General features: G+C 56.4%; 2 protein-coding genes and 4 long non-coding RNA genes across 21 annotated transcripts; 4 read left to right on the plus strand and 2 right to left on the minus strand.

The window, feature by feature from the left end:
• Positions 1-1631: 1631 nt before the first annotated feature.
• On the plus strand, positions 1632-6068 carry LOC139074393 (uncharacterized). Its single transcript, XR_011523977.1, has 2 exons — positions 1632-1984; positions 2737-6068. It is a non-coding gene; the product is annotated as an uncharacterized lncRNA (long non-coding RNA).
• A 28669-nt stretch (positions 6069-34737) lies between these two features.
• ANO1 (anoctamin 1) lies at positions 34738-203079 on the plus strand. 16 transcript variants are annotated; one of them, XM_070564372.1, is made up of 28 exons: positions 34738-34917; positions 118613-118785; positions 125709-126041; positions 139012-139110; positions 139885-140036; positions 141647-141701; positions 143796-143847; positions 146143-146208; positions 146690-146745; positions 150636-150677; positions 155959-156023; positions 156870-157004; positions 161032-161192; positions 171708-171790; positions 173740-173751; positions 174358-174429; positions 176705-176782; positions 177779-177853; positions 180638-180839; positions 181029-181140; positions 182276-182333; positions 183993-184093; positions 184778-184923; positions 187468-187620; positions 193160-193212; positions 195145-195329; positions 199645-199750; positions 201451-203079. In XM_070564372.1, exons 1-28 carry the CDS (start codon positions 34884-34886, stop codon positions 201691-201693), a joined length of 3102 nt encoding a protein of 1033 aa, XP_070420473.1. In that variant the 5' UTR covers positions 34738-34883; the 3' UTR covers positions 201694-203079. The 16 variants fall into 16 exon arrangements, with proteins under 16 accessions (XP_070420473.1, XP_070420478.1, XP_070420480.1 ...); XM_070564379.1 differs by lacking the exon at positions 34738-34917 and adding an exon at positions 50033-50351; XM_070564378.1 differs by lacking the exon at positions 34738-34917 and adding an exon at positions 114707-114846.
• LOC139074394 (uncharacterized) lies at positions 182840-183534 on the minus strand. The gene is made up of 2 exons (XR_011523978.1): positions 183298-183534; positions 182840-182885 (listed from the first exon to the last, which is right to left on the minus strand). It is a non-coding gene; the product is annotated as an uncharacterized lncRNA (long non-coding RNA).
• Positions 203080-206668: 3589 nt separating the features above from the next.
• LOC139074395 (uncharacterized) lies at positions 206669-208998 on the minus strand. The gene is made up of 3 exons (XR_011523979.1): positions 208801-208998; positions 207465-207640; positions 206669-206796 (listed from the first exon to the last, which is right to left on the minus strand). It is a non-coding gene; the product is annotated as an uncharacterized lncRNA (long non-coding RNA).
• Positions 208999-212607: 3609 nt separating this feature from the next.
• Positions 212608-221411, plus strand: FADD (Fas associated via death domain). Its single transcript, XM_070564388.1, has 2 exons — positions 212608-213477; positions 216235-221411. The coding sequence occupies exons 1-2, from the start codon at positions 213192-213194 to the stop codon at positions 216585-216587; spliced, it is 639 nt and encodes a 212-aa protein (XP_070420489.1). The 5' UTR covers positions 212608-213191; the 3' UTR covers positions 216588-221411.
• A 36624-nt stretch (positions 221412-258035) lies between these two features.
• LOC139074536 (uncharacterized) lies at positions 258036-264210 on the plus strand. The gene is made up of 3 exons (XR_011524219.1): positions 258036-260627; positions 260712-260972; positions 262563-264210. It is a non-coding gene; the product is annotated as an uncharacterized lncRNA (long non-coding RNA).
• Positions 264211-266275: the final 2065 nt, after the last annotated feature.

Below are 266275 nucleotides of genomic sequence, written 5' to 3' on the forward strand. Positions count from 1 at the left end.
GATGGATGGATGGAGGGAAGGAGGGATTGATGTAAGGATGGGTGGATGAATGGGTGGATGAGTGGATAGGTGGATGAGTGGATGGATGGATGGATGGATGCATGGATGGATGAGTGGATGGGTGGAGGGGTGGATGGATAAATGAATGGATGGGTGGATGGGTGGATGGGTGGATGATTGGATGGGCAGATGGGTGGGTGGGTGGGTGGATGGGTAAATGAATGGATGGGTGGATGGATGGATGGTTGAGTGGGTGGATGGTTGAATGGAGGAGTGGACAGATGGGAGGTTGTTTGCCCTTTGGTCTCACCCTTGCATCACTAGGCCTGGGGGAAACTGGAGGGGCAAATGCCGTGGTTGTTAATTTCAAAGGCACTCTTAGCTGAACAATCCTGTTGGCCAGAAGTGTGCAGACTGGTGCAGACGGCTGGGCTAGCGCAATTGCTCTCCAGCAATTTCCATGCCAGTTGCCAGGTGAGATTTTCTTACTACTCATTCCCTGGCTTGGAAATCTGGAAAAACAAGCATGTTGTACTTGCGCCTACAGGACAGCAGCCTCCCAAACCACAACAGGCATCCCAACTGGCACCCCACACGCCCCAGCCACCCTGGGCAGGCCACTCTGGACACCCGCCCGAGGAGGGAGCCGTGCCTTGCAGGCCCAGGATGGTGGGTCAGGTTTTCACACTCAGCTCAGACAAGAATTAAATTTATGACAGAGTTTGTTTAAAGGAGGAAGGAGCAATAAAGTGTGACACCCAGGGGTGATGAGCAGAGAACTCCACGGGAGACACAAAACAGGTACTGACAAATGTGTGACGCGTTATTTAAAATTCCCCTGGCTGACAGATCAGGCTGTGGAGAGGGCCAGACGCCTCTTGGAGGAGATGAAAAGAGTTCATTTCCTTCCTCTAGATAAACACGCCAGCAGGCAGATCCTTCCATGATGACAAATGGCTTCCTCCTGCCACCAGGGGCGGGGGGGGGGGGGGGCGGGGGGGTGGCGGTCACGCCTCACGATGGGCCAGAACTTGTGGCCCATCAGAGGCCCAGAGAGGAGCAGTGGCAGGAAGATGCGCCTGCGTCAGAATTCCGGGGACCAGGATGCTGCTCAACTCACTCCAGACCCCCCACGATTCTCAAAATACAGGAAGACCCAGAGGGATGGGGGATGCAGCCATGACATCCTGCCCGGCCCAGGGCTGTGAGATTTCAGGGCCTCCCAGGACAGGCTGGATTTCAGAAGGAAAGATGTGGGGGCAGGGAGGCGGTTTCTCCATCCTACGGGGACAGGAGGACGGCGTGAGTCCCTCCCTTCGGGAGTGGGGATCCAGCTCACCAGGAATACGGACTGGCTTTGGATGAAGTCCGAGGACCCCGTCTGGTGGGGAGACAGTCACCGCTCTTCAGACAAGCATGGCTGGCCAGCCCGGGCGGTTTCGGGAGGAAATTGTTCTGAAGGCTAAGCAGAGCCTGGAGCAATCCACCGCAACAGGGCTTTCAAACAAAGTCCCAACGAGGTTATTTATAACAGGCCAAATTGCCGGCGTGTGCACTGCCTCCCGGGGCTGGAGGACAGGAAGGAGGCGGGGCCCCAGCTCGAGGCTCACAGCGAGGCATCTGCGGCCTCCATCTGTCCTCAACATCCGAGATGCATTTGTGGTTTCCTGTCCTCATGCTCACCTGGGGGTGGGCGGAAGGCAGGAGAGAGGCCCGGGTCTTAAGGAAAGCTCCCTTCCTCCTGAGGCAGGAGTCCAGCCTGCTGGGCCCTCACTGCTCGCTGGGAGCCGACTCTCCAACATGGTCCAGCTCCCTGTCGGCTGTGAGGAGGGGGCGAGAGTGTCTGTGGGAGCCTGAGGAGGGATGAATCCCTGATAGATGCTACGTCACGGATGACCCTCAAAAACCTCACGCTGGGTGAAAGTAACCAGGCTCGAAGGATCAGAGCTCGCACGATGCCGTTTATAGGAAATATCCAGAACAGGTAAACCCACAGAGACCCCACCAGGATCGTTGGTTGCCAGACTCGTGGGGGAAATGGGGAGTGGCTGCTTGCTGGAAACGGGGGTTCCCTTTGGGGCGGTGAAAGTGTGTTAGAACTTGATGGAGGTGGTGGTCAATGCCGCGGAATTGTTCGCCTTAGGATGGTTAATTTTATGCCATGACATTTTATGTCAGGCGACGTTTCTGCTGTGGGTCCAAGTCTTACCCTCCCTGCTAGACAGCCAGCTTCCCGGAGACAGGGGTGCATCTGTCTCAACTCATTGTCCTCTGCAGCCGGGGACAGATCCCAGGCCCCAGACGGACCACGTCAGCCTCTCCCGGGGACGCCTGCTGAAAATACAGATTCCTCAGCTCTCTTGCCTGAGATTCAGCATCGGTGCCACTGAGAGGGGGCCTGGAGCTCTGCATTTTAGCAAGTGCCTCTAGTGACTGGGATCCAGGGCCCTGTTCGGGGACCTCTGCCCTCCACCCCTGCAGTGGGCGTTGGGAAAGGGGTCTGGAGGGGGCGAGGCGTCTGCTTGGACTTTGGTTGAGCAGACGGGCTGTGCCCTGTCACCTGGGCTGGCTGCACGGGGGACGAAGGAGACTTCGTTTCAGGATGGGCTTCGCTTCCTTGACACCCAGCGGGACCCATCCTTCCCCAACAGGAAATGATCCCAGTGGGAACCCAAGGGCAAAAATGAGCGCTGTTTAAGAAACTTGTCATGGTTTTTTTTTTTTTAATATGAAAAGAATGATGGCAGCCTTTCCACGAAGGAGTAATAAGATTAAGGGATTTACAAGGGACGGCTGGTGATGTGTACACACTGCCCAAGAAGAGAAATCTCTCACCCCTGAGAGGAGGAGAGGAGCCGACGTGGGGAGCCTGCGAGGCCAAGCTCGCCCTGGAGCCTCGCTCGGGGATTTCGAAGTCGACTTTGGTGTGTCGGTACCATAACTACCAGGCCTCACCCACGCCAGGCCTCGCGGGCCCTTCGCACCCACCGTCCAGCTTGGTGCTCCTGCAGCTCTGGGGGACGAGAGGAGCTAAGACCGAGGCTGGCTGGTTGGGGATGAGCCCTGGCCTCTCCTGGACGCACAGCCAGTCTTCACATCCCAGCTCCCCTTGGGGTTAGTGGGGTTCGGGCATATGGGTGGAAACGGCCCAAGCTTGGCCCATAGGAACCTCCTTTGCCATCCCCTGTCTGCCGAGGATCCTGGAGGAAGACTCTGAAGCCCTAAGAGGACCACAAGCTGGAAGGAGCCTGGATCCCCGAATGACTTTGTGGAGCAGCATCCTCCTCCCCACCCACCTGCACTGGATGCGATGTGCGTGAGAAGGCAACCTTTATTGGGCCAGGCCGCTGGCATTTGGGGTCATTGATCACAGCGGTTATCTCACCCCTGGGCACTAATGATCGCAGAGACGATGAATCGGGCCACACATGGTGCTGAGCACTTTCCGTGCGTTCACACATTTAATGCGCACCCGAGAAAACACAGCCCGTGGGGGCAGGGGCTGGAGGAGGCATGTAAATGACCCCGGGCCACACGGCCAGGACCCGGCAAGGCTAGTCCCAAAGCCCCCGACCCTGACCCCCCAGTTCCCCCATTAGAGGAGAAAAGTGAGATTCAGAAAGGTCAAAGGAACACAGCCAAGGTCCCCAGCTGGTGATTCTGGGGGAGCGGGCACTTGAACCACTGTGTCTGCCTCCAGAGCCTGCGCTCCCCACCAATTTGCTGTTCTGATGAGGGGGATAGGGGGAGAGGCTATGGGGGCCCCAGCCCTGGGTGCCCTGTGGGGGTCTCAGAGTGGGGCAGCCGGCCTCCCTCCTTCCATGGGCCAACCTGGGGTCTCTGGGGGCCATCCCACTTCCAGCAGGGCTGGGGGCAGGGGTCCCAAGAACCAGGCCCCTCTCCACCGCCAGTGTGGGTTCCACCTGCAGCCGGGTCTGGGGACCCCTCACTCCGGGTGCTCCAGCTCTGGCCCCCAGCTCAGCAGGATGCCCCCATGCCCCACAGAACCACATGCTGCACACTCAGCCGGCTTCCTCCAGGGTCCACAGCCGGCCAGTCAGGTAAAGACTCACCTGTCCGTCTTGGCACCAGACCACTAGGGAGCACAGCCCCTCACCCCAGCGCTGCTCATCTCAGCCGCACCCCTCAGACGCCAGCCGCAGCCCACTTCAGCAAAAGGGGCATTGGCAGGATGGAAACCCCGGGGCCTCCAGACCCCCGGGCCAGCGGGACCTCTCAGGGGCCCAGGACCAGGCCCCCCTACAGGATTCCCTCTGCACCTCAAGTTCCCGCTTCTCCTGCCTGCCACCTGCCTCGCCTCTCTCCACGTCTGGGGGCACACAGCCCGTGCCAAGTTCCTGACGCCTCTGCCTGGAACGCTCTTCCTGAGCCCCAGATGCCCTCAGGCCTCTGCTCAGCCACCTCCAAGAAACTCCCGGCCTCCCCATGCACTGCGGGCCCCTCCCCTCACCGGACTCCATCACTCCCTCACTGCCCCCCAACCTGCACATTATCTGTTTATTCGTCTGGTGTCCCCCTGCCCCCATACATGAGCCCTTCAAGGCCAGGCACCTGGTGCATGCGACGCTTCGATGTGGCCACACTACTTGGCCCCTGGGACAGAAAAGCAGGTGCCCGGCATCCATTGTCTGAAAGAACAAAACCATTAACATCGCCACAATTCTCATCACCCTTCTTACTGTCTCCCTCCACGGCACAAGGGCCTGGGAGGGGCTCCGGGCGCACGGCACACACAGGGCTCCGGGCCACGCCTGGCAGGATGGCCGGGTGGTTAGGGGCAGCAGGAGGAGGGGGTACTCTGGGTGGGCTCCTGGCTCCCTGGGTGTGGTCTGCCGTCCATCCAGCAGAGGCCCCCAGGGCTGGGCCTTGAGCAGGCGGCTGAGCCTCTAATGATGATTTTGAAGGCCTGAGGCTTTGTCAGCTGCCGATAAAGCTGCCTGGCTTCGTATGTGGCTTCATGCAGCTCTCACAGGGGTCCAAGCAGTGAAGGGGGCCCTGCCTGACTCTTCCAAGGGCCCCGAGCCTCCTGGTCCTCACATCCGGTAGGGACAAGGCCCAGTGGCCAGCACCAGGCAAGGCTGGGTCCCCAGGGTCCCGAGGAGGCCGGCAGACCATCCCAGCACAGGACCTCGTCCCCAGAAACACCCTTCCTCGTCACCCAGGACCTGGTGTACTGCCGCTTCTTTGGGGGACCGTCCCAGACAGGCTTTCCCATCCTCCTCTCCCTGCCTCCCCTTCATCTGCCACCCTCCAGACTCGCGGGCCCTCTGCGCTCGCACCCTAGGCCTGCACCCGCGGGCTTCCCTCTGCACACGGTGCTCCCTGCCCCACCCTCACAGGGTGGCCCACCTCTCAGCCTTCCAGTCTGGCCTTAAATGTCACCCCGAGGAGACGCCGTCCCGACCCCCTCTCCCCGGGCACCTCCCTGTCCCTCTCTATCTCTGCCTCTCACACCACACCTCGCTGCAGGCTTCGCACCTCGTTTTCTTGCGGACAGGGTTGTGGATGGGGCTGTGGTGCTGGAATGCTGCCCTCCCCCATAAAGATATGTCCACAACCTAGTCCCCTGGACCTGTCAGTGTGACCTTATTTGGAAAAAGGATCTTTGCAGATGTAATTAAGTTAAGGATCCTGAGATGAGGTCATCCTGCATTTAGGGTGGGCCCTAAACCCCATGACTGTGTCCTTATAAGAGACAGAAGAGGGAGATTTGAGACCAGACACATGGGGCAGAGGCCCCGTGAAGACAGAGGCGGAGACTGGAGGGCTGCGGCCACAGCCCAGGGACAGCTGGAGCCCCAGAAGCTGGACGAGGCGGGAAGGACACTCCCCTGGAGCCTGTGGAGGGAGCGCAGCCCTGCGACACCTCGATTTCAGACTCGTGGAAGGCACCTGGCAAGTGAGAGGATCTGGAATTTAAGTTGTATCAGCTTCATGAAAAAGCCACATCTGCGGACAGTGACGGGCCAGCAAGGTGACATCTGACAGGGCTTTCTGAAGCCGAGATCAGGGGAAAATAAAGTCCTTGCCCTGGTGGGACCCCAGGAGGCCGATCCGTTCATTAAGCCAGTTCCTGGGGCCGCCAGGGTGGCCGCCGCCCTGAGGTGTCGTTGCAGGACCCGGCACGCGGAAAGATCCCGCGGTGCGCCCGGCCTCCCTCGGTGCGGCCCTCACCTCGGTGACGTGCACTTGGTTTCTGGGTCTGGCTGGCCCCAGACCGTGAGCACCGTTACCCAGACGCCCAGCAGCCAGCCCGGGCTACAGGCGGAGCGGATGCAGGGGCAGTGAGAGAAACAGAGAGTGGGAGGGGGATGAGGGCTGGTCAGGAATCCCATGGAGGGGCCCAGGGCAGGGGTGCCCCTCTGGGGGAGCAGCTGCTGCGAGGCCTCCAGTCCCCTGGGTTAAGGACCAGCCCCCTGTGCTGCCCCCCACACTGAGAGGGGCTCAGAGTTATGCGCATGGCATTTGCGTGCAAGGGGCTCAACCTCTGCAGGTTAATTTAAACTGATGAACCTTAAAACCGGAGACAGCGTACACCTGCTGGAAGGCTGTGTCTGCTTCCAGCGCCCGCACCTCCCCATGCAGGAGACACGCCTGCATCTGCACACCTGAGCCCACACACCTGAGCCTACACACCTGAGCCTGCACACCTGAGCCCAAATACCTGAACCCACATACCTGCACCTGTGCACCTGCACACCTGAGCCCATGCACCTGAGCCCGCACACCTGAGTCTGCTCACCTGTGCCTGCACACCTGAGCCCACACACCTGAGCCTGCACACCTGAGCCTGCACACCTGACCCTCCATACCTGGGCCGGCCTATCTGTGCCTGTGCACCTGCACCTCCACACCTTAGCCTGCACACCGGAGCCCACGCACATGAGCCTGCACACCTGAGCCTGCTCACCTGAGCCCAAACACCTGAGCCTGGACACCTGAACCTCCACACCTGCGTCTGCACAGCTGCGCCTGTGCGCCTGCACCTGCACACCTTGGCCCACACACCTGAGCCTGCACACCTGAGCGAGCACACCTGACCCTGCGTACCTTACCCTATGCACCTGAGCTTGAGCACCTGAGCCCACACACCTGAGCCTACACACCTACGCCTGTGCACCTGCATCTGCTCACCTGCACCTGCACACCTGAGCCTGCGCACCTCAGCCTGAACACCTGGGCTTGGGGAAGAAGCAGAGAGGTGAGACTGCTGGGTCCCCAGCTCAGCCTGGACCTGCTCCCGGTTCTCAGACGGCCCCTCGGTTTCCTCGTCAGCACGACACAGAGATGTGTAGGCCCAGAGCTCTGGGTTCAAGCACAGTTTGGGGCAGGGGGGCACCTAATGGAGGACACAGATTAACCTGGAGTCGGAGTGGCCAGGTGGAGGATCCTGGGCAGCAGGAAGACCCCCACCTGACCTCCCCTTGTCCTTCCCCTGCTGAGCGGCTTAAAGGCCAAGTGACTAAGATATCTCTGGGCGAGGTCCCTTCTCCCCAGAGCTTCTATTTCCTGAAAGGGACAGTGTACTGGGTGGCCAAAAGACTAGACGAATGACACAAGACCCTCCTGAAAAATATTCATTTTTGCTGGATTTTTCCTTCTTTTAGCATTTGGGGGCAAAGTGGGCCGCTGGCCACCAGCCCTCGCAGGTCAGCATGCTGGGTCCAGACGCCTCATCCAGGCCTCACCTGAGCTGGCCAGACCCTCTCGCGGCATCCACAGCAGGCACCCCGCTACCCCAGCCTCTGTGCCGGGCCGGGAGCGGGGCCAGCCGGGCGGGGGTGGTCTGACCCTTCTAGGCTGTTTAATAACATTGGCTTGTTGCCTTTATGGCCAGCTCTCTCTCTTTCTCATGCAAGACTTTGTTGAGATCTGACAGGGGTTTTAAGGCAAAGTTGAGAGATTGTGAATAAACAGTTCAGCTCTGTCTTCAGCTCTGTAGCTTTGCCTGATTCTTATGACCCTGGGAAGGAATGTTTAAAGCAATAAATGGTAAGATGTAAGCTGTGCGGTTTGATCCCTGAGTCCTGTTGATCCTAAGCAGCCCTGAGACCCATCCCCCACTGCCCACTCCCTCCCACCCCCGACGTTCTGGGACCGGGCCACGTGCCCCCAGCTCCCAGACCACCGCAACAGCTGGGCAGACGGCCTGCACCTCCGTTCTCGCCCCTTCTAGTCCACTCTAGCCCACCAGCAGCCAGGAAATGACTGGGGCGTGTTTGGGTCTGCCAAGAGCCAGAAGCAAAGACGGGATTTGACAAAGAAGAGATGTATTGAGGGAGAGAGCAAGAGAAAGTGCAAAGAGGCATCAGGCCACGATGCGGGGCTGACACCTATGGAAGGAGAGAAGGAAGACGGGGGGCGGGGGGGGGCGGGTGGGGGACCAGGCAGAAGGAATCTCAAACGGCAGCGCCCTCCGAGAAAGGCTGAGCGAGGCTGACGCTGGAAGGAAAAAGGCAGTTGAACTCGCTAAAATTGATCAAGAAAAAAGGGAGAATAAACATGCACACATACACAAGATAAGAAAATACAAAGAGAGAAATATCGACAGCAAATGACCAGAACCATAGGAACACGCTTTGAGCAACTCTGTGCAAAGAAATCTATGAACTTGGGTGAAACGGCTTCTTTCTAAGAAAATGTAAATTATAGAACTTAACCCCAGAAGAGACAGAAAAAAGAAGATGACCCAATTAACGTTAAAAATTAATGAAGTTCTTAACTAGATGCCTCTACGCTGTGCAAAAACTGTAGCGGCCATGCGGTTCCACGTGGGAATTCTAACACGGTTTTAGGGAAAATGTCATTCCAATACCATTTAAACTGTTGCAGACTGTGGAAAGAGAAGTAAGCTTTCAAAAATTGTTAGAACAGACTGGTGCGACACTGATACAGAATTCAATAAAGACAGGACAAAATTTTGAAAACCACAGACCGATCTCTCTTAAGAATATCAACGCAAGAACCTGAAATAGAATCTTACCAAACACTACAAATCCTTGTGAGTATAGATGCAAAAACCCTCAAGGAAACACTGGCAAACCGAATCCAGCAACATAAAAGAAGGGGCCGGCCCCGTGGCCGAGTGGTCAAGTTTGCGCACTCTGCTTTGGCGGCCCAGGGTTTCACCGGTTCGGATCCTGGGCACAGACATGGCACCACTCATCGGGCCATGCTGAGGTGGCGTCCCACATGCCACAACCAGAAGCACCTACAACTAGAATATACAACTATGTATGGGGTGGGGGGTTGGGGAGAAGAAGAAGGAAAAAAGAAAGATTGGCAACAAATGTTAGCTCAGGTGCCAATCTTAAAAAAAAGATCTGTTAAAAAAAAAAAAGAAGTGCAGAATCTCAAAAAAAAAAAAAAAAAACATATAAAAAGGTTATGTACTCTGACCACATGACGTTTATCCCAGGAATGCCAGGTTGGTTTGATATGTGAAAATCAATCAACGTAATATACCATATTGTTAGAATAAAAGATGAAAAATACAAGCTCATCTCAATAGATGTGGGAAGAGCATTTAACAAAATCTAACATTCTTTCGTGACGAAAACAGTCAACAAAGCAGGACTAGAACAGAACTTGCTCAACTGATAAGGGCATCTGTGAAAAATTCGCATCTGACACCAACTTAATGGTGAAAGACTGGATGTTTTCCACTAAGCTCAGGAGCAAGATAAAGGTGTCTGCTCTCATCATTTCTACTGAATGTTATACTGCAGGTCCTAGCCTGGACAATCAGGCAAGGGAGAGAAATAAAAGGCATCCAGATTAGAAAAGAAGAAGTGAAACCATCGCCATTCACAGATGATTTGATCTTATATATAGAAAATAGGAAGGAATCCACTGAAAACGCTATTTGAGTCAATAATTGAGTTCATCAATGTGGCAGGAAATAAGACCAATATACAAAACGTCTGTTGTATTTCTACGTACCAGAAACGAACAATCTGAAAATAAAATTGGGAAAACAACCCCTTTTGTAATAGCATCAAGAAGAGTAAAATACTTAGGAAGAAATTTTAAGAAAAGTAGTGCGAGATAAACATTGAAAACTGTAAAACGTTGTTGACATGTACGAAATAAAAGATCTAAATAAATGGAAATGGAATGGTTCACACATGGGAAGACGTAGCTGTGTAAAGACGTAATATTCCCCAAATCGAACTGCAGATTTGATGCAATTCCTATCGAAATCCAAGCTGGGCTTTGTTGTTTTTTGGTTTTTGCTTTGCTGAGGAAGATTGGCCCTGAGCTAACATCCGTTGCCAATCTTCCTCTTTTTTTTTCTTTTTGCTGTGGGCCACCACCACAGCACGGCTGCTAACAGATGAGTGGTGTGCGTCTGTGCCCAGGATCTGAACCCGGGCCACCAAAGCAGAGCTTGCCAGTCTTAACCACTAAGCCACCAGGGCTGGCCCCAAGCTGTGTTTTTTGCACATTGACAAGCTGATTCTAACACTCATATGGATCCAGAATAGCCAAAATAACCTTGAAAAAGAACAAAGTTGGAGGGCTCACACTTCCTGATTTGAAACTTGCCACAAGCTACAGTCATAAGACAGGGTGGCCCTGATGTGCGAGCAGACTTGCAGGTCAACGGAACCAAATGGAGTCCAGAAATAAGCCCTCACACTTACAGCCAGTTGATTCGTGACAAAGGTGCCAAAACCATTTAATGGGAAAAGAACAGTGTTTTCAGCAAACGGTCCTGGAACAACTGGATAGCCATGTGCAAAAGAATTCAGTTAAACCCCTTCCTTACACCATAAACAAAAATCAACTGACCCTGGGTCACAGATCTAATTGTAAGAGCTAAAATGATAAATCTCCTAAAATAAAATGTAGGACTGAATCTCCCTGATGCTGAGTTAGGCAAAGCCTTCTTGGACAAACACCAAAAGCAGAAGCCATGAAAGAAAAAAAATGGATAGATTGGACCCCACCAAAATCAAAAACTTTTGTGCTGCAAACAACATCACCAAGAAAACGGAAGCACAGCTTACAGAATGGGAGAAAAAGATTTGTAAATCATATATCCGATAAGAAACCTATTTCTAGAATATATAAAGAACTCTTACCGCTCAACAATAACGAGACCAAGAATTCCATTTAGAAACGGGCGAGGTAATTGAACAGACGTTTCTCCAAAGAAGATAGACAAGTGACTGATAAGAAAAGATGCTTAATATCGTGAGTCCTTAGAGAAATGCCAATTAAAACCGCAATGAGAAGCAACCTCACAGTCACTGGAAAGGCTCAAATTTACAAAACAGACAGTAACAAGTGTCAGTGAGGATGTGCGGCAATCGGAGTCCTCATCCATGGCTGCTGGGAACGCAGAATGGGGCAGCCACTTTGGAAAAAAAACCTGCACATGCATTATTCATAATAACACAAATCAGAAATCACCCAAATGTCCATCAATTGCTAAAATGGAATATTACTCAGTCATGAAAAGGAATGGAGTACTGATATGTGCTACGGTATACATGAAGCTCAAAATCATTGTGCTCAGTGAAAGAAGCCAGTCTTAAAAGACCCCAGATTATGTGATTCCATTTGATCTGGAATACCTACAGAGCCGCAAATCTACAGAGCCAGAAAAAGATCAGTGGTTGCCTGTGGTTGGGGTAGGGTAGGAATAGGGAATGACTGCTAATTAGGACCAGGTTTCCCTTTGAGGTGATGAAAGTATGTTAAAACTAGATTGTGGTCACTTTGTGAATATTACTCTAAATGGGTAAATGTTATGTCATTTGAGTTATCTCTCAATAAAGCCATAAAAAGAAAAAAAAAACAGGGAAGATTTTTAAAATTTTTTCTAGAGTAGACAAGGCCTTCTACATATGAAAAAAAAAATCCATGAGCTATACAAAAATCCTAATCTTTTAGTGGCAAAAATACCACAATGTCAAAAGAAACTAACTATAAAATATTTGCCACTCATATCATAGATTAGGAGCTAATTTCCTTCATAAATAAAGAGCACTTATGAATCAACAAGAAAATGTAGTCATCAATCTAGGTCAGGTTATGCTGCAGTAACAAAACAACCCCCAAATTCCACGGCTTAAAACCACAACGGTTTGTTTGTAGCTCATGACACATGTTCATCTAGGGTGCGTGGACATCCTGGGCTCCTCATAGTTTGTCAGGGACCATCTCTAATGTTGACATTAGACACACAAGGTGACACACAAACTGTCCTTTACAACCTATGGTCCAGTACCAACCCCGTGGCTAGAAAGCACGGCTTTCCAAATGTCCCCAGACGGGACACGAACCAGAACCGTTCAGCCAGCAGCACGAATAAGGATCACAAGGAAAGACCACCTTTCCAGTGGAAAAGTGGGCAAAGAACGTGCACAGAGACCTCACAGAAAAGGGCTAGAAATTATTCCCGCACAGGTGGAAGGTCCTCCCCGTGAGTCCCAGGTGGAGAATTGCAGACGAAAAGGACGCGTCTTCCCCTGTCGGAGATTCATGGACAGCGCAGAGCTGCGGAGGGTCAGGCCTCTCGTCTCTCGTTCGTCACTGCTCTGACAAGCGTGACTCTGCCCGGCTTCCACGGGGGTCCGCCGCACAGGGTCTGGCCGCTTGACCGAGAGGCTCCACCGCCAGGAACTTATCCTTTTTCGTTTTTTTTTTTTTTTTTTTTTTGCCTTACCCCTGGATCTCTGCCAAACAGTCATAACAGTAAAAGGTCACAACCATGTCCTCACCGTCCCTGTTATCAAAAGTTCGCTTACTCGCTTTTCCTCCAATGACTGTCAGGCACCTACAACGACGCGCTACACTTAAAGTTTTCGGAATCTTTCGCCTCCTTTTCTGACCTGACCCCAGGCACGTCCCCAAGACACACACGCCTTTCCCAGCGAGGGAGCAGCCCGTCACAAGCCTGGCGCCCACAGGGCAGGGGGCAGAGCGGGCAGGGCATGGGCCGTGGCCTCTCCCGGGAAGGAGAAGCGGCTTATAGAGAAAATGCAGATGCTCCAGCCCAGCGGCCTCCGAACGCCCGGGGGGTTTGTGTTGAAAGTTCAGAGTTCACGTCCCTGAAAGGTCAGCCCATCTGTTTTCAGGCCCCGCTTGCTGCCCCAGGAGCGACTTCTGGACCTTCTGAGCAGCCATCCCCCCAGCCTGGCAAGAGCCAAGTTCTCTCAAATGCCATAAAACTCAATGTAAACAACTCAGCGGCCCAAACCGCGGGTGTCCCTGGTCCCCCCGACGTTGCTAGGATATTATCTCCGCCGGGAAGTCTCCCCGCCAAGTGTGAAGACCCACGGCGTGTTCCGCAGCAGAGAAAGTGGACGTGTCTGCAAAGAATGAACGCGCCGTGCTCCCAGCCGGCCCTCCCCGGGGTGTCCGGCCCTTCTGGGTGCAGTAGGACGTGGCAGGGCTGGCTTCCCTGACTTCTGGGGTCGGCCCAGCTGTGGGATCCTGGGGGAAGGACCCCAAGCTGTCCCCTTGCACTGCCTACTCCCTACCCTGTGTGCTGTAAGAGTGGACCCCCCAGGCCTGGGAGACACCGTGGGACGACCAAGGCCAGGGTACTGGACAGACTCCAAGACTCATTATAATGCACAGCCACCCTGGGCCGTATTTCCGGCCGCAGTGTGGGAATGGGGCATGACCGAGGCAGCGATCCCAGGATTTGCCATTTCTCATGTTGATGGTTGTCAGCTTCCTTCCCCCAGAGACAGAGAAGTAAGAAGTCCAGATGAACACAGGCTGGGGACCTGGGATGCCCAGGGAGAGATAAGGGTGCCCAACAGAGAAGTCACACGCTCCCAGGCTGGGCCTGATCCCAAGGCCCCAGAAGGGGCCCCTCCCTCTCCCAGCTTCTCCCTCGGACGGATGGGCGTTAACCCACCTCGGGGTCACTCCTCAGGGCCTTTGCACATGCTATACCATTGGGCTGGTCTGTCCTGGCCCACTCCAAAGCCGCTCCCAGGGGGCAGAGCCAGCTTCTTGTAGTAGAGGCTGCCCTCTGTGACCCCCGGGAGAGCAGGGACCACACTGAGCTGTGACAGCCCCCATCTGTGACGAGCCATTCCCTCGGTCTTTCAATTCTTCCTCCTCTTTATACGCCAAAAGCAGCAGCCCAGGGCCCACAGCAACTCTTGATTAAAGATGGACAAATAGTGGGCAGTGCCCTCAGCCCAGAGGGCCCAAAGCGAGAGCCAGAGTCACTGGGACCACAGGAGGCCCAAGACCAACCCAGCACTGAGGCCGGGCTGGGCTTCCCCCGCAGGCTGGGTTCTCACTATTGGCATTTGGAGCCGGAACATTCTTTGTGGTGGGGCCTGTCCTGTGCTCTGTAAGTCCTTGGGTGGCATCCTTGGCCTCTACCCACTAGATGCCAGTAGCACTGCCACTTCCAGCTGTGACAGCCAAAAATGTCTCCAGACATCACCGAGAGGCCCCTGGGGGGCAAAATCAGGGCCCCATTGAGAAGCACTGCCCCAGGGCAGCCCACCCATCCCCAGGGAGGCCCCCAGGAAGGAGGGAGGGAGAGAAGAGGCTCCATCTGGATGTCAGACTCAGCCTCCCCATGCTCAGGGCTGGCTGCACTCAACCAGGATGGGGACGCTCAGGGGCGGGGACCCGGGCGGGGCCAGTGCACCGTCTCAGAGCAGGTGTGAATGCCGGCCGTGGCCCCACCCGCTGTGACTTGGGCCTGCGAAGGGATAATTCGAACAAAATCACTCAGAAAATAAAAAAACCTCTACTGCAAAGAGCTGCAGAGGGGCCAGAGGCAGGGCTGGCCCAACAAACAAAACCACAGCAGTGCCCAGCTCCCGGGACCCCCGAGTGGGCGGCCTCGGTGGGCTCGTGGTGGAGAAGCAGCTATTCTCTCCCAGGCTGAAACCCACACAGAGGAGACCCTTGAGAAGCCAGCAGAGCACGAGTCAGGACAATTAGGGAGGGCAAAGCTGCAGGCACGCCCGGCCGCCTTCACGCAGGAGCCTAGAACAAGCGAGACCTGTGGCCTGCTAGGATTTGGTTTAATGTTCTACCTTTGCTGCGAATGCGTCCGTTTCTCCCCCTCTGCGCCCACACCGCCCCAGACCATCGCTTCTCACCTGGACAGCTGCCCCGGCTTCCTAACTCCTCCCCCGACCCCCACTGGGGCCCCTCCTATCCGTGCGCCACTCCCAAAGCAGACAGGCCACTCCCCGGGCATCCAAGCCTCTGTCGGCCAGCTCCCCGTCCTCCTCCCCGTCCTCCTATGCAGGCTCTGGGTCTCAGCTCAAGGGCAGCCTTCTCAGGGAGGCGGCCCCTGGCCTCCTGCGCCAGTTCCTGTGTGGCACACCCTCGTGGCACTGGGGACCTCTCTGTCACCACCAGTTGCAGATGTCGATTTTCATCTCTCCGTGTGCTTTTTGGCCCAATGTCGTCTCCCCTGTCAGACTTGGATCCCCAGGGACAGGCCTGGGTGTGCTATGGTTCCCATGCTCCTTTCTAGCACCCAGGAGCGGCCGGCCTCCACAGCCATTTGGTGGCTCAATGAGTGGATGAAATCCACACGGACGAGGGCTCTCTCCCCTCCAGCTGCGGAGGGCTGGATTCCAGACTGCAGTGACCACGGGGCACTGCCCAGCCCAGCCTCTGGCCCCTCGAGCAGCTTCTGCTCTGGATGTGAAGGCAGACCTGCCGGCATCACTTGGGGACCTCGAAAGCCTGGCCTCGGAGGGTGGGGACCACTGGGCAGGCTGGTGGGGATCCAGAGGTCTTCAGATGGTCCCGAGGATGAGCGCATCCCAAGGATACACGGGAGCTACCCCAGAGAAAGGCGGGCCACTGCTGGCCACAAGGTCACCGCATGAGCTCAGTCACTGCTGAGACCAGTGGACGCCAGGTGAGGCTGGTCTCGCAGGCAGGAAGCAGGGCCTGAAAGGGATCCCGTCAGAGGAGAACTTTGCGTGTGGAATTCCTCCTGAGGGTGGAGTCTGCCGGAGCCCGAGGGGCCCACGGAAATGGCCGTGGGGAGTGGACATTCCCACCGCACAGCCAGTGGGTGTGGCGGACAGAAGGCTTGCTCTGCCAGGCGCTCCCCCCGCAATCTCCCACGAGGACCAGACCGGAGGGAGGTGGGGTGTGCAGCCCAGCGGGTCCCGGGGCCGCCTCGGCATTTCCCACGCTGCCTCCTCCACTGTGGAGAGACCGGGCCCCCGGGGGAAGCTATTACGGGGGCTGACCCAGGCCAAACCCGGAAGCCAGCGCTGGGAGTGTCTCCAGGACGGGCCCTGGGAGAGAGCAGCCGATGGCTCCCGCTGAGAGGCTGGGAGAGATCCTCACGGAGGCCGCTCTGCACCTCCAGGCCGCGCCAGGGGTGGCCCACACGGGCTCCCTTCCGGGTCCTGATGTCATGGAGCCTGGGAGGCCCTTCCCCGTTTCATGCCTAGGGACTTGTCACGCAAACAGTGGAGAAACGTGTTCCCCCTGGGAGCCCCATTGTCGACAGGTGGGAACCAGGGGAGAGGCCTTCTGGATTCTTCCAGCGTCAGCAGAGGGCTGAATGAGTACATAGAAATGCGATGTTCTTCCTGCATGACCGGGCGGGAGATTAAAATCCGCCCCGGGAGGAAGGAATCTGATCTGGCCCCATTACACAAAGATTCTCGAGAATGGGTACCTGGAGCGTTTCAACCTCCTGACGAACGAGCCTGGCCCTGGAAACACCGACTCCCTGTTGATAGGGCCAGCGGCACCTCCTGGCAAATCACAGGCCCTGCTAGTAATTCACCCTGTGATGCGCTGCGTCTGCTCAGGGGCCTGAGGAGGGTGGAGGGCTCGGAAGGGTCACATGCCTGCTCCACGGCCATGCCCGAGACAGAAAGGGCCCCAGACCCCAGCTCAGCAAGACAGGGTTCAAGGAAAGGCTCCCAGCCCAGGTGGGAGGAGGGGCTGGAACACGGAGGGAAACTGAGGCAGTAGCCCAGTGACGAGAAGGAGCATGCACAGTGGGGATTCACAGAAGGCTGCCATCCTCCAGGGCTGGGGAGGCCCAGATTCTCGCTGTGCTCACCCGTGGCAGCACCAGCCGTTCCACCAGCACTGGGCCAGAGCTCAGGGTCTGCTCTCCTCTGGCCAGAGGGGTGTGGGGCTGGGAGAAGACCGCACCCCCCAGACTACAGAGGAGTACGCTCCCAGGACCCCCTGCCTGCTCTCTGTGGGGCTTCCTGCTCCTGGGCCGCGAGGCAGGACCCCCTCCAGCAAAATGGAGATGTCTTCGTCCATGCCGCGCGCACCTTCTCCTGGGCTGTCTCCTCCCCACGGGATGCAGGGGTCCCCTCCTGCCCGGGATCAGGCTGGCTGCTCTCACCTGCTTTCAGGTTTCACCTGATGGCAGCTGGGCACCAAATTAAACTTGGACCAACCGTAACGTCAACGGGACTCCCAGGGACACCCTCAGAACGGAACGGTAGGAAGCAAGTCACGTGAAAGCCAGTCACAAGGAATCCATGCCAAACCAGAGCCCGCAGGAGTCGTGGAGTTGCGCCACACTCCTGTGATCTGCTCGTTCTCGGAGGCTGGTCCTGGGACGTCCGCCCGTGGTCTCAAGGAGCCTCAGTCAGGAAAGACTCATCTCCCAGTGGACGCTAATCAACGCTAGGAGAGATGGCAGGTGCTCAGCAAGTATTTACTGGATGGGAGGAAGGAAGGAAAGATGGGAGGGAGGATGGGAGAAAGGGAGGGTAGGAGAAAGGGAGGGTAGGAGAAAGGAAAGTTGGATGTGTAGATGGGTGGCTAGACGGATGGAAGGAAAGAAGGACGGATAGATGGATGGGTGGATGAATAGAATGGTGGGTGGGTAGATGGATGGATGGAAGGGTGGATGAGTGGATCGATGGATGAATGGATAGATGGAAGGGTGGGTGGGTGGGGAGATGGATGGATGGATGGATGGAAGAGTGAGTGAGTGGATGGATGGATGGATAGATGAATGGATGGATGGAAGGCTGGGTGGGTAGATGGATGGAGGGAAGGGTGGGTGGGTAGATGGGTGAATGGATGAATGGAAGGGTGGGTGGGTGGGTAGATGGATGGATGGATGGATGGATGGATGGATAGAAGAGTGAGTGGGTGGATGGATGGATGGACCCAAGACAGAACCCATCAGCATGGACAAGGGGACACCCACACATCTAGATTCCAACATTTCCACATTTTCCACAATTATGAAAAAAGAGATGAAAACCCAACATAATTTGGGTCCTCTCCAGCACACTGAATATTCTGGAACATTCCGGAACATTCCGGAAACCCCAGTCCTTGATGCTCCAAGCATTATACTTCATGGAAATATCCCCGGGCCTCTGTTCAAGCTTCAGAGTAACAACCATTGCAGTTGACCCAGGTGTTCTTGGCACAGAGAGGCAGCCCTGCCTCGCTCCATGCCATGGTCCTCCCCAAGCTGACAGGGCCCAGCCTGCAGGCCTGTGGCAGCCCCACCCAGGCCATGTGCCCCCCAGCCCTCAGGTGCTATCTTGAAATCCCTGGTGAGTCTGGTTCTCTGGGCTGAGGAGGGCCCTGGGCACCTGCATTCTAAAAACTTTCCAGATGATTCCAATTCACTGCCAAGGCTGGGCCACCCCAGGGGGGGCTGCAGGTTCTCCCGGCTGCCGGGCCAGCCTCTTCCTCACTGGTGGGCTGCGGGTCATGACTGAGCAGGGAAGAACCTCAGCGAGCCCCCTGCCCCACTGCCCTTTGGACAACAAGGTGGAGAGGCCTCCTGGGTCCTGAGAACAAATGAAAGGAGGGGCCACCCTCAGCCCCACCCCTCACTCTGCTCCAAGCCCTGGGCCTTCCCGGGAGACCCGAGCATCAGCTAGGGGGCTTGTTCGTCAAGGGGCCCCTGAGTCACTGGGTGTGCATGGAGGGCAAAGACGGGGACGGGGAGGGGCCGGAACCTCCAGGAGCCTCAGGCTGAGGGCAGGAGCTGCAGGGGCCGTCTGCAGGGCTGACTCACAGCAGAGACCGCAGAGGGAGGCTAGTCCGGCCTCAGGACCCCGAGTGGCTGTGATAAGGGACCGATTTTAGACAGTAGGAGAAAGAGACGTTTCACAGCCTGCACGGCCCAGCCCCAGCCCCGCAATGAGCCTCCCCTCCACGGGCCTGGCTCCAAGGAGAGAGGACACGGCCACTCAGGAGGAGGACACCGAGAGCAGTTAATGAATGGGGCTGTTTTTAAAGGTGTGAACAGAGAAAAGAGAAACCAATGGTGGGGGCCGTGCCCAGGGTGGCAGCCGAGGGTGGGGGGCCCATGCATCTGAGACCTGCAGGGTCCGGGTTGGGGAGAGGGGGCTACCAGAACAGGATGAAGCTGTGGCCAGTGGACAGCTCCCTTGGGCAGGGGAATGCGGCCACTGCGGGACGGAGCCGGGGGCCACTCCTTTACCCTCTCTCTCTCCCCCGCTGTTGCCCGGCTCTCCCATGGGCCAAGCCGACCAGAAGCCAAGGAGAAGGGGACCACGTGCAGCTGAGCAGGTCGACCCCCAGGGCACAACGCTGGAGGAGGGTGGAGAGTGGCTCTGAGGGACACTGGAGGGCCCCTGACCCACCACCGACCCAGGATCCCTGCCCCCAGAAGGGCGTTGGTCTCAGGGACCCGTCACGTCCGGTGGTGGGAAGAATTTCTGACAAGCTAAGTCCTGCTCCTGTGGGCGCAGGGTGCTGACCCGGCCGGCACAGAGTCCGGCTCAGAGGTGACCACACCTCGGGGCAACCCCTGGAATCTGCCGTCAGGGCCTGCCGGTCAGGTCAGACTTGTTAGGTGACAGCTGCCCCCGTGGCTGAGGGTCGGGCACCCTACCCCCACACCCCGCCCAGGGCTCCAGGTGAGTCACAGACCAACCCTCTCCTGCATCCAGGGAGGAAGTCTTAGGAGGACCACGCTGGACAGGAATACCCGGCCGCCACGGGCCGGCATGTGCGAGAATGAAGGGCAGGTCCTGGCCGCAAACGTGGAGGGACTCCAGTCCGCGTGCTGCAGAGCAGGGTGTGGCCCCCGCTGGTCCCCAGGAGTGCCGGGCGGAGACAGGGGGCGGGCTGGTCAGTGCACAGTTCAGCCCCGTGAGGCAGGGGAGCGACCGAGGGGCCTTGTCAGACACTTCGGAAGGTCCAGAGCCCCGGGTGGGGCCGGCCAAGCTCTCCAGGTCCCTGGGAGCCGGCCGTGTGCTGCAGCAGGAAAGCGCATCCCTGTTTCTGCGCCAGAAGTCCTCGCAGTGTCGCACACGCACGCACGCACGCCCTGGGGCTCCAAAGGGCCTGTGGATCCGAGCGCTTGTCAGCGTCCCCGTCAGGAGCCCCAGTTTGGCGGGACCAGCTCCCTCCACCTCAGCCTCAGCTGGGAAGCCCGAGGGTGGGGGCCCCTTGAGAACTCAGGGGTCCTTGGGCCTCTTTTGTCCATGATCCTCGGTTGGGAGCATTCCCATCCATCTGAGAGTGTCTCGAGGCCTTCTCTTCCCTTCCCGAGGGAGACTCTTTGCTCCCTGGACGTGTCTGCCCAGCTCCCCCCCAGCCCCACTCCTCAGGGGGACCAGAGGGAAAGAGACGGTCAAGCCACAGAAGGTCCTGGTACTCCAACCCCTCCAGGCCTCTCTACCCTGCCGCCCTGCATATCCACACTGTCAGAAAAGCAGGTGGCAACTTTCCAGGCTTCATGGCAACAAAAAAGTGACGTTTCACCCGTAAGACACCCTGTCAGGGGGAGCTGAGCTCTGGTGCTGACCGTGATTTCTTGAATCCTGAGTCCTGAGATGGGAGGAGGGGTGGGGTCAGGGGGCAGGGAGAGAGATGGGAGGAAAGGAAAGAGGAAGAAGAAGAATGGGGTCTCCTGTTCTCAACTCAGGCCCATTAGGAAAACTTTGAAACAGAAGAAATGGGACTTTTTCTTCCTGCCTCGTTCTTTAGGCAGTGTCATTTGTTCCAATGCCCCGTTTCTCCAAACTCCCCAAGGCGGCACTCGCCCAGCCCCCCACTTCCCACAGTGTTCTGGGATCCCAGATGCATCCCCCAGAGATCCTGTCCTTTCAATGCAGCTCATCTCCTTCTGGGTGTTAGTAGGAAAGCACACTGAGCAAACTAATTTATACTAAAGTGAAAGTGGCTGATAAACAGCCAACCCTTGAAGAGCTATTAGCATTTCCTGAAAAGATGTTTCCTGAGCCCAATTACTCACTAACTAGTGGGCTTCACATCCATGCCAAATCAAAGGAGACTGGGGTGTTTGAAGGGGAAACCTGAGGGCAGGGTGTGGAGCAGGCCACCCCCAAAGATACACCCTCCATGCGGTTCCTGCTCTTTTCCCACTAGCTCTCTGAACTAAATGTTTCTGTCCTGACCCCCGGTGGGGCAGGTATCCCTGGACTGAGGCCCTGGGGCACTGTGCTCTGGGTAAGTCAAGTGGGATGCTAGCCCCATGCCAGAGACCCTAACAGGACTGCCCTCTGTGGGCCCCGAAGTTCCCCGCAGTGCCATCCTGAGGTCCTTGCTGCCCCCGGAGGGTCTTCTGGCCCCGCTGAAGTGACCTGGGCCGACCTGAGCTGCCAGGACCAGCATCCGGGGCTCTACTTGAGTTCACAATGCCCACCCCACCCCTGGGGTGGGACCCGAAGGGGGCAGAGGCTGCCTTTCCCCAGGGAGGGAAACCCACGGGGATTGCACCTCACAGAGACCAGGTCGCCAGGATGGCCCTCCCCAGCCTCCCTTGGGCGCACGCAGGCCTCAAGCCTGGGGGCCGCTTGAAAGACACGGCAGGGCCCCATTGGTGAGCACCCACGACTCCTCCGCGGCAGCCCCTGTGACGGGCTCCCTGGCACACGGGGGCACCTCCTGGCAGGACCCGACCTTCGGGGCGTCGGGGAGGATGGGGGCCCCCACGCCTGGTCTCCGCTCAGTTGGGACGAGGGGCAGTCCTCCCACGCCAGCTCGGCCGCGTGTCCCGGCCTCTCCTGACTGGGGGTCGGTCCAGGTGGCGAAGGCTCAGCAACGTCATGAAGCACCTACTGTGTGCGGGTTCCCGAGTCAGGCCCCCAGAGCCGGGCGCGGGGTGGTGGCCGGGCAGCCTCAGTTCCCTCGTCTGGAGGATGGGGTGGTAGGAGCGCCTCCCTGCGGGTCGGGTCAGAGGAAGGAGCCGACGGGAGGCCCTCACGGCAGAGGCGGCACAGAGACGGCGCACGGTAAATGCGGTCTGTCGCTGAGTCGGGGACTGTGGGCTCAGTGCCCAGACTCACAGTGGAGCAGCCCACCCACGGATGGTTGTGATGACACGGGGCGGGGGGGCGGGGAGGAGACGGGGGAGGAGGGGGAGAGAGATAAAGAGAGACAGAGACACAGAGAGAGAGAGAGACAGAGAGATGGAGAAAGAGAGAGAGAGATCGATGGAGAGAGGCAAAGAGACACAGAGACAGAGAGAGAGAGAGATAGGGGAGGACGGGGAGAGAGATAAACAGACACAGAGACACAGAGAGTGAGAGAGACAGCGAGAGCAACAGAGAGATGGAGAAAGAGAGAAACAGAGACAAAGAGACACAGAGAGTCAGCAAGAGAGAGACAGAAAGAGAGACAGAGAGAGAGAGAGAGTCAACAAGACAAAGACAGAAAGAGAAAGAGAGACAGAGAGAGAGATAAAGACAGAAAGAGACAGACAGACAGAGCGAGTGAGCGGCCACGTGGGCCCAGAGCAGGCGCTGGCGCGTCTTCCTAGACGGGGAAACGGAAGAAGGTGGGGCTCTCTCTTCACTGAGAATCCGGTGCTGGAAGGAACTAGTCGTGCCGAGGAAGCAGAGAGGTCCTCTGGGCCGAGGGGACGGCACGTACGAAGCCCAGAGAGTGTGTTCCAATGGCAAGGGGCTCCCTGGTAGGAGAGAGGAGTGGTTAGCGCAGAGGAGGGAAAGGCACAGACGAGGCTGGAGCTGAGGGGTGGGGAGTCCAAGGGGCCTGGAGCCCATGCGGGAGGGCAGGGGGCCCGGTGAAGCCGTGAGCAGGAGAGTCTTTTGGATGGACCGACTGGCAGTGGGGAGCAGGAGTTCTGCCGCCAGCCTGGAGGAGGAAAGACTGGGTGATACCAGAGCCCACAGCCAGGGTCAGGGTAAGGGCCGACGGTGGCAGGAGCCAGCAGCAGTGTGGTGGTAGCTGGACGAGTGCATGGGTAAGAGCCACGACCCTCCATCCCCCAGGGAGCAGGGCCCTCCGGGTTCCCGCCTGTGCAAGGGCCATCCAGGTGGCAGAGAAATGGCAGAAGGTGGCAGGTGGTGAATTCACGTGTTCGCTGGAGAGGGCCCGTCAGCAGAGAGCCCCTAAGGAGCGGAAATGGAAATCCGGCCGGCTGGCTACACAACTTGCAGACCCCTTGATCAGGATGCAGGAAAAACGTGCCCACAGAGGTCTACGTCCCAAAGCTTTTTTTCTTTCTCCTGCAGTCTTTCTCAGCTTGTCCTGATGATTTTTTTTTTTTTTTTTTGCAGGGGAAGATTTGCCCTAAGCTAACATCCATTGCCAATCTTCCTCATTTTTTCTTCCTTCATCCCCCCAAACCCCAAGAACATAGTTGTGTATGGCTGTAAGTTCTGGTTCTCCTATGTGAGCCACCACCACAGCGTGGCCACTGACGGATGCGTGGTGTGGCTCTGCACCCAGGAACCGAACCCAGGGGCCGAAGCAGAGTGCGCTGAACTTTAACCACTAGGCCGTCAGGGCTGGCTCATGACGAACTTTTATTTCCTGTTTAATGCTGTTGTAAGCAGAGACGAGTTAGAATTTTAAATTATCAGCACGAATTTCACAGCCTGTCTTGATCTCATGCGAGAGCACCCATAAGTATTTCGGTTTCCCCCAGAGCAGTGGAAACCCTGCGCAGACGCCTCCCCGCTCCTACATCACTTCTCTGCCCTTCCCTCCGCGTCGTCAGTTCTGGGGTCGGTGGTCGGCTTGTGCGGGGAAGTGACGGCTTTGGGAAAGGACGCAAGGGGCTGCCTGGTCAGTGTGTCTCTCAGGGCACCAGCGCCTTCCTTCTGTGACCAGAGTGAGTTTTGACCTGAACGGGGGCGCGCTCCGGGAGCTGTGGGGGCCCCACGTGCTCAGTTCAGTGCAACACACCCGCTCTGTTTCACTGACGCCCCCACTGCGGCTGCCCCGGGATCTGTGCTCACGTGTGCGTGCAACGCGAGCCCTCCACGGACCGGCAGCGTGCACGGATGAGCAGGCCTCGGCGCCCAGCTCCCCTGCCCGTGCACCTGCTCCACTGGCCCCGAAAACACGAGTTCAGGGCTGAGGTCGTGAAGGTTATAAGGGGGGCACGGCCGAGGTTAAACCGAGCGCGGGCCCTTCTGCGGCATCTCTCCCTCGGCCCCGCCGTTCCCCGGATCCCGCCACCGAGCTGGGTGCTGCTCAGGCGGGGCGCCCTGGGAGTCCATCCAGGTCAGACGTCCCAGCGGGGTACACTCCTCGGTTAATGAGCACAGCACCTTCCTGCTGGGGTAAAATTAAGGGCACGGATTTAATTTCACATCTTCCCTTTTTTTTTTCCTTTGAACATCAAGGTTTCTAGACCTAGTCAGGTCTTATTTTAATTCAAAGCTGTCTTTATCCAAATCCCGGAAGCCCAGCAGGAGAGTTCCCAGCTTCCCTGAGTTTTCTGTCCTCCCCGCCATCTGCCGCCTGGGCTAACGCGCGGGGTGGCGGCTGCACCTCCTTCGGGCTGGGCCTCCAGGGAGCGATGTTGTAAGCGAGAGAGAGACAGAGAGAGAGAGAGAGATGGAGAGAGAGAGAGATGGAGAGAGGAAACAAGGGGGTGGGGAGAGTCAGGAGAGGGCCTGGGAAGGGGGTCCAGGGAGTCACTGTGAGAGGGGAGAGCAAGGGTCTGCAGATGCACCCAGGCCGGGGTCAGGCTGGGCCGGGGTCAGGCTGGGTCGGGTCAGGCTGGGTCAGTTCAGTGCCCGCTCCCACCAGGACAGAGGAGAGGGCTGTGGGCCCTCCGCTGGGCCTCTCTCACACCCCATTTTTAACAGGGAGCCGTCAAATCCCTTGTGGGGCCCGGCCTGTGGCTGGCAGCACCCCAGTGTTCGCGGATGCCTGCATCAGTGGGGGGAGGGGGGGAGCCCTGAGCCAGGCTTACGGCATTTATTTATCTGTTCGGCCGTATGGCACGAGCTCCCGGAGACGGGCCTGAAGGCTGTGGGACGAGCATTCCTGGACGCTGGCATCACGGCTGAGGATGAGGAAGGGCTGCAGGCGCGGCTGTCACTGGGTGACAGATCGGTCTACTCCGGAGCGAGGCCAGCTCCAGCCACCTCCGACTCCTGGCATGGCCTGGGGGTGGGGTGCAGAGGGGGACCCCCACATGGAAGGGGCCGCTGCGCCCCTCCCAGACCGTCTGCTTTGTCCTCCTGACAGCTCTGCCAGGGACCGGCGACAGCTGACGTTCACCGAGTGACACCGGCTGCCCTTTGGAGCACAGACACTCACAGACGCACCTGCGCACAGCCACCCTGGGAAAAAGCCACCTTTACTAGCCTTATCTTACAGACGGGGAAACTGAGGCAGGAGGGGGTAAGTGGCTAGTAAGCGATGGAGCCAGGATCTGAGCCAGGCTGCCCAAAGTTCGAGGTGGCACTCAGGGCCACAGTGTCCGGTGTTGGGAGTCACAGTCCCCAAAGACACTGGGCCTCAAGGACGAGAGGCCACCCCAAGGTCACACAGCTGGCAGATGGCTGGGAAGGACCTACGCTCGGGTTCACGTAGCGCCAAACCAGGACTCCTTCCTTCCAAGTGGACAGCAGGGAAGGCCGGCCCCCCAGGAGGCGTGGGCCCCCAGGTGGCAGTGAAGACAGCAGGACCCCACGCTCCCCTCCCAGGCTTGAGCCGTGTGCCCCGCTTTCCCCTTGCAGGCCGGGCCCCGAGCTCCCCTTCCTTCCTGGGTCCCCTTCCTCTCAGGTCAGTCAGCTGCTGCTAATCCACTAACTCAGGCCCATGTGGACCCAGCGAGGAATCTGCCTGATTCCAGCATCGGCTCAGCTACCCCCTGCGCTGTCCCCAAGAGGTGGCAGAGATGCCACGGGCGGCTCCAGCCTTGTGTCCTGCCCAGGGTTCTGGCAAAGCTCCCAGGGCCGGCTCTCACTGGACCAGCTCAGGCCCCGTGGTGGCCTCCCTGGACCTGTCTCTGTGGCCCACGACTGCCAGGGCTCTAGGCCCCCCTGGGTCACGGGTCCCCCCTGAAGCTGGAGAGAGGGGTCAGCCCCATCGGGGCCTCGTGGCCGGAGAGGGGAGGGCGGCCCCCAGGGAAAGGTGGGGCCCCTCTTCCTGGAGAGAAGCCTGGATGCCAGGAAGCACAAGCCGTACCTCCCCTGGGCCCCAGCCCGCTGCTGACTCCGGAGGATGTGGGAAGGGGCCCGTGGGCGCATCTGTCGCCTTGGTGTCCGGGATGCAGAGTCGCCCAGCGGTCATCCCCTCGCCTGTTCCCACGGGACCAGAAGCACAGCCCCGGGAAGGGATGGGGCCCCACGCCCCCAGAGACGCATCCGCCTTCCGTCCACGCAGCCTTGACCTCAAGACTCGCTGTCTTACCCTTCACAGGAGAGATCCGCTCACATCCGAGAATCCGCAAGGAAAATCTGCTGCTGGAGATTTCCTGGGCGAGGTGGGGGCGTTCACATCTCGCTGGCGCCCGGGGGTGCTTCCTGCTGAGTCCCAGGAAGACGGGCTGCCTCCCCCACCTCCCCTCCACCACCCACCATGGTCCTCCATGCCAGCCCTTCCCTGAACTCTGCTGACGGGGGATCAAGCCTCAGTTTCCTGAAATCTAACAGGGATTTTTCAAATGGTGCTAAAATTCACAGGACACAGAATTCAGCCTTGTAACCGTCTGACTTGCACAATTCAGCGGCGTTTAGCGCACTCACAACGTTGTACAACCATCACCCTATCGAGTTCCAGGGCATCATCATCACCCCAGAAGAAGTCCTATGCCCATCGGCGGTCACCCCCACTCTCCCTCCTTCCAGCTCCTGGCAGCCACCAACGTGCTTTCTGCCTCTATAGAGTCGAACGTGCCAGGCCTTCCATGTGGGTGAAATCACGCGGTCTGTGGTCATTTACGATCAGCTTCTTTCACTTCATGTAATGTCCTCAGGGTTCAGCCACATGGTGGCAGGTGGGAACAGAACCCCCTCCCTTTTTATGGCTGAGTAGTATTCCACTCTGTGGATGGCCCGTGTTCGTCAGCCATTCATCCGGTGATGGGCATTTGCATGGTGTCCGCCCTTTGGCTGAATGACGCTGCCATGAACATTAATGTACCATCTTCTGTCCAAACGCTCGTTTGCGTTCTTCTGAGCATGTGCCCAGGAGTGGAACTGCTGGGTCACGTGGTAATGCTGCATTCAACTCATTGAGGAGCCAAGCTGTTTTCTGCAGCGGCTGCACCATGGCACGCTCCAAAAAGGGGGTTTTTGAAAATCCTGGCTTGTAACCTTGCTGGGAAGCCACCAGCAACAGGCTGAAGTCCCTGGCACTTGCTGGCCTTCAATAGATGGAGAGTGAGAGGGAGGCAGTGGGAGGACTACCTGGGGAGGCACTGACCTAGGCTCACAGTCTGGCATGGCCACTTGCAGGCTGTGTGCCCTTGAGAGGGTTACTAAACCTCTCTGAGCTTCATTTTCCTCACCCATCCAACAGGCTTGGTGAAGGTTAACTGAGCACTGAAGAGCCTGGACCCACTCTGGGCCCACAGCAAGTGCTCTGCAAACCTCGACTGTCTTTGTTCTCGGCCCACCACCCACAGGCTGGGCACTGAGGCGGGCTCTCTCTCTGTCTCGCTCTCTCTCTCTCATACACACACACACACATACACACACACAGAGCATCTCATCTCATCTTGCACTGGGGCTGTCATCATTGTCACCTCGCCTGGGAACAGTCGGCTCAGAGAGGTCATACGGCTTCCCCCGGCCACACAGCAGCCTGAACCGTGAGGGGTCTGCCACCTCTCCCGTCACACATGGGCTCCCACGAGACGGCTGCCACCCCCTGCAGAGACCCAATCTCAGACACGCGCTGAGAGCGAGTGTTTAACGCCCTGAAATCCAGGGAACTCAATAATCCCAAATAAGGCCTCCTGTGCGGCCCGGAGCCCAGCCCGCAGGCAGCCCGGAGCGCTCCCGGCTCAGCGGGAAAACAGCCGCCTCCCCCCGCCCGGCCGCCGGCCTTTATGAGACAGCGGCTGCACTCGATCGATCGTATCTCTGGGCCCAAACAAAGGCGTCAGGGCCGCCCGCCAGGCCTGCCGCTCCCCGGGCTCCACGCCCCGGGCAGGAGGGTGACACGGGGGCTCGAGGACCCGGGCAGGATGAAGCCCACTCTTCTTCTTCGTTCCAGAAAGGGTTTTTGGAGAGGAAAAGGCTCTCACATCAGATGTTTCTCCTGGTGTCTCTCCACGTAACTGTCCAAGGACGGGGACCTTTAAAATTTCCCAAAGAGGGGCCGGCCCGGTGGCGCAGCGGTTAAGTGTGCACATTCCGCTTCGGCGGCCCGGGGTACACCGGTTCGGATCCCAGGTGTGGAGATGGCACCGCTTGGCACACCATGCTGTGGTAGGCGTCCCACATATAAAGTAGAGGAAGATGGGCACGGATGTTAGCTCAGGGCCAGTCTTCCTCAGCAAAAAGAGGAGGATTGGCAGCAGATGTTAGCTCAGGGCTAATCTTCCTCCAAAAAAAAAAAAAAGTTTCCAAAGAGATGTGTCTGCAGCCCCAGCCTCCTCGCCTCACCCAGGAACCAGCCCAGCCTGGCTGGGGCCTGGAGTGGGGGTGCGGGGGGCGGGGGGCGTTGGAGGGGGTCTCGGCCTCCCCAGCTTGGACCCCCATGCAGGGGCCTCAGCACCGAGACCCAAATCCAGGTCCTAATGCCACCTTCACCCATGGGGGTGACTTCAGCCCAGTTGCTTAATTTCTTCATGTGTCAGCTCTCTCCTGAGCCAAATGGGTGCAAACGGGTTGACACCTTAAGAGAGAAAACACAGTTTGTGAGAGCCGGTCACTGGGGAGGCTCATGGGAAACCAGCGTCCACATGTCTGGCCTCGTCAAGGCCGCCCCGCTGGGCGCACGGATGTGGCGGCCAAGGGAGCAGGTGTTCCGTGCTCGGACCACACAGCTGACCTGGACCGCCCCCCGCGGGCCCCCCAGCCCTCCTCCGAGGAGGATCCCCCGCCCCGGCTCTGCCCCCAGCTGTGTCCGGAGGCTTGTCACTCATTTTGTCACGATGATGGTCCTGGGAGTAAGGACCTTCAGTCACTCCTTTTGACAAATGAGGAGCCAGAGCCCAGGGAGGTAAGTCTTGCCCAGGGGACGGCCCCTTGCGCATGGGGGGTCCAGCAGGCCTCTTCCTCTGCAGGGGAGCTGCCCCCCCATGAGCCTCCGGAGCCCAGGCTCCACCTATCCTGGCAGGAGCCGGGACAAGATAACAGGTGGTCCAGGCAGCCTTGTCTGCTCTCCAGGACTCGCCCACTGTGGCCCAGCTGGGGGAAGGGGTCAAGGCTCGGGCACCGGAACAGCCAGGGTGACACAGGGAGGGCTGCTCAAGGCCCAGTCTGCTTATCATTCACTAGGAGCTCCCTTGTCGCCTATGAAAAATACCAGACTCCTCCCCCAGCCTGCACGGCCCTGCCTGGATGCCCCAGTGCCAGCCTCCTCTCGCTCTTGCTCCAGCCGCACTGGGCTTCCTTCAGACATACTTCTTAATGTGTCAGCTCCTTCTGGCCACAGGGCCTTTGCACACGCTATTTTTGCTGTTGTCATCACCATTTCACCTAGTTAAGTCCCGTTTGCCCCTTCAGTTCCAGCACCAATTCACTCCTCGGTCTACGGGGTGGAGTGGTGGCGCCCCGACAAGACATGTCCAGTCCTAGCCCCTGGTACCCGTGAATGTGACCTTATTCAGAAATAGGGTTTTTTGTAGTTGTAAGCAAGTTAAGGATCGCAAGATGAGATCATCCTGGATTTAGGATGGTTTGGGCCCTAAATCCAATGTCAGGTGTCCTTTCGAGAGAGAAAAAGAGAAGACACAGAGAGGGAGGCAGTGAGATGATGGGGCCAGAGGTCAGAGGGACGAATCTGCAAGAACACCAAGGATGGCCGGCAGCCACCGGGAGCTGGGAGAGAGGCGGGGGACCGTCGCTCCCTCGGACCCTCCGGAAGGAACTCCCCATCCTGACACCTTGCTTTCCACCTTCTCGTCTGCAGGACTGTGAGGGACTCGCTGCTTGTGTGCCCACGCTCCTCGAGGAGCTTCCTTATCCGTCCGTGCCCCCAGCACCCAGCACAGCCCTGCAGAAACGGGGCACCCAGCGGAGGCTCGAGGATGAATGAGCCCCAGAGGGCAGACCCAGGTGGACGGGAGTCTCAGGGCCCAGCTGGGCTCAGCTCCAGGGAGCGTCTCCCGGCGCGGAGAGCAGGCCAGGAGGGATCAGGCCACATGGGAGGTGCTGAGCGCCCCGGCCCCGGGAGCATCTAAGCGGAGACAGGACGGGGGGTGCTGCTGCCTAGCCCAGCCCCACCAGGTGGAGCTGCAATCTGCACCGTCCGAGGTCTCCTCGAGGCCCAGGATTCCGTCAGAGGTCTGTGCATGATGCAGAAGACGCTCAGCCTGGGGGGAGGGCACAGTGCAGGGCGGGGCGGGAGGGCTGGGCACCCAGGAGACAGAGTGAGGTTCCTGAAGGACCGCGGTGGACTCAGAGGAATTGGTGCAGAGGACGCACCAATAATAGGGATAATAATAACCATAAAGTTGGACTCATAGTTGAAAATCAAAGGCAGCAGGACGTTAACTAACTTGTCCTTCATTCTGGATATTGCGGCTGAGGTCACTACCTCACCTTCATAAGGCTCCTTGTGATTCAGAAAGTATCCTCATAATCCAGAGAGTACATTCACGCGCTACCTTAAGCAAAATGAAGTTTGTTTATTCTCCATGTAAAAACCCCAGGGCATGTGGGCGAGGACCAGAGCTCCCCGGTTTCAGAGACCCAGGCTTCTTACATTTTGCTGCTCTGCTTTGTGAAGCTTCCATTCCTAGAGCCACTTCATGCTCTAAAATGGCTGCTCCCACTCCAGCCATCACAGCTCTATCCCAGCCAGAAGGAAGTGGGAGAGGAAAGGGGAAGGGCATGCCGCTGTCTTTAGGATACTTCCTGGAAATTGCATTCTTGTGTACCAGCATAATGAACTGTAGATGAGATAATAACATTTCGGAAAGTTTAGGTGGTATCTTTTCCTTGAATTATTTCATTAATCCCCCTGACATCAATTTAGCATGTGCCACGTGCCACTGGCCTCTCTGCATATAGTCACCTTACCGATTTCTCACAACCACCCTCCAAGGCAGGTCCCAGGGAGCCTATTTCACAGACGAAGAAACCGAGGCTCAGAGAGCACTGACTTGTGTGCAGTCCCACCTGGAGGACACAGCAAGGCTGGAGCCGGAGCCCAGGGCCCCCTGATGCCAGGCCGGCTCCATCACCCCACCTGCCGCTCGGGCACCTGAGCTTCCCCCCCGTTCTGGGCCACCCCGTGAGTGCCGGTCCCTGCGAGTGTCCTCTTCATTTCCTGGTGATTCGCACAGTCCGGTCCACCCCAGACGACCCTCAGAGGGAACCAGGGGCACAGAGAGCGCTGGCCGAGCAGGTGGCCTGCGGGGACAGCCGGCCTCCGACAGAGCGGGCACGAGGGGGTCCATCCCCGGACCAGGGGGCGGGCAGCTGCGCCGCAGGGGAGCGTCCACGGGGCTCTCTGGGCTGTTCCGAGGGAGGCGCGACCTCTGCGGGGCTGTGCCGGGCCCCCCTCCGACAGAAGCCCACCTATCTGTGGTCCGCCCCTCCTCCATGGCGCACACGAGAGCCGCCCCACTGCGGCGTCCGGGGTGCGTGGCAGGCGCCGAGCCCCAAGCCTGGGTCCCCAGTGACACCAGCTACAGCCGACAGCTCACTCTTGCTGTCCCTGTCTGGGCTTCATGAATCCCCAGGGTACCCCCGAAATCCAGGGGTGGCTGGTGTCCCCGAACCCTGCTTTGCCCCGAGACAATCAGTTTGGTTGCTCAAAATCTCCATAAGCTCCATGCAAACTGCAAAGAAACAGGGGGGCTCGTCTCCCGCTGGGTCCCCGAGACTTGGGGGCGACACTCCCCGGGTTCAGGCAGCCCCCTGAGCAGGGCTGTGCTCGTAAATGCTGCATCCGAAGCCCGTCAGCGCCAGACCCCCAGGGAAGGGGGGGGGGTCCATCCGCACACACGGAGCCCGGTGGGGTCCCCCCGAGGAGCACCCCTGCCCCCTGCCTGGTCGGCGAGGACGCGGAGTTAATTGCTCCCCACGCAGTGAAAGGCGAAACCCCCGCGAGCGCTCCTGGGCTGCGTGACCAAATAAGGCAATATTACATCGGCCTGTTGACAGCGCCCGCGGCGGCGAGGGCACCGCGGAGGGGCACCCCTGCGCCTCCCGGCTCCCCGCATCCCAGAGCTCCAGCCAAGCCGGCGAGAATCCCCTTATGGAAACAACCATCTGTCACTTTGTAAACACGCTCCCGAACCCAGAGGGGGACCCCGTCTGGCCTGCAGGCAGCCGGGTGGCAGGACCCGGCTTGGAACGTCCACACGCACGATTTAAAGGAAGGCAGAGCCCCCGGAAGTTTTATTCCAGAGCTTGAGCGAAACCAGACGCCTCTCTTCAAGGGTGAACGTCATGCCTTTTTCTGCCCGAGAATGTATTTCCAACTTTCTCTTGCAAATAAGACCGTCGCTGCTGCTGCTGCTGCTGCAGAGAACCGCGGGCGACCTTCCTGTTCCGAAAGTATTTATAAAACCAGACGCTCGGCTGGCAGAGCCAAGCTCTCGTAATGGGTATTCCTAAGAAGACAAACGTAAATGTTGAAACCCGTTACAAGGCTTTAAACGCCAAACAAGCCTGCAGCTGGCCCGCATCGGCGCCCTGCGTGGGGAGCGACCTGGCCCCAGGGGTGTCCTGCCAGCGTCGCCCGACCCCGGCGCTGTCCACGTCTGCCGCAGTCGCAGAGCCGGGGTGGGGCACGGGTGTCACAAAATGGGGGACCACAGGAGAGCATCAATCTCGCCTCCAAAACGGGATTTTTAGCTTGTCGTTCTCCCCCTTCCCCAGGCCCCTTGCACTGCCCCGTGCACGCTTGCTGTCGGGGACGCTGGCTGTTTTCAGCTCCGCTCTCCACCCCCGGGGCATGGTTTCCAGACATCGCAGCCGTTCAGGAAATGCGTTCTGGAAGCAAAAAGGAATGAGGGAACGAGTGAATGAGTCGGTGATTGAGTGAATGAGCGAATGGGCTATATCATCGCATCCTTCCCAACGGCGGCCTCTGACCCATCTCCCCTGAACGTCATCTGAGGTCGTGCAGGATGGCCTGCGGTGGGGGCCGAGCAAGCCAGGACCAGCTTTGGAATAAAATCCTCGAGCCCAGAGTTGCTTTCTAGGGAGGCCGACAGCAACCAGAATTCAGCTTTCCTGCCCTGCCCCCCTCGAGAGTCCCCCTGTGGTCCCAGAGTTTCCTCCACCCCCGGGGTCGGGGGGCGTCGCCCCACATTCCCTCACCGCCCGGCCCCTTGTTCACACCCTCGAGCCGTCCTCCAATCAGGGGAGCGGCACCAGCGAGCGCCCAGCTGCCACACTGTCCCCACGGCCGGGGCTCCGCATGGAGGCGGCACCGACAGCCGAGTGTCCCGCAGCTCAGCTGGCCTGGGGACCGTGCGGGTGGAGCCCGGGGGCCACACCCGGGGACCGCTGCCTTCCACGCCGCCCACCTGGGGCAGGTGTAACCCGCTTCCCAGACAATGAATAATATCTCGGGGACCGAAGGCAGCTTTTTCAAAGGGCACATTGCTGGGAGTCGGACCCACCCTTTGAGGGTCCCGCCCTGTGGCTTTGGCCAAGTCACCGACATAAGCATTTATCCGCTGACACAGCAGCGGACACAGCAGGCAAGGATCCTGGACCTTGAGACGCGGCCCAGGGACACGAGAGGCAGCCAATGTTCCCTGAGCGCCTACTGTGTGCTCGGGAGCCGTGCTCTGCGTTTTTCCCGCCTCACCTCACTGAACCCTCTCTAGACCCCCCCTCAGAGCAGGTGCGACCGTCGGCTCGTTTCCCAGATGAGGAAACTGAGACCCCAGAGAAGAAACAATCTGCTCATTTTCTCCCTTGCTCTTAACCAGACCTGTCGCTGGACGGACGGTCACCCGCCTGGACCTCGCCCGCCTCACCCAGGAAATGGAGACGCAGGACCCTTTGTCTGCAGGGTTGGGGAGAATATTCAAGGAGGTGGTGAACCTCGAGTGCCTGGAACAGTGTGGGGAACAGAGGAGGCACCTGGGGAAGGAGGCAGAGTGATCGGAAGGGACTATCACTGGGTGGGGGGGTAGTGGGCTGGAAATGGGACCTCTCCCCCTCGATAATCCGACCTTTCAGAGCTGAAGCCACGTGGATGAAGGGAGAGAGCGTCCCCGGGCGCTGACCCTCCCCCTCAGCAGAGAATCAGACCAAACCGGGCCCTGACGCGGTGGTCGCTCGGGACCACGGTGCAGGCTGGCAGGTGCCGTGCAGGCAGGAGTCGGCTGGCCTCCTGGGGGAGGAGCTGACCTGCACGTTAATGATTAACACGGGCGCGACACCTGCCTGTGGACTCTCTTGTCCCGCTGACTCACTTTGCAAACTCCGCTCGCCCTCAGAGTGGCCTGGGCCACCTCGCCCCAGATTCCGGCACAGGGGGATCTGCAGCCCCGCGTGCTGACCCGCTGAGGGGAGCTGGCGCCCACCGGCGGCCGGTGCTCGGGAGGCGCTGCGATGGAGGGGACGCCGCTGGACCCTCTGCTGGCCAGTAAGGAGCGGGCGGCGTGCCTGGGGTGGGGGGCAGGTGCCAGCCTGCCCTCTGGGCCTCGGGAGGACGTGGGGGACCCGGGAGCGCGGCTTCTAGGCGGGGCCCACCAGCCTGACAGCGCGTATGTCAGTGCAGGGGGCCTCCCAGGGGGTGATACCCTCCCTCGGGACGATGACTGCGTCCCCGGGTTCTGTGGACACTCTGGCCAGGTCACTCTTGTCCTGCACGCTGCAGGGTGTTTAGCCTTGTCCCTACCTTGTTTCCCTGCCTGGCGAGGCACAAGGTTGTCCCCCTTGGGTAGAGGTCTCTACCCAAGGGGGACAACCCCATAAGGTCTCCAGACATTGCCGATGTCCCTTGAGGGCACAGTTGCCCCTCACCGTTGAGAACCACCCCATGGCTCGTACTGAGCGCTGACTGTGGAGCAGACGTCCAGCTGAGCCTTCGGGCCGGGACGCCTGTGAGCCTCACGGGGCTCCTCAAGGTTTGCCCCGACGTCAAGGCTTTGGGGCCAGACCTCGGCTCTCTGGTTGACCAGCTGGGCCTCCTAGAGCAAGTTGCCTCACCTCTCTGTGCCTTGGTTTGCTCATGGGTGTAACGGGGCTTATAAAGAGATGCCCCGAAGGACTCCGGGACGGGAAACACTTGAGTTAGAACGCGTCAAGGGCTCTCGCTCGGCACAGGGCCTGGCACCTGCTAAGTGCGGCTATGATCCCATTTTACACAAGGGTAAAGCTGAGGCCCAGAGAGATGGAGCCACCGGCCGGAGGGTCACACAGCGGGTGGCGTCAGGGTTGTGAGTGACCCTAGCTGCCTCTCCACAGAGCCCCCTCTGGGAACCACTATGCCCCATCCACCCCCGTGCAGGGGAGGGACGTTGCAAAGGGGCTGAGGGTCTACAGACAGCCCTGCCCCGCTCTGTGGGGCCTGGGTAGCGGGCTTCGTCTCTGGGCCTCCGGGGTGAGGAGCAGATTCTGTTCTGAGCAGCGTGCACTGAGTGGTCCCGGCCTGCCTGGCGAGGCACATCCGTCATGTCCCTCCCCACCAGGTGGACAAGGACCGTGAAGCTCAGAGAGGGCGAGACACCGGCTCCACCCTCCCGGCCACCAGCATCCTGCCCCGCGAGCCTTAGAGAGGAGCCTCCGCTCGGTGGGGTGTGGGAGGGGCTCTGAGGACGTCTTGGGGCAGGATGGAGGGCATTTCTGGAGACAGGGCCCTCCTCTCGGCTCGTGGGAATCTGGCCACCGAGGCCCCGACTTGGATCTGCCCGCAGCTCCCCCCCGTCCTCTGATCCCCGAATGAATGAATGAATGACGTCGCTCCATCCGTGAGCGAATGCACGGAGGGACAAAGGAGGGGGCTGCTCATACCCCCTGCACCCCTCCCCAGGGGTCTCCGGGACGGGAGCCGGGGTGTCCTCTCCTGGACCACAGAAGGGGCGGGAGGCGGTCCCTCACCCCCCCCCCAATGCTTTCCCCTCAGAGGTCGGAGGTCAGAGTTCACAGGGCAGCTGCCTTCCCAGAGATGTCCTTGGCCAAAGCCGGAGCCTCCCCCAGGGGGCTGACCCTGCATCTCCCGGGCCCTCCGGCCTCCTCTGGGAGCCGAGCTCGGGGCAGAGGGGCACAGAGCAAGGGCTTGCCGAAATGAGCGCGTGAGCTGGACAAGGACGAATCTTTATTTTTGGTTCGTTCTCAAAGTGTCTGAGAGTCAAGACAGAGGGAGGAGGAATGAGATTGAGCAATCGGATGTTTCCCAAGGAGCCCTCAGGCGGCGGAAACGTCGCTGCGTTTCCGAGAGCCCGGCACCGAGACCTGGACCGGCCGAGGACCCGCCTCCTCCTCGTGGCCTCGGACGGCCAGGCGGGCAGCCGCGGTGGCATCGCTGTCCTCGAGGAGGCAGAGTCTCCCCGGGTGGGAGGGGCGGCCTGACGCACACGGAGGAGGGGACTCCGGGCTAGGAATTCTGGGGAACGCCGAATCTCAGAGCGAAAGCATCAGCCGTCGATAATCGAGAGGTGAAGCTGGAGGCGGGAAGGGTGGGGCCGCACGCAGGGTCTGCGCCACCCACGTCTACAGGGCACGAACACGCGCATCTCCAGGGGCCTGGGAGTCAGGCGTCAGCCTCCGCCTCTCCCAGGAGCACTTCTTGGGTGGGATTTCTGAGTGACACTCCTATGCTAACTGCGCAGCCCCACCCGGCCTTAAGTAACCTGTTGCTGGCAGCACAGGGCTGTACCTTGAGGGGTCCCCTGGGCAGACCCCTTGTCACGCTGTTGGAAGCTGCACCCTCCAGTGTTCATTCTTTTGTCACTAAGCTGTAGGGTCTCAGAGCCTTTGATTATAACACCGGCACCTCCAAAGGGGAGCAGTTAGACATGTATCAGTCAGTCACACCCTAGTATAAACATGGTCAGCACTGGTGACTGCTGGCTGCATGGAAACAGGCTCCACTGTGGGATGTTGGCCAGCAAGATGTGTGGGGCCACAGGGAGGGTCCCTGCCGAGGGCTGGGGGTGCATGGCTGGCAGCGAGAAGCCACTCTCCTTCTCCAGCTGTCATCAAAGTCTCCCTTTCAGGGCCGTGCGTGGTCACTTCCTCCCAGGGTGGGGGCGGGGAAGGGCAGCAAGGACACCGCAGGGCCTGATCTGAGGCAGGGCTCGATCCTGGTGCCGGGGCTGCCCCGCTGGTGTGACCTGGGGCAAACCAACCTCTCGGCTCTCAGCTCCCCCTCTGTCAAATGGGTCTGCTCCCACCGCAGAGGCCTCCCGGCGGGACGGGACGCACACGACAGCGTCTTCCCGGGCGAGGCTCGTGGTCTGACAGCAGAGCCGGGACGGGCCTCCCTCTGGCCACGGCCTCCATCTCCTCTTCAGACGAGGCCCCAAGTACCCGACTCCGCTGGGAAACTGGGTCTCCTTTTTCCCCGTGAGGAGAGGCATCGTGGGGTCTTGGGGGAAGGTCTCCCGAGGGGCGGGAACGTGGCCGGATGATTTATGTCACTCTCCATCGATCAGAGGAGGGGGCCCCGAAAGAGGGGACGGACTCTCCGAAGGTCAGAGGCCATTGTGGGCGCTGTATTCTCAGGGTGTCCAGGAAAACTCTGACCGGAGGAAACAGACAAATAGGAAGAGGCCGGGAGGGAGGACCTTCCTGCCCCGAGGGGAGCCCGGTGCACCAGGCCACACATCCCACGCCCCGGGATCGCCCACCCGGCCCAGCGGTGTGTCCTCAGGGAGGGCGGGCCGAGCCGGCTGACAGCAGCCAGGGCGAAGGCCTTGGAAGTGTCACCAGCCACATGGGTTAGTCCTCCTGTGACCGTCCTGTCGGGAAAGGCCCTCGGGGCCACGGTCTTGGCGGGCTCTCTGGAGGCGGAGCTGTTTGCTTTAGCAATTATCTCGCGCAGGTCTTAAGTAAGACGTTTACATAAGAGGAATTCTGGGACCTCGGGCAGTTCACGACCCTTCTCTAGGGCTGTTTCCTCATCTCTGGCATGAGGAGGGAGTTGCACAAACAGCCGCTTTGCAGGCAGAGGAGACCCAGGGAAGGCCTCTGGCGGTTCAGCAGCAAGGGGAAAAAAAGCCTTTGAAAAGGTGGAAGTGGTTTTCTCTGGTGTGAGGGAAGTCCAGAGGTGGGCACTTCGGGATTCCAGGGCTGGTAGGGGCTTCATGAAGTCACCAGAGACCCAGGGTCCTTCTGCCAGTCTCCTCTGCCACACTCAGCCAAGGCCCAAGATGGCTGCTTGAGCTCAGGCCATCAAATCTGCATTCCAGCCCAGGAAAGAGAAAAGGCAAAAAGGGCGTTCTCCCTCCCTGGAAGTTACCCATACACTTTCACTCGTTCCCACTGACCTAAACTTAGTCCCATGGCCACACCGAGCTGCAAGGGAGGCCAGGACACACAGTCTTTGTTCTGGATAGTCACGTGCCAGCTAAAAAGTAGGAGTGGCTTTGCTAAGAAAAAGGCAAAGAATAAATATCGGGGAGCAACTGGCGGTCTGTGGCGCAGGTTCGGGACAAACCGCTCGTGCTGGTGCACGTGGGCTGTCAGCTGGCCAGGGCCCTGGGTCTCCCCTGGTCCCCCTGAGCTTGGGTCCCTCATCTGTAAAATGGGACGGTTGGTCCATACCAGCCCTGCTTCGGATGAACGACTCCGTTGAAAAGGAAGGCAAAGGCGAGTGCAGAGAAACCTCGGGAGCATCCGACCCGTCAGCTGCGTTTGGGAACGCCCAGCGTCGCTGTGCGGGCCTCGACTTTGTGTCTCAAGTAGGGATGCGGTCGCTTGGAGACGTGGTTCCCAGTCCCGGCCAAACGTGATGTTCTTTCGGACGCGCACAGGCAGCTGGCATGACCTCAACTACGAGACAGCTGTCCCGCAGACACTGAACTGCCTCATTTCCTGGGGAGGTTTGACACACATGTCTGTGTTCCCTTCCTTGGAAACTGTAAAGTGATCGCATGCGTCACCTTCCTGGAGCTGGGAAACAATGCATGAGCAATCGGATTTTTTGTCGCCGTCCACCGTCCTGTAATGGGATATTTCTGTGTCCCTGTAGCGACATTTACCCAGAATGGTGCCCGATGACGTGGTTCCTCCATCCAGGAGGAGTCCGTGTCCCCGATCTTCTCAGCGTTCCTGAGACGGAGAAGCATGTGCTGAAATGAACAGCCAGCTGACCTCAGGGCCTTTGCACGGCTGTCCTCTGGGCCTGGAAGTTTCCTCCGCTCCGTCCCTCAGGCCTCCAGGCCTCCAGCCCTTCCCTGACCCCTGTCCATGTCACCTCGTCATTCTCTACCCCCTCACCCCGCTTCGCTTTTCTTCAAAACCCCCTCGCTTTTCAACACGATGTTATTTGCTTTTTCTTTCTGCCACGTGAGAATACAATTTCCGTAATGGCAAAGACTTTTTCAAAGCCTGTAATCCTCGGCACCGAGACTTGTGCCAGGGCCGTAGGAGGCGCCCCGCGAATCTTCATGGCCTGGAGTCATCCCCTGGTCTGAATATTTCCTGTGGGTCCTTGCAGACTCTATTAAAGACAAGAAATACTTTCGGTTCCCCCATCTAGCGACTACAGGGGGGTCCTTCTCCTCAAGCGGGACAAGACGTCCGAGCGTGCGTCTACTGGAGTACATGCTGTTAGGTTCCGTCTTGTTCGGGAAGGGTTTTCGGGGAGTTTACCAAGATCTTTACAATTCCTCAAGAAATAAAATAATTGGGCAGTTGGCATGGAAAACGAGGCACGGGGAAAATAAGGTTCTGGAAGGAAGAGGGTCTGAAGCAACAGGCGGCCCTCGCTGTGAGTTGCTGTGGGCGGGACACGGGGTGTCTCAGCTATTCTTGCTCACGCGCTGTCCGTGACCGCGCTGGGGGTAGGCACCGAATGGATCCCCATTTTAAAGATCAGAAAACTGAGGCACAGAGAGGAAAAGGCACTTGGTCAAGATCCCTGAGCTGGCAAAGGGCAGGCGGCGGTGAGCCAGGAGTCTCTTAGCGGGTGGGCCTACCATGTTCCCGGCCTGGATCGAGGAATGTGGAGCCACCTTTGAGGGGCACGGAGCCCTAAATGCCTGCTGGGGGTACCTTCTCAGGTCACCTCCAAGCCCCCCAGCAGCCGATTCTAAGAGCGAAACAAGCCGCCATTCCATCCGCAGTGTCCACGAAATACGACCACACCCGTCGCTCAGAAGGACGATGCCCGAGACCAGGGTGCAGGTTTCGCCACTTTCCGTGGGTCAGGATTCCCGGCTGCAAGCAACAGAAAGCAAGTCGGAGTTTCCGTCCAGAAGGGACCACGGTGGCAGGCCCCCCGGAGAGGCAGGAATGAAGGCGCCTGGGGGAGGCGTGAGTGGGAGGGACAAGGGTCCCCCTCCGCCTGGGGTCCAGGACGCCCCTGCCACCGCACACGGCTGCCACAGCCACCAGACAGTGCCACGGGGTCCCCCAGAGAATCCCAACCTTGCCCTTCGGGTCTAGAGGCTGAGCCGCTCATGGCGCGTCTGATTGGCCAAGCCTGGGTCACAGGTCGGTGGTCCGGTTGCCAGGGAGACGGAGCTGGAGGACTTCCCATGCGCTGGGGCATCCTCCAATAGGAAGGGGAGTTAGGTCCTGGGCAGCCCCCTACCCAAAATGACTAAAGCCCACCCCATCTTCCCTGAGGAATCCCACAGGATGGCCTCGCATAGGGTCCACTGAGAACCACAGGCTCTAACTGTCCGAGAAGCTGGGGGTCAGGGGGCTGGTGCCTTTCTATGGAAAGGAGGCCCCTGAACGGGGGGAGCTGAGCGGGCCCTGAGGGCAGGCCCGCAATGCCCCTTTAGGAGCAAGCTGTGCTCCTTTAGTGCAGAGACCCGTGGGTGACTGGGGCCCCAAAGCGACAGCCCCTCTATTGGTCTTTGGAAATGTGCAAAAGCATCTTTATGGGGTCCATCCTCCACGTGGCAGCTGTGGGCGCCCACTCTGGGCCCCACGCTTCCCTGGACGAGCTGCCCCAAACAGTCTCCCTGGTCCCGGAGCCAATGTTCATCCCATGAGCCACCGAGAAGCTGGGGGCCCTCCACCAGGTGGGTTGACTTATGATTTAGATGGCTCCTTTGAAACCCTCCCGGCTGGCAGGAGCAGGGCAGCCGCCGGGCGTGTTTGTTTTCGTTTGTCCCCGTTGTTTGGTTTATTGAGCTGTCCCCGTCAAGGGTCACAGCCCCCACACGCTGTGCCGGCCGCAGCCTCTGTCTGCCCAGCCCCGTCGCTGCCCTGCACTGCTCTGTGCCCGGGGAGGAAGGGCTGGTCAGGTCTATATGGACCGTGTCCACTTGTGCCCATCACCCTCGGGATTCTGGACCCGCTGGGCCCTCAGGACCAGAGGACAGGAAGAGGGAGACACTGGGCGTCCATTCCTCAGGCCACTCCTGCCAGGCAGGGGTCCCTGTCCTGAAGGCCCCAGCGCCCACCTGGCAGCCCTCCCCTCCAGCCCAGCCCTCTGGGGTCCTGGCCCCACCGTCTCCCTGCCCTCCACGGCTGCTTGCATCCGGGTGCCCCATCACTCCTCGTTGATGTCTCAGCTGTCCCATGCCTCTGCAAACTGTCCTTTCATTAAACCTGTTACAGGCTGAATTGCATCCCCAAATTCCTGTGTTGGAGCCCTAACTCTCAGCACCCCAGAGTGTGACTGCATCTGGGGATGGGGCCTTTAAAGAGGTGATCAAGGTGAAATGAGGTCACGAGGATGGGCCCTAATCCAGTGTGACTGGGATCCTTATAAGAGGAGATGAGGACACAGACACACAGAGGGACGACCCTGTAAGGACACAGGGAGGAGACGGCGTCTACACGCCAAGGAGAGAGGCCTCAGGGGGAACCAGCCCTGCCCACACCTGGACCTCGGCCGTCCAGCCTCCAGGACAGTCAGTGTCTGTGGTTTCAGCCGCCCCGTCTGTGGTGTCGGCTGTGGTGGCCTGAGCTGACTCTCACAAACCCCCTCCAGAGGCAGCGGCTGTGGGCCGCCAGGCCGTGACCGGTACCTTGAACAAGGATTTCCCACCAAGGACATCAAGGGGCTGGGCCAGGCGCTCCCTGCGTGCGTCACTTCATTCTCAGAGATGGGTGCTCCGGGCTGCTGGATGTGGATGAGAAGGAGGCTGAGTTTGAGAAGGCTGCAAAGGACGCCACAGCGAGCAGGACAGCCCAGCCATGCGCCTGGGGGTCCCATTCCCGCCCCTCCCTCTCCTGCTTCTCTGAGAGCGAGAGGACTCATGGTCCAGAGAGAGGAGGCAGCCACCCGGCTTGCCCAAACTGGTCCTAAATCCCATAGACTGAAGTTAAAAGAGGGGCTGGTGCACAGCTGTGGGCACTACCCGACTTGTCAACCCCCCTCCCCGAGGGGCACAAGCGATAATTCGAGAGTCCTTCCCTCTTTGCGTGGCAGAGGCGTGAAGAGGTCATTCGATCCCAAAACGACTCCAGCCACCACGATCAAAGGCCACGGAAACGGTAAACGTGTGGCCAACAGTGGGACATTGTTCCAAATGCCGAGACACGGCCACGGGTGGACCGTCCTCCCCGAAGGCCCTGCTCCCCGTGCAGAGCATGGCCGAGTGCCCGGCGAGGCGTAGACCCATCGAGGCAGACGTGTGCTATGGGATCCCAGCACGAGCGGGGTGGGTTGCAGGGGTCCCCACGGCCCGTCCAGCTGCACCGCGGACCCCAACCAGCAGGCCGGCCCACCACGGAAAGCCCATCAGCTGCCCCGAGGCCTGAGGCCGGGGCTGGTGGATTCTCCGAGTGTGAGGTTTTACGTCAAATGTAAAGGGGGCGCCTGAGGGTGGCCTGGGGACGTGGACTCGCCCTCTGCTTTTCCAGGACAAAGGAAGCCGCCTCCTAGTCAGGGCCGTCCCCAGATGACCAGGGCCTCGTGCGCCATCGCTCAAGCCCCGTGGGCGCAGCGCCATCCGGCTCTGAGCCCTGGGGAGCCCATCCGGGGTCGGGTTTGGCTTTTCGTTCTCAGATTCCCAGCAAATGTCTGGGAAAGTGTTATCTCGCCTGGGGAGAGGAGGGTTTCTGAACAATCCTCTCTCAGAGCGGCTGTCATTTGCATATGGTGGCTGAAAATGGGGAAGGAGCCCTCCAGGGGCCCTCCGGAGAGGAGGCGGCCGGCTGTCCCCAAGAGGCAGCTCCACCTGGTCTTTTCTTTCCCCGGGAACCGTCACCACCCCACCCACACTGGAGAAGAAGGTGAGGCATTTGGGACAAAAACTGCTCCCTTTGAGTCAAAGACCCCAAGTGACACCAAGGCGTGTCCTCGGGTCTCAGGGGGGGCTGGCGTTCCAGGCCGTCTGATGGGCCGTTTCGCCAGGTGAGCACCTCGGATCAGATGGCGACGTCTCGAGTCTTTGTTGGCAAAGCCCCTAAAAGGGCCGGAGCCTTAAGACGCAGATTAAGAAGCAGATACCCCAGTGACTGCAGACGGTCTTCTTGATGGCTTCAGTTTTAAACCAAACTCCGTGTGAAGCAATCCTTCTCTGGGGACGCGTTTAGCCATCGACTCTGAATGAAAGCCTGATCGCTCTCTGAGGACCGGCTGAAGGGTCCCCCGGCCTTTTGCGGCGGAGAAAAGCCACCAGGCGTGTTGAATTATAAGAAGGGACCTTATAGAGAAATCTACCATCCTCAAATGACTTCAAGACAGACCTGGAGTCTGTCATCTCGCCTCTGGTTTGTAGCCAAGAGCCTCGGCATCCGTGTTATTTACTCTGAAAATAAAAAAACAGGCCGCTTTGATGGAGCATTGACCGTAAATATTTGCACCGTTAATTAGCGTTCGTTTAATTCCAAAAACTCAAGCAATACGGGGCAGCCTCCGCGGGACGGGTCCACAGGCCACAAGACGTTAGTCAGACCTGGAAGATTGCAAGCTGAGTGTCTTCCCCTGGGCCCTTCGCCCACTTCATCCTGCAAACAAACAAACAGGCGGAAGGTTGAGGAGAGGCCAAGGAGCCCCGAGCCCGGATTTTGGATGTAGCAAATTAAAGGGAGTAAATATGGGTGTTTTTTTTTTTTTTTTCTATTGTTTCCATAACCTTCTTATTGCTCCGGTAATAATGTGTTGCAACTGGTATGTTGAGTCTATTCACACAAATTCCAGATCCTAGAGAAACAAACAGAAGGTCGCTACAGTGTGGCGAGAAGAGTTCTGGAGTTAACTAGAAAGTTCTAGAATCAATCGGATCCCGCTTCTGCCATTTCCCAGCTGTGTGGCCTTGGGCAAGCCATTCCCCTTCTCTGGGTATCAGTTTCCTCAGCTGTAAGCAGGAATAATAACTCAGACCGCGAGTGATTAAGAAACATAGATAAAAAATAATAGAGTGAATATTTAATTCCAGCTCCATCGTGTGGCCCCGAGATCTCCGAGCCTGAGGGAGGCCATCCTTCTGCATCTAAGACGGGAGACAGCAAATGTGACGGGGGTCCCTGCATGAGGCTCAGAAAACCTGCGCGAGGCACAGAGGCGATTGGGGTTATTTTGGTATTTCCCCAATCGCCAGTGATTCTAATTTCCCATTTCCGATAGGGATACTGGGTCCTTTAGAAATAAAGTTCTGCGAACCTTTGAAAGGAAGGAAATGCTGACAAGCTACAACATGGATAGACTGCAAGACACGGAGCTGAGTGAAATAAGCCATCACAACGGACAGAGACTGGACGATCCCACTTGCAGGGGATCCCTGGAGGAGTCAAATCCCAGGGACAGAAAGTAGGACGCTGGGGGGTGGGGAGTCAGAGTTTCATGGGGACAGAGCTTCAGTTTGGGAAGATGGTGAGCTCTGCGGACCCATGGTGGCTGCAGAGCGATGCAAATGCACTTAGGGCCACAGAATGGTACACCCAAAAATGGTTAAAAGGGTAAATTTTATATGTATTTTAGTACAATTAAAAAATAGATATAACCCCCCCAAAAGGGAGCTGGATTAAAGAAAAATATACAGTGATTCACAGCCTAGTTGGATCTTGGCTCAGGCTCATGGATGACTGACGTCGGGAAACCCAGATTTCTCCCTGGCGCACATCAGCTCGGCCACAGACTCTGGCGCCAGGCTGCCTGGGTTTGGGTCCCAGCTGAACACTTAGCACTGTGTGACCTCGAGCAAGTGCCTTCCCCTCTCTGAGCCTCGGTTTCCTCATCTGTAAAGTGGGAATGAGAACGGAGCCGACTGCCCAGAGCTGATATTTATCAAGTGCTTGGCACCGGGCCCGGCACACAGTAAGTGCCGTCTAAGTGCTTGTTAAATAAACAGACTCTCGGGGAAGCTCAGGCAGCCGGCCGGCCGGCCACAGGCCCCTCGGCAGGTTACGCCCGTGAGGATGAAGCAGGTCCTCTGCATCCGGCCGGGCCCAGGCTGGCTCGGCAACTGCAGGTCACTGTCGGGAGCCCGTGGCGTCAGCAGCGAGCAGCTGCCTCGTGTCTCCAGCTGCCAGGAAGGCTGGGCCGCGGGAGGTTCCTCTCCAGCTCTCTTCCTCCCGTCCGCACCGCACAGCTGCTGAGCTCTCTGCCCAGCCCTGCCGGGGGGCCCTGGGGCCACCTGGGGACCCCTCGCCCCGAGTCCTTTCAGAAGAGGCCTCAGCAACAGCCCAAATGGCCATCAATGGATGGATGGATGAACCAGAGGGGTACAGGCCGTAGGGTGGAATATTACTCAGCCACGAAAAGAAATGAATCCACGCTGATCCAGGATTCACAGGGAGGAAGCTCGAAAACGCGATGAACTAGGAAAAAAGAAAATGATGATCATGAAGAAAATTTTTAAAAAAGAAAAAGACTGGAAGTCCACAACGGTAGGGTTCCATTGGTAAGAAACTTCCAGAACAGATAAATCCACAGAGACAGCAGACTGGTGGCTCCCAGGGGGGAGCGACTGCTATGGGAGGGGTGGGGTAATAGGAGCAATAGGAATGTTCTAGAACAAGACAGTGGCCAACATCGTGAATGGACTAGACGCCACTGTACTGTTCACTTTAAAATGGTTAGTTTTATGTTCTGTCAATTTCACCTCCATACAATTTTTTTAAAAATTTTATAAGAAGACCCACTCAGTGCTGCTCAGGGCAGCCGCCCGGGGCCCACGGTCTGACGTGGCCCCCACTTCAGACTCATCATTTGGGGGACCCCTGACACCTGCCATGCCAGCCTGCTCCCGCCCGCTCTCCCATCTCTGTGCCTTCTCCCGGCCTCCGCCCTAAAGCCCCCCTCAACCGGGAGAAGCCCGCCCGCCCTCCGATGGCCCCCAGGTCAGGGGCCGCTGCCAGCTGAAGGAGCCTGCCCTGCGTTTCAGCGTCCCCCAACAAGGCCCTGCCCGCCTGATGGGGACACACACAGGACCGGCCTCTAACCCGGCACTCGGGGTGCCCAGCTTCCGGGCCGGAAGTGGTTTCCCTTTCCAGCTTCACGAAACCCCGAGAGGCAGCGACTGCCGAGGCCCCGTTTATAGATGCACAGACCGCGGTGCCAAGAACCAGCTGGTCCCCCACGGGGTCCCAGCCCCCTTTCTGCTTCACGGAGGCCAGGGCCTAACTTCGCTGCCACGTCGCTTATCTCCTCCAACAGTGCGCCGGCTCTGGGCGCTGGGGCCTCATCTTGCACACCCACCCCTGCAAGCCCGAGTCGGGGCCCTACCCACAGCGGGCACGCACAGACCCAGGGAGAACTGACAGCAGACTTTGTGACACGATGAGAAGTCAGTATTGGAATGACCCGTGACCCTGGGCGTGTTCCGAGGAGGAGCGACATTGGGGGCAGGGGGTGGTGAAAATTTGGGCATCTCCTGGTTTATCTGAGGGGCCTGCAGGCGCTGTACTGAGAGGTCAGCAGAGGGGGGTGACTTTAGACATGGTGACCCTCTGCTTGTCGGGTCAGCTCTGGCCTCTCACTGGCTCCTGAGCAGCATCTGGGAGCAATGGAGAGACCAGCGCTGCTGCTGGTGGCCTGGAGTCACGTGCAAGTTCAGAGTCTCTAAAGGCCCCTGGCGTCTGATAAGGCCCGGGCCTCCGGGCGGGCTGAGCCTGTCCCAGCCGGCCCACCCGGGCCTTCACCCTACAAGGCCAATTTTATACCCAGGCCAACCCCAGGGCCTTAGCGCTGGCCCCAGCCTGGCTGGGAGCTGCCTTCTCCCCCTCCGCTCCACCTCGCCAAAAAGGGAAACCATTTTCCATAATTACAAGCATTGTGCGGCGTGATTGCTGTGTCCTGTAATGATGACTGGGGCTGTGATGACAGCCGTGTCACCTCCTCGCACCCGTCCCCTGGCCCCTCTGCCCTTGACAAAAACGTCTCCCTGACATGCACAGGGTGTCCCTGACGGCCGCACGGGGGTCCCCGAAAGACAGGTTGGGGGCTCCATCTCCCCCCAGCCTGAATCCTCCTCACGCGGCAACGTTTACCAAAATAGCAGCCGAAACCAAACCTTCGTAAAAACAAGCTGGTTCAGGTACTTGCTAAAAGATCTTTTTAAACCGGACAGGGTTGAATATCTTTTTTAACGGTCTGGATCTACAACAGGCTTTTTTTTTTCTCACATATGTTGGACACAGTTGAAGGGTTTCATCAGAACATAACCTAATTGGAGCCAAGAAAATGAAAAGAAGAAAAATGGCTTTAATCGGAATGAATCAACATCTATTAATGGCTTTTTAACATATTCCTGCTAATAATAATGCATTAAATAATGTGCATTTTAAAACTGGCTAAAGATACAATAGCCCATCCCTGCCCCAAAAAGGTAAACAATGAGGGTTAAAAATAGCCCTGGTCCCGTATTTACATTTTTCTTCCCCCTGAGCCTTTTTGGTTTATAGTTCATCATTCCAGGGGTTAGAATTCTAAAATTTTCTCTGTGTATTTACACAACAGAGTTATTGCCATGTATCACGCTGGCTATCAGACCCTTCCAAGAAAAATGAGTTTTTATCTCCACTCCTGCACAGCCATGGTGTGGGTCAGAGGGAAAAGCTAGGAGACGCATGTGGCCCCAGCAAGGGCCTGAGACACAGCTTGACTTCCGCCCAGCTTCCGCCACCCTCCCGGGGCAGGCGTCCGGGGTACACAGCACCCCCCCGCCCGAGGGGCTTCTGTGCAAACCCTGCACGGGCGAGCCTTCGTCCACCGAGAATAAGAAATCCGGCCCGGCGCCGTTTCTCCGACATTCTCAGTCCGGATTGAAACGAGACAAATACTGAGAACAGTGGCAGGTCCCCTTTCTCCCTGGCCAGCTGGGAGGAGGGAAGCTGGACTCCTCTCTGGGTATAGCACTTGGGATGGGGGGCAGGGAAAAACGTTCCGGGCCCGAGACATTGCTTTGTGGCTTTGCTGCTACTAGAGGGGTTTAGGCCCAGAGCGGTGCACGTGGGTCCCAAGCCCAGCAGGCCTGGGGATCAGGCAGGACCAGCATCCTCGATGATGCACAGATTCCCTCCACGTGGATGTGGTCCCTCCCCGTGCGGGGACGGACTGGGTTTGTTTCCACCCGGGTTCAGCCAAAGCTGGTGGCCGGTGGAGTCTTAACTAGGCAGGCGATCCAGGGGTCCCTGGCACAGGCGAGCCCCCTGCACCAGCCTCGTTCCTCCTTGGGGTGCAGAAAATGCGACACGACCTTTCAAAAGTGAGGTGGGCGGGCGCTGTCCCGGCACCGCGGGGGCTGGGTCAGGGAGCAGTTTAACGTTTTGTTTAAGGGAGCCCTGCCACAGAATTTATTGTATTTATCCGGAGGTGTCAGGGGTGTGAGGTCTGCAAAGACAGAGGAGGCGCCTTCCAGCTCTTCCCCGGTGCCCACATCTCTGCTGCCCGGGAAGATGCTGACCGGTCCAGACCCTGCCTTCTAAACGCGAACAGGGCTGGAGAGGGGGGCACCTCCCGAGCTCCCAGCCCTGATGGGGCTGCAGGATGTGCCTCCAAAGCCCCCCCACCCCCACCCCCGGTCAAGTCATCTCAGTCTTGCTGAACCCGAGTCCTCACATAACAGGATCTCCCTCCTATCTGGGGACAGTTCTCACTTTATCTAGATTCCTAAGCTCTGTGCAGGCTGGGGTTCAAGTTCAGGCCGGCGCTGGGCCTCTAACCTCCAGATCTCCTCGTCCCCGGGTTTCTCGCCTCCTCTTCTGACCCATTGATGGAGCGATGGGTCAGGGTCCCGCCGCCCGGGATAGGGGGCAGGGTACTCACTACTCTCTGCTGGAACTGGGTCACCCAGGAATCGCCCCATGCTGTGTCCCTCTCTCAGGGCGGGGTCGCTCCCTCCCTCCCCCCTTCCCACCCCCACCCCCCCCCCCCGGAGTCGACACCCCCTCGCCGGGGCCCTGGCGAGGGGCGCGCCCCACGGCCGCTCGGGGCCCCACCGGCCACCTCGACTGATAAGACGGTCGGGGAGCCGGTGGGGACGCGCCCCGCGGAGCGGGAGGCCGGGGGCGGGCCGGGACCCGCGGGCCGAGCGTGGCGGCTGCTCGTCTCCAGAGTCCCGCGCCCTGGCTCCGCGTCCGGGTGGCCGCGGGGGAGTCGCGCAGCGCGTGGGGCGGGGCGAGGGCGACGTCCGCAGGTAGCCCCCAGGGGGCGGGGAGGCGGTCGGGGACCCCCAGCCCAAAAAGCCGAGGGGGAGGAGCGGCGCTGGCGGTGCGCGAGGGCGGCCAAGTTTGGCTCCGGCGCGCGCGCGGCTTCGCGTCCTGCGTCTGGGAAGGAGGAGGGGGGACTGTCGCCTCCGGAGCTGGCCTCAGACCCCGACCCTCGGAGCCGCCGCAGACCTCTCCAGGACCCTGTGCGTCGCCCCCTCTCCTGGACCCCGTGCGTCGCCCCCTCTCCTGGACCCCGTGCGTCCGGGGCGCCCCGGAGCCGGGCAGCGAACCGTGCCATGCTGGAAGGCGACATCGGCCTCGAGGGGCTGTCCTTTAAGGAAGACCCCGCAGCGCGTGAGTATCCAGGGGCGGCGCGGGGGACCCCGAGGGCGGCGGCAGTGGCGTCGGGGACGCCCAAGGATAGTGGCTTCCCCGGGAATGAGGGGCGCAGGAGGAACAGGAGACAGGGACCCCCGTCTCCGCTGGCGGGGACCCTCCCCTCGGCTCCTCCCCGGGGGCGGGTGGGGTGGGAGAGGGAGTTTGTCGGCGGCAGGTGTCTGGGGGCACCCACAGACAAACAGACGGCGGACAGACGGGCCGCGGACTGGGCTGGGCTGGGCTGGGCTGGGCTGGGGGCGGCCGGGCCCCGGGCGGGCATCTGCCAGCGGGCCGGCCATTCGCAATCCCCGGAGAGCATCCCCAGCCATGCCGTGTCCGCGGCCCCGGCGGCTGGAAGGTTTTCGGATGTTTTTACAGGCGCTATTAATACACATAATATTTCCGTGCTATTCTGGAGATTTATTTGCGACATAAAGTAACTACGATGACTTGGAGTCATAATGGAAACTGCGGAGGAACTTGGAGGGTGTGGGGGGGGAGGGAGACAAATGAGGCTTGGACATGAGTTGGGAGGGGGTGTCCCTGACTTCCTCGGCCCCTCCCTGCACATAAATCACGACTCTGGATATTTTTGTACCAATAATTTTAAAATAAATGACCCAAGCAACGTTTCCTGGATGATTTTTCCCCTCCCGGTTCAGAGGTTATTAAACAGATCTCTGAACGGGACAGTGACAAGGGGTAACAGGGCGCACTCAGATTGGTTTAATTACACAGCTGAGCTCTGCCGGCTGGAGCACCCTGGTTAGGACTCTGTGCCCTGCCATGAGGATGCCACCTCGAGCGAGCGGGGAGCTGCTCACCATAGCATGGGAAGCCGTCCTCGCCCGTGTGCTCCCCCCCTCTCGCCTCCCCCACACCTGTTTTTTGGATTCCCATGGAGAAACTTGTCCTGTCCCCCTGCTTCTTAAAAAGCAATTTGAGTTCTTTCTACAAGTGGCACCGTACACTCACCCATTAAGGGCCCAGGAGGAAGAGAGAGGGGCCCCGCCGGGCACCGGGAGGGGGCCAGACCTGGGGCAGGAGGGAGGGGGCACCTTTGGGAAGTCAGCCGGGAGGACCCGGCCAGGCTGTCCTGCCTTCCTGAGTGGCTTCCTCGAGCTCAAATGTAAAAATGACTCCTATAACCGGGTGGAAACATGAACCCCAAATTCGGCATCTGCAAACATCTCCCCAAGCTCTCAGCTCGCGCCGGGCACAGAAGGAAGCACTTCCCACACTGAGTCCTCAGTGCCGCCTGTCAGGTGGGGGCAGAACCATCCCCACGTCCACACAAGAAGCTGAGACGTCACAGTAGTACACGGTGGGCCCAAGACTGGACCCCGCGACGTCGGGGCCCAGCTCCTGTGAGTCTGGGCTGCCCTGTACCCCACGCCCGGCCAAGTCAGCCAGAAGTGCATCAGAGACGTGGCAGGGAAACTGATTCCTGCGCACAGAAGGCACTAGCTGGGGCTGCCGTTCCATCTTCGGGGTCTTTAAATTGGGCTGGGGCCATGTCTCAGACTTGAGGATCTCAGGAACCTTCCTCAGTGCAGGTCTGACCATAATCATGGACAGATGACTCCACAGCCTGCGTTCCGGGGGGAGGAGAGCCCCTCTGGCCCCTTTGCCTGCCTCTGGGCTGGATGTGGTGGGTAGGGCACTGGCCCCCTTCCCCTGCTCTGGGCTTCAGTGGCAGTGACAGGAGTAAGACCCTAGGATGGGTGCCCCAGCCTCCATTCCTGGGTTTGCCACCGGGTACCTGGGTACACTGGGTTCCCACAGCCAGTACGCAGAAAATGCCGGGACAAACCCTTAACGCGTCAGGCCACTCTTTATCTGTCTGGGTGTAATTAAGACCCAGATGCTGCCATTGGCAGTTGCAGCTGAATCCCCCGCTTTGTGTGAGAGGGGAAGGCCCCGCAGGGTAGTGTAGCCGTGGAGAGCCTGATTCTGAACCCCAGCTTTGCTGTCTGCAGCTGTGTGACCTTGGCCAACTTACTTAACCACTCTGGGCCTTATCTGTCAATCCAGAGGGTTGTTGTGAAGATGGCTTGAGTCTATAGCCTTTCCCCCATGGTGGCTCCGCTCTGTGTGTGAGGACCGCCACCGTGGCTGTTCTCCTCCTCCTCCTCCTCCTCCTCCTCACTAGGAGCCTCAGTCCGTGAGACCCAGAGGTGAAGTCAGACGCGACGTCCTGCGACTTGTCTGGGGACCAGCTGGTTCCCACTTCCCTTGAGCAATCGATTGTTCCAGATGCCACTTCCCACTCCACCTTCTTGAGTGGCTCCCTCATCATTTATTCATAAGCTATTTCTTCAAAAGCCCGTGGTCTGCACCTCCCGCCACGGCAGGTGGAGTCAGGGGGAGGGGGAGGAGGGGGGTGTCCCTCCACCCAGACACGTCTGCCCAACTCACTCCTGCTCATCCCTCAAAACCCTGCTGGGATGCCCCACGTGTCCCATATCTACGCTGATGGCACGCTGAGCATGGAGGGAGAGAGGAGGGAGGGAGGGAGGGAGGGGAGGAGGCAGGAAGAGGAAAGATGGCTGACTTGGTGAGCGGGCCCCCGTGTGCCAGGCATGCGAGGTCTGGTTACTGCATCCTTGCTGGCATTCCTGGCTCATTCTCTGACCTTGCTGTGTGCCCAACTTACGGAGGAGGAAACTGAGGCACGGAGAGATTACTCAAGGTGGGACAGCTGATAAGTGGCAGGGGTGGGACATGAAGCCCAGGCAGGCTGGCCGTGCTGTTGTAGCACCGGGAGGGCACGGGAGAGCTGTCTCCTGGGTGCCTGGCACTGTGTCCTCAGGGCAGGGGACGCAGCAGGGCACAGAGCAAAGGCGTGACCCTCACGAAGCTTTCTTGACCGTGCAGAAGAATTAAATATCTAGTATGTCGCCTGGCGATGTGTCTGTCCCATGAAGACAGGTGGAGCGGAGGAGAGGCTGCTGCGTGCTGGGGGTGGTGGGGGTCTGAAATCGGGTGACCAGGGAAGCCGTCTGTGACGGGCGGCCTGGGAACACACACCTGGACCGGGTCGGGGAAGCGGCTTCTGGGCAGAGAGTGTGAAGTCGGGGCGGGCGGAGGGAGGGAGGGAGGGAGCAGGGGGGCAGTCCGGACTGTGATGGGCCTCTGGCCACTGCGAGGACTTGGGCTGGGCGAGTGGGAGCCACTGGAGAGTCTGGAGTGGGGAGGGACCGGAGCTGTCTTAGTTTGGGGCAGGACGCGCCTGGCGGCTGCACAGAGAACAAGCTGAGGGTGGAACGAGGCTCTTGCAGTGACCCAGGTGTGAGATGCTGATGCGGGCGGCAGGGGCGGGGCAGGGCGGGGCGGGGGGTCAGGTTCCGGGTTTCTGTTGGAAGGAGAGCCGATAGGAATTGCCCACCCATCGGACGTGGGGTTGGAGGGTAAGAGAAGCACCAGGGACGCCTCTGGGATTCCTGGGTTGAGCAGAAGTGGGTTTGGGTGGGGGTAGGTGAGGGGTTTGCCTTTGGTTTTTTGTTTTTGTTCTTTTAAATTGGGGTTAAATATACGTAACCTAACCCTCGAATCATTTGTAAATGTACAGTTCAGTGGCACTAAGTCCATTCACAACCTTGTGCGACCATCTCCACGATTTCTAAACTCTTTTTATCATTCCGAACAGAAGCCGTGCACCCGTCAAGCAGTAACTCTCCATTTCTGCCTCCCCCGCCCAGCCCCCCATAACCTCTATCCTCTCGTCTGTCTCTGTGAGTCCGACTATTCTAGATACTCAGAGGAGTGGAATCCTACAGTCTTCGTTCTTTTGTGGCTGCCTTATTACACCTTACATGTTTTCAAGGTCATCCATGTTGTAGCGTGTATCAGAACGTCATTCCTTGTTATGGCTGAATAATATTCCGTTGTGTGGCTGGACCACATTTTTGTCCATTCATTCATCTGCCGATGGGCATTGGAGTTATTTCCCCCTTTGGCTGCTGTGAATAATGCTGCAATGAAAATCTGCACGCAAGTTTCTGTTCGAGCCCCTGTTTTCCATTCTTTGGGGTGTACCCCTAGAAGCGGAATAGCTGGATCCTATCTGCAACTTTTTGAGGAACCACCACACAGCTTCCCACAGCAGCTGCACCATTTTACCTTCCCACCCTTCCCAATGCCCAGGTGGTGCCAGGGTTCCAACTTCTCTACATCCTAATTAGCACTTGTTACTTTGTTTTGTTTTGTTTTTGAATTGCAGCCAACACAGTAGGTATGAAGTGGTATCTCCTTGTGGTTTCGATTTCCTTTTCCCTAATGACTAATGATGTTGAGCATCTTTTCATGTGCGTATTGGCTATTTGTATAGATTCTTTGTATATCTATTCAATTCCATGGCCCATTTTTTTATGAGTTGTTCGTCTTTTTGTTGTTGAATTGTAGGAGCTCTTTATATATCCTGGATATTAAACCCTTATCAGTTATTTGACTTGCAAATATTTCCTCCCATCCTGTGGGTAGTCTTTTTACTTTCTTGATAACATCGTCTGATGCCCTCATACATACAGTGAGCTTCTCTTCTGTCCTGTAATGTGACTAATTGAGGATACTGTCTTGTACCTCTGTAGTTTGATACAGAAATCAACTCAACTTAAACAGACGTAGATGGATCTCCTTCTCCAGGCCAGTTACAGTGTCAGGAGCTGTAGCTACAGTCCATGCTCTCGTGGGGTTTACAGCCTATGCAGATTTACGTTGTCATTGTGGAAATTACGTTTACATTGTGGAAATTCCTGATTCTGGCTAAGTAAGCTGTCTGTGCTGAGAATGAGTCCATCCGAACAACCCTCCACCCCCCACCTCATGTTGCTGCCTCAGGGGCTCAGCTGTCACTTCCCTTCGAGCAGCAGGTTGGCTCTCGGTTAACCGCATCCAGCACGTCTGCCTCCCTTGGTGGACTTGTTTACGCTTACATGCTGATACCATCATAGGGCGTGGCATGGCTGGGCTTGGTGGATGCATGGATGGCGGGATGGATAGGTGAGTGATTGCATGAATGGATAGATGAGTGGATGGATGGGTAGATAGATGAGTGGATGGGTGGGTAGATAGATGAGTGGATGGATGGATGGATGGACGGGTGAATGGATGAGTGGATGGATGGATGGATGGGTGAATGGATGAGTGGATGGATGGATGTCAGCTGACAGTTTTTGCCAACTCATTCTATTCCAGGCACTGGTGCAAGCCCTTTATCTGTGTCACCTTCTTTAAACCCCACTCATTCCCTTAGTAACCGATGAGCCCTCCTTGAGAGATGAGGAAACCAAGGCACAGAGAGAGCAAGTCACATGTCCATGCTCACCCAGCCAAGAGTCCTGTGAATCTGTCAGGGAGGATGGGCCACTCCAAGCTGGGCAGGGGACACCCTGAGCCTCAGGCCAGTATTAGGGGCAGCCAGACGAGAACTGGAACTGGGTCCCCAGCTCCAGGCCTGGGGTCCTCCCTCACTTGGCTGCTGCCTCCCCAGTTCTCTGGGGAGAAGGCCATCCTCCGTGGGGGCCTTGCTGCTGCTGGCACCACGGCAGGGGGCTGGCATAGCTCCTGTGAGCTTCCCCTCTCCCCTGCTGCCCATACCTGGCCTGGGTCCCGGCGCAGCCTCCATCACGCCCTCAGCCTTCAGCCCCGGGCATGTGTCGGGGTTCATGCTGTGTAGGGAAGTATTAAAAGCATCCTGGCCCTCTAAATCCACTTGCCCATGGTCACGTGGCCATCAGGGAGACAAACTGCTAGTTTCATGCATTTGGCCCTGGGAGGGACCTGGGCATGCAGTGGATGCCTCGTGTGGTGATTCAGCCAGCTTCTTTGCTGCAGCCAGGGGGACACTTTGCCCCCACCCCCACCCCAGGCCTTTCACCGCAACTCGGCTTGGTTCTGGGTCCCCACACGGCTGAGCCCCGCCAGGCCCCAGACTTGCCAGCCCACCCCCATGCATCAGCAGCCGCCTCCCAAGAGAGCTCCTATCTCCAGTGGCACCCTCTTGGCCTCTGGGCGGGGTGTGCAAACAGTGCCCTTCCCACCTAAGACTCAATCTTTTCCCTTTTACACACAACCAGAATGCTTTCTGCCCACGCACGGCCTTGGGGATATAATGACTTTTTAATGCACTTATGTGGCACTTCGGTGCAGAAGCCAGAACACCCCGTTTGCGGGGGAGTGAAGCATAGAGGTGAGGTGTTGAAAAGGGCATCACCGGCATGATTTCTGTTGCGTTGTGTTTCCTGGACAGTGCATGGCCGCAGATTGGAGCAGGTGGAGAATGCAGGGCGGGGTGCGGCCCGATGGCTCAGGGCCCTACTTGCGACCTCTGGGAGGTGGGCTCCAGGTGGAGTTTGGGCTAAAATGTAGTGTCCAACTTCTTTTTTTTTTTTTTCTTTGAGGAAGACTGGCCCTGAGCTAACTGCTGCCAATCCTCCTCTTTTTGCTGAGGAAGACTGGCCCTGAGCTAACATCCGTGCCCATCTTCCTCTACTTTATATGTGGGACACCTACCACAGCATGGCTTTTGCCAAGCAGTGCCATGTCCGCACCCAGGATCTGAACCCGTGAATCCCGGGCCGCCGAAGCGGAATGTGCGAACTTAACCGCTGCACCACGGGTCCCAGCTCCGCCCTCTGTCCAAGGGGCTCGGGTCCCTCCCACGGCCTGCCGGGTCTTATGCAAGTCCCAAAGCCTCGAGGGGCTTTGTCCCCGCTCTTCTCTGACCCACATTCTGCCCCTCGCCTGGTCCGGGTCACACGGTTCCTATGCAGTGCTGAGATCTGCCCACTGCTCCCCGCGTCTGTGCTGCCCTCTCCTCCATGTGCTGTTGCCTCCACACTGGCCCGTCTGTGTCCACCTTGCTGCCCCCTCCCTGCCCTCTTAGTGGCCTCCCCCCCCCAGCCCCAGCCCTTCAGGGGGTGCCCACCAGCCTCTCTGGATCCCCTTCTCACCCCCAGCTCTCGTCCTCTCTGTTCAGCCTCACTGGCCTTTTTATGGTCCTTCATGCTCTCTTCCCTGCTCCCTGGGGTCTTGGCACACGTAGGACTGAAGTGTTCCATCACCTCCTCCAGGAGGCCCTCCCTGACGCCTGGTGGCCAGAGGCATCCTCGGCACCAGGTCTCTCTCCCTCGAGCGCTTACACACCTGCCCCGTATCCGCCGTTCCGAGTATCTCGTCAGTGTCACTCTCCCCGCGCGTCACCAAGTTCCAGAAGGCAAGGGCTGGGCTGTTTTTCCACTTTGATTTTACACCCCCTGGTTTACCCTTACACCCCCACGACCAGAGCTGGAGGGGGCCTGGGCGGGGCGGGGGCCAGCTCAGCCTCACCCTCGGGCCGAGGGAGCCCTGGCACGGAGTTCTCGGTCTCAGAAGTCCTCCTGGGCGTTAAACATGCCGTTGTATTTCACTCCTGTGTTATAGGATAAAGGAGTGATTTTAAGCGAAAAATATTTTATTTTGGATATCGGTATAGTGTGGGAAGGTTTCCCACAGATAGATAGGTGGGTAGACAGATGGATCAATGGATGGATGGATGGATGGATATAGGAAGATAGATATAGAGAGATAGCTCTATATAATGTAGTTTGTATAATATATATAATCTTCCTCTATATATAGGTAGGTATAAATTAAAAATTATCAATGTGACTGATTTGGGGTTATGTTGTCACATCAAAAATAGCTTCAAATGACTTTCATCACCTTGCACGACACATTTTAAAGCTCGTTCCTGCAGACCCCATAGAGAGCTGGGTTCGGACCGCTTCTCGCCAGCTCCCCGCCAGGAGCCCGGTGAGCAGGGCTCGCTCCCAGCCAGTGAGATTCGGATAATTGTCACCATCGTTACTCTGTTTCTGTTTAAATAAACTCGTTCTTTTAGCACAGTCTCCACTTACAGGATTGTTGCAAAGACGGTACAGAAAGTTCCGTCTGCCCCCCCCCCCCCGCGGGGGGCCCCTGTTGTCACATCTTCCATCATTGTGGTGTGACGTCACATCTCGTGAACCGATGTGGATACATTGTTATTAACTGAAGTCTGCACTTGACACAGATGTCCCTGGTCTTTACCTAATGTCCTTCTCTGGACCACGGGCCTCTCCAGGACACCGTATCTCAGCTGGTCGTCACATCTCCCTCGGCCCCTCTGCGCCGTGACCGTTTCTTGGACTTTCTTGGGGTTTGACGCCCTCGACGGGTCTGAGCAATGCCCCTCGGTCGCTTTGTGGAACTCGCCCCGGGGGACCGTGGTTCTCACCATCGGACGGGGCTGTGGGCTTTGGGGACGCAGACCACAGAGGTGAACCCCTTCTCCTCCCATCCCATCGGGGCACACGCCACCGACATGCGACGTCGCTGGGATGGCGGCCTTGCACACAGGGCTGCGATGGGGCTTGTCCGGCGTCTGCGCCGTGCGGGGCCTCGTTCCTCTTTTGAACTGCGGTGTTCGGGGTACTGGAGATTTCTTCGTGGGTTTTAGAAGGTTTGGGATCAGAGCCGTCAGCTCACGAAACTAAGAAACCATCGTGAGCGGAGTCTGCTGAATTATTATCGCACGTGGGCTCTTTCGGAACCAACATTTATCGTCCGCGTTCGTCACACACCCACTGTCTGTTGTGGTTATAAATTAAACAATATGCGACTAAGAATACAAACAGTGTAAACTCTCGCTTGATCAAAGCTTGGGTGCTTGGCAGCGTCCGGCTGAGCAATAAATTATGTCTTGACCTCAGCTGACCACCTCGTCCACACACAGAGGCTCTCCAGCCTCCATTTGAAAGGGGAAATCTGTAAATAATTATGTTATGGGTTTTAATAAATAGTCCTTAGGACAAGTGCTTTTCTGCCCTCAAAGAGGCTAAGGAATGTCCTGGCCCTCCCCAGAGACCCCTGAAGGAGAAAGCCAACCCCTTCGCTTTCCTAGTAACAGAAGGAAACCAGGGCTCAGAGAGGTTGAGTGATCTTCCTAAGGTCACACAGCAGCTGGGTGGCACAGGCGGGACTAGGGCTCCTGTGTGGTTACTCCAGGTCTGGCTCTCTCCCCGCTCCTCCCGAATCTCACAAGAAGCTCAGAGTCTAAGGATGGTTACCCTGGGAAGTGTCTTTGGAAGGCCACGTTGGTGACTAACCTTTGAGATGGGTCTAGTGCCACCAGTATTTCCTGCCGCCTTGAAGAGACGAATACAGCTCCTCAAAGGCTGGGGTCCCAGGAACGGGCCGGGCCTGAACGAGCAAGGGCGGGGTCATCTCCCTTGACTCGGGCTTCCCAGAACGGCCACTCCCTGGGTGGTGGGTGGCACTGGAACCACCCGAAATGTTTAAGTCTTTGCTCAATGTTCTTGGATGGTGGGGCGTCGGTGGGGGGGAGGGGGGGGACGGACAGCCATTTTCCCCCGGCATACCTGGACTGGTTCATATTTTACACCTAATTCACTTTTTATTTCTTAAAAAATGCCCTGCTTTGTCTTCCCATCCCCCAAATAAAAGATTACAGTCAGTTTATACATGTGGGTAAAATATATGAACATAGCATAAATTAACACCAAGATGAGTGAAAAAAAAATGAAGGAAGCCAAAGATGGAGCCAGAAAGGAGCCAGGAGTGAGCCCAGGCCAGAGGCAGGCAGAGCTCACCTTGGGCTCTGAAAAGTCAGACCCACTGGTCACACAGGCCACGGGGCTGTGAAATGAAAGTCCACCAGTGACTCTGGAAAGGCTCTCTCCCAGCCACTTCCCCAGATGGCAGCCACAGGGCCTTTGCACAAGCAGTCTCCTCTCTTTCTCATCTTCTTGCCTTTGATGTCGTCTGACAGAAAGACCTTCCTAATCCACTCCATCTGACCCAGAGTGCCCGTGACCACACTCCCAACACCAGTGCCCTCCTCTGTAGCCCTGATCACACTTCATAATTCGATGTTTTAAACTGAGATGTAATTGACATACAGTGAAATGCCCGCATCTTAATGGACAGTTCCATCAATTTTAACACAAATTCATACATCTGTGTAACCCCCGCCCCATTAGGATATAGACTATTCTTATCACCCCCAGACAGTGGCCTCACGCCCGTTCCCCATCAACCCCCCCACCCCATCCCCATGGAATGATTCTGCCTGTGCTAAAACTGCTTACAGATGGTATGAACGCTGTCTGCGTCCTGCTTCTGGTGCTCAACGCAGTGTTTCCTGCACGCCAGCCGTGCGTTCGTTGCTGCGTGCATCCCGTCGTGCGGATGGACCACAGCCTGCCTGTCCGTCCTCTTAGAAAGACCCCAGGCTTGTTTCCCGTTTAGAGCCATTATGAGCGAAGGCAGAGAACAAAGCTTTTTGTGGACGTGTGTTCTCCCCTCTCTGATGAATGCGGCAACTGGAATAGTGGCTTATAGGATAGAAATGTGTTTGACTATTTAGGAAGCTGCCAAACAGCCCCGAAGCGCTTCCCCATTTTCCATTCCCTCCAGCGGTGTCTGAGCATTGTCCCTGGGCTTTCGTGTATGGGACTCATTTACCGTCTGCCCACCGCCTCCGAGACGTAAACAGCAGGTGGTCAAGGATCCCCCCACCCCATCTCCTGTGCATCCTGAATCCTTAGCGTCCAGCACAGAGCCAGACAGACGGTTGGTGCTCAGTAAAGACGTCAACGAGTGAAACACTGTCCTGCAGCCTTTTCTTGCTGCTAATTGGCCTGGGACCCTGGGCCTCGCTGAGGATCGAGTGGGCCAGAGTCCCCGTCCTTTTGTGAAAGTGGAGACGGGGAGGGTGGGCGAGGGCCTGGGAGTGTCTGATAACAGACCCAAGGGTTTCCTCAAAGACGAAGGGCAGGGAAGCCCCCGGTGTCCCGTATTGTCGCCTTCTGAATCGGTTCTGAGTCAGGTGTCACCGGACGCCCATCTCTGCGAAAACGCGGCCTCAGGAAGGTGCTTACCGAGAACTCCCAGGGGAGCGTTCCAGAGAAAACTTTTGTTACTGGAACGGAGTGAGACGACTTCTTGGATGAGGGTCAAGTGAGGTCGCGGCCTCACAAAAGCCCTGGGGAACACGTGGACCGATAGCCCTCCTTTCTGCCAATAATTAGCCAGAAGTTTCATCTCTGTGTTTGCGCTCCTTATAGAGAAAGACGAAATGTGTCACCTGCTTATAGGAGAAGGCTTGTCACTGTGCTCTCCGGGGAGATGCACAGTTCTCATTAATCCAAAAATCAGGTCAGGTCATTGAAAAGCATTTTAAAAGGAGGGACCTCATAAGCATGCAAAAAGGCCCTCGAGTTCCTTCGCAGTCAGGAAATGCAAAGCGAAACCACAGTTGGATACCGTCCTCCGCCCACCAGCGGGGCCAGAATGCAAAATGCAGGCGACACCGAGCCCTGGCAAGAACGGGAAGCAACTGGAACTCTCACAGGCTGCCCGTGGGAGTGTAAATTGATACTCTGGAAAGTCCACAGGCGGCATTTCTATTGTTGAACAAATGCATCCTTGATGGCCCATCGAAGCCACTCCCAGGCCGATGCGCCATTGAAATGCATACCCTTCTTCATCCAAGGACATGCGTGGGCGTTTCCAGCAGCAGTGTTCCTAACAGCCTCGAAATGGAAGCTCCCCAAAGGCCCACCGACACTGGGATGGATAGACACATGAGGCCCGTTCCCGCCGCGCAGCTCTCCGTAGCCGAGCGGGTGGATTGCCTGCCAATGCGCGCAACGCGGGGGAAGAATCGCAAAGACCGTGGGGAACAAAGGAGGGCAGATACAAAAGGTGCAGACTGTGTGATCCGTTTATATAATATGCAAAAACAGGCGAAATGCATCCCGGGAGACAGGACTCAGGAGAGGGGTTTCCCTTTGGGGTGAGGAAGGGGGCTCCGGGGGGCTGGAGCATGCGTGTGGTTAGTTAGTGAAAACTCATCGAGCTGTGCACTTTTCTGTAAGTGTGTGCACTTCTCTGTGCAATACTTCCAGAAGGTGTTTTGAAGAAGTAAGGAGACGGCGGTGCCAGCACCCAGCCCTGCTGTTGGCCGCCTGAAGCAGTTGTGCGAGAAAACATTCTCGCTGACCTTGACTCCCACTGTGGGATTACGGTGTGGCTTCTGTCTACACGTGCGAGCTCTGTGCTCCCTGTTGAGTTTGCCGTACCACCAATCGCTATGCAAGGGCGAGAGGCTGGTGCAAGGGCAGCTGGGACAAAGGTTGGGCAGCTCTGGGGGGCTTCTCTTCTCGGGCTGTGGTCAGAGACCACTTGCTTCTCGTGTACAACACAGGCCTGAGAAACCCGGGCTGGCTCCTTCTCAGGCAATTCTTTGGCATGCAATTTAAATTGAGTGCCCCGTGACCTAAGAAATCTACCCTGGTGGGGCTTTAGACATGAGAAAACCGTACCGGGCCCTTGGTTTCCTGAAAGAGAACAAGTTGATGAGGATGGACTCACCGTTCAGAGCCACCATAAAAAATGTATTCATAACAGTATGGAGATTTCTCAAAAAATTAAAAATAGAAATACCGCATGACCCAGCCATCCCACTACTGGGTATCCATCCAAAGAACTTGAAATCAGCAATTCCAAAAGTCCCACGCACCCCTATGTTCATCGCGGCATTATTTACAATAGCCAAGACGTGGAAGCAACCTAAGTGCCCATCAACTGATGATTGGATAAAGAAGATATGGTATATATACACAATGGAATACTACTCAGCCATAAAAAAGGATAAAATCGTCCCATTCACAACAACATGGATACACCTTGAGGGTATTATGTTAAGTGAAATAAGCCAGATAGAGAAAGACGATCTCTGTATGACTCCACTCACAGGTGGAAATTAAAAATGCAGACAAAAAGAACTGATTGGTGGTTACCAGGAGAAAGGGGTTTGGGGGGTGGGCACAAAGGGTGAAGTGGTGCACCTACAACATGACTGACAAACAATGGTGGTCATCTGAAATTTCACAAGGTTGTAAACTATCATAATCTCAATAAAAAGTGAAAAAATATACATATATTCATCATCTTGCGCCGTGTAACAAATTGCATCAAAACCTAGTGGCTCCAAATGATACATGTGTCTTATCTCTGTTTCTTTCTGTGGGGCAGACATTCAGGAATGGCTCGGTTGGGTGACTCCGGCTTGGGGGTCTCTCGTGAGGCTGCCGTCAAGATGTCACATGGAGCTGCCTGGTCTGAAGGCTCCACTGGGGCTGGGGGATCGACCTCCAAGATGGCGCACCACATGGCTGTTGATGGGAGGCCTCTGCTCCTCCCCGGGTGGACCCCCCCCACAGTTGGACCCCTCCACAGGCTGCTGGAGCATCCTCACGACATGGTGGCAGCTTCCCCCAGAGCCAGTGGTCCAGGAGAGAGTGAGGGAGAGGCTGACGTGCCTTTACGACCTAGTGTCAACAGTCACACGCCATCACTTCTGCTTTACTCCGTTTGTCAGCAGCGGGTCACTAAGTCCAGCCCACACGCAAAGGGAGGGGGTTCAAGCTCCATCTCCTGAGTAGAGGGGTCTCAAAGAACTTGTGGGCGTGTTTTAAAACCACACAGCAAAGCTTCAGAGACGGGAGTGTCCTGGGGCTTCATTCGGCTTAGATTCTGTGAACAATGATAGAGTGAACTGAGCCGAGGCTCCAGCCGGGCAGAAAGCGGCCTCAGCTGGCCCGTGCGCCTGGGGCCCCAAGACCTCCCAGGTGTCGGCCACGCGTCCTCGCTTGGGACATGGTGCTCATTCTCCTGGAATCATTGCACCCCCGGAACCCAGGCTCGTGGGCGAATCCAGAGACCACACTCATCCTCTCCCATGAGTTGATTGTGGTGTCATTTTTGGAGGCGATAAGGCATTTATAAATGAGCCTTAAATTTGATCACGTCTCAGGTAGCCCATTCGGGTGGAGGGCCTCGTCACCTTGGCTAAGGTTTTGGCAACTCAGCGGAATGCGGAAAGGACAGAGCACAGTCGTACACACAGGCTTGTTCCATGACGCCAGGACACGGCCGTAAATATCGGCTCATGTCAAATAGGTCAAAAGGGAAAAGCCGTCCCGTAGTTTCCTATTGCTGCACGATAAACCACGCAGAACTTAGTGGCTTCAAGCAGCAGCTGTTTGTCATTGCTGATCAGCGATGGTCGGTGGGGCTGTTTTGGGCCGGGCTCGGCGGATCTTGACCGGGCTGGCTCCTGTACCCACAGTTGCTGGCAAGTCAGCTGGGATTTCAGGTCATGGCCGTAGTTAATGATGGACAAGCTGGCTGTTGGCTGGAGTGACAGTGTGACATGCATCTCCTCCCCCAGCAGGCTTGCCCACGTGGCAGTGACAGGGTCCAAGAGGGAGAGTGGAGGCACACAAGGCCCCGTGAGGCTGTCACTTTGCCTTATTCTGTTGGCCAAATCAAGTTGCAAGACCACCCAGACTCACGTACAGAGTCCCCTCTGCCCCTTGCTGGGAAGTACCACAATGTGACCGGGCAAAGGGTGTAGACACAGGCCGGGGAGGGAGCGTTGTGGCCTCTCTGCAATCCACTCCAGTTGTGATTTTCTTGATTGATGCTAAAAAAGAAATTTGATAGAACTCAACCATCTCTGCCCACGAAAAACTCTTAAAAAAACAAAAAAGACACTTGGTAACGGGAGTAAAAATGTCTATTTCAAGCTGAGAGCCAACGTCAGCACATTGAACAGTGACCCATTAAAAGGAGTCTCGTGACACGTCGAGGACCAGTCAAGGATGTTGTCGTCAGCTCTGTTATTTATCAATGCCCCGAAAGTTCCAGAATGTGCTATTGGGCAAGAACACTCAATAATAATTATAGTTATTGAAAGAGGGAAATAAAATGATCGCTGATGGAAGAGGAGATGGTGGCTTAGCTGAAAACGCGAGAGCGTCAGCTGAGCCGCGGTTAGAACGTGGGAGCGCAGTGAGGCGGCCAGAGACGGAACGAGTCTCCCCAGGGCATGTGTGGCCTCGACAGGAGCAACTGCTGGAAACGATAACGGATGAGAGACCCAAGTCAGAAGAGGGGGGCAAAAAAAGAAATACCCCAGGAGAAAACTTAGGAGAAATAGCATAGGAATCTGAACGGAAATGCAGAGTTCTACTGAGGGGCCAAAAGAATTCAGATAAATGGAGAACACACTTCATACGTGAGCAGGAAAGTCAACGTAGGTCTTACGTTATAGATCGATAGAAAGATGTCGATCCTTTCTAAGGTGACCTCTAAATGAAGTGTAATTCTGATAAAAATCTCAGTTTTGGAACGCGCGCTTAGACTGTGTTGAGATTCAGCTGGAAGATGCAGATAAGGAAGAGCTTTGAAGGAACGCTGGACAAGAGAGGATGGGCGCTTCATCAGCTGGGAACAGCCAACAGCCACTGAGGAAAAGGCCAGCCTGGATCCTGTCTTATACCAACACCCGAAATACGCCAAAATGAATTCCAGACACATTAAAGCTTCAAGTGCAAAAAAAAAAAAAAAAATCATAAATATTCTGGAAGAAAATAAGATGGGTTGGGGCCAGCCCAGTGGCGCAGTGGTTAAGTGTGCACATTCCGCTTCTCAGCGGCCCAGAGTTCGCTGGTTCGGATCCCGGGTGCGGACATGGCACCACTTGGCAAGCCATGCTGTGGTAGGCATCCCACATATAAAGTAGAGGAAGATGGGCACAGATGTTAGCTCAGGGCCAGTCTTCCTCAGCAAAAAGAGGGGGATTGGCAGCAGATGTTAGCTCAGGGCTAATCTTCCTTAAAAAAATAAAGAAATAAAATAAAATGGGTATTTATGTGGTCTTCGGGAAAGATTTTCTGAGCACAAGGTGAAACCCAAAATCTACGAAGGGAAAAGCTTTTGCAGATTAAAAAAATGACAGCAAACAAAATGTAAAGAAAAAAATCAGCTGGGGGTAATTTTTTGCTGAGTATCCAATAAGGAGTTCCTTTTGTCACTGTAAAATATAAGTGTTTATAGATCAATTTAAAAAAAAAAAAAAACCAAAGCACCAATAGGAAAATTGGCACGAGACCAAAATAGATAACTTACCCCAGAAAAGACAGCTTGCTTCGTAATCAGAGCAGTGTAAATGGCAGCATCTGAGATGCCTTTTTTACCCTTCAAATTGGCTTCGTTGATCAGTATCCGGGTGGCTGAGCTTGTAGAAAACGAGAGCCTTCACAAGCGACTCTTGACTCTGACATGGTCCCGCCCATCTCAGGGCAACTCAGCAGTGTGTGACCATTCGTTCCCCACAGATTTATTGTAAATGTACTATGTGCAAGGTGCTCTCGTATGAAAAGTCTTCCCTTCTACAGCCCTCCCCAAGCGTCAGGGGACTTGCTCCGTGCTGGGAGGGCAGGGGGCAGCTGGGCCCGCTCACCCTCTATCTCTAGAGCTTACGTAAAGTGGGGCCTTAATAAATACTTGGTGGATCGATGTTTGGATGGATGGATGAATGGATGGATGGATGGGTGGATAGGTGTATGGGTAGATGTTTGGATGGGTAGATGGATAAAAAGATAGAAAGATAGATTCTGGATGGATGAATGAATGACGGATGGGTGGATGGATGTTGGGATGGATAGATGGATGATGGATGGATGGATGGGTGGGTGGGTGGGTAGATGGACGGATGAGTGGGTGGATGGATGGGTGGATGGATGGATGGATGGATGGGTGGATAGGTGTATGGGTAGATGTTTGGATGGGTAGATGGATGAAAAGATAGAAAGAGATTCTGGATGGATGAATGAATGATGGATGGGTGGATGGATGTTTGGATGGATGGATGGGTGGATGGATGGATGGATGGATGGATGGATGATGGATGGATAGATGGATGATGGATGGATGATGGATGGATGGATGGATGTTTGGATGGATGAATGGGTGATGGATGGATGGGTGGGTGGATGGATGATGGATGGATGGGTGGGTGGGAGGGTGGGTGTATGGATGGATGTGTGGATGGGTGGATGGATGGATGGGCGGGTGGATGGATGGATGGATAGATGGGTGGGTAAATAGGTGTATGGATGGATGTTTGGTTGGGTGGATGGGTAGATGGATGAAAAGATAGAAAGATAGATTCTGGATGGATGGATGGATGGATGGATGATGGATGGATAGATGGATGATGGATGGATGGATGGATGTTTGGATGGATGAATGGGTGATGGATGGATGGGTGGGTGGATGGATGATGGATGGATGGGTGGGTGGGAGGGTGGGTGTATGGATGGATGGGTGGATGGATGGATGGATGGATGGGTGGGTGAATAGGTGTATGGGTGGATGTTTGGTTGTGTGGATGGGTAAATGGAGGAAAAGATGGAAAGATAGATTCTGGATGGATGAATGGGTGATGGATGGATGGATGGAGGATGGAGTGAATGAAGCAGATGTTTCTATTTGTTCCAATCACTCTAATTCTGGATACGTATGCTAAGGGATTGACTGAGCAGGAGGCAGGCAACAATGTTGCACATAGAGCAGTGGAAGCCTGGACACAGCCCAGTGCCGACCAGTGAGGGCTGAGTGACCACCTGTGGACACTTCACAGGGAGCAATTCTCCCCCTCCCTCCTGGCCCCTGCCCTGCACCCCGAGCTCATCAGGGGCCCCACCAGCGCCCCGCCGTCCCCAGCTCCTCTAGCGGTTTATTCACCACACACTGTCGTCGTCACTCCCCGGCCCCTAGGCTTCATCTCCATGAGGGGGAGTTCCTGCCCCGTTGGCAAGGTGTTTGTTGAGTGTCTGGTTGGTGCTCGGTGTGGGGTTTATGGTAATGAATCAGACATGGTCCGGAACACAGTGAAGTGGAGAGAGAGAAAAAAGAGCCGATTGTAAAATGCTATCACTGTTAATAGTGATACTGGCGCAGATTTCCTGTGTGTGACTTTACTCCAGATGCTGCGTGTGCACCTTGTGGGTCAGCTCATCGCCTGCCATGGAAGCTGACTAAGGGGGCGCTGGTCTTCCCCGTTTACAGATGAGGAAACGGGGGAAGGTCGATGGTTAGGAGGTGGTGGGGTCGGGGTGCGCATCCCCACAGTGGGACCATGCACTCCGCAGAACTCCAGGCCACCTCTCAGAGGGATGCAGTGTAAGGATAAACGTGTCGAGACGTTACGTGGCATCCTCTGGTTCTTAGGGCTTGTAGCCATGGGCTTCTCCGTTGCTCTGTCTTTGAAATATGTCACGGAGCAACAGGACTCTCCTTTTTGTGCTGCCCCCGCTTCTTTCAGACTTAGCAAATAATCCTTCAGTGCTGCTGGGAGAGGTTTAATGTGGTGTCCCAAGCGAGGCTGACTTTCACGTGGGTGAACAGCGCTTGACTTGAGCAATCAGAATTAGTGACGCAAATTTCTCATCATGAGTACACCGTGATTGTTGCTACTGGTTATCAATCCTCTTTTGTGTTCAGAACTTTATTATGGGTTTATTATCTCCTTTACTCCTCGTAGCATCCCTGAAAGGTAGGGTCATCTTCGTTCTACAAAGAAGCTGCAGTTCAGAGAGGTTAAGTAACCTGGCAAAGGTCACACAGCTCATACTAATACATCAGAGCGTGATGTTTTTCTTTGCCAGTTTCAGAGTCAGGGAGAAGGTGACAGATCGTTTAAAATGTCAATTAAAAAAATGCCTGTTGGCACACAGTCCTGGGTTATTCTAGGAACGTCTGTGAGAAATGCCTATGGCTCGAAATCTCCACTTCTCTATGGAGCCAGCCAAACACGGCCTCATGGCTAATCTTCAGATGCATATTTTTAGTGTGAGGTGGGTTGTGTTTATTTTTTTGATGAATAGCAAAAATGAGGTTTCTATAAATAAAGCCGTGACTCCTCCCCCCTTTACTTCCTGTGCACAATTCACAGGCGAGTCGACCGATCGGATGAGTTTACCAGCTCCCGAGAATTCCAAATGGAAAGTTCCCGTGAGCGGCAGAAAAGGGACCGTCTCCTTCTTTAAAACCCTTCTCCATCTGGAGCTCCGTGACGTGGCTTTAAATGCCGAGTTCAGAGCGAGCATCCGTCGTGTCCCAGGGTGCATTTTGATCATTTTTAGTGGTAATGCTTTGAAGTGGCACTGCCGGTGTCCACATTCCACCGGAAAGTTGAGCCAGCACGCATCCTGCTCACTGTCCCCCACACCGGCCGCCTCTCCTCAGCTCTGTTCTCTGTCCCGACCCCCAGGCATCGCCCCTTACCTACAAACTCTGTTGCCTCAAACAGCCTTGTGCTCTCTCTTTTTTTTTTTATTGTGGTAAAAAACACATACCATAAAATTTACCATCTTGACCGTTTTTAAGTGTACGGTACAGGAGTGTTAACTAGATGCACAAGGTTGCACAGAAAACCCCTAGAACTTTTCATCTTGCAGAAGCAAAACTCTGTACCCGTGGACAACTCTCCCTTCCCCTCCCTCCTGCTCCTGGCCGCCTCCATTCGGCTTTCTGTTTCCGAGAGTCTGTCTCCTTTAGACACTTCCTATAAAGTGGAGTCGTGCAGGGTTTGTCCTTTTGTGGCTGCCTTATTTCACCTAGCACGGTGTCCTGGCCATTCATCCATGTTGTAGCCGGTGACAGGATTCCTTTCTTTTTGAAGGCTGAATAATATTCCACTGCGTATTCCGTTTTCTTTCTCCGTACATCCGGCATTAGACACATCGGGCGGGTTGCGTCCACCTCTTGGCTGTTGTGAATAATGCTGCTGTGAACACGGGTGTGCAAATCTCTCTTCAGAGCCTGCTTTCAATTCAGAATATAAACCCGCAAGTAGGATTGCAGGATCATAGGGTAATTCTGTGTTTAATTTTTCTGAGGAACCTCCATCCTGTTTTCCAGAGCAGCTGCACCATTTTGCATTCCCACCAGCGCTGCACAAGGGTTCTGATTTCTCCACATCCTAGTCAACACTTACTATTTTCTGTTTTTTTGATGGCACCATCCTAATGGGAGTGAGATGCTACCTCACCGTGGCTTCGATTTGCATCTCCCTGTTGATTAGTGATGTTGAGCGTCTTTTCATACACCTGTTGGCCATTTGTATAGTTTCTTTGGAGAAATATCTGTTCAAGTCCTTTGCCCATTTTTAATCAGGTTACTTGGTTTGTTGTTGTTGAATTGTAGGAGTTCTTTACATAGTCTGGATATTAGTCCTGTCTCAGATATCTGATTTGCACGGATCTTCTCCCACTGTGTGGGTTGCCTTTCAAGCTGTCGATGGTTTCCTTTGCTGCACGGAAGTTTTTCAATCGGAGGTATTCCCAGCTGTTTATTTTTGCTCTTTCAGCCTCTTCTTTTGGGGTCATATCTAAGAAACCATTGCAAAATCCTCTCTTGTGGAGGTTTCCCCTCTGTTTCCTTGTAGGAGTTAATAGTTTCAGGTCTTATCTTTAGGTCCTTGATGCCTTTTGAGCTGCCTTTGGTACCCGGTGTTAGGTGAGGGTCCGAGTCCACTCCCTCACTGTGGGGTCCAGTTTTCCCAACTCCCCTTGTCGAGGAGCCTGTCCTTCCCCAACTGCGGGTCTCAGCTCCCTTGTCAAAGGTCATGTGACCACAGACACGAGACTTATTTCTGGGCTCAGCCTTCCGTCCCAGGGTCTGATTGTCTATCTTTACACCACTACCACACCTTTAGCTCTTTTTAAAAAGGTGTGATATTTGCCTTCATCTTTGGCAATGTGTGCCTTAAGCCGCTTCAACTTTTTCTCCAACTTTGAACCAAGCAAACGCCCTTTAGACGTGGTGACAGGTGATGGCCACAGAGACCTTACACAGGGAGCCCTTGCCAGTCCCCAGTGCTGTCCCCTGAGCCCCATCCGGGTCACTGTCCGTGGTGGAACCTCTCCCGGCCTCCAGGAGCAGAGGCACCGCCTCTGGGAAGCCCACCCGGACGCCGTTCTCAACGTCAGTGTCCCGCGCACCTCAGTGGGGGGACATCGAGGAGTCCAGGGATGGGCCTGGCCCGGCCGCAGAGTCTCCAGCGAGACGGAGTCGCGTTCCACAGGAGATTAGCCGTGGCCCAGGCGCCCAGACAGTCCCCCTGGGGCCAGACGCCGCAGGGATTTCCCACACGCGCCCCCGGATGTCTGGAAATGATGACGGGCCCTGGCAGCTTTTGTTATTTCCTTTTCTTAACACCCAGCAGAATCCGTGCCAACTGGGGAGCAGAGGACAAAAGGCCTCCCTGTGCCATGGAGCCTGAGTTGTGACAAGCCGGGACCCCGCTGACCTGGGTGGGGCTGGGTTGGCAGAGCCCTTCAGGGCGGGGACCTCATCCGGGGCGTTTCCAAGGGTCCCTGGATGTGGTTGATGAGGCCAAGCCGCTCTTTCTGGGGAGAGGGTAGCACCCCTGCCAGAATAGTCTTGGGAAAGTCTCTGAAGCCCCAGAAGGGACATGGGCAACACTAAGGAAGCAGCAAGACCCGGGGTGGGGACGAGCGAGGACCCCGCCCTGCTGCCTGCAGTGTGGCCGGCAGTCACTCCCTCTCTGTGCCTCAGGCTCCTCCACGGCCAGAGGGGTCGGTTATCAGCGAGCACAGAGCAGCACAGTCCACGGGTCCCGCTGTGATCGTCATTGTTGCCCCCGGAACAAGGGAGAGCCCTCGCTCGCTCCGGGCCGGCCACGGGGAGATCTGGGGACAATCTGTGCAGCTCGTGCCACCCGAGGGTTCCGGCCTGGGGGTTTTTCCCGAGAGGTCACAGCGGTTGTGGAGCGTTGCCCTTCAGGCGTGGTCTTCCCTCAAAGGAAAGGGCGTCAGTTTGCTGGGGCCACTGGAACAGAGTCCCACGGCCTCCCAGGCGGCTCAAACCATGGACGTTGACTGTCTTCCAGTCCTGGAGGCTGGACGGCCGAGGTCCAGGTGTGGGCAGGGCTGGTTCCTCCTTGACGTGTAGATGCCATCTCCTCCCTGTGTCCTCACATGGCCGTCCCTTTGTGCGTGTCTGTGTCCTCATCTCCTCCCCCTATAAGGGCTCCAGTCCTGCGGGATCAGGGCCCACCCTAGTGACCTGATTTTACCTTAGTCACCTCTTTGAAGAGCCCATCTCCAAATATGGTCACATTCTGAGGGGCTGGGGGGTCATGACTCCAACATATGAGTTCTGAGGGGACACATTTGGCCCATAACGGGGAGTTTTCATCTCAGCCCCGCAGCCAAGGCCCCCCCACTGCCCCTCCCCCCGGCCCAGGGTTGCTTCTCGGGCTGCGAGTTTGGGGCGAGCACATTTGGGGTCTGTGGCGTCGCCGGGGTCCCCCCGCAGATGCTGCTGATGGAGTCCCAGCACAGGCTTGTCTCCTCTCTCTGGGCCTCAGCTTCTGCCCCTCACAGGGGCCGTCTGTCTGCAGCACAGGGTGTTGGGAGGGAAAGGGAACTGCAGACGCTCCTGGACAAGGCCCCAAGGGCCTCCGTCGGTCGGGGAGGGGGCCGGCAGCCCAGCACGGCCGGCACCGATGCCTGCGCTTGGCTGAGCCCCAGCCGCGTACCTGAGCCTGCTCCCAGGGCGAGGGCGGCAGAGGGCCACCAGGAAACAGCACTGTCATGCCGGACAGATGCTCAAACAGCAGAAGCATCCGGTGGGAGGGGCCCACAGTTCTTCCCATTGTCCCTGAGACTCGGCCACCCCCTCCCACCTCGGGCCCTGGTCCTTGCTGTCCCTCCTCTGGGACACACTGCTCTGGAGAAGTGCACAGCTCACCCCACACTGCACGTCCTTTGGGGTGCCTGCCCTCCTGGCCTGTACCCCAGCCTGTGTGATTGGTTTACAGGAATTCCTGGCGTTACCCTTCGTATTCGTAGCGGGCATGATTATTTCCTCCACTAGGACGGAAGCTCCCTGGAAGCAGGAGTTGCCCTGCTCTGCCACGCTCAGTGCCTCGACGTGCGCCTGCACACAGTAGGTGCCCTGTGAGTGTGGACTGAATGCACGGGGCAGTGCCGCCTGCCACAGAGCGCTGCAAAGAGAGTCTGATGTGATGGGCTGGGGGGACCTCAGGAGGGAGTGACCTTTACGCCGACCACTCACAGGATGCGTAGGAGTTGGTCAGGCAGACAAGTGCAGGAAGGGTGTTCCAGGCAGAGGGAGCAGCACGTGCAGAGACCTGGAGGGAGCAGGACGGAGGGGAGTCATGCTGGAATACAGCGGGTGAGGGAGGGGCAAGGGTGGGGGAAGTGACCTCCAGGAGTTCTGCAGGCGTCTGAACCTTCACTGCCTCCTAAGTCAGGGCAGGTGTTTGGGATGCACCCCGCCTCTGCCTGTCCAACCTTGCGGTTTATAAAGGAGCACCCCGAGACTTCTGTGCCCCAGCACCCGCTGCCCTGGCGTGTGCCAGCTGCCCACACACCCCAGGTGCAAGAACCAGAATCTTCTCACATCCCCTACTCTGATGCTAGGGGTATGTCCTTCATCCATTTTCAAAAAACTCATTTAGTCCCCTTTGCATATAGCTGGCAGGCCTTGCGTGGGCATCCTGAGGCAATGCATCACAGTTAGGAGTATTTTGTGGGTGTTTCCAGACTTGAGTGCTTCAAAAACATAAATATTTAAAGAGGCGCACCATTTGCCTCACCGATGAAAGCCTCAGAGATGCATTCTTAGATCGTTTTCTACAGATCAGCAGAGCACAGCGCTGACTCATTCTTGCAGCGTTCTCACCGCTCAGAGGCTCAGTAGACGGTTGCAAACAGAATTGCTGCTTGTTGGCGATATGCTTACTGGGCATTGATATCCATCCATCCGTCCATTTCTTCATCAATTTATCCATCCATCCAGCCATCCTTCCAACCCTCCATCCACCCACTCATCCATCCATCCATCCGTCCATCCAACCATCCATCCATCCATCAACCCATCCATCCATCCACCCACCCATCCATCCATGCATCCATCCACACATCCACTCACCCACCCACCCATCCATCCATCCATCCATCCACCCATCCACCCATCCATTCACCCATCCCCCTATCCCTTCAGTCATTCATCTATCCATCCATTTGTGCATCTATCCATTTGTCCATCCATCCATCCATTCACATATCCATCCATTCATTCATGCATGCATCCATGCATCCATCCATCCTTCCAAACATCCACCCATCCGTCTATCCTTTCATTCGCAGTGAACACTGTATCCCCTCTGGAGAACAAGACCAGCCAAGACTCAAGGATTTCACAGTCTAGTAGGGAAAACAGACAATAGGCAGTAATATTTCATTTATTTCCAACCAGAATGGGTGTAATGAAGAAAAACGCAGGTGCTTTGAGAGTTTACACCAGAAGGATCTGACCCAGCTTGGGATCAGGGAAACCTTCCCAAGGAAAAAACATGTTTAAGCTGGACCTGAAGGATGAGGAGGAGTTTGCCAGGCAAAAAGGTGGAGAAAGTGTGTTAGGCAGAGGGACAGCAAGTGCAAAGGCCCTGAGGCAGGAACATACCTGGCATGTTCAAGCAACTAAAACAAAGTCAGAGTAGTTGCAGCAGAGTGGTCCGAGGCTGGAGAGGCCAATGGGGGCTGGGTCATGCTGTCTTCAAGATCATATTATAAATTTGGACTTGATCCTACGAGCAGATGAGGAGTCAGGGAAGAATTGCAAATAGAGGAGGACTATGCCCATATTTGCCTTTTTAAGTCAAGGTTTAATTGGCTATCCTATACACAGAGAAAAGTGTGTACATCCTAGGGCACACGCATGAGTCAGCTCACACTGCCGTGACAAAATACCGTAGAGGGGCCAGCCCGGTGGTGCAGTGGTTAAATGCACACGTTCCGTTTCTGGCAGCCCGGGGTTCGCCGGTTTGGGGTTTCGCTGCTCCACTTCCTCACCACCCATCTGCTTAAAGACCCCTTGACCACCACGTGGAGAACAGGCAGCAGGGTGGGGAGCCAGTGAGGAGGCTGCTCTGGGAATTCAGAGGAGATGGGGTGGTGGCCCAGGGGATCCAGACACGGGGACGGAGGGCAATTTGCCAGCCTGTGCCCAGGGCTCTGCCTGCCTTGTTTCATGAGCGGCCCAGCTGCCCCTTTTATGGCTAACATTCTGGGGCTGCTCCCCATCTCCTCTGGCTTCTCATTGTTCCCCTCTTGGGGCCGTTGTTAAGTTGTTGTGTTGTTACGATTATTTTCTGAAAAGGCCTAAAATCCTCCAGCCAAGGAGAAAGACAGGTTAAAGACCAGTGAGTTAATTTCTTGGAAATTTTTTCCCATCCTCTTTTGGCCCAGGTACTAGATATGGGTTCATTGAGGACCTACTATGTGCAGGGCTTGTTTTGATAACAATGTGCTCCTTGCCCTCGGGGGGGCAGTTATAATCCAGAGGGCACCAGGACGTGGCCGCAAAAGTCGAACGTTGAGCGACATCTCTGTGTGTGCTCGCTCACTGACCTCGAGGGAGCAGGACCCTGGCTGGAGGGGTTGAGAAGGCCGTGTTCTTGGTGTTTCTGAGGATGGGCGGGACCTCACTCTTCTCTGTCCCTTTTGCTGAGCTCGCTGCCCACACCGCCAGCTCGGCCACCCAGCGAGCTATTGCTACATGAGTCCTCCAGGATCTGCATTGACGTGTTCTGAGCTGCTTCCGAGTTCACCGCCTCTGCTGCTGGCTTGTCGCCGGGAAAGAGTACAGCATCAGAGGCTTGAGACCCTCTGGGGTCTGTATGATCCCGGAGCCCTTTGAGGACCGGGACACACAGAAGGACCTGGGAGATGGAAAAAGGTAGGGGACACGTGACCCCACAGAGGTCACAAAATGCATCCACAGCTGCACAGCTACAGGGACCCTTCCAATGACACGTTCTCCCCGGTTCCTTTTTGTGAGGTGGCGGGAGGGTGACGGAATGTCACGTGGGAGCCGTCTGCTCTGATGACAGTGACGCAGAGGATGAACGACTCTGTTTCACTGCTTTTTCCAATTTGCATTTTAGCAAAAGTAAGATGAAGTGGAGGAGAGGCTGTGGGAGCGAAAAGAGCGATGGGATATTGCGACGCCGGCCTGTGCCTTTGAGCCTGGCTTTGGAGGCAAAGAGAGGATGAGGAGGCACAAGGCCCCGTCCCTCTGCCCCACTTCAGTCGTTTGATTTCGATCGAAGGACAGAGGCCGGGACGCTGAGGACAGGAAATTGCACGAGAGAGCAAAACTGGGACACGGTTCGGGCCCGCTCTGCTCCGTCGGTGCCTGGGGACCCTGGGGGAAGCCTTTGGTGGCACCTCACTTGTCTTCCTGCGCGATTTTCTGCCTAGGCTGTCGAACCTGTGGGCGAATGAAGGGGGCAAGGCCCAGGCCACGCTGTCTGCGCCCTGAAAGTGATGGGCAAAGGAGAAGTGGGTGGAGCCGGCGATGAGCGGCTTCTGCCACTTTCTGTTAATAACCAGCCGTTTCCTGGCCGCCCATCCCAAACGCCAGCCCTTTGCCCCCGAAAGCACCTGCGTCTGGTCCATCACTGCCTTTCCTCTGTACATCTTATCTCTCTTCTCTCTTTTCCTTCCACTAGAATGTAGGCTGCTGCGGGCAAGGACGGTGTCTGTTTTGTTCTGTCTATTTCCCTAGAGAGCCCCTGGCACGTGGTGGGCTCATCGAGTCCTTGTCCAGCAAATGAACTGACCCACGTGCACGGTGCATCCTAGGTCCAGGGTAGCAGGGGCCGAGCGGCTCCATGCAGCCCAGAGGCCCCACGTGCCCTCTCGCAAACGTGTCAGAGCGCGTTCTGTGGTCCCTTTCTCCCCATCCCCGCAAAACAGCACAACCGCTACGCAACGAGTCAGAAACCCACTCCTTGGGAGCCTGGTGAGGTTCTTTTTAAGCCCTGAGCCTGTTTCCTATTTTCATGAAGCCATTTCTGTGTCAAACCGTGTCCCCGCGCCCAGTGGCTCCTGGACAGGGCGCTGGGTCCCCTGCCAGCTGCTCCCACCCACCCAGGGCGGCGGCTGCACGTCCAGATGCTCAGGAGACCCGCTCCTTCATCCCCTCCGTGAAACACCAGCTGGTACAACCGGCACCATCGCATCAGGACCAGCTGCGCGCTGTGCGGGGCCCATCCCAACATGGAAAGGCAGGGCTCCGGTCAAAAGTCGGGAAGAATTCCAGGACGGCCACGGCAGAGGATTGAGCCGAGCCCAGCGCCGTCTGAGCCAGGCCCTGTGTGCCTGTGTGGGACGTACCCCCCACCCCAGTGACGTATGCGCGATGCCTCGCTGGGCCGTGGGTTCGCTGGCTCCTTCCAGACGCCATTGGGCGGCCCCAGGCCTCGCCTCCCGCCTCTCTCATGCTCCCCAGGAGCTTCTTGCTTCTGGGCTGGTTCCCACTTCCACCTGCCAGTCCTGTCTGTGTTTCAGAAACAAGCGAGGGCCGTCTCCGCCACTGTCCACCATGCACTTGCTGGTCCCCCTCCTTCTCGGCGACGCAGATGGATGGCTGGCCCCTCGTGGGTGGTGGGCCATGGGTTATTCTGGCTCTCGAGTACTGAGTGGAGGTGACACTGCGTCCCGTGTGGACTGGAGCATTTCTTTGCTGTTTCTGGACTCCACCACATTCTCGCCCCTCTGGGACGGTGCCCAGCAGTGTTTGGGGTGACGGCGGCCCCCTCGGCCTGGACCCTATGTGGCTACAGCGAGCAGAATCCCCTCCCACCTGGGTTGCAGGTGGGTAGGAGAAGCAAGAAATGAAGTGTGTCTGAGACCCCGGGAGGCCGCCCGTTCTTTGCTGAGGCAGAATCTGCTTGTCTGATGGACACTGAGGCTCACACAGAAGCCCGCCCCTGTGTCTATACCAGCAGGAAACCACGCATTAATTATGAATTTGTTCATCCGTTTGGGATATTTATTGAGGGTTTGCTGAGGGCTGGGCACGGAGCCAGCCCGGGGATGTGGCCATAAATAAGGCTACTGCAGTCTCCGCCGGGAGGGGCTTCCTTCAGCACGACGGTCGCCTCTGGAGCCCGCGGAGTGGCAGAACGCTGTTGCAGTCAGTGTTGCAAAACCTGTGGTGTTGTGCGAACGTGTGGCAGGGAGACCCGTCCTCCCCTGTGGGCCCAGGAGGGCTTCTTGGAGGAGGCGCCCCCTTCATTCGCTTATTCATTCAGCAAACACTGAGAGTCTGTTTGGAGCCAGACTTATGCAGGCTTGCACAGAGGGCATTTAGCAGTGATCGAAAGAGTGTGCCTGTTCTCATGTATCTTGGGGTGCAGGGGAGAGAAGGCAGACCTCCCCACGCACTCGTGCATGCATAACGTGTGAGGTGGGGAGTAGGGTTCTGGTGGAAAATGAAGCAGGAAACCATGACATTAAAGGAGCAGAACTCCAGGGGGACAGCGGGAAAGGTGACATTCTTCCCCCCACGGCCCCCCAGACCCACTCTCCGTGTGTGCTGGAGCTGGCTCACACCAGTTCCCACCAGCTCCCACCAGTTCCCACCAGCTCCCACCAGCCAACTGCGTGCATCTCTTCCCAACTCTGCGCTCAGGGATATCACCCTGCTGGCTTGAAAGGGGCCGTGGTGGGAGTATTTACCCCATGACAATCAGCAAATGCTGCACAGCACGTCTGGTCTGCTTGTTTCCGGGAGCCACTTTGCCACCATGTCCGGAGCCGGTTTCTCCCAGCCCCCGGGCATCTCTAAGGAGGCCCCCTGACTTTCTGGTCACTGTCCTAAGAAAAGCTTTCCTAGCCACGCTGAGTCACAAAACGTGGTCTCACGCGGATGACAGAGACGTCCAGCTCCACGTGGACCTCACTCGAAAGCATCATTATCTTCCCCCACCAGCCAAGCCGCTCAGATGAGGCCTCAGCGTGGGGCGGGGCGTGCTGTCGCCTTCTGTCATCTCCCTGTTGGGCTTCTGTCCTCTAGCCCACTCCAGCGTCTAGGCCCTCAGACCCTCCAGGGCCGGCGTCAGGGGGTGGAGGCCGGACGGGCGGTGGGGGCCCCCTCGGCTGGGCTTGTATCTCCTGGCCCGGTGGGTGTTGGAAGCTGACTCTTTCGACGATACGTCTGCAGGTCTCTTGGACCCTGGTGTACAGGAGACGTCCCGCCTGGAGCCCCCTGAGCGTCGGCAGCTGATAGTAACACACGGGGTCTCTTCACTCCCGGCCGGCTCCCTCCCAAGGGCCCACTTCCGGTCCACGGGAAATCCTCCACCACCCTTGCCCCCTCCTCCTGTCCCTGCTGTCGGTGGGGGACGGTCCCCACTCGGCACAGCCCCCACTCCGCTGCCCGGGACACTCCAGCAACCTCTTGCAAGGGATGCTTTTGAAGTGTCAGTCGGACCTCGGTCCACCCTCCTCCCCTTCACACAGGGACCTGAGCCAAGCCCCCTGAGGGGTCCCCTGGAGCCGCCCCCAGCCTCGGGCAGGACGGAAGCATCTCTTCATGCAAAAGCTTTCTCCCAAGAGACACCCCCCCCCCCCCCCCCCGCTCCCTGTAACTTCGCCCTTCCGTGCCCTTAAGACAGTGTCCAGCTGAGGGTCACCCAACTGGTGCTGGTCACCTCCTCAGCAGGTAGACAGCTGAGCAGGAGTCCTGAGCTCCGTCAGAACGAGGCCCGGAAACAGGTCGTTCTCCGTGCATTAAAGACCTAACTTTGCAGAGAAGCCAAGAGCTATCTTTATCAGAAAAACAGGCCGGGCTGTTACTCATCCTCTCTCGGCACAATTATTGCTGAGGGTAATAACTGTTATTTATTGAGGGTCCCTTTGAGCCAGCCATGGCGCTGCGTGCTTCCTTTGCAAACATGTCACGCATCAGCCAAGGATGCTGCCTAGGCCACTGCCGGTGGGAATGGCTTATTTATTTTTCAGAGAAGTCAAAATCTTTGCCCAGGCTCGCTCAGCCGCTAAGGGAGAGCAGGATCCGAACCCTGGTCTTCCCAATTCCAAAGTCAGTGCTTAACCTCACCATGTCACCATGGAATTGTCTGGAAAAGAAAAAATAGCCATCTGCAAGAAGGTCAGGGAAGGTGCTGGAACTTTTGAACATGCCGGGTGCTGTGGTCCCACGTGGGGCGAGACCGCGCTTCACTGTAAATTTCACGTGTCAATTTGCTCCTTGATTGACAGCTCTTTGTTCCTCCCCACTGTGCGCGGGAACCGTCGTCCTCATGGGTGCTGTTGTGACCTATATTTTAGCCTCCCCTTTTTCATTTTTAAGCTATATATAGATTTCAGTTTTTAGAATAAGGAGGGGTGTTTTTTTTTTAGCTCTATCAGAAGAGATTAAACAGAGACAGGATGGAAAATAAAGTATATTTTAAAATAAACCAATGACTCGGCTCACGTTCTCCCCCGGAACCTGTGTCCGTTTAAAGCAGCCTCTTTATTTTTAATGCATCCACTTCCTCCGCCCGCTCCCTCGGTTTTTCCCATGTTAAACGTCCGAGAAATCCCAGCGGCGAGATTTATTAAACACTGGCCAGTGGCTGGGCGAGGCCCCAGAACCAGGAAGGCTCCAGAAATGGAGTGAGAACCCCATAAAATGGTGACCCTGAATCCCCACCCTCCTGTTGCATCCCGGGCGGGCACCTCCGCTTCCCACCACGCTGACATCGAACTCCCAGAGCGTGTGAACTGAATTCAAACCAGCGCTCAGCAGACGTTAAAACCGAGCTGCCGTCCGTCACGGGAGAGCTCGTTGCCCCCAAAAGCCCCGAACGCCAGAAAAAACGAGGAGAGAGAAGCAAGAACAGGTGCTGCTGTGTGTCCCTAACCCAAACTGAGGAAACGCCACTTTTCTCAGAAAAATCTCCCCTCTCCTGCCTCCTCTCTCCACTTCCTGCCCCTCTGACCTTTGGCTTCCAGGCAGAACTCCCAGAAAAAAAAAAGGTTTTCTGAGACGGGTGGGTGGATGGCCTCAGGGGTGGGCGGGGCGGCAGCTTGCCCTCTGGGAAGTATTCAAATGGGGGTCGGTGTCCCCTTTGGCCTCTTTATTTTAACTAAGACCCCAGGAGGAGGGTAGGGACTCACTCTGGCCTCTTTGATGATGCTGTATCCTCCAGTACCTGCCACAAGGCCCAGCGCACAGTAGGGACTCATAAATATTTATTGCATGAATGAATGAGTGAGTGAATGGCCCTATAGATCCAATAAGAGCCTCTCAAAGGCGCCCCGGCCCTCACCCCTGGAACCCCGTGAGTATCTCCCATCACAGTCATGGGAGAGTTAAGGCTGCAGATGGAATGAAGGCTGCTGATCAGCCAACCCCGAGATGCAGAGATTCTCCTGGACGGTCCCAGGGGGTCCAGTGGGATCAGCGGGTCCTGAATTGTGGCAGAGAGACGCAGGGAGGTCAGAGCCAGAAGAGATGTGACAACGGAGAGGCAGGGGTGGCCCGCCGTGACGCGTTACTTGCACGGAAGATGGAAATGGGGCCACGAGCCAAGGATGCAGGCGGCATCTCGAAGCTGGAAGAGACGAGGACACAGTTTCTCCCCTGGAGCCTCGGGAAGGAACACGGCCCTGCCGATGCCTAGATTCAGCCCAGGGAGACCCGTGTCGGCCTTCTGACCTCCAGACTATAAGACACAGCTGTGTGTGGTTGAAGCCACAGTTTCTGGTCACTTGTTACAGCTCCCCAGGACACTCGTGCCACATTAGGAGTTGAGGGTGGAGGCGTGCGGAGCCAGTCCTGGCCCTCGGGAGCTGACCCGTCGTGAGGAGCCTGGATGAAGCCAAGTCAGGTTGCTTTCTTCTCGGATGATAACACACGTGAGGAACACCCCGGAGGGAGGTGCAGAGTGTAGCCCTCCCCAGAGTTAGGACCCTTTGGGTGGCGGCAGGAGTCCCTTCGCTTTCCTCCAGGAGTGGGCTGGACCGCTGCTGAGATGGCTGAGGCGCTGCCAACGTCAGGGCTTAGGGAGGTTGGCTTTTGTTCTGTTCTGGTTCTGGAGTCACAGCCTCGAGCCCAGACTGTAAGATGACCCATCTGGAAAGATCTCTGTTTATTTTAAGAAATGCCAAACATTTAAACCCTCACTAGATGGCTCACAATAAGAAAGCCTCTGTTAATGAATTCATGGAGAGCTTTCCTTTCCGGGATCCGCATAGGAGCGTGTGTCTCTATCCCGGGCTGTCTGTGGGCTGCTGAGAGGAAGATGAGGAAGAAGGCTGGCCTGTGGTTAAAGTTTGTGTTTTAAATTTGGGGGAGGTCACCAGACAAAGACTGAACAGGAACATGTATGTGGTTCAGTGTAACCCGTCTGTACCATTCAGGCGTGTTTGGGTTGTAAGTGACAGAAAACCTAATCCAGCTTCAGGCATAGCTGGATCCAGAGCCTTGATGTCGCCAAAGCTCTACCTTTTTCCGTCTCTTGGCTCTGCTGTTCTTTGGCTTGGGTCTGCCCACAGAAAGACTCTCTCTTGGTGGCCAGATGACAGACACACCTCCTGGTCTCCACCCTTTGCAGCCCCAGTGGACAGCAAGCACTTATCCCCTGGGCCCTTCAGGAAGAGTTCCAGGGTTAGCTTTGATTGTCCTGACTTGGGTCTGTGACCATCCCTAAATGAGTCACCAGGACCTGCGGGATGCTAAGCTGTGACTGGCCAGAAGCAGACCCCGTGGCCACTCCTAGAACCAGGGGTGTGCATGGCCCCTGAACCATGGGCTGATAAGGGACGGTGGTGTTTCCTCAAGAAAACCAACGTGCCAACAGCAAAAGGCAGGAATTGGAAGCCAGGCAGAGGACAGGCACTCAGTAGTCTGGGTCCACCCCCGTAGAGAATAGCTCCTCTTGAGGGGTCCCTCAGACAGTGGCCAAAAGAAGTATAATGACCAAGATTTTTCACACCTGACAGTCTGGCGCTGTGCCAAGGGCTCCACAGCACCGTCTGCTTTAATTCTTACAACCACCCTGGGAGGTCGGGGCTCACGGCCCTCTTCCCGGTTCACAGAAGAGGAACCTGAGACTCAGAGACGTCCAGGACCCCAGGTTCTTAGCCACCACCACTGCCAGCTGAGCTGTGTCTACCCAGGACGGTCACTATGTGCAGAAACCCAGACCACGCTGACAGCTGGGTCAGGGCTGGGTGCACCCACGGCCACAGCTGCCTCCACTGGAGAGGAGGACCCGACCCCCACAGGGGCTCTTGGTTCACATACGGGGTGACTGGGCTGCTCTTCCCATCGACTGAGCTCGCGAGGCAGAGACCGCCGGGGGCCACCAGTGTCCCACCCGGCACTCCGAGGGCAGCAGGGAGGGGACAGCTGGCTGCAAGGACTCAGTACTGAAACGCTGGGCTTCCACGACAGTGGATGAGCATCTGAGGGTCTGAACTGGAGGGGGGGCGGGGGAGACAGATCAATAAAATAAAGGCCTGCCCACTGCCGTTTAGGAAACGAGACCGGCCAAAGCGCTGTTTGAGCTTTGGGCTCAGATCTGAGTTCCGTCCCCAGCTCTTCTCCTCACCACAGGATGACCTTGAGCAATCAGTTCATCTCTCTGAGCCTCAGGCTCCTCATCTGAACAAGGGCGGGTGACAGGACACCCAGCCCACGAGGTAGTTGTGAGAATTAAACAACACCCAAAATCTTAGCATCGCTGATGTGTGGAAAGGACTTGATGTCTGCTCTGATGGTGGCGCTAGTGATGGTGGTGACGGTGGCGGTGATGATGATGGTGGCGGTGATGATGATGGTGATGATGGTGGTGATGGTGGTGATGACGATGGTGATGATGATGGTGATGGTGGTGGTGATGACGATGGTGATGACGATGGTGATGGTGGTGATGGTGGTGGTGATGATGATGGTGATGATGGTGATGGTGATGATGACGATGGTGATGGTGACGATGGTGATGATGATGGTGATGGTGGTGGTGATGACGATGGTGATGAGTGATGGTGATGAGACGATGGTGATGACGATGGTGGTGGTGGTGATGATGGTGATGATGGTGATGGTGATGATGACGATGGTGATGGTGACGATGGTGATGATGATGGTGATGGTGGTGGTGATGACGATGGTGATGATGGTGATGGTGATGATGACGATGGTGATGACGATGGTGATGGTGGTGATGGTGGTGGTGATGACGATGGTGATGATGGTGATGGTGATGATGACGATGGTGATGACGATGGTGATGGTGGTGATGGTGGTGGTGATGACGATGGTGATGATGGTGATGGTGATGATGACGATGGTGATGACGATGGTGATGGTGGTGATGGTGGTGGTGATGACGATGGTGATGATGGTGATGGTGATGGTGACGATGGTGATGATGATGGTGATGGTGGTAGTGATGACGATGGTGATGATGGTGATGGTGATGATGACGATGGTGGTAGTGATGGTGGGTGGTGATGACGATGGTGATGGTGGTGGTGATGGTGATGGTGGTGGTGACGATGGTGATGATGGTGATGGTGGTGATGGTGATGATGACGATGGTGATGATGGTGATGGAGATGATGACGATGGTGATACTGATGATGGTGTTGGTGGTGATGACGATGGTGATGATGGTGATGGTGGTGATAGTGATGGTGATGACGGTGATAATGATGATGGTGATGATGATCATGGGGCAGGTGATGATGGTGACAATGGTGATGGTGATGGTGACAGTGGTAATAACGATGGTGGTGATGGTGATGATAGTGATGATGATGGTGATGACCCTTCGTTCAGGTCTCTGCTCAAATGTCCCTCCTCAGTGAGGTGTCCCCTGCCACCTCTAAGTGTGATAGCAACACCCCAAATTGCACCCCATCACATACTTTCTTTGTGCTTGTCCTGCTGGTTTTTCTCCACAGCACCCATCACCCCCAGACACACCACGCAGGGTGTGTTCTATGGTTCATCTCCCGCACTAACTTGTAAGCCACGAGGAGGTGGGGACTGTGTTTCCTGGGCACAGAGGACAGGACCTCACACACAGTAGGCCCACAGTTTGTGGTTGGGTCAATAGCACTTGCCATTTCTGTAACCTGGAAATAAAGACAGAGATGGATGTTGGGGGCACGCTCTGGGTGCGGCCGCCCCCCTCCTTAGTGGGAAGACGGGAACGAGGGCTCGCCTCCCGTTGAACGTGAGTCAACTCCCGCCGTGGCTGCACATTTTTAGACGCCGTTCTGAGCACACCATGAGAATCCCCGTCTGCGTAATGTCATCTTGGCATTTGTGTTATTTTGAGTCATCGGGGTTTTGAACCTGTGTGTTCTTCATTTGTATTTAAAATAAAGGTTAAATACACCCTTGGGTTTAAAAAAAAAAAAAGTAGAGGGTATTTTTGTTTTTTAAAAAATAGATTATTTTGTTAAAAGTTAAAGTACTACCCGTTTCCCTCAGAAGAAATACGTCGGAATAAACAACCGTGCTCTTCGCTAAGGAGAGACAGATCTGTTTTAAAAGCATGTAAAAACGAAGCGTCTTTAAAGACGGTCCGTCACGCGGACCTGATGACTGATGACTAGCAGGCCGTGCCCGGGGGTCTCGTGTTTATTTTATGGGGGGGCCTCCCAGGTCCACTCTCGCTCCTCATTTCTCTTTCCTCTTTTCTCTTCTTGTTTCCAAATTGCTGAGCCCAGATTGAGGGCAGGTGTGTACGCCCTGAGTCCACGTGCATGAGTGTGCATGTGCATTGCACACGTGCGTACAGAAGCTCCATCCCGGGGTGGCTGGAACCCATCAGGGTCCCCACCTCTTCTTTGCCTTAGTTTGGGTTATTTCAAAAGCTTGTAAAATATGTTAGGATTTAGATTTTAGTCAAGTTGCCAATCCTCAATTGGTGCAGTGACATTTAGAGAAAAGCCTTGGTTGTGGGGTATTTCATTTTGTTCCCAACCAGAGGAACAAAGGCTGAGGGGCCAGTGTCTTCCTGTCCATACGGGCTCGAAGTTTCTAGAAGGCAGGACCTCGCTGGCTTTCCCCAGCAGCCCCCTGGGGCAAGAGCCCCCTGGAGCTGCTGGCAGGGAGGGGCGTCCCCACAGCTGGCCTCCACCGCGCCTCCCAGCAATCAGCCCTTTGTGACTCGGCCGATAGGGTGAAGGCCGTGGAGGTCACAGGTCTTGGAGCAGGCCTCCCAGCATCCCGGGGTGCCTCTGGGACTGGGGATTGGCTTCCTGTGGCCACCGGCACAAATGACCACAGGCTGGTGACTTAAGACAACAGAAGGGTATTCTGTCATGGTGTCGGAGGCCAGAAATCCGAAGTCAAGGTGTCGCAGGGCCGTGCTCCTTCTGGAGGCTCCAGGGGAGGGTCCTTCCTGCCCCTTCCAGCTTCTAGGGCTCCAGGCATCCTGGGCTATGGCTGTATCCCCCCCGTCTGTCTCCATCAGTAGTCAAGTGTCTCTCTGTCTCTCTCTTATATGGACACACCTGATGGCATTGGCGTTCAGGGCCCACTCAGATACTCCAAGATAATCTCCCCGTGTCAAGAGCCTTAACTTCAGCACACCTGCAAAGTACCTTTTGCTGTGTAAGGCGATGTATTCACAGGTCCCAGGGGTCAGGATGTAGACATCTTTAGGGGCAAAGTGGAGAGGCTCTGGGAGCCCAAGGGACCGGCGGAGGCCAGGAAGGAGGGAGCTTGTGTTTAAGGTGGGAGGACAAAGACAGCTGAGGGTAGAGAGACACATAGGAGACCCTTCAAAGACCTGTCCGTCCTCTGGGGGGCCGTGGCCGTCATCACACGTATTGGTCGAGCGTGCAGTCCAGTGAAGGAGACGGCAGGAAAGGACCCAGAGAGCTGGAACGTCCCCTCGTGGTCCATGCAGTAAAGGATGCAAACATGGGGGTCACCCTGGGTCAGGAATCAGGAAGGGACAGAGCAGGGAGAGGAACCATCTGGAGCCGCGTGGGCTAATGAATGGCTGGGCGAGTGTGAGGACGAGAAGAGACAGGAGAGCAGTTATCAGAAAGAGGGTGGAGGCAGGCAAGAGGAGGCACGTGTGTCAGGAGAAGTCGGGCATCTACATCTAAAGCAACGGGAAGCCAGGACAGAAGGACCTGGTGGTTGTGTCCTGAAAAGTCACTGAGTGAGGAGAAGGGGCGAGGTGGGGAGGAAGCAGGGAGCCGGAAGGGCAGGTGGGGATGCGGGAGGTGGGGGTGACCTGCCCAGGGCAAGGCTGGCGGACCTGGAGACAGGTGGGGGGATTTGAGGGGTCCGGTCCACAGAACCTAGCCAGCGGGGCCGGGGGGGTAGGTGGCCAGAGTGGTTTCTGCGTCTCTGGTCGGGGGTGCCGTGTATGTACTGAGACAGGGCCGGCTGAGTCTGCAGCTTCTGCTCCATCTGGAGAAAGAAAGAACCCGTCCAGGATCCTGTGCATGTGTTTCGACTCAGTCAGTTCATTTGGGAATGAAACAGGGCCACTTTTGGTTTTTCAAGTTAGAAAGGTGATGTGAGCTCATTAGAAAAGGAAAAGGAAGGAAGGAGGGGAGGAGACGTGGGAGGAGAAAGGAGGAAAGAGATGGAAGGAAGGAGGGATGGTGGGAGGGACGGGGATTGAAATGGTGCAGAAGACAGGAGGGAATGGCTCCCCAGGTACGGAGCACGGCCCACAGGGTCCCCTGCTCTCATCCGGACATTTCTCTGTGTATGTGTACACATAAGCAGATCCCTTTAACGGCATCTCCTTCTCTCTCCGCCACTCCAGCCCAGCACGTTTTCGTCGGGGCCTGCTGGATACTGGGCCAGGGGAAGGAAGGAGACTCAGGTGGCGGGTATCCAGGAGTCGAGCTCCGTGCTTAAAGCTGGGTTATTGCACTCAGTCTTCCCTCATCCCTGTCCAGGGACCCGCTCGTCCCCATTTTACTGGCAAGAAAACTGAGAGTGGGAGAGATGAAGTTGCCTGCCCAACGTCATAGAAGGTGCAGATGGTATCAGACCAAGCTTTTATCTGGGGCTCCAACAGATGCTCCAAGGAGAGTCTAGATCAGCAAAACGTGCTTTCCTTCACTCGTTCACTGAGTCATTCAATGAATATCTGTTCCTCTCCTGCCTATGAGGACCTGAGGGAATGCGCAAATAAGTCCTTCCTTAGTGCCCCTGCAGACTCTCCCATGGGTCTCTGACACCGCATTGCTCCAAGATGCTTTGTGTGTCCTCCAGTCTGAGACATCCCAAAGGCAGGAAACAGCTTCTCCTCTCTGTAGCCTCCCACTTAGCACAATACCTGGAGTATGGGAGATGGTTAGCAATGCTTTGTTGAATGAATGATGGAGGGGTGGATGGATGGATGGTGGATGGATGGATGGTGGATAGACGGATGGATGGATAGATGCATGGATGGATGATGGATGGATGGATGGATGGATGGATGGTGGATGGATGGATGGATAATGGATGGATGGATGGATGATGGAAGGATGGATGGGTGGATGATGGATGGGTAGATGGATGGATGGTGGATGGATGGATGGTGGATAGACGGATGGATGGATAGATGCATGGATGGATGGATGGATGGATGGATGGATGGATGGATGGTGGATGGATGGATGGATAATGGATGGATGGATGGATGATGGAAGGATGGATGGGTGGATGATGGATGGGTAGATGGATGGATGATGGATGGATGGATGGTGGATAGACGGATGGATGGATAGATGCATGGATGGATGATGGATGGATGGATGGATGGATGGTGGATGGATGGATGGATAATGGATGGATGGATGGATGATGGAAGGATGGATGGGTGGATGATGGATGGGTAGATGGATGGATGATGGATGGATGGATGGTGGATAGACAGATGGATGGATAGATGCATGGATGGATGATGGATGGATGGATGGATGGTGGATGGATGGATGGATGGATAATGGATGGATGGATGGATGATGGAAGGATGGATGGACCGATGGATGGATAAATGCATGGATGGGTGGTGGATGGATGGATGGATGGTGGGTAGATGGTAGGTGGATGGATGGATGATGGAAGGATGAATGGATGGATAGATGCAGGGATGGATGATGGATGGATGATGGATGGATGGTGGATGGATGAGTGTATGGGTGGAGGATGCCTTGCCTCCAAGGAACTTACAGTTGTATGGAGCAGGGGTTGGCAAACTCTTGTCCAAGGGCCAAATCTGGCCCCCTTCCTGTTTTTGTAAATAAAGCTTTATTGGCACACAGCTGCATACATTCATTTATGTATCATCTGTGGCTGCTTTTGCACTGCAACAGCAGAGTTGAGTCATTGCTACAGAGACCAGATGCGGAGTCACTCCATGGGCAGGTGACCTGTGCAGTCACACAAGACCCTGCACTTACAAGGGCTCCTCGTCACCATCTTGATCATCTGCTGTCACCATCTTTAAATTCTTCATTTTTTAACCAAGGGCCCTTCATTTTCATTTTCCACTGAGCCCCATCAGTCATGTAGCTGGTCCTCTCCGTATGACCCACAAGGAGTGAAATAGTTACTGTCTGGTCCTTTACAGAAAAACTTGGCCAACACCTGGTCTGGAAAATAAGACAGGCACCCAATTCAGGACAAATTCAAGGCAGAAAGTGTTGCTTGCCGTTCGGGAGGGCCGGCATGGTGTCTCAGGAGCTCGAAGGGCAGAGAACTCCCGCCCAGCCGAGGGACCCAGAAAGCTGCCCGGCCCTGGGTGCCTGCAGCACCCAGAGGTTGGGTGAGGGAAGCAGATGTGCACAGACCATGAGGTCAACTCGGGGGCCAGGAGGGAGAGTCCACTTTCCCTTTTCCCTGATCAATGCACTGTCCAAACCCAGCATAAATTATCCATCATCAAACAAAAAGGAAGCAATTACGCATCAATTTCTGCCCACCTCCTGGCATTTCTTTTGTCGTCGCACCCACAAGCTGGGGTGGTCTCCACCGCAGGAGGGGGCTGCTGAGGCACAGCTTTTAAGGACAGACCTGGACAAAGCTTACACATCAGAAGGGAAGACTCGAGAAGATGACCATGGAGCGAAGACGTTCTTACCAAACCGCGTGCAGAAAGAAGTTACCGTCTCAGCACAAGCAGTTGTTTAAAATGTTGGGGCTTTTGCATCTAAGGGGGATAAATTTAAAGAGGGGGAACCAGAGCCAGAGACGCTCCAGCCGTGCGCAGTGGCCCAGAGCCCAGCAGAGAACCGGCAGCTCCATCAATATTTGCTGAACTGACGGATATATTGTTCTTGTCGCATCCCAGACCAGGAAGCAGCAGGCCAACGGGATCTAGCGGCCACACCTTCCCCTCTCACCTGTGTGGCCTAATGTTGGGCCCTTGTGGGACTCAGGGCTCTTAGATGCTATGATGGCTGGGGATCCAGGGGACCAGACCCCCTCAGCTGAGCCTCCTGTCTCTCGGTGAGTTCCTGAGCGAGCTGTGCACGGAGGGAGAGCAGCAAAGGGGAAACGGGGTCCCCCTTTCCAGCCGGCCAAGGGCTGTGCCCCCACCAAGCTGCCTGCGCCTGGATGGGTGCAAGTGTCTTAGGTCCGGGTGTACATGAGCCTTGCGTCCACTTCCCGGAGACTTCCTCACCAGCTGATGGCTGGCCCACAGTTAGGAGAACACCCGAGGGCTGAGCATGTCAAGGGAAGACCACAGGGGCAAGTCCTTCCGCCACTCGGGACATTTTCACTTATTATGACGCTGCTGTGTCAGTGTCCTGGGGCGGCTGTAACAAATGACCTCAAACCGGGTAGCTTAAAACAACAGGAATTTATTCTCTCCCAGTTCTGGAGGCCAGAAGTCCAAGATCAAGGTGTCACAGGGCCGCGCTCCCTCCGGAGGCTCCAGGGGAGGGTCCTTTCGGCTCATCCAGCTTCTGGGGGCCCCGGGTGTCCCTGGGCTGGTGGCCGCATCGCTCCTGTCTCTGCTCCATCTTCACACAGCCCCCTCCTCTGTGTGTCTGTCTTATAAGGACGCCTGTCAGTGGGTTTCGGGTCCACCCAGATAATCCAGGATGATCCCTTCTCAGGATCCTTAACTTCATTATAGCCTCAAAGACCCTTATTCCAAATAAGGTCACATTCAAGGTTAACACATGGGCGTATCTTTCGGGGGCCACCGTTCAACCCACTACGCCTGCCCACTGGTAAGTGAGGCATGGTCCGTGACTCTTCCTCTTGGAGATGGAGATGGAAAGAGCTGAGGGCCCTCCCCCTCCCGCGCCGGCTCTGGCATTTGGCTATACTTTGTCATTGGCGAGCTTTCTCTCCCAGAGGCCAGGAGCCACGTTCTAGGCACGTTCGTGTCCCCGGATCGAGGGCAGTGATGGGCGCTTTGCTGGCACTCAGTAAATATCTGTTCAGTGAATAACTGAATGAACCAATGCACAGCCTGAGAGGCTCCTCGTGTCCCTCGCCTGTCACCCCTCAGGCCCCCTCGTCCTCCCTAATAAGCAGCACCCGTCTTTCCAGGATCCGAGGATGGCGCTCAGAGTTCTACCCTCGGGACCCTGGCTTAAGCGTCCAGGCCTATTTCGCTCCTCCCGATAGAGATGCGTGGCAGGAGGAGGACAGACGGGAGAGGCCCCTGCGGACTGCTCGGTGGGGCCGGGGGCCGTCTTTGGAAATAGGAGTCTGGGGCTCCGGAGGGAGGTGGCAGCTGGAGGAGGATTTGTATTTGGGGATAATTGATGGAGGGGGTGGTCAGGACGATGGGGGAGACGTGATCACTCAGAATGTGCAATCTGGGGGGGAAGAGGCCCAACCGTGGGACCACCCACATTCAGAAGGCAGGCAGGAGGGAAGGAGCCGTGCCAGGCTGAGCCTGGTGGCCCTATGGGAAGAACATGTCTTTGAAAGTCAAGCCTGGTTCCAACCCACCTCCACTGCGTGTTAGCTGTGGGACCTCAGGAAAGTTACTCAACCTCTCTGAGCCTCAGTGTTAACTTCTGAAAAGGTTGTTTGAACACTTGAAATAATATACCCAAAGCACGTCATAAAACAGCCGCCAGACGGCACAACAGGACCAGCCGATGTTTGTCGAGTGCTTCCTAGGTGCTGGGCTCTGTGCAAGAAGGTTACTACCTCATAATTCAGTACTCACATCAACCTTGGGAGGAACACAGTTACTTCCCTTTGCAGATGGGGAAACTGAGGCAGTTAAGAAACTTGTCTATGGCCAGATAGCTTGTCCTGTGCAGAGTCTTAGATTCTAACCCCAGGAGAAAGCAGTGGACTGTTCTTGCGATGCAGAAGAGAATGAGTGCGAATGAGGATTAAAACGTGACCGTCGGACGCGGCACTTCAGAGTTTGGTTAAAGGGTTTTGACCACGGAAGCAGGTCCTGATGATGGGGGAGCGGGACGTGAGAGGATCCAGAACCACGTGCTACGAAGGCTGGTCAGTAGAAGTGGACAGAGCCACCTTGAGAGGACGCAAAGCCGTCTGAAGGCCAGTGCCCGGAATGAGTCGTCCCTGTGGCCTCAGAGAGCAGGACGTAGAAGAGTGAGCAAAAATGACCAGGAAGCAGTCAGCAAACATTTACTGGGACGGGGAAAGAACTTTCTAAGCATCACAGCTCAGGGAGCTCCGTCAGCAGAGATGTGCCAGGAGCTCCGTGGGGACCTGGTCCAGGGGTTCAAGCATCGAATGAATCGTTAAAGTCGGGGGGCTCTCAATTCCCTCACAGCCCCGAGACTCCAGGAGGTGTATGCTTTGCATGCCCTCCCTCCATATATGGCATTTGGGGACAGGGGACGCTGACCCCAGATGACCCTTAAATCACAAGCAACACTCGCATTCACGTCACATTTCAATTTGTCTGCAAAAAAAACATATTGATTTTGTGAGTGCCACTTTGCAGTTGCAAATCAGAGAGTGCAAGTCAATTAACGCTCTCCATGAACCCTGACCCCTACGTCCTCGTGACCGTATTTGCTTCTTTTCACTCAAGGTTTAACCCCTGGGTTGACGTCCTCGATCTTCCAGCCTGGCGTTTACAGATGGAATAATGAGATTTGAAATTTATCTTCACACGCGCCCAACGGTTTCGTCTCCGTGAAACACCCATCTCAGCGATGAAATGCACACATATTTAAGGGACTGTTAACGTTGCCGGGTTTCCTCCAGATGTCGGAACTACTAGAAACGGCATGAAAAGAAAGTGGAAACTCAGGTGACCACTACGACATGTATGTAAAGGAGAACAAAGTTAAGGGTTAGCAGACTTCTCACCAAAACGTATGTGGTCAGAAGACGTGAAGCGACATCTTTACCATACTGAAAGAAACAAGTCACCCACCTACAATTTCTGCTCAGCAAAAATATATTTCAAAATGAAGGTGCTATAAAGACTTTGTCAGAAAAATAAAGAGCTGAGAGAATCATTGCCAGCAGATCTGTACTGCAAAAAAATGATAAGGAAATTTCTTCAAGCAAAAGGAAAATAATAATAGATGAAATATGAGTCTACACACAGGGATGAAAAGCACCATAATTAAAAAACAATAACAAATGTGTGAGTTCATATAAAAACACTTTCTTATTTTTTTTTTTTTACTCCTTAAAAGATAATTAAATATTATAGCAAAATAGTAACAATGTATTATGGGGTTTGTAACACATACAGGAGTAAAATGTTATGTCAACAGTAGCAGAAAGGATGACAGGGAGAAATGGAAGTATGTTGAAAGGTTCCTAAACTCTATGTGAAGTGGCAAAATATTATTTGAAAGTAGACTATTCTAAGTTTAAAATGTGTCTTGTAAACCTAAGGGCAATCACTAAAAAAAAAGTAAATTCAAACAAAATGATATAACTGGTAATCCAATAGTGGGGATAAAATGGAATTTATAAAAAATGCTCAGTTGGTTCAGAATAAAGCATACATACACAAAAAAACAGGTAGCAGGATGGTAGGTTTGCACTCCCCTTTATTGATACATTAAAAGTAAATGGCCTACACACTCCATTTAAAAGGCAGAGATTGTCAGTTTGGATCAAAACAACAAGTCCTAATTGTATGTTGTTGACAAAAGGGACAGGAATCACCTTGAAGGGGCTCTCAAGTCTAGAATGATGGGAGCATCAAAATAAATAATATAGCGACAGATTATAATTCAGCGAGTAAAATAGAAAGCTATGAATCCACAGGGAGAGAACGAGAGAGAGGAAGGGAAGATTTCCCTTCAATTGAATATCAAATTGTAAACACAGAAGCAGCTAAAGCTGTTGATAGTGAACAGTTGATGAGGAACCGGGCATTTACATTAGTCATAAGGGGTGGGGAAAAGCTACTAAAGATGTTATTGGAACAATGACGAAATTTGAATATAGATGGTGGATTAGACGGCATTGCATCAACGTAGAATGTCCTGATTTTGATTATCGTACTGTGGTTGTGTAAGAGATTGTCTTTATTCTTAGGAAATGCAAACCCAAGTATTTAGTCCCCAACTTATTTTCAAAGGGTTCAGGAGAGAAATAATCTGGAGCTATATATAGATGGAAATAGAGTTAGAAATAGAAATGGACATGTTGAAATTACTCAATATTAAGGCTTTTTTCAAAACGGAGACAAACCAGTACTTTGGAACTGTCTCTTCCTTTTTCATAAGCGATGATTCATCCCAAATGTGCTCTGAAAGCAGAATTTCTGGAACTGGCTGGATGTTGAGAAGCTGTGTTCATGCAGAAGAAAGCAAATCTGAAGAATAAGGCTGTCTGAGAGCAAAAGGTTCGATAGTCCCCCACTTGGCCCTATAGTTTCAAGACTGGGACACTGTCAAATAGCCGCCAAAGAATCGGTCACCGTCCTCGGCCAGGCTGCCAGGGCAGATGTCCAGCTGCCAATCAATTGATGGAGCTCCTAATTCACCTGCTTGTGAAATTGAACATGATTTATATGACAGATTTTTTTTCCTTATCATATGAGTGGGATTTTTAAGGGATGAGCTTTGCTTTCTAGAACTCTCTCCTCCTCCCGCTCTCATCCATGTGATAAGATTTCTCCCCAAGAAGGAAAACAGCAGAGCCAGAACACCGACTGGCTGCAGATCGAAAAGAGAACTCCTATGTGTGTGATACTCATGCTACAGACATCCAGACAGAGAGGGAAGCAAGCTGGGGAGGTCTTTGTTCATTTGGGGACTGGCCTTTGGAGGAAAAGGGATGCCCCTCGCCCCACCATCCAGTCTTGTCTCGCTCTGGAATATGTGATGTCAACTTAGATGACTTCAGAAACCAGGCGCCCTAGAGGGACATGGACTTCATCTTTGAGTCAGTCTGGCTATAATGCAAGCTTGCGTGGGCCGTGCAGGGAAGAGAAAAAAATTCTGCGTGCATGAGAAAGATGCAACGAATAACCATGAAGAGAAGGCGGAGCTCACTGGGTTCAGCAGAAAACACCCAGTGCTCGCCCGTGCTGCCCTGCCAGCTTTCTGTTCTTGTAAATGGTGTGACAGCACATGTGGTCCCCCGTGGAGCAGTTTACGGGTTTCTTTCTATTTATTCAAGAGTCAGCCTGCCAAGTGTATGGGTGGCACCCAAAATAGCTGGTTGTCACCCCACATCCACCCAAGACGCCCTCTCTGGGAGCCCCTTAACAATGCATGTGGTCTGGGGTCCTCGTATTCCAGAGAGCTTAGCAGATCTTACCTGGTCAAAAGAACTCAAAGAGAAGGCTAAGAATATTGCAAAGGCACATCGAACGTTTGGAAGATACAAACGCAACATGGCTTATTGTTATCTCCAGCTTCAGCGGGACTGTGGCAATTTAGAAATGGCCGATGCCAGGTCCCTGGGTCAGAAAGGACCAGAATGAGCTGGAGCATCTGGTTGTACCAGGTGGCAAAGAAGTACTCATAGCTTAATGGGTGGGGCAGAAAGACACAAGGGCTCCCCTTAGCCAGGAATGAGGCCACAGGAGCATCGTGAACAATAACGATGTCATGTGGCATCCCAGATGGGATCCGGGCACAGAGAAAGGACATTAAGTAAAAACGAAGAAATGAAAAAAAGTGAAGTATGGGCTTTATTTAATAATAATGTATCGGGATTGGTTCATTAATTGTAACAAATGCACCCCACTAAGATGTTAGTAATAGGGGGACCTGGGTGCCAGGTATATGGGAATTCTGTCCTGTCTTCTCAATTTTTCTGTAAATCTGCAAACTATTCTGAAAACCAAAAAATAGTAATAACTATGTGGAAAAATAAGAATAATGGCCACAGTACATTGAAACATATCAGAGATAGAAGAATCTTTGAATGATGAGAGAGAGAGAGAAAGCTAACATGTGTGAGGCCAAGACTTGAGAGAGGATGAAGCCAGAGAAGGAGACCAGAACTCTTCCTCTGCACTTGGGTTGAGGGAAAATAAGCCCGAAGAAGGATTCTGTTAAGAATAACTTCTGTTTACTTTTTGGGTCTCCGAAGACTTTCTTCTCAAACTGAAAACAGAGAGAAAGGACAAAATTTTCTGACAATTGTTTGAATTATAATGACATTTTCTTGTCATTCGTCGTTCCCATGACACTCGTTAAGGTCATTTTGATGATTACGTATAAAATGGTTATCATAAAAAGGACCCAGGAAAACTCCAGAGTGAAGATCTGGGCATTGATGGAAGCAGCCCCTGGGCGTAAAGATGCAGGATGATGCTTTTTGTACCTGAGATCCGGTCAAAGGGAAAAAAAAGGGAGGATGGAATTTCCGCTGGAGTCATCAGGGTTTTATAAGAACTACATTTATAGGCGGTTTCTGGCTGGTATGACACTTTTTGAAACAAATTGTATCTTTGTGGAATGAATGTTTTAAATAATAACCAAAGCCAGTTTCCAGATACGCTCCAGCTCGGAGGCCTCCACTGCAACGTCCTGTGCAAAAGTTACACTGACGCTAGGTATCCAAATTAAAAATAAAATAACTTTTCCAAATATTTTGGTGAAAATAGAAACTTTCCGTTTTATGAGATATTATTTTTGTCTTCCATCTGCACTCCAAGTAAAACAAAATATTAAGGCTTAATTCCATTTTATTTCAACTGTTTAACTTTGCCCCTGAACCTTCAGATAAACATTTACCCAATGGCTGAACTCGTGGGTTTGGATTTTTGAAACATAGTAAACATTTCCCTATTTAATAATCTATCTAGTTTCTATAAACTGTATCAATTTATTAGATGTTTTAGCTTCTTTTAAGGTTGAATAAAGTTTAAGGTTCGTGCAGGATATTTTTTTAAAGATTGGTTTATGTTCTTCTCGTCCCCATCTTGCTCCAGAAATGGTGTGCAAGCCGTCTCTGCCTGGGTCTACTCAGGTTCTCGAGGTCAGGCCGGGAGTGGGGTGCGCCTTATTGATTAGATGTGAGTAGGATTGACTGGCAGGAAATCCAAGACTTGAAATAAACTTTGTCCTTAGTTTTTGTTCTTTCTCCCTCTCTCCCTCCTTTTCTCTCCCTCCCTCCCTCCCTCCCTCTCCCTCCGGCTCTCCCCTCGCCTGCCTCTCTCCTTCCCCAGAGGTGGGCCCTGACTCCAAGTTACCTTTCCGGCCCCTTAGAAGCTGTTTGGCGCTTGTAGAGACCTCCAAATCGGCAGTTAGATTCTGCTCATCAGGAAAGGATACGCCTGGGGGCCTCGCCGCCACACCAGAAAGTGGACCGACGGGATTCTGGTGGGGACTGCGTTTGCCAGCAGAAAACAGGTTCTTCTCGAATGTCGAGGGCTATGCCTGGTTTCTTCGGATTTCTCTGCGTGTCCTGAGAACACCTGGGCACACGCTCCCCGGACAAGCAGGATGTGCTTTCTGCCTGAACCACGACTGTTTCTGGCAGCAGTTACCATCGGTGACGGCCTCTGATCGATTTCCAGGGGCTTATGTTGGAAGTTGGCTGTGACACCTGGGAGGTGAAAAGAAAGGTCTAAAAGGTGCCAACAGCCCAGCTCAGCAGAGTAAGCGACACCCTGGCATGAAATAGGACCGGGGCCTCGGCTCCCGAGGCCTGCGCCTCCCACCGCTTCCCGCGTCACCCGGCAGAGGCCGAGGGCGTCCTGGGGTCCTCCTGGCCTCCTGCTCTGGCTTTGCGGTTTCAAGCCCTCACTCAGCTGTTTACAGCTGGGTGACCTTGACCAAGTTACTTTACCTCTCTGTGCCTCAGTTTCCTCACTTGTCAAACGGGGATAATAGTCCCGATTTTCACAAAGGTGACCAAAACGATGGGTAGAAAGCGCATGCCCGTCACATAGTTGGTACGGAATAGATGCTGGTTCATGCATTGGTTCAGCAGGCGGTGCTTTGAGGCCCTACCCTGTTCCAGGACTATTATGGGCACCGTGGATGGCTTTTTTAGAATATTTCTATTGAATTTACCTCACTGGACAAATGCTAAAAGGTAATGGTAGGGAAATCCAATCCAGGAAGTGAATGAATGAATGGATGAACAAATGGATGAGTAAGCAGTATGTCCACCTAGCCGTCTACCAGTATACATGCTCTCTGTGTTTTAAGCAACAGATGTGGCCCCGGGGCTGTTTGGGGCGCGATTCCTCCATCCCTGTGGGGGACAGACCTCACCCTGGGAACATGAGTTGAATGTTACGTGGCGATTTTCCTCCTGGCCCCGGTCCCTCAACATAGAAACCGGTATCCTGCCTGGGGTGCAACTTACATAAGGACATAAGTAGCAAATCCCTGACAGCTGTGATGACACAGCTGTTTCTGCACCTGTGACAGGTGGGGTCCAGATTGCGTGGCTGTTGACATAGATGCCCTGGGAAGCGCAGGCCCTGGGGAGTGCAGGGCGCGCACCTCGCGTGGGGGCAGCTCCCAGAGCTGCAGGCCAGCCTGCCTTACTCCCCATCCAGGGGCCACGGTGCCTGCTTGTGCCTCACACGGGGCCCCCTTCCTCTGGTCCCTAGTCAGCCCTGAGCCGAGCCCCACGTCGCCTCCCTCCGGAGCCTTCTCTGACTCTCTCCACCCCTAGTCTTTCTCCTCTTTCTCTGGCGACCTCGCCCCCACCTCCTGCCAGGTATATGGTATCCACGTCTGTACCTTGCCTGGGAGTTGCTGCTCCATCATCTGTGGGCCTTGGTCTTCCCTCCTGGCTGCCTTGAATCTCCGTGGGGCAGGGCCCACGCGTGGCACCTTCTGCCTCACAGACCATCAGTGCTGACGTGACTATGTGCCGGAGGCTCACGGCTCTGCCTCCCTTTAGGGATGATTAACTTTGGAAAGGCAGAAAGGATGTGGTATTTGAAGGCAGAAGACCTGGGTGTGAATCCTGCTGCGCCATTCACGAGCTGTGTGACCTTGGGCAAGTTCATTCACATCTCTGACCTCAGCCTCCTCATCTACATACGACGAGGAGACTATCGGGAATCAGGCAACACTAAGAGAGGGAGTGTCTTTGGAAGTTCTTAGAAGGATAGAGAAATCATACGTGGCTGATCACTGACACCAGCGTTAACTGGACTCACCTGTGCTTCCAGAACCTACCATCATGTTACGCATTTTTATTTGGGGGGAACCTTTAGTAAGAAGTGAAGCAGACTATAAAAGTGCACAGATCTCCAGATCATAGTTTGATGAATTTTCACATTGTGGATGCACCCGATAATCACTGCCCAGATTGAGCTCCCTGGGAGCCCCTCCCGATGCCCCCGGCGTTACCTCCCCGCCCCCCCGCCCAGCCTTCGCTGTGCATTCAATTTGCCCTCCCGGACTCGGGGAATTGTGGGATTTGGGTCGTTTTGCTTGCCTTCCAGCATTCTGCTGCGTGTATGGTGGGATCTGCCTGTGGTTTTCATTTGCATTCCTCTGGGGACCACTGGTGGCGTCACCATCCATGTCACGTGCGTCCGGGCCATTCGGAGAGCCTTTGTGGCAGAAGTGCTGGTACAGGATTTTTTTTTTTTTTTTTTTTATGGGGTTGTTTGTCTTCTTCCCTTCCTTTGCCAGAGTTATGTATGTATTTTGGGTGCAGGTCCTTTGGGGTATGGATGTATCGCAAATATCTTCTCCCGCTCTGTGGCCCACCTGTTCGCTTGCTTAATGGTGTCTTTGGCTCAACAGAAGTCCTTCAGTTTAGCGGAGTCCAATGTACCAATCTTTTCCCTCATGGTGACTGTTTTCTGTGTCTTGTTTAAGAAATGTCTGACCCTCCCGAGCTCACGAAGGTAGTCTCCTATGGTACCTTCTAGAACTTTGTTGTTTTACTTTCCGTATCTGAAATCGGCTTTGTGTATGGTGTGAGGTAGGAGGTCAAGGTTCACCTTTCTCCCTGTGGCTGTCCACACCATTTATTGATCCCACACCATTTATTGGAAGGACGATCCTTTCCCCTAGTGGCAACTTTGCAGGAAGTCAAATGTATAGTATATTTGTAGGTCTGTGTCTGGGCTCTACTTTGCTCCCTTTGTCCCTTTGTCTGTCCTTGCACAATACTTTGTTAACTCTTGTAACTTCTTCTTATCAGCTAGATGAGTCCTCTAACCTGCTCAGAACTGTCTTTATGACTCTCAGCCTTTTGCATTTCCATATGAGTTTTAGTATCGGCTTGTCCATCTTCTCTCTGTCATACACACACTCCTTCTGACATTTTAATTGGGATCACACTGAATCTGTAGATCGACCTGGGGAGAACTGACAGCTATACTGTACTGAATCTTCCAATCCACGAACACAGGAGGTTACCCCCCTCACGTACGTCTTTAATCTCTCTTGGCGATGTTTCATAGTTTTCTTTGTTGAAGTTGTGCCTATATAATTCTTTGATGCTATTTAAAAAGGCATAAGTTTTTTAGGTTTTGTTTGTTCCTGGTATATAGAAGGGTAATTGACTTTTGAAGGTTAATCTTGTATTCGGTGAATTCATTTATTAATTCTCATAGTTTATCTGTGGGTACTTCTGGGTTTTCTCCCTTCAAAACTATGCTGTCTGTGGATAATGTCAGTTTGATTTCTTCCTTTCCAATCCATAGCTTTTTCTTTGTTTTTCCTGCCTTATTGCCTTCCTGAGACCTCCAGTACGACGTTGAATGGAGGTGGAGATGGCAGACATTGCGTTTCAGCTCCCAGCTCAGGGGACGCTCTCAGTATTTCACCCTTTAGTTGCTATTTGTTTTAGATTTAGTCATATAGGCTGAGTTTTTATCATAAACAGGTATTAAATTTTACTGAAGGCTTTTTCAGCACTTATGGAGGTGACCACTTGATTTTTTTATTTCATTAATTTTTTTTTTTTTTGAGGAAGATTAGCCCTGAGCTAACATCTGCTGCCAATCCTCCTCATTTTGCTGAGGAAACTGGCCCTGAGCTAGCTTGTGTGCCCATCTTCCTCTGCTTTATATGTGCGACGCCTACCGGCAGCATGGCTTGCCAAGCGGTGCCGTGTCCACACCCGGGATCCTAACCGGCAAACCCCGGGCCGCCAAAGCGGAATGTGTAAACTTCACCCTGTGCCACCAGGCCAGGCCCTATTTCATTAATTTTTAAATATGACACCAACCTTACATTCCTGAGATCAATTCCATTTGGTCATATTACCCTTGTTAATGGAATTATCGTGTTAACATTTTTGTTTGGGGTTTTTGCATATATGTTCGTGAGAGATATTCTCCCCTCTTGTAATGTCATTTTAACAGATTACAGTGAATTGGGAAGCAGTCCCTCTTTATTCCTGGACGAGTCTGTGGAAGAGCAGTGTTATTTCTTCCTGAAATGTTTAGAAAATTTCCCCAGTGGAGCCGTATGGACCTGGAACTGTCTTTGTGAAAAGGACACTAATCATACATCAAATTTGTCTCATAGATAGAGGACGGTTGGAACTGTTTATCTCTTCTTAGGAAAATTTTGAGAAGTTGTGTTTTTCTAGAAAACTGTCCATTTCGTCTAGATTTTCCAATTAATTTGCACCCAGTTTTCCCTAATGCACTCATGTTTTTTCTCTAGTGTCTGTGGGGACCGTAATGATGCCTGCCTCCTCGTTCCCATTAGTGATCATTGTGTCTCCCTTCTCTTCCTCCTCTAAGAGAGGCCCCACTCAGGACCCAGTTCTGCACATGCCCTGCTCTGGGCCTCATCCTCCCCCCTCCTTCCATGGGGTGAAATCTGTGAGGTCAAGGGCACTGCCCACCTTGAGCCCTCACCCTCCTTCTGAGACCAGGCTTGGACACTTGGGGTCCAAAGATCCCCACCCAAACGGCCCCCAGTCCATTTCCAGAGCCTGCACGGGCCTGTTTCCTGGACCGCCCGCTCAAAGGCAGACCATGGGCGTGCTGTGAGGACCCCTTGGGCAGCTGAGGGGCAGCTCTCTGCGGGGCCGCAGCCAAAGCTTGGATGTGCAGGCTCCTCATGGCACAGGATGATGCCAGGGTGGCAACGGGGTGGGGGGCGCAGGCCCCATCTCCCGTCAACCGTCTCATGGCACAGATCTCCAAGGGGTTTATGACTTCTAAATTTGAGCCTGACTTTCTCTGTTGTGCAAAGGTTTATTTCTCAAAGTAGGAGGATGGAAAATATTTTAATAGTTCGTTAGCTGGGTTTATAACTTAGATATATGGCGTCCGATCTGCTCTTGCGAGGGGCAGGCCTGGGTCTGACGGGGGTGGATCAATATTATTAGTCTTTTCAAAGAACTAGCTTGTAGTTTCGTCCGTTTCTCCATGATGCCTTTGTTTTCTAAATCACAATGTCCATTCTCATCTTTACTATTTGCTTCCTTATACTTGATTTACTGTTTGATTTGCTGGTTTTTTCCTAGCTTCTTGGTACGCGCACGTAGATCATTGATTTTCAGCCTTTCTTCTTCTTGACTCTGTGCATTGAGGGCTATACAATTATCTTCAAGCACAGTTTTAGCTACCTATGGTGATATGATAACGTGACATGGGATATCATATTATCATTATGTCCAGTTCAAAATATCCTCACATTTTCACTGTGGTTTCTTTTTTGGGCTATAGATGATTTAAAAGAGCATCACTTAATTTCCAAACATTTGGGGATTTTTACAGTTGTCTTTTTGTTGTTGGTCTCTGTTTGTTTCCACTGTCGTCAGAGGACAAGAGTTCAGTCCTTTGAAACGTGCTGAGACAGGGTCCTGTGCAAAATGGGTGGTGTGTGCTTGAGAAGAATCTGTATGCTGTAGTTTCAGTTGATTTTTTTGGTCTGAAATTCTATCATTTACTGAAAGAGTTCAACTTTGTTAAACATACAATCTATGATTGAGGATTTCTTTCTTATTTTAGTTCTGTCGGCTTTTGTTTCATGTATTTTGAGATACGTATAATTTAGAAGTGTTATATCTTTCTGCTGAATTGACATCCGATTGCAAAACACCTTTTCTTATCTCCTGGAAAACTTCTTACTTTTAAATCTACATTATTCAATATTAGGATAGCTACACAAGCTTTCTTTTTATTGTATTTGCATGGTATGTATTTCTTCCATCTTTCAACTTGTAATCATCTGGGTCTTTATCTTCTTCTTTTTTTTTTTTTTGAGGAAGATTAGCCCTGAGCTAACATCTGCTGCCAATCCTCCTCTCCTTGCTGAGGAAGACTGGCCCTGAGCTAACATCCATGCCCGTCTTCCTCTACTTTATATGTGGGACGCCTACCACAGCATGGCTTACCAAGCGGTGCCACGTCCACACCAGGATCCGAACTGGCAAACCCCGGGCCTCTGAAGTGGAACGTGCGAACTTAACTGCTGCACCACCAGGCCAGGCCCCATCTGGGTCTTTATCTTAAAGTGTGTCTTCTGTAAATAGTATAGAGTTGGAATTTTAAAAAATCTAGTCTGATAACTTTGTCATTAATTGGACTTTTCAACCCATTTATATTTAATACAATTATTAATCTATATCTGGGTTTCTACCCATCATCTTGCTCTGTATTCTATTTGTCCCAGTTGTTTTTTGGATTTTTCACTTCTTCCTTTTGGATTAATCAAATCTTTTTTCAATTCTAATTTCTCTCCTATTCCTAGTTGTACATTCCTCTATTCTTCTTTCTTTCTTCTTTTTTTTTAAAGATTGGCACCTGAGCTAACATCTGTTGCCAATCCTTTGTTTTCTTCTTCTCCCCAAAGCCCCCCAGTACATAGTTGTATATTCTAGTTGTGGGTCCTTCTGGTTTTGCCATGTGGGACGCCACCTCAGCATGGCCTGATGAGCAATGCCATCTCCGTGCCCAGGATCGGAACCGGTGAAACCCTGGGCTGCCAAAGTGGAGTGCAAAAACTTAACCACTCAGCCACAGGGCCGGGCCCTATTCCTTTATTTTTCTTCACGTGGTTGCACTAGAAATTATCAGATGCATTCCTGGCTTTTTAGAGTCTTTCTTAAAATAGAGCTTTAGCCTCTCGCTTTTGGACAATGTTGAACCTTAAATGCCTTCACTTCATTCACTCCTCTTATTTTTGTCACGTATTAATTCTATTTATATTTTAATCCCATAAGACATTGTTACTGCTATTTTAGACAATCACTATTCATTTAGATTTGCCCACTTGTTTCTTCTTTCCAACGTTCTTCATTTCTTTCTGCTTCCATTTGGGGTTATTTCCTTTCTGTCTGAAAAACTCCCTTTAGGGTTTCTTTCAGTGGGGGCTTACCAGCAATGAATTCTCTTAGTCCATTTGAAAAAAAATCCTTATTTCACCTTCGTTTTTGAAAGATACTTTCTCTAGATATAGAACCCTAAATTGGCCATTGTTTTCTTTCAGTAATTTAAATAGGCTGTTCTACCATTCGAGGCTCATGCTGTTTCTGCGGAAAAGTCAACCATCAGCCTTATTTTTTATCTTTTGAAGATAGTGTCACTTTTTCCTCTGGCTGCTTTTAAGATTTTTTTTCCTTGTCCTTCGTTTTCGCCAGTTGCAGTGCGATGTGCCTAGATCTCACCTCCTTGGGGTGTCTCCATCTGAGGTTGATAGCACTTGTCGTATCCATCATTAAACACGGCCTGGTATCTTTCATCGGTTGTGGAAAATTCTTGACGGAACTCGTTTCAAATATCGCTTCTGCCCCCTCTCTCTTCTCTTTCCCCAGAACTCCCACTGCGTGTACGTTAGGCCTGTTCCCCCGAACTTGTGTGTCTCCCGTGGTCCCTTCTGCTTTATGGCCTTTTTTATCTCTGTGCTTCAGTTTGAATATTTTCTCCTAATCGATGTCTCTTCCAGTTCACTGATCTCTTCCCTTCTCTCTGACCTGCTGCTCTTTCAAATTCTTGTTTCTGGCCTTATGATTTCCATTCGATTCTATTGGTCAATTCCAGTTCTCTCATGAAATCCTCCATCTTTTCATTTATCTTCTTCAACACATTGGCGTCTGTGTCTGAGAGCCCCCACCGTCTGGATCTGCTGTTGGTCTGTCTCTTGGGTCGTCTGTTTGTTTGTTTGGCTTGATTTTTAATTTCTTGGCCCTACTTCCTGGGGCTCGTGATAATTTTTCACCGAACCCTGGATGCTGTGTGTGAAGGTGGGGCGGCCCCGGATGATGCTCGCTTCCTCCAGGGCGACTGCAGCTTCTCTGGCAGGCAGGATAGGGGCAGATCCGCTTGTTTCTGTGAGGGTTGGAGAGGATTTGGGGCTAGAATTCAGGATTTGGGAAAGGCTGGTCTCTTTCCAGACCCTGAGCCTTTCCGAGTCCTCAATTCAAAGCTGGAGAGGTGACCACCACCCCCACCTCCTTGGTGGGCCCTGAACTCCAGTTTTTGCTTCCCCGGCATCAAGAGACTGAGGAACTCTCCGGTCGCCTCTGTGCCCTCCTCACTCCTCCTTTCTGCTTGATTTCTCAGCTGCCCGGCCCCGGTCCCAAACCTGGCTGCCCTCTGAGCCCCTGGGGGTGGATGAAAATGTGGGAGCCATTTGGGAATCAGCTGAGCAGAACGTGGAGCTCATTTCTCCATGTTTCCCTTTTGTTCTGGGACCTCAGCCCTCGAGTCCTGTCTGCCTTGGTTCTCCTGAAAGCCCATCCAACACCTAGGTTTTTCTGGTTTTGCGTTTGTTTTTAACCAGCCTCTGCAGTTGATCTTGGCAGGAAGAGGACTCCGACAGGGTCGCCACTCTGTCGCGGCCAGAAGCAGGGTTCCCCGCTTTGCATCTTAATGGCCACCTCCTGCAGCCTCCTGCAGGCTTAAAGGGGTGTCCACTCGGAGGGTGGCTCTGACAGCTGGAACTTCAGACCAACAGCAGAGTTCCGGAAAGCCCGTGCTTGGGGTCATGTAGTTAGGGGAGGGTCCCTACCTCTGTTGCTGCCAACTGCATGACCTTCAGCAGCTTCTGGGCCTGCCAGGACCTTGGCTTTGTCTGCCGGTGGGTCTAATGGTACCCGCGCCGTGTATTTCGCAGACTGTGTGAGGATGAGCCATGCGGGATGCAGCCAAGGGAACTTGGAGAATAGAGAAGTGACTCTTTTTTTTTTTTTTTTCATAAAAAAGGTGTAATGGGCCCCAAATATAGGCACAGAGTCAGACAAGAGCCGTTTGCTGTGTGAAGGTACCACACCCCTGATAGACGTTTGGAAAGGTCTGCAAAAGATGGCTGTGCCCCAGGAAACCTCCCCGGGGGGCCCGTCTTCCAGAAGACCCTGGAGACCCTTTCCCAATGAGCTGAAGCTCCCCCAGCGAAGCAGAGCGACTGAGAACTAACGTGCCCTGGGGCCGTGCCATCTGCCCAGGTCAGGCTGGAGCGAGGCTCGCCGAGGGGCCGGGGTTGCCTTCTCTCTGGAGCCTTGTCCAGCATCCCCACCTCCGGGCTCCCCTCGACTCCATGTCCAGCTCCAGGAGGGGTTACTGGTCCCACACATCACGGTCACCCTTGTGCACGTCTGTCCTCCTGAGACTAGGCGGGTCCCAAACCTGGCTGCCCTCTGAGCCCCTGGGGGTGGATGAAAAATCTCTGAATGTCAGGCCCACATCTGGATTTTTTAAGGCTTCCCAGGTGAAGCAATGAGTATCTGGACCTTCATTTTATAAATGTTGGCGGAGACACTGAACATCCCTGGGATAGGAAACTGCCCTAAGCCAGAGTGTGCCTGGTCCTGTGTTTGATGAATGAAGGCAAGGAGGGGATGGAGGGAGGAGGGCGGAGGGGGGAGGGGGGAGGGGGTGGAGTGAGGAGGGGTGGAGAGGATGGGGGAGGGGGAAGGGGAGGGGGGCGGGGTGGAGGGGGAGGTGTGGAGAGGGAAAGGGGGTAGATGGGGGAGGGGTGTAGGGGGATGGGGTGTAGGGGGGAAGGGGTGGAGGGAGGAAAGGGGTGGAGGGGGGAGGGATGGAGGAGACGCGGGGAAGGGGGTGGAGGGGATGGAGGAAGGGAGGGAAAGGGAGCAGATGCGCAGGGAGCACTCAGTTGGAAGGCCGGGTCCCGACTCCAGGACCAGCCCCCCCAGGCCTATCGGAAAGAGCCCAGCCCCATGTGGTCTGGTGACTGGTGGCCATGCAGCAGGTGCACACGTTTCAGCTGAGATCCCTGCCTTTCTAAGAGGGCACTAATTTCACATTAATGTAGGTCTTACCACGGGCCACTGCCCTTTGGTGGGAAGCCCCGCCCGTCCCCGTGTCCTGTGTCGTACCCGCTGTTTCCTGGGGGTCTGTTAAGCATGAAAATGCACCATGTGACTCTCTGAAGAGGGGGCATCTTGTACCCCACCCACCCAGTCCTTCAGACCCCATTGTTCTGGAGCAATACAACCTGGTCATGTCAAGTCTTTTTTTCCCTCTTTTGAGCATTTTTTGATGAGTCAAAGGCAGCTTGCCACCAACAGCAAGGTCTGACGTCGCAGGTCCGCGTCAGGCCCTGGGCTTTCCCAGCCCTCTGTTCTCAGAGGTTCAGATCTGTACATCCTGCTCTGTGGATTTCTCTCATTCTCTCATTTCTTTCTTTTTTTCTTCCCTTCCTTTCTTCGATTCCTGTTTCTTCTTTATCTGGAAAAAGAAAGTCTTCACACTTTGGAAGTGGGCTGGAATGCGGGAGTGGGGTGCGGCCCACCAGTGTCGCTATTTCCCCCCCGACGGGCAGGGGTTGTTTTCTGCTGCGCACCGATGTGGGGGCTCGTGCCACGAGGCAGATTGATGGCCTGTCGCGAGGGAAGGGCGCACGTGAAATATCCAGCGAGTCCTTCCTGTGCCAGCAGGGCCCCCAAGAGTGTCTACCCCACAGGCTGAGCAGATCTGGGCCGAGGTGGGGGCCGCACGGCCTGTGCCTGTGGAGCTGGGGCACGGCGACCTCTCCGCCACCACACTCAGGCACTGTCTGTGCAAGGGGTTCCTGGACCCAGTTCCATTGTGTGTGTGTGCATGTGTGTGCATGTGTGCTTGTGTGTATACGTGTGTGTGTGTGTGTAGGCTTCCCCACACCAACAGGCGGTTCTCGGATGCCAGCAGGGTGTCCCAGACTTCAGCTCGGCAATAACACTGTCTGCCCAGACATAGACTCAGATCCCGCAGGCGAAGGGCTCGGCCCCACAAGCCCACCCTCCACTTCAGATGCCAATTGCAATTCTAGGTTGTCACCTGCTTCTGCCCGACCGGCCATAAAGCAGAGGCTCCCACGACCCCCTCCTCCGGTTCAGTTAATTTGCTAGAGCGGCTCACAGAACTCAAGAAAACCCATTTACTAGATTCCCGATTTATCACAAAGGACCTTCAAGAGTCATTCGCCTGTTGGGAAGAGCCCCCCCGCTCCAGGCTGGTTTTGTGGCCTCAGCCCCCTAGATGAGAAGGAAAACCTCTCCAAAGGCCAGATCTTATCTGAGAAACAGGTTTCTTGGTCCCCGTGTGGCCCTGATGCTCATAAGCATTCTTCCCTTTTGTTCCTGGTTCTATTTTTGCACTGGACAGATGGACACCCTGGACCGAGATGAACTTTACAGTTGCCCCCAGGGACCAGAAGGATGCTGGCCCCCTCCTTAGTTGTGCTGGCCTCCAAAGTCAAGGCAGTGGGCAGTGAAAAGTTGGGTCAGGCCAGGCCAGGCCAGACAAAAATAAAGGTTTACTGGTCCCCTTTTCCCGAGACCTCTTCCTTCTTCCCATTCCTTTTGCCGTGGGAAGTTCTTGCCCTTTCTCTGCTTTCTCCATCCTCAGATGTCAGTGGGCCTGATGCTGGTTGCCCTGTTTACCTAGCAGAATTATTTGTGAGAAGAAAGTCATTTACGCCTTAGTATGAATTAGATCAATAGTTTGCCTTTTCTCAGGATGTTTGCTCTCTAAGTCATTGAAAAGCTCAGGGCCACATATAGACCTTTGGGGCAGTGACAGGAGAACAGGAATGAGAGATGGAGGAAGATGCTGATCTCGGAGGACCTCTCCAGAGCCCGGGCAGTCACACACACGAGCCCCTACCCCCGAGTCCTTCCTCAGTTTGAGTACTGTCCGTGTTCTGGGACAAAGGATTTTGAGAATTTATAGATGAGAGTGATTTGTGGCACAACCAAGAGCAGGGAGCAGAGAGAACCAGGAGCTGGGCTGGGCAAGGAGGTGGTGGAGGCAACTCCCTAAGACGCTGACCCTAAATCTTTGACGTTGTTCTTGTGAAGGAGTAATTCTGCATGACACCCGAGCCCGGAAGCAGCGCCCAGCTTGTGGAGCAGGTTCCCAGTGTGACGTGATGGGCAGAGCCGCCCCGGGGCCATCGGCTGCCCCCGCAGCAGTGAGGTCTCTGTCACAGTGGGGGAGACCTCCTGGCTTCAGCCGTCCTTGCAGGAGGCCTTGATCGGGGTTAGGTGCTGCCAGATCAGACGCTCGGGGCCCTGGGCTATAGTGCGCATCCTGCTTGCCCCAGAACAGCCCTTCCAGCTCTCGGACCATACGGCTGTGGCTGCTTCGCTCCCCACTTCTGAGCCCCCTTCCCACCCAGAGGGGTTGGTTTTCCGAATTTCCCGAGCGACTGTAGGCTCCCTGGGCGGGGCAGTCTTTCCCTTTGTGTCTGTGGCTCGCAGCTCGCAGCAGCTCGGTGGCTGCACACAGTGGGACCTTAGTGAATACGCTGATTGCTGCCTGGGGAGCCCACCCTGCTCCCTCCCGGCCAGCGCGGCAGGTGGAGGAGCCCGAAGGGCTGTGGATGGGGCTTTTGTGGCAGCTGGCCCGGTGGCCTCCAGGACTTTCTCCAGCTGACCCAACAGCTTTAAAATGTTAAGACAACAACTCCATCCTCCTGGCTCCTGGGGGAACCAGTGTGTGAAGATGCCACAGCCTCCCGCGACAAAGGCCAGCCGCTCAGGGGTGCGAAATGGCCTGCGGGTGACAGTTCTCCGTCCGCACAGTGCAGGAATCCGGGGACACTGGTGAAGCCACATTATTCACTCATTCGTGCTCCCAACCAAGATTTTTGCAACCTGCCGCACACCGGGCTCTGCTGGGTGCTGAGAGCATAGCAGAGGGTAAGACAGACAAGGTCCCCACTTTCCTGGCGCAGAGAGAAAATAAACAGTCAGGTGACAGGTGCTCCGGAGCACAGGAAGGCGGCTGGGAGGGGGGCCAGGAAGGCTCTGGAAAGGCCGTGTTGGAGCAGGGACATGAAGGAAAAGCATCGACTTCAGTGAGGCCATTAGCACAGGTCTGCTCCATGGTGAGGGGTCCCAGCGGTCACTTCAGGGGAAACACTCCCCTTTTTCTGGTCCTCGCAGCAAACGAGGCTGTGACCCTTGTTTGGAAGGGAGCTGCCGCCCCGGCTCATCCCTCGCCCCCAATGTCACTGGTGCTGCAGAGACCGTCCCCTCCAGGGCCGCGTCCCTTGTAGGGGACGTTTATAAAGGCCCCCCGGAGAGCAGAGCGCCCTCCATAAACCTTACAGGACTCTGCCTGGGGCCATCGGCACCACCGGAGTTTCTCTCTCTCCTGTTTTCCTCTTGGAAGGAACTGGAAGCCCCATCATCCTCCCCGACAGAGGACAGGGTGGGCCTCTCCACACTCGGGGAGGAGAGCGAAGGTGCGGCAGTGGGGCAGAGAGCGAGCTGGGAGCGCGGGCAGACAGGAAGCGGAGACATTCGGTTCTCAGATCGTCAGACATAATAGTTGCCGCACAGAAGCAGGTGCAGCTGTTGGGAAGGGATTGTGCTGGAGGGGTGGCCCTGGGGCCCCCGAGATCTGTGTGGCGGCCCATGCTGCAGGATCTGGGCAGTGACAAGCTGTGGGCAGGGTGAACCTCTGGTGGGTTTCCGGACCACTGATTACATGCAGGTGAGGAGAGAGGTCGCACACGTGGGGCCATTTCCAACCCCAGGAATGAGTGGCCTCTGTCTGACTTGTCTGTGCGTGTGTGTGCGTGTGTGCGTGTGCGTGTGCACGCGTGTGCTTACTAACTCCGTCCCGCACCGACCTTCGGGGCTTGTCTCCATAAGCAGAGGCGTGGCCAGGGCTGAGCTGACCCGCTGTCCTCCGTCCCAGGGGCTCCTCTCTCTCACGCTTGCCCCGCCCCCAAACATTTTACTTCTGAAGAGAAGATGCTTTGGGGCCCCAACTCGTTGAATAACCGGCCCGATTCTGTGCCTTTTTCCTGGGTGGGACAGCTCACTTCCCGTGTCATTTTCAGGCAGGAAAACCTGGAGCCATCGAATCATGACAGAATGGCCTGGAGCTGACACTCTAGTGGGGGTGGGGGGCAGACACCAGACAAGAGAAGGAAGTGAATTAGGCAGCGGACGGAAAGTGGTAAAGCCTGTGGGGCGGGGGCGAAAAATAAGCCTGGGAAGGAGTATGAGGAAGGGGAGAGGAGATAAGAGAATGACCGAGTGAATGAATGAGTCAACGAATGGGTGAATGAAAGAATGATGGGTGAGCAAATGAATGAGTGAGTGAGTTAGTGAGCGAACGAACCCCCATCCAGCCAATGTGGAGAAGAGCCTGGGAAGGGCCCTGAGTGTCCCCTTCTCAGGTGCCCACCTGCTTGGGCGTGGGCCTGCCCCGGTGTCCAGGGCCCCCAGGGAGGCAGCGTGGGTGGGCGCCCGTGGCCCCAGGCCCCTGGCACTGTCTCAGACAGCCCCCCACCGACAGCGCTGGCTCGGTGTGCACTGTAGGGGGCAGCCGGCAGGTGCAGGCTTGACCACTTACCATGGGGACCCTAGGAGGACGGCCTCCCGTGGTCCAGGGGGACTTCTTGTAGGTCTCAAAACACCTCTCTCACCTCTTCCCCTTCAGCACCTGTGTGCCCAGCTGTGTCATCAGATATGTTTTTGTAATTCAAGATACTCTGTCAACACATTTCAGGAATGTGCCTCCAATGGGGCCTCAGGTGAAGGTGGTTTTCTCTCAATTGGTGCCCTACAGATAAAAATCCAATAGAGTGGCCGTTTTTCCTCAAACCATGAAAGGGGTCCGGTGTCAGCCTGCCGTCTACACGGTACCTCAGTGCTTTTGGTAATAGTCACCTTTCTCCTGGGATAAAACTCATTCGTGTTCATTGCAGAAATCTTAGAAAACATAGAAAAACATAAAGCAGAAAAGAAAAGCCACCCGATATAATTTTCCTTTAGTAATTATAAAAGGCGTGGTCGCTAAGCCGTCCGGTACCGTCGTCCCTGACCACATGTGGCTTTGAGCCCTTGAAACGTGGCTTGTCTGAACGGAGATGTGCCGTAGGGTAAGAAACGCTTATTAACGGTGCTTAAAATACACTAGATTTCAAATCTTTCTTAGGGAAAGAAAGAGTATAAAATATCTCAGTAATTTTTATATTGATTACGTGTTGCAAAAATAATATTTTATATGATAGGCTGTATAAATATTTTATTAATTTCCCCTCGTTATTTTGCCCTGACGATGTGGCTCCTAGACTCTCTCAGGTCACCTGTGTGGCTCACGTCGTGTTCCTGTTGGCCAGAGCCATTCCCCAGGGTCCGGGGCTCCCTCCTCCGTACACTGAAAACTTGTGCCAAGAGGATGAGTTCTGAGGTGCCACACCTGGAGGAGCCTCAAGGTCCTGCTCCCCAGCGTGGGGTCGGGAAGATCCGTTGGCTTGTCGGCGAGGCCCCTGGTTCATCTGCTTGTTCACGGCCCCCGCAAACATTCCGCCATCGCTTTGGGCTGCTGCCCGGCCGGGAGGGCCCTGGGAATACAGGATGCAGCGTCCGCCCGCAAGGAGCTTGCAGCCTAGCAGCTCGGCGGCAGGCCGGAGACCCAAGAGCCAGCAGAGGCCCTGGCACAAAATAGAAGCTCGGCACAGAGTCATATGCACGTGGAAGATGCAGGGCCCTGGGGCTGTGGGTGTGAGAGCAGCTTGAGTAGTGTTCGCACCCTACAGTAAGGTAGGGCCTGAGTTCCATCCCAGCCCTGCGCCTGGAGGCCTCAGCTGGCCTCAGCCCTGAGGACCCGTCCTCACCCATCCGAGGCTCCATCCATCTGGGGAGAGAGCGCACAGTCCGGGGGAAGGCTCGGTCTCCATCCGGTGGTTTCAGCTCAGAGGAAGGCCATTCATTCGTGTGTGAGACCCGGAGTCCTTTGTTCTCCTGGGGCGCGTGGGGGAAAGAGAATTGCTACCGCTCAAGCTGGGCGGCCTGAAGCTCTTTCGCTCTGAAGCCCCTGGAGGAAGAGGGAAACAGTGGACGAGGGCGTTTCCACCCTCTCTGGGCATGATGGTGCAACCGCTGGCTCAGCCACCTCCTGCTACAGGCAGGCTGTCCCCATCTCTGTCTCCTGGCCACCAGGCGGGTGGGTTCTGTTGCCCAAGTGTCTTTCATTGTGTCGATGGATGCATTGTCCCACGGGGTCGCAGGGGAGAAGGGAGCTGACTGAGACTCAGTCTGGACTTCCCCTCACGCCTCCAAAGAAAGGACCCTGGGGTGAGGGCGGGGACATCTGTGTGAATCCACTGCAGGCCGTTGGCATCACCGTTAGAACTCGAGATCCTGTTTGCGGAGGGCTGACATGGCACTGGCTCGTCGTAGGCGCTGTACCACTGCTTGTTAAATAAACATAAATGGGGAAACCCAGAGTGTGCCAAAGACGGGAAGGGGAGTGGAGTGGGCAGAAATGAAGCAGAAGACGCGAGGAGGATGGAGCAGAAATGAGCCTGCGTGCCTGGATGGAGCCAGGGAGCCGGGCCAGCAGAACAGACATGAGTAACGCGGCTGAGCTGGACCAGAAGTCTTCCTGGAGGAGGTGGCCGGCAGCTGAGCCGGCCGGGCTCTAACCCAGCCCGTACATCTTTTTAGAGTTCTTAGGAATTCTCAGAAGGCAGTTCCTTGGGTTCACAACACACCCTCTGATGGAAACAACACCCATGGATTCTTTTGAGGGGGAAAAAAATCCCCCAGACAGAACTTCATGCTTCGGGCTGCGTTCCAGAACCCCGGGCTGGCGGTTTCCCTGTGCTCAGAGCCTCCCCGTCCAGCTGCAGCTGGCGGCCTCAGCTCGGGGCTCTGACATCATGCGAGGGAAGGAAATGACAGTGGTCCCGTCTCCCACCCACCGTATCTCGGTTATAAATTCCCCAGGCCTGTCTTCCCCGGGAATAATTACACCCCGGGTTGATTTTAGCACATGAGGTCAGACCTATTTGGCGTTCATCTCTTTCCTGCAGGGGTTGCCCACCGGAGACTTGAAGGGGCGCAGAGCCAGCACGGGCGTGGAGGACGGGTGGCCGTTGGCACTCACAATAGCCCTGAGTCATGAGCCGCTCACTTCTTCCACGCTCCTTCCCCACCCGGGGCTGCCCCTGAGGTAACGGCATTTATTCAGGCATTTATTCAGTGTCTCTGAGTGTGCAGGGAGCCGTCCAGGGGAGAAAGCTGCCCTGAGCTGGGATGGCCAGACCCGAGGGACCGAGCAGCCTCAAGGGGTCCTCCACCGACGGAGGGCAGCCCGGGGCCATCTGGGTATTTTGTAAAAATGAGCCAAACCTCCTACCTCCTCTCTCTCTCATTCCGTGTGCATGTGTTGACTTTGTGGTGTGAGCCCTGCTGGGAGGGGGTCAGCAGGTCTAGATTTAAGGCCATAGCCACCCTCCAGTCTGTGACCCTGAGCCAAGCACATCCCTGCTCCAGGCCCCGGTGTTCTCATCTGAGAACCGTGGGCTGGTGAGACGAGGCTCCCCGGTCGTCCTCGAGAGCACAGGCAAGGCAGGGGCTGCGGGTAAGCCCAGAGCTGGCTTCTCAGCTGGGGTGACTTTGACGCCAGGGACATGTGACAATGTCCGGAGACATCTTTGGTTGTCATGCTGGGAAGGAGAGGTGGTACCGGGATCCAGTGGTCAGAGGCCAGGGATGCTGGCAAACATCCCACAGTGCACAGGACGACCTCCCAGGACAAAGAATGAGCCAGCCCCAAATGTCAGTGGTGCCAAGGCGGAGAAGGCCTCCGAGGGCACCATGTCAGAGAGATCTGTGCTGGAATACTCGCCGAGGCAGCTCACTGCGGCCAGGCCAGTCAGAGGGCCCCGTTCTGCCGCGCTCTGTGAAGCTGGGTCTGTTGGCCAAGTTGCAAACGGCCCGGTGAGGCAGGCCTATGCCGCCAGGCAGCGCGGAGAGCAAGGCGTTCCTGCCTGTGGGCACCGCCAGGGAGATGAGGCTGATGTGGATGACAAAACACCACTGCAACAGCCCCCGTCTGAGCCTCTTCCGAGGGAGGCGCTCCCCCCACCACACACGCAGCCTCGTTGCCCGCGTCCCTCGGCACTCTGTGCCAGTACGCCCGGTGATTATTAAAAGGTCAGCAAAGACGTAAGTGTCTGATGGTGGGTGACATCCCAGCGACACAACAGGGCAACACGCTGGCAAAACAGGGTGAGCTGTGAAGCGCGGGACTTGGGATAAAATGTGCCATTTAGACGAGCGAGACTGGTTTTTATTAATTCACGAGCGGACAGTTAATCCTGCCCGTGCCCCTTGGCGTCCTGAACAATGAGAATCACTGAGTCAAAAAGCAGAAAATGCAAATTAATGCAGCAGTTTATCTGGAGGGCTCGCTTATAAGCAATTAGTGACTCAGAGCAGAGACACAGCCCCCTCCCCCCACCCAAGATGGCCCACAGGAGACAGCCCGAGGCACGGGTGCCATCATCGCCAGAACCAGAGGGACCTTTAAAGTCCTCTGACGTGGGGCGATCTCAGCGTGGAGGATTCCCATGGCCCCTCCCCGATTTCATTCTTTGTTGTTTTTATTCTTTGTTGGTTCTTGAAATCCTAAGACCTGAGGACCCCCCGTGCAGGCCTTGAGTGACCTGGGGACGGAACTGCTCCTTGCTGGCCCGTCCTGTCCCGTTCTGTTCAGAGGCCTTTCCCCTCCCTTTGCTGAAGCCTTTCCACATTGTCCCCTGGGAGAGTGGGGTGGGGGACGAGAGGAGCAGAATGCAGGGACACATACTGACACGTGGCAAAGAAAGTGACACCTTACAGGCGAGCAGGTGTCTAGACTCTGGCTAAGGCATCAACCTCAGAACCGAGAGGCGAGACGCGGCTCCTGGAGCCAGGCCACAGGGGCCACTGGCCCAGCAGGAGGTCCAGGCCTGAGACACCGCCCCCCTGCCCTGCGGCCCCCAGAAGGGCTCGGGCACGAAGCCCCCCAGCCTCTCAGGGTCCGCACTCAAGGGTCACCTTCCCAAACATTTGGCAATGCCAATGCACCCAGAATTGAGGAATTCCGTTTTTACTTTTTCTTCACAAATTATACGTCACAGACTTCTGCAAGACTCTTTGCCACTTGAAAATAAATTTAGAAAGACAATGCATTCGAGTTACACAATCTTGGTTGTTTACCAACAAGGATAAGAGAATGAAGTTATATAATCCTGTGTGTATGTGTGTATGTGTGCGCGTGCGTGCACACACGTGTATGATTCTCCCCAACCCCCAAAACTTGAACTTTTAGGGATGAGCTCTCCCTGGCGTGGCAGACACCGTGGACGGCCATTTCCAACGGGGACTTGGCCAGCACAGCGCCCTTCTCTGGGGCATCCCCGGTGTAGACAAAGGGTCCTTCAGGGCCACTCAGCGCCAGCCCAGGCACGGAGGAGCTTTCCTGTACCTCTCCAAGTTCAAGAAAGTCACCAACTTGAGTCTAAAGGAGGTGGGGGAGGTCATGACAATGACAAGATGACAGGAGTAGGAAGAGCAGCCACCGCTGCAGCTTCATGCCCACCGGACACTCCCGGGAGGACAGAGACTCCGGGAGGCTAAGGGGGCTTGCCCAAGGTTGCTGGACTGGAACCAGACCTCACCCTGTGTGATGCCAGAATCCACCCTTGGAACCATGCTGGTGACGTCATGACCTTGGAAGGCCCTGAATATTCTTCAGTGGGCATTCGATGAGCAATTATTGAGCACCAACTGTATGAACCCACTGTAAAATCAGGTGGAGTAAAGGAAGTGCTGTAGTCGAGGTACAGGCAGGTTCTTGGGCCTGAGTGCTTTGGTGAGGGGCAATCCAGGGTGGCTTCCTGGAGGAGGTGGCATTTGGTACACACCGTGAAGAACTAACAGGCTGTAAGGAGGCAGAGGGAAGGGAGACTTTATTCCCAAGGGGTGGGGTTGCCAGTGCGGCCCCTGGCGGATTAACCTGAGTGTGGCTGCCCCTGGAGACCCACGTGCTCCTCCTGCGAGGATGGAGCATTGAAAACACGTCCTGAGGAGCACTGTGTGCCAGGCCCCCTGCCACTCCTGGGACAAGAGCAGCGGAAGTCACCATCGCTCCCTCCAGGAGGCAGTAGAGCGTCGCGCAAGGAGTGGCAGCCGCTCTGCGGGAAGCCCACCCTCCTTCCTTGGCCTTCGGAAGCCCCCATAGCCCTCCGAAAAATGAGGACCAGGCTGGGGGCTCAAATGAGACGAGCCGTGTAAGGGACTTGGCTCGTGCCTGGTCACAGAATACTAAGCGTTTGGTAAATGGGGGCTGCGGGCAACATTAGGGGGCCCACCCGGGGGGTGGGGGAGGACGCACAAGTAGCCAGGGCGAGCCGGAGGGGGCGGGCCTGCAGAAAGCAGGGGAGGCTACCTGGAGGAGGTGAGGACGGAGCGACAGCGGGAGGCCTCCAGCGGGTGGAGGGGGAAGGGGCGGGGAGACCATTCCCGACTTCCATCGCAGCAGCGTCTCTGCCCTGCAAGGTGCCCGGCCACCGAAGTGCGACCTTTGGAGCCTTTCCCTGAAGGTGGGGGCTGTCGGACGCTTCCTCCCTGGTCTGAAACCTCAGCCACCCTCAAAAAAAGAAAAAAAGAAGAAAAAATGCAGAGGGCCACTTTGCCCGGATAAAAATAAAACTTGGAGGGGGCCCGCGGGAATGGAATACTTTCTTCCTGTGTTTAAATTTCTACGGAAAATCTGAGCCGCGTGGCCGCCGCCCGTGCCGCGAGCGGGCAGAGCGCGCCTGGCTGTCTTGCAGGAGCGGAGGGTCCGGCCGGCGGGGGCAGGGGGGGCGGCGGGCGGAGCGGGAGGCCCGGCCCCCTGCGAGCGAGCGAGCGAGCGAGCGCGCGCGAACGCTGCCGTGTAACCCTTGCAGAGGCCGCCGGGGCCGTGGATGGGGAGGGCGCGCCGCCCGGCGGTCCCGGCGCACAGGCGGCCGCGATGAGGGTCAACGAGAAATACTCGACGCTCCCGGCCGAGGACCGCAGCGTCCACATCATCAACATCTGCGCCATCGAGGACATCGGCTACCTGCCGTCCGAGGGCACGGTGAGTGCGGGCGGCCGCGAGCCGAGGGAGGGCCGCGCACCTGCACCGCGCCCGGGGGTTGGGGCGGGGGGGACGCGGTCGGGGCCGGGGGACGACGGGCCTGGCGGGACCCCGGGCAGCGTGAGGGGCGCCCACCCGCGCACGTGGGCCCGGGCCGCATGCACGCGCACGGCCCGCGAGCTCTGCGCCCCCCAGGGCGCCGCGCCCACCTGCCCATCGCAGCGCCCCTGCCGCGCTCCGTGGGCTCCGCGTCCCCGCTCGCAGCCCCTTCGCCCTGGACCGGGAGCCCGAACCAGAGCGCGCGGCCGGGGCCCCGAGTTGGACACTCCCTAACCTATGCTGCGGGTTGGGGCAGCCGGGGTGGAGGTGGGGGTGCGGGTGGTAGCAGCCTCCAGGCCCCACCGCGTCGGCACCCTCTGGCGACAGCCGCGCCCCTCTGGGGTTCGACCGCCGGCGTCTCCCTCACTTGCCCGGGGCGCACGGAGTCCCGCAGCTCAGAGCCCCAGCCGGCGGCTGTCGGTCTGTCGGGACTTCTTTCCCGCTGGCCCCTGCCCCCTCCCCACCCCCCCGAGCCCGCTCCCCATCCGGGTGGTAACAGGGACACGTGGGCCAGCGCCCAGCCGGCCACGTGTCTGGGGACCCCTATCCCGGATCCGGCTACCCCCCACCCCCACTCCGGGGCCGGACCCGGCAGTCAGAAGGAGCCCAGGAGGTCAGTACTCGCCATGAGGGGTTTGGCTTAAAGCTGGAACAAAGTTTGCCCGAAGAGGGGAGGGCTGAGACAGTGCCCTCAGCCCCGGGGAGCCCCGCGGCGCCCCGCGGTGGCTCACCCTGGGCCCCGGAAACAGACTCCCCCTTTCTCCCCCGTTCCCACACAGCGACCGCCAAGGCCCCTCCCCAGACGATGCCAGGCCCCAGCCCCGCCGCTTTGCTCGGACCCCAGGATGGCCCTGGGCTGCCTCTCTAGCCTCGGGGCTGGACGGCAGGGGGTCCAGGGAAGTCCTGGGAGGTGGGCTTGCTGTGTTCCTGGGGAGGCAGAGATCTGGGGCGTTGGCCTCCCCCTGGGTCACAGTTGGGGCTCCCTGTGGGCATTTGAGGGGTCCTCTGCAGCTGGGCTCCCACAGAGGTGCCGGGAATTCTGGGAACCAGTGAAGGAGCCGGGGAGCCTGCCTGTGACACATACCGTTCACCTGGAAAGCTTAGAGGTGGTCGTTTCAACACACACCATGTGCCTGCCTTGTGCCAGGCCGTGCGGGATCCTTGGGCTCCCTCAGGGAGTAAGCCGGGGACACCGCGTCCATGTGGGACTTAAGGAGCAGTGATGGAACGTTATCCGGGACACGCACGTCCACAGGGCTGGGCCAGTCGCTGTGTGTTCACTGACTTAACTCTCACGACAACCGTATGGGGTCGGTGGTGTTACTACAGATGAGGAATCTGAGGCCAGGAGGGAGCAGAGGACAGGTTCCAAGTCACCCATGAGCTGGGAAGAGAGCTGAGAAGGGCCAAGACACAGAAGCAGGTGGCCACAGCCAGTCTGAAGGAGGAATGGCACCCTCGAGGAGGAGCTGGTCATACCCGTCATGGGGGTGGGGCCTCTCGGACAAAGAAATTGCGTATTTCTTTGGCAAAGAAAGTAGGAATGGGGGGGCATCAGTTAGGAGGCATGAGATGATGGTGGCAGCCAAGGAGAGGGAGAGAGATGGGCATTCTGGAGTAGAGTGTTAGACCTGGCGAGGAGTTGGATTCCAAATAAGTAACAGAGCCCTTAACAAATGGCCCTGGGGTCTGGAGTTTTCGTTCGGGGACCTGTTGCCTGTCGGGACCCGGAAGCTCTCTGTTTCCCTCCAAAACCGAGCAAGGGGCACAAAGTCTGCAGAGAGACAGCTTGGCCCACCAGCCACGGAATTCACAGTCCAGAAGCACACAGACAAGCCCAGAGGACACTGGTGACCATTGTTCTGCACACACCTCCTACTCTGGGCAGTTTTCAGGCGTTGCAGCTTGGAGGGCTGGGGATCAGTGGCACTGACTGTGGGAAGGAGAGGTGGCCGAGCCGTGTCCTGCCGGTGAAATGGCCACGGACAGGCTGGCCGGGGCAGCTCCAGGAGCTGGGGGCCTGTCTGTGCAGAGCAGGCTGCATGACGGTTGGGGGGGGGAGCCTCCCAGAGCATCCCCAGCACGGCTCGGCCAGTAATTGTTGCCCGGCCGTTGCCCTGAGTCACCCGGGGAGGGCGGCTCTGTGCATGCAAAGGCCGCAGGGCGTGGGCTGCAGTTTGCAAAGTTCCGGTCCCATCCCCAGACATGCATCCCTGGCATGCTGTGTTGGTGTCATCGACGTCGGCTGTCAGGATGAGCCTGTCCCACGCAGGCTGCAGTTCCCCGCCCCATGCCTCTGTGCCTCTCCTGTCTCTGTCATGCCCGAGTTCAAGGTTAGAAATCCCTTCATTGTCTCTGTACCAAGAGGTGTCAGAAATTACTCAAAAGCCAGAGGCTGGGTGGGATGCAGTTTATTTCTTTACATTTTCTTCGTGTTGATCTTGGAGCGTTTCTCCTTCCTTCATTCAAACCGACGGCTGTCAGTGCCCCAGGATCTGGGTGCCCCGACCAGCCCAGACACCCCCGAGAGGAGGGCCCGGTGCGGGTGTCTGCCTGCCTGCGAGGCAGGAGTGCTTCCCCGTCTGTCTGCAGTGGGCGACCATCTGTTTACAGATTACAGAGTTTGCCCGATGGTCGTAAATTGCCGTGTAGCGCTGGCGATTTAATTAGAGCTTTTTCGGAATGCAAGTGCGTTTAGAAGTGATGTTCCCCTGGGACCTGAAATTCACAGAGTCCCCGGAACTGAAAGAAGTTTTGCAGGTCACCGGTTTCCTTTTCCCCATTTTTGGAAAAAGTGAATGTGGTTGATTGTCCTCGAGTGATCAGTTAGACTTGGCCTGGCTTTGGCTGCCCCACGGCAGTGTGTGGATCAGCTCCTTCTGGGAGCGCGTCCCCCCAGGACTCCGGGGACAATCTTGAGAGCACTTTCACATCTCCCGTCACGCTTTGTCCCCACAAGGATCCTGGGACCTAAGTCAAGGTGATGTTTATGTTCCCATCTGGCAGATGGGAGAACTGAGGCCCGGGGCCGGGGAGGGTCGTGTTTAAGTTGCTGGCCTGGCTGGGTCTCCCCTTTGGGATCCTTGATCTGGGGGCTCCTCCCGGGAACGGTGGAACCGAGGCCCCTGTCCTTCAATCATGCACGCCTTCATTCGCTCCACGCCGGTGCATTCGGTGCCAGCCATTAAAACGAGGAATGAGCCATCCTCCCCACCACCAAGGTGCCCTGGGGGGGTCCCCTGCCCCTTTGCTAAGAGTGTGGGGAACATTCTGAAGCTTTCCTGAGCCTTTGAATTGGGGTGTTGTGCATAAGGTCTAACCCATAGCCCTCCCATGGCAAGTTAAATCCTTGCCTTCTTGTCCTGCACAAGAAAAGCACCCGCTCCATGGAAGGGCCCCGGAGAGTCGCACGGCCACCAGGGCAGCCTCGGTGGTCCTCGCTGTGCCCCCACCTCCCCAGCCCCCTCTAGCCCAGCTCAGAATTGCTCTCCAGACCCTGGGGGCCCCCCAGCCAGTAGAGCAGTAGGAAGAGAGCCCCACACTTCCTGTTGAAAGGTTGCTAGCCGCTTACACTTGTCCAGGAAGGGTCATCCCCATTTTATAAAACAAAGATGCAAAGAGGCAAAGCAACTTGTCCAGGATCACACAACGCATCAGTGACAGGGCCAGGCCTGAGGGCAGGATCTGGGACTCTCACACCAGTACCTGGTCCTGCCTCCTGCCAGTCCCAGAGGAGTATCCAGCTTCCTTTGGTAACTTTTAAAAGTCTGGATCTGGCGCTGCCGCCATCTTTCACTTGTGGTCCATTTTGGCCATGAGATTGTTTTTCCCTGTCCTCCCCTCGTTCTTTATTTGTGCTTGTGTCTCAGTTCCGACTTAGAGCAAACTTCTGTTGTGGGTTCACTGTATACCAGGCCCTGTTGTAAACTCTTTACATGTATAACCTGTTGAATCCGTCCAATAACTTCTTGAAGGAAGTCATCTTAGAGGAAGGAGATCTTGTTATCCTCCCTGACCCTCATTTTACAAAGAGGGATCCAGAGGGACAAAGGGATTATGCTGTCCGCCCAGGGTAACAGCCAGAAGTGGCAGAGCTGGTCTTCAAACGCAGGCAGGAGGACGCCCACTCTCGATGACACGTCTGTGTTGCCGCTCCCGCCCATGAGGAAATGTTTAGGGGGAGCTTCTGTCCCCTCCAGACTGTCAGGCCTTGAGGGTCCTTGGCCAGGCCCCAGTGGACACATGGTCATTGTGCAGGCCTGAACCTCGTAACCCCTTCCTGTCTCGTGGTGGGGGGGGACTTGGGGCTGCTCCCTCAGTGAATTTCCTGCTCCCAGGCTGGATGGGGTCGTTCTGAACTGCCTTTCTGTTCACTAAGGGTTTGTCTGTCGCCTTCATTCAGTATTGGCCACTATTCCGGCCAACCAGGGGCATTTCTGGGGCCCCCACCAGGGTACCGAGCCCGCCGCGTGTATAGCAGGTTCTGGATGGAGGTGTGTGTGGGCGGTCCCCGGGCCAGCCTCCTGCGCCCGGCTTAGGGGCCCCTGTGGGTTAAGAGTTTGTGGATGGACGGTTCTGGAGCGGTCCCAGCACACAAGACCTGCCCTGGCTGGACTGGTCAGGGACTCCGTGTCACGGAGGACAGGGCATTGGTCCATGCCTGGGAAGCTAGGCAGATCTACAAAGCACAGAGAAGGAAGGGAGGGCGTGCGGGTGGGGAGCACAGCGTGGCAAAGACGCGGAGGAGGGGACGAGCGTGGCCAGACTCCAGTAGGCCGGGGGGCCGGGGAGGGGGCGCTGGGGAAGGTGGTGCGGGCGGGACACGAGGACAAACGGTCCAGTGTACGGGCAGCTGGCTCAGCTCGGAAGACCGAGGTTCCCCATCTGGAAAATAGGGACGGGCCCCTCGTAGAGATGCCGGGAGTCTGGAGCGCCCCGGATGCCGGCTGCGGGGGGGTGTGCCCTTGGCCCTGCCTGGCCCGGAGACCCCACCTCCGCCTGCATGACCGACCGTGTCCTGCACTCACGCCCTGCCCGCTTGTGGGGACTCAGGGAGAGGACGTGCCCTGTGCGGGAACGAATGTCTCCCCGGGTCCCTGTCGCTGATGAGAGGTGCAGCTCAGCCTCCCACGCGCACTGTAACCTCGGGCACCCGCCCGGCCTCAGTTTCCTCCCCAAAGAACTGGAGAGCAGCCCTTTCCTGCCTCTCCGGCAACACCACCTCGCAGAAGATGCTGAGTCTTTCGTGGAGGCTGGGCTGGGCTGGGCCTCCCTCCTGCCGCCCCGCCCCCTGAGCCCTCCCGGCCTCACCCGGCAGCCCCGCGGTGGTCCTGGCCGCTGAGCCCCCGGCAGTCTCTGGATGCAGGCCCGCTGGGCGTCCACACCGCGTGGGTCCTGTGAAGGCCCTGCGTTGCCTTGGATCGAAGGTGATGGCTTCTGCCCGGCCGCCTGCCAGCTCCGGTTGCTGGCCGTGCGCTGTCAGGCTGTGAGCAGTGTGGGGTCTCCAGGAGGCAGCATCCCGGGACCACCCAGAGAGGCCGAGATCCAGGGGCCTGCCCCCACTCTCCCTCGCCTTGGGGAAGGAGTCCTGACCCCCACATAAGGTGGGGCAGACTCCCCCCCACCAGGCCCTGCCCACCTGCGTCCCTCCCCGTGCAGCGGCCACCCTCTGCTGCCCCCGTCACTGTTTCTGTCCCTCCCCTAGTGCTGGACAGCTTAGAAAGAAACCCCAAGCACATGGGGTCCCCCCTGCAGGTGTCCTTGTGGCGCTTTCGGTGGACATAGCCTGCCACCGCTGCAGTGGGGGCTCTTCCTGCTGCTCTCCTGGCCGAGGGCACAGCCCTTTGGGGTCCCAGTGCGGCCGAGGAGACCCGGTGGGGAGACCTGGTGGAGGCCTGGGGGCAGGCATGGGAAGTCTGTGGGTGGGAGTCCGGGGTCCGGCACAGGGCGCGGGGCTCTGCTCTGAGGACCGTCGGCCGTCTGGAGCTGCTCCTGAAACTAGTGCCCAGCCTGGGTTCCTTTATGTTCCTCCTATTTCCAAGGACCAGCGCCAGTTAACCTGTCTGCCCCCGAGTCCCGCAAAATCCCATGAGAGTTCTAGAAATGAGGGTTTGCCTGTAGCAGCAGCTGTGCGTCATTGCAACCATGTGAGCTCTCGATTTTTAATCCACTGTCCCACACTCCTGTCTCGTCGGCCCCCTAGAGCCCTTCAGGCAGGTGGGGAAACTGAGGCACGGCTATGCATGCAGTGGCATGTACGCAGTGGCCTGCACCGTTACCCAGCTCTGTCAGCCTCTCCCTCCCCACCCCAGCCCTCTGGGCCCTGAGACCTCCGCCCACCAGCACCAAGAGCCTGGCTGGGGAGGGGCGTTATGGGCCTGCGGCCACCTTGACGCAACATTGCCGTGCACGCCAGCCATCGGGGGTCGAGAGCTGCAGGTGCAGACCCTGAGCTGGGATCTGCACTGCCCCGGCCTGTGGGCGTGTGCAAAGAGCACTTCCTGGGGTCCCCTCTGCCACCACAGCCCGGCCCCTCCTGGCCAGCCTGCTCTGGCCCTGTAGAACCAGGAGGCCTGAGGACTGGTGAGCTGGCGTCTTTGTGTGTCATGAGCAGCAAATGTCTCGGTCTCGAATGTCGGCTCCATGAAGGCATGGCCTGTCTGCTGTGCCTACAGCAGTCTGAGCCTCTCGGCCGTGCCTGCTCCTGGTGGGCATTCCATGAATGTTTGTTGAATGACTGAGGGAGCACGGGTGAAGTAGTTCGCTTTGAAACTGCTGCCCTCTGAGGACCGCGAACGGGTTTCGCTGTGCTTTTCCCCCCACAGCTGCTGAACTCGCTGTCCGTGGACCCCGATGCCGAATGCAAGTACGGCCTGTACTTCAGAGATGGCAAGCGCAAGGTGGACTATATCCTGGTCTACCATCACAAGAGGCCCTCGGGCAGCAGGCCACTGGCCAGGAGACTGCAGCACGCCGACGCCGCCCTGGCCGCACGCCCTGGCAGGCAGGACCAGCCCCTGCCTGGGAAGGGGGGCCCGGTGGGAGCGGGCGAGCCCGAGCCCCCGATGGATTACCATGAGGACGACAAGCGTTTCCGCCGGGAGGAGTACGAGGGGAACCTTCTGGAAGCCGGCCTGGAGCTGGAGCGGGATGAGGACGTAACTATCCCGCTTATTGTTGGTTTGTGGGGCGGGCGGCCGCGGGGGCCGTGCGGTTCATTTTCAGGAGGCGGGGTGGGCCACCTGCTCCTGGTTTAACCCTGTTCGTGGGGAAAGGGGAGCGAAGTGCCACTTTTGTTAAGGTTGGAGGGACCCCTACCTGCGGGCTGCTTTGGGGAGCCCCAAACCACCCCCAGGCCCCATCTCCGGGGGAGGGGCTGGCCTTCTCGGCAGTGACCTTCTGGGTCGAGGCATTTCCTGCCCTGGTCAGCTCCCTCCCTGGGAAGATGTGGCCGTTCCGAGGGCCAGCGCACGAAGCTCTCCTGGGAGCCTTCCTGCTGGTTGACCGTGGCCCTGCTCGGGGCCTCAGTTTCCCAATCTGTCAAATGAAGAGGTTGGTCTGGCTGATCCCCCGAGGCCTCTGGGATCTCTTGACCGTAACACCGTTTTCTGGGGCTCCTCTCCCTGGCAAAGCCTGGGAATCTTTCTAAGGGCAAGTTTTCTGGAGAGAGCTGAAGGCTGACCCGCCTGGCACACAGGGCTGCCCTGGGGGCGGGAGGCAGGTCCGGTGCATGACGGAGGGAGGGACCTTGGCGGCGCTGCGGATGGCGGGTGCTTCCCTCGACTTCTCAGCCAGTTTGCTGGTTCTCCCCCCACCGACTCCTTAACCTCTCTGTGCACGGGGAACCTTGCTTCCCTGAAGGTTGAGGGCCAGGCCCCCTGCCCGCAGAGCTGTCACTGTGCGGATTTACCACAAATCGGCAGAAGTCTCTACAACACGTGAAGGGCAGAAAAGTCTGCCAGCAGGTCCACGTAGGGAGCCGTGAGCCAAGCACGAACGTTTAAAGTAAAGGTTGTGCTCAGTTAGCTGTTTCCTGGATGGGTGCCCCTGCATCCCTAAAGGGCGAACCTCTTGATCGTTAGGGAACCGGGTGTGACCTCTGTTGTGTGACAAGTCGATAGGCTTCCCCTGAGAGCTGTAAACCAGGCTCCACGCGCCTCTATCTCCCTCGATCCACTGGTAGAGGGAGCTTGTGCTCAACACAGAGCATCTTTCCGGGTGGCAGCCCCTTCAGAGGTCGGGTGGGTTCTGTTGCGAGGACATCCCAGTTGCAGCTGCCAGGACACGTCGGGGACCTTAGAAAGCTTGATGATGGGGAAGCAGAGGTTCCATCCTAACGAGCTTGCCGAGGGCCTCTCTCCCTGACTTTGAGGGCGGCGGTCGTGGACAGGGATGTGCTGGGCCTTCCTGGGTTTTCTGTCTCCCCTTGTCCGAGACCTGAGCCGGGGCCACTCGGAGGAGAAAAGCCATCAATTCTCGCTGACGTTTCATGGTGTCCCACCGGCCAGCCCTAAGCCCGAGGCAGGAGAGGCCGGAGCGAGGCTGGGTGGCGGAGGCCTCTCCCAGGAGCTGGGTGCGCAGAGCCGTGATCTCGGGCTCTCTGCGACCCATGCCTTGTCTGTTCGCCCAGGGATTTCTTCTCTGTCATCATTCTCCTGACTACGACTTTAAAATCTCATGCTTAAAAGGATCTTTGCGGGGCCAGCCTGGTGGCGCAGTGGTTAAGTTCGCACATTCTGCTTCTGCAGCCCGTGGTTCGCAGGTTCGGATCCCAGGTGTGGACATGGCACCGCTTGGCAAGCCATGCTGTGGCAGGCGTCCCACATATAAAGTAGAGGAAGATGGGCATGGATGTTAGCTCAGGGCCAGTCTTCCTCAGCAAAAAAGAGGAGGATTGGCAGCAGATGTTAGCTCAGGGCTAATCTTCCTCAAGAAATAAAAAAAGGACCCTCGCGAGGTCTGGTAATTCAGAATGACCCTGGCCAGATCCCAGACTCTCTGCCCATCCTTTGCAAGACTTACTAAGCTGCTTAGGCCTCAGTTTCCCCGTATGTCGAATGGAGATGACAGTAGTGTTTACATCGCTGGGTTATCGTGAGGAAAGTGGATAACTTAGAGTCTGGCACACAGCGAGTTCTTACTGGCTGGTGTTAATATCACATCCCATATTAGTGGTCACATTGAGAGGGAATGGCACTGCCCAAGGAGAAGAAAGAAAAGAGGCTTTCTACTACACCCCACATCTTTTCAAAAACGTTATTCTCTCTCATGACTTTGAAATACAAAGCAAGTATAATGACATTGATTCTGCCACCAAAAACGAAAAATATCTAGTTTTCCCAGTAAGTGACCCCAAAATGTCATCGATACTTTGGCTCTGTTGCAAAGAGCCTTTTCAGCAGCCGTGGGGCCGTTTTCAACGTGAAAAGCTCACCGCGGTGTAGACTAGACCGACTCAGGTCGTCCAAGTGGCTGAAGTTGGACGTGTGCCGTCCCCCTGCTGGGGTCTCAGAAACCACGAGCCGTGTTTTACAAGCTGCCCCTCCCCCGTAATTCTGGAGCTTTCGTCGGGATGAGCTGGCCCAGGGCTGTTGGCCAAAGCCGTCCGTCCTGTGGCCTGTTGCAGTCACCCGCTTCCCCGAGAGGCAGAGCCCGCAGCCGTTGGGAAGGCCGGCCGGGCGCGAGTGGGTCGCGGGGCGTGCGCGGGCCCCTGCCAGCGGGATGAACGGATGGACAGACGGCGTCCCAGTGGTTCCAGGGCAGAGACAGCCCTGCTAATGAGTCAGTCCCGGGGCTGTGCTCAGATTACGAGGGGTGGAACGGTTTGCAATTTTGGACATAAGATAGCCTCTGAGAGCCCAATTGCGTGATCGTACCCAATTGGAAGCAAAATTGGGGGCTTATGTGCATTTTCCCAGGGAGGAAAGTCCACAGAATCCATGAGAGACCCAAACGCTCAGTGAGCCCCAAAGATGAAGCTCGTTGCTCTAAAGTTGGCTTTCTCAAGCTCGGCGCTGCCGGCATTTGATACTAGGCAGCATCCCTGTCTTTGCTCATGTAACCAGAAATGTCCCCAGACGTTGCCAGTTGTCCCCTGGGGGCCCACATTGCTCCTGGTTGAGAGACCCTGGCTTTCAAAGCTGGACAGGGGCAAAAACAAAAAGAGGGAGCTGGAGAGATGGAGGATGAGTAAACCATCCCCCTGGGTGGATAGGGGCCCCTCCAGAGTCTGCTGGCCCGGCCTTCCACAGCCGTGACCGGGCAGCCGCGTGGAGGTCACCAGCGGCACAGACGTGACCTGCCTTTGCTCCCGAGGGCCGGCGGGTCTGCGAGGCTGTGCTGCTCGGGGGCTGCGAGCCCCCCACACAGACGGGGCCCTCTGCTTGCCTTCTCCCCAGTCAGGGGGACTACTGACGTGAAGACATCCCGTGATGACATATGGAAGACCCACCCGGCTGAGGACACAGTGGGGGCCGGTTCTTAGAGACACATAGCTGTCTCCGGGGGCGGCCGTAACACAGGACCACAAGCCAGGGGGCTGGAAACGGCATACTTTGATTCTCTCCCTGTTCTGGAGGCCAGAACTCCAAAATCAAGGGGTGCGGGGTGCGGGGGAGGGTCCTTCCTGCCTCTTCCGGCTTCTGGAGCTCCAAGCGCTCCTTGACTTGTGGCTGCGTCCCCCCAGCCTCCGCCTCCATCTTCCGTGGCCCCCTCCTCTGTGTGTGTGTCCGTGTCTCTCCTCCGCTTCTGAGGACACAGTCACTCCGTTTAGGGCCCACCCTGATCTACTGTAACCTTATCTTAACTTGGTTGCATCTGCCAAGACCCGATTTCCAAATGAGATCCCTGTCACAGATACGAGGGGTTAAGATGCGGACGTCTTTTTTGGGGGGCCACCATTCACCCCACTGCAACAGCTGACTCTGCACGAGGATGGTTATCCAAGGACCAGGGTGGCTCCTGCAGGGCCCCAGAGGTACCAGCAGCGAGTGGGGGAGGTGTGGTCGGTGGTTGGGTGAGGGCAGGTCGGGTGGCCTGGGCCTGGCTGCCGCCCTGCAGACCCGGGGTAGCACAGGACACCCCCCCGACCCCGGAGTCTCGTCAGGATGCAGGCTCTGACTCGGTGGGTGGGGTGGCCCGAGACTGTGTTTCTGACCTGCTCCCAGGGCGTATGGAGGCGGCTGACCCTGGACCACACGTTGACATGTGAGGAGTGTACAGGCTCTTTTCCCCATGAGCCAGCAGGAACATCCCCAGAGAAGGGTCCCCCAACATCCACGCAAGCCCCAATCCACTGTTTGACACCACAGACAGAGACCCCAGCCCTGACCATGTGGGCCCGGAGCCTGTGGAATGGGAGGGATGGGTTCCTAGGAAAGGAGCCGCCGAGCGCCCCCCAGCCTACACTCGCCCTCACAACCCCGACGTGTAGGACAGATGAAGGCTGAGCCTGGCCGGCAGGCAGGGACCTCAGGTCCCCCACAGCCCCCTGCACTTCCCTCACCCAGGCTCCGTGGGCTCCAAGAAATCCCATTTGAAAACTGCTTTCCTGGGCGCCTGGAAGAGAGGCCCCGGGTGTCAAGAAGGGGTTTGCCGCCTTCATCCAGAGGAAGGCCCTACAAGTCCAGTTCATGCCTGGGGGTCCAAGAGGGGTCCCCTGGCAGGGTCCCCGGCACAGCACGCACAAGCGGAGATGACAGGAAGGAAAAGGGTCCTTGAGGTGGGAGGCCCAGGCCCTCCTTAGAGAGTCGCCCCCCCACCCCCCCAGCCCCGACCACAGTGAGGTCTCTTCCCAGGGCCCCCTTAGAGGGACCAGAGCTGTTTGCAGCCAACGTGTTTCCTTGCAACGGAGGCCCATCAGCATTTTTCAAGTCCAGCCTCAAAGCCCACTGGACATTATTTATGTCTGCGGGTCATCACCGAGAAGGCCACACACTGAAGTCCCTGCTGTGTGTGCTGGGGGGCAGCCGAGGCCCCCGCCGCCCGGAGGTTGAACTTGACCCCGGCTTTGGCAGCGTGCTTGGGACCGCGGACCCTGGAACCCTGCGGAGTCGGCTCGCTTTCAAGCTGCCGTCCGGGTTCACCTACACGCCCGGCGCGGTCGTTGCTTGCGTTCCTCCTCTGAAGCCGGTGTGGTCCTTCCGCGGCATCTGGTTCTCATCCTTGTGGATGTTGCTTTGGAAAAGCAAGTGATGAGGAACTGGCTGTGGGAGGATGGGGTTCTGTCTCCAAAACAAACTTCAGGGCACACGTGGGGCGGTGAGGACGTGGCCTCTGAGCCCCCCGTGCGGGTTCAGACCCCCGCTCGGCCGCCTCCTTGCTGTGCCACCTCGGGCGAGTGGCTTCCCCTCTCTGGACCTCGGTTTTCCCATCTGTAAAATGGAGGCAATAGTACTTCCCTTCCGCGTGGAGTGTGGGCGAGGGCTGAGAGCGTTAAACACCCCCTCGCCCGCAGCCCTGGGGGCTCCCGTGACCTGAGCGACAGCTTCCTTCCTGCACAATGGAAGGGGCAGGGTCCCCATGCACCGACCACTCCTCCCGTCCTCATCCCCCCGCCAGGCAATGGGGGAGTGGGGGGCAGGGCTGCCGTGGTCAACATGTTTCTTGCAGTTTCCAGCCGAGGCCTGTGGGCAAGCACAGGTGTCCCAGGTGGTTCTGGGGCCTGGCCATCTGGTGATGGGCGAGCCGGCCCTCAGCCCTGGAGGGGGGCATGGTGGGCCCCTCTTCACAGCCCCAGGGGCCGGGGTGGGGGTCCTCCACTTCGAGGAACCTGAGGTCTGATCCCAGCATCACCAGATAGAAAGATGGACGGACTCGGGGGACGTGTTGGTTTGGAAGCCAAACCTCCCCGGCCCCACCCCATGTGGCCCCCTCACCCCGCCGTGAGTGGGCCGGGCAGGAGTCCCGTCCCCCTTAAAGCTGGAAGGAAAGGAGCTGAGGCTCCGAGACATGGAGCAAGGAGACCGAGGCCACAGGGCCTGACACGGGCAGCACCAGCTCTTGAACCTGGTCGCTCCCGGCTCCTAACCTCATGCTCTTTGCCTGGAACCGCGCGGTCTCCAGCCCCCGCCCCCAACCCTGGGCTTAGCACTTCCCCCGTGGGAAGAAAAAAGGGCCTCTTTCATGTTGTCTGGGGGCCTCTAGTCCAGTCCTGAAGCTATCATTTCCCCATTCATAATTCCACCATTACACATTCATTTCTTTGCCTCTAAAGGTTTTATATCGCACGAGTCTTCTGCTAAGGCTTTTATGCACCCTGCCTGACTTCCTTTGGGCCTGTCTTGGGTTTTGTGGAAGCACAGTTCTTTCAAAGTGGATTCTGGACATTTTTGTAAAGCTATGTCTTTCAAGTCTCCCGGACACAGTTGCACACTTCTTCGGGAGTCCCAGGTGGTGAGGGTGACATCTTTGCTGTCCCGGCTACAATTCTGTGTCCTCCGGGCCTGGGTGTGACGGAGCCTTTTCCTGGCCCACCAGGAATTCTCTGATCCTTTGGTAGCTTGAACTAGGCCCCAGCCAGAGTGTGTACACCACAGCTGCCCCTCAGGGCCGGGTTTTCTTTCTGCGGAGTTGGGGGGCACAGCTGACCGGCACCCCCTGCTCTCCCCCGCGTGTCTTCCCTTCCCCGGAGGGGTTGAGTATTTGCAAACTCAACCCCTGCGTCTGTTGAGTTTTTCATCCTCGTGAGGATGCGTCTTTATTTCTAGGAGTTCTGTTTGGTTCTTTTCCAAGTTGGCCGTGTCGTTTTTTAATAGTTTCCTGTCCTTTGCAGAACTTCTCCGTCTTGAGGTTTATTTCTTTAAACGAGGTGAGCACAGCGGATTTATGACCCGTCTAATCCTTTCCGAGGCCCCAGGGCCGGCTCTCCTCCAGCCGTCTCCCGTCCCTGGGGGCCTGGCTCTGCTGCCCACCGGTCACCGTCCTTACTTAACCCGTGGGGGGTACCCAAGGCCTGGGAGGAAGGGGCTGTTGTCCAGAAGCTCAGGCCTTGCGTCCGTCACACATCCCAGGGCGTTACAGGTGGAACCACCTTGAACCCAAGGCACAGTCTGAGGTCCCCCAGCCCCGTGGGGCCGTAGCCTTTGGGGACCAGGACTTCCCAGGGTAGTTTTATCCTCTCCTCCCTCTCTGCTCGCACCAGGACCACCCTCCTTGCCATTTCCTGGGGTTGGAGGGGGGAGGCCCTTTCTGGGGGGTCTCATGTGGGGGTCTAGCTCCTTGGGGGTGGTCTCCTGTTAGCCTCCCCATCTTGGGCAGGCCTGGGGCTGAAACTTCCCTAAGATGCCCCTGACCCCAGCCCTGTGCACCTCCTTGGCCTCCCGCAGAGATGGCATTTGGTCGGGTCCCCCGCTCCCTTGAGTGAGTCCCGACGGCACTAAGATGATGCAGAAGGCCTGGTTGCATCAGTGCGCCAGGGGACCGTGTCCAAGCGATCTGAAGCTGCTCTCCTAGGCAGTGTAGACGTGGTCAGCAGTAACCCCGACGTGGGAAATGCCAGTTAGCGGGTGACCTCTCCACACAGACTCACGCCCGGTGACAGAGCATCTCCCGTCCCCTCCAGGAGCCATGTTGGGGGAGGGCAGGCGTGTTTCAGAGCCGGCCCAGGGTTGGAGGTCCAGGCTGCCCCCGGGCCCTCGTCCTTGTGTATCAATGTGGACACAGGGCTACCTGCAGGGGGTCAGGGAGAGGACCCCCTGAGCATCCAGGTGCTGGGGCGCCCTTGGCTGGTGCACGTGAGGTGCTCGGCGGGGACCGTCCCCCATCTTCCTTCACGGCTGCTCAGCAAATATCGTTGGGCGCCTACTCCGTGCCAGGCACACATAGGTCCACTAAACAGACAAATCCGGCCCCAGAAGCAGCGTTCCAGCTCACATCCGTGCGGGACGCCCGTGCCAACAGGAAGAGCAGACGCACGCCAGCCAGTGCTGCCGAAAACGAGCCTGGCCGTCAGGCACTGAGTGGGGACGCGGCACCGAGTGGCTCGAGCCTTGAAAAGCTGTTCGTGCCAGAGAACAGGACCCCTCCCAGGGGACAGCCCCGGGCCTTCCGAGGGCAGAGTCTGGAGGGGTCCTGTGCCCTTGGCCTCAGCCTCACGACACCCCGTCGGGGGTTGGGTGTCCTCCTTGGGAGCTGGGGGTGCTGAGGATGGAGAGAGACGGAATTCGCCCAGGCCCTGGGGGGCTCAGGGGTCTGGCCCAAGCCCCCCCGGGCTTCCCCTGCTGGACTGTGCTCAGGAAGGGCCTGTGCGTCTCTGCTGTGTGCACAGCCCACTCCCCAGGGCTCCCGCCTGGCCCTAGCCAGGGGAGAGTTGTGCACATGGGGCGCTGTCTGGAGAGGTCCCTCCCAGTGGCTGCAGGTCCCTGGGGCCCCCTGATTCCCTGGTTTCAGGAAAGGCGCCCTCCGGGGCACGCACAGCCTGTGGGGTCAGGTGGCTGGGGAGGTGGCGTTGCATGCGGGGAGCCGAGGGCAACCAGGGCCCGCCCACACTCAGGCCTGACTGATTCAATTTCGGAGCCTGAGCTCCAGCCTCCAATGGATGCTGGAAGGACTCAGGCCAACCGTGGCTGAGAACGTCCAGGCCCTCAGGCGGCCGTGGGGACGGAGAGGGGACCCCTTGGCGTCCTCGACCAGCACAAATCCCCCGGGGGCGTGTTTCCGTTTGGGTTTTTGTGATTTTCTTTTTCCTTTTGAAAGGAAGATGCTGGAAACGATTCTGGGGAGGTCACAGTTTTTGCGAGCTGGGCTCGGAATGGAGGTTTAAACGTCTTCAGCTGGTGCTGGGAGAGCTGTGGACTCACGTGAGCACCCTCGGCGGCCCCCATCCCTGTGGTTGGGCACCATGGGGGACCCTGTCCCCTCCAGAGCCTGTGGCCTGGGCGGTTGGGCTCTCCCGGCCCCCAAGCCACGGCGGGTCTCTGGGCTCCGAGTGCCCCAGCACGAGGGCCAGAGCGGGGCCAGGACTGCCTGCGCCGGGGCGTCGGGCGGGAGGAGGGGGCCCAGCCGTCTCCCGGCTGCTTCCTGCTGGGGGCGGGCTGTGGTCAGGCGGGCAGGCCGGTCTCAAACATCCCATGTGTGTTTTCGCCAAACTGGTCCCACGACCCTTTTCCCCAATCCCGCCAGATGTTTCCTGGGAGAAACCCCGTTGCTCCCGTAAACAGAGGAGCGCCTTTTCCCAGGGAGGCGGCCTCAGCGCTGGCCCCTGCCCCCCGCGAGGGCGCGCTCCGTGGCCTCGGGACAGTGTATTTTGGGTCTGTGCGTGCGGTGGGCAGTGCACGGAAATAAACCTGCGCCTGCGACCGGAAAGGACGGGCTCGGGCACGTGGGCTGTTCGCGGTCCGTTCTCCCGCTCGGTGCTGCCCCACGGGGTCGACCCTGTGCCGTGCCCACCGGGAAGGAGGGACCACTGCCTCCAGGGCTTCCCGGGGCCCGGGAGCTGCCTTTAAGCTCCTTGGCCAGAGGAGTCCATGCACGTGAGCAGGCGTGGTCTCAGCTGCCTGGCAGCCACAGAGAGATGCTCCTGGGCCAAGAGCAGAGCCCCGCATTATGCTGAGCTCTCTTGCCAGCTGAGGGGCTGGACCAGGGGCTCCCCCAATGGGGAAACAAGTCTAGTATGGGAGAGGTTTGCAGATGAGGAAATGGGGGATCAGAGAGGTTGAGTTGCTTCCCTGAGACCACACAGGAATGGGGCAGGACTCTGACCCCAGCCACCCCATCCCAAGGCCTCTAAGTCCCGTGGCCTCACCTGGTGCCCGTCCAGCCTGCCCGTCGAGGGCAGCAGAGGGATCTGGGCTCCCCTTGCCCGAACCCCCCGGGCTCCCTCATCTCACCCGTGCTGGGATGTGTCAGTTTACAAGCCCGTGCCCTGCATCCCCCCCACTTTGAGCCTTGCCCCTCGGGTCCCTGTACCTGAGCTCCTGCGACCTGGCTTGTCTCCTTAAAGCAGCCTCGGGCCCTGGCTCCCGGGGCCATGCTTCTTGGAAGCTTCTCGAGGCGCCCCACACAGGGCCATGTGGGGCTCTGACCCGTAGCTTCACGACAAGCACAGTGGGCCGAATGGTGGCCCCCGAAAGCTGTGTCCACCTGGAACCCGCGAATGTGACCTTATCTGGAAGAAGGGTCTTTGCAGATGTAATTAAGTTAATGGTTTCTAGATGAGAACATTCTAGATTTAGGGTGGGCCCTAAATCCAGGGACAAGCATCCTTGGAATTGAAAGGAGGAGAAGATTGACACACAGAGGATGAGGCCACATGACCACAGAGGCAGAGGCTGGAGGGACGCGGCCACAAGCCCAGGGGGACCTGGAGCCCCAGAAGCTGGAGGAGGCAGGAAGGACCCTCCCCTGGAGCCTCCGGAGGGTTCGCGGCCCTGTGACACCTTGAGTTCAGTCTGGTCTCCAGAACCAGGAGAGAGAATGAATTGGTGCTGTTCTCAGCCCCCCAGTTTGTCGTCATCTGTCATGACAGCCCCAGGACACATTGAATGAGCTCGCTCGTGTGCCCCTCTGTGCCTCAGCTTCCTCAGCCCCAAGATGAGGACAGTGGGAGGACCCACCTCTCAGACGTGTTGTGAGGAATCAATGAGCTAAGATACGTAAAGGTGTGAAGCAGGGACGGGCCCGTAAGCGCTCAGAGATCTCAGCCTTCTCAACCTCATCATCATTATTATTTGTGATGATGGTGGTGATCCTTGGCCATCATTTAGTCATTCAACAAACGCTTGTGAAGTGTCTACCCTATGCTGCTGTGGGCAGTGGAGCCAGCAAGTGCAGGGGCCCCGGGACAAGGCAGGACTCGCCCAAGTGCTGGGGCTCTGCAGAGGAGGCCCCAATGAAAGGACAGCTCCTCCGGGCCTGGGGGGTGGCCTGGCGGCCTCAGTGTCAGCTTCAGTGGTGGAGGCATGAGCCAGGATTCCCCCAGCAGGTGTTGGCCCTTCTCTTGGGGTGGAAAAGCAGCCCCAGAGGGAGCTTGGTGTCCAGGAAGGTCCCCTTCCCCAGGCGGGGTGCGGGGCGGGGTCACCAGAAGGCTCAGAGCAGGTCCATCCGGCCAGCCAGCTGGAACTCTTTCTGCTGGACCCGGAAGCTCTCATCTCTGGAAGCTGCCCGGGCCTGCTGGGCTCCTGGGAGCATCAGTTTTCGCCAGCTTCCGGTGGGTGAATGTCTTTGGCCCGCTGAGTACTTTTTTTTTCTTAAAAGTCATCCCCCGATGACTTCACCCTCCATCGCTTTTTGCCAAAAAACCTGCCACGCACCCCTGTGCTGTGCCCACACCCTCAGCCTTGAGAAGCCTGCTGTGCCGCGGACCCCTCTCTGGCTCAGGGAAACCTCGTGTCTCTTCGCTTTTTGTTGCAGTGACATCCACGCCGCGGGCCACCCCGGTTACCTCGGGGGGGGCGGTTGGAAAGTCTGTTCATGGTCCGCACGTCTTTGATGGGAAAGCTTTTTACCGCGTCGTCGCTGTTCACTTGACAAAGGGGGTCTCTGAAACTCAAAATCCAAGGGGGAAGAGAGAAAAGCACAGAGTCGTCGGGGGGCACGGTGGGCTCACCCGAGATGAAGACTGGGGACTCGGGCAGCGTGGCCCAAGGTCAATGGGGGCCCCACACCTGCCGGCTGCGAGATGCTGGGCCCCGGCTTTCTTCCCCCAACTTTACAGAGGCATCATTGGCAAATAGAACCATGTATATTTAAAGTGTAAAATGTGATGATCTGATGCATCATGGAGTGACTTCCAAGCTCGAGCATGAATACATCCATGGCCTCATGGGTAACCCTTTGCGTGTGTGGTGAGAGCGCGTCAGATCTGCTCCCTGCAGTTTTCCGTATCCGATGCCGAATTATGAACTCGAGTCGTCACACTGCACGGTTGATCCTCAGGACTTGATCTTCTTGTAACCGAAAGTTTATGACCTTTGACCAACATCTTCCCAGTTTCCCCTCCCCCAGCCCCAGGCAGCACCGTTCCGTTCTCTGTTTCTATGAGTCTGACTTTTTCAGATTCCACATATAAGTGCGATCCCACAGTGTTTGTCTTTCTCTGTCTGCCTTTTCTCACTTAGTGTAAGCCCTTCAGGTCCATCCACGCCCTTGCAGCTGGCAGGACTCCCTTCTTTTTTGTGGCTGAATAATCTTCCGCTGTGTGTATCCACCGCGTTTTCTGTGCCCACTCCTCTGCTGACGGTCGCTTGCGTGCTCCCATTCGTGGCTGTCGTGAATGAGGCTGCAGTGAACGCGGGGTGCACATCTCTCCGAGGCGCAGTCTCCTTTCCCCCGGGTACATGCCCAGAAGTGGGGCTGCTGGATCCCATGGTCGTTCTGGTTTGAATTATTGGCGGACGGCAGCCCGTGGCCCCGTCTCTCTGAGCCTCAGCGTTCCCATCTGTGCCGGGGCAGTAGTCGTGCCTTCCTCGTCGAGCTGCTGGGGAAGGCCGATGGGGTCAGATCGCACGAAGCCGTAAGGTTACCCCAGTAACCCTGGGCTGTCATCCCTGCCGTTCAGACACGCTGGACCAGAGAGCAGTGATTGGTCCAAGCTCACCGCCATTTAGTGGGGAAGCTGGACTTGAACTGAGGCCTGTCCTCGAGCCCCCGCGCCAGGCCGCCCACACTCGTAAGGATGGAGGCCGTGCAGGTGCCGGGAACCTGGGCAACAGGCCAGGCACAGGCTGAGGCGTGGCCTGAACTCACAGACGAAGATGCCCAGACAAGGCCATCTTCACGGTCACCTCCTTGTCCCTGCTCGGGGACTCGGGACGCCTAGTGCCCCTAGTTGGTCACAGGGCCTAGGCTGTCAGCTGTGGAAGGCCCTTTTCTGTGGCCCGGCTGCTTTGGAGGCCCTTGGCTAACCCTTGGGAAACCTCTCAGCTGTTGCATTCTGGGAGTTCCCTCCAGGCCTTCCCGGCTCTTCACTGTTCCCGCGAGACCTGGGGGAGCTTCCTTGCGCCATCTGCAAGGAGGGCATCCTAACAGCACCTGGGAGCATTGTCCAGGGGAGTGAGTGAGGGGCCGGGCGACAGCCCCACACGTTGCAGCTGCCCGATGAACCCTAGTGGCACCCGAAGATGCAAACGGTGCCCCTGCCCCCCCGCCATGTCCACCCACGCTGACCGAGAACGTCTCTCCTCTCTCCAGACTAAAATTCACGGGGTTGGCTTCGTAAAAATCCACGCGCCCTGGAATGTGCTGTGCAGAGAGGCTGAGTTTTTGAAGCTGAAGATGCCGACGAAGAAGGTTGGTGATGGGGTCTCTCCTCCAAGACAGATGTGCAGGTCGGAGTATCATGGGGAGGGTCTGAGCCGTGAAATCAGGGTGAAGTTCAGTTCCACCCCGGGAGGGCGGTGTGGCTCCAGTGTCCTGATGGTCGAGGATATAACCCGCCCGGGTGGTCACAGAGACCCCGGAGCAGACCCCACCGGGAGACGGCACAGGCTCGGAGCCAGGGGATGCACCATGAACCCAGATACGATTAAACTTCCCACGCTGGTCATTCGTCCTTGCCATGTCTCGGCTAAATCCGTCAGACTCATTTTAGTTACGTTTCCTAGCTAGCTGGAATTTTTCTTTTTAATGCTGGAAAACTCTCGGCTAAGAGGCCGTCCGATGGTGCGGCCCCCAAAGCTTAGCGAGGCGTCCCCGGGAATTACTTTGCATGTGGGGAGGACGGCGAGAGGGTTGAAGCTGTGCCCTGGGGGGATGTCAGCCCCGGCTTCTCAAATCCACCGGAATCACCTCGGTGATTTCTGCAGAAACAGAGTGAAGTTTGGGGGAAAGGTTTCTGGGGTGTGTTTTAATTGCCCGTTCGTCTGGGTCCTCCTGAAACCCCGAGCTGTCTGGGGTTATCTGGAAAGTGGGGCGTGGGGAGGGCCATGCTGGCCTATCCCGGCGCTCTGGTCCCAGGACATGCCGACTAAGGTGGTGGGATGGCTCCGTGACCGTCGGGGAATAGATTCTGAGGGTCACGGCTCAGCAGATGACAGGGGTTCCACCTCTTGGTCCCGTGTGCAGGTCTATCACATTAATGAAACCCGTGGCCTCCTGAAAAAGATCAGCTCCGTACTCCAGAAAATCACGGACCCCATCCAGCCCAAGGTGGCCGAGCACAGACCCCAGACCACGAAGAGGCTGTCCTACCCCTTCTCCCGGGAGAAGCAGCACCTGTAAGTGGGGATCCCGCCTCCCGCCTGCCCCTCCCCGAGGGCCCTGCCGTGTGGCGATTTCGCCCCGTAGCGTCATCGTACATGGCGTGAGACATGCAGATGGTGGGACGAAGCCCTCTGGGGTCCAGAGGGAGCTCTCCATCCCCCAAAGAAGTGGGAATTCCAGCCCCTGGAGTGTATTCTCATCAGAGCTTGTGATTCTTGAGGGCAGAAAAGGCCCTGGAAATGATTCCCAAGGTCACTGTTAACTGAGGAGTTAAGGGGGGCCAAGAGTCTCATCCTTCTGCTGAGTGACACTTGGGAAACCAGCACAGGCCCCAGTGAGGGCATGTGTGGGCCTTGGGTTAAAGCCCAAAGCAGTGGGCTGGGCGTCCCCTCCCTCCCACCGACTCCGTCCCTCTTGGGATGTGATCCGACCAGAGGGTCTGCTTCACGGAGCCCCCTGAGGGCTGCCGAGCAAGCCCTGGGAGGCAGGAACTGAAAAGCAGCCCCAGCTGGAGTCCTGAGGCCCCAGGGACTCGCAGCCGGCGGGGTTGCCTGGCAGAGCTGCACCTGTTCTGGAACCTTCCCTCCTCCCCTGCTCCCGAGGGGCAGCGGGGCGCAGCCACCTGTGCCGGCGGCAGCTGCGAGGCCTCCGTGGCTGCTCTCTAGGCAGAGCTGGAGTGGGGGCAGTGGTGGGAATAGAAAGAGGGGGCTCTGGGAACCCAGTGGGACTTGCATGATGTGCCCCGAGGGGTGGGAGGGCTCCTGGACACCACTGGCCCCACGGGACCTGGAGAACCCTGCCTGGGCTTGGAACTGGGGCTTCTGCCCCAGCAAATGTGTTCATCGCAGGGCAGGAGCCGCATGCTTCCCTCCACTGTGCTTCCCGACCCTACTGAGGATAAGAAATAAGGGAGAAGCAGGCAGCCCCCAGCCCAGCTCCTTCCACCAGCTCCACGACACAGGCCCCCGGGCAGTAATAGAAGAAGACACCCTCCTTCCAGGACCCCCAGCCTCCCTCGGCTCTGCGCCGGCTGACTCCCACAGCATCCTCTGCCTTGCCAGGCCCAGCTCGTCTCCAGGCTCCTTGGGGATGGACCCCCCTACAGCTGCCCTCCCTGGCCCTACGCTGAGCACCTTGGGGAGTGGATACCATGTCCCAAAGACATCCCTTTGCCCTCGGGAAGCCTTAGGCCATCTCCACGGGGCCCAAGACCTCAGGACCAAAACTATTTGGAAATTGTTAAATATTTCACGTGCCTGATGGTGGAATGATAATGAAACTGTCCGCATCCTCAGCGGTGTTGAAGCAGAGACTCAGAACTGCCGGCTGAGGGTGTCATCAGAAGGAAGCAGGGATCCTCGAGGAGGGAGGGCTGACCACACTTGCCGTGGGGGTCCCTTCCCACCCATGTGGGTCTCTGAGCCACCCGTGGGGGGCAGGGGGCCCGGCAATAAAATAGGCTGTTCCAGATGCCCAGGGTGGGGTCCCACCGGGCATGTGGACTGAGTCTTGCCAATTTCACAGTGGCAGCTAATGGGGACGGTGTGGTTTCCCAGGGCCTTAGAAACCGGGAGAGCCGACTCCAGTGAACTGTGTCTCTTTTTCCTTCCCAATGTTTCAACAGATTTGACCTGTCTGACAAGGATTCCTTTTTCGACAGTAAAACCCGGAGCACAATAGTAAGTATCCTACGTGGGCATCGCTCCAGCAAGGGGGCCCCCCAGGGAGGCAGATGATCATTTCATTTCTGCGAAACTCCTCTGGGTGGGAGCCGGCTCTAATTGTCTGCGAAAGAAATAATTAGAATCATGAAACCGAGAGAGCTGCGGGGGCCCAGGGGAGGGCCATGGCCCCGGGCCGGCTCCGAGGAGGAGAGGGCTGGGGGATGGGGGGGGAGCAGCAGGAAGGAGGCAGCGGCATTCCAGACCCCTCGGGTTGTTTCGGCGTGTTGTTCCCAGCACATCCCTCCAGCCTCCTTGCCACTTGCCCTTCCCGGAGTCCGTCCATTCCTGTCTGTCAGGTCCCGGACCCGGAGGTTTCCGAGCAGGCGGGCCTGGCAGGATGATGGGCAGTGGAGGCAGAGGTTGGGGTAAATTTACGGGGCTTTGCCAGATGAGCAAACTGAGGTTTGAAACCTGACCAGGCCACCCTGCCCTGTTCAAGATACTGGCTGAATGTTTATCCATCGGCCGCCAACTTGTCCCGCCGCCAAGCTGGGCCGTGCATGGCCCGGAACCCAACTTTTCTCTAAACAAGAAATTAACCTCGCGGCCAAGCCGGGCTGCGGCTCTGTCTTTCCCCGGGGAGAGGTGCAGGCTGGGAGGAGGCGGGCCCTTGACCTTGAGCAAATAGCTGCCCCTCACGGTCACATCCCGAGACTGGCAGGTGGCCAGGTGCGGGACACGGGTGCAGGGCACAGGTGGCGTTGACATGGGGGCTCGGCCGCTGCTGGGACGGGCAGGTCCGGGTCCCAGCATCCCCTTCCAGCCTCGTGAGCTCGGGAGTCCCCGAGCCCGTGTCAGAACAAAGACAGTTCTGGCTTCCTGCTCAAAGGGCGCCTCCACCGAGGGCCACCTGGGTGCAGGTCGGAACGGAGCCACTGTCGTGATTTTTATTATTAGCTGATTCCTTTAGCAATTAAGTCATAATTATAAACAATGAGGAACTCACATTTGCAAAAACATTGCTGGCCCAGCATAGCTCAGGGCTGGCCTGTGTCCGTAAGAGGGAAGTCCTCCGCCTCGGACGTTGACGGGGAACCAGCCACAGCTTTCCCCTGAACGGGTTCACTTTTTCTTCATCATTGTGAGATGGAGAGAATTGGAATGGCCAGCTGGGGAAACTGAGTCACAGGCCTGTGTGTCAGTCTGTGGGTGCACCCCAGATTTTTATGTTGTCTGGGCCTGTTAGTTAAGGTGGCCCTGAAGCCATTTAGATCTCGGGGGACAAGCGCTTCTGGCAGATGGAACAGCCAGGGCGGAGGCCTTGCGGCCTTGGGAGAGGGTTTGTTGAGTGACGGAGGCCAGGGTTGCTGGCACGGATGGAGATGGGGGAGGTGAGGCCTGGGGGGCCACTGGAAGGCTGTTGGAGCACGGCACATCTTTGGCATAAGGCCCACTGTTTTCATCCCGTTTTGCAAATGGGGAAACTGAGGCACGGGGTAGTAAGGTAGTTTGCCCAAGACCACACAGCTGCAAGAGATGGAGCCGAAGCTCAGACCCAGGCAGGCAGACTGCCAGGCCACCAGGCGAAATGTTTCATTAATAATGGGGGCACAGAGTGGGGGTGGGGTGGGACCCTTCAGGGGGTTCCGCAGGTGCCCGCTGCTCTCCCGCCTCCCAACAGTGCAGAATGGAATCCTGAGACCTGCCCGCCCCCGGAGTTTCTAGCACATTCTGGGCTACACCCAGGAGGGGTCCTCTTGGCTGGGCCCTCGTGCCTCTGAATTCCAACTCATCTCTCAGCGGAAAGGGACAGTCACCCATCGCCCGGGGCACAGGGGACAGCTCTTCACCCTGGACACCAGCATGACGCGTAGCGGATGCTTCACCGAGGGCACCGAAATGTGGGAGCCCTCCGAGGTGCACTTGCTGGTCCCTGAGAACGTCGGGCCCCTGACACTGTGCCTGCGAGCATCCTTGGAGGGGATGCTGGGAGGTCGTCGTCCCCTGGTGTGGGTCAACCGCATCCCGTGCGGTGACCGACTGCGTGAGAGTTCCTGCATGCCGCCGCTGCCTGAAGTCACTACCTGCTCCTCCTTATCTCCACAACAGGTCTATGAGATTCTGAAAAGAACGACGTGCACCAAAGCCAAGTACAGCATGGGTAAGGCCATTTCTGCGCTCGAGATCAGCGCCCGCCGCCCAGCGGTAATCTCGCCTCTGGATCGTCTCCGTGGGGGGTGGGCGGCCGGTTCAGGGGGTGGGGACGTTTCAGAGGGTTTTGATTTAAGCCTGTGTGACCGTGTCAGACAGGAGAGCTGTTCAGGACCGCAGGGCAGTTTTACGGCCCGGCTCTTTTAAGCACCGAGCCATCCTTCTCTTTGGGTCTAGACGTGACAGGTGGCATGTGGAACCGCCCCACTGCAGAGGCCGTGAATCCTGGCTGCTGGAAGCTGAGGGGTGCCCGAGGTGTCTTAACCCTCTCTTGACCCTCACAGTCCAGCAGGAAGTAGTTAAGGTTCCAGCCGGGGGCAATGGCTCAAAGCAGCCCCCCCACCCCAGCTCCCAGGCTGGACGCAGCCAGGCAGACACACGGCATAGAGGGGATGGCGCCCAGGCAGCCCCTGCCAGGCCTTGCGGGAAGGAGCAGGCCTCTGCACACACCCTGAATCCAGAACGTGCCACGAAAACATCCCCAGTGGGCTCCTTGGGGACCCGTTTACAGAACACCTCCAGCCAGAGATGCAAAACCTTCCTGATAAAAGCACATCGGGGGGCCGCCCCCCCCCCACCCCAAGGCTGGGTCCCTGGCCCAGGGCTGCAGGCTGAGTTTGCTCAAGCAGAACCTTTCAGAGCCCGGCACGACCCTCTCCCGCTTCTTTCGGAGCCGCTTTGTGCCCCTCCAAGCGCTGTGCTAACGGCCCAATGCATTGCGCTGTAGAGACGTCTGAAGTTGCGAGGCTGCAGCTCTAGGGGCCCAGGGTGGGTCTGGTGGGAGCCAGGCTCTGGCCGGCTGGGGGCGAGGATCCTCGCAGGTGGGAAGTGGTGGGACAGCGGGCAGAGGGGGGGCACACTCGGCAGCTGAAGGCCTGGGGACAGGCCGGGATATAGGGAGCAGGGGCTGACCCCTCCAGGTATGGCCAATGGTCGGTCACAAGGACACCCTTCTGGGCCTGAAATCTCTAAGCCTGTGTCCTAAATCAGTGGGCCTGGGGGCCCCATCCAGGGGTCAAGAAGAGCCCGGACAACTATCCCCTGGGGCCCAGCCCACCAGAGGTGGCAGGAGGTGGGTATCTAGCCCCAGCACTGCGTCTCAGCCCTCGGTTGCCCTGGGGGGTTCTGGGGGGTCTCTTCCAGCAGAAACTCATGTGGTTGCTGGGAAGGTTTGCAGAGTGAGGGGGTCAGGGGCTTCTCAGCTAGAGCCGATCCCCGCTCTGGGTCGTTCCTACAGGTGGGTATCTCTGTCTGTTCCCATCAGTTCTCCGCAGTGCTGGTTCCAGCGCCTGGCGACAGACCAGGTGGACTGAGCGTCCCTCTCTCCCCCCTTCACATGGGCGCCTTGTCTGAAAGCCTCACTCCAAAGTCAGTCCTTCCACTGGGAGCAAGTATTGATGGATTCTCTCGCTTGCCAGGCTCTGTCCCAGGTGCTCCCTGCCCTCCTGGGATCTATGTTCTGGGAGAGGGAATTAGACAATAAATAATCGGATAAACCAGAAGTGCTAGGGGGACTGAGAAACAGTGATTGGAGAAGGCCTTTCTGATGTGACATTTGGGCAGGGACGTGAAGAAAGTGAGAGGGAGCAGCCTGTGCAAAGGCCCTGTGGCAGCACTGTGTTGAGAGCATTCTATTACAGTAAGGAGCCAATGGGCCTAAATCGGACCCCACGTGCATTTTTTATCACAGATGAATGTTTCACTCATGTGTGACTTTAGGTGTGAGCCCCCAGCTCTCTCTGGTGTGGATTTCTAAGTATCTCTCAGATGCCGTGACCGTTCCAGGTCACTAACCAAGGAGATGGTCTGTTTTTAAGCGGACTTTAGAAAGTCACTTTCCTGCTGGTTTCACAGCGGAGTAGTCAAGGGTGGGCTGGCCAGGCCCCTGAAAACCCTGACCCGCTTACCACCTTTAAAAAGCCACTTCGGCCAGGCAGAGGGTTCCTTGCCGGCAGAGGGCTGCATGGAAACTGCTCAGGCAGCGCTGGTCCCTGAGGATGTAGGCTCTGCCTTCCCTCTCTCAGGTCTGTCTTCTGGGGCTGGGTGCCCGAATACCCCTCTTGGAGGTGCAGGTGTGGTTCTTTCTGTACCGCCCCCAGCGCGGGGCCTCGGGCGCGGCCCTGGTTGCCCGGCCCCCAGGAGCACCGGCCCCACCTTCAGGATCCCAGCGAGCGCTTTCTCCCCCAATGCGGCTTTGATCCCTGCAGGCCCCATGTCACGTAACTAATAGCCGGTGTATGAACAGGGCAAGGCGAGGGAAGAAAGAAGGACCCCGCCCTTTTAAGTAAAAGGCGAAAGTGTGATGAATACGGTAAGTGAGCCTCTGCCCCCGCACCGGCTCGCTGGCCTCCCCTTCGGCTTCTCCAATCATCTTAAAACCTAATTCCAAATTGTATGTGTGTCTTCTGACACCATCAATTTTCCCATCCGTATTTATCTCGTGATTCAGCTTTTCTAACCACTGGAAATCCAGCTTTCCCATCTGCAGGTTTGCCCTGGGGAGCAGGCCGGGGTAGCTGGTGAATGGCAGGTTTGGGGTACCTCCTTCCTCCCAGACGTCCTTGCCTCTCAGGGTTTCCTCTCTTATCTTACTAATTCTGCCAATCGAGCATGTTTGTATCATCTCCTGATCGAACCCCGGGGAGGAAACCCCAGCAAGGTGGCCGGGCTCTGTGCAGCCGGGTGCGGTTTGCTTGGAGAAAATTCTCGGTTAACTGAGACAGTCGTGGGATCGCTCTGATTGGAAACTGAGCGGCCTGGCCTGTAATCCTCTCTCCGCCTTTGTTTTTAAGGCATCACGAGCCTGCTGGCCAACGGCGTCTACTCGGCCGCCTACCCGCTTCACGATGTAAGTAACCGCGACGCACACCGTTTTATCTCGGCATTCTCTGGCTCCCCACGTCCCCAAGGGCCACCCCCTCCACCCCCAGGGAGCTCTAATGATCCTGCGGTCTCGGCTTCCTGCTTTGGCTCTGCCGTAAATGTCAACCGTGCACGGGCCTTCCCTGTTCCCCCAAGTGGCAACCCAGAAGGGACACACGGGACACAGGGCCGTCTTTTCTTGCCGAAGAGTTACACCAAGGCAAGGGGCATTGGTGGCAGAAACTCTGCCCCGGTATTATCGGAACCTTACAGCCAGCCGGGCCACGAAATGTTTTCCCTGGCTCCGTGCCCCCGTCCCCGCCCACCCCGGGTCCTGGCAGAACGACCAGGGCTCTGTACGCGTCTATTTCTGCAAAGCAAGTGGCCGGCTTCCTGAGTTAAATCTCTGAATCCCACTGGTATCCCCTGGACAAATATAGCCCGTGGTCCCGCGCAGGCTTGGCGCGGAGTGGACAGAGGGAGATGAGTCTCTTCTTGTCGTCTCTATGGAAACAGGGACTGGAGTTCAGCGGGGCACTGGGAATGGACTGTGGGGCCCGAGCAGTGTGGGAACCCCGGAGAGAGGAACTCGGGAACTTTCCAAATGTGCATCGCCGCAAAGACTAGGAGCCAAGAAGCAGGAGAGAGAGCGGGTGGGGCTGGGAGGCGGGGGGACCCAGATTCCAGTCCTGGCCGCTCACGCCTCTGTGGCCTTGCGTGGGGGCAGCCCCTCTCCCCTCCAAGCCTCAGCGTCCCCATCTGTGAGTCAGGAAGAATACCCGCTATGTCCAGTTGCCGGGGCCGCAGCGAGGATCAGAGGGAAGGCAGAAATGGAAGAGCTTTGGCAAGGCACCGGATGGGACACACGGAGGGTGCCGGAACAGCAAAGGCTGTCCACCCAGACCATTGACTCCAAGGGAAAGATGCCCAGCTGACCCGCTGCCCGTCCCCTGGGCACTCACTCTAGGGACCCGGGGTCCACTGACCTGGCTTTCCCACCCTGTGTCTTCATTCATGCTGTTCCCTCGGCCTGCGATGCTTTTCCCTGCCCCCTCTGCCTGGTCAGCGCCTCCCCCTCCCCAGGGCGGACAGAGCACACACAGGAGGCCTCCTTTCCCCCCCTCCCCCGGCCTGCATGGTTGAGTTCTTCCTCCCCCATCTCTGGGCTTCTGATGCCCCCTGTCCCACAAAGACACCACCGTTCGGCCCCCATTCCTCGTGCGGGTGTCCCTTGAAAGCCCGGCACCCAGCACGTAGTGGGTGCTCAATAAATGCAGTGTGGCTCTGGGTCGGAGGGAGTTAAGTTGCCCTGGTGATTGACATGCTGCTCCGTGGATGTCCCGAGGGCAGGGCTCCAACCTGGCATGTCCAGCCAGCACTGCTGGCAGTCCCTGCTGAGATGTTGGGGACATGACGTCGAAATGTCTCAGGGCCTCTCTGCCTGTTTTGAGTCAGCTCTTTAAGTCTGACTTTAAGGGAAGAAATCGACATTTCTGAGCACCACTGCGTGCAAAGAACCGTGTTTAGTAGGAGCTTTATCTCATTTAATGCAGTGCAGACATGGAGACTCAGAGAGGTTTGGTAACTTGTCCGGGATCACACAGCCTCTGTGGGGGAGCTGGGGCCAGAAGCCAGTCTTGGTTGACACTCAGCTATTCTGCCCCCTGTACCACCACCTCCTCCTTCCCTGGAGGCCAAATCCATCCCTCTGCTCAGTCTTTGCTTCCACATTTGTCTTAGGAATCGATTCTTTCAGCAGTTTGAACCAACTAGTACAAGGCTCCCTGATCCACTGGGCCTGTCATCAGACAGCCAGTCCGTCAAAAGCATCCCTGAGATCCACGTCTTAGAAACTCCTGGTGCACCGTCATCCTTGTCCCCTACACAGCCGTAGAGAAGCCCTCGGTGCGGACTCTGTCCCCACTTTACAGATGGGGAAACTGAGGCTGGAGTTGCTGCCGTGGAGGGGCACACAGCCGAGAGGGAGTGGAGCCCGGGCCGCACGTCCAGGGTTCTACCCCGGCAGATCATGGACCAGGAGGGAACGCAGGATGTTGCATCTATGAACCGTCCCCGCAGTTGAAAGGCGCCCACCCTGGCAGGGACCAAAGCTGATGCTCAGCCGTTTGGGGCATTAGATCCTTCTGGACTGAGCCGCGTGCTGTCTGCTCTCGAACAGCGGACGCTGACGGCAGGGGAGTCGCGCCCTCCGGCTCGGGCAGGCAGCAGGCTCCTCGCTGGGCGCTGTGCACTGTGCAGCCCTCGTGAAAATTTCCCTCATCCGTCTCACTCTGTGCTCGGTTGTCCTGTGTCATTGCTGGCTGCCCTCCGTGCGTGGCCCAGCGCACCCCCACCGCCTTCCAGGGCCTTGCTTACTGTGCTCATCCATTCATTCCTTCCTTCCTTCCTTCCTTCCTTCAACAAGAACGTCCGGCAGGCAGGCACCGGGTGCAGGGCCCACCGGGTGGCCCCCTTGGAGCTGAGGGAGCAGTAGGAGCCCTGTGCTCTGAGCAAGACCCCGAGGACGGGCTCCTGGGGTTCGCGTATCAGCTGCCGACAGTGGACTCGGACCTTGCAGTTGGCTGCGTGGCGGCCTTTCGGCTTCCTTCCTGGTCGGCGTCTACCCCTCTGAGATCCCCAGCGAACGGACCTCTGGGTAGATGAGGTGCTGCGGGAGCCGAGGGGCCGTCCCGGCCACGGGGAGAAACATGGGCAAGGCCGATAGGCTGTGCGTGGCCAGGAGGGTCCCCCGAAGACTCAGGAGGAGCCATTGGGTAAACCGCTCTCCGAGCATCTTCCTTCGGAGACCGCAGGTGGCTTCCTGGTGGCCAAGTCGTCTCCTCCTGGAGGGGGCTGGCGGGGGTCATAGAAGTTGCCGGTGAGTGGAACGGGCGCCGGGCAGACCTCCCAGAGGCCTCAGAGCTTTGTCTGCCCGGCGACACTCCAGACCTGGTGACCCGGCCGGGCCATCCTCCCTGGGGCCTCACGGAGCTTCTCTGGCTGCTCCTCCTCAGTCGTTGGGATCAACCATCGGTAGACGGGCTCCCTCTCGACTTCTATACCTTCCTTCCGTTGCCTGGGCTTTGGAGGCCCGGATCCAAGTCCCGGGTTGACCACGTTCAGCTGTCTGTCCCAGGAAAGTGAGTTGGTGCCTTGGAGCCTCAGTGTTTCCATCTGTAAATTGGGAATGTTGAGCTCGCTGATCTATATGCACGGTGACCGATAATGTATCGACCCTCCCAGGACACTTGAGAGTGGGCACCACCTGGACGGGGCCTTGGGGACAAGACTGTGGGATCATCCTGGCAGAGCAGGACTTGTGTCCACCCTAATGATATGACTCTTCCAGCCCCAAAAAGCCCCCTTGCTATTGTGTTGCCATTCCCTGGAACTGGCCCGGGGTCCTCTCCTGGGTGGAGGGCTGGGTTGGGCGGCCATCGCATTTACGGGACACTTTGTATCAGGAAGGAGGAAGGTAGGGGCCGTCCCGGTGGCGCAGCGGTTAAGTGCGCACGTTCCACTTCTCTGAGGCCCGGGGTTCGTCGGTTCGGATCCCGGGTGCAGACATGGCACTGCTTAGCAAGCCATGCTGTGGTAGGCATCCCACATATAAAGTAGAGGAAGATGGGCACGGATGTTAGCTCAGGGCCAGTCTTCCTCAGCAAAAAGAGGAGGATTGGCAGCAGTTAGCTCAGGGCTAATCTTCCTAAAAAAAAAAAAAGAAAGGAAGGAGGCCTGGGCGAGCTTCCCAAACTGCGTGAAACATCCTAAAATCATTCTCACTGTCCGTGAGGGTTCTGTCTGGAAACGCCAGGGACTTGCGCTCCTGGAGGGCTCCCTGCTGGGTGGTCATTCTCCTCTTCTCTTTTGGAATAGGGCGACTACGAAGGGGAAAACGTGGAGTTCAACGACAGAAAGGTGAGCTGCCGCAGAGCAGGCGGAGGGCCCTGGGGCGGGCGGGCGGGCGGGTCGCAGGCCCGGGAGGCCGTGGCTTTGGGCGCCCAGGCTGGGCTGCTCGGCTGGCATGCGCGATCCTGTCGCGTCTACACCCATGCTGGAGCTAGGAGCGAGAACGTCAGCGAAGGGATGGTTTCCGTCTTTCTGCATCTCTGAAGCAGCCCTGGCGGGTGATTGGGCGCAGGCGAGGGGAAGGGGCTGCTCCTAGAGGCTGCCCTCTCCACTTGGTCCGTCCTCCGCTCATCCTGGGCGACTTATGGGGTCAGTCAACCTCCAGCCGTCTTTGCTGACATTTGGCCTAACCCCGCACGGCTCCCGGGCAGATAAGTTTGGGAACTGCTGTGGCCGGCCACACGGAGAGCCATGGCCCCCGCAGCCCCTGGGGACACTTGTTGGACATTGTTCAGCCCAGTGTTGATTCTCAAACTTGCTTGACCTGGAACCCTTTTTAATGGAAGAGTTATGGAACTAGTGTTCCGTGGGACACACTTTGGGAAACACCTTTATTCTTCAATGGCTCTCCCTAACTCCACCCACCTGGGCTCCCCAGGAAGCTCTGCTCCTCCAGCCCCGCCTCATGTGAGCATCTCCCCCACCACAGCCATCTCTCCTCCTTCCTCCGTCTTCGAGAAGGTTCTTTCCTGCTGTCTTGTGCACACGCCCACGCCCAGATACCAGCCTTCCTCCCCCGCTTCCCCTGTCGCCCCTCTCTGTTCCCCAGACATGCACAGACCTCCCTCCCCTTGGGGAGCTGCCCTCCCAGGACCCTGCGTTCGTTTCAGCCCCCCTTGTCCTGCCGCTTGCCCCCAAGAGTGGGTCCTCCCAAGGCGGTGGGTTGGGATGCTCCCCCTAGAGCCTCACAATGGCAGCCTTGTCCCAAATGGTCCCCATTCCCACTCCCCTCCAGCCCCCTGCTGTGTTTTTAAACCCTTGGTACTGGATACAACTTGCCTGCCCGGGAATCCAGCTGAAGATGCTATCTGATTTAGCACAAAAATTACATATTTGGTTATTTTTAGTGAAAGATCTGGCACGCGTCTGAGACCCCATGACTTGCAGAACTTCCTGTCCAATCTTGTTGGAGAAGCGCCGTGCCCTCCATGAGCCTGCCCGGCTGACTCCGGCCTCAGACCCAGCCCCCTTTGTCTCTCTGTACCCTTCTGCCACCCGCTGATGCCCTACCTCGTCCATGGGCACCAGCCACCCTTTTCTGGCCTAATTCAGTCCTCTGATCACAGGCCTTCTGCCTAACCTCCCCCACAGCCCCCTCCCCGCCATGCTCCAGCCACACTGTCCACCTTGCTCATCTGAAGGCTACTCGGCCGATGGTCACGTAGGTGCCAAGACTGTCGCATTCTCTTGCTGATTCGGGAACTATTTGCTGCACACTCCTGTGTGCCGAGCCCAGCAAACACAACTTCAGATTTGTCTGGACCCAGCCTTTCCCTCTGCCTGGAATGCTACCCTCCCTCTACCCCACCCCCCGTTTAATTTCATGTCCCAGCAACAAGTATGAGGCTGGTCCATGGGGGTAATCAGGGAGTATTGGATGGGTGGGTGGATGGAGACAAACGGATGGATGATAGGTGGGATGGATGGATGGGTGGATGGAGACAGATGGATGGGTGATGGGTGGGATGGATGGGTGGGTGGATGGAGACAGATGGATGGGTGATGGGTGAGTGGATGGATAGATGGATAGATGATGGGTGGGATGGATGGGTGGGTGAATGGAGACAGATGGATGGGTGATGGGTGGGATGGGTGGGTGGGTGGATGGAGACAGATGGATGGGTGATGGGTGGGATGGGTGGGTGGGTGGATGGAGACGGATGGATGACGGGTGGGATGGATGGGTAGGTGGATGGAGATAGATGGATGGATGATGGGTGGGATGGATGGGTGGGTGGATGGAGACGGATGGATGATGGGTGGGATGGGTGGATGGATGGACAGATGGATGGATGAATACATGGATGGATTGATGGATGGAAAGAAAGAAAGGAGAGAAGGAGGGAAGCGGGGAAGTGCCCTGGATAGGTATTTGGGTCCTAACTCAGAGCCTTGGAGAAGTTCACATTCTCCCATGGTGGCTTCATCTTAAGTGACCCGGGTCTGAGTGTTTGCCTTTCCAATGACAAAATCTGTGGCATCCTTTCAGTGGCAGGAGGCCCAAGTGCCTGACCCTCATTACCTCACAGGACAGATGGGGCTGCAGCCACGCCAAGGCCATCTTCCTGTGCTGAGCTGGAGGGGCAGGGGCGCACGTCGGAATGTTGTAGCAAGAGGCAGGCCTGAGCTGAGGCTGAGCACGGCCATAGCTGGCAGCCCGATCATAGGGTCACCGACACTCGGGGCCCTCGGGGCCGAGCCCTCCTTCCTCCCGGGATGGGGGGAGGTTTATTCCAGGTGTGGATTGAGGTTGCTCCATCTCTTTGCTGAACTGAGAGCCACAGGGCCCTGACCCATCATTCATTCATTCATTCATTCATTCAACAATTACTTACTGAGAACCTATCTGCCCCAGGCTCTGTTTGAGGTTCTGGGGATGACACAGACCAGACAAATCTGGTCCCCCCGGTGCCTCCATTCCAGGGGGAGACGGCAAGGGGCAAGTGTGTGCGCAGTCATTAAGGACAGCGTCAGCGCCATGACGGGCCTACCCATCCGTGTGGGCCCAGGCTGGAGGTCTAGGCAGGAGAGATGCCGTGGGTTGAGTCAGGATCCCACTGAGGTCCGGGCGCTGGAAAGTCGAGGTCACTGTGACTGCAGCCACCGGCCCCCAGCCTGCTCACGAGGCTCAGGGGCACCCTGGGAGTTCTGCCAACGCACCTGGGAAATCTCGCATTTGATTTCTTTACGCTGACAGCTTCAGGGCAATAGATGTTCTCTTGGCAGGAAGAAAATTCTGCCGAGGCAGAGCGGTTTGTGGAGAAGGCTGGGGTGTGCCCCCATCTGTTGTTCTGTCAGCGGGTGGTGGCCGGCCCCACTGGACAGGCCCAGGAACACGGTGACCAGAGCGACATGGCTGTGCCTTCCAGAGGGTCTTTCTCTTCCCCCTTGGGCCCTCCCTCTCCTGCTGCATCTTCGTTCCCTCTCTTTCCCTCCCTGCCTCCCTCTGACGCACCTCCCAGGCTGTCTATGGTATAAATCAGCGGCTTGATATCACCTGAGGGGAGGAAGCTGCCCAGGACGGTGACGGCCGCTGCTTTCGCATGGGTGCTATGCAGTCTCATCAGAGCTTGCTGGTGAGAGCTCTCTGTTTACAGAGTGAAACTGGAGGCTTTCCATCGCTTCCTATATAACCAGACATACCGAGGCATAGAAGCCCCCAGCCCTCTTCCTTCCGCACAGCACCCTAAGGTGCACGAGCCGCTCTGGGGTGACCCGGGAGGAAGGACAGCGCCCTTCAGTATAAAAGAGGCGACGGGACTCAGAGGGGAGAGAGCCTGCCCCAGATGCCCAGCCGGGCTCAGAGGGGAGGGCCTGACCCAGACCACCCACTCGGGACTCAGGGGTCGGGGTCTGCCCAAGACGCCTGCATCCCAGCACAGGAGCACAGCTCTGCTTCCTGGACCCTTTTCCCTCTGAGACAGCAGGAGGAGGCCCCGCGCATCCCCGGGTCCTCACCCGGAAGCAGCCAAGGCTCCCCCCCCGGAGCAGGAGCCTCGCCCCGTAGTGTTTCAGATCTTGGAATCCAGCTGAATACGTCCTGTTTACGCCACTTACAGAAAGGCTTAAAATCTCAAGAAAGCTGCTCTTATAAAAATCAGAGCGGGCCGAACCCAGGATTTTGACAGCAAGGTTTGCTTGTCATTTATTAAGAATGCATTTGGCTTTTCTGACTTCCTCTCCTTCCTGTGTTGACTTTTGAGGGATCCCCCTGAGTCTTATTTCTCAGAGCTGCAGAAGGAGCCCCAGGAGATGGAGAAATTCACTAGAAGGTTGTTCCTAGGGACCCCTGAGTCCGTGATCCGTGGAAGCTGGACCCCTCCCAGCAAGCCTGTCCATGTTTTTAATTTTCAGTAAAGACCCCATCTCCAAGTACGGTCACAGTGGGGGTTCCACTAACGTGGGGGCACACAATTCGGTCCATAGCACAGAGTGGGCTGAGGGTGTGCAGTGGTGTGCGTGTTCATGGGGCCACAGCAGAATCTGAGTACAGGAGACCGCCCCCAAATTTTCAATTTAAGTATTAAGAAAAGGAAAAAGGACACAAGCCAGGCTGCAGTGTACAGGAGAGACCAGGGGGCCCATGGTGAGTTCTCACGGGGGTCCCCCCGCCTGCCTTCTCCCCATTCCTCATCGGATGCCAGCAGAGACGGGCAGCTGAGGCACAGAGGGTCCCAGCTGGGTCCCAGCTGCCCTCCAGCCCCTGTGTGACCTCAGGCTTTGAGTTAAGGTTGGTAAAGCAGTAATGACCCACGCGCACGGGGTTTCTTTTTCAAAGCAGCAGCACCAACACGGCGTCTTCCTTGAGACACCCTGCATGTGCGTGTTCGTACAAGGCTTACCATCCATCGAGCTCATTACCGTCCCTGCCCAGAGCCTGGGGGAGAATGGGGTGTATGCAGATTTCATTTATTTCGCTCAGCCGCCTTAATCAGACGGCCCGTCTCAGGAGAGAGACGTCGAGTTCTCTCTGCATCTCATGAGGTTTTTAAAAATCTTGCCGCTTGGATTTCTGTGCTGCAAAGCCTGGTGGTCTCTGTCCTTTATAAAGAACGGTGTGGCGTGTGACATGGGCGACCGACAAACCTAAATGGAAAAGCCTTCCAGTGTCAGGCCATTTCAGATCCATTCCAGATCAAGTCATGAAGAGTGAGGATTCTGTAATGATGCCAGAAGGTTCTTTCCCATCCCCACCTTCACCTAGAAACATAGGCCCGTTCTTACTCAGGAACCTCCCCAACCCGGCCTCCGGTGCCAGCTCAGCTCCCTCCACGTGTGGGTTCTTACCGGAGCTGAAAGGTTGGGCCCATTTTTGCAAGTCCGTCTCCCCGACCAGCAAAGGGACTCCAGGGCTCGGGGCTGCGTCTGCCCTGCTCACCTCTGAAAGCCCAGTGCCCAGCAGAGTACCTGGCACATGGCTGACTCTCAGTAAGTGTTTGTTGAATGAATGAATGATGTAGCTATGAACCGAATCCATCAGTTCCACCACGTGCCCGGCAGCTCTGTGTTCTGGGGAGCAAACTGGGAGCACGACGTTTTCACCAGCCCCTTCCCCTTTGCTCTCTCCCAGCTCCTGTACGAAGAGTGGGCGAGTTACGGGGTCTTCTATAAGTACCAGCCCATCGACCTGGTCAGGTAAGAGGGGCTGCCGGCAGCGGGCCTGGCTCCTCAGGCAGAGGCTTGTGGGAGGCGGGTCCCTGGTTGGATTCAGTGGAATAAGTGTCCCTGTGTGTTTCAACCGCACTGAATATTCAGGACCTGGGAGCATGTTTGAACTTGACCGGAGGTCAGAACCGGCAGCCTGGGCGAGGCTTCTTTTAAGCAGTTGCTTCAGATTCCCTGGAGAATGGGCTCCTTTCCACGTAGGCCCCATCTCTCCCCCTCCGTTCAGAGCCCGGCTTGACCCAGCCGGCGACTAGGTGGGGTTCCTTGCATTGCTGCCTTGAGAGGAAAGAAAGAGCGGCCTTGGGATTTGTAAGAATTGCCCCTCCGGCAATTTGTCCTCTCCCAGGAGGGCCTCTGTCCCGGGGCAGGGAGGGGACGGACACATGAGGCAATGTGTGTCCTGTGGGGACATGGAGACTGGAGTTCAGCCCATGAAGATTTATTTAAGTCCATCGGGTGCCAAAGACGCTTAATATTGGAGCCGTGGCTTCGCTTGGCGCCTCCAGGCCAGAGTTCATTCAAGTTCCTACTCTGAGCAGGACTCGGCGTGGAGCTGACAGCCTCCGGGGTGGCCCGCGCCCCCCCCCCCACCCTCCCGGGGCACAGCGGGGAGAAGGGGGTGGGCGTCGACAAAGCAGAGAGCCCCCCAAAGCTGATGGCCTGGCCCAGAGCCCCACCCACTCTGTGCCTCTCGGTGGAGAGGGCCGGTGGCCCCAATTTGAGCTGTTTGTGCTGGGGAGGGACGGGATGTGTGTCCCCCCCTCCCAGTGGAAGGAGAGTAAGCTTGTCTCTGTCTGGCTCTGCCCTGTGGTGCAGGAAGTATTTCGGGGAGAAGATTGGCCTGTACTTTGCCTGGCTGGGCGTGTACACGCAGATGCTCATCCCCGCCTCCGTCGTGGGAATCATCGTTTTCCTTTATGGCTGCGCCACCGTCGACGAGAACATCCCCAGGTAGGCGGGCGGCCCCCCAACACGCCCTCATCTTGTTAAGGAGCCACGTTCCTCTTGCTGCAACTACGGGACACCCTGGCACCCGGGCCTCTCAGCCCGAATCCCGTACACACGCTCGGCGCCCCGCCCCAGGAGATCACATGCCGGGCCCCACACTGTCGGGACCAGAGGCGCATGGTCCAGAGGGCATCCTTTTCAGGCACGAACGGCCTAGGAGATGGTTTATGGTCGAGAGGAAGACATGAAATAAATATCTGACTCCTTTTCCTTCTTTGAAGGTTTTTTATTTTTTCTTTTTTAGTCTTTAGTCGTTATATGACAAAAAAAATTCCCTGCTTCCTTGTGAGGTCAGGCAGTGAGGCCGATGACCGGTCTGAGGCCTCCGTGCAGTGGACTCAGGCCGCCGGGTCTGTTTCTCGAGCATCTTCCCCCGTGCCGAGGGCTCTGGGAGATTTTGCGGGAATGGCAGCATCGTGAAGGATGGCAGGGTGCGGAGACCCAGGGCTCTGGACGCAGCGCTGCGCTCCTTCTGCTGGTCACCGAGGGTGACGTCCTGCATGGGGAGCCCTTGGAGGAAGGCTGAGACCCCAGAGAGACCACCAGGCCTCGTGCAGGGTCTGCTTCTCCCAAGATGGCAGCCGGGACATGAGTCAACCTTGGGCGCTCAGAGGACGCCGTCCTCGGCGTGTGTGGAAGTCTCCTGTGTTTTCTAGCTGTTTCCTAGACTTGCTGACATGGACCCAGAGACAGCCCTGTGATGTGCTCAGGCCCCAACGTCGGTCAGGGACACCGTGCCGATGGGCCAGACAGGGTTTAGAAAGGTGGATGCTGCGGGCCCTGCCTCCCAGGAGCTGCTGTCTCTCAGGAGAAGTCCTGAGACGTCAGTTCAGTCCTGGGGCTTGGGGCTCCACCCCGGATGTCTCAGGCAGAGCTGCGGCTGGGAAAGTCCGTCCACAGTTCTGGGCCATAAAGAGCCACTGAGTCCTTACCTGGCGGAGAAACCGGCCCCTCGTGACCCGGCTGCCAGAAAGGCCATATGCGGCCAATTTTGGTGTAAATGATGTTTTAATACATGAATAACCCCTAAGATATTTCACCCACGCGGAATCGAAACCTTCAAGGAATCTGGCTCCTGTCGCCTCCAGCGTTATTTTGGGCATGGGCAGGAGCGAGCTTGTCCCTTTGCTTGCTGATGTGACGTGAGGGCGCTGTGCCTGAGTTTGACGGTGGCACAGAGATGGTGGTGGTTTCACTGCAAACCCAGGAGAGGCGTGGTAAGTGGAGCGAGTGGGGCAGCCCGGGCTTCTCCATCTTCCTTCCTCCCTCCCTCCCCGCCGAGGGGAAGCGGAACGGGCCTCGGCCAGGCGGCGCTGCCCGGGCAGGCGTGGACGCCCCATCAAGGGCGCTGGCTCCCTAGGCCAGGCCAGCGTCCAGAGATGCAAACCGCATTTACTGGGGACTCCGGAGGCCCGTCCGACCTTGGCCTCTGCCGGTTGGTGCATTGGAGGAAACGGGAGGCGTGTGTTCCCCTTGGAGTCCGATGTCCCCCGGCCCCTGCGCGGTGCCACCCTGCCCCTCCCCTCGGCTCCTAAGAACAGGTTTCCTGTTCCTTGTCTTTATTTTGGCTGAAACTGCAGCAGGACAAGGAGGAGGCTTTCAAACCGGCACAAGGCAACTGTTCGTCTGGCCAGCGTTGCTCGCTGGCAGGGAGTAGGGCTGGGGTGGCCGTGGGGTGCCCAGGCAGGCAGAGATGCACAGCCCTGGCCCTGCCCACCCTCAGGGCTCCCAGCCCCCACCCAGGGCCAGGCAGGCACTGTGGCCCCAGGTGGCTTCCTGACAATGGGGGACCCCTGTCGGTGGTTCCCTGAGAGGGGCTTGTGTCATGCCCCAGTGGGATGTCCTGGCCCCTTCTGCCCCACCAAGGAGAGGCCCTCAGAAGAGAGGAGGCTCAGGGAGGGCAAGAGATAGACGCCTCCAGGCGGCTCCTACGTCTCCTTTTAAAAGCAGTGCAGCCGCCAGGACTCAGTTATTCCCATCATAATAATGACAATGGCGGACAGGAGTGTGGCTTAAGTGTGCCAGCGCTGTGCCAAAGGCTCCCCGTGCGTTCTCCTGTTTAATCCTCCCAACAACCCGGTAACACGGGTGCCCCTCATTCTCAGCATCCCCGTTCTACAGATGGGGAAACTGAGGCCCAGGGGTTCAAGTAACCTGCCCAAGGCCACACGGATCACAGGTGGGAGAGCTGAGATTCAAATGCAGGGCTGGCCTACGCTGGCCTGTGTGCACCTTCCCCCACACACACATGCACACGCACACACGCATACACACCCATGCACATGCACACAAATGCACACACACACACTTCCCCAGATGCTCTGGGGCAGCCACCTCAGCCACTATTCATCTTCCCACCTCCCGGGCCCGGCACAGCGCCTGGCACGTGTGGCGCGTGCACAGATTTTAGTAAACGTCTGGTGGTGGAACTGAAGGAAGAGATCTGGGCGGGACGGTCCACCGTGCGGGCCAGAGGGGGCCCTCGCAGCCTCTCAGCTGAAGTTTATCGAACACTGACTGTGTGGGCCAGCGAGATTCTGTGCCCACGTGCGTGTGCATCCAGAAATCAGAAACAGAAACCGCCTACCCGCCTCGGCTCCTCCCGGGCACCGTGGAGCCCCTGGGGATGGCCACTCCTGCCTGACGTGTTTATAGCTCAGCGTCTTGTACAAGTTAGAAAGTTCAATGCAGGCCAGAGCTGGAAGGGCCTTATTCTGGCCCCTCACCTCATCTTCCAGAAGGAGAAACCGAGTCTGAGCCTGAAGGGGCGTGGCAGGCAGGAACAGCCGAGCGGGGCCCCGGGCCCAGGCGCCCGACCTCCACAGGGAGCCCTCCTGTGGCCTCTGAGCAGTAGATGAGAGCTTGCATGGCACGAGCTTTGCAGGACAGAGACCAGGGCTCAATCTCCCCTCTGCTGTGTGGCCCTGAGCAAGTGACCTCCCCTCTCTGGGCTCACTCGCCAGGCTTGGTGCAGACTCCTGCTCGCACAACCAAGGGCCTTGAAGTCCGGGCATTTTTCGGTATCAGCAGGGGAGGGCCGAGGCCTGGGGGAAGGCCACTGGGTGTCAGGCGCCTCTGCGTCCGTCCACAAAGGTTAAGCTCTGGCCCCAGCCTTCGTGCCTGTTCACCAGAACAAAGGCCTGTGCTGAGCAGCACCCACCATCCTGGCCGGGGGCCCCTTGCTCCCCGAGCGAGCCCCGTGTGGTGGGGCTCCCCCACCCCAGGCAGCTTGTGGACACGTTCCTTCCAACCCAGCCTCCCCCAGAGATTCGGGAGTGCAGTTTCTCTGCCTTCTTATGCGTCTAGAGCTCCCAGTGACGCGCCCAGGGCCGACTGCCCCACGCGCCCCGGCCGGGGTGGATCGAGACCCACACGGTGCCTGGCGCACAGGACGGGCCTGGCGTCCTTGTGGCTTCACCCTGTTCCTCTTTCAGTGTCCGAGGCCTTATAACGGAAAGGCCTGGACGGTGTGCACCATTAGCACAGGCCTTGACGGGGCCCGGTTATTAGCGGGAGGCTGGCTGGGGACGCTCGGCTTGTCCGAGAGGTGGCTCCAGTCCAGGCGGGGTCCCCCCACAGGTGAGCACTCCCGTGCCCCTCTCTGGCCACACACAAGTCTGGACGGGTCCACACCAGAGCCGGCTACAGAAGTCGCAGGCCCCGTGCAAAATGAAGACGTGAGACTCTTGTGCAAAAATCATTAAGAATTTTAAGGCGGTGACAGCAGACCGGGAAACCGAGCGTGGGCCCTTCTGAGCACAGGCCCTGAGTGACAGCACCTGTCACTCGTCTCAGTAGCCAGGTGGATAGGAGGGACACGGGCACTGGCTGAAGCTGGCTGGCGTGCCTTACTGGTGTCCGCCATGGTGGGGACCAAGGGCCTCGCCACCCCCAGCACTTTCTCCCACCCCAGCGTGGCTCCCGGGAGGTGTCCGGTTCCTGGGGACTCAGGCTGTCCCCTCTCTTCCAGCATGGAGATGTGTGACCAGAGACACAACATCACCATGTGCCCGCTGTGCGACAAGACCTGCAGCTACTGGAAGATGAGCTCAGCGTGCGCCACGGCCCGGGCCAGCCACCTTTTCGACAACCCGGCCACCGTCTTCTTCTCCGTCTTCATGGCCCTGTGGGGTAAGCTGAGCGCCCGCCGCCCTGCGTCTTTGCGGCAGAGGCCACTGTGAGTGGGGCCCTGCATTTCCTCCCTTCCTGACGTTGTCCGCCGGCGGCGTTTGCCAGAAGTGACGTGGGAAGGACGGCAGTGGAAGTGCCCCCTCTTCTGTCTGCAGGCCACAAGGGCCTGTGCTGTCGCAGACGCAGAGGAGGTGTCCTAACCCAGCCACGAGCCCCTCAGGAAATGCCTAGGAGGGGGCCCTGCTCCCCGAAACTGGACCTCCATCCTGGGATTGGGGTTTGTAGCTCAGAAAGGGCCTTGGGCTCTGCGTTCTTCCCTGATGGGGCTGGGACAGCGGACCTGGGCCGGCCCGGGTCTCTCAGTAGATGCTCACGGCTCCCGCAGGCTCCGAAGGCCCATTTTACGGGGAAGGAAGCCGAGGCCCAGAGAGTGCATGTGAGTTGCCCGGGGTCACTCAGCTCCTGAGGTGCCAAGGCGAGGGTTGAATGTCGTGTTCCAGAGCCTGGGCCCTTCACCGCTGGGCTCCACCACCTCCCCGAATGCCAGGCAGGCGGCTCCTCCTCCAGGATGCTTCCCTGACGCGGGTCCCACCTGGCCCCGACTCAGGCTCGGGAGGCTTGGGAGGTTGGGAAGTGGTGGCCGGATGCACTTCTGCAGGCCTTTCTGGATTGGCCAATAGGGGATTCCTGTGCTGAGCCGTCTCCCGGGCAGCCTTTGCCTCCGGGGCTCCCATGTGGTAGAAGATGGAGCTGGGCACACAGAGGGCACAGGAGCCACGGGTCAGGACCCCTGGGGGAGAGAAGTCAAGAGGGGCTTCCTGGAGGAGGCATGAGCCCCGAGATGAGTTCTGGAGACATGGGGCAGGGGTTGCTGGACAACTGTGGCAGAGGGACCCAGTGTAGAGACAGAGAGGGCGGTTGCTGGTGCCTCCTGGAGCCCTGTGTTGCCCCCCTGAAGGGCAGCCCCCAGATCTGCGCACTCCACCTTCCCCTCCGAGCTCCTTCTCGTGCGGTGAGCCCTGGAGTGGACGCAGGCCACCCTTGCTCCTGCCGGGGATTCGGCCCCGCCCTGCTTCCCACGTGGCGGTGGCTCTGGGCCTGTCTGTCCCACTTGCCCGAGCAAAGGGTCTGGGCCTAAAAGTTTAAAAACCGATGGTCTCCCTGTGGTTCTCCAACTGGGTCCTCCAGGCCTCTGCTGGGCTCCTCGTCGGACGTAAGGGTTAAGCTGGGATGAGGTGAGGCGAGGGAGGGGCCCGGACACGGCGTGGTCGTTGGTGCTCACTGTTGGGGGCCGATCCACATTTGCCGGACCTTGAGAGTGTCGTGGAACTGTGCACTGCACACGCCTCGCTTGCCCCCCGCCCAGTCCCGACCCCGGTTGAAGCTGACGTCCGTCCCTTTACCGACTTTACAGTTGGGGCATCTGTGCCTGGTTGATGGGGGAAGACGGGCGTCCATCTGCTGAGGTGTGAAACCTCAGCCAGAGCCCACAGCCCGCGTTTCACAGGCGGGAACCCCGGGGAGAGCCAGGACAGGGGTTTCCTGGCGGACGTCATGGGTACCCGTGACCTGGCGTGGGCGCCCGTATCTCAGCAAAGACAGACGCGTGGCAGATGGTCGGCCACGGGCTGTGCTGGACCCCGCCGTTCTAGGTCTGGGCAGAGCAGGCGATGGGCGGTCTTGTGTTCCGGGAGTTCTGGGCCGAGCTGGGGATGGACACGTGCAGAAATAAGCGTGGCCTCGCGCTAGACACGCTCATGTCTCTCCGTGGGCAGAGGCGTTTCGTTTTCCTAACGAGGCCGAGAATGAGAGGTAGGCCGGCGGCTCCGATAAGGGAGAGGTTTCCAACGTGGGTGCTGTGCAGCACTGGGCTGGGCCGGTCAGGGAGGTGGTGAGCGCCCCGTGCCAGGAGGCATTCAAGCTGAGGTTGGAGGGCTGCTGCATAGCATGGGGAAGCAGTGTCGCTGCATGGTCCAAGGTGGCTTGTGAGAAGATTCCCAGGGCCCCCGTCTAGCTCTGGTTGTTAATTTGGGCACCAATCTTGCTGTAAGTTTAGGATCAGTAGCCATCACTCACTAAGCTGGCGTGAATGTGCCCGACATTGGGCCGAATGCTCCTCATCCTTCATCCCACTGCATCCCCACAGCTGAGGCTTTGTCCCCATTTCACAGATGAGGAAAGTGGGGGCTCCACTGGCAGGGCCGGGAACCGAGCCCACGTCTCTCTGAGCCTGTTTTCCTTCCACTGCCCACCTCTGCCTCTCTGGACCCTGCGTCCCTTGGGAACCATCCCCTTGAGCCCCCACACCCGCCTCTCCTCCTCATTCCCAGTCTCCCCGGCCCACCGCAAGACCTCAGCACTGGTCATCTCCTCTCTCCCTCCCTGCCCTCTCTGATCTGGGCCCAGGGAGGCCCGAGCTGAGGCTGGAACACTGCTGGCTGGGCGTCCAGCCTCCTGGTTCCCCTGCCCCGAGCTGGGAAGATTCAACCGGCCGCTCCCACAGTGGGGCTCGGCTCGCACAGACCGCCGGCCTGACGGTTTCGTCCAATTCAGTAAGTCAGCTGGGCTGGCCGTGTCCCAGATGGTTAGACACCGTCAGGCAGTTAGCAATGCCCGTTCCCCGGCCAGACTCAGGTTCAACTCCCAGCTCTGTCACCGACCAGCTGTGTGACCTCAGGCAAGTTGCTTCTCCTCTCTGGGCCTCAGGTTCCCATTTGTAAGATGGAGATAGTAATACAACCCACCTCAGAGGGTCCTTGGGGACACTGAATGAGTCACCACTTGTGACGTTCCTAGGGCTCTGCCTGGTGCTGGTTGTCACGTCGCACTAGGTGTTACGTGGGCTCAGCAAGCACCTGCTTTTTGAAAATGTGAAAACAGCCTGGACCCCAGGAGATCGGAGCTCAGATCCAACCTCTCACCTTGTGCTTGGGGCCCCCGTTGTTTACGTCACCTCGTCTCCTTCTGGAAAGAATGCTGCAGGCCAGGCCCTGCTCTCAGCATCTGACATGCAGTGACTCATTAATTCCCCCGGGGACCGTAGGAGGTAAATTGTTTTATTGCCCCATTTAGCAGATGAACAAACAGAGGCCACTTTCCCATACCAGCTGCTGAGAGGCAGAGGCAAGGCTTGGACCCCGCATTCCAGGTCCCCACCCACACATCCCTGACCAATGGCATCTGTTCCCTCTGCGTGCGTGACTGACCTGCTCTGGCCGACGTGCTTGCTCCTGACCGGATTACCCAAATTCATTCTCTCGCCCCGACAGCTGCCCCATTGAGCCCCGGACAGATATGCCCCCTTCCCCTTCAGACCCCGCCCTGAGGACTGACTGTGCGGGGCCCTGGCTGGGAGCTGGGCACGGATTATCTCGGGTCCCCACAGCAGCCCAGAGGGAGGCTCTGCTGTTACTCTCCCACGAGGACACTGCAGCACAGAGAGCTTCAGGACTGGCCCAACATCACACAGCTCTCGGATTCGTAACAGACGTGACAGATCCATGGCCTGGCCCACCGGCCCCCAGTGTCCAAGCTGGTGCCGTGGTCTGGCCTCTCCATCCAGACATCCTCCATTCCGAGCCCTGCTCAGGGAGCAGAGACTTACCAAGAGCCAGGAGGGAGGGACACACAGGCGGGCTTGCTGCGCAGCCAGCCCGACCCACTGGGTTTGGTTAGATTCCTTAAATCCAGTGCACCCCGTTCTGGGAAGCCAGATGCCAGTTTCACACCTCTTCCGTGAGTACCTGCTGTGTGCAAAGCGTGAGCACCCACTGTGTGCAAAGCGGGGCCACTTAGCACCCTCAGAGGGGTTGGCCAGTCCCTACAGTGGCCGCTTCCCTGGGAGAAAACCAGACCACTCCGTCTCCCCCCGTGACGCAGGGAAAGGGGCGAATCTGTGTTTCCGACGCCCCCCCATCCCCCTCCAGCGCCACCTGCACCGTGGGGGACAGCAAATGTGCCTGTCCGTCAAGTGCGACTTTAGTCCACACACTCCCATTTGGGGGAAAAAATAACAAAAAAGCCAAACCACTCCCGTGAAGCACTTACTTTAGGAAAAAGGAGCTTATTATCAGTCCTGACAGGAGCGGCAGGAAGGTGCCCGCTGGGCCGAGCGGGAGTGTTGGCGGCAGCCCCTGCCTGCAGGGGGAGGGAGGGAGGGAGGGCACCAGTGCCCCGTCCCTGGGCCCTTTCACACTGCTGTCAGGCATAATTAGCAGAGACCTGCCATTGTTGGTTTTTTAATCTCTTATTCAATTATTTGCTCATTACCCTCTAAGGGATCATTTTCCCTCTCGTGTTTCTCCCCCCCCCCCGCCCCGCCCCCCGGCTGTGTCCTTTCTTCCTCTGTGCTCCAGCTGTTGACATTTCTGCTCACACAATGACAGAGAGGGACCCCAAGCCCGTGACTGCCGGGTCTTAATTTTGCTTCCACTCCACCGTGGGGTCCTGCTTGTCCAGGGGCTGACACGCTGGTCCTAGAGATGTCGGCTCGCTGCTGCCTGGGACTTAGAACTTTTCAAAGCCTCAAATAGGGTGTCACATGAAGCAACTTGAAGCCGCATTTAGCTGTTCGCCCCGGGATCAATTTTCTGAAATGATGGCCTAATATAATGGGGCTCTAACTGCTTGTCAGTTCCGTGCAGAACAAAGGCTTTGATTTGAGCCCGGCTGCAAAAGCTGGTGAAAGCTGGTCCCAGCTTCAATGAAATGGCAGTGGTGTGATGAAAACCCCTTCCCAGGGGGCCGTGCCCGAGACTTTGAATGGAGTTGCCAGGTCACCCTGAGCTAGGCGGGATATAGGGAGAGGTAAACTATGATTCTCTGCTGGAATTAAAAGGCCAGTGGTGGGTTCATGAACTAATAACTTGTTCGGAGGACAAAGAAGGAGGGTGCCAGGCGAGTTGGTGAGAAAGGGAATGGCTGGAGGCTGCTATACCTGAACTCCATCTCCATTATGTGCCAAGAGGCAGGAGTAGCTTTCTTCTTCTGTTCCTGCAGCTCTTAAGGAGACGCAGCTCCCATCTCCACTTTGGGAAAATGGAGAGTGTGTTGAGCAACCATTTGACTGTGTTGGGAGCCCGAGATTCGTGAAGCCGGTCTCTACTCTCAGGGGGTCGAATTTTAAGGAAGACGCAGCCCCTGCTCTGACAAGTGTGAGTGGTTGAGCCCTGGCTGCCCCCTAGGGCCCGTAGCAGAGGTGTGGGAGACAAGACCCCGTCCCACAGAGAGCGTGGACCTCACCAGGGAGACGGGGCCATGCTCCGCGCAGCCGCAGAAGTGCCCCAGCATCATCAGAGCTGGGCCTCTGAGCACAGGTCTGAGAGGCCGCGATGCCCCCGCTGGCACAGGAGACAGTTGGAAGGCGGAAGCAAGAGCATCTTATGGAGCGTCCAGGATCACGCCCTCGCTGCAGTGACAGAATTTCAGGGGGGAGAGAGCTCAGAAAGGGGGTTCAGCGTCCAACCCGGGAGGCATCCAGAACGAGGGAGATTGGTGTTGGGCCCAGGCGTGAAGACAATGTGGACAGGTCAAGGCGGGGCCCGCGGGAGGTGGCGTGGGCGCTGCCTGGGCGGAGAGCCAAGACTAAGGCGTGGGAGGCTGGACAGCCACGAGTCTGGTGGAGAGAGGGGTGGCTGGAAGGAAGGAAGAGCAGACCAGGGAGAGGTCAGTGCTTCTAGACGCCCGAGTGCCGAAGGGTGGCCCATGGAGCTTGTTCAGATGCCGATTCCGTGCTGCCCAGGAATCTGTGTTCTAGCAGGTTCCCTGGGGGCTTCTAATACAGTGGATCCCGGGCCCAGACTGAGAAACCCTGGAGGAAAATGGACAGGTCGCCCCCACCCCGACGGAACCACGCTGGTGTCCTTCCCGTCATTTTCTCTGCACACGGCAGGTGAACACAATGCGTCCCTACCCATTGTCTTGTGATTTCACTTTCTTTTTAATTGAGGTGAAATTCACGTTACATAAAATTAACCTTTTTTTTTTTTTTTGAGGAAGACTAGCCCTGAGCTAACATCTGCTGCCAATTTTCCTCTTTTTTGCTGAGGAAGACTGGCCCTGAGCTAACATCCATGCCCATCTTCCTCTGCTTTATATGTGGGACGCCTGCCACAGCATGGCTTGAGAAGTGGTGCCATGTCCTCACCCGGGATCCGAACTGGCAAACCCCGGGCCGTCAAAGGGGAATGTGCACACTTAACCACTACACCACCGGGCCGCCCCCAAAATTAACCATTTTAAGTGCACCATTCAGTGGCATTTAGCGCCTTCACCATCTTGCATCACCATCACCACTATCTAGTTCCAAAACGTTGTCATCACCCCAAAAGGAGACCCCATATGCATTAAGCAGACAGCACCATTCTCCCTGCCCGCCCAGCCCCTGGCAGCCCCCAGTCTGCTTTCTGTCTCCTTGGATATGCCTGTGAATATTCTGCGTACGTTGTAGAAATGGAACCATGCCACCTGCGGCCTTTTATTCTGGGGAGACCCTTCTGGGTGAGCCAGGTCGTGAGAAGGCTCCTCTGTCGCGCCTTCCCGGCGGGCGCGTCCTGCCCTGAGCTCGGCTGTGGACCACTCACGGGGCCCCCGCGGCCGGCGCTGCTGTCAAGCCCCCCGTGCAGGCGTGGAGACTGAGGCTGGCAGCGGGGTCGGGGGGCACGTGCCCGGGCTCACACCTGGATTCTGTCCAGGGTGGATCCAGGGTCCTGCCCTCGTCTGCCACCTCTGGGCTCCTCTGCAAGAATGTGTTTGTCTAGCCTTGTGTCATCAAAACAAATGTTTGAAGAAAGAGGGCTTAGAGCCCAGCCACCTGCTTCCGCCCTGGCCCGGCGTCCCGCTTCACTGTCCGTGTTTTGTGCTGTGCCGCCCTCTGGGCCCCGGATCCTGGGGACATGGTCTGGTCTGTTTGGCCCCCTGTGTAGCTGCTGAGGTCAAGGCCATTTCCTCATTTCTTTTGTACCCTGACCAGGTTCGGCACACGGCTTGTCCTCATGCGGCTGGGAAGCCGCCACCCCTGACCCCGGCCGATCTTGGCGTCAGAAGTCCTAGGTTCAGGTTTCGACCATTTATTACCCAGCCCCTGACCCCTCGGAGCCTCTGTTTACCCGTCTGTAAGATGGAACGCGTTATCCCAGCTTTGCGGGATCGAGGGCAGGATGAGAGGAGGTCGGGCGTGCAAGGGCAGCACCCCAGCGCCTGACCCCCGCTGGACGTCGCGTAACGCCGGTGGGGTGTAGTCAGCACGTTGGCAAGGAGAACCGTTACTGGGAACCTCAAAGGGAAGGGACAGGAACCCCGCAGTCCCCTCTGCAGTCCGCACGGTTGGTGTAGGGAGGGAGTGCTGCAGGAGCACAGCTGCGAGGGACGGACGCTCAGTTTTCTTCCTGCCTTTGCCCAGGCCAGTGGAAGGTGGCTTTTCGTATTGCTCATGATGCCCAGCTTTGAGCTGAGACCTCAGGACTGCCCCCTGGGCTCAGCACGAGCCTTTGCATCTCCCCCCCGCTGGTCAGGCCTGAACTCGACAACCCGACCCTTTTGCTCCAAAGCAGGCATGGCAAACTCAGTGCCACAGAGTCCAGGCAATAGGGCATGGTGGGGTCTGTGGCCAAGTGGAGAAGGTATGCCTAAGCTTGGACAAAGGGATGGCCGCCCCTCAGCTACAGGTTTCTGGTGCCAATGCTTCTGATTTTTAAAGGAGAAGTGGGGAATTCATAATTTTATATAAAATGTCTTTATCTCTTAAACATAACCAAACCAGACAAGCCTTGTCAATATAACGTCTCCTTTCCTGGCCACCAGGCTCCAGTCTTAGTCCTAGTCAGCCCACGGATGCCTCTGGGAGAAGCCCCTTGTATCTATCTTAAGACATTTAACAGTACAAATTCTAAGCAAGAATGCTTGGGTTCAAATACCAGCTGCCTAGCTGTGTGACCTTGGGCAGATTACTTAGAGATTACCTCTCTGTGCCTCCCTTTCCTCATCCATAAAATGGCAGTACAAGTTTTTCTCTAATAATCACACTGCTTATTCTGACTGTGATTATTATTGCCATAAAGAATATCACTATCTCTACAGAGGTCAGTCAAGCACGGTGGTTCAGAATAGACGCTGGGGTGCAACAGAGCGAGATTCAGATTCCACTCCTGCTGTTAATCTGAGTCGTGCCTGGCCGTAGCGTTTGACGGTCTGAGGCTCCGTTCTTGCCTGTCGATCTGTGAACAGAGATCATCCGTCCCGCGTAGCGTTGTTGCGAGGATTGGGGTAGCTGACGTCGGTCCATTCTAGCACGGAGCGTGCACCCCGGGGTGTCATCGGTAAAGATGACGTGTTCTCACGCTGCAGGCTGGGGGGGGGAGGGAGGAGGAGCTGCAGGAGCTGGAGGCAGGCATGGGCGAGCCTGGGAATGGGGAGGACATGGGGGCGGCCAGGACAGGGGAGGGAAACAACCCGAGTCCCGGGCTGTGCGTGGAGCCGGCCCTCCCGCACGTGTCTGCTCCCCCTCGGCCCAAGGTCTAGAGGGAGGCGCTGCCGTGGGCGGGCAGAGGAGGACGGAGAGGGACAGCCGTCAGATCACAGGGAGGGAGCCAGGCACCTGCCAGGACGGAAGAGGTCAGACAGCCCCGACCTCTGCCGCCGCAGTGGACGAAGGACAGGTCAAAAGAAGCGGGAGGAAGCATCCTCACTTCTTCCTTCTCGGGACGTGGTGCGGCCGCAGGTGGGCCCGCCCAGACCACAGGCTTCCTGGTGGCAGGTGCCCGGCCCCCCCTGGAGTCCTTGCCACCGTGATGCTGCTCCGCGTGTGTTCGCTGAGTACCAATCTGTAGCACAGGGAACTACATTTCCCAGGCTCCTTTGCTCTCCCATTTCCTGTTCGGTTCAGCCAATTGGAAGCCCTGATGGGAGATCAGAAGGCGGAGGATGGGGAGAAGCCGGGGTATTTCTCCCCATCTCCCTCTGCTTCCTGGGGCATCTCTGGTAGAGGCTTTGTCTCCTGCGTGGCTCTGACCCCCACCAGAAATCCCTCCGTCCACAATCCCAGCTTCTTTTGGGCAGCCCCAATTTCTGGCGCTTGTAACACCATGTCCCATTGTCCCTTCACCCCTGTGCTGGCAGCAGCTGCCTGCCGTTGCTAATCTCTGGGTGGTCTCACCATCCCTTGCTTGTCTTCTGAGCTGTATCATCACCCGTGTGGCCAATTTCCAGGATTAAATTACCCCAGTTGGAAAGACCTGGAGAGGTTCCTGTCTCCCAGCTGGGCTTGACTGGGACAGTAGCTAAAACTTAAAGTGTACCAAATTATGTACAAATACAGGCAAACTCAGCGACCCTGTTCTCTCCTCACTTTAATGGGGAGGGGACACATTCTGTGTAGACTAAAGCTCTCTGAGCTGGGAGATGAGTCAGCTTCAGACCCACTTCTTGCTGATGCCAAAGCTGCATTCTTCCCCAGTGAAGGACCACATTGGTCAATTTGCACTAAAGTGTCACGGTTACTCATCTCATTTGATTTCCATCTTGATGCCACCACTTAATCAGACAAGCCATTTAATTGCTCTGAGCCTCAGTTTCCTCCTCCGGAAAAACGGAGGAAGGAATGGCACCTCCCTCCTGGGATTACTGTGAGGTTTAACTCAGATTGATACTTCACGTGATGGTTTTTCCAACAGCGCCTGGTACAGAACAGCTCAAGCATCCTGAGCTCTGAGTCACCTGCTGCCCACCCTCAGCCTCTGCCGATCGGCCTCTGTTGGGGGGGAGCATTACTGATAAATAGCTCCGCCACTGGTGCTCACAGAAGCCGTCCATTCATTCAGTGAGCACTCCTGAGCCCTGTCTGTGCCGGGCACTGATGTGTGCCAGGAATCCAGATGAACGAGGCCCTACCCCTGCGCCTCACCCCAGAGGGGCCACTCCACACGGGACAGGGATCCTAATGGAAGGGCAGTGTGGACGCCCGGAGCAGGAGAGATCCCTGAAGGAGCTGGTTCCTTTCTGACACTGCGGGGGATGATCCGAGGCTTCCCGGAGGAGGGGGCGTTTGAACTATGTTCAGTCTGTTAAGATTGTGGAGCAAGATGTAGTGGCTAGGAGTGCAGCTCAGCACTCAGACCCCCTGCGTAGGTTGGAAGCTTGGGTGCGTGGCCTTGGCCCACCCCTCACCCTTTCCAACCTCAGGACCCCCACCTGTGACCTGGGGTCCCCAATATTGGTCAAACAGGGCAGTTAAAAGCCCAGGCTCTGGGAGCAGCCTGCCTGGCCCCTCTCTGGCTGTCTGAGTAAACTCGGCCGGGCCTTCATTTCCCCGTGCCTCAGTTTCTCCATCTGTACAATGGGAAAGCAATCCCCTGCCTCACAGGACCGGCCGGAGAACTGACCGGGTCAGTTCATGTGACGTTTGTGGTCCAGCACGCCGTCACCCTCGCTCACCAAGTGGTGCAGAAGAGGAGGATGCTTTTATGTCATCGGATGTTTCGGGGGCGCCCCTGACTGTCTGGTTTTCCTCCCTGCCTGCAGCCGCGACCTTCATGGAACACTGGAAGCGGAAACAGATGCGGCTGAATTACCGCTGGGACCTCACCGGCTTCGAGGAGGAGGAGGTGAGTGGGTTTGGTGGCAGGTCCCCCATGCCTTCCCCTGTGTCTGCCCCGATACCTCCTGGCGACTCACGTGGAAGCGGGAGGTCGTGAAGCCCGGGCCAGGCAGCTCCCTTGTCTGCTTCCCGGCTCCTCTCTCTGGTGTTTGAATCACCCGCGGTTGCCTGGGCGACCGTCTGATGTCTGCTGGAGTGTTTCTGATCTCGATGCTCACACAGACGCGCCACCCACCAGCGCGGTCAGGGCCACATGCCAGGGCTCACCACACTGACCTCATCGTGTCTGGGGGAGGCCCGGTGGGTCTGGGGAGGGGACTGCCGCCGCCAATGAGGACAAGTCCCAAACGCGGCTCTGAGCCTTTGTCCTGGTGCCAAACCTGTGCTCGTCAGAGCCCGCTTCCCGCCTGTGGTGAGGCGTGGCTGAGAAGCGGGAGCAGATGCTTTCCCAGGAGAGCGAGGACCAGATGCTGGGCATCTCCGTGTTCCAAAGAGAGGGGGGCATTCGGGATCAAAGGGCTGCTGGGCTGGGGGTGAACCCCTCTGCCCGGGGTCCCCCAGGGGAAGCCTTGCCACAGCCCTGTTCCAAATTGCCAGCTCCAGCCAGAATTCCCCGTGGGGTGAGCGTGAATGAGAAGGAAAATTGGTCCCCACAAATAGCCGCGGCACAGAGCGGAGCTGTAAGATGTGGCCCACGACCGCTACGTAATTTTATAAACCACCGTGCACCTTTTTTTAAAAAGGAGAAACCTCTCATGCATTTTCCTTGTCCTGTGGAAATCGCTTCCGTCACTCTTTTTAAATATTCCTATTGTATTTCCCACACGACGTGCTCGCTCCCAAGGCTGGGTCAGTCAGTCCCTCTTCGGCCAAGTGTGTCGTGCAGTCAGAGAAGCTGACGTGCGGGCTCTGTGCTGACAATATTGTCGATAGACAAGGGGACTAGAGTCTGCTGGGAGAGGCACGGTGGGGCCTCTGGGGCCAGGCCGTGGGGTTCCACCCTGATTCGGCACCACCCTTGCTGTGTGACCTGGGGCAAGTCTCTTAAGGTCTCTGTGCGTCCGGGTCCTCACCTCTCAAGTAGGGACTGAGGCTTAGTCCTCATTCGATAGGGTTTGAGGGGATCTCAGTGCGTCAATAGATATAAAGCCCTTAGAGCAGAACCCAGTAAGATCCCCATAACCCATCATCGGGCTAGCCAGGGGCCAGACCAAGACCTGTGCACCCTGTCCTTGACACGCAGCTCTTTAGGGGTGAAGCCAGGCACCCTGTCCCCGTGGTGGGGTCCGGGTCAGCCGTCTGCCTGGGCAGATTCTTTCCTGGCTCCCGTTTCAAGATGCAAATAGAACAAAAAAAGAGTCACCGTCTCATTATTTTAGAAGATTTAGAATGTCCGTTTCAGGTCATCCCCGTGGTTGGGGGACAGTTGGGGCTGGGAAGGAGCCAGGCTGTCCCCTTGTTCAGCCCCTGGGGGACCCGTCCCGTGAGCTCTTCACTCGGATCGCTCGGGCGCCTGATTCGGGGATGGCGATCAGAGCCGTTGGGCACCGGGCGCCGGGGGCGTGAGTGAGTCCCCCAAAGTGAGCCCCGCATGGCGGCCTGGGCCCCGTTGGGGAGTTAATCACCCCAGGCAGAGTCTGAACCGCAGGCCTTGGCTGTCGGAGCGGAAGGGAGCGTGTGTCGGGCATCTGGCCTGTGTGTCCCTCCCTGACTGGAGAAGTGTCAGCCCGGCGCTCCCTCGGGAATTCCCGAAACACGCAGCTGGCGGTCACCCTCAGGCGGCAGTGGCCCTTAGCTGGTCCCAGCTGCCCGAGTCGTCCTCGGCCACCGGCGCCCATCCGCCTTCCTCCCGGTTCTTGAGAAAATTATCTTTAGAGGACGTGGCTTATTTCTTAAAAAGCAGCACGAGTAACGAAATCTTTCTGTTTTTGTTTTTCCGTTTCTGGTTCCCCGAAGGAGGCCGTCAAGGTTTGGAATTTTTTTGTCGCTCCTCTATCTTCCCACAGCCTGTCTCCCCGGGAGAGGGGCCTTCTCGCACCTGATCCGTCTGTCTCTACGGCACGGTTCCACGGCAGGCGGGGTCTCTGCTTCCCCCAGCCTCCGGTCTCTCTTAACCCCTGTCTTCCCTTCCAGCGCCCTTCGCTGATCTGCTCTGGGCTGCCCCGAGGCCTGGCGCCCCAGGGTGCCCGCGCTTGCTGTCACTTACTGCCGTCTCTTCTGACCCCCACGGCTCCTGATAGGACGTTCTCGGGGGCCCGTTCACGGCTGGCTGTTCACAAGGAGAAAGCGGGCCACGGGTCAAGCTGCAGCCTGGCATAGACTCTCGTGCCTCCAGGACACAGAGCCAGAGTCTGTGGCCTTCCCAATGGGCTGGGGTCCCCAAGAAGGGGACAATCCTGGGCGGACTGCACACGGGGAATTCTAAATTAGAAATGGCACAGACAGCCAGCCAGGAACTGGCCCCGAAGGGCGCTCAAGGCGCGTCTATGGACTGAATTTGCCATGTGTGCTCGTGTGGGGCAATCTGCAACTCACAATTAACAAGGCTCCATGTTGACGTGGTTTCTTTCGCAGGACCATCCCAGGGCCGAATATGAAGCCAGAGTTTTGGAGAAGTCGCTTAGGAAAGAATCCAAAAGCAAAGAGGTACGGTGGCCGCTGCCAGTTGGCTTTGCCAGCAGTAAAAAAGCGCTGTACATTCATCAACAGTATAGACCAGGGGGTCAGCGAACACTGTACGTCCATCAACAGTATAGACCAAGGGGTCAGCAAACACTGTGCATTCATCAACAGTATAGACCAGGGGTCAGCAAACACTGTACGTTCATCAACAGTATAGACCAGGGAGTTAGCAAGCACTGTATGTTCATCAAGAATATAGACCAAGGGGTCAGCAAACATTGTAGACTCAGGGCTGGCACCCAGACAGGGGTCAGATAGTATTTTAGACTCTGCAGGCCTCTGTCACAACTACTCAATTCTGCCACTATAGCATGAAAGCTGCCGTAGACAACAGGTAAACAAATGGGCCTGGCTGTGTTCCGATAAAACTTTATTTATAAAAACAAGCAGGGGGCCGGATTTGGCCGCAGGCCGTAATTTGTCACACCAGCTGTAGATCTACCTTCTTAATCTATCCTAAGGGTGATCTCAAACTTCAGCCAACATTTCAACATCGAGAACCAGGTCGCTTGGCAGCTCTTTTGCAGTACGCTGGATGTTCCTGGTGGCCACCCCTTGTGTTCTGTGTTGAATGAGGAAATGGAAGGGTTTGCCCCAGCAGGGCGCCTGAGCAAACGGCCAATTTCTTGTTTCACTCACAGACTACGAGAGTGAGAGAGATGGTTTTGTGATGCTCTTAAGGCCATGATCTTTTGATCATAAATGCCCTTCTTTCTCCCCAAACCTCTCATTCGAGTTGGGGGTCTTACACTTGCAGCCTGAATTCTCACAGACCTCTAAAGATGCTTGGCTATTTTTTAAGGAGGTTTTTTCACATGATAAGCACGGAGCTCCCTCCCCACGCCCCCCAGCCCTCGTCAGCCTCTACCTGCGGCTGGGGAGGTTTGCTCCAGGCCATGAAGGGATGGGGAACAGCTGAAGGCTGCTCTTCCCAGTTCCCAGCGTTCGCTGTCCCATTGGCACGCCCAGCCCCTGGGACTGATCGGGACAAACCCCTGGGTCTGTCTTTCCTTGTCGTTGTGTCACATGGACAGGGTTTGCTGGTTCAAAGTAGCCGGGGGTTGCAATTGCCAAAATCCTACCCGTGGGGTAAAGTGGGTGCCCCAGAAGCCCCCTCTCGGACCCCAGCTCCCATCACACGTCAAAAATCCAGCTTAGTCCCCACTGCAGCTGAAAAGGGGTACGCCTCCCTCAGCACCCCCTCAGAGCCTGCGCAGGACTCAGTGCAGAGAAAATAACCACGGAAGTGTGAGTTCTCGCCCCAAATAAGGAGACCGCCTCTTCAATGGAACAAATCAGAACATGCGCACGTTCCAGTGCGGGCTGCCTTCTGAGCAGCCACCTGGGTCCCTGACCAGCTCCATTAGCCCCTCTGGGCTCGTTTCCTCCTCCCAAAGGGAGAGGCAGGGACGCCACTGCCTCCAAAGCCCTGCAGGCCTCCACTGGGGGCCACCGAGACCGTGTTCGGTACCGCATCCTCAGCCTGAGCAGGGATGGGTGTTTCATTCCCTCCTAAGGAGAAAAAAAAAAAAAGCTTTGTGGCACATGCCGGGTCCCTTTAAGTCAAGGGACTAAATCCCGCCGCGACAGTGGATTGGGGCTGCTGTGCCGGGAGCATCTCCCAGGCTCTCACCCAAGGCCTTTGACCACGTGCAAAGGTCCAGGTTAATTTCTGCCGGGCTCTGAGGGTCACCGCAGGCCCTGTACGCTTCTGGCGGGTACACCCTTTATTTTCTCCTCCATCTCACTGGCTCCCAGCAGCTACCTTTTGGTTTTCATTTTTTTCCCCCGGCTATGGCACCAAATTCATTCAGGGGAAAAAAATAAGAAAAGATCCGCCCCTGAATTGGTACATTAAACTCAGCAGTTCTGGGTGCGACTTCCCTCCCGTTGGCATAAAATGCTCAGAATAATCGTGCCTTTGCGTAGATGCACCATGTGGATTACTGCACCCGGCTTGTGCGATGGGCCTTCCAGACCCCCGAGCTCCCGTGCTGGAGTCTATGTCTCAAAACCCTTATCTGTTTCCGTGACCTCTGTCACAGTCTTTCTTTGAGAATGTGGGTCTCTGCCACCTCTTACTGGTGGAAAATGCCCAGCACCTGAGTCACCCTCGGCAGTCAGCATGCCTCAGGGCGAGCCTGCCGCCAAGGGGGCGACGGGACCTGGGCGCCGCGGGCTGCCAGCGCCTGGAAGCGTCACCCTATGGTGCTCTCTTGTTCCCTCCACCCGCCCTCAGAAGCGCCGGCATATTCCGGAGGAGTCAACAAACAAATGGAAGCAGAGGGTTAAGACTGCCATGGCGGGGGTGAAATTGGTACTTTTCTCTCCTTCGGGGCCACGCGAGTCTTGACTGTTTGCAGATGACCAAAGTCCGTTGTGTTTTCCTCGACCGATTCTGTTGTGTTTTTGTTTTTTTGTTTTTTAACATTCACATCCGTGTTTCTCCGCCTTCCTTTCCGCGCCCAGCGAGCTGTGACGCGTGTTGAGATGTCACTGCATGGCTACGGTGGGTTCGTGGGGGGGTGGGAGGGGCTCTGTCCTTACTCGGAGCTTGTCACAACTGCCTGCCACCTGTCCTCCTTGGTCTTCTTGTTAACACGCATGCCACCCGCCCCTGGAATGAGTGGCCTCTGGCGTCATGCCCTCGTCTGCGTTCTTTAACCTAATACATGCATTTTCCCATTTAAAATCCACCCCCGTTCTCGAAACATCCCAGGTGAGCAACAAGCTCCTACTTAGGTTCCTCCAGACCAACCCATCCCCGAGCCAGGGAGCCTCCGGGCCGCCTGTCACCACGGCGCGCCGTTGCTACGCGGCCGATGGCATTCTCACTTGTCACGCTAGTTGCGTGTTTCAACTTGCTCTGCGAAGGAAAATAACTATTATGGTCTGGGTGGCGAAGGGCACAACATCTCAGATCTTCTGGCCTTAGAAGGGAGACTTTCAGACACACAAATGGGTTCCAGATCCAGGCTTCTTCCGGACCTGGGTCCAAGAGTCTGATCGAGAGAAGGGCCATTTGGCGCTCTACGCCCCGTGCACAGAGGAAGCACGTTGTGCAAGCGTTTCTGTCATTGCATAACATCATCTCCCAGGTGATGAGGCCCCAGACGCTTCTTTGAGCTCCATGTTTGCATCATCCATCACCTGCAGGCATTTTTGTAAAGATGTTTCTGAGTATTTCTGTTGTCCAAGTTGTTCACGCAAACACCCACGGGCACACGCACACGCACGTGAGTGCGCGCACACGCAGACTTCTCTCCACCGTGATGGTTCCCCCGGGTGACCCTGCACTGTTTGGCGTTTGCAGACAGACAAGGTGAAGCTCACCTGGAGGGACCGCTTCCCAGCCTACTTCACCAACCTGGTTTCCATTGTCTTCATGGTAAGTTCCGGAAGGCTAAGGGGGGAGGAGATCAGGGGACCCCACCCACAGGGAGCTGTGCGGAGCTCACCTAGAGCGGGGTCAGCCATCGACCTGGCTTTGCTGTGACCCCAGGGCGTGGTGGGGCGGCGGGGGTTGGGGGAGCTCTCTCCGCTGCCCCTAAGGTGGGCAGGGACCCGGGTTCCACAGTGACCCCCGGGGGATCCGCACGCCCGGAGGTCACGAGATGATTGCACACAGTCCCTGATACGCGTCTCTCGTTCTGAGAGTGACACGTTGGAGTAACTGGTCATTCAAACCTGGGATTTCACACATCTTATTTAAAACAAAACTGCGGAGTTTTAAAGGGCAACATTAAGTAAATAATGCAGAGACAGGACAAAACTTAGAACGGTGCTACTCAAGTGACCACGGGTCTGGACCCTGGGCTCGTGGATGATGCTGATCTGAATAAGTCGCCCGGTGCCTCCACCCTCTTTGGGGATTTTAATCCCAAATTGATGGGGCCTCCGCCATGGAATGTCTCCGCCCCCGTGCGAGCTCTGCTTTCGTCCTCGCCCGGGAGGTCAGGGCCCCCTTCAGGCCCTGTAGTAAAATCACCGTCCCCTCGTCCAGCCCGGGAACCTGAGGTCAGAGATTTTTGTGGCCCAGCCCCTTGCCTGGTACCCAGGGGGCCTGGGTCGGCCGCCGTGGACCGAGGCTGAGCATGTGCAGGGCCAGCCTAAGAGCCTTGTGAGGAGTCTCCTTCAGTCCTCACAAGGTGCCTGTCCCCATCCCGTCCCCCTCCTACTGATGAAGAAACTGAGGCCACAGGTGTGGCTGCTCTCCCCAGGCCTCCAGCCAGGAGGGGTGGAGCCAGGTGCCAATCAGGCCGCCTGCCCCAGGGCCCCGCTCTTCCGTACCGGCTTGGAGACACGGAGCCCGGGCTTGTCTTGATCCCTCATCACCTCCACCTTCCAGGCTGGAGGCGAGGAGGAGATGGAAGCCGGTGCCCCCTCTTTGAAGGGGTTTCCCGGACACCCCACCCACAGCCTCTGCTGGCATGTCGCCCATCAGACCGTTTTGCGGGGCCACCTCTGTCTGCAAGGAGGCTGGGAAGGGGGCATGTTGTCGCTCCCAGCAGAGGGGGGGGTGGGGAGGGAATCAGTGGGCCCTCGATGTTCTGGTGACCCCGTCACAGACACATCAGTCAGTGTGGTCCCCGCTGGGGAGCTCCGTTCACTGAACGAGTATTGGTTGAGTACCTATGACGTGTCCTGGAGACGCCAGTGTGAACACATGGGCCAAACCCTGGCCTCATGGCCCTTTCCTTCCATGAGGGAGGTTGCACCCAGGAAGGGAGACAGCTGGAGGGCTGCCCTTCAAGGGGGCACACCCGCCCTCCAGCGGGGAGAAGGGGGCGCCTTCCTCCGAGTCACCCTGCAGGCCCGGCTGCCATACGCGCCTCCCTCCTGGCACAGGTTACATCCCTGAGGCCAGGGCAGGCCTTTCCAGGGAGGGGCCTCTTGGCAGGAGCGAGGGATTTTCCAAGGAAAGCCCTCATTCCCGGAGCTGGCCGGGAGTGGCACCCACACCTCGCCCCAGGCCGCCCTCTTGCCAGGATGTCGTGTGGGTGCCGCGGCCGGTTTCCTGGGTAGGGAGTGGCCCCTGTTTAATCACCCCTGATGTGTGCAGAAGAGTTCAGGGGCCCAAAGTCTAAACTAAGAGCTTTCCTCAATTTCGGACGGCTGGGGTCTCGCTCCGGGGTAAACCAAACACAGCCTTTCCAGCTGCAACCTGAGAGACACACACGCAGCCCCTGCCTCTGCAGGACTGTCCTGGGAGCCACCAGGGACCCTTCCAGCAGGGCGAGGCTTCGTGGGAATGAGGGATGCGAGGCTCAGGAGGGAGCGGGAAGAGCGCGGAGCCCGCACCCCGCAGGTGGGGTCGGGCTTGGCTGACCACCCAGCGCAGCCACCCTCCATCCCCAGGGCGTCCTCAGCATTGGGGTTTTCAGGTGTCCCCACCCCAGGGCAGGACAGGGTGAGGACGGGTCTTCCCGGCAGAGGTAGGGCCTTGGAGGAAAAGGAACCCAGGCAGAAGGACGGCTCCACACGGAACAAACTTGTCATCCTAGCCAGCTCCCACGGCTGTCTCGCAGGCAACTGCCAGCCTGAGTTTGACAGAATGTTCTGGTCCAATAGTGGGTTTGGCAAGATGAGGGGCTCGCCCTCGGGGATGAGCAAGAAGAGTGCTGGTGGCTCCTGGGGAGGTTGGCAGAAGGCGCCCAGCCAGACCTGCAGCACTGCCCACCCGGGATGGGACGAGGCCATGCCCCATCCGCTTTCCGTAACAGCCGTCTATCCGAGAATGTCACCGCCCCGTAGTCAGCCTGCCATCACACAAGCCAAGGCAGTCCCCGGGGTTGCGGCCACCCTGTGTCCTTTTGGGGACCGTGGGGAGAGAGAACGCACGATGCCCCACAGCGGATCCCACAAACTTCAGACTTGAAGCTCAGACCCACCCGGTCAACCCCAGCTCATGCGCTGGGTGACCTGACCTGGTCACCTAACATCTCTGAACTGTCTCCGTAGAACAGAAACCAGCCCCTCATCCACCCATCTGTGACGTTAACACCCGTAACACCCCTGGCATTTGGTGGACGACAAGAAGTGTCTGTCCTTGTTTGGAAGCTGAAGCACTGCGGGGTGGGGGGTTGGTGGGGGCAGAGGGGGCAGAAGCGGGACGTCCGATGAGACCCGGGTGGGCCCAGCCAAGAGCATCCGTCCCCTCCTCCCTCTGCAGATTGCCGTGACCTTTGCCATTGTCCTCGGAGTCATCATCTACAGAATTTCCACGGCCGCTGCCTTAGCCATGAACTCCTCCCCGTCGGTGAGGTCCAACATCCGGGTCACGGTCACGGCCACCGCGGTCATCATCAACCTGGTGGTCATTATCCTCCTGGACGAGGTCTATGGCTGCATCGCCAGGTGGCTCACCAAGATTGGTGAGTGCCCACGTTCTGGGGCGACCGTGCCCCGGGCCGCGTTATCTGTGGCCCCGGGCCGAGCAGCCCTGAGTCACCTCACCCTGCTGTGGGACCTCGGGCTGGTCCCTTCCCCTCTCTGAGCCTTCAGGACAGCGGTCGGCCTGGACTGTGACGGCCGCTCAGCAGCGTGCATCTCTCTCCCTCCAGAGGTTCCAAAGACAGAGAAGAGCTTTGAGGAGAGGCTGATCTTCAAGGCTTTCCTGCTGAAGTTTGTGAATTCCTACACCCCCATCTTTTACGTGGCTTTCTTCAAAGGCCGGTAGGGACTCCTTCAGTGGCTGGAACTCGCTGCTTTTCCCCAGCTGGCCCCTCCCGGTCCAGTAGGAGGCTCCCCTCCCCTACCCCCTGGGGAGAGGGGGCACCCGGGCCCAGGGCAGAGCGGGCGGTGTGGGTCCCATGGCCACAGAGTTCTGGGAGAGGCTCTGCTCCTGCTGGGGTGCCAGGCGTGGGGACCCTGGGTGGCAGGGACCCTGGACAGTGGAGATCCCAGACAGTGGGTACCCCAAACATCAGAGACCCCAAGCAGCAGGGACCCCCCAGTAGTGGGGACCCTGAACAGCAGGGATGATGGCCAGCAGGGGCCTCAGGCAATGGGGACTCTGGACAGTGGGGACCCCAGGCAGTGGGGACCCCGGGCAGCAGACCCCAAGGCGCTGGGCTCCAGATGCCCCCACAGTGGGTCGGGAGGACTCAGAGGGGCGAGGACCACAGGAGAAGGTGTAAGAAGTGCAGCCACAGGCCAGCTGGCTGTTTCAAGCTGGTGGCAGGGTGGCCCCCCGTGCCTGCACCCTCTGGAGCTGTCCTGAGCTTGGAGGGGCCTCTAGCCCACGCACCGAGCCTCCCCAGCACCCCTCCTTCCAGGGGCTGGCAGGTCTGGTCTCAGAACCCCTCCCCAGGTCTCCTTCCTCAGCACCGTGGTTTACAAGAGCCACTGCCACCCTCCCTCCCCAGGGTCCCAGAGCCGGGCCACAGGGTCCCGGGCCCGCCCAGAGCATCCATGACAACACAGCAGGCTCTCAGAGGGTCCCCCGTCCCCGCACGTCCCACAGGAAGCTGAGAGGGGCTACCCCGCCCCAGCCTGTCCGAGGTCCCCTCTTGTGACCTGGCCGTGGCAGGTGGCACGGTCTGCACCTGGGCAGCTTTGCCTGAGTCCCCTCCTGGCCCCCTCTCCCTCCGGCTGCCCTTCAGCCTCGTGGGTGCCTGATGAAGCTGGCTTGTCCCACCCCTCTGTGGGTTGGGGATCCCACCAACAGCAAACCCCTGTGGTGGGTGTCTCACCGGCGAGGGGTGGGGAGAAGCCTGCCGTCCACTCGCGGCCCCGCCTTCGGAAGCACAGCCCCTCGGGGTGTCCCCAAGCCGGGTCCCTCCTTTCTGACTGCCCCACATCGTTGCAGATTTGTGGGCCGCCCCGGCGACTACGTGTACATTTTCCGCTCTTTCCGGATGGAAGAGGTAAGTGAGGTGGCGCCCGTTTCCTGGGGCCCCTTCCACTCCGTTCCCCAATTTGGTCCAACGGCAAACTTGGGAGAAGCTACGGGGCACGTTGCCTACGGAGCAGCAGCGACGGCCTGCTCCCTCCTCGGGGGGCCTGTTCTGCCCTCGTTTCTGTTCAGACAGTTACACCGATTTTTTTTTTTCTTTTTCTGTAAGACCTTTAATGTTGTTTTCTCTTTGGTTAAGATGAATTCATGGGGAAAAAGCAGAACTCAGCTACGTTTTTTGGCTTTAACTTTGAAATGCCCGTCTCTCTCCTTCCAAACACAACGCTGGTGACCTTTGGCTTCTGCTCAGCGATTCCGGCTGCTGCGGGTCTGGTTAGCGAGCCAGCCGCCTTCTGCCGCGGGGTCCTGGCCCCCTGACTTGTTCTAATAGCTCCATCAGACCGATAGGAGGCTTCAGGGCCTGTCAGCGGTTCAGGCCTCGGTAGAACCGGTTGGCATTTCCAACTCCCAGAATAATTCAGCTTATTGGAAAATAGGGTGGTGGGTCTTCCTGATAAAGACCCTGCGAAACAGAGTAGGGAGGAGTGAGGTGGGTGTCAGGTACAGGGTGATCTGGCTGCCTGGGGCACAACCTAAAGGTTCAACCACCTGAGTACCAGGCCCTGAACATCCCAAGACGTGGGCTGCATCCACGGTATCGGATGTTTGTGAAAAGCCCATAACGTGCCCCCAGATTACGTGACACGTCCTTTACTTAGATGATGTCCTGTCAAATTCTTGAATGGTTGGAGAAGTTGGGAAAATGACTTTGAAGAAGAGAATAAAACAAAGGACATCCCTATTTTTTATGAAATGATGGCTCTCCAGCATATATTTTTGCCTGGGACTCAGAGAGGCGTCTGCTGTGCCCAGGGGGTCATCAGGGTCCCCTTTATTTCCCTTCACTCAGGGGAATTAAGCTTTTTGCCCATCACCTGCCTGCCCGACTCCTGGCCTGACGCAGCACAAGCCCGCTGAGGACGGGGGCATCAGGCTGCCTCACCACGTGGCTTTCCCTGCACGGGCCCAGCCTGCCGCGGCCCCAGGGGAGGAGGAAATCCAGCCCGGCCACTGCCCCTCCCCGGCAGTGTGCTCCCCTCTCCGAGCCTCGGTCCCACCCCGACAGCCTGTGGGCCAGGTGTGTCAGCTTCCTGGGGCGGCCGCAACACAATGCCATAGACCCGGGGCCTGGAAACAATGGAATTTTCTTCTCTGGCTGTTCTGGAGGCCGGAAGTCCAGAGTCCAGGCTAAGCAGGGCTGCCCTCCCCCCCGAAGTTCTAGGGGGGGTCCTTCCCGGCCTCTCTCCCAGCTTCCGGCGCTGCTTGCCGGCCTCTCTCCTGTCTCTGCCTTGTCTCCACTTCACCTTCTGCCCTCTGTGGCTCCTGGATTTTCTCTCTTCCAAGGACACCAGTCCCTGGATCAGGGCCCACCCCACTCCAGCGTGACCTCATTTCACTTGGTCACATCTGCAAAGACCCTGTTTCCCAATGAGGTCACATTCTGGGGCTCCCGGGGTTAGGACACGGAGGACACAGTTCTTTCACAACCCTCCCTGGGGGCTGCGGTCATCCCTCCAGGCGTCCGCGGTGGCTCGGCCGGGGTCTGACGCCCCTGCCCTCTGTCCCGCAGTGCGCCCCGGGGGGCTGCCTGATGGAGCTCTGCATCCAGCTCAGCATCATCATGCTGGGCAAGCAGCTGATCCAGAACAACCTGTTTGAGATTGGCATCCCGTGAGTAGCAGCCGGCCTCGCGGCGGAGCGGAGGAGGCTGGGCTGTGGGTGCCTGGGGGCTCTGACGGTGGTCTGGGTGACAAGTGATGTGGGGCCCGGACCAGGATGGGGGCACCGGGAACAGGGAGGTGGTGAGGACAGAGGGGAAGACGGGGCAATAGCCGCCCCACAGTGGATGAGGAGAGGGTGGATGTCGAGAGGACCCCCTCCTCCCCAACTGGGGGAGGATGTGGGGTACCGACGGGCGCCCCCAGACCTGCTGGCTCCCCAGGGTTGGCTGATGGAGGACCCGGAGGCTCTTGCCTTGTGCCCTTTGAGACTCCCATCCCGTTCCCTCCACAAGGCAGCCGGCCCTCCAGAGTCGGGCACGTGCTGGACTATTTTCCATGCTCTGCCGGACCCCTGACACCCGCGGGGCCCTCCCTGGGGGTTTAAGGCGGCAGTTCACTCTCCCTGCACCTCCGTTTCCTTATGTCACAAATAGAGCGATGACCCTCGCCGCCTGTCAGTGGGGGAAAGGGCAAAGGCCATTGCCGTGGAGAAGTCGCCGCCAATGAGTTAGGTCAGGATCTGAGACACGCGGCGGCTCAGAGAATCAGAAAGACAGCTTGGAGGGGTCGGACGCCAGCCCCCAGAACCCGCCTTCTCGGACCCCGAGCTGAGCGCACATCCCGCTCCTTTCAGGAAAATGAAGAAGTTGATCCGCTCGCTGCGGCTGCGGCACCGGAGCCCCCCTGACCACGACGAGTACGTGAAGAGGAAGCAGCGCTACGAGGTGGACTACACCCTGGAGCCCTTCGCGGGCCTGACCCCCGAGTACATGGAGATGAGTGAGTAGCGGCAGCGGAGAGAACCTGGGCCCCGGGGGCGGGCGGGGTGGAAACAGGCCGGCTTGGCGCCTGTGGGCTGGCTGCGGTCCGTTGCACGGAGCAGGCTCTCCGTAGGCACCCAGGGATTGGGGCTTGTCACCCGCAATTGTGTCACCGGGACAGGAGGATGCCCAAAGGTGGCATATAACTCTCAGGGGTGGGGCAAGGAGAGATGGGAAAAGGCCAGGGGTGGCCTACACAGCAGCCATCCTGTCTCCTATCTCTCCCTGCCTCCCTCTGCTCTGGCTGCACTTTACCCAAACATGCTGAGCTCACGCCTGCCACAGGGCCTCTGCACAGGCTGTGCCCCACCTGGAATGCTTTCCCCCTAACACCCATGTGGCTCACTCTCTCCCTTCCTTCTTCTCCCTTGCTCCAATTGTCCCCCACCAGAGGGGTCTCCCTGAGCAGTGTTTAAAAGGGGCAGCCCCTCCCCTGCACAGCCCTGACCTCTGTCCCTCCCCAGCTTTATGTTCCCATCACCAGCTGACACCTTCAGTCCTCACCGTCCCTTTCCCGTCTGCCTCTCCCAGTAGAATCGAAGCTCTGTGAGAGCAGAATCTTTTGTTTTTTGTTTTGGGGGTTTTTTTGCTCTTCACTGCAGTACCCCCTGCACCTAGAACTGGTCCAAGTATACAGTGGGCGCCCGATATGTGTTCTCTACCTGAACGGATGAGTGAGGGAGGTCGGGAAGACTCAGGGAGGGGGGTTCTCAGAGTGGTGTGCCCCCGGCCACCATGGGCAGCTGGTTAAAATGCAGGTTCTCAGGCCCATCCCTGGTCCGTGCAGGGTGACAAGCGGGCCTCTGCTTTTTTAACACACACCTGGGCCACCGCGGCCCGGGGCCGCTGTGGGGGTGAGGTGGGGGGCCGGGTGACCCGGGCCGTGCAAGCATTTCTGTTTAATTGCCTCACGAGCGCTTCCCTGTCCTCCTCCCGTTGGCCGAGTGGGTCCACATAAGAGGCTCCCAGCTCCCCAGACGGTTGTGCAGGAAGCAGACTGACTCAGGAGGACAAGAACCTTGAGACTTTAAAAAAATGGAGGCAGCGTTGTGCTCCAGTGACACTCTCTGTTTTCTCCTGGAGTAAATTCTGAGCCGAACCAGAGGCGGGCGGGCAGCTCCCCAGACCCCGTGGGTCCCCGTGGGCCTGCTCCCTCCCCGGCTGTCTACACTCAGCAGTGGGACCAGGGAGGAAGGCCTCCCCTGCCTGCGACCCCTGACCCTGCGGGAGGAGAGACACCAAGAGAAGCAGCCTGTGGTTGGCTAAGAGACTGGCAGTCGTCTCCCCAGGTTTTAATTTCTATCCCGTGTCCCGTATCCCTCTCAGCTTTGATGAAATCAAATTCCCGGGATGGGCGCCTCCTGCCCACCCAGGGAGCGGCCCGCCCCGTGCGCCCTGCTGGCTTTCGTGTCGCCACACCGCGGCCATCTTCTCCTGGAGGGCCAACTCCAGCCAGGCCCCCGGAGCCCTCAGGGGCCGCTGGACTGGAAGAAAAGGCCCAGCTTCCATTCCCTCCTCGCCTGTCCGTGCAAGAGGGGGCGGCGTCACTGGTGATCGGGGACCCACAGCCTTGGGCCTCAGCAGCCCCTGACCCCACACCCTCAGAGCCCCCGCCCCGAGCCTGTCCTATCCGAGGGCCTCTGTCACCTCCAGAGCCTGTAAGGGGCCCAGCGTCCACAAAAGCACCCTGTGGAGCCCCCCGCGGGGCAAGCAAGGCAGCAACACAGCCCCTCAACGAGGGCTGGCCCAGAGCCCCACCCGCCACTAACAATGGCCACACTCAGGCCGCCAGACACAGGGTGACATTCTGCCGGCTTCCTTGTTTACTGCCTGGCACCGAGCGCCCTTGGACGGGCTCCCGCCGTACAGTTCCTGAACCAGCCTCCCCGCTCCGTTCCGCTCAACAGCCCTTCCCTGACCCCTCCAGGAGCCGGCCCCGAGCCGGCTGCAGCCTTGGGGGCCGGAGATACCCCAGGGCCGGGCTGCTGCTGAGGATCCTGAGCCAGAGCGAGGGGCGAGACTGTCCGGACAGAGGGTCCCCGCCCGGCTCCCCGAGGCCCAATGGAAGGGGACGCTGGGGGCTCACAGAGACGCAGGCCCCCAGGGCCCGGGCACCTCTGGCTGATGGAAACCCTAGGGTCTCGCTCAGGGCCTGTCCCAGCCCCGACGCAGGATGACTGAGGCTGGCCCTTCTGCTCACAGGGTCTTTTTTCCCATTATGGATGAGTTTTTAAGATTAGACTTGTAAGTAAGTACATGCCCGTTATTCAAGAGTCTACATTGAGGACAGAGCAAAATTTAGCATCCTCCCCCAGCCCAGGGTCATCTGAGGTCACCCAGGGTCACCCGGGGTCACAGTGGGTGTACCCCAAAAGTCTTGCATACGCAGGTGCAGGTGAGCGCGTCTGAGGCAGGGGCCGCCTGCCAGACCCGGGGTCGTTCAGCTCGCGGGCCCGTGGGACAAGGGACGGCGCGTGCTGACCTCGGCCTCCGCTCTCTGCAGTCATTCAGTTTGGCTTTGTCACCCTGTTCGTCGCCTCCTTTCCCCTGGCCCCGCTGTTCGCGCTGCTGAATAACATCATCGAGATCCGCCTGGACGCCAAAAAGTTCGTCACCGAGCTCCGCAGGCCGGTGGCCGTCAGAGCCAAGGACATCGGTGAGTGGCCCTCGGGAGCAGGTTCCGAGCGCGTGCCGGGCTTGGGGAAGGGCTCCTGTTCCCCAGAAGCTGGAGGCAGAGCCGGCAAAGTGGCATCAGGCACAGCGTCCCCAAGGGCTCCTTGCTGCCCCTCCCCTGGGTGACACTCAGGGGCTCGGGTGGGGGTGATGCAAGACCCCAGGGCGCCTTAACCCCCCACCCCAGCCCCTGAGGTCCTAAGACGTATCGGGCACAGAGGACATTTGGGAAGAGGGAGTGTCTCAGCAATTGCTGCTCCAGAAAGCCCACGAGATGCATTCCTCTCGGCGGGTCCTCCACGCCCACTCCCGCCCCGGACGTTTGTGTGGCCCCGGAGCACAGAGCCAGACCAGGGGGGCTGCTGTGTTAGCAGGTGCCTTCCTGCACAGCACATCACCCACTCACGTGATGCTCACAGGAAGGAAGGAGGGAGCCCCTTCCGCTGACGAAGGAAGAGCCTTGCCCGTCCAGGTCTGGCGGAGAGCAGCCAGGCCTCCTAACCCCACACCACCCACAAGGGGTGTCACATGCACGTGGAGCAGGGGCTGGGCGTGGTCCTTTCAATGTCAGATAAGGATCAGCTTCCTAACAGAGCTATCAAAACCAGAGCAGACTTCTTTGTGGGGTGGTGAGCTCCCTGTCGCCAGGGGTATTTAATGTGGGCGCCCGTCTGTCCGGGAACAGTCAGGAATGTGGGGAGACCAAGCGGGCGGCGCCACGAGCACACCTACAAGGACGATGCCCATCCGATCTTAAAGGGAATCAGCTCAAACCGGGACCCAGTTTTCAAAATGAAAACGAAGAAGTCTTTTTTGGGACTTTATCTTGAAATGAGACGGAAGATTACAAGAATGTATTCATTCATCTCCGATTTAACACAGTTCGGTTGGAACCCAGAGGTGCTAGTTCTGGGAATAAACAAAGCTGGAAGCACATGCTGGGGATTCTGTCGTTTCACGAAATGAGGATTGCCCGCCAGCCTGGCGGGACGTCTGCACGTTGTGCTTTTGTGGCCCAAACATCAGGTTGCAAAAATGTGGGGGCCTCGTCAGTGCTTCCAGGAGCTTCTCCAGCCCTTGGCGTTGGCTCGCCCGTCTCGGGCTCTGCGGTCCCCGGCCGTGCTCTCTCTTCTGTTGTCGGCGGCCCTGCCTCCGTCCGCACCTCGGCCCCCGGTGGCCAGCTCTCCGCCATCCGCCTCAGAGACCACGTGGACTCTGGCTTCCCTTACGCGGTGCGGCCTCTTGGGTGGAACTGGACGGAATTACCGTTTTCACGATTCCAACCGGATGGCGGTGATTTCACCTGGTTTGCCTGCACCCCGCATCTGTGCCGGGTGCATCTGTCGCCTCCTAGCTGGGCGACCCCGACAGGGTCAGTGAGGACTCAGCAAGCTCACGCCCTCTGTAGGGTTTCCTTTATGATTTAAAAGGCTTTAAAAGCCCTGGATTCGCCTCATGGGGGGGCGGTGAGCGAGCCTTGCCCCTCAGCCACAGCCCTCCGTCCCAGAGGCCGGCAGTGGGTCTGCTGACGCGCCGGCTCAGAGCTCAGCGCGGTTTCCGTGAAGGCCGACAGTGAACGTTCATCGTTGTGGACCAGGAGGCCGCATGCTCGAGGCTTGGAGCAGCCGTTCTCACAGAAAGGCTGTTTCTCACGCTTTTTTCATTTCGCGCTTAAAAACGTAGACAGCCACTCTCGGCTCTGGGCTGTCCACACACAGGCCAGGCTGGATCCAGGCCTCGGATGGTACTCGCGGGCCCCCTGTGGAGCTCCAGGGGATGGGCCCCAGGGTCCGTAAGCACAGCACACCCTGCCGTGAGGACACGCTGGAGATCGGGGTCCATAGTGAACTCTTCCCGGGGCTTTCTGCCGTCGGGTACCCCCAGGAGCCTCCCGAGGATGCTTGGGCACATCCTTGGTCACACTTTCCAGATGGGGAGGCTGAGGTCAGCTGGTCAACAGAGTTGAGCTGGAACCCGAGACCTGAAGCCTTGGGTCCCTCCAGGTGCGACCCCCACACACACACGCCTCCTGGAGGAGAGGGTTTGCCCTGAAAAGCTTCCGCTGCCCGCCGAGGCCTCGCGAGGGCGGCCGGGGCGGAGTGCCAGGCGCTCCCAGCACAGCCCTGGAATTCTGGAGCCCCGTGCCCAGGGCAGGAAAGAAAAGAGCGTGGCCTCCCCGTGGCTCGCTCCTGACAAAGGCCTGATTCTCAGGCGCCCGGAGGCCCCGGGCGAGTCCTCTGCGGGCGTGTGTTTGCTTTGGCGTCCTCCGCTTGGCAAAGCCCTGGTTTAGGATGTCCCTCCAGCAGCCTCGGAAAACTCGCAAACCCACCAGGGGAAACGGGGCACCACGCCCACCTCCCCGGCTCTGTCTTTCCCACGACTTAGCAATGCTGGGACCCGTGTCTCCAGGGTTTTCACTCACTCACAGCTCCTCGTTTTTTTTCCCCGGTTCTTACGGGTCAGCAGCTGGCTTCCTGGTTCCTGTGTGGTTGGTTGGAGACATAATCTATCCTCCTTTCACGGGTTTGTTTCTGGCTCCTTGGACTGTAACTTTTCCTTGAAGAGACTTTTGTATTCTTCCTGTGATCCGTGCACGGCCCGAGGGGGCAGAGGGCCCCAGTGGCCCCCATGACCCGGACCCACAGCGCGGGGTGTGGCTGGGGAAGCTCTGCCACAAAGCACAGGCGCCTTGATGCCCCTGCCTGGCCACGGAGAGGGCGGCGTGGCGAGTCACGGCGCGGACCCAGGCCTCGGAACCGCCTCCAGCTTCCCAGCTCTGACCTTTGACACCGGGCTAACCCGCTTCCTGCTCACAAGCTCGGCGCCTCCGGAGCCTCTGCTCGACCGGCTCCTGGGCCTGTACGTGGGCAGCACGATGAGGAGCCCCTGGACGTGGGTCCCCTGGACGGCAGAGGCACCTCGCAGAAGAAGGCAGCTCCCCCTGCAAGCTTTTTGTAAATGAAGCCCAGAGACTCTGCCCAGAGAACAGCAGCCCACTGCGCCCAGAGATGGTCAGAGCGTTATTCTCGCCCTGGAGGGTCGCAGCTCCAAGAGAGGCTCATCCCGGGGCAGAGGCTGGCGTCCTGGGTTTACATTTTGTAAACCCGTGCCCGTGCCTCTGGTTTGGGGACCACGCAGAGGACCGTCGGCCTGGACGTATAGGCATCACAGCGCCTGCAGGACAGGCTCAGCTCTGGGCTCTGGGAGGCTCTCCTTGGCCCAGCCCGTCTCCCAGCCTTGTCACTCCTGTGTCCCGTCGTCCCCTCGCCCGGCCCATTGGGCCGACCCCAGACCGTCTCTTCGTGCCGAGCTCAGACGCCGCGTCCCGCGGGAGCCCCCTGCCTGAGGCTTCGACCTGCCGGGGCTCACCGCACCCCACCCAAGTCAGAGGTCGCAAACTCAGACCCTACAGGGCCGGGCTGGCCGCGTGAACAAGGGGATGATCAGAAGGAGGAGGAATGCCCTCCCGGCCACAGGGCAACACGCCCGTTCCCATCTTCCTTGAGTGTTTGTCACCCCACTTTAGTGGGGACCTGGGTTAGATGAGTGTTTCTCTCAGCGGGTAAAGGGAGGCCCCACAGGGCGGAGAACAGAGCTGCCTACACGGCCCGGCAGAACGGGGTGCCACCGCCAGCTCTTGTCCCCGAGATGTGCCAGCCCGCTGTGACCAGGCCTGAGGCTCGCTCAGAAGTGGCAAGTCGAGATTTTAAAAAATATGTCATCCTGATTTGTAAACATCCGTCAACACCTTTTAAGTCGCGGGCACACCCCACAGAACACCCATGCACGTGGTTGTGGCTCGCAGGCCGCCGTTTTGCAACCTCTGCTCTGGCATCGAGAGTCTGGTGGGAAAGGCTTTCTACGCTCACGCAGTCACTCAGCAAACATTTACCCAGCAGTGCCAAGCCCTGTGTGCCAGGCACTGTGCTGGACCCAGGAGACACACAAGGGCGTGCAGTTCACAGCCCCACCCCGGGAGCTTGGAGTCTAGGAAAGGGCTCCCAGCCCCCACGACACGCAGCCGTGAGCATCTGGGCAGGACAGTCAGATGTGTGACCGCCAGTTGTGCCATCTTCCGCTCACTTGCACCCCATGTTCTTCCTTCCTTCCGGGGAGACGGATGGGATGGGGTGGACCGACCGTGCCCCGAGGCCATGCAGAGCCACATGACTATTCCTGCCACCACTTCTGGCAGGAAAGCAAATTGAGACACCCGCTCCAGTGGGGAAGACGGGACAGCACCACGACAAACGTCCCGTCTCGGGTTAGGTCGTAGCTCGCCTGGCGCCAGGGCTCCGACAGGACCCAAGAAGGTGATCCCCGCTTCCTGCCCAGCCTGGCAGAAAGCCACCACATGCCGGCTGTCCCGGAATCGTCATCGGCCGGGACTGGGGAGCAACAGATCTGGACACTTCACCCTTTGACCTCGGGGGCTGCGTCGGAGCCTGTGGCTTCTAGCTCCTGGGCCACAAGGGGCTGCACTCCCACTGTCTTTGCAGTTCACAGCATCACCCCCAAAATGGGCCTTGGAGGTGCCCGCAGCTCGGCAGAAACGCCCGTGGGTAGCTCTCCCTGGTCTTGCGCCATCTCCGCCCTGGGGAGACAAACCCCATCTGCCACATTCTTCCCTAATGACAGCGACACCCAGTCCTTCCGCTCCCGCCCTTTCTGAGACGGGTGCTGTCTGTCATCGCCCATCAGGGATCTGGTTCGGGGCGGGGAGGGAGAGCGCCTGGACTGGCCTCCCAACCCAACGCCGCCCCTGCCGTGTGTCTGGCCCCCTAGGCAAGTTCAGGGTGAGGGTAGTGGTCGGGCAGGGGGCGCCTGGCCCCTTTCCAGGAGTCACAGCATCGACGCCCTAACAAGCAGGGCCCGCTCTGGGCCCTCGGAGGAGGCGCGTCCTTCTCGGGCTCTGCTAGGGAGGCCAGCGGGGGAGCATGCGTTTCCCAGGTGCCGAGTGGTGGTCCATGTGACTGGGTGCGAGCTGCGCCCTGGGTGACGGAAACAAGGAGGCGTCCAGACGAGAAGCAGTTCGCACCGCACGGCTGTCAAATCATCATGCCCGGAGGCGGGGGGGCCCTGGCTTCGCTCGGCGGCCCCGGCACCACCTGTGGCGTGTCCCTGCATAGTTATCCTAGCAGCAGAGCGCTAGTCCAGTGCCTGCCACGTGGGCAGGAGCGGTGCCCAAACGGAATCTTTGTCTCTCTAGCAAAAAGACTTCGTCTGAGCCAGTTAGTAAAACAAACAAGTCCGTGGAGATGGCTCAGAAGCACTTGGGGACCAGCTGTTTTTAGGCACCTCTTAGAGGCTACGATTTGCTTACAAACAGCTGATGAGCCGGCCCAAGCCGCGGGCTCTGTCGTCAGCCAGGCTCCCCCGGACCCCCCCCCCAAGGACTCTGCTTCCCCGCGCCTCTGACCAGGCCCCAGAAAGGGCCAACCCGGCGCCCGCCAGGCCCCCGGCCGGAGTTTCTGAGAGCCAGGTGCGGAGGTCCCTAAACTCTGCCTCTCTCCTCCCCTCAGGAATCTGGTACAACATTCTCAGAGGCGTCGGGAAGCTGGCCGTCATCATCAACGTAAGTGACGTCGGGGCCTCTGCCGCCTGGAGCCCCTCCGGGGAGCTGGGGGCGTCTCTGCCTCCACCCCGTGTGACCCCAGGTGTCGAGGGGGCGGGCGAGTTCTGGGTGGGAGTAACGAATTCTTCTGGACCTTTTTCTGCAGCCTTGAGCAGACTTCCCCACCGTGCCCACCTTGACCCCTGAGTCCACTCTCTCCCCAGGGTCCTGAGAATATACGAGACAGAGAGATTCCTCATTGGCTGTCATTCTGCTCTTTTCCAATAGTCTTTCCCCTTTACCTGAAATGCATGCCTGCTCTAAAGGGTTGGAAAATGCTGAAACTTGGAGAGAAGAGGAGAAACCACACACGTGCACACGCACACACGTGCACACGCACACACATGCACACACACACACAGCTCACTAAGCACAGTGCTCTCCCCCAGGGTCCCCCTCCCCTGCGTCTCGCATCCCGTCCTGACACACTGTGCCACCCCCCCCCCCCCAGCCTCTCCTACCACCAGGCCTGCAGGCTGCGAGCGTCCTGCCCCCTCGGTCACAGCAGACCAGCCCTCAGGCTCCCTGGTGGCCTCTGGTCCAGGTCTGCCTGAGTCTGCCGGGGCCTGGATCCCCCTGGGTTTAGTTAGCTCTGTCCAGCCGTCCCCAACACGTGCTTCAAAGCCCAGGGCTGAATCCCGGGCATGTGAACCCCAGGAGCCCCAGAGCATCCGCGGTGACACCACCTGGTGACCCTCGCCCCGCCACCCGCTGCCCAAGCTGGACGGAGCCCCCAGAAGCTTGCATGTGGGGTGGTGGGGCTCCCCAGAGCAGACAGTCAGTCATTTGGCTGAACGGCCCGGATGCTGGGTCAGGGTCACAGCGAGGCCCTGGGACTCGGTCCCCACAGCACCGGAAGTGATGCTCAGCCGGAAGGGACCCGCGGACACTGCTCTCCCGGCTTGTGGGCAGCCCTGCCGACCACCCACTCCCCCCGGGTTGAGGCCTTGAACGCTCATCCAAGGGAAGCCGTAGGCAGAGCGCGAGCACGGGACAGCGACGGCTCCTTATCCCGCCCCAGCAAGCGAGCGCAGGGCTCCGAGGCAGGAGGGCGTGCTTTGGCTGGGGGCGGGGGTGCCGGAAACGCTGAGGTGTGGCCCATCTGGAGCACAGGGTGCTGTCAGCAGCTGGGAACCAGCCGGACATCTCGTGAGAACCACCAACAGCAACCATAATAATGGCAGCTAGCATTTATAGAGCGTCCGGAATGTTCTGGATTCTTCTAAGCTCTGTCAGTGCACCCATCCACTAGGGCACACACAGCCCTCGAAGGCAGAGGGTTGTTACAGAGGTGAGACAACCGAAGCACAGAGAGGTCAGGCAACTTGCCTGAGATCACACAGCCAGAAAGAGGCAGAGCTGAGCTTCACCCCAGGCCGTGAGGCTCTGATACTGGCATCACCCTGCCCTGCCCCCAGGGGCGGCTCTGGAATAGGATGAGCTGGGTCAGACCTTGACAGTTTACAAAGCACCTTCCCCTCCGTGCCTCCTCCTTTTTCAAACAAGCCAGGAAGGCGAGGTTTTACGCAAGGTGGTGATGTTATTCCTGTCTGACAAGAACAAAGTGGAGGCACAGAGAAGTTAGGTCACTTATCCAAGGGCACACAGCCAGTGAGAGGCGGCCAGCTTTCGTCCCCATGCCTTGCCGTCACAGGCGTCCCATTCTCAGCCCCGGGCCCCCTCCCCCGGCTGCGGAGGGGCAGACAGGAGTGCCCTCAGCCCTTCATTTGTTCACTCAATGTGCCGAAGCCACGTGGTCACATTTGTCAACTTGTGGGCAGAGTGTCACATGGCCAGGCCCCAGGGCCATCGCCGCCGTGGCTCATGGGGGGGCATGTCTCCCTCTGCTGCCCAGCTGGGGGTCCGTGCTGACCCCGCTGTCCCCTGTCCCAGGCCTTCGTGATCTCCTTCACGTCCGACTTCATCCCCCGCCTGGTGTACCTCTACATGTACAGTGAGAACGGGACCATGCACGGCTTCGTCAACCACACCCTCTCCTCCTTCAACGTCAGCGACTTCCAGAACGGCACGGCCCCCAACGACCCCCTGGACCTGGGCTACGAGGTGCAGATCTGCAGGTACCGCTCTCTCGGCTTCTCTCTTGGAAGAGCCACGTTGGGTGGGTTTCTGGGAAAACTCCGATTGGAGCCAGGATTCTTTCAGGACCAGGTCACGGAACAGCGTGACCTTCCTTCAAGGAAAAGAAAAGATGCCTGGGGTGGGCGTAGGAGGTGATTTATTAGTTCCTTTAACTAAGAAGTCCAGGATAGCTTCAGGCATGGCTGGATCCAGGGGCTACAGTTTGCCATCAGGCCCCACTCTGGCACTGCCTCCCAGCTTTGCATTCCTCCATGTTGGCGTCGTTTTCTGGCAGGCAGAAAGGATCCCTCTGCAGCTTTATAACCTCTCTGCTCAGGAGTCCCGGTGAGAAGAATTTCTCTTTCCCAGTAATCAGAAAAATCCCAGGATCGAGTCTCACTGGCCTGCTTGCATCACAGGCCCATCTGTGAACTAATCGCCGTTGCCAGGGGTGGGGGGCTCTTACTGTCTAGGCCTCGGTCATGTGCCAGGGTGTGGGGTCATAGTCAGAGAACTGGGGGGCTCCCAAGGAAAACTGAAGTGCTGTGACTCAAAGAAGGGATGCTGGATGCTGGGCAGGCAAAAGCGACAGATAGCGGAGATAGTCAAACCTGCAGGACCCCTTCAGCTGGCCAGACACGCAGGAAGGCCCCGGGAAAGAGGGAGGCGAGAACAAGGACAGGGGAGTGCGAGGCAGAGCCGGGCCTGGCCGTTCGCTGTGCAGCCTCCACGTGCCAGCCTGGGCTGGGGGCTGGGGACTTGGGAGCAGGTGGCATGTCCCTGCCGTCCGGGGTCCTCGATGCAGGGGGGCGACAGAAGCCTAAACAGGTCAGTCTCAAGGGGTGCTAGGAGCCGGAAGCCCAGGTGAAGGGTGGAGGCAGTGGGAGGCATTCCAGGGGGAGGAGCAGAGAGCTGAGACTCTGAGGGTGGTGCCCATAGCCAGCTCCGTCCTCCTGGAGCACGAAGTGTAGCAGGAGACGAGGGGGCCGATGAGACAGAAGGAGCAGGCAGGGGCACGACATCCCAGGGCCAGCACACAGAGGACTGTTGCACGATTGACCTCTGGCTTTGCAGTGAGGCTGAGAGCAGGGAAGCAGGATCGAGAGACGGTGTGATCGCAGCCTGCTGAGCCACCGTGGACGGTCTGAACTGTCTCCAGCCAGCCGAGACTCAGAACACAGAGGCCGCAGGGGCCCAAATACGCGTCACAAAGCCCGTGCCACGAAGCCGGCCCCTTTCCGCACAGGGCAGGCTGTCCTCCAGCCTGTCTGCTCTGACTCGGCACATATTCTGCTGAGCTTAATTCTGCGTCTCCGTCCCCCTCGGCTGAGCATCAGGGAGTGGAGGACACTGCCGGGGTGCAGGGAGGTGACAGCAACAAGAAGCGGCTTGTGGCTGCAGCAAAAAAAAAACAGGCCCAAGAGACGGAAACACAGAACCACCTGGGTCGTTGGAAAAGGCCAGCCGACCCACCCCGCGTGGGTGCCGCTGCTGGCGGCCCCGTGGCAGATGTTCCCAGGGGGCCTGAGTGACTGAAGGACAATTTCAGGATGCCCTGTGTGTGTGCCGGCTCCGGGCGGGGGCAGCCCCTCCTCTGGGACCCGGTGTAGCAGCGGGAAGTGGGGACGAGGTGGAGCAGGTCTGCCGTGGGGAGGGCAGGCGACCCAGCCAGACTCGGACACAACACGGCTTCCAGAATCCCAACCCCCACGCGGTCCCGCGCACACATATGTGGGCACGTGCATCCCGGGAAAGGCCTGGAGTGATCTGCCCCGACCCTCTGCGTGGTCCCCTCGGGGAGGACACGGCGCTGGGGAGCGGGACGTCCAGGGAAGGGACTGAGAGGCCCCCGTCCCCGCCCTTGCACAGGCTCGTGCTGCGGGCGGGACCGGCCCCCCCAGCCTCGGGCCCGGCTCTGCGCGGGTCGGGTGGCACCAACGCCTTCTCTGCATGTGTGAACGTTCCACGCCAAGAACACACTCAAGCTGGACCTCTAACTAAAAGCAAATTTTACAGGAAGAGTGATTTTACTAGAAATTCTCTCCGCCATGTCGGTGTTGATGTCTGTAGGGTGAACTCCGGTTTTCAGGAGGACACGGGCCATCGAGCTGCAGGCCCTGGTTAAGAAAGCAGCCCCCCCATCCCAGGCATCCGTCGGGGTGTCCTGGCCACACGGGGAGAGGCCGCAGAGACAGGGCAGAGACCCCGTTTTTAAGTGTCTGGTTGCTTTAACCCCCTAGAGATGGAAGACTGGGGGCCAGACCCCTCTGCTCCCCAGGGTTCCGGTTTAGCCCGGCCCTGCCCCACCCTTGGCCAGCATCGTGTGCCACAGGTGCTGCGAGCCCCACACCTCCGCTGGCCGCACCCATGTCAGGCCGCCACCCAGAGGAGTTGGCAGTCGGGGGGAGACAGCGCCCAGCCCAGCCTCGGGCGGCCGGTGTGGGAGAGGCGGCAGAGCTGAGAGCTGTGGTCGCTGCTGGTACCATTTACTCCTGTGCGGAAACGGGCATTGTCTCATTTAATGCTCCCAGCCACCCCCAGAGAGGGCATTATCTTTCCCCCTGGGGAGCTGGCAGACTCAGTAAGGGAAAAGGCTGAGAGCTAAGCAAGGGAGAAAATAAGATCATCTCTGGCGGAGGTCAGCACAGGTGGCAGGAGGTGGCCTCTGGACAGGTCTACAAGTGGGCTTTGAGGCATGCATAGGAGTTTGCCAGGTGACCCAAACACGTTTCCCAGCATCCCAGGGTGGCTGGCCTTGAGTATAGAAAGAGGGAGGAACAAGTGTGTGTGGCTTCTGACACTGGGAGAACGAGGGCTCCCTGTTCCCATTGGAGAGCAGGTTGTACAACTTCTGTGTCACTCGGCAGCTGGCACCAGAGTGTGTGTTCAGGCCCGATCTTATCTCTGGGGTTGGCAGCTGAGCACTGAATGGCTCCTCAGAGACTCCCCTGCAGCTCCCTCTGGACATAAACCTCCGTGGGTCGGGGGCCCCGTCTGTCGTGTTCCCCTGCTGAATCTTCAACCCTGAAACGGGACCTAGCATGTAGTAGCTGCTTAATAAATGCTTGTGCTGTGGCTCAGTGAGAGAAGGCCAAACAGAGGCCCAGAGATGCCAAGTGATCGTGCAGAGACACCCAGCGAGGCGGCCGCTGGTTCTGGGTCTGGGCCCCAGGGCCAGGCGCCTCCTCTCCTGGGTTCTGGGCTGGCCCTCAGCTCTTCAGGGACCAGCAGGGGCGCACCTGCGGCCCCACGTCTAGAAACGGGCTTTCCCTGCCAGCTGTGGGGAAGCTTTTCCAACACACAGCACAGCACGGGAGCAGCCCCGGGAAGGCCACGCCCGGGCGGACGTGTTCCCCCCGCCCAGATTCGGGGAGCAGTCGGGGGGCCTCGGTGGAGACAGGACCCCGGATTCTTGCCCCCATGCTGCACCCCCCCCAGACTGGACGTCTCCGGGCCTCTGAAAAAGGACATGGCACGCCCTGAGCACAGGAGGGCCCGTCACTCCGGTAGTGGACAGACGGAGCAAAGACCCTGCTCCACGGGACCGGGCACAGTGGTGGGACCAGGGGCGAGGGGTGACCGAGCTCATCTCCGAGCAGGAAGGCCCTGGGCCGCGGCCCCAGGTGGTGACTCCGGAGTAGGTGGGCTCATGTCACGTAGGGACAGAAGGGAGGCGCCCAGAGGCCGCAGCTGGAGGAGAGGACAGGGCCCCAGAGCGCCCGGGGCAGGGCGGGCCTGGGGACAGTCACCCGAGGGCCCCAACCACACCCACACCAGCAACTCTGATAAGATGTTTAGTTTTTTTCCAGTAGTTTCCTGGAAAAGAGGGAGAGGTGGTTTTCAAACTGTGTTTCGTGGAACCCAGCCTGGAGTTGTGTGAACGATGGGGTTGGGTTGGGGTGAGGGGGGCCCAGGCTTGGGGAACCCCACCCCCCTGCAACCCGGGGGTCCCCACTGGCTCTGGGGGACCTACTGGGGCATCAAGTGCAATTTCACTTTGGAAAAAGGCTTCCACTGGAACCCTGGACCAGGCGGTCCCAGAGCCACCTGTCTAGTGTCTGCATTTCCCACAAAGCCCCTTGGGCCCTGCCCAGCCCCCGGTGGGTCCCAGCCTCCCCCCAACATGGAGCGAGGCTGGCTGGCTGTGCGAGCGGGCTGGGCTGGGGCGTCCTCCCCAGGGAGGGCAGGCTTCCTGGAGGTGGCGGCGTGGGATCCGGCTCAGGCTGCCCTGACCCTCTCTCCCGAGCTCCACGGGGCCGGCCAGAACCCCGGCTTCCCCTCAAAGACCCGCCCTCACTGCCGGCTCTTTGGCAGGTACAAAGACTACCGGGAGCCCCCGTGGTCGGAGCACAAGTACGACATCTCGAAGGACTTCTGGGCCGTCCTGGCAGCACGGCTGGCCTTCGTCATTGTCTTCCAGGTGCGCAGGGCCTGTCTGTGTCGGGCTCGGGAACCAAGATCCTGGGGAGGCGCTCTGGGCCCAGAACAGGCTCAGGAAGGCAGGAGCTGGCCGGCGTCTGGGGTTCGGGGGCCTGGAGACCCCAAGAGGGACCCCCAAGGAGGGGGGCCAGGCCCTGTCCAGAGACAGGTCCCAGGAGACCCTCAGGAGTACAAGGAAGGCAGGGGGCTGGGCCAGCACTGGTGGAAGCGTCTGGACTGATCTGGAGAGAAGGCAGGTTCAGCTCAGTGTGAGTGGTCTCACTGAAGGAGACACGAAGGAAGGGAGACCCCCCCACCTCGGTCTCTCCCCTCGGTCTCTCACTATCTCTGTGCAGCAGATGTCCCCCCGCCCCCATGGACAGGGCCAGTACAGACAGGAGGGCAGTGAGCTCCAGGGGCCCAGCCCCGCCCGGCCCAGACTCTGGGGAGGGGAGTGGGCTAACGCTGAAGCCAGGGTGATTCCCAGTGGACAGGACCCCAGACAGAGAGCCAGCTGGTACACGCAGAGGCTGAGGTCCCAGAGATGGGAAGGCACCCATAGCCACCTGGGCCCTGCCAAGGTCCCATTCACATGTGTCCCCCTAGCACCTGGAATCTCAAGAAGGGGGTTCAAGCTCCAGCTCTGCCCCTTACACACAGTGTGGCTTCAAACAGGACTTCCACGCCCTGAGGCCCTGCTGCCTCCTCTGTCAGCTTTCCGTAACACTCTGCAGTCAGAACAAGTGTCTGGGGCCAGGTTCCCCAGAAGCAGAGCCTGAGACAAGGATTCTGCGCAAGTGGGTCATTGAGGGAGGCCCCCGGACAGGGGAGGGAGCTCAGCAAGGAAGGATCCCAGCTGGAGATAGCCGTACCTCATCCCACGGGGAGCTCCAGAGCATGAATCCCAGCTTGAGGCAAGAGAGCCCGTCTGGTCAGCCCGTGTTGGCTGGTCATTGACTGTGGGCTGTGCAGGCCTGGAAGACGGAGACAGACGGGAGGGAGCAGTTCCCTGGGGAGGGGACATCTGTGAGCATTCGCAGCCAACACTGGCCACAGCCGGGGGCTGGGAGTGCCAACAAGGAAGGGGCATCTGGGGGCCCCGGCACCGTCCATGACAAGGCAACTGACTCAGCCAGACGTGCTAACAATTGATCCCTGGACAGAAGTCTAAAAAGCAAAGAGATTTCGGTTTTTCTATAAAAACCAACTCATTTGCGTACTGTGCACCAGAATCTCTGCAGTGAGGGGCAGACGCTCAGGGTGACCCTGGCGGGGGGGCCTTGCAAACTGCAGAGGGGCCTGCAGAACCAGTAGACAGTTTCGGTTCCCTCCGTTTCTGTGCGATTCCTATTTTAGCTATTTTCCTTCAAGCCTTAAGACTCGTTATATTTGGTGATGCGTGACCGATCGGATCATTTCTCCAGCCTCCCAGCCAAGGGATCGAGAATCCTTCCGACTTTTCCTATTTACTGAGCTCAGAGTCTTTCAAGAAAGTCAGCAAACGTTTCCGGAGGGCCCGCTGGGTGGGGTCCTGCCTCGTTTATTCCTTCCAGGAAACGGAGGCCCGGGGAGCTCAGAGGATGTGCCTGAGGTCCCAGGGCCGGGTGACGGGGTGAGGTGCTGCCAGGTGGGGTGCAGGTAGAGATGGGGAGCATCTCCAGGGTCCTCCTTCGCACCCCCACACGCTGACTCTCCTTGCAGAACCTGGTCATGTTCATGAGCGACTTTGTGGACTGGGTCATCCCGGACATCCCCAAGGACATCAGCCAGCAGATCCACAAGGAGAAGGTGCTGATGGTGGAGCTGTTCATGCGGGAGGAGCAAGGCAAGCAGCAGCTGCTGGACACGTGGATGGAGAAGGATCGGAAGAAAGATGAGCCGTGCAACAACCACAACCCCAAAGCCTGCCCGGACAGCGCCGAGTACCCCGGGGGCGCCCTGTAGCGGCCTCCGGTGGCCCCAGCGACGGGCACCCTCTCCCGGGCGGGTGGCTTCTCGCCTTCCCCGGGCCTGGTGGCTCCTGTGTTTGCTGCAAACAGGGAAGACCACATTCTGATAGGACAACATTTTTCTGTCTCTTTTTTCCTCCTTGTTTTTGCACAAAACCATTATGCAGGGAATTTTTTTATCTTTAGTCTTCGAGGTTAATCACGATTGCAGGGGCAGGGTGATGACATGCAGCGAATGTCGGGGGCTCCGCAGGAACGATTCTTGGAGACCTCGGGTCTCCCGTGCGGTGGACGGTGAACAGAAGCTTCCAGAAATCTTCTTCAGTCCCCCCGATGCCTTAAGAGAGGCGCAGGTGGATGGGAGTCCAAGGCATTGGCTGAAAGCTCGGGTGACACCCGAGGGAGACAGAGAAACCGATAAGGAATAAATGATGTCGGTGCCGGTTCCAAAAGGCGTCACCTGCCTCTGGGTCAGAAAAGCGAGATGACTTTTCACCCCCTTTTCCTTCTGTCGGTTCAGAAACCGAGACACCCTGGTCGGAAAGAGAGGTGCCCCGGCCCTGTCCACTCAGGGGGCTGGGCGCTTAGCATTTACTCTCGGAGAACGAGGGGGTGCAGGTGGCCCTGAATGTGCAAATGACCAGCATCTTTGGGGTCCCCACTGTCAGCTGATCTCGACCTTGTCCTTGTGGGACAAACCCAGGATGAGAGGAACACAGGCAGCAACAGAGAGCCTCGGAGGCATTTCTAGAGACGGCATGAGGGTGTCAAGAAGGCTTCAGGCGCCCGGGGAACACTGAAGCTCTAGGATATTTATTGGGGGTTTTTGGTGAATCAATTCTATGGTGGATTTGAGGGGTTTTTTTCCTGTAGCTTTAAGGTGGAAGGAGTTTATTTTCTTAGTTAACCAAATATCATTGAGAGGAATTTAAAATACTGTTACTACCAAAGATGTTTATTAATAAAGCTTTCTATTTTGGTAACACTTATCTATATTTTTACTTACAGGAATGTTACTGTTGGACAATTATTATTTGCAAAGCTTGTAAAGACCAGTCTCATAGATGACATGAGTAATCTAAATTTGCCGCCGTTCTACTAACCGATTCTCTGAAATTTCTCAAGCACCAAGGGACACATAAAAAGAAACGTGTCACCAAAGGGAGGCAAGAGAACGGCGCGTCTGTCTCAGACGTGCGGTTGGCGTGACGCCGACTTTCCCGTAAGCCGCCAACTGTGACTGAAGCCCAGAGGTGTCGTAGATTTTCCTTATTTGCTAAAATCATGCAATCTGATGCTTCTGTTTTCTTTTGTACAGTAAATAGTTTGAAATGGAGTTTTTGTATATAAATATTGTATTAAAAATTAGGTGATTACCAAACATCCTTTGATGGAAACCATTCTTTTTGGAAGCGAATGCACACAAATCCTCAGAGGATGCGGCTGAGCAGGCATCTAGATAAATCTGGACACACAGCACTTTCTGGCCTCGAACGCTGACCGCATGGCCTCCGCCCAGGAAGCGCAAGGGGCCGAGAAGGTGGTCCCCCCGCCCGTGGGGGAGCCGTGGACGAGGGACGGACTTAGGTGACCGTCTCCTTTAGTGCCAGATGCGGGAATGCTTCTAGAGGTTCCTGGGACCTCATTTGTCTATAAGCATGTGCGTGTGTGTGCTCACGTGTGTGTGCATGTGTGTGCATGCATGTGCATGTATGTGGGCGTGTATGCATGTGTGCATATGTGTGTGCTCGTGTCTGTGTGGGCATGTACTTGCGTCTGTGTGTGCATGTGCTTGTGTGTGCACACATGTCCATGTGTGTGTGTCTGCCTGTGCACGTGTGTGTATCTGCCTGTGCTTGCGTGTACACGTGTGTGTGTTGTTGGGTTGGGAGTTGTGGTCACCCCTTTCCCTCAGTCTCTCCCACGGTCCCCAAGTCCCAACCCCCAGTCCCCCCACCCCAACAGAGCAGTTGTAGGATTTCATGCACCTACGATTTCCCCCAAACCTTTTGGGGACCATCCTGGGGTGGCCAGTGTCTTCTTCTGGACAAGTGGGGACGCTTTTTTGAAGCCACCACCTATGATCAGCGTTATTCCATGTAAGAAGGGGTATTTTCCACACTCGAACGTCGGCAGAGAGCACAGCCCCGTGAGCCGGCCGCATCTCAGGAGCCTCTGGCCCCGCGGCCTTGGCTCGGCTCGCTCACCACCAGGACCGGGAGCCCCGGGCGCCCCCTGGTGCTCGTGCTCCTGCGTCTCCAAGAAAATCTCGGCACGCCGCGCTCCAAGCACCCGGTGACCCCTGGGTCCCCGAGTCCTGTGACGAGGGCCACCCCGGGGTCAGCATCGCGGGAACCCTCCCCTCTCTGTGGGGCCCCCCAGAGCTTGTGAAGCCCACAGGAGGGTCTGAAGCCCCCTCTGATAGACGAGGAAACAAGCTCAGAGTGGGGAGGCGACGTGCCCCGGGTCACAGGGCTCCTTGCACCTGAGCCGAGACTGGTACCCAGACCTCATAGACATTCATTCATGCAACGTCCAATAAGAGAGCAGGGAACAAAGCAGACACAGCCCCTTCCCTCGGGGGATGACGTCTTGTCGAGGGCGTCAGACGCTTCACTAGAAAATGAACGCCAGGACCAGATAATTTCAGAGGAAGAAAGGAACGCTGATGGAAATGGCAACAGGGGAGGTGACTGACAGCGACTGAGTTAGCCAGGGAGGCCCCCGGACACCTGAGCAATGAGGAGCCAGAACGTAAAACCCTGCAGGAAGGCAGGATGGTTCAGGCAATGGGAATGGCAGGTGCAAAGGCCCTGAGGCAGCAGCGTGCTGGGTGAGTTCCAGGAGTGGCAAGAAGGACAGGGTGGCTGGAGCAGAGGGGCAGGGGAGGCAGCAGGAGACGGCTAGGAGAGGGAGCCCGAACCAGCTCACACGGGGCTCCCAGTGATACGAGGCCTTTGGGGTTGCTGGGTAAGTTCCACAGCAGGGGCCGAGTGGTCTTAACCAGCACAGTGACGGGATCTGATTCACATTTTGAGGTCAGTGCAGCAGGTGGGTGGAAACGGCAGTGGGGTGGGAAGCCAGAAAGGAGAGTGTTGCAGAAATTCTGGCGAGCGATGTTGGGGCTCGGCCGAGGGTGGTAGAGGTGGGTGAAGAAAGACCAGCAGATAATGTCACAAAGACCTGAGATCTGGCCCTGAAAGGCCCCCCAGAGATCAGGGGGTCAGCCGGCACCGTTATTTCACAGGCAGGCACAGAGGCCCAGAGAGGGCAGGACACCACTGCCATCACACAGCAAGCTGGCTACACAGCCATCCCTCGGACCCAGGCCCCGTGACACCAAGCGCCAGACATTTTCTGCTACTGGTCCCTGGAATGGTGTGGTGGGAGCACAGCAGGGTGGAGCCCCCAGCACAGACAGGGACCAGCAGTGGCCTGCAGGGGGCCTGAGGTCTGTGGCAGGCATTCCTACCAGCATCTGCTACACGGATTCTGCCACCCTCCCCCGTGGGTGGGGGCGTGTTACCATGAGCTGCATCCAGCCCAAGACAACCTCCCTTGGATAAGTTCCGTGTTTGTTAAAGACTTTTACTTGATTTAATCTATAAAAACCAGGTGAATCCACATAAAAATCCAGATTTGCACATTCTCTTGAAACATCAAGTCATCTGATGACATAGCCTCATTTTTCTTTTTTGTCTTTTTTTTTTTTTTTTTGGTGAGGAAGATTGGCCCTAAGCTAACATTTGTGCCCGTCTTCCTCTATTTTGTATGTGGGACGCCACCGCTGCAAGGCTTGAGGAGCGGTGCATAGGTCCATGCTGGGATCTGAACCCACGACCCCTGAGCCACCAAAGCAGAGCACACAACCTTAACCACTACACCACAGGGCCGGCCCCAACATAGCCCCATTTTTCACCAGGTCACACTCTCATGAGAGCCCCGTGGTGCCTGCTCTTCCTTGGATGGTGCATGCCCTCTCCAGCCTCCCACAGTCGCCCTCTCCAGCCTCCAAAACATGCCCACCCACTGGATAAGGGGCAGCTGAGACTGGCTCCTGCAGTCACTGTTGTTTCTAGAAAAGCCTCAGGCCAGATCCCCGTCCTGGGATCCAGGACCAGCGGTGGGATTCCCTGGAACAGAGCTTGGCCAAGGTGTGTGCCCTGTGACAGGGCTGTCCCCACCCCGAGGCTGGACTCAGAGCCCCAGGGCAGCCAGACCCCCAACCCCCACACACGTTCATCTACAGATTCCCAGCCATTTGTGTGCCCCCTAAAATGACCCCCTACCACAGGCGGTGTGTGTCTCCACACTCAGGCAACACTCACTCACCTGCCCATGTTTTGTAAGAGCCACAGCAAAGGAGAGAAGTGCTCACACTTGTCAGAAAACGGAGCAGGAAGGAGAGCTGGCACAGCGCAGGCACAGAGGAGAATAGTGCTGAATGAATGAACGAGGGAGGGAGGGAGGGATGGGCGGGTGGGTGGATGGATAGACAGATGGGTGAATGAGCGAGTAGATAGGTGAATGGATATGGGTGGATGGGTGGATAGATGGATAGTTGGGTGGGTGGATGGATGGATGGGTAGATGGATGCGTGGGTGGATGGATGGATGAATGGGTGGGTGGGTGGATAGATGGATGAATAGATGGGTGGGTGGGTGGATGGATGGATGGATGGGTGGGTGGATGGATGGATGGATGGATGGATGGATGGATGGGTGGGTGGATGGATGGATGGGTGGATGGCTCTTTGGATGGACGGACATTTAGACAGATGGCTGGATGGCAAATAGACTGATCACTGGGCCTTTCTGCCCTTGAGCTGAGTGGACCTTGGGGTCAAGCTTGCAGAGTGTTGGCAGAGCAGGTTAGGGGTACACGGAAGGCAAGCTCTGAGGCCTTCTGGCCCACAGACACGCCCCCAGGAGGCAGCCCCTCACTGCTCACTGACACAGCCTTTGGCAGAGGGGCAAGCGGCACAGATACAGCTCTCACCTGGAAACACCGACCTGGACCAGCCCACGCATCTTAGCCCAGTTTCCTCAGATGGGCTGGTGTGTGCTGCCCCCGCCAGGAGCCTGCCAGGAGTGCAGCCCTGGAAAAAGACGACCTTGTAGATACTGAGGTCTGGTTCCCTCCGCTCTGCGGAGTCCTTTCCTTCTGTATCCATTCTTACTCTCACTCCGGCACCTACCCCCTTACCTTCGCTCCCCCCACATTTTTATCAAGGGATAACATACAGAAAACTGTACGTCTTAAGTATATAGTCAACTCCCACAAAAACACATCCCTCTGTAGCCAGAGCATCACGGCACCCCAGAAGCTGCCTTCTTGCTCCCTTCTGGGCTCCCCTCCTCCCCAACCCACAGGGTCCTCACTTCCAGCCCCGGAACCGGGTCGCCTGGTTTTGCCGGTTGGTGGCTGCTGCCCTCTGCTGGCTGCCTCTGGAAGCTGCACCCAGGGGAGGAAAAGACCCAGATAGTGGGGGCTGTGTGAGCGTTCCGTTTGCTGCCAGGGGCAAATTACCACGAATTTAGTGGCTTTAAAACAACACAGCGTTATTATCTTACAGTTCTGTAGGTCAGATGTCTGACACGGGCTTCCCTGGACTAAGATCAAGGTGTCGGCAGGGCTGGACCCTTCCTCCATCTTCAAGGCAGCAATGGGGGCAAGTGGGGGACACTGCTGTCTCTCTAGTCCTCTGTTTACGAGCGTTCGTGATTAGATTGGGGCCCCCGGGATAACCCAGGACGATCTGCTCACCTTGAAGTCTGTAATCCTCACCACGTCTGCAAAGCCACTTCTGCCATGTAAACCAACGTGCTCACGGGTCTGGGGATCTGGATTCGGACTGCTCACCATCCTCACAGGTGAAGGCCAATCTCTACCCAGGAAACCAGGACAAGATGCTTTTTCTTTCTTTTTTTCAAGAGTCAATGCTAAGTGAAAGAGACACAAACCGGACTTCATCAAAATTTAAAGTTTTTGTGCATCCAAGGACACAATCAACAGGGTGAAGCAGCAGCTCACAAAATGGGAGAAAATATTTGCAAATTATATTTCTGATAAGGCGTTCATACCCAGAATATATAAAGAACCCCTTCAATTCAACAACAAAAAGACAAGCGACCCAATTTAAAAATGGGCAGAGGCCTTGCATAGACATTTCTCCGGAGAAGATACATGAATGGACACTAGCCCAGGCAAAGATGCTCAGCGTAACTAGTGCATCAGGGAAATGCAAATCAAAACCACAGGGAGACACCACTTCACACCCATTAGGATGGCTGTTATCCAAAAACAGAAAACGATAAGAATTGGTGAGGATGCGGGAAAATTGGAACCCTTGTACATTGCTGGTAGGAATGCAAAATGGTGCAGCAGCTGTGAAAGACACATTGGTGGTTTCTCGAAAGATTAAACATACAATTACCATAGGATCCAGCAACTCCACTGCTGGGAATATACACAAAAGAATTGAAAGAAGGATTCGAATAGATATTTGTACACCTATGGCCTCATGGGGAGTTCCCCACGGTCAGTTGACAGAGGACAAGAAGACACAGACCTGGTTTACAGGTGTCTCTGCACAGCATGCGTGAGGCCCCTCTCCAGGACACCCCTGACGACAGCGGTGAAGAGCAATCCTCCCAGTGGGCAGAACTGTGAGCAGTGCATCTGGAGGGGTGAGGAGGGCTTGAGGGGGCTCCAGGACCCCCTGGACGTCTACAGAACACTCCACCCAACGACAGCAGAATGCCCATTTTTTTCAAGCACTGTGGGACATTTACCAAGATAGACCACACACTGGGCCCCAAAATAACAAGCTGATGTTTAAAAGGATTAAAATCATGCAGAGTGTTTTCTCTGACCATGACGGAATCAAACTTGAAATCCACAACAGAAAGACAAGAGGAAAATCTGTGAACTCGTGTAAATTACACAACACGCTTCCAGATAACCCAGGGGTCAAAGAGAAAGTCCCAAAGGAAATAAAAATACGTTGAAATGAATGAAAATGAAAACACAACATATCAAAATGGTGTGGGACACAGCTAAAGCACGGTTGAGAGGAAAATTCATAAAACTAAATGCTTACATTAGAAATGAGGAAAGGCGGGGCTGGCCCAGTGGTGTAGTGAAGTTTGTGTGCTCCGGTTGGACAGCCCAGGGTTTGCAGGTTTGGATCCTGGGTGTGGACCTAGTACCACTCATCAAGCCATGCTGTGGCAGCCACCCATATGGAAAATAGAGGAAGATTGGCACAGATGTTCACTCAGGTCAAATCTTCCTCGGCAAAAAAAAAAAAAAAATCTTTTATGAACTTAAATGCAAAAATCCATAACACAATGTTAGCAAACAAATCCAACAATGTATATAAAAAGAATTGTACACCATAACCAAGTGGGCTGCATTCCAGGTACACAAGGCTGCTTCAACTTGCAGCAATGAACCCATGTAATCCACCACATCAACAAGCTAAAGAAAAATTACATAATCATGTCAACTGACACAGAAAAACCACTTGACAAAATTCAGCACCCATTTATGATTTAAACAAAAAAAACTCTCAGCCAGTTAGGGGCAAAGAAACATTACCTAAACCTAATAAAGAGCATTTACCAAACAAACAAAAAGCCTACAGCTAACGTCACATTTAAGGAGGAACAATAAAGATCAGGAACAAGACAAAGATGTCTGTTCTCACTCTGATTATTCAACATAGCACTGGAAGTTGTAGTCACTGCGATAAAGCAAAGAAAAGAAGTAAAAGGCATACAGTTTGGAAAGTAAAAAATAAATCTATCTGCATTTGCAGATAACGTGCTTGTCTACATAGAAAATCCCAAAGGATCTATACAAAGACACTTTTGAACCAACACATGAATTCAGCAAGGTTACAGGACAAAAAAATCAACACACAAAATCTAACAACGAACGTGCAGAAATCAAAATTTAAAACGTGATAGCATTTAAAATCACTCCAGAGAAAACGAAAGACTATGTATGCACCTAACAAACCATGCACGGGATCTCTATGCTGAAATTTTTTAAATGCTGATAAAAGAAATCAAAGACCTAAATAGATGGAGAGGCATACCATGTTCATAGATGGGAAGATTCAACATAGTAAAGATGTCACTTCCCCCCAAATTGATCTATAGGTTTAACGCATTTCCTATCAGAATCCTAGCAACTTTGTTTTCCCATAGACAAGCTTATTTTTGAATTTATACAGACAGACACAGACCCTAGAATAGCTGAACGTCTTGATAAAGTAGGAAGAATGGCTCGACCAAATGCAGGTTTACTATACAGCTACACGTCAAGAACGGGTGGTATTGGTGGAGGGTTAGAAACACAGATCCATGGAACAGAACAGAGAACGCAGAAATGGATCAAACATCCTCAACGGATTTTTGACAAAGGTGCAAAATGGTCCAACAGGAGGATAGCTTTTTTAACAAACGGTGCTGGAGAAAGTGGCCACCTATAGGCAAGAACACCAAAACCTCCACCTCGACCTTACACCTTCTACAAAAATTCACCCAAAACAGATTGAAGCCTTAAATGCAAAACTTTTAGGAAAAAAATAAGAGAAAATCTTTGGGAGCCAGGGTGAGGCCAAGAGAGTTTAGACTTGATGCCAAAAGCACAATCCATAAAAGGGAAATCTGATAAACCTGTAAAAGTTAAAACTTTCACTCTGCGAAAGACCCCATAAAGAGGATGAAAAGATCAACCACAGACGTCGAGGGAGAGGGCCGGAGGTCAATATAATTGCCCAAACAGAGATTCAAATTGGCCACGTCTTGTATAAGGTTCATTCACTCAGAAACCCTTTGCGAGCGGCTCTGAAGTGTCAGCCAGGGTTCTGGGTGTTCGGAGTCCCTGCTCTCAACGTGCTCACATTCTGGAGAGATCGGCAAAAACCACAGAGTGGGAAGCAGAGAGCGTGGTCAGTTAGATGTCACCCGCAAGGGACAAAGAAGCGGTACAGCGGGTAAGGCGGACGGGGGTGTGTGGACCCTCCTTGGTTCACCTCCCGCCCCCAGGCGGCTCCTTCTCAGCCTCCCTCAGGGGCCCCTCCCCATCTCCCTCACACTTGGACACTCCTGGGGCTGGGCTGTTGGTCCTCTTGCTATCTGCTCCCCCTCCATAGGTGAGCTCATTCTGTGGGTGCTCTAAATACTACATTGGGCCACCGTCTCCAGAGAAGCAGAAGCCATAGGATCTATGTCGATAGACACACGGAGATATGTTCTAGGAATTGGCTCATGCGGTTATGGAGGCCGAGAAGTCCCACTCGTCACCATCTGTCAGCTGCGGAGCCGGGAAAGTCAGTGGTGTTGTTCAGTCTGAGCTCAAGGGGCTAAAAATTGGGGGTCCGATGGCGCTCATGCAGAGAGAGCGAATTCTCCCTCCCTTCCTCCGCCTTTTTGTTCTATTTGGACCTTCAACAAATTGGATGATGCCCCCCCTTCAGCGGGGAGGGCCATCTGCTCCGCTCAGTCTACCAATTCAAATGCTAATTCCAGAAACGCTCTCACAGACACAGCCAGAAATAATGTTTTTACCACCTATCCCGGCAGCCCCCTGCCCAGTCAGGCTGACACACAAAATTAACCATCACAAACACCAACAAACTGCCGAATACTCCCAAATTCACATCTGCCCTCCCAGATGTCAGTCCCAAGCCCTTGCCCTGTGCATCCCACTGTCCAGTCAACATCTCTAATAGGTCCTCCCCCAAACCCACCCCACCCACACCTTCCCCAGGTCAGTCAATGGACGGAGGCTCCACCCTTCAAACCTTACAAGCATCCTCAACGCCTCTCATTTACGTACGCCCAAAAATCAAAAGAAGGTTGCTCCCTTCTCACCCTCTCCACTGCACTCGGTCCAAGTACCCCACACCTCTCATCAGGATTATTGTGGGGTCCCTGGCTTCTACTGAATGGCAGAGTGATTCTTTAAAAATGCAACTCAGAGTTCATACCAGCATTATTCATAACAGCAAAAAGGTGGAAACCACCAAAATGTCCATTGGCTGATGACTGGGTAAACAAACGCAGTCTGTCCACCCAGTGGAATAATACTGGCCCATGAAAAGGAAAATCAAGCACGAAAGGCCACATAGCGTATGGTTCCATTTCTATGAACCGTCCGGAAGAGTCAAACCCAAAGAGACAGAAAGTAAATTAGTGGTTGCCAGGGGCCAAGGGGAGGAAGGGAGAAGGAAGCCACTGCTCATGGGTACCAGGTTTCCACTTGGGGAGATGAAAATGTTCTAAAATTAGCTCAGGGTGAGGGTTGCCCAACCTTAAGACTATTGTAAAAACCAGTGAATTGTACACTTTAAAAGGGTGAATTATATAGAATGTGAATTCTCTCTCAATTAAACAGATATACAGTGTATATATATATATATTTTTTTTTTAAGGTAACTCAGATGGCTTCACTCCTCCACTCACACTCTCCAGGGGCATCTCAGGGGCATTAAAGCCGGGTTCTTACCTGGCCCATGAGGCCCCTCCTAATCCACCCCCTCCCCTCCTTGACCTCCCCCTGCCTCCCCCACTCTGCTCCAGACCCGCTGGTCCCCGGCGGCTCCTAGAACCTCGACTTTCACCTGAGCCTCTGCTCTTGCTGTGGCCCCGCCCCCAGCACTCTTCCTCCCACACCCACACACCTGGCCCTTCACCCCCGGCACCCGCACCTGCACCCGCACCTGCACCCGCACGAGGCGGCCTGCCGGTAACCACCCCCGAAACGTGCAGCGCCCCTCCTCCCCACCCCCCACCCTCCGCCCTCCACCCTCCACCCTCCTGCCCTTTGCCCCGCTCGCTCGCTCGCCTTCACTCGGCCCCCCGCCCTCTCTGATCTGTACTACGTCAGCTTGTGCACTGATGACGTCAGCTCCGGGCCGGCGAGGACCTTCCGGGCTTTGTTCCCGAATCTGAACCCAGCCCAGCACCTCCTGCCTGGCACACGGTAGGCGCTCGACACACGCTAAAAAGCACTGAAAAGCATAAACGGCTATGACTTTATTTTATTGAACGTTAAAGCCTCAAGGAACCTCTGAACAGCCTTTTCCGCGCACAGATGCCCAGGGGGGCACTAAAGGACACGCATTTTCACGAACGTTAACAAATAAATGCTTTTATCGTCGGCATCCGCGGCGCCCCACGCCGCAGGAAACCCGGGCGCGCCCTCCCACTCCGCGCCGGGGGTCGCGGGTCCCACCTGGCGAGAGCAGGCCCGCAGGGCGCAGGCGCAGAGGCTCTCGCAGTGGGTCTGGGGCGGCCTCTGCCAGCGCGCCCGCCGGGCGGAAACGGCTACGTTCAGCCTCGGGGCGCATGCGCGGATCCCGGAGTTCTCGCGAGACGGTGGGCGTAGGGTCCCGCAGCGCATTTCCGGTGGTGGCGCCGGACGCCGGGCGCTGGACGAGGAAGCTGCGGGCGCGGCGGCGGCCGGGGAGTGGCCGCCATGGATCCGTTCCTGGTGCTGCTGCACTCGGTGTCGGCCGGCCTGTCGAGCAGCGAGTTGACCGAGCTCAAGTTCCTGTGCCAGGGCCGCGTGGGCAAGAGGAAACTCGAGCGGGTGCAGAGCGGCCTGGACCTCTTCTCCGTGCTGCTCGAGCAGAACGAGCTGGACCCCGAGCACACGGTGCTGCTGCGCGAGCTGCTCGCCTCCCTGCGGCGCCACGACCTGCTGCGCCGCCTGGACGACTACGAGGCGGGGGCGGCGGGCGGGGCCTCGCCGGAGGAGCAAGGTGGGCGCGGGGCGGGGGCCGGGGACTAGGGGCTGAAACCGCGGCTGGGAGCAGGGGACGGGCACTGGGAAGGGGGCTGGGGGCGGGGGACGGGGACTGGGGGGCGAGCGGGCTGGGACTGGGGGCGGGGCCTAGGGAAGGGGGCTGGGGACAGGGACGGTGCGCAGGGAATGGGGGCTGGGGGGCGAGCGGGCGGGGACTGGGATCGGGGCTTAGGGAAGGGGGCTGGGGACAGGGACGGTGCGCAGGGAATGGGGGCTGGGGGGCGAGCGGGCTGGGACTGGGATCGGGGCTTAGGGAAGGGGGCTGGGGACGAGGGACGGTGCGCAGGGAATGGGGGCTGGGGGGCGAGCGGGCGGGGACTGGGATCGGGGCTTAGGGAAGGGGGCTGGGGACAGGGACGGTGCGCAGGGAATGGGGGCTGGGGAGCGAGCGGGCAGGGGACTGGGAAAAGAGCCTAGGGAATGGGGCAGGGACTAGGGAAGGGTCTTCGGGGAGAGCAGGCAGCCGACTGGGTACAGGGCCTGAGGAAGGGGCCTGGGACTGGGGAAGGGGACTGGGAGGCCAGCGGGTGGGGGACTGGAAATGGGGCCTGGGGCCGGGGGAGGCAGGGCCAGTTTTCCCAGCAGTACCTGTTTCGAGTCTGCCCGTCACCTAACCTTTACCAGATTTGGTTTGTGTATTTTCTCTAAACAGTCCGGGGAGAGGGTGACGTGCCCACTTTGCAGATGGGAGAACCAAAGCTCAGAAACGTTAAGTCGATTAGCTCCTTCCAGGGAGATTAGAAAGTTACTCTGGGTCGGGAGGAGTCGGCAGGGAAGGTGGGGTGGAGGTGGGGGGGGGGTGGCTGTGGCTCAGAGAGAGGTTAAGTGACTTGCCCAAGATGCACAGCGAATAACTAACGGAGCCAGTCTGGCCTCCGTGGGGTGGGGGGGTGGGGGGGGCCTGGCATTAGCCTCTGCACTGCCTCTCTGATCAAGTCCATACTGTAGTGGCTTCCTACCCTGCTCGCAGGCACCTCCCGTCGCCACCCTCACCTGTGGCTTGCACAGGCTTGCGGGAGTAAAAGTGAGACCTGAGAACAGCAGGGTTTCTCAGCCACATCCCTATGTCCTCAGAGTCTCGAGGGGGAGAAGGGTTGGGGAGTGCTTTGGGGACACCCCTTCCAGGCTTGGAGCTGTGACCTGGGATTGGTCATTCAGTCACTGAACCAAAAAAGGATCCCAGAGCTATCACTCCGTGAAGACTGGTGCGTATTGGTGGCGAGCTGAGCAGCACAGCTCTGCCTGAAAGCAGTCAGGTTCAGATCTTACGCACATACACACACGCGGTGCTACACAAGCAGAACAGGACTTAGAATAATTATGTTTTCAAGGCTCCTCGATGGTGGGGAGAATGCTGATATAATACATTTAAAAGGCAGTCCAAAAAATACAGATAATGCCATTTTTGACTTATACATGTGTGTCTGTGTTCATGCGTTTTTATTCATGTAGTTACTGTGTGTTGGAGGAAAGTACACCAGCAGGCTAGCATAGCAGCAGGTGTGGGTGGGGCGATACGGGGCAGTCTGTCTGTCTTTTTTACAGAAGGCAGCTTTGCATAATGAGTAACAGTGGACTTTGCGCTGCACTGTCATGGTTTCACATCCTGGCTCTGCCCTTGTCTCGCTCTGTGACCTCAGGAAAATCACTTCCCTTCTCTGTGCCTCGGTTTCCTCCCCTGTACAAATGGTTGAAGTGACACGGGGCCGTCGGGGCTGGAACAGTTGGCCCACCGGCGGAAGGTGTCTCGGGTTTGTAGCTGGAGATGCGGGTTTGCAGGAGCCCTCCAAGCAGCACCCTGTCCTCCTTGCACCTCTCCCTCCATTCCAGAAACAGCCTTTTATGGTCTGTAGTGCCCGGCTTGCTGGTCTCAGTAGTGGCTTTTCAGCAGATGAGTTCGTGGTCACCAGGGACAAAAAGCCTGATGGTCAGTCACAGCAGCTTCCAGAATAAAGATTGGGTTGTGTATTGTGTCCTGGGGCTGTCATAGAAATTACCACAAACCATGTGGCTAAAGGTGACAGAAATTGATACCCCTACAGTTCTGGAGCCAGAAGTCAGAAATCAAGGTGTCTCAGGGCCACGCTCCCTCCAGAGGCTCCATGGGAGGGTCCTTCCCGCCTCTCCCAGGGCTCCAGGTGTCCCTGGGCTTGTAGCCACATGGCCTCCTCTGTGTATGTCTTGTAAACTTGTCACTGGGTTTCGGGCCGGTCTGGATGCTCCAGGATGATCCCCTCATGTCGAGATTCTCAATTTCACCACATCTGCAAAGACCCTTTTCCAAAGAAGTTAACGTTCACAGTGCCAGGGATTTGACAAAGACACGTCTTTTTAGGGACCACCGTTCAGCCCACTGCAGGGTGGGTTGCGAGAGCAGCCCCGTTTCCTTCCTCGTGACCTTCCCGGCCCTTTCCCCAGTCCCCCGTCTTAAGCAGGCAGCCCCACGACACCCACCTGGCCATCAAGCCTTCAGCAGGCCACACGTCTTGGGTAGTGTTTTCGGGCAGGGTTGGCTGGGGCAGGCTTGAAGGCCGTCTTGGGCTTTCTGTGACTTTCCCGGCCCCTCTGCTACTGGGCGACCTCAGCCTCTGCCAGAGGACCTCTCGTGCACCCACACTTGGGTCAGCACCCAGAAGCCCATCGGGGAGTGTGGGGTTACTTCATACAGAGCTCCCAAACCTCGGGTGTGTCATTTTGTTCTTTCCCTCCCCAGACCTGCGGGCAGCGTTTGACATCATCTGTGACAACGTGGGGAAGGACTGGAAAAGGCTGGCTCGTCGGCTGAAAGTGTCTGACGCCAAGATCGACGCCATCGAGGAGAAGTACCCTCGGAACCTGACGGAACAGCTGCGGGAGTCGCTGAGAGTCTGGAGGAACGCCAACAGGGAGGACGCCGCCGTGGCCCACCTGGTGGGGGCGCTCAGGGCCTGCCGGCTGAACCTGGTGGCGGACCTCATCGAGGACGATCAGCAGGCCCGGGGCCTCCGGGACCAGGACGAGAATGCTGGCAGCACCGTGTCCATGATGTCATGGGGCTCAGACGCACCCACCTCAGGAGCCCAATGATGATCCAGCTGCTCTTCTCCAGGGGACCAAGGGCATCTGCGCCGTGTGGACGTTGGCTCCCTCCGTGCAGGTTGACCAAGTGCCTTCCACGTGCGGGGCTGTGTAGACCTAGCAGTGAGCCAGGCTGAGCGGCCGGCGCCCGCGGAGCCCCAGGCAGCCTTCCGAGCCCAGGCTGCCATTGGCCGAGTGCTTGCTCTGTGCCAGGTGGGGCTGCGGACGCTGTGCAGATGCGTCCGTGGACTCCTCTCCGTCGCCCCTGCGAGGGAGACTGGTCCCCATGAAACACCTCCCCACAGGAGGAAGTTTTGGAGCCGTATCCGGCACAGAGAAGGGATCTGTAAAAGCTGGTGATGGTTACTGTTAGTATTCTATGGGTGTGGAAACGAGCTCAGTTAGGAGCTGGAGGAAGGTCGGTGAGGGGGAGGCGGGGGCGGGGCCGGCGCTGTCCACCTCCAGAGCCCACGCTGCTCTCCAGCGGGTCGTTCTGCCCCTGCAGTTGGCTTCAGGCTTTGTGGCTTTCAGTGTAGACTGAACCAGGGCGGGCGGTGAGGGTGCTCCAGCGTGTGGCCCTCGTGGAGTGGAGTGTCCTTGGGGGTCGCAGAGTAGGACAGTCAGGGTGTGAGGAACACTGAGCCGTGGCTCCCGGGAGGTGCGCAGGCGTGGTGGGCGCACAGTCAGCACTCTGCCAATGTTCTTCGAATCATTTTTTGATGATTCCTGTGATCCCACAGTTTGTTACTATTTTGTATCAAAAGCTCTATGTTTCTGATAACAGAATTGGGAAGGGGGCTGGATCCTGTGATTTTAAAAAGTAATCTTGCTGCTTCTCAGGGAACCCTTTTAAATGCCTTTACGGTGGAAACCTGTGTTACAAAACAAAGACTTTTCCATTCCTCTGGATCTCATTTCGCGTCGTCTCAGCAGCGCCTCACACCGATTTCGGGATCCCTGGCGGCCCGCCGTTTGCTCAGCCTCTCGATAGGCCGCCTGGACTTCACAGCAGCCCCACGGACCACTGACGAGGGGAGTGTTCACCCTCAGCGTACTGAGGTCCCCGGAAGCCTTCTGCCACCGGCTGTGGCCCTGCCTGCCTCCAAGAGGCTCAGAGAGCCAAGTGGCCGCCTCTTAGCCAGGTCTTCCAGCTGTGACCTTGGGAAAGCCGCATATGATGGCATGCCTTGCTGCCTTGACCTTGGGCTGCTCAGATCCTAGCAACACTGTCCCCACTAAGCTGTGGGCCTGGCATTTGAGGCCCCCCGAACACACCCCTTCAGCAGGTACTTGCTGTGCCAGGAGCTGAGGCCATAGCCCTAAACAAGACAGAAGTGGGCCTGCCCTGTTGACCCTGGAAGCCTGGCAGGGAACACAGTGTTAACCAGTTCAGCGCAAGTCTGGGTGCTGCCAGGGAGCCGAGCAGTTCCCGTCCCGTAAGGGCGTGGCCTGCCCAGTGTTTCGCAACAGACCTTCCGGCCTGCAGCGGCACCTGCCTCTTCAAGCCCCAGGCCAGGGCTGGTTCTGCGGGTGACAGGCCCGTCATCGCCGACCGTAAGCACGAGTGGCTGGGCTAATGGGGAGCTTTGGGAAGTTGGTTTTCTGGGAAACGTGTCTGTGTTTCTTGAACAGAGGCCGATTTCAGAGGGTCTGCCATTCCCTTCTGGTTTATGGCATAAACTACTGAAATGTGACATGCTGACATCCACCCCTCGTGTCCCCGTGCATCTCACCCCTGGAAGGAGCCCCGACCCCCCTTCACACCAGGTGTCCTGATAGAGGCTTTGATGACACGGGATGACTAAGCACCAGGCAGGGCTCGTCCCCATCTCTGCCATGGCTTCCCCCTGTGGCCCCTCTCAGTCCTGCCTCCGGTGAGGCCCTGCCTCCCCGGAAGAGCCGCTCCTGTCTGTGGGGAGGGAGCAGGGGCTCTGGAGCAGCCTCACTCTGCCTGCTGTGTGACCTGATGGTACCCGGCCCGAGGCACAGGTCTGCGCTCCAACATGCAGCAAAGGTGCTGGGTGAGCGAGTCCTCTCCGTCCTGCTCGCTGGGCCCACGTGCTGGCCGCTCCCAGGGCCCGGCGGGGGCCTGCGCTCTGGGGCTGTAGAGCGTGGTGACATGTGAACTTGCACCAGAAACTGCCCCCTGGAGACGGGGGCTCACAGCCAGAGAGAAGCCTCTGTTGGTCCAGCCAGGCCCCAGCAGTGGCCAGGAGGTGTCCCCCATCGCTGACCGTGTGCCAATGCTCAGGCTTCACTGAGCAAGACAGGCAGCCTGCCCCCGGGAAGCACAGAGCCTGTACAGCTCTGCGAAACTGAAGGAAAGGCGTGGAGAAGGCACAGACACTCCCGTGGGTGCTCAGGGCGCAAAGAGCAGGCATGGAGAACGATGGCTTCCCGATGAGAGAGGTCTTGGCACTTTGTGTCCTGTCCACGTTTTCTGTGACGTGTCTGTTCTCGTCTGCCAGAGGCAGTCGTAGGTGTGGCCTGGATGGTCCGGTAGGCAGTGTGTCTAGGGGGCAGGCCTTCCAGTCTGACCTGGGTTCGAATCCTGGCCCTGCCCCTTAGTGGCTCCGTCACCTTCATAGGGGCCATCAGATAAAAAAGTGCTTGCCCATGTCCGTGGGACCTGCTTCTCAGGTGCCTTAAAGGTTGGCAGCGGCGTTTCACCCCGAGCCCAGGGTCTCCCTGCCCTCGAGCCTGGCCTTTGGCCTCTGGTCCTGAGAGGTCACTTTTCACCGTCATGCCTGAACCCAGCTGTGACGCCGGCATCTTCCCTGCCGTGGACGTGAGCCTGTGTCAGGGCAGCAGGTGTTCAGGATCTTCATAACCTTTCCTGGGACGGATCGGACTGACGTCTCAGCAGAGCTGTGACCTCTGGCATGGAGTCAGTGACGCCCCCTCCAGCTAGGGGGCTGCTACGATTTTCAGACAAGGATTTCTCATGGCAACTTTACCAAAAAATCATCCATGTTCCTGGTGTTTTTGTTTTTTTTTTTTTTGTAGTCATGTAAAATTTCCATTTCTGATGAAGGTGCACACAATTCGCACGGTTTGCTTGAAAGCTCAAGTCGAGAGCCACGCTTTGCTCCCCATCCAAGTGTATGTGCTCGCAGGACATTCCAGGCCGATGAAGGGAACTTGATCAAGCGTTTCCTGAAACGAGGGTTGGCTCCCTAGGCTTCTGGCCCCTGCAAGGTGCCCCGCGTCACACCGCTCTGGGCTCTTGCGTTGGGAGCGTGGGTCGTGGCAGGCCGCCTCCGTCCCCTCCTCTCCCCACTCACTCACCTCGATCCTCATCCGCTGCATCTTCCTCCCCAGCGCCCCCAGACCACTCCCCTACCCACACTTGGAAAGTCACAGGTGGCCCAGCCCATTGGGCGCTTGGCTCTGTCTTGCTCACCCTCGAGGGCCTTTGATGCTTCTCCTGACCGTTCTCCCGTGAAACTTTCTTCTGGTTTTCCTCCTGCCTCTGGCCACGCCACCTCAGACTCCTTCATGCCCTCTCCCAGCACCAGTCCAGTGCCAGCTCTCTCTGAGCCCCCAGGGCAGCGCAGGCACTGTCCCTGGTGCCAACCGCGTCTCTCTGAGGCCCCCAGACCCCTGTTGTCAGCTAGCTTGGGTCAGCTCCTTTGCTACGCAGGGGAACGCATGCACGGGTTCTGGGGACTGGACGCCGGCACCCTGGGGGCGGGCGTTACTCTGCCCAGCGCACACCGCAGCTCAGCCTCCCTCCACACCCCGTGCCCAGTTCCAGCCCAGCTCCACAGTCCACCCGGCTGCCGCGACAGCACCAGCTCTCAACGACCCCACAGGCTCTCCTTTCCACGCCTCTCCTGCCCCACCCCCAACGGAGCCTCACCCTTCCTCAGGACAACCCCGCCTCTGCCCTCCCTGCCCCTTCCAGCGCCCCCATCCGCGGCCAGAAACAAACCGAGTCCCGCTGCAGACCCCCACTGCACTCAGAAACCGCAGGTGCTCTCCACATGCTGTTGAGCTCTGTCTTTTTATTTCCACGATAGCTGTTCTGAGTCATCGTGCTGACTGCTCACTGACCACAGGATTCCTGTGTGTGTTGTGTCTGGAAGCAGAGGGACGAGTGGCCTGGGGGTCCTGTGTGCCTGTGCAAAGATGCCCCGCCACCCTACATCTGCTGACACACAGGAGCGCTTCTCTCTCACAGGGAACCCTTGCACGTGAAATCCATTTCCGTCAAAGGAGCCCTCCGTTTCTTAAGTCAGAAGTTGAGACGCTGGCGAGAGTGTACAGCAACCACATCAATTGTCACCAAAGAGCCAGGCCCATTCAGGGCATGAACGGTGTCCTCATCGAGCGAAAGCCACGTGACATGGAGGAAGCTGTCCTAGGTGGCTTGAATGGAGAAACCTGGTGGGCCATTGAGTGCTTCCCCACCTCCCGAACGGCCTGAGGACGCACTGTAGGCACAAGGCAGCCACACTGTTTCAGCAAAACATGTTGTTTCATGAGACGGAGCTATCCGAGGAGACGGCAGCGTTCCGGAGACACATGGCGGGGGTGGGTGCACAACATGGTGAGTGCACTCAGTGGCTCTTAAAAACTGCTTAAAGGGTAAAGTTTATGTTATATATATTTTACCACAATTAAAAAGTCATACCTCGTGTTAAATTAACCATACATTTAATTATGTTGTTTATCTGAATTCTATCTGTTTTGCAGGCTTCTCTCTCTAATTTGTAATTTTACTGATATTTTATAGTTTACGAGAGCCAGAAGCATCAGCTTATGTCTGGCCTTATGTTTGTATTTATTGAAGTAACATTATTATAAATAAAACCTTGCTGCTCACTGGGAGTCTGGGTCCCTGTTACTCCTTCCTGAGGGGCTCCTGGCTGGAGAAACCCAGCTCTGAGCGTCCCCGGGCCCCTCGAGATCAGTCCTAACCCGCGGCACCACGATGTGCACCACGATGCGCAGGAGGGCTGCCCAGCCCTGTGCAGCTTGTTCCCGAGCGCCCACCCCCGGCAGTCTGCCCCGGCTGTCTTCCCCCCCTCCAGCTCAGGGCCCAGCGCAGACGCCCAGTCCCCTTGCCCAGCCCCCACTGACCACGCTAGGCCCCCTCCTGGCCGTGGTCCTGCCCCCGCCAGCCCCAGCTCCCTGACAGTCTCTGAGAAACCAGCCCCAGTGCCCTCACCAAGGAGCATGTGACCCAGTTCCGGCTGCCCAGTCCTATCAGGATTTTATATGAGGACAGTGGGCAAGGGGAATCCTCTGTCATCTGGCCCAGCTGATGTCTGTACCCCAGAGCATAAACCAAAGACTATGGGAAATACAAATAAATGTACGTGGATTGACAAGACTAGGAGACTACCTCATCTTTCTCAGCACAGATCAAAATTCGAACAGCCAAAAAAAGTGGTGGGCTCTGTAGGGCAAGAGAGAACAGAATGAATAAGGCAGGTCTGACCGAGATAGAGCAAACAGTGCCATGAGAGGCGTGGCATCCCCAGAAGCCTGGCCTCCGGAGCCAACTGCCCAGGTTCGAATCCTGGCTCTGTGACGGGGAGCAAATGAACTCATCTCCAGAATGGATTCTTAGAGCCCCTACCCCAAAGGATGACGTGAGGATTCCGCGACTCGTTCATAAGGCCCAGGGTGAGTGCACAAGTTCATCACAGCGACATTTGTGTCACAGGCAGCATAGCCGGGAGACAAATAGGAAGGAGCCACTGCATCGACTTACTCTGCCTGCCGGCTCTCTGTCACGTGAGCGAGCACTTTTTAAAAATTCTTTAAGCCAGTTTGATGGGATTTCCTGATATTTGCAGTGAAAGGCGTCATAGTGATCACATGAGAATTTAAACTATGATAAAACAGTGCTTCGAATGAGTGAGAAAAAAACTCCATGAATGCGGCGGGGACCACCAGCAAACACGTGTAGCCTCGCCTCACTCCTTCTACCAAAATATATTCCGAACGCACACAAGATTTGAATGAAAAAAAAAAAAAAGAACAAACCTGAGAGAACTTCTTTATCCTCTTGAAGACGAAGGAGAGGGCCGAAAAATAAAAGGCTGACTCATTTGGCAACTTAAAAAACTAAAAATGCCTACTTATCAAAAAAAAAAAAAAAATCTGCAAATTTAAGAGGCAGATGACCACTTCTGAAATATTTACAGAAGGAAATGGAAGCAGCCTGCCGGCTGTCAGACATTCTTTCACTTCTCAGCAAGGAGAACCTACTGTGGGGTGACCTTGCCAGGACCGGACACACGTGGAGGAGCGGCCTTTGGGGAGCTTCTGCGCTGGTGGGAGGGACAGCCTTGCATTCAGGAATCGCAGACACAGACACGCGATTCCAAGTGGGGAGGAGGTCCGGGGGCCACGCCGGAGCGGAGACCAGCCCAGGCTGGGGAGCAAGGACAGCTTCACCAAGGCAAAGCTGGGCTCGGATACATGGGGGCCCGGCAGTGGAACAGCTCCAGAACAGGGATAAAGTGTGGTCTTCGCAGGGGGGCAGCCCGTGCCCAGCCCGGAGCCTGGAGGGAGCAGATCTAGCTGGAGGAACGGAAGGGCCGATGAAGCTGAGCAGAGGGCAGGGGGAGGGGGCTCAGGGCCTTGCAGGCTGCAGGGCCATTTGTCATGTGAGATGCGGCCTCCAGAAAACCCTCCCCACGCCTCAGAAATTCTCCCTTAGAGCCCCCCACCTCCCAGGGCAGAGGAAGCCACCCTGCTGCCCAGCCACCCCCGGAGCCCAGGACCCGGGCAGGCCTCCGAGGCCGAAGCTGGGCACACAGGCCAGCCCATCGCACGGGCCGGAGCAGCACGACAGAGGCCTCCTGGAGGCTCTGGGTGGCAGTGCCAGCTTTGAGGTTCCCTGGGGCAGCTCCGCCCGCGTCCTGGGCACTAGCCCTCCGGAGGCCTGGGGGCCGCCTACTCGCCTCTAACAAAGTGCTTTGCCCGTAAACCACTCCGAGCTTTGGTCCCTTGTTTTCCGTTTTTGCTCGGCAGCTGAAACCTGCCATGAGTTCGGCTTCCATCCTGTCCTGAGAACAGGGCAGGCCCCGAAGAGGTCCAGGAGGCGGGTTGATCAGATTGGCGCTGTTCATTGTGCTCCAGCTGCAGGCTGGACTGGAGGGAGCGACAGTGGAAACAGGGAGCTGGGTTCAGAGACGACTGGAATGGGCTGGGTCGGGGGCGACCGAGGAGGGGGGCCGGGATAGCATGTGGTGCTGGAGGGAAGGGCAGGGGACGCATTCCAGGATACCCAGGGCCTGGCGTGGGTCGGTCGGGGGTGAGGGAGAGGGGAGGTCGGAGTGGGGGGATGCCGTGCTGGGAAGAGGCCCCGGGACTAGACAGGGTGTAGGGCGAAGGCAGCCCACGGAGTGACGCTCCACTTCGAGCAGCTGAGTGGGAGGTGCCCTCAAGGCTTCCACGGAGGCGTCCAAGGGCCAGGAGGTGCACCCCCCGGGCTGGCGTGAGAACGTCGGGAGTGTGGGCGCCAGCAGCCAGGGGGAGGTGAACTGGGGGGCGGGGGCCGGGCCCTGGGAGGAGAGGCCCCCCCGGCCTGCGAGAACACGGAGAAGCGGGGGTGCAAGGGGAACCCGGCACCTGCTCCCCACGAAGAATCTTCTGGAAACGGATTCAAACTGCGGATACCCAGGCTCCGCCCCCAGAGAGTGTGAGTCAGTCCTGGGTGGAACGTAGGAATCGCCCCACCACTGCCGGGGGGCAGAACGACTATTTAATCACCAACTGTTAAGTACCACTAATTGCCCTCAGCTCCAACCCCGTCTTCCCAACCTAATTGCTCCGGACCGTGGGGACCATCTGGCCTCATCTTTGATCTCACAGTGGGAGCCAGTCTCCCACTCCTGCAAACCTGGAGCCGCCCCGAGCGGACAGGGAGGGAGGGCTTCCCAAGAGGGTGGGTGGTCCCCCCGGGGCGAACTGGATGCTGAGAGCTGAGCCAGGGATCTAAGCCCGCCCTCCTCCAGGCTGGCAATGACGTAACTGGTGGATTTGGGTTTTCGGTCTTTGTTTTGTTTTCAGGTTAATCTGAGAGGCTCCCCAACCCAATTTGTAAAACAAATGGGGTGTGATTCACGGGCCTTCCTCCCCGTCTGGTGCTCACAGCCCCTTCTGGAGGGTGACCCTGGGCTGCCTCTGACACCCACTGAGTCCCCACGACTGGCGTCTGAGTCCTTATGACTCTGCGTGCCCAGGGCGGGACCCGCTGGAGGGATGGGCCCCTGCCAAGGGAGGGGTCACGCCTTCACCTGTACTTGCTGCTTCCTGGTATTGAACCCCCAGCCCTGCATTTCCTATGAGAAAATTTGGGGTCCTCCTTCCCTCTTCCGGGGCTGCCGTGAGACAAGGCCCGTGCTGAACTTGGCTCCGCACGTGGCTGAAGGCCCACCCAGGTTGGCTGTTGATTTATTATCATCGTGGGATACTGCCTGACTCAGGCAGAGGGGAGGAAGGAGAGGACTTGGGGGTGAATAAAACGTGGTGCCTGACGTTGAGGATTTCCAAGGTCTAATGGGAGAGACAAACAGAGGAGCAATTCCAAGGGAAGAAACTGAAGTCCTGAGAGCTGAAGCGATTTGTCAAGTCACACGGTGGAACTAGAACCGGAACCCCAGCCCCCGACTCCAAGGCCCATGCAATTTCCAGGACACCTGACTGTTTTGGAGAAAGGGCCTTTTGAGGTGGGTTTCGTAGGATAAGTAGGAGTTCACTAGCCGATGAGCAGTTCAGGCACAAGAAACAACAAGTGCAAAGGCCAGGAGGGATGAAATGGACGGACTTGTTCAGGAGGCAGCAAGCAGATTAGCGGGGCTGGTTCCGGGCCGATTCAGGAAAGTGTTCGCAGCCTGAAGGTAAAGGAAAGGTCTAGATTTTTATCTTCTAGACGAAAAGGAGTCAGCGACATATTTTAAGCCAGACAATGACGTGATTAACCATGTGGCTCACTTTATTAGAGATCCGGCGGCTGTGTCTGTTCATTGGAAAAGGAGAAAACACAACCGCTGGATTCCTAAGGGCCATACTTCACCTTTCCAGCTGAGTTACAGGGAAAGAAGGCAGTAAGGCAAATCCTCTCTCAGGGAGGGGCGCGCCTTAGTCCAGGCCGGGTGGCAGCTTCCGTTTTCCTTACGCTGCTCCCAGGCCCCGCCTCCTCTTTTAGCCTCACAGGAACCCGGGTGGTTAAGGAAGGTCGTTTCCCGTGGACGCGAAGGGAAAGGGAGGTGGCTAGCCCGGGGGTCTCGCAGCAGGAGGCGCAAGAGGGAGGTCTCTGGTCACTCGGCCAGACCGAGGAGCTGGCCCGCCCTGCAGAAACTTCTAGTTCCCGGGCATGCACGGCAGGCCCAGACACTGGCCCAGCCGGGGGTGGGGAGCATCCTGTCCGGGGGGGGGGGCCCAGGGAAGGCTGCCCGAGCTGCCACTGTCCCGTCTCCCGGCGGGCCGTGGGTCCCCTGGAGGTGGGGGCACGTGAGCAGCCAGGTGTGTCTGCCCGGCGCGGGGCAGCCCCGGTTCAATAAGGCTCCGAGAACCCTCTGCCGAAAGCCTGGCCGTGCCACAGAGACAGCGTGCGCTGGCTTCGCGCCCAGATTGGGGTGGAGCGCTTCCGGCCCCCACGCCCTTTTATTTTGGGAAATCAGACCCTCGTCACCAGGAGCTGCCTGCAGAGGGGACGTGAGGTGGTCCCCTGTGACTCTTGCAGGGGGTACACGTGGGCACAGAAGCTGGCAGAGAGCAAAGCCTCCATCCATCTCTCACTCAGCTCATTCCTTCATCCCCAGCATGTGGTTCTGGTCCCCTCCCCCGCCCGGCCCCCCACACCGCGCCAGGCAGTGTCCTTGGCCTCGGGGCGGATGGGGTGCTGGCAGCAGCCGGACTCCATGGGGACCCGCTCTGCCGGTTCCGAGTCCAGAGACCGGCCGCAGCTTCCTCCCACCATGCCTCGGGGACAGAGCGGTGGCGGTTTACTGTGCAGCAAGGACACGATGAGACGGTGCCCACGAGGTCAGCGCTGGGCGAGGGCGAGTTGCCCCGTGTCCCACCCCAACCAGAGCGGCCCTCACTCACTTAGGGTCACCCCATTGCAGCCCCCAACCCGCAGGGGGCCTGGCTCCTACTCCCCAAGCAAACAGAGGTAGCGGGCAGGACCCCCTCCCCGACCTGGCGAGCTTTCCTGCGTCCCTCTCAGCAGGCAGGTTGCCCCCTTCCTCAGTGTTCCCCCGGGCTCCTGGCCCCCCAGCTCCCCTGCCTGGCTCAGACCCTTTCTGGAACAAGCCCTTGCTGCTTCCCGGGGTTCCCCCTCCAGGCCCCTCTGTGCACGGAGCTGGGGATCGCACCCTAAAAATGAAACCTCCCCCACCCTGATCCTCCGGCCATCCTCCTCTTCCGGTTTTCTGCGCTCACAGCGTGGTGCCCGCCTCTCCAAGACTCAGGGCCGGCTTGGCAATCTCCGCCTGAGCCATGAGCCACCTGTTCTTTGATTTCCTCCGTTTTTTCTTTGGCGATTTTCCTTCCTCACTTACCTTTACATTAAAAAGAAAATGTGACGTCTCCATCACGGAAGGAAAGCAGTCTGGGGCAGAGACAGCTAGTGCTCCCAGTACCTGTTCACACCTTCTTGCTTTACCTGAGATCCCTGGCTTTTAGCTGAGCGCATGGCTGCCCAGAAGCCAGGCCACATTTCCCAACCTCCCTTGCAGCAGGGTGTGGCCATTCAACCAAAGTTCTACATGTGAGCAGAAGCGACAGGTGGAGCTTCCTAAAAGTATTCTTAAAGAAAGGAGCATGTGCCCTTCAGCATCCCCTTCTTCCTTCCTTCTGGCTGGAATACAAGCATGATAGCTGGAGCACCGGCAGCTATCTTGAACCATGAGGGGTAAAGCAACAAGATGGAAGGAGTCTGGATTCCTGATGGTCCGAAAGCCTCCCTACCAGCCCTGGAAGGCTTACCTCAGGACTGCATTTGTGTGAGAGAAATAAACTTCTCTTATTGAAGCCACTGTGATTTGGGGATTTCAAATGCTTGCCAACCTAACACCGACTGAAACACTTGGAGTACACAGAAGGTGCCTAAAAAATGAAGGCAGCGAAAAATAATATTCTGAAACTATTGACAGCTGTGGCCACCCGTCAAGGCTCTGAACCTGAGGGCTGCTCTCTTTGTTACAAGGCCATGCACCCTGTGCATGAGTGCATCCCTCCGCAATGGGGCTGGCTGGCGATGGACGGTCGGCGCCTGCCCGCCTCACTGGACGGGTGCCCTGTGACAGACATGGGGAGCTCACTCTTCACGTTTGACTTCCGGGCACCTGGCGGGAGCATGGCATACAGCAGGTGCTCGGGAAACTACCAGGAGACGCCGGCTGGGCGGAGAGGGCGAGGCCAAGGGTCAGCTGGCCTGGACCCCAGACTAGCAGGTGCACATTGCAGTTCCAACCCCAGATCTGTGACCCGAGCCCAGCGCTGTTCCTTCCGCACGCACAGGGAAGGGCGTCGAGCGGCTTTCTTCCTGGCACAGGTGACGTCACTGACCTGCGCTTGTGGATAAGTTCAGGTGGAGAATGTGTTAGCCTTGAAGTCAGCAAACTGGGTTTGGACCCAACTCTCATGTGTATTTGCTGTGTGGCCCTAGGCAAGTTTACCTTGTTGTCCTCACCTGAGAAATGGGCTGATGACCCCATGATCTGCTTCTGCACACAAATCACCCCAGAACCTAGTGGCTTGCAACGCTGATCCCGCTCCCGTCCCCCAGAGGACTCAGGAGAGGCTCAGCTGGGTCATTCTGGCCCCAAGGGTCTCCTCTGGGCTTCCTCCCAATATGGCAGCCGGGGGGCAGCTGAACCGCCTGTGGAATGGCTTGCGGCTCACGGTGGGTGCCGGCCACCAGCCCATCCAGGCTCGAGTGGAGGGGAATTGGGCTCCACTCCTGGATGGGGCAGTGGGGAGGTTCCAGAAGAGCATGTGGGACATTGTCACAACCATCTTTTGGAAAATACAACCTGCCAAGATGATAACACCCATGCTGGCCTCAGAGGGGGCGTGGGAGATTTCTGGGTGGAAAATATGTGACTAGGAGTAGGTGTCCATAAGTGATCTCTGTGTTGGTGGCATCCATGTTGTTACCGCCTGGCTCTCCGTATCTGTCCCCCTCTTCCGACCCCACCTCGGTCAGGTTGCATCCTGTTTGTAGCCCACAGGAGTAGACAGCTGGCAACACTGAGGTCCTACAGGATCACGTGGAGTGGCCATCCACCCGGCGGAGAGAGGGCCTGGGGCACTTCGCCCAGCCAGGTGAGCAGGGGGAGGTGCCTGGGGACCAGCAGGGAACACCACAGGGGAGCTGGCGCTCAGAAGGGGCATTGCCATCAAGCTGGATGAGCAGAGGGTGGCCATGCCCCACCCCCCGCCCTGCAGAGTGCTCAGTCTCCATCATCAGCGTGGCCCCCAGAACCCCAGCGGCCTCTCCTCACGCACAACCCTTCTAGAGCCTGGCAGAGCCTTCCAGCTTGATTTCACCTCCCCTCCAGCGCAGCAGCACGGAATTAAGAATTTCTGCAAAGAGGAAACTGAACAGCAGGTGCCACCGTGCGTGTTTGTTGCACAGCATTCCTGGCGTCCACCCGGCCAGCCCCCTTGATCCCTGATCGCAGAGAATACAAAAGCCGCAGAGCAGTGGACCCCAGCTTGGGGTCCCTTTCATGATCCCCCCTCTACTGGGTTGAATAGTGTCCCCCAAAATGCACGTCCCCCTGCCACCTCTGAATGTTAACCTTATTGGGAAATAGCGTCTTTGCGGATGTAATCGCGTTAAGATGAGGTCATACTGGGGTAGGGTGAACCCTAAATCCAATGACAGGTGTCCTTATAAGAAGAAGGACAGTTGGACAGAGAGACACACGGGGAGCACCTTGTGTGGGGACAGAGGCAGAGGTTGGAGTGACACAGCCAAAACCCAAGGAATGCCAAGGATTTTTGGCCACCGCCAGAAGCTAGGAGAGAGGCAGGGAACAGATTTTTCCCAAAAGCCTCCAGGAGGAGCCAGCCCTGCTGCCTCTGGCCTCCAGGCCTGTGAGAGAACACGTTCCTGCTGCTTTAAACCTCCCCATGTGTGGCCATTTGTTACAGCAGACCCAGGACACACACATACCCCTGACCGTCACCCCAGTGACACCCACGCTAGGGTCCCTCCAGCTCTTCTCCATGGCACCTTGTCGGGGCCACCCCTTCAGCTCCACTCTCTGACGGACCAGCCATGGCAGAGGAAAAGAAAAAGGTTTTACTCTTTAAAAAGTGCACGTCGGGGCCGGCCCAGCGGCCCAGCGGTTAAGTTCAGACGTTCCGCTTAGGTGGCCTGGGGTTCGCCAGTTTGGATCCCAGTTGCAGACCTACACACCGCTTGTCAGGCCATGCTGTGGAGGCGTCCCACATATAAAGAAGAGGAAGATGGTCATGGATGTTAGCTCAGGGCCAGTCTTCCTCAGCAAAAAGAGGAGGATTGGCGGCAGATGTTAGCTCAGGGCTAATCTTCCTCAGGACAAAAAAAAAAAAAGAAGTGCATGTAAGACCAGATACTCATGGAGCATGCCTGCGCCCGCCATCATGAAATCTACCTGGGTCTAATCCACCCTCTGGCACCTCTGAGCAGCGTCGCCCCGGGGGACCTGGATGCGTCTCCTTTTGTGTCTGGCTTGTTTCTCTAGGCACAGTGTCCTCCAGGTACACCTGTCTTGTAGCCTATGTCAGGATTCCAGTGTCCCCTCTTTAGAATAAGTACAGCCCCTCTCACTCACCTGAAATGCAGTGTCTAGAATCATCTAGCTGCTTGCCCCTCCGCCCAGTATATGTCCAATAGGACCCACAATCACCGTGACAAGCAACCCCCCATCCTGCCTTTCCAAGATGCTCCCTAGGGTGGGTCCCCCCGCCCGCCACCCCGGACACGGCTATCCCAGATGATGCTTGTGTCCTGAGGAGCCTGGGCTCCCCTCCCCAGTCTCGGGCCCCTGACACCCCTAGGAGGCTCCTCCTTGCAGGTTTCTTCCCTTAAGCGAATCGTGTGTGCGGAAGCCACCAAGGGTGGAACCGACCCCACAGTCCACCTCGGTCTCGGCTCAGCCGGGAGCACCCCGCGATTTTACCACCATCCTTAGCAAGCACCCTCATCTCAAAGATGTGGAAACTTAGGCCCAGAGAGGAGGGGAGGGACTGGCGCTGGCATTCGCCATGCCTCCCGGGCGCCGCCACCCTAAAGAGAGGCACCAACCCATTGTACAGAGGAGGAGACCGAGGCTCAGAGTGGCAGGAACCCCTATCCTGGAAGTCAGCGTTCAGAGGAGGGGGCGGCCCTGGTCCAGCCAGGTCCCTGCGGGGCACGGCCACAGCCTGCCTGGCCCGCCTCACGGGCTCCCCCCGTGAGCCTGGATGTGACCGAGGAACGCTGGGTGAGGACGAGCAGGTAGGACCGGGTGCGGACGTCCCCACTGAGGCTCCGAGATCACGTCTGGCTAGTTTCTCCACCACGTGCCATCTTCAACGCACTCTGGAATATCAGCTTTCCAGTCTCGCCCAGGCCTCCTGCCTTCTGAGCTCCAAACAGGTCGCACTTGTCCTTTCCCTCTGCCCGGCCTGCGGCTGCTTCCAGCGCTGCCCTCAAGAGCAGCCGGGGCCAGCTCCCTGGCCTGGCATTCAAGGCCTGGATGCCCACCTGAGCTTCACTCTATTTCCTGACATAACCTTCTGCCCTGGCCGACTTCCTCCCCGTCCCCAGAGCGTGCCGTGACTCTCCCGCCTCCGAGAGAGATCCTTTGCCTAGGATCTCCGGCCACACCTGCCCTCCTCACCCATTTCTCCTCCTCGGCTGGAGGGCAGGTTTGGAGCTAGAGGAAGCCGATTACAAACCCTTATGTTGCTGACTTGTCACGCTGTGAGACACTGGGCAAGTTCCTGACCCTCTCTGAGCTCCAGTCTCTTCATGCGTAAGATGTCATCAATCCAATATGTTTTGGGGGGTCCTGCTATGTCTGCGACAGTCTGGGGGTTCAGCAGCGGGAGAGCGCGTTTATTATTGTCTATCCACCTGCGCCTTTTAAATGCTGTTCAAATACAAGTGTTACTTATTTAAAATTTTTTAAAAAAATAATTACGGCTAAAATGAGCCTTGGGAAAGGGGACGGTATCTCACTGAGAGCGCTGCCATGGATGAAGGGAGGCAACCCACGTGAAGGGCCTGGTCTGGTACCCAGCAGAGAGGAAGCGCTCACTCAGTCACAGCCAGCACCAAATGCCGCCCTCGCAGCTCCTCTAGCCAGCTTCCTGCAGTCAGACCCGACCCCACCTCCTCTGGAGTCTCGTGGCACCCTCGTTTCATCCATCCATCCATCCATCCATCAATTCACACATCCATCATCCATCCATCCAACCATCCATCCATCCATCCAACCATCACCCATCCAACCCTCCATTCATCCATCCATTCACACACCCATCATCCATCCATCCATCTATCCTTACATCTGCCATCCATCCATCCACCCATCCATCCACCCAACCATCCACCCAACCATCTATCCACCCATCCATCCACCCATCCGTCCGTCCATCCATCCATCCATCACCCACCCATCCATTCACACATCCATCATCCATCCATCCATCTATCCTTACATCTGCCATCCATCCACCCACCCATCCATCCACCCAACCATCTACCCAACCATCTATCCACCCAACCATCCACCCAACCATCTATCCACCCATCCATCCACCCATCCGTCCATCCATCCATCCATCCATCCATCACCCACCCATCCATTCACACATCCATTATCCATCCATCCATCTATCCATACATCTACCATCCATCCATCCACCCACCCATCTGTCCATCTAACCATCCATCCATCCATCCTCCATACATTCACCCATCCATCCAGCCAGCCCAATAAAGTCATCCACTCATCAGTTATTTATTAAGCACCCACGATGTGCCAGGTCCTCTGCCAGGAGGGTAGGAGATTATGACAAATATAGTCCCAGTCTTTCCCCTCGTGGAGACAACTGTCAAGTGGGGGAGAAACGCCATGAGAAAGTATTCACCGCACAGCATCCCAGCTTTGATAGCTCACGTACAGAGTAAACGTGCACGTGAGCACACGGTGGAGGCGCATGGCTTGCAGGAAAGGGGCACCTGGGTTGAGACCTGAAGGCGGAACAGGCAGGCGGAGATGGGGGAAGGACACTCCCTGTGAAGGGTAGGAGGTACGAAGGTGAGTGGAGAGAGCGCGGAGGGAGGGTTGAGTCTGATGTTGAGAGTAGAGCCCAACTGGAGAGGTAACAAAGGACCTCGTGGGCCGCTTAAGGAACAGGAACTTTGTCCCAAGAGCAGGCTTGGGGGCTTCAAGCCGGGAGGGACGTGGGGAGGTTCTGTTTCAAAGATAAGTCTGGCTCCAGTGTGGACAATGGGTTGCAGTGGATGGCGGGGGAGGAAGCGCTGAGCACTTACGGTGCCAGGAAGCCCGCTGGAAAGCTGGGACAGAGGAGATGCGGGCTGGGGGGGTGGAGGAAGCCTGGGGCAGGGCACGGGCAGGGGGGTCGAGAGAACGGGTGAGAGCAAATGATGCCCCAACTTCTTCCTGTAAAGATTTTCACCGTGCTGAAGGGTTGAAGGAACAGCTGATGAACAATGCGTCTCCACCTCGATCCAGCCATCGTGAACATGTCCCCTCATTTGCTTTCTCCTGACGGGTAGATAGCAACAGGTAGATTTCCTTTTTCTGAACCGTTTGACAGTGTGTTGCAGACACGACGACGCTTTGTCCCTGAGTCCCTCAGCTGCATCTCCCGAATAAGGACGTTTTCCTCCTGAACCACAAGACCAGTATCACACTGGAAAGTCAGCAGGAACGGCATCTGCTGTCTGGTCTGCGTTCGGATTCCCGCGGTTATTCCCAGGCTGTCTTTTATGGTTGGGTTTTGTTTGTTTTGAAAGCGAGGGACCATCAAGTTTCCAGCGTTGCATTTGGTTTCGTCTCTCTGGTCTCCAAGAAAGATTCTGGAGGTGGAATGCACAGCGCTCGGTGAGTCACTGGATGTGGGGGGAAGGCTAAGGGAGGAGTCTGGGTGAAGGCTGGGCTGTGGCTCGGGCAGCTGGTGGTGCAATCCCCCGGACCAGGAGTTCCGGAGTGGGAACGGGTCTCGAGAGAGAGGAGTTGTCCGGCAGGCAGGTAGAAATGCAGGTGTGACGTTCAGGAGACGGGTCACGGTGGGATACAGATTGGGGGCTGTGTCAATGTCCTGGGGCTGACACAAGAAATGACCACAAGCTGGGTGCCTTAAAACAACAGAAATCGATTCTCTCAGAGTTCTGGAGACCAGACATCCTAAATCAAGGCGTCAGCAGGGCCGCGCTCCCTCCAACGTCTCAAGGGAAAAATCCTTCCTTGCCTCGTGGAGCTTCTGGTGGTTTTCCGCAACTCCTGGTGTTCCTTAGGGGGCAGCTCCCTCCCTCCAGTCTCTGCCTCCATCATGGCGCATGGCCTTCTTCCCTGTCTGTCTTCACACAATCCTCTTGTAAGGACACTGGTCACTGGATTTAGGGCCCACCCTATTCCAGTGTGACCTCTTGTTTTTTTTTTGCTTTGAGGAAGATTAGCCCTGAGCTAACTACTGCCAATCCTCCTCTTTTTGCTGAGGAAGACTGGCCCTGAGCTAACATCCATGCCCATCTTCCTCTACTTTATATGTGGGACGCCTGCCACAGCATGGCGTGTCAAGCGGTGCCATGTCCACACCCTGGATTCGAACCGGCGAACCCTGGGCCGCCGAGAATCGGAACGTGCGCACTTAATCGCTGGGCCACCGGGCCGGCCCCTCGTGTGACCTCTTCTAAATTTAACTAATTACATCCGCAAAGACCCTACTTCCAAAGAAGCTGCTATTCCTAGGTTCCGGGTGGGCGTGAATTTGGGGGGGACCCCATTCAACCCGGGACAGGGGCCGTCAGCATCGAGATGGTAAATGAAACCTCGGGAAAGAATGAGATAGCCCGGGGAGCACAGATGGAGAGGCGTGGCGGCTCAGGACGGAGCCCTAAGGAATCCCGGTGCTCAAGGGGTCACCACGGGGCGAGGAGCCCTAAAAAGGAGCCAGGGGGTCTGCTCACAGCTGGGAGGGAGGGGAGGGCGTGGGGTCAGCGGGGTCAGTGCTGTGGGGGATGGGTAAGAGAAACGCTGAGCTGGGCGCTCCGGATTCCGGATTCCGGAGCAGGAGCCGTTTCGGGGGGCGGCTGGGGCAAAAAACAGGCTGCATTTTGTGGTTCAACTTTACGCACCGGCCTCGGAGGCTCCTCTCGGGCAGGTGGACTCAGCGGCTGTTTTTACGTCGAGTTCTGGTGATGCTGGCAGGTCTCCCTGTAGGATCGGATGCCCCTGCGGGTTAGACGCCCGCACCTGACTTTGTTCACCGTGACATCCCCGACCCCGGAGCGGTGCTGGCATGCGACAGATGCTCCATGAGCGTGTTATAAGTGAGTGGTGGCTGGGGGCTGGCCTCCTGGCTCAGGCTGGGTGTTGGGTCTGCCCGAAGTCCCCAACGCTGGAAAAGGGGCACCTCTGCCCGCTATGCACCCCAGCACAGACAACCTGCCCTCTCCATCCCCGTGAGGAGGCTGCACGGGGAGCCACCGAGAGGGAAAATCTATTCCTCCTTGAGCGTGGAAAGAGCGAGGAAGACTAATAAGAATAGCAGTGACAGCAGGGGGCCTGCAGCGCATGGACTCCTTGCCCCTAGAGGAGATGGCTGAGTGATGCCCATGTGGCAGGGCCTGTGGGGCGCACAGCCTCCCGTGAGTGGCCCTGGCAGCCTTAGAGCATCTGTCTCCAGACAGCCACCACCCTGTGCCCAGAAAGGGCAGGAAGGTGCCGATGTCAGCTGGGGACTGTTGACCCCTTCCTGCGTGCCGAGTGCTGCCCCGCGCACGTTCCTCGTGTGGCTCACTCATCAAATCCTACGGCGACCTCTAGGAGTACCAGAGTACTGGAGCATGAATAGTCCTGCAGGAGTACTGTGGTTACTCCTACGTTGCAGATGAGGAAACCAAGGCACACAGAGGTAAAGTCACCAACCCAAGTTTGCACAGAAAGAGGGGGAGCCAGGATCCATACCCAGGTGGTCTGGCCCGGAAGACAGTGCCTCGCACAGCGCATGGCTTTGGGCTGACCACTGCTACTTGTGTCATCAAATGGGCTTGAATGTCATCAGCTGATTTCAGGGGGACCGTAGAAGCAGTCTTCGCCAGGCCTGTGGATCTGCTCCAGGAGCTCCCCATAGTGATTTTGGGTCTGGCCTTGCGTGGGGCTCTGCTCTGTGCTCCCTGGGCCTGAGTGAGGACAGGACGTGGCCCCGAGCACAACTAAAACCAAGTGCTTCCGGGCCTCAGCGTGACTGCAATTGCTCTTGTCCTTGCAGCGAGAGTCCCCCCTGAGACCTGGGGCTTTGGCCCTGATCCTCAGCCTGCTCCTTGCCTCCTTTCTCCACTGTCTCAGACGGGCTCTGTCCCGCCGAGAGCCCTGGGGAAACCACTCCCCTCTCTTCCCGGCTCCCTGGCGCGCCATAGCGGGGAGGTGTCGGTCTGGTTTGGTTTTTTTTTTGGTTTTTATTGGAGGTCTTCATTATCTTTCTCATGAGTGACTGAAGCTTGTTATCCCCGAGCAAGTCGCTGCACGGCCAGTGGGTGGGAGCCCGCAGCGTCTGCACCTCCCCCACGCTCCCCTGGAGCCCGGCTGGCACGGCTGGGGGACGAGCCTGCTGCGGCCGTGGGAAAGGGCCGAGGAGGGCGCTGGCTCCTCCACGCTGAGGGGACGTGCCAGCCCAGCTGGGGCTCCCTCTGCTGTCCCCAGCCTGCCCCCGAGAAGGGGTTGGTAGGGAGGAACCCCTTCTCCCTCAGGCGGGGCAAAGGGAGCACCCCCCCCCCAGGTCTTTGGGAGGAAAGGATGAAGGGCCGAGCAGACCCCCGGCCTCAGTGAACTCTCACCTCCCACCTTTGCACTGGCTTGTCCCTTCTTCCCCCACATGACTAAGTCTTTCTCATCCTTTCTGTCCCGCCTTCAATGTTGCTTCTTCCAGGAAGGCCGCCCTGCTTCCCCGAGCCTGAGGTGGTCCTTCCACCGGGCTCCTAGACTCCCCGCCAGCTCCCTTCCCTGACACTTGGCCTCCTCTGATGGAATTTAGGTCCCTGGGGGGCCGAGGCTGTGCCTTCTTGCCCACTCTGTGTCCTCGGCATCTGGCCTCGCAAACATCACAGGCTTGCAGCAGCGGGAAGGGAGGTGGCCCGGTTATCTCTCTCTTCGTCCCCCACCAGGACTGAGCTCATTGCCTCACTGCCTGAGGCTCCTGGCTTCTCCCTTCCCCACTGGGACCAAGGGCAGCCAGGAGCAGGGCAAAGAGCTCCTCTCTGAGAAGGGAGCAGAGGAGAGGCAAGCCGGATGAAAGGGGCTCCCTGGCAGCGTGACCTCCCAGAAGAGGTGACTTCATGGTGTAAAAACTCAGCCACAGAGAGACGTCAGCCCTGTGAAGGGCCAGGTCAGAGGAGGAGGAAGGAGTGAGCAAGCAGTGCAAAGGCCCTGGGGCAGGAACCAGCTTGGCAGGTTTGAGGGCCACAAAGAAGGCCAGTCTGAGTGGAGCTGGGCGAGCTGTGGATTTTGTGCCAAGTGTGTCAGAAGCCAGGGAGGAGCACGATCTGACTCAGCCAGCGCTGCTATGGGCAAGCTTTCCCGACGCCAGGGCGGCCTGTGGAGCTGCGGCTGAGGGACAGGCCTCCAGGAGATTCACAGCAGTCCCACGGCCTCCCCTGCCCCCAGCTGCTTTCGCCATCCTGGAGACGCTGGCCAATACCTGGAAACATTCACGGAAGGCACAGCGAGGAGAAAAGCGTCCAGGGACGCGGAGCGGAGAGGGGCGTGGGGGGTGCAGGAGCACAACCCACCCTCGGGTTCCCAGAGTTAACACTACGAGCTGAGCAACAGGTCAGGGGGCAGATGGAACCTGTTTCTCAGCCACCCACGGGGATGGAGACAGTGGCGCAATGAGCATTCTAGCCTAGAAGCAAAAGCAGCTGGCCAGCCCCTGTCTGGGACCAAGGTGTTTACACAAAAGCATAAGTTACATTGTAAACAGGTATCAGGGGAGGTGACGAGAAGGGACGTCCTTTTTCCCTCTTATTGGAGAGGACCTGAACGGCGGTAAGGACCAGGTGCGTGTCTGGATGCCACCCTCCCCGCTGGGGTCCCACCCTGGTCCCTGGGGACCCATAAGGCATGCCCCCTTGACCAGGCACTCCCGTCTCCCCACTTCTGTAAGGTGCACCATCACAGACCCCCGGGTGCCCAGGGGGGAAACTGAGGTTCAGGGAGCTCTGGAGACCCACCCCCCGCCCAGGCCACTGGCAGAGCGTGCAGAGAAGGAACCGGGCACCTGACCCCAAAACCTGCACCCTTTAAAGAAACCCTTTATTACCAGCTCGTTCATCCAGACAAAAGAACAGAGGTGAAAATAACCATAAGATAACGCAGATGCCCACGGACCCCCACCCGCAGGAACACAAACCCGCCGGGACCTCCCTGGCTCCTGAGTGACTGCACCCGCCACTCCATCCCGCAGGTGACCAGGACCCCTGATGGTGCCTCTCCCGTCCCCCTTCCTGTGCTCCTGCTTTCTGCCGGCTGCGTTGCGACTTAATACACACATAGGTTATTAATATGGAGTATTTCTGTTTATCGCATAAATACATAACTATGCGGGTGTTACAGTATATTCGTTTCCTGTAACAAACTACCACAAACGGGAGAGCTTGAAACCACAGAATGGATTCCCTACATTTCCGTGAGGCCAGAAGTCCGGAATCACGGTGTGGGCAGAGTTGGTGCCTTCTGGAGGCCGAGGGAGAATCCGGTCCGTGCCTCTCTCCCAGCTCCCGTGGTCGCCCGAAGCCTCGGTGGTGCTGGGCCGTGGCTGCACCCCCCAAGCGCGCCTCCGCCCACTCGTGGCCTTCTTCCCCGTGGGTCTGCATCCTCTCCTCTTTGTGTAAGGCCCCAGGCATTCTGTGTAGGGCTCCTCCTAAACCCAGGATGGTCCCATCTTGACATCCTTAATTTGATGACATCTGCGAAGACCCTTGTTCTAAATAAGACCACCTTCACCGGTAGCGGGGGTCAGCACACGGACGTATTTTTGGGGAACCACTATTTATGCGCTACATAGAGGAAGGTTCCCAAACTTTACTTAGTGATCGAGGTGCCTGATCCAAACGGTTAGGGCCCCCGGTAGAGCGGGGATGTTTCTGGTCTTGCCTCTCTCCAGATGCTCAGCCTGATGGAGGAGGAGGGGTCCTGCCCAGGCTGCCCGGAGGTCACTCGGGAGCCTGTGCAGGTCTGTGGAGATGCGGCTGAGCACAGAGCGGGGCAGCGGTTCATTCCCGCCCGCACTGCCCTCCGCGCTGCCCGCTCTGGCCCACCACCCTCCCCCATCAGACCAGTTTGGAGCATCCAGCACGGTTTGCTTCTGCCCTCAGTCTCTGTGCACCTGTCCTTTCCTTTGGGTATGTCTCACCTTGGAATTAAAGAAATGATGGAGTAATTACTTGTTTCAGGCTTATCTGCCCCCAGCATCCTGCCCGTCCTGTTCCTCGTGGGCCCTCGAGAGATCGCCGTGGGTGAATAGATGAAGCCGGGCGTGGGCCATCCGGACCCTGCTTGGCCCGGCTCCCAGGAGCCTGCAGGGCGGGCTGGGTCGCAGTCAGGCATCCAGCTGGGCCCGGAGGAAGGAATTACTCCAAGTGGTGTCCTTGGGACCTTTCCTGCGGCACTAAGAGCATCGGGCAAACCCTGTCGCTGACGCTGGCCTTGCCACCTTGTTGGGCAGCCGGGCATCAATCGCTCCACAAATGGTGACTGATCACCTGCTCTGAGCTAGAGATCAAGACAGACAGACAGAGGGACAGACTGCTGCCCTGGCCCTGCCCCCAGCCAAGGGTGATGATCCTGCTCCCTGGCCCCAGAGCAGATTCTCCCGGGCCCTCCCCGAGGGCCCCTCCCCCATACCTGCTGTAACCTGCTCTGGGCTCTGGCGTGGGAAAGGGCCAGCAGCGCCAAGGGCCCTCCGCAGCTTCCACACTGTGGAAACTCATGGGGGGCCCCCGCCAAGAGATGCACATTCTCATTCCGCCTAATATAGAAAGGCCAAACCAGCAAGCACGGTGACCCGTCATAAGCAGCCGGCCCCCCCCCGCCAGCGCACATCTGCAGAACCCGGGACCAGGAGCCCCGCCTGCTTCTCCTGGAGGACCAGTTCTTGGAAGCCCCTCGCGGCGGCACCTCCTGCTCAACCGTGTGTGTCGTCTGTGTTCCAGTCACAGTGGCCTCCGGATGAGGGGTCAGCTTGTTTCGACATGACACGGGCCCTCACTTCTCCCAGGAGTTCAGAAAACGCCTTTTTACAGCCCTGCTTCTCCGAGCTGCTCCTCGCGCGCTGCCCCGGGCCTTCCTCCGCCTGCACAGACCCTGCTGCGCCCGGCCTGGCTCGAGGGAAGAGTTCCTCAGAGCTAAATATTTCAACCCAAATTGGAAAAAAAAAAAAAATCCCCACCCCACCATTGCCCAAGAAACAGGGCTCATTTCCCCTTCTGTGTTCTTTCTGAGTCACAGGCAGCGGGTTCCGAGAACGACGGGCTGGAGGGGACAGCGACAGTGTTCTCCATCGGTCCTGGCCAAGCTGTGAGCCGCCGTTTCGTCGTCTCGCGGCCAGGAAGAGTGTGGCAGGAGTGAGCGTCCGAGCGCCAGGCATCAGTGGAAGCCAGGAGCGAATGAGGACGGTGGGAGCGGGGCCTAGGGCATTGATGTGGGATGGCCAGAGCAGGCTGTCAAGGCTCTGTTCATGGGAAATAAGTCTGTCTCTCTTGTACGTGGGGACATTTTTCTTTGTGCTTTGGATCCGACCAATTTGTCTTAAACTCACCTGCTACACAAAGAAGCGGCCGATAATAAGCATCAGATGTGAGAAAATCTATAAAGCACAAGGAAATCACGGATTCCTCCCTGAACACGTTTCTGAACACACCATGAGAGCAAGACCAGAGGCAGGATAAAGAAATCTGCAGCCAGGCACACAGAAACGCAAACTGTCACTGACAACTTACAGCTCCACCGAGGCCTATAAAGAAAGGACTCCAGATCTTCTTTTAGGCATGACAGTGAAAAATATAATTTGAAAAATGGGGATTTAGGAATCTTCTCTCAGCTCTAGAGTTTTCAGATTTTTTTTTTTTTTTTTTTTTTTTGCTGAGGAAGATTCGCCCTGAGCTAACAACAGCTGCCAATCTCCCTCCTTTTTTTGTATGTGAGCTGACACCACAGCACGGCCACTGACATGCAAGTAGTGTAGGTCCACGCCCGGGAACCGAACCCAGGCCACCAAAGTGGAGGCATGCCAAACTTAACCACTAGGCCACCGGGGTGGGCCTTAGATTCATTTTTAAAACAAGTCTTTCAATGAAGTAAAATGTATTCTGCAATCTTTGAGCCTGCCCTGGCCATTCCAACTTAGGCTTGTTAAATGTCACAGCTGGAAAAATGGAAATGTTGGAGGCAAGAAGTTAACACTGAAGGTGGGAGAAGATTACCAGTGTGTCTGCACCATTGATAGCCAAGGATGCTGGCGAGGTGGCTGTGACAGGCTGAATCGTACCCCTGAATTCCTATGTTGGAGTTTTAACCCCCAGCACCTCTGAATGTGACTGTATTTGGAGATTGGGGTCTTTGAAGAGGTGGTTAAGTTAAAATGAGGTCACTAGGGTGGGCCCTAATCCAGTGTGACCGGGGTCCTTATAAGAGGAGGAGATGAGGACACAGATATATACAGAGGGACGACCGTGTGAGGACACAAGGAGGAGACGGCATCTACACGCCAAGGAGAGAGGCCTCAGGGGGAACCAGCCCTGCCCACACCTGGACCTCGGCCGTCCAGCCTCCAGGACCGGGAGATGATAAACGTCTGCGTTCAAGCCACCGGGTCTGTGGGCGGTCGTGTGGTAGCCTGAGCTGACTCAAATACACGCCAATCTCCAAACGAAAATTTTTCCAACTTTTTCAATTTTTGTACACGAAGAGCCAAGCCTTTGGTTCCAAATTAACTTGGTGTTAGCAGTGTAGCTTGACAACCAGATCCTCTAAGACAAAGATCCAAAGTGCGTGTGAGAGCTCTCAGCCTGACAAATGGCTTCATCGGGAAATCGACACTGTGTTCACTCTGTTCTCTCTGGCTTCTCCCCAGAGAAGCTCGTTTCCTTTCCCATCTAAGGGGAGCAACGGAAGGGCCGAGGGGAGCTCCTGGCCACGGGGCAGCCTCACGTCCACTTCTCGATTTAGGGGATCCAGCTGACGGGAGCCCATCTCAGCAGCCGTCACCGGCCGCAGCACACGCCATTTTCAAACCAGATGCCAATTTTTGCTTATTCATCTGTTTCTCTGCCTAGACTGTGAGTTCTGACATCTTGATGTGTTGATGTATTTCCTTTGCCTGGCCCAGCGCCTGGCATAAAGTGGCCCAACATTACAGAGGCTGCTGAATAAATGAGCGAAATAAAAATTGCCACATCTAACAGCTCTCATATCATCAATAAAAGTTAAAGTGGCTTTCAGGAAGTGTCAGGAAGAAAGAAAAAGCCTTTCCTGGTTGGACTGCCCTCCCCCGCGGGCACCGGGTCATCCCGCTAAAGGTGTTCAAACAACACACTCATTTATTATTTCACTTAACAAGTCCGGTGGGGACGTGTGCTGGTTGGCACAGCCTCTCCGTGCGATCTTTTCCTCAGTATGTCAGCAGTCACGGTTTCCAAATTCCCAACAGATATTAATCTTCCAGACTTGGGAACAAGAAACTAGAATTCCCCAAACCCGAACTATTCTGTATTTTTCAAAACACTGTATTTGCATGCTTTTAAGTGATGTGACCATAATAAGAAGGTTCAGAGGTTTTCTGTAAAAAAATCACAAACACGTGGGTCTTCTTATCATAAATGAATATATTTTGACAATATTACATATTTTAATAGCATGTGAGGGCTGGCCCAGTGGCACATCGGTTAAGTTCACATGTTCTGCTTCTCGGCGGCCCGGGGTTCACCAGTTCGGATCCCGGGTGTGGACATGGCACCGATTGGCAAAAGCCATGCTGTGGCTGGCATCCCACATATAAAGTAGAGGAAGATGGGCATGGATGTTAGCTCAGGGCCAGTCTTCCTCAGCAAAAAGAGGAGGATTGGCAGCAGTTAGCTCAGGGCTAATCTTCCTAAAAAAATAAAAAATAAAAAATAAATAGCGTGTGAAAATGATCTCTATCTGATATGGACGTTTGAAAACAGAAAACATTAAAGGAAGGGAATGTTAGCAAAAGATACATGCCAAAGAAAAATCATTCCAAACATTTAAAAATAATCCCACAAATATCTAATATTTAAAAGAGTAATTGCCCTATCAGATAACCTTGATCTTTTGTTTCATGACAAATATTCCAGTCGTGGGAAAATTTCTTTCGTTTGGCATTGACGTTGGTCAAATTTTCAGGAGTATGTCCACAGCATCTGCCGGTTGGGCCATAGGAGCAAAGGGCGCTGTTTTTTATTGTGGTAAAATATATATAACATAAAAATTACCATCTTAACCATTTTTTTTCTTTTTCTTAAAGATTTTAGTTTTCCTTTTTCTCCCCAAAGCCCCCCAGTACATAGTTGTATATTTTTAATTGTGGGTCCTTCTAGTTGTGGCATGTGGGACGCCGCCTCAGCGTGGCCTGATGAGCGGTGCCATGTCTACGCCCAGGATCCGAACCGGCGAAACCCTGGGCCGCCACAGCGGAGAGCGTGAACTCAACCGCTCGGCCATGGGGCCCGCCCCCATCTTAACCATTCTTAAGTGTACACCTCAGTGGCACGACATACACTCACACCGTTGTGCAACCATCACCACCATCCGTCTCCAGAACTGTTTCATCTTGCGAAACTGAAACTCTGTCCCCATTAGACACTGACTCTCCTCCCCCAGCCCCTGGCACCCACCATCCTACTTTCTGTCTCTGTGGATCTGACTCTTCTAGGGCCCTCCCGCAGGTGGAAGTTGTCCTTATGTGGCTGGTTTATTTCACTTAGCCTAATGTCCTCAAGGCTCATCCACCAGGACATTAAAAAAGGTTACTTTTTTAAGGACGAAGTTACTTCGTCCACTTCACAAAAAAAACCCCGTAGCCTACAGTGAATATTCAAACACTAGAAAATGCCAGCAAGTGTTATTGAGTGTGATTCAAATACTGTGCCATCCGATACCTTCGGGAGGCTAATCGCCTGAACGAGTGAAGGTGTCAATTTAAGGACTTTCATTATTCCTTAGAATGCCACTCAGGATTTGTGCGAAGGATACTGTGTGTATAAACTCACGAATACTTATTTTATTTGCAGGAGTGAGTCAGCCCTGGCGGGGGCAGGGTCAAGAGCAGGCACCAACAACACGCCACAGCCACAGACAAGACCGACTGGTTCCGTGGTGGCTGGTTCTGTCCCACGCGCTTCCGTCGCAGTTCCTGAAATGTCAGCCTTATCCCTCAACTCCACATGACAGCCATTCCTGTCCTTGCTTTGACTTGACCCGTGCATGCCTTCCAACCCACAGCCTCCCCATGTTCATTGTTCAGTTTAATTTTCTAAAGAGAGTGAGAACACTTTTCCCTTTTCCTTGGTTTCTTGACTGATTTTTCTCGCTACTTGGGGATGGGTAAAACATCACCTTCCTGAGAAAGGGCGGGAAGGAATTCTTGCCCAGAGACACGATGCGCAGTGTCTTGCTTTGGGGCCTTAAGTTGGCTGTCACAGCTCCCAGCCACACGTCCTCAAGGGCGGGGAGCAAATAGGAAGAAAAGGGCGGAAGCCACAGGCTTTTCTCCCCACACTGCTCTCTCTTTTATCAGGGAGGAAAACCCCAGAAGACCCTGCACACTGGCCCTTATGTGGCATTGATGAGAACAGGGGCCCAGGCCCTCTCTTAGCTTATCAGAAGCAAAGGGGAACGATGCCAGCCGACTCGGACCGATCCTGATCCTCTTCAGGGGGGATGGGCACGGCCCAGAGAAAAAAAGACTTCCACTGGTGTCAATAGTGAGTTCTTTTCTTTTCTTTTCTTTCTTTTTTTTTTTTTTTGAGGAAGACTAGCCCTGAGCTAACATCTGCTGCCAATCCTCCTCTTTTCTTTTATTGAGGAAGACTGGCCCTGAGCTAACATCCGTACCCATCTTCCTCTACTTTATATGTGGGACGCCTGCCACAGCATGCCTTGACAAGCGGTGTGTAGGTCCGCACCCGGGATCTAAACTGGCGAACCCTGGGCCACCGAAGTTGACGTGCAAACTTAGCCACTGCATCACCAGGCCAGCCTTCGGTAGTGATTTCTTATATGGCCCTTTCCATCTCACTTAACCCTCACAGCCGTCCTACAGGGCGGCAAGATCATCCTCACTTTAGAAATGAGGAAACTGAGGCCCAGAGAGGTCAAGCAACTTGTCTAAGAGTACACAGCCATAGCGAAAGAAGCAGAGCCAAGATTTGAACCAGGCCACCGGGCCCCAGAGTCTACGTTCATAACTACTATGTGAAAGAAGAAAGGTGACCAGGCAGGGAGCCAGCCAGGGCTGCCAGGGCGGTCACCTCGCATTTCCAGCCGTGAATCCCACACTGTCCCAGAGTGGTAGTTAGCGTGGGTGTTCTGATCTCCATCTGATAGATGAGGAGATTGAGCCTCAGTATGGGTTCTGTCCCTTGCCTGAGGTCAAGGTACGAGCCGGGCTCCGGGCTAGCCCTCGCAGAGTCTGAACTCTCTGTGTGGGCCCTGCTCTCGACAAAGCCTGGGCAGTTTTGTTAGATGGCTCCATCTGATGCACATAATGAAGCTGTCAAGAGCAGCAAGTCGCAAGGAGCTTATGACTTGCTTTTAAAATATAATTATACAGACGAAGGGGACGGAAGTCTTCAGGCCTGTGCAGGAGGCCATGAAATGCTCTCAGAGCTGGTGACGCCCCGTGTCTGGCATCGTGCTGGGACACTGGGGTGCATTTCAGACAGGTGGCCGAGAGACACCATCGACCCTCAGTGGGCATCGGGTGTCCGTGCCTTGGTGGCTCAGCCCTGAGTGAAGGGGTTTTGTTCCCAGCTTCGGGGGCCTGGGGACAACTTTCCTTTTTTTTTTTTTTGAGGAAGATTAGCCCTGAGCTAACATCTGCTGCCAATCCTCCTCTTTTTGCTGAGGAAGAGTGGTCCTGAGCTAACATCCGTGCCCATCTTCCTCTATTTTATATGTGGGATGCCTGCCACAGCATGGCTTGCCAAGTGGTGCCATGTCCACATCCGGGATCCGAACCGGTGAACCCCGGGCCGCGGAAGCGAAACCTGTGCACTTAAGCGCTGCGCCACCGGGCTGGGGACGACTTTTGATATAGCATTAGGAACACCAGCTTTGGAGCTAGTCTTGGGTTCAAGTCCCAGCTTCTACCAAATCATAAGCTGTGGGACACTGGAGAGGCTGTCTAACCTCTCTGAGTCTCCGTGTCCTCCGTGAAAGGAGGAAAGCTGTCCTGGGGAGGATCAAGTGAGGCTCTATGGGTTAGGTTACAGAAAAATGCTCTGCCAGTGTGATTTTCTTCTCATCACTTCCCCCAGGCGCATCTGTGCTCTCCGGGACTGACATGCACCAACCAAGCTCCCGTCAGGCTTATCGTTGGACCAAAACTTTAGATAGTCGGTTGACTATGAGAAATAGAACTGCCATGGAAACCGGAACACTCAGGCTGATCATCGCCCCCGCTCAGGGGCCACTCGGACCTCAGTTTCCTCATCTGCAAAATGGGAAGGATGCGGGGACAGCCACGTGGGGAATTATTTTAAGAATTAAATGAGAATTAGTAAAATGGTGGTTCTCTTTCTTTCCTTTTCTCCTCGTCTTCCCACCTCCACCATGGCAGAGACATACGGGTGACTCTACGGCTAAAGTCACCAGGCTAATGAAGCCCAGGGCCCCATCTCCTCCGAAGGGGATCGGAGACCCATGGATAGAATGCCTCTTCTTGGGTTGTTCTTTAAAGAGACCACTCGAAGTTCGCAACAGTGTGGCGCCTAGATCAGGAATCAAGAGCCCCTGGTTCACCCAAGCCTGTGGCCCCAGCTCTGCCCCGAAAAAGCTGGGTGCCAGTGGGCCAACCTTTTTTGCCTCTCTGGGCTTCAGTTTCCTCGTCTTAAAAGGAGGGCCACATCTCCCACCACCCGCCCCCAGCTCAGACCTGCCCCCGACCGTATTGACACACCAACATTCATCAGGTGGCTTTACATATTCTAGATTTGGGACACACCCTGACCTCTACGGCAGAAGATGGGCTACCCTCTGATCTTGCAGGGACCCTCTTCCTGGGCTGCTTACATCCCCAGAAAGGAGAGGAGGCTGGGGCATGCTCAAGGTTGACAGCTAACCACTTCATCCAGGGAGCCGAGTGTGGCGCACACATTTGCGAAAACACAACCCTGGGCATAGCAACGAACTTGCTACCCCTCCCCTCCTGTTTTATCTTATTTTCTTTATCGCAACATTAACAGAAGAATTGCAGTGCAAACATTTTCTGTGTTCATGGCTTTCCTGACTGAAGCTTACAAGGATGTCACCCAACCTCTGAAACGTTTTCCAGATAATACCTCTGGGAAATCATTTAGTTGGATGGTATAGATAATGACTGCCTTGAAAAGTCATTTTAGCTTCCTGAGAGTAATTCTCCATCGTTGGTTCTTGCCTAGGTTTTATTAAAGTAACATTTGTGGGTTTTTTTTTTCTAATGATGAAAATAATGCAACTCACGATAGAGTATCTGGAAAGTACAAACTAGCACAAAGAAGGAAATGAAAACTACCCACAGCCCCCCTCAAAGAGAACCACTGCCAACATTCTGATGTATCTCTTTCCGGAAATATATATATATAGTATATGCATATAGAGAGAAATGTACCAACCTAATTGAATACAGTATCAATATTTTCACATACAGACATAGGTTTTTCACTGACAAATCTGAGACAAAATTTAATTTCACTTTTCAAAAATAGTTCATGTAAAATTCATTTTATTACAATTTTATCACTTTAATAACATTCTAGAGGTTTTCAGACACAAGATAATAACTTTTACATAGTATATGCTTCATCTAAACATAGACCGTTTTCTTTTTCTAATTTGGGCTCACACTGTATATACTTGTTTGTAACTTGCTTTTTTTTTTTCCTGCTTTATCGCCCCAAATCCCCCCTGATACATAGCTGTATATCTTAGTTGCAGGTCCCTCTAGTTGTGGCATATGGGACGCCACCTCAACGTGGCCTGATGAGCGGTGCCATGTCCGCGCCCAGGATCCAAACCCTGGGCTGCCTCAGCCGAGCGCACGAACTTAACCACTCAGCCACGGAGCTGGCCCCTGTAACTTGCTTTTTTTTTAAAAAAAAAAGTCTTTTTACCATTTTTAAAAATTAGAGCTTACTTTACACATTAGTGTACGGTTCTGTGACTTTGACAAGCACACATGGTCGTGTAACTACCACTACAATTGGGATATAGCATCTTGCATGTCATTACATAGTTATCTAAAACATGACTGAAGTGTCACCAAGCTTTCTGTCATTTGGAAGAGCAAGGATGTAACCAATCTCTTTTTGTTGGCCATTTAAGTTGTTTATAATTTTCCTCTTACCGATTTTTCAATCTAGGGGAATGAAATAAATGAATGAAAATGAGTGGAATCTGGGGTTCTTATTTTCCTGGAGCTATGCCAAACGGGCTTCTCCCTTCTCTGCTTTCGAAACTGCTCATCTTTGAGACCCAGCTCAGATGTCACCCACTCTGTAAAGCCCCCATGATGCCGGTTGGAGAGCTGGTTCCTCTGTCTTCTGTGGTCCCACAGCCCCACGTCTGTCACACACTGCTTATAGGACAGACATTGTAATACTGTTTCTCTCCTTCCCTCCAGGCTGTGAACTGGGGGGAAGTGATGTCTTAGACAGCTCTGTGTTCCCAAAATCTAGGTCATGCTTGGCTCATCGTGCTCCACAAATGTTTGGGAAATGAATGAGTGCTCTACCCTGTCGAACTAAATCTTGATATTGTCATGATTTCTTAAGAGACAGCACAGTGAATATATGGGCTGGATGAATTAAGCTGGTACACTTGAAGAGAGTTGGAAATTTTCCCGTTCCAGACCCTGGATCAGGTGTGCAAATCCATATTTACGTGTAGTCACTCAACAAATACTTATTGAAGGAATGAATACAAGAATGAAGAGAAGGTGTTATCCTGGACCCTGGGAAGTAGGAAAGTCAATCAGGGGTGGCACCTGCTGTTGGTGAGCTCACAACAGGGAATCAAGGAATTGCCTTGGGAGGGTTCACCCACCCCCTGTGCAGGCTTTACTCAGACTTGGTGAGTCACGGGCTCCTGGCTGCCTCACCACCAACAGCCAGACAGTGGCCAGTGGTGCCTGGCAATGATTCCTCGACATTTTTGGTGTGTGAAGAGTTTGTGCTGCAGGAGTCAAACCTTGAGGGGGGAGCATCTTCTTTAATTTATTAACGGTGGATTTATTAACCTCTGTATCCGCAAATTCTAGCAAAAGAATTGCCGCATAGCAGATGTTTTAAAAAGCTTGAGTAAGGATAAAACATGATTAAGGATAATAATGTTTGAAAAGGATAAAAATGACCACCATTTGCAGAGTGCCCCTACCAGGTTCTCAATTAGTCGCTCTTTATAAACTCTATTTCTTATAACAGTCCTGGGGTAGATCTGTGTCATTTTCGCATCTTACAGATGGGGCAGTGAATCCCATCCGGGTTCCCCTGAGTTGCCCAGGCCCACGCCGCAGGGAAAAGGATCTGCTGCGAGTTGAACCAGGTGTGCCTGGCTCCAAAGGCTGCATTCTCGACCCAGCGCCCAGGAGCCTCAGCGTCCAGCTCTGCCCATCTCTGTACCCTCCCCGAGTACAGCAGGTAAAGCTCGGTGAATGGGTCTTGCGCAGAAACGGCGTCCTTCTGAGTCCTGTAAGGATCGGTTCCAAGGAGAGGCGACACCGCGGGCTCCGACCGGCTGCGAGCAGGTGACCTGCGCCTGGGCGCGCTCTCCTGGAAGGTGTGTGGACGTGACGTGTGGGGAGTGTCTGGATGCACAGCAGACGCTCGATAACGGCCTTTGGGGTCCCCGTGGCTGTAGGAAAAGATTTGGGGGCAGCCCTGGAGGTGGAAGATTCCCCCGGGGCGAGGACCAGAGGCCGGAGCACCGGCTGGGCGGAGACGACCGCACCTGAGCCGGGCCTTGGGGGCGGGGCCGGAGGGGGCGTGGCCCGGTCTGCGGCCAGCCAATCGCAGCCCGCCCCACCTGAAGAGGCGGCGCTTGCGCATTGGGCCGCCGCGGCCCCTCTCCTGGGGGGGGGGCGGGGCGGGCCGGCGGCGCTCTGTGCTGACGCTGCGCCGACGCGCCCGACGTCGGGCACGTTGACGCCGGCGCCGCGCAGCCGGGCCCGCTCCTCCTCCGCTCCGCCAGTGTCCGGCCGCGGGCCGGCCTTAGTGACCGGGGGCGCGGGGCCGGGGCCGCGGGCGCGGGGCGGGCGCGGGCGCGGGCTGCCTTGGTCGGGCCCCCAGCTCGCCCGGAGCCTCCTCGCCCGCTCCCGCCGGCGAGCAAGGTAAGGGAGCGGGAGACTGAGGCAGGCGCGGGCGGAGCGGGTCCGGCTCCCTCCCGCGGCGGCCGCGCGGCCGATTCGGGTCGGACCCCGGGGAGCGGGGCGCTCCGGGGCGCGGGCGGCTGGGGCGAGGCCCGCGGAGTCCCGCCGGGGAGGGAGAGCCCTGCGAGCGCCCGCGGGACCCCCGGCGGACGCGCCCCCAAGGGACGGGCTCTCGGGGCCGCGCGCCGCCCGCTCCCCTGACCCCAGCGCCGTGTGACCCCAGCGCACGGTGACCCCAGCGCCCGGTGACCCCAGCGCCCGGTGACCCCAGCGCCGGGCTCAGGGGGCGAGGACCTGTGGCCGCGAGAAGCCTGCTGTCCACGGGTCTCACCCCGCCGGGGTCCGGGGACTCTGCAGCACCTGGTGCAGGTGCGAGCGGGTTGGAGGTCGTCATCACTGTCAGGTGCGCGGTCTGGAGCATCCCCTCTCGGGCGTCCGCCGCACCTGGAGCCCCCAGCCCCGCCAGCAGCGTCAGGAACCCGCTCCTCTTCCCCCTCGCCCGGTCATTATATTTGAGACACTTAATAGCCTCTCCTAATCTCACCTTTCACTTTTCCTTCCTTCCCAGCCGTCCCCGGCTGTTATCGACCTGCTGTATTTCCATTGTGGAATTTTTTTTTTTTTTTTGGCTATTACCTTACGTAAGTTAGGTTGACTGACCAACCATTGCAGCCATTGAAAAACACCTCTCCCCAGCGCTTAACGAATCCAGTTCCTTTTAGCGCTCACCAAATCCAGCCCAAGAATTCAGGGAGCCGTCAGTCCTTCCCAGGAGCTGACTGCACACATTCCTGTAAGATGCCTGATGGATTTTGTGCTTGTCAGTTTTACTGGCTGTGTGCTCCTTCTGTGCTTTTCCTGAAACATGATTGGGTGGCACGTGTTTTGACTTTCTCTCCCCCACCGGGAAATAGGAAAAAAAAAAAAAAAGAATAGGTTACAGAAGCACGCTTGTTTTCAACAACTAGAAAGTACAGCTTTGCAAACAGAATGCCGCAGGGTTTGTTCTTTATGTGAGGGGTAGTCCTCGTTGGACTTCACCCCTTCACTGGATTATTGTCTTCATCTTGAGTGTTCCGGCTCTTAGGATTTGCATGTGTGTGTTTTCCCAGCGTATTTATATACAGAGCTTAACAGATCTGAGAAAAATGAGGCTGTCAACCTTTCATTTACTGGCTACAGATAGCAATAAAGTTGCGGATTTGTGGGAGCCTTTATTTTGCACTTAATGACTACAGTCTGGGTCTTTTATTTCAAGATGATGTGCGAGGTGATGCCGACCATCAGTGAAGCAGAAGGCCCCCCGGGAGGAAGTGGGAGCCATGAGTCCGGCTCCCCTTCGCAGCCAGACGCGGATTCACATTTTGAACAGTTGATGGTGTCCATGCTCGAAGAGAGGGACCGTCTTCTTGACACACTGAGAGAGACTCAGGAGACGCTGGCGTTAACCCAGGGGAAGTTACACGAGGTTGGCCATGAAAGAGATTCCTTGCAGAGGCAGCTGAACACTGCCCTCCCGCAGGTACGGAGGCCTTTCTCCTGGAACCCTGCAGATTGGTTTCCACTGAACGTTATTTGATGTGTCGTCTTCTGTGGTGTTACTATCTCAGATGAGTGTTCTGCGTGACCACGTGGGAAGTGTGCTTCTGGTATTCGTAAGCCACGTATAGAGAAGGTTCTCCAGGGTTCAACATCTTAGGGAGAACAGACTGTGCTGCTCTGAAGTCAGGTGAAAATACCTCACAATGCCCTTTCCTTTCTTTGGGCAGCAGAAGGAACTGCCTAGATTCAGGAGAGGGCCCCAGAGTTTTTGAAAAAGGGCCATGGAGCACCCAGGCTGTGTGGTGCCTTCTGACCTGTCGTCTTAAGCCATTTCTCGCTAAATGTGTATTTCCCATGGGTTTCATCATATATTTCCAATATCCTAATGAAATTTAGTGGACAAATAGGATGGATTTCACAGAGAAAATATTTTTACACACCACCTTTATTAGAACACCTGTGTTTTGTAAATCCAATCTGTTTTAGGGGGTGGAAGACTGGAGGTTGACCCCTTTGGAACTTTGTCCTTGGCGGATGAGAGTTACAAAGCTTAGAGTCACACTGAACTTGTTAGTCCCGGTGTGTTGGCGTTGGGACCAGGGTGTCAGAGCCTTTCCTTCGGGAGCTGAGTGAGGTGTCATGGCAGGTGAAGGAGGAAAGCGGCACCTAGGAAAGTGGAGGGTACGTGGGTTCCGGGGGCCTCTGGGCTGTCTTGGTGCCGTTTTACTTGCTCATAACAGGTGCCTCTGTGGTGCTTTCAGGTGGACCGAGTGGGTGCACACTTACACTCTCGTGATGGGTCTGCAGCACTGAGTTAGGAGATGAGTAATGACAAGCTTAATGCGCTTCTTGGCTTAGTCAGTCCTTCTGAAAGATTGATTAGCCAAACATTTGGGTTTCCTTTTTTTTTTTTAAATATTTTATTTTTTTCTTTTTCTCCCCAAAGCTCCCCGGTACATAGTTGTGTATTCTTTGTTGTGGGTTCTTCTAGTTGTGGCATGTGGGACGCTGCCTCAGCGTGGTCTGATGAGCAGTGCCATGTCCACGCCCAGGATTCGAACTAACGAAACACTGGGCCGCCTGCAGCGGAGCGTGCGAACTTAACCACTCGGCCACGGGGCCAGGCCCTGGGTTTCCTTTTTAACATCTAATTCGCGCTATGCAGGGCTATAATGCTCCTTCTCTGTTGGGTTAGAGAATCATTAAGTTTTTTGTCCTCTGAATCTTATAAATTACGAAGTTCGTTTAGGTCAAATTTTATTACCACAGCTTAGAAGGATTGGTCAAATTATGTTTTACTGGGATTTTCATGTATTTATCTTTTCAGTAGTTTTGTTTGTTTGGTTTTGTAGCTGTGTTTGTTTTCATGTAATTTGGGGCACTTACACTGAAGTGTGTGTCAGATACCGCGTATTTGATAAGGTGGTTTTTGAGAGAATGGTCTCAGGGGCCCTCGCAGGGAAGGGACAGGAGTGTGTGCAGTCCAGTGTGGAGCGGCGGAGGCCATCGCACCGGCGGAGGAGCCGGTCGCTCAGTGGTTTGTTTCCAGCCACTGCTCAGTGTTGTAGCCTGGAAATGCCTCGCCGGGTGGAGAAGGCGGTGACGTCAGCGGTCCCTGAGCCCAGCGTTTCAGAAACGCAGGAACCACTGAGTGAACACTTTCAGGACCCTTCCGATTCCTGGCGTTTGTCTCATGTTTCGTGGCTAATAGTGTGACCAGAGAGGCATGTGCTTAACTAAATGCATTTGTCTTCCTGGCACTTTATGTTGGCACGTAATGCTGTACTTATAAAAGATTTAGCTGTAGCATACATCAGAGAATTTCCCCAAGCGTAAGTGTGCACCTCAGTGACTTTTTCACTAAGTGAACACACTCTCGTAATTACCGCCTACATTAAGGAGTGAAACATGGCCAAGCTTCCCAGAAGCCCCCTCGTCCCCACTCCCAGGAACTGTCCCCCAAAGCCGGCAGTGGTCTTGGCTTTCCACCATTGATGACTTTCCCGTGTGCTTGGCTGTCTAAGTGAAATAAAGTTATACGTACATTTGGTTTCTTGGTTCTTTCATTCAGTAGTACCTTTGTGGGATCCACTCGCGTTGTCTCGTAGCTTTGTTCTTTCTTGTCTGCTGCCCAGGAACCCAGTCTCTGAATTTACCGTCATTTATTCTTTCTGCCATTCTTGGGTATTCTGGATGTTCCTAGTTCAGACGAACGCCGCCCTGCGTATTCGTGCTTGTTTCTTTGGTGCAGGTGTGTATGCGTTTCTGTTGGTGTTCACAGGAGTGGCACTGCAGAGGGCCAGGGTCTGCGTCTGTCCAGCCTGAGTAGACACTGCCCAAAGTGGCGGTGCTGCCGCCAGCCGTGTGTGAGCCGTCCGCCGTTCCCCAGCGCTTGGTGTCGTCAGCTCGTTCGTTGCGGCTGTCCGGTGGGCACCGAGTGGAGGAGGCTCAGTGTGCTGTGGGCTGGCCGCTGCCCGGTGGCCGGGGACGCGCAGAAGCAGACTCTTTGTGTGTGTCTGTTGGCGGTTTCGAGATCCTCTCTTGTGAGTGCTTGTCCTTTGCCCGTTTTTCGATTGGGTTTTCTGTGTTGTTTCTTACTGAGTTGAAGGAGTTCTTTTCATATGTTCTGAGTACAAGTTATATATTCTGAGTACATGTGTGTGTGGCAGGTTTTTTTACATTCTTGTGTATGTTTGCCCTTTGGCTCTCAGTGGTGTCTTGATAAGCAGAAGTTTTAATTGTAATCTAGCCCGATGGATCAGTCTTTTCAGTAATATTGAATGCTCTTTGTGTTCATTGGAAGATAGTATCACAAAGATCATGAAGATATTATCCTGTAAAAGCTTTATGATTTTATCTTTCACATTTAGACCTGTAATCCATCTGAAAGTGATTTTTGTTTGTGGTGTGAGATAACGGCCAAGGTTCCTTTTTTTTCCTTAAGTGTATGCTATACAGTTGACCGAGAATAATTTATTAAACAGACCCTCCTCTCCCCAGTGCACGACAGTGTCGTCTGTGTCATCAGGCAAGTGACCGTAAATATACGGGCCTGGATCTAGACTCCGCTCTGCCCCGTTGGTCTTTCTGTCGTCTTTGCACAAGCAGCACGCTGTGTAAATTGCTGTAGATTTAGCCTGTCCTGGCATCTGGTAATTTGAGTCCCCCAGCCTCGTTCTTGTGCAAGGCTAGCTGGGCTAATCTTCACCCTTTACATCCTCGGTTAAAATGTAGAGTCTGCGTGGCCGCCTCTCCCCGGAAAACGTGCTCTGATTTTCACTGAGATTGCGTTTCATCTGTAGACTAGCGTGGGGAGAAATGACAGCTTCTTAATATTGGTCTTACAGGGGCCCACGCGGTGTGCGGCGGTTAAGTTTGCGCTCTGCTTTGGCGGCCCAGGGTTTGCAGGTTTGGATCCCGGCTGTGGACCTGCGCACCACTTATCAAGCCGTGCTGTGGCAGGCGTCCCACGTATAAAGTGGAGGAAGATGGGCATGGACGTTAGCTCAGGGCCAGTCTTCCTCAGCCAAAAGAGGAGGATTGGCAGCAGATGTTAGCTCAGGGCTAGTCTTCCTCGGAGGGAAAAAACATGGGTTTTAAAATCCATGAACACAATATAGCCTTCTATTTATTTAGCTCTTCTTTAATTTGTCTTAATACTATACAGTTTTCTGTATATATATCGTCTACATGTTTAATTACATTTATTCATAGATATTTCACATTTCTTATTTTATTATAAATATATTATGTAATTGTTTATTACTGTTATATAGTGATAGAATTGATTTTTGCGTATTCACTTGCTAAATCCATTTATTTCTAATAGTAATTCTTCTTGTATTTTGTAGGTGTTCACAAGTATGTCTGCAAGAGACAGTTTCTTTTCTTTTTTGTTTCCAAGTGCTGTACTCGTTTTTCTTTTTCTTGCCTCGCTGGCCTGGCTGGGACCTCCAGCACAGTGCTGAGTAGAAGTGGTGAGGGTAGGGATCCTCGTCTCCCTCCCAGTGTCAGAGGGAAGGCTTTCGGTATCTCACTGTTATATCTGATGTTGGCTGTAGCTTTTCCATAAATATTTTTATCGAAATATCCAAATTCTCCTCTATTAGTTTGCTAAGTGTTTTTTTAAATCATGAATTAAATTATTAAATTTTCTTAAGTGCATTTTCTGCATCTTTTGAGACAGTCCAGTTTTTTTCCTTTTATGTGGTGATTTACCTTTTAGTTTGCAATTCTAGAAGAATCCCAACCTGACCTTGATGTATTCTGCTTTCCCCGGATTTTGTTTGTTAATATTTTAAGATTGTTGCGTCTGTGTTTGTGAGAGCTTGGTCTGTAACTTTGCTGTCTTGTGTTGTCCTTGTTAGGTTTGGCTCATGCTCGTCTCCTAACACAAGGTGGAAAGCGTTCCTTGTTGATTCCCAGAAGAGCCCCTGTGAGACTGGTGTTTTCTTCCTTGCAGTTTTGGAAGAATTGACCAGCAAAACCAGCTGGTGTAAGGTTTTCTTTGTGAGAAGGCTTTTAGTTTCAGATTCAGTTATTCACGTGGAAATAGGATTTTTCTGATTTTATATTTCTTCTTGTGTCTGTTTGGGTAAGATGCTCTTTTTTCCTAGGAATTTGTTCAGGCCACCCAAACTTTCCGATTATTAAGTGTAATATGGTTCATAATATCCTTATTTTGTGCAAGATCTCTTGTAATATCCCCTTTTAAAAATTTTTGATATTGGTAATTTGTCCTTTTCTCTTTTTCTTCATCGGTCTTGCTAGTCTTATGAATTGTAGTAGCCCTTTCAAAGGACAGCTTTTGGCTTTATTGATTTTTTTCTGTTTAGTATTTGTTCTCTATTTTGTTAATTTATGCTTTTTTCCTTCCATTTGCTTTGTGTTCTGTTTGCTGTTCTTTTTTCTAGTTTCTTGAGATAGATGCTTAACTGATTTTGGCTCTTTCGTCTTTTCCAGTCTATGTATGTGAGGCTCCAGCTGGCCCTGTAAGTGCACCTTTAGCTGCATCCCGCAAGTTTTGAAAGCCAGATTTTCGTTCTCTCTTGTGTGAAAACATGTTCTGATGTTCATCGTGGTATCTTTTTTTACTCATAAAGTTTTTAAAGAATTATGTCACTTGACTTCCCAATGTTTGTGGGGATTCTCTGGTTAGCTTTTTGTTGGTTTCTACCTTCCTTGCATGAAGATCCCTGTCTTGGTCTTTTGGGGCTGCTATAATCAGATGCATAGACTAACTGGTTTATGAACAACAGAAGTTTATTTCGCATCGTTCTGGAGGCTGTGAAGTCCCGGATCAAGGCACCGGCAGATTCCGTGGCTGGTGAGGGGCCGCTTCCTGGTTCGTAGACGGCCAGCCTCTCACTGTCCTCACATGGCGGAGGGGGCGAGGGAGCTCTCTCAACTCCAGACTAATCACCTCGCAGAGTCCCCGCCTCCTGATACCATCACCTTGGGGCTGACGAATTTTAGGGGGACGTAAACTGTCAGTCTGTTGTAATCTCTACGTACACCCTGCATTATTTCAACGTTTTGAAATGAGTCGAGCTTTCCTAATGGCCCAGCGTACATTCATTTTTGTTAAACGTTCCTTGGGCCCTTGAAAATGTTATTTATCGGTGAGAATGCAGTGTTGTATGTATACCAGGTAGATCAAGTTTGTTAATCATATAATTTAGATTCTAGTAGCCACATTACATAAAGTAAAAAGAAATAGGTGAAATTAATTTTGATAATGTATTTTATTTAACCTAAATATCCAAAATATTATAATTTCAATGTGTAATCAACATGAAAAGACTACTGAAATATTTTGCCTTCTTTTTGTTGTGATAAGTCTTTAAAATCGGGTGTGCATTCTTGCAACACGTCTCAATTTGAAGTAGGCACATTTCAGGTACTTAATAGCTGCATGTGACTGTTTACTGGGCAGCCCAGTTCTACACTCTTACTTTGTTTTTTTTGAGGAAGATTAGCCCTGAGCTAACATCTACCGTCAGTCCTCCTCTTTTTGCTGAAGAAGGCTGGCCCTGAGCTAACACCTGTGCCCGTCTCCCTCTACTTTATACGTGGGGCGCCTGCCACAGCATGGCTTGATGAGCAGTGTGTAGGTCTGCAGCCAGGATCTGAACCGCCGAACCCCGGGCCGCCGAAGTGGGACGTGGGAACTTGACTGCTGCGCCACTGGGCCGACCCCTACACCCGTACTTTTTTTGGGTCTGTTTTTTCTATCAGTTACTGAGAGATGTGTCTTAAAGCCTCCCACTGTGATGTTGGCTTTGGTTGTTTCTCCTTTTCTATTTCTATCAATTTTTCTGTCTTTTGAGATCGTGTTGTGAGGTGCATTCAGATTTAGCGTTTTTATCTTCTTGGTGGATTGCACTTTTATCATTGTGAAATGCTCCTCGTTAGTCAGGCTTCTTGCTGTCGAGGCTGCTTTATTTGATAGTGATCTTTGCCACATCGGTGTTCTCTTAGGTAGCGTTGGCCTGGGGATGTTTTGCTTTCACCTGTCTGTGATCTTGTATTTTTAAGCGTGCCTCTGTGGAGAGTATACAGCTAGTTTGATTTTAATCAATTTGACGATTTTTATCTTTTAATTAGAGCGTTTGCTCCATTTAAATATAATTGCTGGTATTTTGGTTTGTAGGTACCATGTTACTATCTGTTCTCTGTTTGTTCCACCTATGCTGTGCTGTGTTTCTCTCTGGCCTTCTGTTAGACGTATCGTGGTGTTTAGTTCGGTACTTCTCTCTTAGGTTGTTGGCTGTGTACATTCCTAGATACAGGGTGCATTTTACATTTGAGCCTTATTTACTGCTTTTACTACCTCCTGACACTGCTGTTTCCTTTGACACTTGAACTGCACTGAACTCCCTCCCGCCTCCTGTGTCATTATCATACTTTTGAATTTTAGATACATTTTTGGCATTATCCTCGTTTTGCACAGTTAGTGCTTATGAAGGTTGATTCTCGTAGTGACCCTTTCTGTTGCTCTTCACTCTTGTTTTTTCGTATTTCTGTCAGAGACTACTTTTCCCTGAAGAACTGCTTTCATAATCCTTTTAGTTCACGCCTGTGGGCAATGAGTTGTCTCATTCTTGTTTCCTGAAAAGTCTATATTTTGTCTTCACTTTTGAAGTGAAAAGTCTATATTTTGTCTTGACTTTCTATTGGGTATAGGATTCCAGGTTGGTGGTTATTTTCTTTCGGCATTTTATAGATGCCAATCCATTGTCGTCTGGCTTCCTTCCCTGTCCTTAAAAAGTCAGCTCTCAGTGTTCCTGTTGTCCCACTGAAGGTGGTGCCTTTTTTCGTCTGGCTCCTTTTGACACTTTGTTCTTGCCTTAGGCACACTCCGAAGGACTGCTGAAAACCAATGTGTGGTTTTCTTTGTTGAGTCAATGGCTTGATTCCTTCATCACTTTCAGACAAGTTTTGACCATTGTCTGTAGATGTTTCTTACTCCCTGTTCTGTCTTTCCTCACTTTGGGAGTCCCCATTTATATGGACATTAGACCTTTTACCGTGTCCTACATGTCTTTTGGGCTCCTTCTGTATTTTCCAGACTTTTTTCTTGTGACTTCTATCTGGCTGTTTTTTACTGACCTGTCTTCTGGTTCACTGATCCTCTCTTCAGTTGTGTTCAACCTGAGCTTAAACCCATAGATTGGGTTCTTAATTTCACTTACCCTATTTTTCAGTTCTAGAATCTGTTTTGATTCTTTGGTGAAAATTTTCATTTTGTCAAGTCTATTTTTGACCAGTTGAAGTCTGCATCTGATAACTACACTGTATGGGTCACCTCAGGGTCTGTTTCTATTTCTGTTTTCCTTTTTTCTCTTGGTCCTGTTTGTTGTTATTTTTCTAAGTGAACCTTGGGCGTTATGGATGAAAACCTGTGGAGACTCTAGGTGATGCTGTCTTCCCTCAGCGCTTCCTCTGACACACACCCAGAGGACAGACACTCTCAGTTCAGCCAGCTTCTGAGCGACTCTAGGCTGGATTCGGTCTTTGTAAGCCTCAGTCCTTATAAGCTGCCTTCATCTGCCCTCTCACCCAGGGTGTAGCCCCCGGGTCTCCATCTGAAAGCCTGAAGTGTTTCCCGGGGCCCCTCCTCCTTGGCAGGTCCTGAAGCCCAATTTTTGTCACCTGAAGACAATGAGATTCCTGAAGGCTCAGCCTGTCAGGCAGTTTTTGCACAGTGCTGGGCTCATTTTCTCTGCCTCCCTTTTCTCAGAGATCTTGGCGCCTTAAGTCCCGTCTGATTTGTCAGGCCTGTATTTGAATTTCTGTCTTCCCAGCCCCATGGAACTCTCCAGAGCTCTGTTAGCCAGTACTTTCTGCTTGGCTTTCTGCTGTTTTCTTCCCAGCTTATTGGTGCATTTCCCCAAATCCCTGAGGAACACCTGATCGTCCCATGCCCTGAGGGAGAGAGTGGCTCTCGGAATGTTAGACTGGCCTCAGTGGGCTGCCCTTTTGTTTGGAATCTTTGCCCCTCCAGTTGGCTGCCTCAGTATCTCCTTGATGCCTTCAAACAGTCTTAAAAGTGTATCCAGCTTTTCTAGTTGTTGGTGAGTGGATCTCCTGCAGGCTGTTCGTGTATGTAGCTGGACGTGGGCAAACAAATCGGTGTTCCCTCTCCATCTGAAGCAAGATGTCAGAGTCCTAGTAAGTATAGTGATCGTTATTGTTATGAGAGCAACCTAAACCCACTAGTCCTTGCTTAGTACCCCCTGTTCTTTTTCTACTCAGCATCCCGTTTGCCCTGGCCCAGCCACGTACACAGGGAAAGACGGAGCAGGTGGCCCACCCCACCAGGACACACAGGCAGCACCTCCGCTCCTGGCTCCTCTCTCAGCTGCTGCGCGGACGCTCCATCCTGGCACTGCTCCCTCCTCTTCCCCTTGCCCTGAGCCAGCCCAGGGCAGGCTTTGTGATGACAGGCTGGCAGTGGCAGAGGAGAAGGCTTAAGAGTTGGAAGGGGTTAAGTGACATTCTGTGAATTGATCACATGTGAGTCTTCACTTTGAGTGTTTAAACAAATTACTGCTTTTAAGCTTCCCTCCGGTTTCATTTTAAAGTTGAAAATGCAGATTTTGTTCTTGAAATCTAGTGCAGTGATTTTACAGTGTTTTTGAAAGCACCGAATGAGATTTTAATAAGACGTCTCACTCAGAGAGCTCCAGTATGTAAGACTGAGAAAAGAGAATCTATTTGGGTTGAATTGTGGGTGGGACCCCAGTTGTGGGTCCCCCAGAGTCCACCAATGCCTGAGACGGGGCGTGTCTGTAGGACTCAGAACGCCCTCGGGAGTAAGGTCTTAAAGCCACGACCTCGTGACGCCTGAGTCGACCTGTGTCGGGTGTGTTGGTTGTCAGAGCACAGGTCGAGGCTAAACTGGTAGCGGTATGAGGTGTGCTGGGGGCTGGAAAGGAAGAAGGTGCAGGTGCAGCCCGGTCGGCAGGAGGAGAAAGGACGAAAGATGATGCGGGGGACAGCTCGGGTGGTTGGGGTGACAGAGGAAGGTGCAGACACTGGGCAGTGTCTGGGGTGTTCTGGTTGTCACAGCTAGGGGCAGGGGTGCTCCTACACATTCTGCAGTGCGGCCCCCACAACGAGGAGTTACTACTATTCAGGAAGCAGGTGCCAAGTGGAGAGGCTCTGGTGGAGGAACCCAGGCTTCTCCCGGGGACTGCTCTAATCTCCAGTGGGGTGCGGCGCGCCCCTGTCGTTTCATCCTGAGTGCTCTTAGCAAGGCTTCCTCAAGCCCTTGCTGGGCTTAAGCTGGTGAGTAAATGAGGGAGAATTGACCTCGTAGTCCGCATGAGGTGAGACTAGCTCAGTGACTGCTGACTGAGGGTCCATTCTAGACGTCCCCTTCAGTTTAGATAGTGCCCCTCTGGTGGCCGTTACTGACTGCTGCTCTTGTAGGAGGAGGTGGCAGACCCCCCAGAAAATCAGGCTTATTTCTGTTGTGTTTGGTTTATGAAACAGTTAAATATATCCCTTCAAAGTAGTATTGGACTATTTGCATCTTCTCTCTTTTCTACACACTCAACTTGCCATCTCTTTGAAAGCAGCCCTGCCTTCTTTTCTTTTTTGAGGAAGATTAGCCCTGAGCTAACTACTGCCAGTCCTCCTGTTTTTGCTGAGGAAGACTGGCCCTGAGCTAACATCCATGCCCATCTTCCTCTACTTTATATGTGGGATGCCTACCACAGCATGGCATGCCAAGCGGTGCCATGTCCGCACCCGGGTTCCGAACTGGCGAACCCTGGGCCGCAGAGAAGCGGAACGTGCAAACCTAAGTGCCGTGCCACGGGGCTGGCCCCGCCTTCTTTTTTTCTTTTTGTGAATCCTCTTCTTTTTGCTGAGGAAGACTGGCCCTGAGCTAACATCCGTGCCCATAATTCCTCTGCTTTATGTGTGGGATGCCTGCCGCAGCCTGGCCTGACAAGTGGTGTGCAGGTCCGCCCTCGGGGTCCGAACCAGCAAACCCCACGCCGCCCAAGTGAAGAGTGTGAACTTAACCACTGTGCCACCGGGCCGGCCCCCAGCTCTGCCTTCTTGTCTTCCTGTTTCTGTCCCTTTAATCGTCTGCAGGAGCCAGCGCCACCCCCAGCCCCTCTGTGACTATATCTGGTTCCGGGTTCCAGGTTCCGTGCTCCTGGGAGACAGTGGTGGAGGCACACAGGATCGCAGTCCTCAGAGAGCTGACAGAGCGGATCCTTTCTCACGATCAGTACAGGTTGTGAGCGCACCCTGACAGGAGGAAGTAGTTAAGAGGAAAGACACGACCCGGTGTGTGGGCAGGCCGCCTGTGTGCACACCGTGGTCCAGCAAAGGCCTTTCGGAGGGCTCACGTTTGAGCCAAGATCTGAAGCTGAGCGGAGCCAGCCTGAGCGCTTTCCCGGTGCTGGGCCTGCTGGGGCCAAGGCCAGGGGCAAGGAACAACTTGGCCGCGTCAGGCCATGAAGCTGTTGCGGAGGTTCCTGGACCGGAGGCGGAGGGAAAAGACGAACAAGGTGAGGGGGACCAGGGAGTTGGGAGTCAGGTGGAGCCTTCCCCAGCAGAGCTGGGATTTTTGTTTTGTTTTTAAGGACTTCTGAGGGCCCGAGGGTATTGTGGCTTCTCAGGAAGGGGTTGAGGTGATTTGGGTGGGTTTTTATGACGCTGGTGCTGTGTGGAGAATGGGTTGAGCTGGAGGCAAGAACGGATGGGGAGTAGGAACCGTTGGTCCAAGAAGGCACTCCTGATGCCTGGGTTGAGCTGTGAAGTTAGTGCTTTGGGCCAGCACTAAAGTCCCCTTCACATCGCCCACCCCACAGAGCGCAGAGCAGTGTGCATGTGTATGATGTTGCAGAGATAGAGAATGTTTCAGTGGCGGGTGTGTAACGGCTGTGTGTGTACGCCTGTCACGTGCACAGCACTGTGTTCAGATACTTCCCGAGTGCCTGTTACGGGGCAGGCACTGTTCTAGGTGCCGAAGAGTCAGGATGTAGTAAGGGGCGCATAACCCAGGTATGTTTCAGTTGTGCAAGGAGAGCTGGAGGACGGAAGGGCTGTGTGGGTTCAGCTGGAGCAGGTGAAATGTGTGGACGGTGCGGTGGCTGCAGCCGTGGCTGTTTTGTCCTGGGTGTCTGTGCAGGCGGACTTGGGGAGGCCGTGATCCCTGTACTTTCAGCCACGCCCTCTGCTCTGTCTCGCAGAGACCTGCCTCAGCGCCACGCTCTCTACCTCCGTTTGGGCGGTCTTTGGGTTCCTTCAGTTCAACATCGGCCACAACCATCCTTTGCCCTCGTCTGTCCCTCCTCCTGTGAGCAGTGTGGCCTCCCCCCAGCCAGGGGCTCAGAAACCGGGGAGCCCGCTTCGCCTCTTCCTCAGCCTGCAGTCTGCAGGTCCTGAGGCGTGTGCCTGTCCTGTCGGAGCCCGCCTCTGAGGTGCACTGGCGAGAGCTGGACCGTTTTTTCCATCAGGGTGATTCGAGGAGCGGTTGGCTCCCGTGGCCTCTCCCGCCCCGGCCCCCTGTGGTCTGGCACCCGCCGCGCTGAGCTGTGGGCAGTTCCTCACATGCAGATGTGTTGTTTTCTGGAAACTTCTTTGTAAATATGCTGTTCTCAGAGAAGGCGGTCTTTTTTACTCACCCTGTGTTCTGCTTGCTGATTCTTCGTGCTAACGACTGCTAAGTAATTTGATAACTAACTCTTTTGGAGAACCAGTTTCGCCCTGTGAATAAAGATCTTCAAAAGTGCTCGTATTCTGCCCGAGCAGTTTTACTTCTGCTCCAGAAATGGTTGCTTTCTGGAGGGGACTTTCGGCATAAGGATGTTCACCATAACAACTTAGCGTGTTTACATCCTTTATTCCTGAGCAAGTTAGAAAAGTAATAGATGCCAGCATCTATTTATTTTTAGAAACCATTTAAAGCATAAATAATGTGTAATTCCCACTTCATGGGTTTACCATCTCTCGCTTTTGCCTCCCAGCCTCACCTCCTTCCCCCTGGTTTTGGCATCACCTCGGGAGGGACATGAGTTCCTGTGGGCCCGTTCTTGTGGTTGGAGGTGGGGCAGCGGGCCCTGGCTGTGACTGCAGACCACGCTGGACTCTCCCGGAGCTTCCTCGGGCGTCTGCGGAGGGCCACAGACAGGGAGCCCATTCCCAGCGACCTTCCTGGTCAGCTGGGGCCTTCTAGTAGTCGGAGTGCCCATTGGTGTTCCTGCCCGAACCGGGTCCTGTACTGGAGGTTGCGAAGTGGTGATTTTTCTGACTCAATCCTCCTTCATTTGTTAGCTGCTCCTCTTCAGTAAGGAGCATCCCTTTCTGTTCTCTTTCTCTCTCTCAGTTGCTGTGGCCCCTTGCATTTGTATTTATTCAGTGTATCGCAGTCAGTTATCATCATTATTCCTTTGGATACTCAGATTGTCCCCTCAGCTGGGCTCCTGTGTCCTTTCGCCAGGGCCCTATTAGTCTTTGAATGCTCCGTTGTTTCCTGACACAGAATTTGTCGCAGACCCACTTTGTGTTTCTCCTGCCTCAGATCTGCAGTCGTTCCTCTGAGGAGCCCTGGTTCCTTTTGGTGGGGAAATGCTGTTTAGAAATCAGTATCTGGGGGCTCGGTGTGCTCACTGTCACAGAGGTTCACATCTAGGTTCTTTTCGGGACAGAGCTGGAGAAAAATCTTGACAAAAAGAAAAACCTGGATTTCATATTGGTATTTCCTTTACAAATTAAACCTAGTTTTTTCCCCTTAATTTCTTTCTTTCTTTTTTTCTTTTTTCTTTTTTCTGCTTGATCTCCCCCAACCCCCCGATACATAGTTGTATATCTCAGTTGCAGGTCCTTCTAGTTGTGGCACGTGGGATGCCGCCTCAGCGTGGCCTGACGAGCAGTGCCATGTCTGCTCCCAGGATCCGAACCCGCGAAACCCTGGGCCCCCGAAGCGGAGCGCATGAACTTAACCACTCGACCCCGGGGCCGGCCCTTATTTTATACTTCTTGTCTTACACTGACAGTTTTGATTTCTAATGATATTAGCCTTAATTTTTTTATCCTATGATACACATAAAATAGTTTAAACCTTTTAATATCGTATTGTTATAATCATCCTGTTGAGTGAAGTTTTAGAGTTTCTTTGTAGTTCTTTTGGATCTTAGAATAAACCTATCTTAAGAATACATAGCTAGAATAATGGGTTTCAAAGCAATGTGAAGTAACATAACCGCACAACATTTGATAAACAGTTGGAGTGCCCGTTGGTGTTCCTGCCCAAATCGGGCCTTCTGTTGGAAGTTGCAAAGTTCATTTGTTTCTGCTGCTTCTTAAGTTTAGGGTTTACATTGTTCTTCTGGAGTTAATTTTTCTTCAAATACATAAAGCTTTTACGTGATTCAAAAACGAGAAGTATAGAAAAAGGCATAGTCGGAAGTCTTGCTCCTCCCGTCCCTGTCCCACTCACGCCTTCTAGGTGGGGGACCACGGTCCGGTTTGCCTGAGGGTAGGCCTGGGTTTTGCCTCTTATCCTCAGGCAATTAGCAGTCGTGCCCCTTTCACTCTCAGAAATGAAGCATAGGGAAAGCCTTGTCGGCGCTTGCTAATGCTCATGAGAGAGCGGACAAAATGTTTCCACTTGGTAGGTTTTTCCCTGTGGCTGGAAGGAAGCTCTTGGCCGAGCTCTGCTGACTTGGATCGCGGTTCGCTGGGCAGGGAAGGTCCACCGAGGGAGTTCTTTGTGGCTTCCAGAGGCTCATTCTTATTCTGAGGAGGAAATTTCCTCTTTCTCTGAAAATAATCTGGGAGCTTGAAGCATATCTTGC

This window comes from Equus przewalskii, chromosome 11 (genome assembly GCF_037783145.1).
Source record: "Equus przewalskii isolate Varuska chromosome 11, EquPr2, whole genome shotgun sequence".
Taxonomy (NCBI): Eukaryota; Metazoa; Chordata; class Mammalia; order Perissodactyla; family Equidae; genus Equus; species Equus przewalskii.

Coding starts and splice junctions, on each gene's coding strand:
- FADD (XM_070564388.1), top strand. CDS start 213,192: ATGGATCCGTTCCTGGTGCTGCTGCACTCGGTGTCGGCCGGCCTGTCG. Junction 213,478..216,234: donor GGCCTCGCCGGAGGAGCAAG/GTGGGCGCGGGG, acceptor TTCCCTCCCCAG/ACCTGCGGGCAGCGTTTGAC.
- ANO1 (XM_070564379.1), top strand. CDS start 50,294: ATGCTGGAAGGCGACATCGGCCTCGAGGGGCTGTCCTTTAAGGAAGAC. Junction 150,678..155,958: donor TGGAGTTCAACGACAGAAAG/GTGAGCTGCCGC, acceptor GCTCTCTCCCAG/CTCCTGTACGAAGAGTGGGC. Junction 187,621..193,159: donor CGTCAGAGCCAAGGACATCG/GTGAGTGGCCCT, acceptor TCCTCCCCTCAG/GAATCTGGTACAACATTCTC.